At 39.4% G+C, this 288,358-nt stretch overlaps 3 protein-coding genes across 7 annotated transcripts; all 3 read right to left on the bottom strand.

The window, feature by feature from the left end:
- Positions 1 to 108,433: 108,433 nt before the first annotated feature.
- On the bottom strand, positions 108,434 to 222,276 carry BCKDHB (branched chain keto acid dehydrogenase E1 subunit beta). Of its 5 annotated transcripts, none has more exons than XM_026038435.1 (11): positions 222,222 to 222,276; positions 220,257 to 220,334; positions 218,780 to 218,848; positions 200,566 to 200,699; positions 199,805 to 199,960; positions 193,919 to 194,027; positions 188,648 to 188,745; positions 185,473 to 185,583; positions 154,078 to 154,164; positions 113,560 to 113,712; positions 108,434 to 109,475 (listed from the first exon to the last, which is right to left on the bottom strand). In XM_026038435.1, exons 2-10 carry the CDS (start codon positions 220,318 to 220,320, stop codon positions 113,572 to 113,574), a joined length of 969 nt encoding a protein of 322 aa, XP_025894220.1. In that variant the 5' UTR covers positions 220,321 to 220,334; positions 222,222 to 222,276; the 3' UTR covers positions 108,434 to 109,475; positions 113,560 to 113,571. The 5 variants fall into 5 exon arrangements, with proteins under 5 accessions (XP_025894220.1, XP_025894216.1, XP_025894217.1 ...); XM_026038431.1 differs by lacking the exon at positions 108,434 to 109,475 and adding an exon at positions 109,756 to 110,407 and having other exon boundaries at positions 222,222 to 222,269; XM_026038432.1 differs by lacking the exon at positions 108,434 to 109,475 and adding an exon at positions 113,333 to 113,373 and having other exon boundaries at positions 222,222 to 222,269.
- An 8,818-nt stretch (positions 222,277 to 231,094) lies between these two features.
- Positions 231,095 to 235,107, bottom strand: LOC112946557 (nuclear receptor subfamily 0 group B member 2-like). Its single transcript, XM_026038414.1, has 2 exons — positions 234,537 to 235,107; positions 231,095 to 231,384 (listed from the first exon to the last, which is right to left on the bottom strand). Exons 1-2 carry the CDS (start codon positions 235,105 to 235,107, stop codon positions 231,131 to 231,133), a joined length of 825 nt encoding a protein of 274 aa, XP_025894199.1. The 3' UTR covers positions 231,095 to 231,130.
- A 25,980-nt stretch (positions 235,108 to 261,087) lies between these two features.
- On the bottom strand, positions 261,088 to 286,713 carry TTK (TTK protein kinase). Its single transcript, XM_026038477.1, has 22 exons — positions 286,543 to 286,713; positions 283,325 to 283,469; positions 282,799 to 283,021; positions 279,818 to 279,924; positions 277,879 to 278,022; positions 276,689 to 276,785; positions 276,541 to 276,616; positions 276,360 to 276,457; positions 275,200 to 275,299; positions 274,533 to 274,626; positions 273,536 to 273,726; positions 273,261 to 273,397; positions 272,262 to 272,388; positions 271,783 to 271,875; positions 270,520 to 270,677; positions 270,273 to 270,424; positions 268,753 to 268,877; positions 268,115 to 268,195; positions 265,072 to 265,248; positions 262,265 to 262,355; positions 261,926 to 262,023; positions 261,088 to 261,258 (listed from the first exon to the last, which is right to left on the bottom strand). The coding sequence occupies exons 2-22, from the start codon at positions 283,467 to 283,469 to the stop codon at positions 261,169 to 261,171; spliced, it is 2,604 nt and encodes an 867-aa protein (XP_025894262.1). The 5' UTR covers positions 286,543 to 286,713; the 3' UTR covers positions 261,088 to 261,168.
- Positions 286,714 to 288,358: the final 1,645 nt, after the last annotated feature.

Below are 288,358 nucleotides of genomic sequence, written 5' to 3' on the forward strand. Positions count from 1 at the left end.
ATGGAAGTGATGTAATGTCAACAAAGAAAGCATTATTTTGTGTTTTTTCCTCTAGGATTTCCTTCCAACTCTACTGCGTTGAAAATCCCTAGAAGAAAACTACTGCTGGCAAAGCACTAATATCTAAATTTTAAAAGAATAGAAATGCCAGACTAGATAGATACAGAATTGATATATATGACCCAAATTATTTTTTCTACCCTTGCTGGTATTAGGAAGTAGATCATTCCAGCACTTGGTGCCTTGTCAAAGACTTTTGCAAAATTCCTCTTTCTGATCCATTCTTCTTCCTTCTTATAAGGAYTGAACTCTTGATTTCAGCTACACTTACTTTTATTTTACATGAGAGCTTTGATAGGAAGAAAAGAACTCAAAAACTCTTCAAAAAAACCTTGCAGCTGCTGATGAAGCATAGCATGCAATTCTACATCTGAGAGGGTTGAGATATTTTGGGTCATCATTAAATTCTATGCTGGGAGTTTCTGGGAGCTTGGAAAAGCCAAAATCTCAGTGGGGATTTCCCCCCTGCTGACCAACACCTACTCAGTTTGCATGAACATATGCTTTTCTCCTCTTCTCATGACCTAAACATAGTGCCGCGGCCATACAATCCTCCCTTTGTCAATGCTGCAATAGGTGGTAGCACAATATTGACAAGAAGAGATGCAGACCTGATTTCGGGCTCGGCTTTGCAGCTGCTCCAGCCTGGAATAGCCACAGGCTCCAGCAGGATCCCTCAACAGGGAGTGGCTGCAAATTCAGGCCCAAAGAAAGCAGTCGCACTTCGRCAGCTTACCCGCCCAGCCAGCCAGTCCTCATGCCCACGACCTGACCTGACCTGTCCCGGCTCAAGAGCTCCAAGCAGAAAAACCAAACAGTGCCTGGAAGGCGTTTCACCGGAGATAGAATTTGTCAGCGGTCTCAGTCTGCACCAGCATCACTGCTCTGTCAAGGGTCTAAGCTGGGGAAGAGATGGTCAGACAAAGCAACATGATACAAACTCTTTTTTTTTGTTGTTACTTTTCTTATTTTTTTTTTTTTATGAAGCATTAGTAATTTAGTTCAGGTCCATTTTCTTTCCTTTGCCCCTTATCTTGGCCTCTTCTTGCAGCTGTAGTTTTATAGCCCATAAATGTTGGCGCAAATGTTAAGATTCTTGAATGTACAAATGTAAAAGGGTATTATAAACTTGCTAAGTACTCACATAGAGGGCTCTTCGTAAATTTTTACGCATGTATTGTGAATATGCAGTAGCACTTTGAGGTTTTGGACATGYGAGCAGCACTGGACTTTTTCTGTTTAGTCTGTAGTGATCTCTCGGTTAGTACAGGCAGTTGGTGGGATTGCCTTAGTTCATGCTAATAACTGGACAGRTCCTTATGCCCTGATTTAGTTGACAGGTGTTTGTTTGTTTGTTTGTTTTCAGAATAGGAAGAGAGCTCTGCACTTAGATTTGTGTTTTGAGCATGCCAGCTTAAGATGTACTAAAAGAGCTTGAGCTGGCCTTGTTACAGAATATTTATTGCATAACCCAGAGCTTGCCCAGAGCTCTGCCTTCCACAAAATTAAAAGTTGTAGCAGGTTCAGGGTTTCCTAACACATTATGTTCATCACTATGTTAAACGCTGCAAATTAACTACCAACAAGCAAAACTTATCTGAGACACATCTAGGCATCCTCAAATGTCTTCATCTTTTTGATTTTATTTTTCTTGATATACCCATCTGGAAGGAATAAGGAAAGTTAAAGAGCTCCATTCAAAAGGAGACAGTCTCTTTGGAAAATTCACTAATATTGCCTACTCAATACAGTAGATCATTTAATGAATAGATTATAATCTTACCAAACAGTTAATAATAATTTCTCAAAGTATGACTGCTGTGATTAACACAGCTCATTAGCACCATCCTTTCTGTGGGTGGGAGAATATGCTAAACTGGACTGTACATAGAATGAGGCTACTCAGACATATAACATATATTTTCAAGGGCCAGCAGGAGAAAAGAAACTYCCAGGGAAAAACTCTGGATGTTTGGAGCAAGATAGACATAATAGTAATAAATTATATTAAGTAAATGGTTGGAAAATGTGGCAAATGTAATCTCATTTTCTAACTCTATGTCTTTTACTAGCTGGTTTAGAGCATATTTTGTAGCAAATATTTTTGTGAACAGATTACAGTCTATCCATTGTGAATAAACTAATTTTTCCACATCCACCTGAACCATATTATTGGTCACCTAAAATCTGCAGAACTTCACAGATTTATGTCTGTTGAGGACTGAGCAGACAGATTTGTCTCAGAGAGTTTCCTSACAGAAGGAAAATCTCTTTTTCAATAAACAAACTACTTCCAATTCTGCCCAGAACTTATTTATTTTGTTCATTAGCTAAATTTGATTTTCTGATTAGCCAATGCTTGCTCATAGGCTTGATTTCATTTCACAAGCCTTCGCACAAATATTTTTATGAATGTTCTTGAAAAGAAAAAAAAATGTATATAGAAAGGAATGGAAACCGTGAAATTTTCCTTAGAAGTTTAACCACCAACCATAAATAATATGTGCATTGTAGGCAAATTTCATTACACTCAGTTGGAGTTTTTCCATGAACTTCAGTTGGGGTAAATTGGATTATATGAATTTAGTTCCAATGATTATTGTAAAGACCTAGAAGGTCATGCATGTTTTTCTCTCTTCTTTGTCTCCTTGGTCTCTAGGTTTTCATATCTTACTGAAAAAAAAGAACCATAAAAGCAAGCATGCAGCAAATAGCAGCTCACCTGTGATGAAGCTGCTGCTATGTTCCAGTGGATGCTTCTATATTCACAAATTTGATTCCTATTCTCCCTACTAACAGCACCCATTCTACCCCAGGGCTCCAGGTTTGGAGACCTCTGTCACCACTCGCAGCCTCACCCAAGGTCCCTGCCTCCAACCACACCAACTTCATTTTGTTTTTCTGTGCAATAGCATTTTATTGTCATTGCAGACAAAAGTAGCATGTAAATCAGAAGTGTGATGCCTCCTCACAGTTCCCACAGCCAAATCTATGTCTATCCTCAGGCATGAAGATGCATCTAAACACCTCAGGCATAACACGGAGAGCAGCAGGCATTTTACTGAAAATGTGAGTGTCCCTTCCCTTCTATGGGTGACTAACTCAAAGAAAATGCTCTTTTTTGACCTGCTATTGGAAGCTGAGCCCATATTCTACTTATAACAATCCTTTTTTGCTTAAGCCTTGAGATCATTGCTGGTGCTAGATGTTGTTCTGTGCCTGTACAGCAAGAATTTCATCCCATCCAGTTTAATGATGTAAGTCAACATATTTTCTAATATCCATCTGCTTTCCATTAAATATTAAGGTGTAAAACTGGAAAGAATTAATAAAGACAATGAGACACTATTCTTCTGGGACAGAATATGTCTGCTTAATTGCAGAAGATATGGATGATGACATTGTTTTATGGTCATAACGTAATTATTTACACTTATTTAGACAGGCTAGCTGTAATTAAATTATGTCTGTTTTGAAATAAATCCTTTTTCCTCAGCAGGCCTTAATTTAGTTTAATGTTATGTTTTAATTTAAAGCTGTTTTCATGTAATAGAATATAAGTTGGGATGACAAATAAAGGGCTAATGTGCAGATATGATTCATTTACACATAGATCAGTTAATCTTTTTTAATGGAGCTCCTTTAAATAATGCCTTTTTATCAGCTGTATTTCTGCTTTTTATACTTCTGTTGTTAAGGAACCAGCATTTTCCCTATGACGCACCAATGCTGGCAGGAAGCACATCTTAAGTGTATTTTGTGACTCATTTCAATTTGCTCTTCAGTACATTCGCAGTTTGCTCATTAACATCAGCATTGGTGGCTAATGGATACTCAGTAGGAAGTMATTTTTTTCATGAATGTTTTATGGCGAAGCAGAAATGAAGACGAGGAAGGATTTCATCAGTGACAAAGCAGCTTGTGGTGGGCAGTGATAAGAGCTGTGTGCAAGAGCACAGCCACATCCCTGCTTGGCTGTGACTAGGTAGGGGTTGAGCACCTAAACATGCACACAACTCACATGTGTCAACATCAGAGAGAGGGGAACAACCTCTGGGTTACAATAAAATCATACCCTGATACAGTGATCCTCATCATTGTGCCACAGCTGAGAGTTAGGAATACGAAGGATGTTATAAACCTGGGTATAGATTAGGCATGGCTGAGTGTTTTTGCTTAACTTTGTTGGTTCATTTTTACTTAGCTTTCCCAGCAGAGAAACAGCTTTTCTGTGATTGGCATTCAACACAAAAACCACTAAACATTGATTTTCCACCCAGGACTTGAGGTTCACTTTGCTAATAGAAAATGGTAGAAACAGAAACCAGAGAAATCATTCCTTTCTCCCAACTGGAAAAATATATATATATTTGAAACTGTAGCTCATTCTGCTCATTCTTTTTCATAAACAGGGTGTGTTAACTGAACTAGTTTGTAAAAGGATCAATGCCGTGTAAAGCCTAATAAAGGCAGGTATCTTCTGCATGTGTTTATCTTCAACTGAAGCATCAGAGAGTAAGGAATACCAGCCAAAACTTGTGTGCCTAAACTGCACTAAGATGATTGATAGCCTAATTGATTAATTCTTCACATACAGAGACACAGAGGTGTAACAATTAAATCCAGTACAGAACACAAGAATAGAGTTCAAAGAACATATAGAGAATTGAGAACCATAATCTGACAAATCTGATGCTGAAGCACCTTAAAAAAAAAAAMCACTAGTCATTGCTTTGAAGTTATGAAGGACAAAAGGCATCTCAAAGACTAAAGAGRACGAAGCATGGCATCTTTTCTTCAAGAGAAAGGAGAATGCCRGGAAATAAGGGCAATCAGACCAACTCAGTAAGGAGAAAGATACTAGAAACTTTTTATAAGACCCAGAAGAGTGACAAGACAGTAAGAAATGGATAACATGGATTTGCCAAGAACAAGTTGTATCAATCCTTAATCCTGCCTTGACATGATAATTAGCCAAGATGTGAGTTAAGACAGACTATATCTCTACTGCAATATAGTTTGGACACCATCTCACATAACATATAAGCAATTTGGGGAGATGTTGCTAGATAAAATTGCTATAAAGTAACTGTACAGCTTGTTGAGAAATTGTCAGCACTGGTCAAGCAGTGTTCTAGAGGAATCTCTTATAAATCCAATATTAAGCAAACTTTTCACTTGAATGCTGAAATAAAAGTTGTTTATACAATTAAGCATAAAAATGAGTAGATCTTGCCAAACTAGGAGGACCTGCAAGTATTTTTCTGGATAGGACTGGAATTCAAAATGACCCTAACCACCCGGACAAAACATATGCCATTTGTAAGAYGGACAATGAAACTAAGTGGGAAACTTGAAGAGGAAAGTTTAAACGAGCAGAATAGAGAATAGTGACTACAGGAGGCTTTTAGGCTAGATATTAGGGGAAGATGGGAGCAGGAGAAAAAGAAATCTGCTATGAGGATAGCTGTCCACTGAAGCCAGGCTGCCTTCAGAGGCTAAAAGCATCTCTTTTTCTGTAGATTTTTAAGAAAATGCTAGAAAAATATCTRCTGGGGGTGATAACTGCTCTCTTTGGCTAGTGAGCATGCCCTACCTCTATCATTGCTATGGCTTAGTGAGCCCTTAGGRTGCATCCATGAGGTGTTTCTTGTTCACCCAGGATTCCTTGCTGTCTCCTGTTATCTTTTCAACATTGATCTGCCCTGTAGGACAATTTGCCATAAGATCAACCCATTACTATCAATCAAGGAGTCTATTCACAWACTGTCTTTTTCCTAGATCTGAACACAGAAGAAACTCAGTGAATTAGCATGTTCTTTATATTCTGCCAGCTGTTTTACCCCCTCTTCTCATTTCAGTACCATTGGTTATGTTGCAACACATTTTCCAGGGCTCTTTTTCCCCCTTGGCTTCTTTTGTAATGCTCAACCTTGCACACACTTGTATTGGCAAAATACATATAAAGGAGAAGCTGTGAATTGATCTTTGAGGCTTTAGAAAGTCCATTTGGGACCAAGGTTGTCTGCTATAGAGTGAAAAAAATATAAAAGGACATGAAAGATAGTTGCCCCCAACACTATGACCCTGAAGGATAAGAGAATCCAATCAAAGTCTCAGGTGCTCTGGAGAAACATGTAGAAGGACTGAGTTATTGCTCTCTCTTTCCCTGTCACTCTCCTTCGTATCCCTAATCAAGCCACAGCTCGCACAAGGCAAAGTGGAAAAAGAAAAATTATCGAAATATATCATGTAAAATGGAGATTTTCTTCAGCAGAGGACTTTTTGGATGCAGTAGCTTCCATTCTTAACTCTTTTATATGTAGTGCTATAAGTTTTCCAACAGCTTTCTGGATTGATATCTGAGTCATACACAGCCACAACAAAACTAAGTGCCTGTCAATAAACTCTTGTATTTGGATTGGAGAATCATGGGCTTCACAGCACTATTTTTAGAAGACACTCTTTGCTTTTATCTTTGGACCAAACATTTAGACCCTGAAGGTCCACGACATTTAGACACWAGTGTGGTTCTTGTTTTTGTAGTTTAATTTCATCCCTGTTCCAGTTTATTTAAATGAAGTAACAAAACTTGTTTTTCTAACATGTATTTTCAATAGGAGATATATTCATACACACAAAAAAAAAGACCTGATTTTTTGTTTTATTTTGTTTATTCTCAACTTCAAATAAAATATAACTGAAAAGAAGAAATAAAAAACAAAATGAAACTAGAAAGACTTATTGTTCTGCAAAAGTCATTGAGAATTTCACCTCAGATTTCAAGTTTGTATTTCACTTGAATTTCACTCTTGTGGAAATCGCTGGAACATAAGACTTCTCTCACGCTTTTTACAAAAATTCTTTTGAAATTCCAAAAAAAGTTTTGGCAGCTGAAAATAGTTCTTTCAAGATATACATAAACTTTCATTTCACTTTAATAATCATATGTTGTCTTACCTCAGGAAATACTATAGATCTGTTAAAGATGGGCATGCTTTACTTCAAGCTCTCACCTCTCATTTTGTTTATTTAGTGAGGATCTGGATATACGCTTTTTTTTTCAAATGTGGGCTTCATTTTTCAAGACCAAATCTGGCTAGATCCCAAATCCCAAATCTGGGATGCACAGAATTAGAGCTGTGATTCTTTTACTTTCTGTCTAGTAACAGCAATGAGGGATTGCCCACGCTTAAGTCTTCCTTTTGCACATGAAAAAAAAAAAAAAAAACAGAGAAAGAAAAAAGGTTTCTTGAATCTAGTAGTTAGGGCTCAAGGCCTGCAGTGTGGGCTGCCTTAATCAGCTCTGTGACAGCCTGATAAAGTCAGCCAAGATGGTCCTTTGCTTTAAGCAGAAGAAGCCACCGAACTTCATGACACCGAACTTCTCACTGCTACATGAGCAGCATAGCYTCCTAAAGCCAGCACCTGCAGTAGACGGCAGCACTAGCTGAAACAGCAGAGGAACCTTGAACAGCAGAGGAACCCACTGCCAGTCTTCCATGCAAATGCGTCAAACTGTAGAGTTTTACTGTTCAACACTGATATTTACTATGTTGACAAAGGAGGCAGATTAACTTACGGAAATGACAAATAAAAAGCGAGGTAGACTTGTCTTCCGTGGAATTTTTTCCAGCTTAGGCAAATGGAGCTCTCTGCCTCTTTTTGGCCTCCCTCAGAAAATTACAAGCCAGGGTAAATTGGAAGTCTGTTTTAGCACTTCATTTGATGCATCATTTAAAAGCTATGACAGCTTTGCAGTTTTCCAGTAATACCAGAAAAAAATGGGGAAAGGTTATACTTAGGCCTTAAAAACAGGGTTTTGGTTCACCATTTGCTCTTGAAAGCAAAACAGTAAAAAAGAGAAGGAATTTTGGAAAGTATTCCAATATAGACAATCCTTCAACTTTTTCTGCAAATGATTTCTAGGTGATACATCCCACAATATAGGTCAGGGAGGAAAAAGACATAATTTACAGTTGTGTGAGACATGGATCACTGAAGAAAAATATAAGTTTACTAGAAAATTTCATGCAGGAAAAACATGAGTGCTCATACACAGAAGTATAAGAGACTTCAGCAGAGATTCTTACAGTAATGATGCTCATTTTTCTGACGTGGGCAGGCACAGGACCTCACAAATAGCCACATGAGAGGCAGATAAAAGTAACATCCGAGTCACTGAAGTCTAATCTTAAAGAAGAAACAGAGAGGCAAAGAAGAAACCCTCCCCTCTACTCATGAGAAGATGCAGAAATTCAGAGTCACCTATAATATCCCCTACCAACTTGCAGCAGGGTTTGGACTGGGTGATCTCCAGAGGTTCCTTCCAACTTCAACTACGCTGTGAAAAGGTATCTGGAGGTGCATTTTCCCCTCTTTGCTTCCCTTGATCCCTTCCCCATTTCTGAGACCCATCCTCCACATGCATGTGTTGCAGTGGGTCTTCACCCACTCATCACAGGAATGCCTGTGAAGCTGTACACAGCTTCCATGGGGCTTATTTATTTGGTTCCTTTCTCGTATTTTTAGTTACAATTAACTCTTATGTTTCTCAATATTCTCTTATATTTTATTTATTTCAATTAACTCATAGGCAGCTCTCTATGCTACGTTGGGTGCTCCATCAATCACACACACTTACCATGTGGTGAACATGCAACCCACAGGCAGCAGTGTCCTCTGAGTGTGAGCAATTCTGTGTCCCATCTCACAATCAGAAATCACAAAAGATTGGACTAGGAAAGCATTAAGAAGTTGTCTCTCTAAAGTCTGGGTAGGGGAAGTGAGGCAGACTTGGAACATATGGCTAAAATGTGCACAAAATGGCCTGCTGGACTTCTTTGGCATGTGAACTGAGGTTTGCCAGCCCTTTCTATAGTAGAAGACCATAGATAATAAAATAATTTTCAGCTCTCACTTTACYGACAAATTGAGTTTGTATTTCTCATTGACATACTCTAGTTCCTGCATAAACTCTCCTTTCCCATTTAATCGAGATTGGATCCTTGACGTGAGGGTGATCTCTCTGCCACACCAGTATTAATWTTGATGCCCTTTCTATAGCTGTGATGCTTTTCACTATCACTCATTAATTCCAAAGATGCTGCACCCTTGCTTAGATGGCTTGCCAAGCCCCCTTCTCATCTTCCTCCCTTCTTGAGATTTGCTTCCACTATAAGACTACAAGAAATGGCCCTCTTTATTTCCATTTATGTAATCATCGTTCAAGGACAGCACTAACTGCTAGAGCATTTTGTGTTTTAAAAGATTGGGATATAGAAAGAATGATCTAGAGAGACAAATTCATTACAGAACTGAAATAATTTCTCRATTGCTCACTTAGCAAGAAAGAAGCTCACTTCTCTGGTAAGTGGAGACTGTAGGCAAGTTTGTAAAACTCTCTAGACCCATCAGCCCATTTGGAAGTAGTAGAAGGGTGTCAGGAGATGTCACCTCTCCTTCTGCAATACCATTTTCATTTGTCTTCCTTTTGACCCCACGGAAATTGTTACCATTCATCTGTTTGACAGATGACAAAGTAAGTCTGAATTGTTTTGGTCATTCATTACATGAGTAATCCATCAACATATATTCTACTGAGCTCCTTCTGGGATCTTATTCTCTTTCAAGTTCATAATGTCTTCCAAATGATTTTAGTAAATTATGGATTTAGATTCCAAAGTAAGACTATTAACTACACAGAATTGTGCATAATTTGGTTGGTATAAGAATCAACAAGGTACATCATTGCTATCATTGCTATTCTGCAACATAAAATTGATCTTTATAAAGAATAGTGAACTGATGTCTTGTAATCATATTGCTACATAGATAGAGCTCCKATCACTCACATAAGGAGAAGTGGATGTTTTAAAACTGAATGTCTAAAGTTATTAAAGGGTTTTGCTTTCAAAAATTTGATTCTGTACAGTGACTAATGATTTTAGTAATACCTGTGAAGCAGAACAGCTCTCAAATTAAACTTTACCAGTCAGCATCCAAAGACATCCTATTTCCTCTCTTGTTAGCTTCTTTGTACGTAAAAATATGAATGGGACATACACAGCAAGTATAATAAGTGTTTATCTGTTAAATTCCTCACTGTGCAAGTTTTTCTAAAGTACAGAATAGGTCAGACATTGACACTAAATTGATTACAGTGGACCTCTCATGAAACAGGGCGCACAGTGAGWCAGGTGGTTTTATGTCCTCAGTTCACGAAATTACCATCCTTGCCTTTCTCCAGTGAACCACACTGTCAAATTAACTATGGGTGACTGAGAACAGCTCTTTACAGACTTTGCTTACAACTGATTCATCACATTTATGAATTTTTGGTTGTTTTTTTTTACCCCTGAAAATTATAAAGAAAAATAGCCCATATAAGGGCACAGACACATAGTCAATCTAAGGCCACAGAATATTTAACAAAGTTAATAAAGCTGAACTGATTAAAAAATAGAAGACAAGAATGTTAAACYGCACTCTGAAAAACATAAAATGAAGGATTTAAAGGATTTTTTTTTGTTACATTACAATAATGAGTGCCAACAATATCTCTAGGACTATGTGTAAAGTTCTACTTTATTATGCCTAGTTATCCTTCTGTTGATTCTAATTTTCCTGTATTTAATTTATTCTGCTGTTGAGACAAATGTTAAAGCATTATTAAAACATTGAGCAGCCAATAATTCCAAAAATGTAGATAGCAAACTTAAAATCCATGGAGATTTAGGGCTGCGAGTAGGGTCAAACACTGTAACAAACAAGCAATGGAAACTAGAAACCTTAATCTCCAAGAGTACATCTATGTCACTGCAATGCAATGCTTGTTAAATATACCAAATCTTTTTCCACATGTGCTGGCTAGCTAATATCAAGGTTACAGGCATGATGGGCTTTGCTCTATTCAGGCAATAATTCTGCGTCCTATTCTGCATGTAGCTTCTCCTTTATCTTCCTTGAGCTTCTCCTGTAGCTAATAAATCCCTGTACTGTTCTGCRCAATCAAAGTAGGCATGCCCTAAAATACCTATGTGCACCTAGCTCAGATCGGCAACTTATAGTGTCATTATTCCCTGATGACCTGTTTGATACAAATGTGCTCATCTGGTCATCCTCATGAGGAAATGCTCAAGTGAGGTAGCAGTGAAGAACACGCCATGATGCAGCCAGGCCAGGAAGGCTGAGATTTGTGTGAAGACACCAAATCTACCAAAAAAAAAAAAAAAAAAAAAAGGGGGGGGGGGGGGGGGGGGGGGGGCTAAACTACTAGTAGTTCACTGAAAAATAAGGGCTACTCATGGAATGGTTTTCCTTCCAAGTAGTTATTGCATAACAAACATGTAAAGAAATTGTGGAAATGTTTTTCAGATACCACTGAGAGAAAGTTTTCTCAAGTAGCCATTTTCTGATTAATGAAGATTCTTTGTTCCTTCATACATTTTTACTTTGTCACTTTTGAGGAATACTGATGAATTACTTTTAGAAATGACTGCAGTGACCTGAAATAACAATAATCATCCAGATAAATTTATTGATATGTATATTTCCAAATTTTTTTTTCAATATTAAGTTCAAGAAAGCAATACTCAGTTAAATGTGTATAAATCACTGCTTTACTTGGCTCTGCAGAGGAGTATACTAGCAAAGTTAATAATGCMAATATTATTGCTAGGAAAATTCTACAAGCCCATTCTATTTTAATACCTATACTCGTTCTTTTTTTTTTCTCAGTACTTCACTCTCCCTCACTCTCTCTTTTTTTTATTTTTTTTTTGCATGCTATGTTGCAGCTTGTTGTGTATAAGGTTTTAAAACAAGAGAATGTGGCAGAATTAAAATCATTTTCCYGACTGCTAAAAAGATGAACAGAATCTTGAACATTACTCTACCAGGGTAATAGCATTCCTATAACATTCAGATGAGCAGAGAAAGGAAATAAGTAATGAAAAGGGAAAGATTTGGGGATATGTTTGTGTTACTTCCATGCTTAGCTTTAACCCATACATGGCAGAAAGTCAGATCCACAAAGCAGTAGTAACTGATCAAGCAATAGCAGAGTATGTGAGAATGGTTATCAAGGAGAAAGAAAACATTGATGACATTAATATTGACACTGGTATGTTAGTGGTGGTATCTTTAGAGTGATATACATGTGACATGCTCTTAGCTATCAGAAGTCGAGTCTAACCTGTCCTCATCACTGGAGACATTCCAAAAATTAATTTGTGTCATTAAAATATACAGGGGACCTAGTACCTGCTGGCAGTGCCTGTTTTTTCTGTATTAACTATTGAGGATACCTGAGCAACAATGTTGGTCTGGTGCCTAGACTCATCTCAAAGGACTTTATCTGTCTTAAAAGTGTGTGTAATCTATTCTACTCATCTAATCCCCTTGTAGTTAATGCAGAAAGATAAAAAACATTGAACAGATTATCCACTCCATTTTAAACTATATGAAATAGATGGGACAAATTGACCTGTCTATTTTCCTATTTCTCTCCAATGCATATGGGAAACCTAAAAGACTCTCTTAGCCCAGAAGCCTAACTKTTATATGATTAAATTACACATCTTTTTATTCTGAAGATAAAGAATATATTTATATAACAAAATAATGAGCCTAGGTGATGAAATRTAGGAACTTAAATGCCCGGGCACTGAATATTAAAGATGCTGGGACAGGGACAACAAACTCTGGAACAGAGTACTGAAGAGCAGAGAAAGATCTATGCAAGATATGAATTCAAAAGACAGKTTAGCAATATTAGTCATTTGAGAAGACTGTAAAACTAAGAAAGACATCATGGAAAACTTTTTTTTTTTTTTAAATTTCTTGGAAGAAATCCTGAAGAGATCATGCAAGACCTAGATAACTATATCGTCAGTTCTAGGGATAGAATCAGGGATGGATAGAGATCTTTAATACTATCAGAGAAATAAATGGCTTTGAAAACCATGACATTATAGGAAACTTTATCTTTTTAAATATGGTATGAAATGGAGAATAAATGTTTGTTATCATTGTAGGGAACCATTTAAAAGCTGTCTTGGTCTTCATATGTGCCTTTGACCCTCCATTCAAGACAATATGCAACCAGGTTAGAAATCATCTGGCCAGGATTGATGTAATGATAGCTGGTCATAGCCTGGGAGATTTAGGGATARATGAAGAAAAACACAAACCAAGCAACACTTCAAACTCTCTTCTGGACTCTTTAGATCACCAAAGAACGAAGGTAACTTGACCAGAGAGCCTGTCAGGTTCCTCATATCTGTCAAATGCAACAGAAGGTCACAAATTCTATTGCAACCCTTTCAAAGGTTTGAGCAATAAAGTGTGGAATAAGGARGCATGGAAGAGAAAGAGAAAGAACTTCGGCTCCAAGTAGACACCAGAAGAACTATCATTACAATTAGAAATTGATGGRGTCATTTTTATTCCCTGTAGCATGCAGCAACCTGAATGGGCACTGCAATGGAAGTCTTCTGCATTATTAATATCTTTGAAAAAATGGCCAGTTTTGATATAGCCTTCCAAAAGTTCTCTGGTTTACACTTCAGTCAGTAGTAATTGTGATAATTCTCCTGGCAGTATCAAAGGGAACTGGAAATCTAGATCTACACTTCAGAAATGATAAGAACAGGATGGGRGACAGCACATTTGCCTACTAATTTTTACGTCTCTACCTGTACCTGTACCTGTAACCCCAAGCTCCCTTTCCAGTTAGTGCCTTGTATCTGCTTTAGGATGAACTGCATCATGACCTATAGTAAATGGTAGAAATGACTCCATTCCAATAAAGAGAGTTTTGTGTGCCATCTATATGTAGTCAGATGAATCTCAACTCTACGTTTATAAATAGAGATACAAAGTTTTCTGCATACAGGGAAAAGTAATTGGAAGAACAAGTTCTCATAATTTACAGGAATAATAGTTGAAAAAATACAAATGAAAAATAAATATATAGTTGTGTTATAGTTCTGTTATAGTTGTGTCTGTCTTTTCTCTTCTTTTCTTTCAAGGTTTCTTCAATTCACACATCTCTGCTTTGGACATGTCCTCACTGATTTTTGGTTTCGTTAATATCAGCTGTAACAAATTCAGGCAGGTTTTAAGAAAATAAAAACATTCTTATTAGTCTGTCAGATGGTCCTATCTCTTTCCAAACAAAACTGCATAAAAGTAAGCTTTTCTATGGTAGGCAGCCAAACACTAACTAACTAACATAATCAAGCTATGTTGTCCTTTCTCTTACTGTTATCATGTTTCTTCCAAATGTAATTAAAAATGGGTATAAGCATGTAATCCAATATGACCAAGTAGACTACCTCCTCAAACAGAGCTGCAGACAGTGTCAGGGAAGAATATTCAAATTAATAAAACAAATGCTTTTATCTTCACATAGGATGTTTTTGTTTGATTATAAACAGCCTGTCTCTCAAGGGGTCAAGAAATACACTGCTTTCCCTGCACCATAAAAGACTTAGTGTAAATTGATCACAAGAGCATTGGTGGGATTCAAATTGGTAGGAATTAAAATTGGACATGGAATATACATTATTTAATATGAAAAAAAAAAGTGTAAGACAGTATTAGCTTGTAATATAATATGCATTCTTAGTGATACCATGAAAATAATTAATTTTCCCTTTGAAACAGAAGAGGAATTTTATAGACTAGTCACTTAAAAAGCATAATGGCCGTGCATGGCCAGATTCATTCTATCTAATTGGCTGACGTAACATACATAAAAATTCAGGTCCCTTACCCAAGAAAAATGTTGAGATTCAGTAGTGGAAGTTACATTAACTAAACCAATTTCTTTGTAGTGCTGGGAAGTTCAAGCCCTAAGGGAAGTGACTAAGACAAAATCAGTCATAGAGTAAACAGTGATATAAATTGAACATCATGGATAAACTATTTACATGACATCTATTGGGCAGAATCCCACAGTTCTCACATAAATATTAAATTAAATATTACTTCCTACCTCTCAAGTAGYTCCTTGCTACAGGGCAAGTACAGTCCTTGCCTTAGACCTTAGACCACTTATAGTCTGTGATGAGAACTGTCAAAAGGAGAGCAAGGCACATTTGTTAATTTAGATTGTCTATTGACCTAAATAGTAATAGTGGTCACCAGTCTACTCACTGACAAAGAAGATTTTACAGTAGATTTTAAGGAAATAATTAAATGAGAAAAAGTTAAGAGATTTGCAAGCTTTTCCAAACATACGAAACAAATAACTGACCAGGAACTAAAAATGAATATAAATTTCATATCATAAGAGAGAATAAGGGAGATTGGGTAAAGCAAAAGAAAGTAATATGTAGTAGGTACGTTGTTTAACTATTTTTCCTTCCTCTTGTAATACTGCACATCAGACAAACTACACTGAAAATATTGAAGATCTGCTGTTCAAAGCATAGCCTATACCTATACATCTCTCTTGAACTGCCTTRATATTGTTTCTGGTTGGTACATCTAGCATGATTACAAAAGTATTGCCCAAAGCGTAAAATTTTATGATGGACAAGTACATTTAAGAAGAATTTTTCATATTTTAGTTTAGTTATTTAGTTTCTACAGAGGTGTTGAGTAAACAGCAAAAATAAATCTGGCTGCTGTTTCTCCTATGAATTGCTTGATGGCATGTTCTGCCCTGGGAACATCAAACACAGGTATATATTCACAGACAAGCTAGGCAAAGGGCTGAAGAGCAGAAAAGAGGACCCATTCCAGAAAGTCCCAGTATAGTATCAAGAATCCATCTCACCAGTTAAAGATGGTTGAACAGACATCTTAAATCCTCGTTATACAGAAGAGCCTTTCACCCTTATAATATGAGAAAATTTTATTTGACATTCTCTAAGAGTTCTTTGTAGTTCCTTGGACTTTCTTATCTYTCTCTCTCTTTCTCTTTTTTTTTTTCTTTTTTTTTTTTTAATCTTTTATGGGAATATCTCTAATTGTATTTCATCTAGTCTTCTTATCTATCAATTATTCTTCCTGGTGAAATACTATTCTGCTTTCTTTAGTACCTTAATCTTAAAGTTTTCATGCTGGGGGATAGAATATTTTATTTCTCACTAGATTAAAAAAAAAAACAGGTTTTCATACTTGTGAAAAATGCACAGTTAAATGAACTTCTGAGTTTATTAGAACTCATAAATTTTCTCCTTTCTCTGCTAGCTCTTTAGTACAAGTGGAACACAGGCAACACTCTTTCTCAGGTACATAGCTCTGTAGTATCCCCTCCCTAGTTTTCTACTTCAGACAGCCCAGGGTGGCTTTTGAGGTATATCTAACATCTAAATCATGCTATTGTCAAATATTCCCATCTGTAAAGTGCATGACAGCACCTTAGATACTGACTTCATGTCAGGACAAGATTCAAGTGGACACTCTTCCTTCAGTGCCCTCCTGTTTCCAACATAAGAAGGAAAATTCGATGTCAAGGTTGTGAGAGGAGAGCTGTGTGCTCAGACTCCCACTGTTACTTAGAAGACCAAGAAGGTAGGACTCTCTTTTATTTAATAAAATCTTTTGGAAATTAGTTGGAGCTTTTTTCTTAATACGATCACTAAAGTACTGAAGTACAAGTGTTTCCTTCCCTCATTTTCAGTTGGGAGCACCATATGGAATCAGGCTCAGATAGAAAGAGCTAAATGAGAGTCTTTGGAGAAAAGCCATACAGCAGCTCAGCATGTTAGGAGGCTGATTAACTGTTTTGTAAAATACTCTATCCTCCTTTTCCTCTACAAGACACATATAGGAATGATGCATCTTCATCCATGATCCACATCCTGAAGGCTGTGGTTAGAGTATCCCACATTACCTCACTAACAATCAACATCAGTGTACAAAGCTCTGTGAAGGAAACCACAAGATTTGGCAGTCCTCAGGGCCTTCATATTATCTACCTGTCAGCTGAACAAACTGGGGAATACAGCACCCTTATCTCCAAGGTTTGCTGTTGAAATTCAAAAAATTATAAATTACAAACCAAAACGCGATCCTAAATAAATCCCAAACAAAATCACTGTGATTTTTCCATTTATGATTCTTAATCCTCAGTGATACTCRAAATGGGAAACAAAATAGCGAGGAGCTCTACTTCTCAGTCAGGGTTTGATTGATTTGATTTGAAACATCATTGTCTCAAAAACTAAGCAAGTAACTCAAATACTTGATGCCATTTCATTCTGCTTTAGCTAACCTGAATTATATTGCAATAGCAAAATTAAAGCACCCCCTTAATTCAGATACTTCCATACTCTTATTGCAGCCTTTCCTATTGCACCCCTGTCATTGTAATTGATGCTATTTTGACCAATATCTTTCTTTCTTAATTAAATATTGTTTCCTTGAGTGAATAATTATTTAATGTTTTTGTTTGGGGAAATGTATCATTTCGGCATAGAGCACAGAAGGGCAGCAGCTGCAGGTATTAGCGGAGCATGGCAACAGCAATACCTCTCCGCAGCTAAACATCTGTTAGAGCATTTTACAAAGAAAACAGCCTGCAGAACTGAGACAGCGAGCAAGCACACCGGCTGCACCCTCAGGCAGCATGCACTGAGATTTGGAAGGAGCGGGAGATGCTCAGCTTGCTTCGGTTTAGTTTTCCAGAAACTTAGCACAACAGCTGAAATTCAGTTCTGTTGTAAGGTTTTACACTCTACAGCCCCCGTAAGTTCCCTTATGCCTCATTTAGATTTCTCTCAATGAAACAAGACAGTACAAAACTGGAATCTATCCTGGCCATTTAACCATCCTGTGGTATGGAAAGAGCACTTATCTTCGGTCAGAGCATATTATTTGATGATACAAGCAGCAATACGATATATCCAAGCCTGTTGTTATGTCTTTATTTAAACAGAAAGCTAAGGTAACTGGGAATATTTATTTTATGGAAATAGAAAACAAGAACAGAAGGAATGAGACATTTCCAAAGTAAAGTACGTAAGAAAGAGCATCTTGTGAAAGATGGGCTTATGTTGAATAGTATCACTGCTTTTACTTAATAGCAATTTCCTGAAAAACTGTCTTTTGCTAACACAGGAGAAAATCTCTTAGGAAAGTACTTCCTTGATATTCATGCTTTCACTAAAATAGAAGGGAAATATCTTGTGTGATGAAAATACAGAGTATCAGACCTCATTGAATTTCTGGGAAGTTAAAAACATGACTACAGAGATAACCTATTGCTAAAACCCAAATGCGACCTTTTCCCACCAGAGTACATGGCAAAACGTAAATTAACACTTCACCCAGAAAGGCAGCTTTGTCTTTTAATTAAGGAAATCTTTTGGCTGGTAGTTTTAACAGCTAGATTTGTACTTCTGAAATAAATGTTCACTGAAATATCAGTCTCTCCGTTCCTCTGGAGTTTTCAACAAAAAGTAAAGTTTGTAAAAAGAGGCACCGTCTTCAGACAKAAAAAAATTCAGCTACTAGAAGATGCTTTCCCAGAAAATCCTCTCTCAGTCATGTCTGTTGGCTGCCTCATGCATAAAGCCCAACAGTACTACAGCCCTTGTTTTAAGCACTCTTGTGATTCCTGAATTTTCAAAGATAGTCACTTTCAGGGAAGAAGGGAGCTGTTACCACTGAAAATCCTCACACCTTTTATCACACCTTTTTAGTTTTGGAGTATGACTGAGGCATAACTATAAGTCATAGACTAACGCATAAAAACTGAAAGTATTTCCTCAGTTTTGCAAAATAGTCCCGCAGTAATCATTTCCAGGCTGAGTTCAGCTCTGAAAGCACAGGGAGAAAAGGGTGAGAAACAATTTAGGTGGAATGAAGCAAATATCATTTAACTGTGGAAAGGAGTGCACAGGCAATACCATTGTAATTTTTTTTAGTATATTTCAGGTCTTTCAGTACCTTTGCCTTTTGTTGCCTAACAAAGTAGAGGAGAAGACTTACATCCCCACAGAATACAATTTATTAATTGAGCCTTCTTTTTGCATAYTTACATGTGCTAGCATGCGTCTCTCCCTTGAATTTGTAATTCAGAGCAGATTGTGGGCACAGATTAGACAGCTATTGATTAAATGTTGCAACAGTCTCCTGGATCTTGAGTTATGTTTTTATCAAGGATTATAGTGCCTAATTTCAGAACTGGAATTAGAAGTAATTGCTTAGTCAGAGACTGAATGAATTTACAAGACAAATTGTTGCCGACAGTCCCATGATTGAGGCAGTGTTTTATAATTATTGACTTAATATAGCTTCTAATTTGTTTTTAAAAGATAATGGTTTAAATATGAAGAAAATGAAATTATATTTATTGAGTCCTGAACTGTTTGGGTTTTAAGATAATTTCTTCTTTTGTCTTTGGCCACCCAGTATGAACCAAGGGGGTAGTAGTTTGCTTTGTTTTTAGGGGAAAATGCCAGAATTCTTACCCTATTGCCCCATTTTTTAATTTGTGAGCTAAATTTGGCCCTGGCATAGGTAAATGCAATATCCATGGAAGTTAATAGGCATTCTGCCATTTATGGCAGAATTCCACTGACAGCTTATGCTGGTTTTCACTTGCATTTCCCCCCTGCAGCAAATTAAAATATGAGAACAGATGAAAAAATTGAGGCAAAAGATCAGGAAAAGAGCAAGTGTAGTACAAGGTGATAAAATTTGGATACAGGATTGCAATAAAATTTTGGAGGATGTGAACCTGAAATACTAGGAAAACACTGCAGTTTTGATAAGGAATTCATRGACTCACTGCTCTACTTACCTACATGACCTTTTAATTCCTGCTACAAAATCATCTTTCTACTTGCTAAGCCCCACTAGGTTCATGCTGGAATAGGAAAGTCAGGAAAAAAACTGTCTGAGTAGCATATTCAGCTCTTGTTCCCTCATTAGCCAAGCCTAYACTTAGGCCTGCTGTAGATTGATATCACACAATGGTCCAATTAAAAGGAGGGAAAAAATAGGCAGAATGTTAAACTTTTCATGTAAACATATACCTTTCCAGAGGAACACAGAAGTTCTGTTATCTACATTTTTTTCCAATTACCAGTTAATTTGCAATTTATTTTTTCCTATGAACTCTTGGAAAAAAACATCTTAGATAGAAAGAATATGCAAATAAGGTTTGGTTTTGGATGTATTTTTTCATGCATGCCAGGAAATGTGGTAAGATAATTGGTTAACCTTAAGGATTTCTTAGTGTTTGTATTTTTGAAGCACAATTTAAAACCCTCTTTAACAAAAGTAGTCCATCAGTATTAATATTCAAGAAAAGTTACAACAACTTGGAAASTTTTAGTGGTGTAGCGTGTGTTCACAGTCAGACCACCACTTCACATCGCAGGAAAGATTCCTGGTTAGTGGGAGGTATTATCATCTTGCCAGAAAAGCAACACAGAATACTACTTCAGAAAAGGAACATTTCTGCTCCTTGCTTTCCCATGGGAAAAACTGCACTGGAAGCCACCCCTCCACTAAAACACCCATGACCAAATCATGGCTCCCATCACCCACTTCAGGCTGCACTTTTTGATCATATAATTATGAATTACAAAAATAAAAGAAGTACAGAAGACTAGTTTTCTTACTACTGCAGACTGATGGCAGGACCCCAGCACCACAGTCYTTCTCCCACCCCTCCAGACAATCTGTCATGAGACCAGGATGGTCTACGACCTTTGCTCAGTTCATCTGTAACAACACGCCTCCAGACACTAGGATGTTCCTGCAAGGCAAGAAAAATACATCAAAAATAAAATGAAAACTATCTTGGCTCTATTTTGTTAGTATGGGAAGATCTTGTGTGCATTTTTTAGAAGGAAGTGCAGAATTTGACCTTGTTTTTCATATCCGAGAACAAGTCCAAAAAACTTGTTTCCTTTGTTTCATAGGATGTGATGCTATTTATGTCTGTCATCGCATATTGAATCTGTGGCAGATTTAGACCAGTGCTGACTTTATCTGAACTGAGGATTTTGCTGCTCTGTCTCAGTTGATTTAATATCTTTGATTCCACAGCTCTTTCTGAACCTGTTCAAAAAAGTAAATCTGCTAATGGCTGATCCTGGTGGAAAAAAAAAAAAAAAAAAAACACCTCCCGGATCTTGCTCACTCCTAGAGGTATCTTCTAATTTATTTTACCAACCAGAGGACACTGTGTTGTCTTGAATTTTAGTAAGTGTAGGTGAAATTGCACGATATATAGTCCCATGATGTATTATTTTTGGATTTTTCCCAAAGGAAAGGAAGAAGAGTTAGTAGAGAAACAAAGTTATTTTTTCTTTCAGGATATAAATAAAAATTTCTTTCCACTGCCACTAGGCTTATAAAAAATATTTTGCAAAAGAAAGCTTAGCCAAAATAGCATACAAGAGACTGTCTAACAATGACATCTAATTAACTCCTACCCTTAAATAGAGGTGCAAAATCTCTCACAGTCCATTTTGTTTCAGTAAAACTTCTCTGAAAATGAACCCCAAAAACTTAATTCACAGAAAAGTGAAGGTGTAGCTGATTTTGTGACCTATTTGTCCCTGATAAACTAAAAGTACCAAGCATGTGTTATTTCATTTTTGTAAACAACCAAGCTCAGCCAAGCTCCATGCTCTCCACCCAGGGTGGATCTCTCTGGAAGCAGCTGAGAACGTGCTGTATATTACAGGATAATGCTATATTATTACAATACTTGCTATATATGGCCAGACAAATCAAATTACAAATSTACTCATCCCTACCACATTTTCTAGTGAACCATGTAACCAATTCCGTATATATCTGAGATTTGAAAGAAAAAAAATGGACAATGTGGGGTACAGTAGAGTGCCCCTTTCTGAGTACATACTGAGACAAATTTTCAACAGGTTCAGATCTCTTTAACGAGATATTTCCTCTCCTTCCAGACAACATCAGGCATATCTGGATATCAGATCTATGCTAGAGCTGAAGCATAAGCACCTATCTATCTAGGGCTTCTTTCCTTTTTTTTTTTTTTTTTTTTTTTTTTGTTATATTTTTGCCAAATATCAAATAAGATAGGCAGATTCAATAATGTGTATAACAGCATGTTCCTCTGAATTTTCTATTCAGTCTGTATAGAATACTAAAACTGAAGAGTAAAATGAAGCTTGGGCTTCATTGCATTAGGCACTGGATACATTTGTGAAAGAAATTTGATTAGATCGTGCCCAGGGCAAAATGTGAAGAAGTGTGAGGCAGCACAGCACTCCTGTGTAATTTTGGTTCTCAAAATGTAAGCAGTATCAGGGAATGTGCATTTCAAACACATTTTCCATTCCCGGTAAAATGACCTTCTTGATACTGAACAAGAGCTAGACAGGAAATGCACAGGAAATGATCTATGTTCATACCCATAGCTACTTTTAAATTCCACAAGCAAAATCTCACTGACCTACTCACTGAATCACAGCATTTCACAAGTACCATCTGCTAAAGTATGGCAGTCTTCGCTTTTTTTTTGATTTAGACATCTCAAATGTGAATTTCCCATGTTCCCAGTGAAATACTGCAGAAGGAGACCCATTATCTCATTCAGTCAGATTAAGTGCTATTGTCACATGCAATATATTATTTGCTCACTCTAGTTGCTTTCAGAATAGATGTTTCAGGCTTTCATTTTATTTTATTTTATTTTATTTTATTTTATTTTATTTATTTTTTTTTATTTTTATTTTTATTTTATTTTATTTTATTTTATTTTATTTTATTTTATTTTATTTTATTTTATTTTATATATTTTAAAGTGAGGTGAGTCTGCATATGGTTATTCTCTAGTTCTGTCAAATTTCTGATCTGGTTTGCCATCTCTTCTATTACACAGTTTCATTTGCCATAAGCTGAATTGGTAGTACTTTCACTTAAAACCTTAAATACAGAGCATGTTCTTACTCACCTTTTTTTTTTTTTTTCTCTCTCTTAGCAGCAATGAGATTTAAATGATTCTGACAAATTGGTGCAGGACAGCTGCCTCTTCCTGAAAATTAAACTGGCATTCTTCTTTCAAATATTGCTTTTCCAAATGTTTCTCCATTTGATCTCTTTAAAAGAATTCTTTACACTTTCCTAATATATGATGTCAGCTAGTCTTGAGATCTATTTACTTTGTTCCTATGTGCTTTGAAAATTTTTCAGGTCTGGTGACCAGTCCTCAGGGATGTCTCCTGAACTTATTGAACCTGTGAAAATATCTGTCAAAACTTCTCCTATTTCTGTTTCCACTCTCAGTTATATTTTCTCTGGACAGAATGCCTTGTCATAGTTACAGGTTTATAACTCTCATAAGTGTTTCTGCCGTTGCCCACACAATTCTTTTACCCCAGAAGAAACCCCAGTGTATGACTGGGGCAAATATTCACTACTGTCCCTTGTAAGACCAGGTACAAAATGATTCTGCTATGGTTTTGCCACTCCTATCATGCCATTCTCTGTGAGAAATAGAGTAGGATTCCTTAAAAGTGTCAATTTTTATTGACACTTCTGATTTATTTGAGACTTCTTATCACCCTAAGGACTCCTTGAAACTTCTGTCCTTTTTTGAATCTGTCCTTTTTYGAATCACTTCTTCCATAGTATGCTGGACATAGATGCACCCACCATAGATTATGCACAAAAACTTCTATAGCATCCCCCTGTGCTGTCCACCTGCAGATGCCAACCACAGAGACCCAAGTTCATCAGTAACATCATATCAGACTGTCCCTGAATCTGCTTGGGCACTCGCATAGCACACGCAGCAGCAGTGTGGCATTTGGGGATGACATGGCATCACTCTTGCTCAAGGACGCCTCTGCTTTACAGGAGAAGCACACAGCTCTCCATACACTCGCAGCAGGCTGCAAGGGCTTTGTACAGAGCATCATTGCTATGGTACCCATGAGCAATCAACATTTGTGCAATCTTCTTCCTCTTTCCCATTCTTAAATAAGCTGTTGGGATTCCTTCTCCCCTAGGCTGTCACAGGGATCACTAAGGATTCCATTTCCTCCAATACTGGGGACTTTTACCAGTATCAAGCATGCTTGGAGATGTTTTCTGGGGATACAGGTTGCCATGCAATGAGGTTATCCTAGATATCTCCACATGGAACTCGTGTAGCCTTGGAATACTGGTGAGCAACACCAAAGAACAGTCCATTCTGCAAGTATCAGTGTGCACTGAGGAGTAAGGGAATAMGAACCTTCTTAGCATTCAGCAGGAAAGCATCTACCCATCAGCCATGTGGCTGCAACAGATGGTTTGGCAGAAGATCCTGGAATCAGTGTTGGACTAACTGCCYTGCAGTAAGTAAATGAGAGACTATTAACCTGAGGACATACTTGGGATGATAATAAAGGGCATCATTTCCCTAGAGAGTTTCAGAGCAAGGACCTCTTCTCTGATTAATGCTGAAGTAGAGCTCAAGTATCTGCAGTCCATTGACCAGCCACCAACTGCAGCCTCTAACCTTCATCTTGAGGTACCTGCCTTTGCCTGCTAAAGACAAGGACTAATGTAAATATTGCTCATAGGAGCTTACCAGGGACAAACCCACAAGAAGACAAATGCCCCCACTGCAGTTCTTTTTTGCACAGTTTTAATTTAACTTTATCTGTTGCTAAGCTTACAAGAAGAGCATCATTTGTAATTAAATTAAATTTCTTCCATGATACTCCAGTTAGGAATATATGCTTGACTGTGACAGATTGCAGAAATGTAAGTAAGAATGGTGAAACATGAGTTATTGGAGTTTTTTCATGTTTGCCAACTTACTTCCACAGTTGTCAGATAATGCAATACACCCTAAAAAATTAACACGCCCTCAAAACTGAGGTGGATTTTTAGGACTGTAATTCCAGCATCTTAGACGACCTCCTAAATTAATCAAGTTAGAAGTTGAGTGTGTTTTACTCACTCTTCTTTTCAGCCTTACTTGTAATCATCTCGTAAAAACCTTTATCTCTAAAAAAAGCTAAAAAAATCTCTAAAAAAATCTGTGCTATGGCCCTTTGAATATTATTGATTTTATTCTCTAATTGCTTTCCTATTACTTTGACTACAGCAAATAGCAAGTTGTCTACTCCATACTTATATGGGTGATACTACTTACCAACTCTACATGATGACATACCATTAACCTTTTTCCTAATCTTTCAGAATACCTGCAATATCCTGCAGTATGTTAAYGAGCAACCTTCCAGATCCATTCTTCCAGTAATTTCAAAAGCAAATTATCTAGKCTTACATGTACACAAATAACTTAAAATATTTCATATATTTAACTTATATGCATATTTAAACACAGCTTCTTCTGATTTCTTTGGAGATGGAAATATCTATATGATACAAATCAACAAATCTACTTCTCTGGGTTATTTTATCACTTGGTGATCTGTAACATAGTCCTAGTCAGAAAAAATACCTTCCAATGTGTTCTTTATCTCAGCATGTCTATTTCCTGTCTCCAATTCCAATTTGGTTCGTACTGAAGTCAGATTAGTGCARGTCGATGTGTCTCTCTGATTTTATCCCTATCTGAAAACATATGTGCTGGGGATAAAATTCTGATTCAAAATCATGTTTACTTTCACCCATCCTGCCTGTAGTCAGATATAACCAATTTTATTACTGCTAATAATACAAAACCAATAAATATAGAAAATATTTTTGCTACATTGCACTCATCTGAGAATCAGTGCAGTATCCAGTATCTTCTACATTAATATATACATTTCTGTGTTATTATGCTTAAAAATGCTATTAATTTACAAAGTTTATCAATTTCAGACAGTTTTTAACCGCCAAAAAAAAAAACAGGCAAGAAATCAAATAGATGCTCTCCCTCCCACCTATCTCCCTAGTCTAGCAATCCTTCTCACMAAGACTGGAAAACCTGCAGACTGCATTTAATTTCTGGCTGTAACTACATTTTAAGCAAATATACATCTGTCAAACACTTTCCTGATCCTGTCAAAATAAGTGTTTTATGAGATTTCAGAGTAGAATTTCTAATAAATTTATTTGTAAAGGAAAAGATGGACAGGTTAAAGGGTTGATTTTCCCAGTCTAGCAAGTGGCTTAATATTTAGACCTTTGTTAAGTAAGTTAGTGTGAAGTGAGTGTAAAATGTCACCAGCAAGAAATCATCAACTACTGTGCAAGGAGTAACAAGCTGTTGAGGGAAAAATATATAAGGCAACACTGACAGCTGGTTCTGTCACTCTATCAACTGGAAGTATCTTGCAAATATATTACCCTGATTCCTGAGGACTACAAGAATTTTTCCCTGACAGTGATTTTGAAAAGCAAAACTCAAACAACCTTGTAGTACAGAGCTACTTCCAAATATTTTCACTTGAAAATACAATAGTTTTATAGACATCTTTAACCTGTGCATTTTTTTAAGTTGAGAGAAAGAGACTTGTAGATGAGCAGTATCTTCACACAAGTTTTTATCCTTTTTCTTAGTTTTAAAGTAGACAGCTGAACTAAAGAAGAAATTTAAACTCCTCAGCCTTGTATTCCAGCGGCACTGCCTGTTCCGTAGCCAAGTCTTTATCAAACCATTACAGAGACTTTCAATTACATTTTCTAAATGGAGATTTCATTAGGTTGATAGAAGTGGCTGGTATGTTTTAAGGACACATGACACCATGGGTATATATACATACAGCAAGTACATGCCTCTGGCTCTGCATAGGCGTATCTTGTTGATATGGGTATGATGTTGAAGAATTACATCATGTTTGGCTCTTTCTATATTTTCTACTTTACTGAGGAAAATTTTCCTCTCTACTTCTCTTTCTCTTGACTGCTGACCATTGTCAGAAAGAGGACACTGGGTCCTCCAGTCTACCTCATTTCATCTGTTCTTCTGTCCTTATATTTTGTTCTGTGTTTCTACCAAATATTTAAGCTCATTTATTTTTGCAATATCCTGAGTAACTCTGACTTTTGCTTGAGAATCTAGTAAACTACCATTTCCAGGTAATATTGCCCCTTTATCTGACCTCATTTTCACCTCAGTTTCATTTTAAATGGAATAAATCTGAGGGCATGCTTCTGGTTCACATCAACAGGTATCTAAAGAAAATTGAGTTCTTTTGGTGTATCTGTTTTTGACATAGCTGTGGGTAACTTCTGAGCAATCTGCACTTCAGTATAAAATATTAATTTTCCTGAGCACTTAGTGAATTTCTGACTGAAGAGCCATGGAAAGAAGCCACACRTTGGTTAGAAAGCTCTTGGTTCAGGGGAGGAGGGTGAATGATAATACAACCAAATTTCCATATCCRGCTGCTGCTTTGGAAGGCGAGAAGCATGTTCCTGTCTCAGGAATGTGCAGGTAATAACATATATTATGATTGCTAAAGAGGTGAATGCGCTTAGAAAATGGAACTTTAATGGTACTTGCTGGAATGGAGAGGAAACACAATATTTCAGCTTGAGTTTCTTTTTATGGGGCCTTTTTTTTTTTTTCCTGGCTCCAGAGAGCCCTGGTAGAAGAATGGCCCTCAGACAGCCCCATCGGTCCTTTTCACAGCCCACACTTCCCACAGGACTCTGCTGAATGGCTTGAAACAGGGCAGGGAGCAGAGATATGGTGTAGAGTTTATTGATGGCATATAAAAATTGCTGGGCTTCTTGCTACTCTTGTACAGGTTGCTCTGGTGCTATTGCAACCTCTGATAGCATTGCGTTAGGTCAGCCAGGTGACAAACAGCCTGATTGCCACCTCTCTCTTGTATAGTGGGATTATGCCTTTTTTTAACTTTTCTTCTTTTGAGACCAAATGATTACCAGAATTTCATGGTGCCTAGTGTTGTATGAACAGATGAAAAATTATCTCAGTAGTTGTTACCAATAATCATAGGAGAAATACAGATATTTCAAGAGCATTTTTAATTTAATCTYGAAATAGGCAGGATTAGTCATCCTGTAAAATGTTGCTTTCTCTCACCATGCCATGAGACATTCTGCTGAAGATCTACAGGAGGCYATAACTAAAGATACATTTCCAGAGGCAAAATGAATAAAATCAATGCTAAAAATAAGATATAATGTTAGAGTAGTATGCAAACAACTTATATACTCTTTATGTCCAGATTTTGCCAGTGCTGCTCAGCTATGTAAAGAACAGTCTCTGCAGTTACTACTTTGGCTCCCTACAGTACTCCAAATGAAAATTAGCCTTTAAAAAATTCTCTTTCATTTCCAAACATACATTTCCATTTTACAATGTATTCTGAGATGTGTAGTTCCCAGTAATGTTTTCCTTGCTTCAGTTCATTTCAGATAAATCATAAATACCATAAATACCTTGTTTTACATTAAAGCACTGTGAAAACTGGTTAACATATCCGTTAACATAACAATATTAAATGGCTATTGCGTATTTGCTATGATTCTACAAATAGTTTCAAAACCTTCTTACTCTGGTGGTAACCACAGCCATAGTAATGGCAATCATCAAATACAGACTGCATTGCTTCAGAAATTTTCTGCACATGTTTTATTGTTGCCATCTGACAAGTTGTTTAACTTGAGGGAATCTGCAGATGAAATAACTTTGCCAGACACATCTATAATGAGAAGCTGGCATACTGTGGCAAACACTTCTGTTAAACTGGGTGAGATACTGAAGGAGTACAATGGAGTTGCATTAATGTACAGCATCAGAGGATGTTTTATATCTTTTGTAAATATTAAGCATACGTGTATTATCAGGGAAGTGTTTGTTACACATACTGCGTTCTGACTTTAGGAACTCTTCACATTTTTTTACCTTTTCTCTATCTCTCTTCCACTATTATAAAATGTGCTGAACTGTTCAAGGCTATTATGAATTAAAACTGAACCAAAAAACAGTAATACATCTGTCAGTAGAGATTGTTTTGATGGAAAAATTTCATCTATTTTAAAATGCATGCGTTCTAAAATACCCTTTCATAGTGGAATAGCACTTTGAAGTATAAACAATGGCACAACACAGCTTCCAGTAGAGGCCTGTTATTGGAGGAAAAAGCAGAGAAAATGAAAATATTTTTATTACTGAGTTTGGTTCTGCTTAGATCAGGCCATATTTTCACTAGGGTAATAGTCGCTAGGTAATTTTCACTAATTTCACTAATTTTCACTAGGGTAGTTTATTATAGTAAACACAAGTTAGGACTTCCTGTCCTACATGAATAACATTTATGAATATTAACCAAAAAAATGATGTTTCTCAAATAGATTTGAAAGACTATCATGAAAAGTTAAAAGCACAAAGCAGATTTAGGGATCCTGAAACTAAATGAGGCATCTCACAACACGTGCCTGACCTGGTTTTCGCATCTCTGCTGGCAGCACAAGAAACCAGGGTCTGAGACATTTAGAAGGGGAGTGGTCTGAAACACATTATTCAAATTCAGATGTAGGTGCTAAATCAGGTACCTACAAATACTTTTACATATGGCCTACTTTTTGGCAGCTTTGCAAAAACAGCTCTTTAATTTATTTGTTACGTGTCTAATTTTTATGCTACTTCTGTCTGTTAGTTCCAATTCACACAAAAAGAGGTTCCAAGTTTCAGTCTCTTATATCATCAAACTATCAGGGGTAGATGACCCCTGAGAGTAGGGTAGRATATAGAAAACATCATGAAATCCAGAATGTTTCAGAAGTGACCCCATGTAGTTAAGCTTATCATATACATATACATATGGTGAAACGAAATTTCTACTTTATAAGAAATGTTTCAGAAATACATTGTTTGGGAGATGGATTTGATAAGATAACATTATTATTGCACTCTCTTCCTGCTCAGTAGACCTGTTTACCATTGCAAACATTTCTTTAGCCACTGAAAGCTATTTTCCTTTTTTATTTGCAGTACAAAAGAATAGTTCTGTAGTTTTCCTGAGCTGTATGAATAGGTTGAGTCATCTATGCCTCTGATAAAGAATGAAGGTAATACATGAAGTAGCAGCATACTGAATAGAAATTCCTGCCAGCTATGAATGATGTATGTTCTCTTCTAGAAGAAAAATATGAAGCTATTATAGAGCAGAGACTTAATATTAAGAAAGTTCACATATTTTTCTAAAGGCATCTTTTTGTCTTCTTTCATAATTATCAATAAAGCTATTCATTCTTTTCCCCCAGAAAAAATATTACATGTCATTATGGATAATACATAATTTTCATAACTCTCATGTAATCTTGGAAAAATATTATTCAAAGCAAAATAAAATAATTTCTCTTCCTTTTCAGTAGAAAGTGGATAATATCACAAAATCATAGTTATATGTGGATCATCAGCGGAGTAATTTTCAACAATAAAAAGTTTTTATCTATCAGGTAGTATAAAATAGTCAGGAAAAAGGACTACAGCATCCAAAGTCTCAGAACCTAGCTCTCATATTTCATCACATAATATTTAAAAACACTTTAGAATCTGAGAATCTTAGATATCAATACAAATAAAGACTCATCTTTTACTTTGGACCTCTTCTACTCTCTCTCCTTGTGACAATAAATAATTTAAAAATCAATTAAAATATCTGAAGCTGACACGTGCAATAGTGAGGATAATTTACAAAAATGATCTGATCTTTGTGCTTCAAACTATAAATCACTAATGTTTTCTGATGCACAAAGTGTGGGGATTAATATTAGGAAGAAATAAATAGTATCAAACAGGCTATTCTAGAGCCCATACAGTTATAGTGTAGAAAGGAGGGGATTAGAATAGTCATTATAGGCAGCCTAGTTCTTAGAAAAGCTATCTTTGCTCTTAGTCACCCTTAGCAAGCCCTTTTCCTTTTGTAAACATACATTTTCTGCTTCTAAGTAGTAGATCCATTATACTTGTGTAAACCATTCACTATCTATGTTTATGATATAGCAACAGGCCTTTGGAAACCACATTTTTAAGGCTAACCTTACTGGCAGCAAACTGCCCTAAACATGACTCATATGATACTGCCCATAGGACAAAAAATCCTTTTATAAAATAAACATTTCTGAATTAGATGCTCTACTTGTATCAATAGGGAAAGTAGAGCTAATCCATTCCAATTATGAAATGAAGTTTCAAGCATCAAAAGAGAGGAGGAAGCTCTTCTGTAAGTCTGGGCAACATTTAAGGCCTTGCTCTCTGTTGTCTCAACAGTGCTAACGAGCCCCATAGGACAGTTAAGATTCTCTTGCAGCACAAAGAGCAAGAAAAGGTAGTGAGTTATCTATTTTGTCTGTACAATCTTCCTGTCAGGTCACAAAATTACTGTGCCGTTCATGATAAGGGCATTAGCACAATTTTGAACAAAAATTGTATAATGCCTCGGACTGTAGTAGATCTAATCTGGTCAGAAATATTCTCTCTCTGAGTGTCTTGACACCAGAGTGTTGGGGACTCATTTTCTGCAAAAAATAAATCTTAACAGCCTCACAAGCTCAGCCTCTCTGGTACTTCAAGGTCAAAATGTCTAGGTCATCTTCTGCTAGCATAGCTTGGCACCATTCTGCAAGGCACATGGCAATGGCAGCAGGAGTGAATCAGGGCTGTAGTTTGGGAAATAGCATAGGGTAAGCACAGCATTAACATTCACAGCAAACGACAGTGGGCAAGACGGCTTTTGTCTGATATAATAAACTTACTGCGGAGACTGTGCCTCATCCCTTAGGAGCACATCAATCCAGTGCATCAATCCTAGCTTCTGCTATCACAGGCTGACATGTCATATATTCCTTTTCATGGTCTCCATTTTATATGGAATTATTAATGGCTACTCCTATCAGCAGGCAGCTCCACAGCCTCACTATGATGGTGAGAAAATTGTTTCTTGCATCCAGTCTCAATTTATTCAGGACTAGTTTATAACCATTTCCTCCCAAGCCAATAGTGTACTTTAGCTTAACTAGATTTTTTCCTTTCCTGATGTTTATCCTCCTGATATATTTACACAGGACAGACATATCCCCTGTTAGCCTTTGCTGAGCAAGGCAAACTCCAGCATCTACTCGTGGGATTAACTGGATCATTTTCCGTCCAGTCCAGCACTTAGTCTTCTCAAATATATGTCTATTTGCTGTTCTGCATTTGCTGTTCTTCAAGTACTTTACCATTACTGGGTTGACATAGCCAAATCTGTCTATTTAATGATCCACATCTGATTATATTTTTTTCGAGTTCTTCCATCRTAAGGATATTCTATGGTGAAAAGGAACTTGTTTGGATAAAATCAGTGCACAGTACAGAGCCTCACACACCAGAAGCTCATGTCCTTACATAGGATATCCCCTGGAAAGGTAAAACCCCAGAGTCTTTGGATATGAGTTTAGCCATCTTCAAGTTCCCTTTTTACCTACTCTGTATTATATGTATTCTCATCAGTCTGATGAAAAGCAAAAATGGATCTTTATGTCTCAATAATAAGTTATTTTGGATTAAAGAACAGGGACCTTTGCTACACATAAATGAAAGCTTCAAATTCAGCCTGTTATTTTGAACTCTCTTACAGGAAGTGATTTCGGAAAATTACAATAACGAGGAGTTATTGCTTACCAGGGGGTCCCAGGAAGAGACTAATCCTGCTATTCTTATCACACATTTGCTACAGAGAGGTTGGTTGGCAGAGAGTGAAGCAGCTATGCAGATCCGGCTGTTAGAGTAACTGCACTGCTATATTATAACTAGCTATAACTGCTATAACTAGCACATGTTTCATAAGACGTCCAGGTAATAGTCAGCCTTCTGCATTTAGGTTTTTTTTTTTTTCTGACAGAATATATAGACAGGTAAGATAACACAATATTGACATCACATCTACAAAACTAAACTTTGGATGTGGAGTTGATGCTGTTGCCCTGTTGGACACGGAAAAGTATCAGCTCAGAGCATGTTCCCTTAAAACTCAAAGTCCAAAGTGCATGAAAAATACAATTTGAGCACTTTTTTTTTGCATGTCACCTTGTTATTAGTGAAGAATTGTAAAGCCAGGAGGGGCTGTAAGTATGCTATAAAGCACTCATTCAGCACATGTATCAGCAAAAGATATTTTTAGTTTTTTGGCGGAAATGAAGTCTTTTTGAAAGCAGTACCACCAAAAACAGCTGTCTTCATACTCAAGGAAAAAGAAATTACGATTTATTGTGTCTTTGTATTGGAGTGCTTAAAGGAATTCAAAAGCAGATTTAGTGGTTCCACTGAAGGAGAAGCCAGGTCTAATAAAATTGAACAAATATGGGGGCTGTAAGTACTGCTAAGAAAGCTGTCATATAAAAATATGGGTCAGACGGGTCTCCCTTGTTGTACACCCAATTTTAACAAGCCCAGATTTTTATTATTGTTATTTTAAAAACTCCAGCTGCACTTTGTTTTCAGGCAAAGTAGCAGAGAAGCAGCAGAGGCAGGTACGGCTGAGGCCTCCGACCTTTCAAATCTTGCCTCTGATGTGTTTCCTCCTCCCTGTACATTTACAGAGATTAATATCTCCTGAATCTGCTGGAAGCTCCCTTGCTTAGTCCAAGCAAGTCAGAAAGGCCGATATTGACCTTCAAAGAGGCCGATAGTGGACAAAGTCCGGACCTTGGCTCTGGAGATCAAAGCCTTGCATTAGATAGGGGTGATGGCTCACAGTGCAAACACTACGAGCAGTGCTCATCTGGCTGCTGTTCTCCGCCAGCCAAGCAAAACACTATTGGCAAATTACAAAACAGATGAACATGTTCCCAATTTCTGGTACATGAAAGGAGACCTGCCTTACCCAGCTACATCTGTTTCTTTGATTTAACTCCATGTTCGTTCCTGTTAACCTTGGATGAGAGGTTTGGCAGAGTGCAGTCTGCTCTACTGAAAAGAAAATGGCTTCCTTGTGAAATAAGCTCCTTTATTAGACTTTGATGTGAATATATTTAGCAAACTATTTTATTAACTCCTCCTCCTGGACAGAGCACAAACCTTAAGTCAAAGGACATGGTTCTTTACAAATAAATCGAAGAGACAATCTGACCTCTCTCTCTAGTCACACTGGATGCTCTTATAGCAGAAATCTGATTGTTCAAATGGGGTTGCAGAGAAGGTAATTACCTTCTCTGAAAAACAGAAACTATTGGCTTAGAGCAGAAAAACGTAGCTAAAAGCAGAATTAGCACATGATTTTTACAGAAGGATTGTAACAACCGTAAGAGATGCTCATAAGCTTTGCATCTATGCTATGACCATGAACTAGAGCTTGCCAGCCATGCAGCTAGTGACTAAAAGCCTGCAGCACTTCTCACAATACTTTGGTGGTAAATGGGCCAACATTGAAGACTATGTAATCCATGAACGGCTGTGTGAGTTTCAAATTTCAGTGAGAGTTTGGAGAACGACTATTTGTACCCAGGCTTTATTGCTAAAAAATACTTACCATAGAATATGCAAGACAGAGTAGGGGGGAGTGTTTCACAGGTAAAAAAAAGTCCATCAATTTTCTGTTAGTAAAGATTCAACTCAAAAGGTTCTGAGAGGGGCTGGCACCATGAGCTAACCTGCCTGAAATGTACTGGAACTGTAAGAAAATAAAAATTATCATGAAGGTGCAGACAAACATTCACATTGATTCAGTTAAACAAGAGTATTGTCCCTTCTGTACACTGAGAAACTTAGAATCCCACAAATATGTCTATAAATACGATGTGGGTCAGGGAGCTCATTTCAAAATACTTTATTGCTTGAGGAACCATCCAGTGAGAAAGAAGAGCAAACAAACTGCACATAGCAAGCCCCTGACCTTGTGGACAGTGTAAGACATGCAAATGATTAAAGTTTTCAGAAGAGAATTTCAATGACACACTGACCCTCAGCAAGAGTTCTGCTCGACTCCATAACTCCAGAGTTTCCTCAAAATACAACACTAATACCCAAGGAAGAGTCTGGGTAAGAGTCTATGCAGATTCAATGTGTGCAAGAAAAAGAACAGTCAACTTGTAAAAACAGGAGCTGATAACATATAAAATGTAGGCTTGAAACATCCTTTCCTTAATATCTTAATAACCTTAGTCATCCTTTAGTTTTATTAGCTGAGAACATTTCTCTGTGACCATCCTATCTATACTGAGTCACTGCTGCCAAAACACTGCCATGCYCTCAGAGTTGCACACATCCTTTTAAATTAATTATTCCTTGAATTCATGTATCATGTCCCTTCCTCCCTCTTTTGCCACCATGGATCAAACACTCGCATTCCATTATTCTTTTATACTTTTTAAGTCCAGAGACTTTCTACTTCTTTCTCATTTCAGAGAAAAAATTATTTCCTTCTCCCACTGGCAATGTCACTTTTTCTCCTTCTTAATACACTTAAAACAGTCTTTGGTTTATTCTTCTGGTAAAACACAGGTTTTCTGAGACACTGTTTCAGCTTCTCTGTGCATCCTACCATTTAAAGATAACATATAGATTTACACCACAGGACTAGTAAATAAGGTAAAATAATAGGTCTAATAGAAAGTCTTACCTTTCTTTCTGTTTTCATAAGCCATGGGGTACTCTGAAKTGTTAAATATGCTGATCTTCTTTCCTCTTTTTGTTTTTATTTTAATTGTTCAAGTTCACTCCTGAAAAGAAATTTGAGATAAACCATAAAAATGAAGAAATTATTTCCTTAAAAATATTATCTTGTTAGCTCACCATTGGAACTAACTTTACCATCCACAAAAAAATCATGTTCATGGTCTAAACAAATAACACAGCAAATGTTTTCAGTCTAACATTAGAATCATATTTTTCCGAGTACCTACCCACAGATACTCTCCATCTTGACATAATGGGATGGCTTTTCTTTCCTCCATTATCGTGTATAGCAAATAGCAAATATTGACAGTCAAAATCTGGGTCTCTGCAGTTGCACTATGGAAAGATGTCAGTGAGGATGTCTTGMAAATTATGTCTTCATCAAAAAGATACAGTGGTTTATGCATTTTCTAGGATGCTGTCCCACTGAAATAAAGAAAATGATTTWAAAAAAAAAAGAGCAAGTATCAAAAAAGTGGAGATCATTGTTTACAATAACTACTCTCCCTCCAAATTTTGCTTAGAGAACATTTTCTCTAAAACACTATTCCATTTTTCTCCTTGCTTTTCTCTCTAGTTGCTTTTGCCCTTCTCACACACACATTTCCACCAAACAAAAAAGCTCCAGACTGCCTTTGCATTAAATTTCCTGCAGATGCTCTTTGACCTAATCTCTGCCCAATCTTGCGTGGTCCATTTCTGAAAATCTGTTTTATTGTTTCAGCTACCAGAAGCTCTGATTTTTTTTTTTCATTTATCCTGAGTGAARGGCAGTTGCCTCAAGGCACATCCACTGTGCTGATGTCAGGCAGTGATGAAGACATCAGTGCCGAGATGCAAAAGTTTCAGCAAACAGCTGAAACTTTTGACCAACTATTGTTGTCAAAACAGCTGATGTGACAGGGTATTCCCTATTTCCACTTAAGTTGATTTTTCAATTTCTCATTCTTTTCTTAATTCAAAGTGTTTTCTTATTTAGTTTTGCAAGTCTGCTCTTCTGTATTTCCCTCACAGACAGGGACTGGGAGGGGAGGCTATACCAGTGAGACCAGTTGCTATTTCAGCATTAAGTAATGGAGCAAATGGATGCTGGTCCAGTTCACCAAGTTTCTTTTTCAGTGATAGTTTTAGTCATATTTTTGTTTAGGGTTAAATCCTCCTCCCAGKGGTCAAATTATTGAGTAAGTTGTAATTTCTAGCAGTAGAAGAAAAATTTCACTTCTGATTTCACTTCATTTCTTTTTAGTTCATGCAYGCCAGCTGCTCTCTCTGTAGGCATTGAAGTGAATCTGAAACTTATCATCTTTCTATTTCTCCAGCTAAATATTTCCCGCAACTGAAGCGAATATGTCTGTTGTGACTATCAATGCATGAGAAATAGTCTTCAAAGTACAGGAAAATTTTAAAAGGGAGAACTTCTTAGGTTTGATTCCCACACCTCAATGTTGTTAGAAGCATCACATCCTTTTTTATCCCAATATGAAACATCTGGTAAATTCTTCAGAGTAGGGACTAAGTATAGTAGTTTTTACTGATTTCTTTTCTTACAGAAATGGAGAACTGAGGTACAAAGCTGAGTGAAAAGTTGCAGGAAATTTGCAGACAGTCTAAGAACTGAATCTAGATCTTGGAGTCCTTTTCCAGTTCCTTGAAAACAAGCTTCCATGATTCATGCATGGAAAAATGTTCTTGGTATTCAGTTCTCTCTTACACAACTAAAATGGCAATAATGACCTCATTTAATGATGGCATTACCTGCACTTAAGTTGCAAAGAATGTTTTTATTAAGAGAAAATGTATCTTAGCAATCTCCCAAGCGCTTTCCAGGGGAAAACTTGCTTTGTAGTTTCTTCCAGTGCAAAACGTTCCAGTGTTCCATTCTGATTGACTGGATCAGGATTTATCAAGAGCAGCTCCAGACTGTGTGCGTAGGAGGGTTCCTCTGTGTCGCCTAGGCTTTGCTCTGTGTTGGATGGAGCCTCTGCGTGCCATGGACCGAGGGATGTCAGACACTTGGTAGCGCAGACAGTCCTCACCCTGAGGCCCCTCTTAGTGGAGCAGCCTCTGTCAGCTCACCAACTAGAAACCTGTATTTTCAGAGCTGGTAATGAGTCATGCATGAAGTTGGCTGACAACCTATGCTGTCTCTATGTATGCAGCCATGGATCGTTACACAGCAATAAAATACAGTATCTTGTTCAAAACCTGTCTGATTTTATTTGGATCCCCACTGACTTCGCTGGCACTGAGCCATAGCTAGTGTTTACTGACCTTTCAGAGCAGCAATGCTGACTGCAGAAACAAAAATAGATTCTTTTCAAGTTTGTGTGCCGATGCTAAAGCTGTAGGGTGCACACCCGACTGCGTACACATTGGCCTTTCAGACCCATCTTTAGGTCATCAAAAAGAATCAGGAAGACCAACCCGTGCTGTGTTTGCTGGCAAGGGTGCCTTGGTGGGAACGGGCAGCCCATCCCAAACATCTGTGTGCTGATACTGTGCTGTTTGCTCCCACGGTGCCAGGCATAGATTCTGCTTGGCTTTCTAACGACACCAAGGCAGAGATGATCCCCAGTGCTCCCTGCAGTCCTTGGCCCCAGATGCCCAGCAGAAGGTTATGCRGTCCCTCCTGTGCCTTCTGGGACCATGCACCTGGGCATGCAGGAGGAAGACCCTCACCAGGCTTGGGGATCTACACTGTGCCCAGGATGTAGATGTGGATGCAGAAAGCACCCCAGGACACACGAGCTTCATGGTGCAATGTATCTTCCCCAGGTGTGCTCGAGCACATGTTTTTGTCTCAATAGAAGCAAATCAAAATCAAAAATGCATGTTTGCTGAGTCACTAGGCTGTAACATTGACTGCGTGTAGAAAAAATGTAGAACCCAGTTAACCAAGTCCCATGACAAGCCGTAATTTGGTCTTTCTAATGAGCAGCCCTGAAATTTGCTTTTTCTTCCTCCAAATTGGAGAGGGGAAGGCTTTGTGTGGGCCCGCAGGGGAGAGAGGGCTCTCTGGCTGCACCAAGGGTCTTGCTATGTTGTCTTAGATGAGACGTGCAGTAGTGGAGGAACTTAGCTCAATGTACTCAGACCACCATTAATTTTCTTGTAATCACACTGTGGTGTGATTTTTATTTACTCCAGTTTTCAAAGTGAGCATTTTTTTAAGTACTAGCAAGATTTTTGCCTGACTGTGGTGTGCCTGAATGCCGGAGGGGCTTGCCAATAGACTCCTCAGCAACACACGGTCAATATTCAACCGCAGCCAGCACAGATGCAGAGCGAGAATTAACTAAAAGAAAATAAAGCAAGCCCTTCACTTTGATGTGAGAATACAGCCATTGCCTCAGGAGTTTATGATATTTGCTGCATTGCAGACAAGGCATTGCATTATCTGGGCCACTTGGCTGGTTTGTGTTTAAAAGGTCAGGCTCACAGAGGATTAACAGAGAGATTGTTCCGTGATGGATTATCTCTGTGCATAATGGTAAAGAAATATCATTTATTGCAACACCTACTAACACTATATTTGGAAGGGTGCCTCTGACCACATGCAGTTAGGGTTAGTACAGCATTGTCCTTCCAGACTTGTAAAAATCTACATGAGCTTTTGTCCCAGACAGCAGATGCCTTTTCTGACGTGCTTGCGTACTTGCAGTCTCAGCAAAAGYTCCAAAACTGTCACAGTATTCACACTATGCTCCAAAAGCAATTTTACCATTCAGAAATCAACAGTCTGAGGAAGCTTCAACTTCCCCTCTATGAGATTTGGTTACCTCACTGTATCCCCCACCCCATGACACTTCTCATGAGCATCAAACTGATTCTACTCGACAGATGAGCAGATAGGTAGCAAGAAAGACCAAGATAATTCTAATTGTTTGAGACGTTTGAGACACGTGTGGTATTTAATTTGCTACCATGAAACATGACAAAATATATTAGTAGCAAGGGAAAATATTACATAGTGCCATTAYACAGCGAACATTTTTGTGTGTTTAGTCAAGCACTGTCTAAGTAGATATATGAGTGGCAGGGAATGTCTGTTCTAGCTATGGGCTTTCTTCTCAATATTCACAGCAGTAATTTAGAATGCATCATTTACATTTTTCTGACACTTCTACCAATGTAATAATCTCCGGTTTGTTCTCTTTCTCTATTTTAAAGAAAAAAAGCATTGGCTTTTGACACACTGATGTGGCTTATTCTAGATCTATTCTTGAAGGATAAAGCAGTCTAAGGCTTTCTGTAATAACCAGAATAAAGTCAAAAGACAAGGATATAGGACTTGTAATGCTTTGCCAATTAAATACCATGCTACATAAAGGAGCAAATAAATCAAAAAAAAATCAGAAACCTATGATCACAGGATTCCAGGATTTATCCTATATCAAGAGACCTGTATATGGTAGCTGAAATTACTCTTCTTTSATTCAGAAAGGAATTTTTTATGTTTGCTGATGAAATACTATGAAGGAAGTTACATGTTTTCAGATAGTTATAAGCAAACCACAAGATGAATGAGATGCAGTTAGAAAAGGAAACGACTGATACTTTACCTGTTTTCACTGAAGTCACGCCGTACTGAATGAATAAAGCAATGTTTCTCCTTCTCCATGTCGATGAATGAATGGAAAGAATTGTTAGATTTTTTTCGCCATGGATTCACTAAAGGCATCTTCATTCATCTTCCCCAGAGAGAAGCCATGCAGAGAAAGTCCAGCTTCTGCTACTACAGATGCCTGAATTTTGGAGAAACTATATTTTTGCTTCTTAGGTGGAAAAAATGTCTTTTTCTTTTGCTATCTGAGCAGCAGTGCAGAAAGCATAACCCATGGTGGAGCTCCTTCTGCCTAACCACAGTGTGKAGCACCCCGTTTTCTTTCCCTGCTTGACCGGGAAAATGGGTAAGACTGATCTTTACATGCTTAGAGAAAAATCAACCAAAACTTAAGAGACATGAGCAGGACAATAGCTCTCATTTTCAGCAGTGACAATGCTGTTTGAAGTACTAGGAATCCTTACTAATTCCTATGACAGTAACCTGTGTAGGTAACTGCAGAAGTTATATGAACATGTGCTGGTAGACAGCACAGTCTAGCTAACAGGAGGCACTGTGTTAACATTCAAGTGTGCACAGTTGCAATGAATTATTACATGGAATTTTTCTACTTTGAAACCAGTGAGCATTCAAGATACCATTGTGACAGAAAACTAAATTAGCTTGAAAATATTGCTCACAAGGTTGCAATAGAATTATAAAAATCATAGACCTTTTTCACTCTTGTTAGCATAAACTCTCCCATCCAAACATTTGCAACATCATCTGCTATATTTACTCAAATGGTTGTAATGGTTTACTTTCTGCCCCTAACATTGATACATAGAGTAACTAAGGAAAAGAAGGAAAGAGAAACCAGGGCTAGCGTGGTATATTTACATTGCCCTTTTGAGGTGAAACTCAACGTTTTCAAGAGCATGTAAGTAGTCTGTGCAGACAAGAACTCTACAAATTCAGAATAGGTACAAGTAAGGCTGGTTTCTTGCAGGACACATCACAGAATCACAGAATATTCAAGGTTGGAAGGAACCTCTAGAGATCATCTAGTCCAACCTTCCTGCTCAAGCAGACACACCTAGAGCATGGGGCACAGGGCGACATCCAGGCGGGTTGGGAAGATCTCCAGAGAAGGAGACTCCACAGCCTCCCTGGGCAGCCTGTTTCAGGGCTGTCACCCTCACAGGAAAGAAGTTATTCCTCACATGGAGATGGAACTTCTTGTGTTTCAGCTTATGCCCATTTGCCGTTGTCCTATCRCTGGCCACCAATGAAAAGAGCTTGTCCCCTTCTTCCCTGCATTCTCCCTTCATGAACTTATACATGTTAATCATATCCCCTCTCAGCCTTCTCTTCTCCAGAGAAAACAGGCCCAGCTCACTCAGTCTCTCCTCATACGAGAGATGTTCCAGCCCATTAATCATCTTTGTCACTCTCCGCTTTGTCACTTCTCCTCTCGAGAAGCTCCACGTCCCTCTTATACTGGGGAGCCCAGAACTGCACACAGTACTCCAGGTGCGGCCTCACCAGAGCTGAGGAGAGGGGCAGAATCACCTCCCTTGACCTGCTGGCAACACTCCTCCTGATGCAGCCAGGATCCCATTGGCCTTCTTGGCCACGAGGGCACACTGCTGCCTCATGGTTAACTTAGTGTCAACCAGGACTCCCAGGTCCTTCTCTGTGGAGCTGCTTTCCAGCTGGTTGACCCATATTCCCAAATGTCCTCGTAGGCCCAGATGCTCTGGCACTGGTGTTTCATTAGGTGACTTTATATGGGTAAATTTGAGAGTGCACACAGAATTCTGTGTATTATGATTATTAGGAGGACTTTACTCCTCTCTGCTCCTTAGGAATGATATGAACAAAGCCAAAACCCTCCGTGCTATTCTTTCTAAAGAGATAGTTTAGAAACTCTTTAAGGTGCACACAATGAGCACTGCAGGGACTATTGCTTCATGAGAGATGATAGCACTCAGTGATGATTACCAATATCCTAATTGGCATTTCTATTCTATTCTATTCTATTCTATTCTATTCTATTCTATTCTATTCTATTCACAGATCTATGGATGATGCAGATCTAGATGAAACAGTTTGAGTTCATTGCCTGCCACATAGTTACTATGCCCTGGCTATAAAATTTAACTCATAATTGAAAAACAACATTTTTTATTTTCCAGAAATAATATTAAAATATTTCTACAGATCTACAGAAAGAGAGTTGCATTTGGGAAATTTAAGCGTGAAAATGTACCTACTTCAGTGTCTGCAAGCTACTATGTTAGGACTCATTTTAAGAGTTTGATCTTACTATTAAATTCATTTCAATAAAAAGCACTTCTACTCATAAAATGCATGGCAGAATTTGCTAGATATCACTTCAGTGCAATCATAAGGAGGTGGTAAGACTTATGTGCAGAAGGAAATGCTTTCTCTCAAAAAAAATAACATATAGGCTAGAAACTTCTGCCAGTGTCAAGGAAAAGGAATAAAAAATAAAAATTTAGACTGTAATAGTGAAAAAAAAAAAGGGGGGGGGAAAATTCAGTCAGGATGGAGAAAGCTCCCTGAAAGAACAGCTCCATCAAGAACCTGGACTTCAGGTCATTACCAGCAAAGCTGCAGAAAGAAGTCAAAATATGCAGAAAAGGAGGGATTACCTCCCCCAATATAGGGAAAGAAGAACTAACTCACTAGGAAATAGGAGAAGAAGCAGGAGAAACATCCCAAAGCAGAGACTTGTTTTGATTTTGATAATAAATCAGCACTGCTGAAATGAGTGAGCCATTTGGATTTACTCCTTGATATTCAAGGACTTGTCACTGAAGTGATGAGCACATGTGAAAATCCACATATGCACTGAGGAAAGGAGAGGAGGGGAGGGAAGGTAAATGAAATCCGATTTGAACTCAGATTAGAAAAATGTAGATGGAAGAGAGAAAAAAAGTTTAATCACGGACAAGTTCTGTGTTCTCTTTTGGTCCTCATTTCATAGAAGGGATTTTTATTTTGAATTTTTCTTAGGGTTCAGAAAACACTATTCAGATACTTTTAGGGTTCAGAAAACCAGAGAGCGTAGAAGCACCGTTTTAGTGGGAGTGGAAAGAGTCTCCTAAAAGAACCTGAGTGAACTAGAAAAAMCTCTGTTCAGAGTCCTTTTAGCAATGAGCAACTCCTGGCTGCCCAGAGCGAAAGCTGGCCTGAAATCCTTCTTCCTAATTAGGGTTAGGGTTAAGGTTCAGAAAACCAGAGAGCGTAGAAGGACCCTTTTAGTGGGAGTGGAGTCTCCTAAAAGCACCTTAGTGAACTAGAAAAAAAATAAAACTGGAACAGGCTGCTCAGGGAGGCTGTGGAGTCTCCTTCTCTGGAGGTCTTCCAAACCCACCTGGATGCCGCCCTGTACCCCTTGCTCTGGGTGTCCCTGCTTGGGCAAAAAGGTTGGATTAGATGATCTCTAGAGGTCCCTTCCAACCTTCAATATTCTGTGATTTTGTGATTCTGTGATTTTGAATGGCTTCCAGCATCATGATTTGTTATAGTTCAGCTGACTGCCTAAGTATTCAGGCTGTCTTGGATCATCATCTCACAGAAAGATTGATATTAATTTGTAGGAGTGGTCCTCCAAAGTGCTTAACTGGCACCCAGACTCCAGCTGTTAAGAATTTCTTAGGCAGCTATCAGGTTAGCACATACTCAGTTATTTCTGCATGTGCATAATGCAGAAAACTGTGGTAATTTCCAGGATATTCAAGGGAGCCAACCTTTTCCATGGAAGTCTAAGACCTTCAAACCATGTAAATCATCTTGAAATGCCAAAATTCTCAAAGCATTTGCCCTCAAAAATATATGCTCGCATTTCAATTTTCTTTGTTTCTCTACCAGAGAGAGTGACTTGCCATGGACTGTGTACACAAGACATTTTCAAAATTAATTTCAAAATAAATATAAAACAAGTAGTTTATGACTTCAACCCCTGACACTTTCAAACATCTGGTGAATGCCACTATTATGATAATATCAGTACTTAAAATTTGCATAATAGAGTTCCTATGAACTTTTCAAGAATAATGTCTTCACAATTATTTTTAATGGGTTGCGTAAAGTAAAAGGAACGAAATCAAGTCTGATAACTTTTTACATAGCTATGCTAATATCATCACCATCTATTACATACATGACAGGACATTTTTATTTCATCTTAGTAGCATGCACAATTTTTTCCCCTCTTTTAAAACAACATATCTGAGAAGTGCTGATTTTCCAGCTCTTATTGGTTTATCTTGGATTATTACTAAATACTTAAACTGTAGTGGCAACATTGCATGCATTTTTACCTACTAAGAAGTTAGGAGTGAAAAAATGCTGAGAATATAATCTCTATGCMTCAACATCTCCTATTCATCTGTGCATCACTCAGGGAAGTAAAATACTTCAGTATCAAAATATTGTTATCTCCTTGTAACAATATTTAATGATGTTCATTTGCAAAAGTCAATGGTCAATGCTAATGACAACAAAGTGCCACAATATAATATTTTGAATACTTCAGTGATATTAAATAAGCCTAACATTGTTTTAGGATCCTTGATAGCTCCTTGATATCCCCAGTGAGTTCATTCTTCCAAAGACTGAACACACCAGACTGTGACAAAAATCCAGGTCAGCATGAATGCTTCTGTTCACAGTAATATTCATGAATGCTTTTGTTCACAGTAATATTCATAGCCTTTGTTTGAAACATCTTCTCTCTAGTCAATCTGTTTGAAATTCGCCTCATCTCTTTTCTTTGGGGGGGTCAGGTAGGGAGGAAAATATTTAAAATAACAATGATGAGCACTGAGGAGTTTTTCTATGATACCTGTCCGACATTTAAGATAAAGAGAAGTGAAGAGCAAATGTTGATACAGGAACTGCAATCACTCTACATGAGACCAGGTCTAATCATTCTATGAACACCACCACAGACTACTGCATCTCAGCCAGCTCAGGATCTGCCAGCTGCATAAGATTTTTACAAAACCTAGACAAATGTATGTTTGAATTCTTTAATAAACATTGCATTTTTTTTTAATGAGTGTTCTCTTGGCTGGTTAGCATTTCAATGTTTACAACTCACATATATCCTTACTTTGCTTTACTGTAAAAATATGGACCTGAAACAGACTAGATTTTGCTTAGTTGAAGATTAGAGAAATATGAGGTGAAACTAATATGAATAATGAAAAACAATTTAAAAAAAATCTAAATCTTTGTGTCTGTATAAATTAAAGTGCAGAGGATTAAAAAAAAAAAATGCTGCTTCTGTCTAGTCCTAACATAAATAATGTCCTCTAAAACTCGGTTGTCCTTCTAGAGCATGACCTTTAATGTTATGTTTTCTTTATTTTAATTCCTTTGAAGACAGGCAGGCTGCCCAGCAAGTGAATACTGGCCATGGCAAACAAAGAGCCAAATGAGATCCTGAAGGACTGAACAGAGTAAATTAGAGAACTTCCTTATACAATTCATTATGCACATCTCAATATCAGCAGCAATCTGTCTTATTTTGCAGTATTAAATTGTCATATTATACAATATTAAAGATACATTTTTCTGTTACCTCAGAACACTGTGCAACCAGATAGTTATGCTTTTATAAAAACATATAAAGCAAGAATTTGACTTTACCACCTTGGATTTCACTGTGGTGACCTACTGCATAGATTTACATTGGCAGTACCATATACCATGCATGTTGGAATGATTTATTTCTGAATCTGGTTCTTCTGTGTGAACTTTGGTATTTGATTCATATTTTTATGGTATCATTTTATAAGCTCTTTGAAGATGGTGCATCTAGCTCTGATTAACAGTGAGGCTTATGCTAGAAAATAAAACTTTGACTCTGTAGCTGGGTTGTAAATGAAGCCTTTCAAATCTGCGCAGAGTTTTTAATAGACAACAAAATGAATTATCTTAACTTGTAATCTTATATATGCAGACTCATAAAAGCAGGTACCTGATCTCAGTTTGCTTCTGCTACATTATTCTTGATAAAAGGCAAAGGCTATATCAAAAAGTTTGTTATACTTGTTTCTCTAAAGTTGCTTTAAAAGGTAGACACACTAACAGTGTGTCAGTGCTATCTGGTCTAAAGGTCTGAGCTGGTAGCAATTACTGCTAAGTGTTCTTAGTAAAGTCAATTTTCAAAGCCAGGAATGTAAATTTGATCTCAGGCCTTTGCTAGTGGGACTGGGTGCTGAATAGTCCCTTGGTTTGGAAAATTTGCCCCTTACCATAATGAAAACCTAATTGCTTCCCAACTTTGAGGAAGCTTACTCCCCATGTAGAGTCACTGCAACTACATCAGAGATCACCAGTCTAATAGAAACACAATCATTAATGTGATTATTTGGGGTGCCAGAGAGAAATGGATGTCAGATCTGGAAGCTGAATTTTCATTAGAAAATTTTGGCAGTCGCTGTTTCAAAATACCATTTTTCCTTTGTGAAAGTAGTTGATGCTAAATCATTGAAGAACAAGAAAACTCCTACTTCTAAAGTCAGTTCTTCTTTGAAGAGAAATAAGATTAGGARAACAAGCTGCTCTTCTTCTGCTTATAATATACCTTGCATATTACAAGCAAGTGCCAAGTGAGTATTGTTTCAGACTGGAAAATCAGTAATTGTTTGCTTAAAATGTCCTTTTCAAAAAAGAGAAACTTGTCAAGGGAAACTTGTCATATGAAAAAGCAAAGCTGGATATGGAGAGCATATCTATCTCTCTTCCCTATGTCCAACAGGAAAAATAAAACTTTGCAACTCTGGAATATTTTCAAAGGTTTCTGATATAAAAGTTAAGGGGAAAACATGAGAAAACTCATGGTTCTGATCCCACTCTCCATCTAAGGAGTCAACTGCCATTGCCCTGTCCATATAATATTTCTCACCAGTGCCAAAGAGCAGATATGGTCTTTGCTTTTGTTTCTAGGAGACAGCCATGGCAACAAAACTAAGCAAGGTACAAGAGCAAGCAATATTAGAGTGATCCTACCCATTAAAATACTTGTCTGAAATGCAAAATGCCTGCCATTATCTACATTGCTTAGTTGCTTGTTAACTGCTTTGTTGCGAGAAGTCTGAGWCAGCAAATAAAATTCCTTTTCCTTATTCCCTCTCCACTTTTTCATCTGTACATTCATCTTTGTGTATTTTGAATTTTCCTTGAGGGGCTTAGAAATACATCAGCTGTGAGCAAGGCTGTCATTTGCACTCAGCACAGCACAGTCGTCAGGGTTTGATGATCAGTAGAGGGAGGACCTTCTCCTTGCCTCGAAAAGCCCCTCTTTCCAATGCACACAGGTGGGTAGCATGGAACTGGATATGCCTAAATGGAAGGCTTAGAGTCAGATTTTCCAGGATATAGGCAAGTCTTTATACACCAAAGCTCAAGTTAAGCTCAAGTTTAGCTCTTACATAGAAAAGAGGAATTAAATTTAGCTTTAGATGTCAAAGAATTACTGTTGTAATGGGTCAGACTAATTTCTAGCTTGAACCTGAACAATTGTCACTGATTTCAATGATTTATGGCAGCAATTTATTCTTWTCCTGAGTGTAACTCCACTGACTTTGTTGGAGTTACAACAGGGTTTAATTTAGCCTGATATTTTTCTCAAGAGAAGGAATAGAATTAAAAGGGCACCTGCCTCAGTTCAGGCATTTGTTTTCTACTTTCATATTTATATAAGCTGTATTGCTTCAAGCTGCATATCTGCTAGCCCCCTGTTTTCTTGTACAGTAATAGCATCAGTTTTTTTCTTTTACCAACTCTTTGCGTCAGGGCTTATTGACAAATTGTCACCTGTGATAGGTTTGCTGTCTTACAAGATTACAGATGACTTCTGCCTTGTACTGCTTCTCTTCTCCCTATATCTCCTGCATACTGAGTAGGCTGTTTTCAGGCCAGTGAACAAGAGCAAAGAATCTACACAAAATACTTCATATAYATTTTTCAGTCTATCACATCTTCCTTTTGAATGACTTCGCAGGCAACATCCTGAATTAGTGCAGGGCAAATATCAAATGTAAAGTGTTAACAATTTTAAAAYACATATATTTTATACATGCTATATAATCAATGATGAAATGTCTCTTTTCTTTTCAAAAAATACATTTTTTGGTCACTTGCAATATTACCATTGGAATGAAGAACAAACAATGCCCAAACTGTATGTCATGTACAATAACAAAAATTTATCCTCAGATCTGTAAATTGGATCTTTGGAATCCACAGAGTTGCCAAATCCAACAGCTTGGACTTTTTTTTATCACGTCTGCTTATTTCAGATTCTGGACATCATACACTGGCATGAATGTTGAACAAACACTGAGATCAATTTCATAGCAATCTCTCCAGACTAGTTACCCTCGGAAAGCTCACATTTATGCTGGTCTGGACATACAGCTATAGAAAAAAGAACCTAAACCTCTTAAAAATGTTTGTTGCCAATGTTAGTGACAAATGAATGTTCCTGAAAACCCATTAAAGACACTCTGAAATCATCTCTTCAAACTTGTCAGAACAGTATCAATAACAGTTGGAATAGGTCATCATGTCAAAGTATCTAGGAGAAATATGTGATTAAGGCTGCAAAGAGTAGAGCTCAGAGCCTGCAGGCAGCTGGGAGTGGAACAAGGACGTGTAGAGGCAACCAGCAAGCATACTTTGGTCAGCAGAAAGGCAGGAAATCAGCCAGCAGCTGTGCCTTTTTCTCCCTTTTTCTTTGTCTTCACACACCTGAGCACAGAGGTGATGAAAGTATTTCACTAGATCATATCACTGGCCAAGGCAGAAAGCTATAAACAGCATTTAATGCCTATGTGAATGTGCACACGCATATGTGTGCACTCTGCTGCTTGTCTACTCTGTATATTCATACACACTGCACATCCCAGATGCCCCATCAGAGCAGTCAACTGAGGCGTGACAGTATTTTGATATCTTCATACACTAACTCCATAATAATATATTATTAACTCCATAATATACTAACTAATATACTATATAATAACTAATATACTATGGAGTCTAACTCCATAAATATATTATGTCAGCTGAAATCTTCCTAAAAGCCGTGTGAGATCATAAACAACGAGTGCGTGAAATTTTGTGTTACCCTCTCTACTGAGAGACCACCAAAATGCTACACAGCCTGTTCCTGTGTATCTTCTTATGTGCTTGTGCTGCTGGTTAGACTCTTCACTGGAGGATTTTCATATTTTTCTAATTTTATTTGTATTTAACAACCTTCTGCTGAGCTACTGCTCAAAAAAAAAAAACAGCCATGACATATAAATAAATAAACAAATATAGTGCCACCAGATCAGGCAGCTTGAGTGCCTACTCTCACGATATCTGTCCCTTCCCTAGGACAGATTGAATGCAGTGGTCTTCCCACCCATAGTGTTCTTCCTATRTTAGGCTTATATATCCTTATCCCTCAAAAAGCTGAAGATCTTAGAGACCTCTTTCTGGACTTCTCTTTTTTATTGGGCTCTCCACAGCCTTTGGAAAAATGTCTGCAATATCTTTCATAAACATCATCATTTATTAATGTACTGCAAGTCTGAAACAGCCAGTTGTTTGGGTGCTTGGTAATGTCTGAGGTTAGCTCATTTATAAAGAAAGAGGAGCAACATTGGAAAGTGTTTCTCTTCAGAAAACCATCTTGATGAAAAGTTGCTTAGAGCACATCCAAAATTCTGTCTCATACCATATCCTTAATATTGTTTCTTTTGGATGAATTTGCAGCATTTTTTTTCTTTTCTTTTTTTTTTTTTCTTTTCCTAGTAACCATTACTATATGCGTATGCCTTATTCTAATGCAGAGACTTTTTGATGCTATCTGAAAGGTGTAGAAACCACACCTGGGAAATTTGGCTGATATTTCTGTAGAAACATAACAATAGCATGAAAGTTTAGCCAAATTGGTACTGATTTTACTTGCTTTTTATTTAGTAATTTCTTTGCTTTTTAGTTAGTAATTTCAAATGTAAGTTGAATATTTATAAGAAAGTGAGACTGAGTCTTTAAAAGATGCATAGTGCTCTATAGAATAAAAAGCTGTAAAAATAAATCAGTACTTCTCCGAYTGAAAATACAGCAGAGTCCAGAAAGTATAGGACAGACATTAAAAAAAAAAGTCACCTTTCTTTTTTTCTGAATTTGTGCATAAGGGAAGGATTAATATCATCATGTAATATTCAGGAGACTTACAGTGGAAATGCATTTCCCATAGCAACAGCTGTTTTAAATGCTTGTGCAAGATTAGTGAGAACCTATTTCATCTATCTTTTGTTTTAAATGAGCATTTATCCACCAAACCAGCAGGTCAAAAGAGGCACTTCTATAAAGACAAACATCTCTCTGCAAAAATATATTCTTTCTGTGGGCTTGGTTTTCTTATCTAATAATGGGCACTTATTTGCCATACTGTAGGTTTCTACATAATTTTTAATTCACCATTTCAGTTCTACATGGTTAGCCCAAAAGATCCTTAAGTAAGTAAAAAGGAATGCAAAAATATTAATAAATTCAAGATGTTAAACTCTGATTTGTACCTAATTCTGTTAATACATGAAGWTCAAATTAAAATGTAACATCAGACTTTCTGGGTTTGTTGGCTTTAAAAATGCAATTAAAAACAATATTGTTTTATAGAAATATTATAACCCAGTTTTGTTCTTATCTCTAACTCTGTTAAAAGAAAGCCAGAGGAAAGTAATAACTCCTATAAATGAGTCATTACCAGAGATTATTATTTTTAAATAGCATCCAGAAATTTGTCAGGCATTAAAGGCRAATAGAAAAGAGTTGACATCTCTCCTTGTCCAAAGACATTAGGCTCAAATCCTCAAAAGCTTAGATACTTTAGTTCTCTCGAGGGCCCAGATTCATTTTGGCTAACCAAAGGATCCTAAATTAGAAGTCAACATGGATTTCCTCTGAAAATCTTCAAAGAGGAAAGAGGGGTACCACAAGACGATCCAGCTGTACTAAGAGCTAAGTGGTCCTCCAGAGGAGCGTCCCCTGGCTGGTGACAACATGAGGCTGGGGGACAGGGAAAGAGGGTCAAGAAGAGTCAGAATGCAGCCATCTCACTGGAAGTGCAGAGGCTGATTGAGAGATGGATGCTTCAACAGCTCTGAAGCTTCTGCTACGTGGGATGCAGTGGGTGCAAGTGATGAACAAGGGGAGGAATAGCAAGAAGCCAGGTTTATGACAAAGGACTATGTACTCATGAATATTTTATATAGGCATGTCCTGATAGTACTTGCAAATTTATTAAAAGATTTATTTTACTTATGTTAATCAGATCACGTACTGCAGGCAGCATGGAATAAGCATTTGTTTTTGAAGCAACTTAAATAAAGAGCAGATGGTGGCTTGGTGAACAGGGCCTGTATTTGTTCTCAGTTCCAGGTTTACACTTACAACCTATCTGTGAAACTCTCAATCTGAGCATGCCATATTTGAGCCAATATTCACAAAAATCTTTGTGGGAAAGCTCACATTCGATAGTTTACAGACAGGAATGTGATTAATTTAATTTTAGGCAGAGGGATCTTAAGTCTCTTGGCTGCTCGGGCCCTTGCATATCTAGTTTATATCTGTAAAAACATGGGGCCACACAGAGAAGCCAGATTGCCCACCAATGAAGGTATCTGTCAGAACACAGGAGACTCATGTTTAATCCCCACTGCAAGCATTTAAGAATCCACCTCTCCAAGAGAAGCGTTAGAGAATATCCCAGAGAAGCTTGCAGCAGGACAGTCATCTGCTTCATAGGATAGCAAAGTTTCARCTACTCAGACTAAACCAGCAAGGGAGAGGGCTTGAACCTGCACAGCCCACACCTGTGAGCAGTTAGCTAACCACTGGGCTCCTGGCTTCTCGTGTTACTCAATCCAGCGCCAGCACAGGAGGAGAATTCACAGCACGGAAATGTTCCATGAAGGAGCAAGGCAATCCACAATGGAGAAGTCACAGCACCTGTGTACAGGCATGATTTCCTAATGAGGGTATGTGGCAGACCCTTATCTAAGCCATCCGGAGAAGATTTTTTGTGGTCACAGACTTTAAGCCAAGCTGGGTTAAAGTCCTTTCCTTGCTTCCCCTGGTGCCCAGGTCAATCCTTCTGACAGTGGGCAAGGGCACAGCCAGTACTTGCCCTGCCATGGCACGTCTAACACACCCTTCTTCTTACCCTTGGTTTTAGTGGTGTAGATCATGGATCCTCTCCTCTTTGGAGCACCAAGCAAAGGGCAAGACTTTGGTGAGGTACCCATCATCTGAGAGAAAGTATTTTGGTCTCTTGTCAGTCCTTCACTCATCCCTTCAGCACTTACTGTCTTGCCAAACACTTCGCTCAAAACCAGGGGTGGCTCTAGCCTKAGGGACACAGGACACAAAAAAAAGAGGCTTAAAATCCTCTGAAATGATCCTCTGCTAAGGCACATTCTCATGAGTGGACCAGCACTGGGTGTCTGAATACATTTTGGTGTCAGCAGGTATGTGATGCATGTGCACCAGTCCAGGGTAGGTATTTATGCATTCCCCACTAAAAGGACTGAATTGCTCAAGCAGAGGAAACTGCTCTGTCTGTCTCTCTGGCTTGCCAAACCTCCCTCATCTCTAGGGAGGGTTTCATTACAGAGAGGGTTTCCCCGTCTTTCACTGAGTACTTTCAGCCATTTAAATGGGAGCTCTCTCTTTGGATCTTATTGTTGCTAGAAATGTAGACCTTTCTTGGAGTTAAATGATCATTGTTAAAAACAAAACATCTCTGTGTGTGGGAAAGTAGGGACTAGCATATGCCAAAAAAAAAAAAAAAAAAAAAAAAAAAAAAGTCATTCCTGTAAATGGACACTAATTTGCTTTCCAAGTGAATATGACCCCAGATGGTAGGACATGTGTATGTGCTGGCAGCCCTTGAAGTACTAAAATAAAGCCCCATTTCAAATACATTTGCCTCTAGAAATAGAAAAGTATCCTCTATATTTATGTTATATTAGTGGTTGGTTTTGGAAGTTCTGCCAGAAGTCATGAAGAAATAAAAAAAAAAAAAAAAAAGCTTTGCATGAATCATCCATGTTACGGTCTTCATAAACCTACATCATTACCAAAGTATGCCCCAAATTGCTGCATGAATACCAGACTTGAAACACTGGTGGGAAAAAGAGGCTATAAAATTATGTCAGAGTACGACTAGTACTAACATGATGGCAAAGCAGTATGTATCTTTGTATTAGTCTATGAAATTTCTGTGGTGATACTCTAAGACATATGACTTTGATACAGTAACAGATGTGGTCATACTCTATTTTACATGCAACGTTATGTCATCATTCTGCGGCAATGGAATCGCTAACCATAAGAGCAAAATAAGGCTGAAACTTTTAAATATTTATTTTGCAGTGACAATACTGTAGATTTGATTGTGGCAGCCTCTGAAGAGAAGTCGCTGACATGCTAAGATTCTTCTGACTGTCTTAAAGTGAAGGATGATTTATGGAACACAGCAGCACTCGCCTTTCAACAGATATCTCAGGCAGTAGTTTATGAAGTTTATCATGATCTCTTCATTGCAAAAAAGATGTTTATGAACATTTGCTAGTAGACTCATGAAACTGTCACCAACAAAACAAAGATAGAGGTATCTACTTCTAATACTTTTGGAAAACATTTCTGGGCACACAAAGGAGAAGAAGGTGACTGGGAACAGAGAGCTTGAATTTAGTGAGAGTAAATCTTGGTTGTCTGACCTGATGGCCTCCTATAACTGACTGGAGATGCAATTGAGAGAAGGGCAGTAGCTACCACTTGCCTTCATATTAGCACAGTTTTTGGCACAGTCTCCGCAATACACTTGTATCTAATTTTGGCTATTAAGGTCTGGATGGGAGAAAAGAAAATGTATTAGAAAAAAATGTTGGGCTCAGAGAGTAGTTGTTAATGGGTCATACTCTACCTGGAGGCAAGTGTCAGGTGAATACCAASAGGTCTGTACTGGGACCAGTCCTGTTTAACATGTTTATCTATGATCTAGAAGATGTGACAGAAAGTACTCTTATTAGGTTTGCAGATGACACCAAGAACAGGGGACCAGCTGCTCTGCTCAAGGGCAAGGGGACCTTCAGAAGGACCTAAACAGGCTAGAGGAACAGTCTGACCCTATGAAATTCAATGAAGAATTGTTGGATACCCCCAGAATAGGAAATATGTACTCCACACTGCAGCTGCAGAGCTAGCTCCTTCTCTCTGTTGAGAGGAAGTACCTCTGCATTGCATCTTTCCACGTGCATGGAATGAGAGTGGAGATTAGACTCTGCACTCCATGTAACAACGATGCTGAAAATCTGCCACAGAGTTCACTGTTCAGCCACTCCTTAATTTGTTGTTTCCTCCCACCAACAAACTGGGGGCTGATCCAGAGTTCACTGACTTCAGGGCAAACGTTTCAACAGACTGTAACAGACTTCAGCTCAGAAGTTCTACACATTAGGCTTCTCCTTTGTGCTCTTATACTAATAAGTGGATCATTACCCCGCTTATAAATAAGCTTATATGCATTGTTGGTTTGAGGGGTTGATACCTTCATCTGAGTATCAAAACCCAACTTGATTCTCTTGTCTTTTCTTTCTTTTCATGGGCTTTCAGAACTTTATAGCTAACCATGCTTTGAACAGAGAGTTGGACTAGAGACCTCCTGAGATCCATTTGTACTTGCAAAAAGTCCTAGGATCTGTTCTTCTTGGTAAGGAGAGGAGCTGAGGATTTTCWTATTTAGGCCATTTTTGAAGAAATTAAATGCATCTGCAACACTAACTTGGTTTCCTTTCTCCCACCTTCAGTTTTCTACACTCTTGGCTCTCAGTTCATTAGGTATGTTTATGTTGTTTTCAGATGAAGAGCTATTGATGCAAGATTTCATGACATAACTGTAGGAAATGCTCTAAAAGCTAACAGACAGATTTTCTCTACTAATAAGGACTAGGTTGTGGCTTTGTTCCAAGACCTGTGGCCTGGAGGAGTATCCAGTTGTGCTATCCTAAGCAGTAGCAAGGAAATGAATTATTTTTCTCGAAAGTATAATTCATACAATTCATACAATTCATACAATTCATACAATTCATACAGCATACTCCTGCTTTGAGAGAAAGAGGAAGAAAGGGGGAATGGAAACAAGAACATGTAAGAACTGTTTGTAAAACTTGCTGTTTTATGTAAGCAACAACTAATACTTCACATGAACACACACCCTTAGCTTCTTAGCCAATTCATTTTTCAATTTCTGTTCACCTGTTCTGAGGGGTGGAGTGTCATAGATGGATGAATTAAATTTTTCTTGTTCTTCAGCCAAGGCATCGTAATATCCATTTCAGTCTTCAATGCTGTGGCAGCCAAAGAGAGCCTCAGAGCTTTCTTAAGCATCCTCCGTCATACGCATTCTTCATACCATGAGGTAAAATTATTAGAGTGGCTGGCATAGCAAACTGACAGAACAGCTAAAACCTTTAGTCTGCTAAACATATTAAAATGAAGAAAAGCTATCTTGCAGACATTGTCACTACATTTGAACAAATCTAGGGAAGTCTAGAAAAGGAAATTTAACATAAGAAAGGTGCAAAAAATATTCTGAGTTCTTCAAATATAACAGTTGTTTTACTTATCACAATAAAAGGCAGGAAGGAGGAGCAGAAAAGTTTTGCAACACCATCAAATTCTCTGAGACATATATATATGTGGTAGGAATTGCACAGTTAGAAACTCACAGGAAAGACCCATGGCCAGATTTCCAAGATCTATGATGCAGGCCTGAGGCCTCTTGGAAAAAAGCAGTGTAGGGGACTAGAATAGATTTCAGAGGAAGATCTAGGACTTAACTTACCTTGTGACGTACCCCTGCTGAAACTGCCAGGCCACAAAATCATTGCATAGCTCTTCCTAGTTCTTCCACACACCGATTTTTCTGTTTATTTTATGTCAGAATATACTAGGCATTCCAAACTCTGTCCTGGAGTGTCTCCACAAGTTATCTTTTAGGACTGAGGCAATGCTAGCTAGGTTTCACAAATCCAATATTTGTCCTGCCTGTGTCATGAGGAGCCTTTTCTGGCAGCATTCCCAGAGCTTCCCAACAAAAAAAGTCAAAGTAAAGAAGCTGCATCTTTTTTTTTTTAACTGGAACTCATCTAGATTGTGGGATATCTTTATCTAGCATCTAAAATCACAGTTCAGTTCTTCAGGAGTGCACTAATTACAGAGCTAGAGTATATGCTACTGAGGCAGAAGAGAGAGGGGAATTGGAAGGATGTCAGTTGAAATTAACTTTTTATTAAATTAAATTGGGGCTCCTCTCTCATTGTCCATCTTACTCCAAAAAGGTCCATTGCTCTTACTCCAAAAAAGAGACAACTGCCCTTGTCTCTGATGATGTTCTTAACAAGTTTCTGACCCTAAAGATAATGATTAAAAACACTATCCAGTGGAAAGGGAGAACCAGTGCTCCAAACTTTACCCTGCTGAATGCTTATTATTTGGTGGCAGAAGGGCTAGAGCTTGGGAACTCTTGAACCCTCTGGCAAATGCTATAACTTCTCAGATAGACATCTGTCCATCTCTCTGATTGATACTGTCCTGTAATGGAGATACAGTCCCGTAATGGAGAACAGGAACTGAGAGAACATCTTTGTATCTCTCAGTATCCAGCAGCTTTGGGATTAGGACTCTCTCTTGCCCACTGATGGCAAGAGCTTCCCTTGCTGCTGAGTGTTTCCCATGCTTAGCAATTGCAGAAGGACAACCTCTTTCTGTTGCATATTGAAAGTGACATCCTTACTTTTGAGGAGTACCTCAACTGTAGGAGAATAATTTTATGACTTCTTTGATAAGGTGTCCAAGGCAGAGGCAGAATATAAAGGTCACATCTTCAATGTTTCTTGTTGTATTCCCCAGTAACAGTTGGAGTGGGCTGGGAAAATCCTTGAAGCTGAGATCCTTGGGGCAAAATCCTCTTGAAATGCTCCAGATGGAGCTTGCATACCTAACTTAGATTGTATAAACCCCAATAGATGAATTAATGCCTAAACACCCACCTTGCGATTCCAACTCCACTGACTAGAATCTTAAGACTTTTTTGTAACATGGTCATTTTCATCCCTCACAATGAGGAAAGTCTTGAAGATAGAATCACCTTTTGATAGTGACAGTTTTAGTTCCTTCAATAAAATGTGAGTTCAACCTATTTCCACTGCAAATAGTGACAAAATTCAAATCTAAGTATTATTTTAAAGAAGAAAGATGAATTTGGTTACATTGCAGGTCAGACAGATCTCCAATCCAAGGAGCAAAATCATTACTAACCATTATATTTGTCTGTTATTGCAGAACCCCAGAATCACAGTCATGGGCCAGGACCCCATGGTAATGAATAATACATAAAAACTGGGCAAATATCCTTCCTGACGTGTGAGAAATCCACAGGCTTCAACGTGATTACTCAGGCTGTAAAGAGGCAGCTAATTTGCTGTAACAAATAAACCCTCTTAACATTTTTATACAAAAAGTACAGGAAGGCATCCAAACTTAAGCTGTAAAACTCAGGTTTGTCATCAAAATAAGTGCACACAGCATCTCTCATGAACTCCGGAATCCACCAGCTTTTAAACCAGCAACAAACAGCAATATGTCTTTCTGGAAACAAAGCACCAAGAGAGCTCTCTTCTTCTTTTCTTTTGGTATTTTCTATGTTGTTAGTTTCCAAAGAGCCAGGCTGGGCACATATCTAGAAGAGCAAATTTAGACAACACAGAAGTTGATTATAAAATTATTTGAATGAAATGTTGTGCCTTTATTTCTATTTGTGATTAAATAATTCATAAATCCACACTAGTAAATAATTCCTAAAATATGACTGTGAGTAGACCAAAGTTTTGTAACTAGCAGACAAGTTTTATTAGCTATACACACTAACTTATTTTGCGAATGAACATGGCTGGGCTATACCTAGGAATCAGCCAGAACATGCCACAGAATTGGAGATGTCCTAGAAACTTCATGAGAAAACTACTTTCTTGCCTTCTTTCAGTCTTAAATAAATAGTAGGGTACTGTGTGTGCTGAAAAGGATTCATTTACGTTGGACTGAAACAGAGAAGGAAAAAAAGATGCAAAGGCCAGAATCAAAGTAGGCTGGATGCCTGGAAATAAATATGAATATATTAGAAAAATATTTCAAACTAAGGATGTGAAAAATGGTAAACCCAAACCAGAACTAGGGGAGGAACTTAATATAATTTGGTTTTAAGACTAAGAAGTGGTGCAATACCAGCCCAAGTCAGGGTAAGATTACTTCAGAGATCTGGAAAAACAGGAAAAAATCTGCTCCTTAACTACTTGGAAATGAGTCTTGAACAACTCAGTCAGTTTCTGCAGATTTTTTCGCAGATGGTCCAAAACTCATGAAAAAACAGAATGATCATAACATAAACTCCTTGTAGAAAGAGAGAGATTACCTGTGTCAATCTACTTGCAGTATCACAGGCTTAATCTGACTAAACAAGGCCTGACCCACAAAAATATTCAGTCACCATACCAAGGCAATAGCATGAGCTTTTCTTCTTTTAGAAGAACACCCTTGATATGCCTGGATGCAGTGATCATTACTACCCATTTTGGCAAAAACTAGGATGATATGACAGCATACTATAAATAGCAATTAATATAAACTCTCCTTATTTGCTTCCCACCATGGAATGCTGAAAGAATTGAACATTCTCTCAACATTCTAAATATTAAGAAATATCAGACCAAAACTAATGTTTTATGAATACCTAATGATATTCATAAGGGTGGTATATCGCCAGATGGTGATAAGAGGTTGAACATTGCCATGAAACTATGAATAAAATCTGAATTTTATTTTTTATTGCTGTTTTTGCTGTATCATCATGAACAATATATCTCTTGCAGCTTCAAAATAAAAAAAACAAGGTCATTATGTTTATAGTAATCCATCAGAAAAATAACTTTCTCTTAAACACGATGGAGTCTGGAAATGCTGGCAATGGAAGGACCAAGAGGCTTTATTGGAAAATTATCTGTAAAGCAAAAAATAGAATGACTGCAGAAAGAGATTAAAGTCAAGAGTATGGATAGGAGAAACATAGGAAAGCTCAAAGAACAGAAAGAGTACTGAAGTGTAAATACTAAGGAAAAGTTAAGGAAAAGGAAATCAGCTGCAGTGGAAAAGGTAAGAGTGGAGAGATCCAACACTTGTAATATTGTAAGTAGAAATCCTTCTAAATATTATATTTAATAAGATTATATAAAGGCTTTTGAGAAAAGTTACCTTAAAAATAGTACTGAATGAGCAGGAAAATACCATCAAACTGAAAGCCAGGTAGAGACAGAAAAATAAGCATTTCTGAAGCAATGAATGGTGAGAAAAGACATAAGGCAAAGCAGGATTTCAAACAAATACTGTAATTGTACTTATATAGGGCAAATTACATGACAGGCAAAAGAGCAACTAGTAGAAAATAACTGTCATTTATTCCTAGGAGCTGGTTAGAACCTAAGCGGATGAGAAATGTGGTTTAAGTGGTTTCTCTGTGATCAGCACCCCAAAAGTCTGCTAAAGAACATAAACAAAGATGGTGTCACCATGCTTTTTGGAAGTAAAATGGCACAGAACTGGTTTAACTTCACCCCTGAGGGTTAAATACTGTTTCCAATTTTGTTTTTAGTTTTCAGCCTACATGTAAGAAAACTCCACTGTTTCAGTTACTGCTCGGAGTCCTTGATATTCTTCTTAACTTTCTTCCCTTTTTGCATAAGTGAAAAGATCACTGATCAAACCAAATTCAACAAACGTCAAAGGCATTCTTTCAAAGCCAGTATGTGGTCTCAAAACATCTCTGTTCTTGGCAATATTTGAGAGCAAGAAGATTAGGCCTAAGAAGAGAGGATCATTAATATTTTTAAAGAAAGGTATTCGTACTTCATCATACATTCCAACCGTGACATTCTGCTCAAAAGTTATTTGTAATTCCAGGCTGTTGTACATCATGGGCTCCCTTGAGATCCTGGGGGTTAGCTGTCATGGTTAGTCATTGGAAAACKCTCCTCCACAAAGATGTCTGGTGGCCCATGCAAAAACACACAAGCACAAGATTTTACTCTGGGGGCAGATTTCCCCATAGCTTCAGGCTACGAGGCTCGCTGGGATGTGCCAAGTTCATATTCATAAGGATCATCACAGTAGTAGTAAAGGAATGCCTTGATGGCAGTGACTACTCTATAAGCCCCAGCTATGTTTCTTAAAAGAAAATAAAGATTTACTTTTCTAAATAAAGATTTATTTTATAAATTAAAAATAAACTGCAGGAGCTTATCTGCAAGGATAATTTAATATATATGATACATATATATGTATGACTATATACCTACATATATGCACATATACGGTTATATGTGATCTTTACATCTTTGATAGATATCTTATAGCATTGATCAACACAGCTCTGTCACCATACARCATGAGCAATTTTTTAGTGCTCAGGGTTATTTTATAAACAACTATAATCTTCAGGATCAAGAAAAGCAACAGAAAACAGCCTTGCTTTTCTGAGATACCTTTCAATAGGTGGGACATAATGTGCTGCATACTGCACATGACATTGACTTAGGTGCACATGATATTTTAGGCCAATATCAGTCTTAAATATTTCAAGTGTTACCTAAATCAGATATGGAATAATTTACACAATTAGTTTATCTTCATATTAGACATGTGAGCAATGGAAGAAGAAAAGAAGCTGAACTTGGTCTTCATGGTGATTACATCATATCTTGTAAAGGGATTATCCCAGGAATGGCCTGGGATATGTCCTAGAATTAAATCCTGGGAATGACCCAGGATTTAAGAAAACATTTGTGTAAAGTAAGGAGTTAGAATAAGTTAGAATAGTTGGAGTCAGGTGTGCTCAAGAAAGTTTTTGGGTACCTGCACGTGTTCAGGGATCTGGGCCAGTTGTCSCTATCTGTTTCCTCACAGACCTTTGGCCAACACTGCCCCCTGTAGTCTTCTTTGTGTCACCTTGTTTTTTTAAGAAAATTATCTAGACAATCTTTAAACATATCAATTCTTACACTCTCAGATTTCCATTAATAGGAGACCCAAAAGCTAATGGGAGCTATAAAGCTATGACACCATCCCCTCATGAAGCATTTTCTACATGTTGTACACGTGCGCTCAGGTTGGATCACATCTCCATGGGAGCCCAGACCCACTCTGTCTTGCATGTGGCTAGCCTAAAGTGTTAGAAATGCACCAATTGACTGCATATAGCCAGGAAGCATCCTGTATGTTGATGTGGTCAGAAGAGCAGGTAGGCTGATAATCTACTCCCAAAACCAATAGAATGAGGAGGCCTGATCCTTTGGGAAGGTTCTTAACAGCGACATCTTGCCATTAAATCAAGAGTTTTGAGATGTCTCTTGTAATTAACACTAAGTTAAAAAATGAGCAATAAAAAAGAGAGTTCCTCTCTTCTCATTTCCAGATTTCTATCTCCAATTGCCAGTTTTGGGGGCAGAAAACAGAGGATGCTTTCCTCTAAAGGAATATTATCAAAAAAAACCACCAAAATCTCATTGTATACATTGCTTTCCGTACCCTCACAGAGCTGTTTTTGCAAAAAACACTGACAAAGGACATTTACCAAATGCTTTCTAGATTTTTTCACTATTTGTTTCATAATTCATTAGTGGATCTTATCATTGCAAACACTGTGAGCATCTTGCTCTCTGGAGAGAAGGCATAGTACTTTTGGAAACTTAGGATCCCATGACTGAACTGRTTTTCCATTTCTTTATCTCACTGAATGCTACATGATGCGAGGTTACACATTTTGGGGGAGCATAGGAAGCACTGCTCCGTGCCTTTATCATGCCCATCTGCTCCTTAGAAGAGCTAGGACAAAGATAGATGAGATTGTCACATTGTATGTTTGTGTCTTAAAATCGCTCACCCCTTAGGATGCTTACTGTATCAAAATAAGGAAAACACTGAAGAGTCCTCTGTATTTATTTGATATTCAGCTTAAAAGTACTCTCTGCATGCATATGTGTCTGTTTGCCTGCAAGTCCACCTACTATCTCCTTCCTCCTCTAATGTGGTAGTTTTTGAAGCTGCTGGACAATCTCAGTTACATGGGACAAAAAAACTAGAGCTTTCAGTGGCTACTTCGAGGGTGTATCTGTATTCATAGATTAAGCCTCAGATCATGGAGCAAGTGGTAAAGAGTTGACTACATCTGKTTTTGTTGTATGTATTCATTTTCTTTTTCTTCCTAGAATGTGCAAAACACAAGTGAGGCAATCCTTAATTTTACCTTTTAAAAATCTTGCTGAGATTTACACAGATTATAGCAGATTAATGTTCACTCTTGCAGATGCAATCTTTCATTGATGTTAAAAAGTACTCTTCCATCAAAAACTAAATTTTTATCAAAAAAGAAGCATGAGATTCACATRGATTTTGAGTGATTAAATGGGAGAGAGTGCAAATTGAGAGTACCAATGCTTCTATTTGTTGTCAAAGTCAAGAAAATGTGGCAAATTATTATGGCAAACATTTGCATTTTAATTTTTTTCATTATTTCATGTTGTCATTTTGAGAGCTAATTGTAGAATTATATTTCTAAACATATTTCATTTTTATATTGCAATTCTGATATATTTTATATTGCAGAGGCAAGTGAAATATCACAATGGCTCTAGGTATATCTTTTCTTGAGTTGCAGACCTATAACTCACTCACATACTCTTTATCATCTACTATATTCAACCGAGCTCAGCAGGTAGTGAAGTTCACACTCTAAGATTGAGACAAGATAGTTGAAGGAGAAATTTAGTTTAGATCAAATCAAAACCAGAACTGACAAAGCAAAAGTAAAACCTTGGGCAGATTATTAGCAGAAATTAAGTGTTTTCTTTGTTTTGTGATTATTTTGCTTTAAAAATAGCATCCTTTCTTTTAGAGATATCAATATTTTTGCCCTGCTACCTCTCACTAATCTTTTATTTACCACAGTCAACCCAGCATCATGAGTGGCTTCTGTCCCTTTTAACATTTTTGGTGAACATAATCAGAAAAAAAATGCTCAGATGCTGTTTTCTGAGAGAGGATTCACAGCAGTGTCTCCCTTGTGGAGGAAGATCTCCAATCTCTGGAGGCGTCCAGCAAACCAGACTAAAACCAATAGATGCCAGGAGTCCCAGCTCTGCTCATTCTTCTATTTCCCTTGTTGCTTAGACTGTCATATGATATTAACTTCCAAGAAAGACCTTGAACTGTATCTGATTCTGACAACTCTTCACTTGGTGAATATAAAGTCTAATTCTCTTCATCATGATGTTCGTAATTGCCAGCTTTTGTGATTTGGCTTCTGCRTCCTATAGACTACTTTCTGCTATCGATCTGATCTGCTGGCTCAGCTCCTCATAAGTCAAAAGATATGCTGTCCTTGTTTGCCATTATCTTATCTAGAACTTTTATTCAAACTGGGAAGAATTTGATGTTTCCTGGACTCATGAACATAGGAGCTAGATCCTGTCCTCCGCAATACATTCAGCTTTAACTCAAATTATCTTGAATGTTCACTCTTTGTATATTCATCCAAATATTGCCTTGAAAAAAAAGAAATCTATTTTAAGTGATTCTTGAAGTGAAGAAAAGAAGAAAAAAAAAAACAGAAAAAAAGCACTTTTTATTACAATTCTCTAGCAACTAGAACTACATTTCTCTCTTTCTGCTCCCACCAAAGTTGTTTTGACTTATAATTGCTATTTGAAGTTGCTCAAGAGGGCTTGAGGTGCTTCAAAATATGTGGAAGGAAAGTAGTACTATTGCCTGCAGCAGTTTGCAAATGTCATGTGGGGATCCGGATGATGATAGAATAGAGAAAATCAGAGGGAGGGAAATACAAGGTATGAAAAGTAAGACTGCACTGATGTTCCATGAGGCCGTACAAAGTAAAGAGAAATCCAAACATTTTAAACAAATAGAAAACACTGTGCCATTTTCTTGGAAGCATCATCATAGAAATTACATTTTTAAAGATGGATCTAAATGAAAATAGAACAGAGCCCTTGTCACCAGCTCATAAATGATTTGCTTTAGCAGTGACTTTAGTGGCAGCTTGATCACATTAATTCGTACCTTTTTTGCCATAATGGCAGCAGGCATGGAATAAAGTCAGAGCCAATGACTACTCTGGAGATACTGGCATGAGAAATATTGTATTTCTTGAAAGTTTTGCCATTTTGAAATTTAACAATAGCATTATTGTTATAGAATGCAAATTATTTACCAAAGTTTTTATTTCTCCCATTATTTTTTCTAGAGATATTATTTTCAAATTTTGATAGTGTTTAGCACACTGTAGACGGGAGAGAATATGTATATAGAATTTCTGTAGAAAATGGTGTGGTTTCAATAGATTTTAACCTTATTTTGCTCACAAAAGGAGTGTTTTCAGAAACTGCTTTAGGCTGGCCACACCCCAAGACTGGCTTGGGAAAACAGATGTAGGAAGCTCTTTATTTTAATCTATTTTTCTAAGAGAAAACTGTGCCATTGCCTCCAAAGATTTAAAACTTGCTGCGGTGTGAGCCACAAGACTTTCTGCAGCTAGTTATAGTGTTATTTCAGTCTGAAACATCACCAAAAATAACCAGTTTAAACTCATTATTTTTAAAGAAAACAAACTTATTTTTGTAGAAATTCAGAATACATACATTTTGGAATGGCCTTGTAATACCAGTTGAAGCCAGTACTGAGAATTAAAGATCCCTGAGAATTTAAAGGATTAAAAGTATATGCCTTGTTCCTGCAAAAGAGCTTGATGAATCCGTACAGCAAGACAACTTCTATTTCTCCAAAAAAAAATGGTATTATAATTGTTATGATTCGTATAGAAATAGCACCTAAATTCTTCAATGATTTTCAAGCCCCAGGGTGTTAAGTAATGTACCAGGTTTCACAGGAGACAGACATTGCTCCATAACGCTCCTGTTTGAGGTGGAAAATCAGCCCAAAGGACGGGGGATAGGAAAAGCGAAAGGCACCGAGGAAGGAGTGACACAAGACATGCAGTGGAGAAAACATGAATTGCAATGCCAGTTCCACATAAGTCTTGTCTCTGTGGTAATGGCATGCTATCTGCATGCTGGTGGCATAATATTAAGGCTGAAACGCTGGCTCAGGAAAGTGGCAGAATTTCTCCATCAAAGTTATCAGCAAAATGTCTGTTCACTTAGTGACTGAAGCCTTATATTTCAACACCGCTTCTGCTTGCTTCCAACACTTTTTAGTCTTTTTTTTTTTCAGTTTTCCTTTACAGGTTTACTGGAGAATATTCTTATCAATGTTCAGGGAGCCTCTCTATCCTGTCAAGTTTTCTGTGTTTATGGTTTTCAATACACAGAAGGAAATCTTTTAGGTATGTTCAGTCAAGCWTCAATAGATACTGAGTTCCAAAGAATCTACCTTCTTCTTCATTTGCTGCAGGCTTAGATTCATGTACAGTTGTGTTTTGGTATCCTAAACGTTGTATTCTAAACTCTATGACATATACTCTAATCATGGCAATCTAAAGYCTCTAATTCTTTCTTAACGATGCAATACTTGCAAATACAATATAGAGCAAACTATAAATAAAGTTTTAAAAGCCTTTGGAAAAAAATTTCTTAGGAGTCCCAATTCAGAAATACAAAGAAGTCCAGCAGAACTATAAGCTTGTTAGAAGCAGAAGTGAACTAATTTGCTTACTCATTCAAAATAATATTGATTGTGTATGTAATTACTTCTCTCACTGTGAACAGCTTGTGGACTAACGGACTCATTATTAAATTGCTTTTTACTCATAAATATTCATAGAATAATCAGGCTCATTTTCAGCTTTGGGATGTTCACCAGATGTTCACTCTGACCGCTTCTTGTTTCTTTTGTGCTGTGTGATTGGCCACTCAAACCATATGGCATTGTTTCCGTTCCGTGAATCAGTGACAAATGTTTAAATCTGGATACCGATGAAAAATAAAAGTGCACTTCCATTATGAATCTTCAGATGAAAAAATAATCCCCCCAAAATTTTTCATTTTCCATTGCGAGCATTTTCGCCCATTCCATGTGGATATCCAAGTAATGATGAAATAACATAAAAGTAATTCTAGGGCTTTTTTTTTCTCTCACGGTTTACACAAACTTTTTTTTTTTTTTTTCTTTTGACAAGCTCCAGTTTTCCCTCAGGGTCTAAATTTTAACCACAGATAAAACACTTGGATTATTGATATTATCATCACCATTATTATTAACTCTTGCACTTCTATTAAATCAATGTATTGATTAATTGTTTTTTTAATTAAAATTCATTAATTGATTTGCCCCTCTCCTCAGCTCTGGTGAGGCCACAGCTGGAGTACTGGGTGCAGTTCTGGGTTCCCCAGTACAGGAGGGATGTGGAGCTTCTAGAGAGGGTCCAGCAACCAAGATAATTAAGGAGCTGGAACGTCTCTCGTACGAGGAAAGACTAAGTGAGTTTGGCCTGTTCAGCCTGGAGAAGATTGAGAGGGGATCTGATTAAAACGTATAAACACCTGAAGGATGAATGTAGGGAGGAAGGGGCCAAATTCTTCTCAGTGGTGGCCAGTGACAGGAAAAGGGGCAATGARTGTGAGTTGAAACACAAGAAGTTCCATCTCCAGATGAGGAAGAACTTCTTTCCTGTGTGGGTGACAGAGCCCTGGCACAGGCTGCCCAGGGAGGCTGTGGAGTCTCCTTCTCTGGAGATCTTCCAAACCCGCCTGGATGCCGCCCTGTGCCCCGTGCTCTGGGTKTCCCTGCTGGAGCAGGGGGGTGGGACTGGATGATTTCTGTGATCTCTAGGAGATCCTTTCCAACCTTAACCATTCTGGGATTCTGTGARTAAATCAACATGTTTGCTTTTCAGAAAGTGTTTACAAATAAATATTTCTGGGTAAGGCAAACATATTAACTCTTTTCTTTAAGAAAATWAATACCATTGTAGGACTATTAGGGGAAAAAACATATAAACTATCACTTCTTTTAAAGACTTTTGCACATAGCAGCACATTTTTTCATAGTTATATAAAAGTCAATTTTTCTTGAACATTTCTGAGAAAACTAACACTTTTCTTCARTATCTGGAAGTGATTCCTACATGAAACAGTATATGTGTTAAACTTCCAAAGTTTAAGACTATTAAAAGCATTATTTACATGGTATATTTCATAATACCAGGCTATTCTATTCATATCATTACACTAATCATCACCTTGATATCCAAATGTACCAAAAATGTTTTTGTGTTAAAAAATTTAAAACTGGCTTCTCAGAAATCACAGAGAGTAACTCCAGATAGCAAGCAAAAATTTACTCTTTACTCAGTATTAATGCATATCTTAAAACATGAACAAAGAGCTAATAGAAAAATACTGTTTATGAGCAAGGCTGCTGTCCAAATGCATACAACTACCTACAAAGTGGCAAATGATTTGGGAGCATGAACTTTAATGTGGATCAAAATCGATGCATTTCAGCGTAAAAAAATGGGAGGTGTTTTTCTGAAAATCAGTGATAGATAGAGTCTTGGGATATAGGATACAGTAGAATTGATCTGATGGTCACAGTTGCCTTTTCTTAATGTCAAAGTCTATGAAATTGAAAAATATGAGTGATACAAAATATGTAGAAACCAAGAGGCAAAGAACTCTGGAGTTTGACCACCTCATCCTCAGGCAGTAGATATTTGACATTATTTATTCATCAGATGCTCAGTGTTTTTTTCTTTCATAGTTTGATAATTTAATAATCTTATAAGTAAATAAATAATATAATAAGTAAATAATAAGTAAAATAAAACTTCATTATAAGAAAAATCTTAGCAGAGATGGTAGTAGAAGAGAGTCCTGCTCTTCAGCAGTATTTTTCCTTGGTTTGCAACATTGATCCAATGTTGTAGTAACTTATCTCAAAACCATTGCATTAGATACAATAAGTCATGAAAAAAATGCAACGAAGTCCTAGTTCTGCACCATAAAACAGATCTTTTCGGGATAGGTGGAACTGGATGGTGACATTGTTCATTTTGGAAGAACTGTTTCTCATTAGACCTCAAAATATTTCTCCTACCACCTTCAGTGCTGATTCAACTCAGTCACTTCAACCTCTGGAGAAAACCATAAAGATCCACAGTGGTCTTCTTGTGCATTTCACCACTTTTACAGTATTTCAATCATTTGTCTGTGTTCAAATTTAACTGGTTTAATTCTTTTAGACCTACTGAGAACCACTTAAAATGTACCTCTGTTGCAGTTAAAATGCATTTTGAGTAAATACAAACAGATCAAGAAGCTGAGATGAGGCAGTCCAAGCTATCTTCAATAGCATGAAATGAACTTCTCAGTTCCACTTCTGGCTTTCTCTTCATCTTCCATCTCTTCAAGCCTTTGAGCTGGATATTAATCACTCACCTCCCAGCTGACCACCATTCAACTTCAGGTCTGGTAGGAATTCAAGTTTTTATGAAATTACACAAGAGAACGGTCCTGGCCTTGTCTTCAGAGAATACGAAATGAACAAAGCCATGAACAGACATAATAAAGAAATGTACTATGATGTAACATAAAATTCCTCAGAGTATGCAGCAAACTCTATAACTTCATTTGGTTTTGGAGTTATATACACATGGAGTGCAGATTACTTGGAGTACAGATGATTATTCATCATTCCCATTGACAGCAATTTTCATCCTACTATATGTGCAGTGGAACCAGGCATACGTGGATAGGAGATTATTCATGTTTCACACTGTTGGTCAGTAAGAAAAGCCAGGGAATATTCACAAGTTTGCAAAAGTAAGGGAGACAGTGGTGCAGGAGGCGATTGCCTAGGTACAGAGGAGACTATTGCCATAAATCCATAGTCCTCCTTGCCAGGGGGCTCCTGAATAGGGTCAAAATTTCACCCACAACAGCTGTTGTTAAACTTAGGTGGTGGCAAGAAAATAATTTTTATGTTTTTTACGATGTGCTGCTACTAAGACAAGCTTTAGATCGAAACAGTAGTGGTAATCCTTTGAAATTTTCAGAGGGAGGGTATCATAGAAAAAAAAAACTGCTATCCCTTTAGTTATATAGATTTCTAAGACAAGAGAATTCCTAGAACAGGGCAACCTATATTTCAGGCTTTTGAGGGGGAGGTCTTTGGCAATCTCAAGCATTAGAAAATTATTAAACTTATATAGAGACCTCTGAGAAAGCTTTCTTTATCATTCTTTTTCAACAGGCCTTTTAAAATGAAAATCCATTCATCAGTTGGCTTTATTTGTTTGTCAGGCATGATGTCAGTTGCTTAACACAACCAGAGAAATCTGGTTCTACACAAATTACAAGTGGTTAGCTACAAATGCCTTAAAAACTTTTCAGAGGTTTGATTTCAAGTATATCCTCTGGGATTCTCAGCTATTGTTGCACATTTCGATAAATGGAACTGGCAGCTGGAACCCATCCTTCCATCACTGTTTACACACTTAAAAAATAAGAGCAACAAAATTTGAAAAGGATGGAAAGGGAAAAATTTAAATAAATGTGACTGAAGAGAAAAACAAAATATAATCAAGCAAATCAGGGGAAAACAGAAGAGTGACTCTCCAAGTTTATGTCTTCAGCTTTGCAAAGGATTATTTCCTGATGTATAGTTTCCAATAGTAGTCATTCTGAAAAGTCAGAATACCCAGCATAGTCTTTCACTGCTATAAAATAATATAAAAGTCTTTGTTCAGTTTTCATTTTCCCTTCTTTATATTTCTGTCCTCCTTTTTCCATCAGGCTCCWCTCCTGCATTTTTCCCACTGCTTTAGGTTCTTGCCTTTCTCACCTCTTGCTTTCACTAAAATCCTATTTGAGTTGTTAGCTGCATGAGGCTTTGCCCTCTTCTTTTCCTTTGACCTGCAATACTAACTCACTTTTTGCTTTTTCTCAAAATGAAAGTTTATTCCACTTGGATGACTACAAAAAGACCTTCCCTGTCTGATCCTTCCATAATTGACACACATATTTTTCACATATTTCTGCACTTCTTTCATCTCTTTCTCTGATTTACTGGGATTTTCAGTTTATCATCGTTACGTCTCTGAGCCCTAACATGTCTCTTTGCTTTCATTGTTTTATGGTGTATATTTCTCCATAGAATATCATGGGCTATAGATAGAAGGGCAATCATCTAGATTATCCTCCTTCTTGTTATCTTTAACATCACCTTTATGGCTTTCTATCTTGAAAGAGAGTGAAACCACTCAAACATTTCACTTGTGCTGCTCTCAAACTGTGCTGGGTTTCTGGTGAAAACCAGGATGAGATTGGCTTCAACTACAAAATCCCTCTTTTCTYATCTCTCTCATCATCATCAAAATTTTCGTTTTGCATACCTGGCTCACTCATTTTCCATGGTGAAGTACACAGGCTCATCTCCTGCTGCTGCAAGCAATTATTTCTTGTATCATGTTCTAGGAACCTACAACAAGGTCCATTTTACTCATTATCTATCTTCTTTATGGGTTTCACTTTTTGACTGCAGGACATTTTCTTCTAATTTCTACTCTGTGGCCATTCATGATGAATTTGTACCCAGACTGTGTTTTATTTCATTTCCTTTTACTAAATATCTTAGTTAGTCTTTTAGGAAAGTCTCTCTTTCTTTCTCATCATTTAGTAGGGGGTAAGTTTAAGTAGAAGACTAGATTTTAGGAAGAAAAAAGCTTGGAGTGGTGAATTCTAAAATAGCACATTAAAACAGTCATGGAAATGGTGTCAGTTGGTCCATAATAACAACTCACAACAGCAGAAAAAATCCTAGGTGTTAAAAAATCCGCTAACCTCTGCACCCCCTGCCAAAGTGCAAACCAGCCCTGAGCAGAAAGGGTAGGACTGCTATTTCAGACCTCTGTGAAGATGAACTTACTGTGCTTAAAGGGAGAAGGGGAGTTCCTCTTATTATTTATGTGACACAGGACAAAGCTCTGCTGACTTCTGGGTCGGCAGTGGTTTCAGTTGAGAAGGAAAGCTCATRTCACATCCAAACCGAGTCAATCTCCACAGTTTCACAATGTGTCATTAACAAAAATACATATATTCCCATAACATTTGTGGTTAAAAATAAATTCTCCTTCTTAAAAGCCAACTGACAGCCCTATTCAGCAAGTACACAAGTACACAACACAGATCAGGCAGTGCCATATCTATAACACTGTGATCAGTGTACAAAAAAGTTTGCTCCAGGACACTGTTATTTGTTCCAYTAAATTACCAAGACACAATCAATTTTGTGAAAGTTTGGTAAACCTGGTGATGGGGGATATTCTGGGCAGAGTTTGGAGTTTTCTGTTGCATATTTCATGCCATAATGCTATTACTGGCATATTTTGGTGTTTAGACAATTTTATTGCCTTCTGTAAACCAGTAATTCTAAAAAATTTATTTTCTTGCTCATATTTTTTTTTCCACTGAAATTTACCCATGTGTACTCCAGCTGATTAAAAACAAACTTTTAACAAAAATAAACCATGATACTTTAAAGGAAAATAAATTCCTGGCAATTTTCCTGCTTCAACTCATCTTCTGTCCCAGACATACCCACTATTCCTCCCCAAGTTTTTTGCTTTGCTTTGTCCATCAAAGCAAGGTTTGGATTTTTTTTTTATTTTAATTCTTGAATACTTGGAAATTAATCAGTGCAAAGCTATCCTGAGAAATGGAATCCTGCCTCATCTTCCTGCTTACCTCTCATACATTTTTTACATCATGGGGCTCCTGAGACCAGATTTAGGGACTGGGGAAACAGGGAATAACTCGGGTCTAACTCCAATCCATTGAAGTTAGTGGGCTTAGATCCTGGTTGAAACCCAGATTACTACAGAATTAGTCATTAACCAATGCCTGAGAGCAAGAACTACCAGATTTTATCGTAAAACAACCTTCTCATGTCAGGAATCCCTCTGTTGAAACACCAAGTTGCTAACCACAATGTCTGGAACATAGCTTCTGATTTTAGGAAAGCTCTGGTCAAAACAAAGTCATTTATCTTCCAGACATGGGACAACCCAACCCCCTAGAACTAGAACTAGCACTGTGGCTGTGGCATGCAGCATGCTTGTAATTATAGTACAGATTAATAGTTATCTCATTATCATCCTTCAAATTCTTCTTTAAACTGTCTTTTGCCAGCATAAAAATGTGGCAATACTATTCTAACTGCTTATAAAGTCTTTGTACTCTTGGTCAGCCTACCCCATCTGTTGTCTCATACTTAGAAGCTCTTCATTCTACATCGGTAAAGCATGCACTAAAATGGGATCCACAGCTACGATCAGGTATTCTGGTCATCACATAATAAAGATGGATCAGTGTAAGGCCTTCAAATTTCYCAGGCTCAGAAGGATTACAATGAAAGCAAATTTTAAATTCAGCTTGAGATACCCTTCCAAGGAACCCTTCCAAGCTTACAGAATCAGTGGTTTTAAGGTCTCATGGAACAAAAGGATGCACGATGCATTGTACTATTTTTGATACATACAGCAAACTGTATTCCCTGCCTCAAATGCAGCATTCACTCAGGGATGTCAGTATTAACAGATTTTGCATTACATGAGTATTCYTTTCTGCCTCTCCTTACCTCTTCCACCACACCTGTCATAAAAGGAGCTGGTCAGAGTACCTCAGGTGGTCATCAAATGAGGATAACATTACCCTCAGGGGAAGGAGACCCACCATCTCAGGGCTGTAAATCAAGTGGTTCCCAAAACTTCCAAATACAGCACCACCAGTTTCTCTGACATTTTACTCTCACTGGGAAAAGGAAGGAGCAACTGAGTTCAGGTTTTGCCTAAAGAATTAGCAAAGTGACAAGAACTTGCTAAAGCCAAGAGTTTAGCAYTTAAGCAATGCCAAGGAGGTTCAACAAAAGAGGAAGAAGTTAGTTTCATTGCTCACCATTTGCATAGCCAGTGCCTAAGCCCCTCTACCATGTGAATCTGAGGAAATTGTGATACTATGCAATAGAGAGATAGCTACTCCTCTGATTTAGCAGAGCAAAGCATTGACCTATCTGGGCCCCAGAGTAAAAGCCAAGTCTTTGTAAGGTGCATCTAAGTGGCAGTATAGAAGAGGAGGAATATAAGGAAAAGTCTGAARTTGGTCCGAAGAAATCCTGAACACATCCTGTGGAATAAGATTGTGGAGTGTGACAAGATTTGGCATCTGGAGCACTGTGTCCAGTTCTGGGCTCACCAGTACAAGAGGGATGGGGAGCTGCTGGAGAGAGTCCAGAGCAGGACTTCCTGCAACTTCTTGTTTCTCCTTCAGGAGAACTCAGAGAAAACCACCAAGAGCTGAGCTTCTTCAGAATTTCTAGCTTTTGTTAATAAACTAAGAAAAAAAAAAAAAAAAAAAAAAAAAAAGCTTAACAGTAATCTGATTAGGAACACCACACCATAAGCCGGTGGTTGCCCTCCTTTTTGTCCTTATCCCCAACGCGGGGGAAAGATGAACATCCAGACTTAGTGCTGCTCATGTGTCCTTAGCAGACGTTCCAAGGTGATCTTATAAAGCACTGCAGCTATAATCGGTGATAGGAGTGCTATGCTTAATTATATTTCATTTCTCCAACAAAGGTATTGCCCTCAAGAATCTATTTTTTTTTCTCAGTTTCCACTGCTGTTTTTTCTCCCTGGTATGTGTGAATTTGTCAGTAACCACAGGATGAGCTGTTGTTGTCAGTGAAACTGCATGTTCCCGTGGTCCAGTCAAGCATAACCCAGTGCAAAGGGAAGAATCTTTCTCTCTCTTCCAGTGCTGTCTTTTTTTTTATTTTATTTTTTTGGAAACCACAGTCTCTCATATATTTTTGAGTCCCAGGGAAAATCAATGCAGCTTGTTCAGCTTGTCCCTGAAATAACTCCAGCTCTATTATGGCAAGGCAAAAAGTCAGAGATTTGTTTTTCTTACTCGTCTGGTTTGGTGTTTCATGCTTTTTATGAGACATGCAGGTGGCAAACATTAAATTAAAATACAATCAGTCTTGACATTCTRTTGACAGTGGAAGGCAATACTTTCCTTTATATTCATTTGAAAAGTGTTTATGTCTGTAACAATATATGTSTGTTACCTCATTGCATGCAGAACCTAGTGTACTTCCTTTTAAAATGTATAGGGAGTGGAATAAAACACTTGCAATCAAAACACTTGCAATCAAATCTAGTTTCCTTCAGAACTGAAAAGCAGCATTGGAACAGAGATAAATTTATGTTTTCAATGCAGATATACACAATTTAAGACCAAAAGAATTTTAATGAACAAAYGGTGTTTGAATCCAACAACAAAGATTTGGAAAACATCATCGATCAATAGATATGTCAGGATATATTTTTATATATAAGTATATACACATACATACTTGGATTACTCTGTGAAAATGTACTCCATTGAAAAGATCTAACCTTGCCTCCAATCTTTGTACCAAAGGCTTGAAATTTGGCAGGATGGCTGCACTAACATCAGGCAGGAATGATATGCCCAAGAAAATCTGCTCAAGTCTGGCTAGGATTCTGGAAAACAAAAACACAAATGGAAATAGTTGTGGAAATAGCATCTGGCAGAAAAAAAATATCCCTTAAAGAATTTCACTCAGCGTGCTCTATCTTGTGTTGACCAGACTGGTCAGGACTTTCCATGCAGTCGCTCTTATCTCTTGTTGGATGCATGTCACTGTGGGAAGGAACACAAGGATGTCCAGCAGGAGGTCCTGTCTCTTGGTTCCTCTCCTAGGTTTACAACAYACTTGGGAGAAGAAAAATATGAACATAAAAAGAGTTGTTTCAAAAACAGAGAATGATGAAGCAGTTGGTGAGATTGGCACAGCAGCTCCGGGCAGTGGACAGGGCATGGGCACAAGGGGCTGTGAAGAAAGATGATGGAGGGACAGAGAAAAACATCACACATTTGATGCCTACCTCTGTTTCGGCATTTCTGATTTCATCTTTCTTCTTCTAACATTCATAATTTCTGTATCTTATATTTGGCCTTTTTGGCAATTATTTTTGCACGTCATGCACATATCATTCATATATTTGTTTAAAAAAAAATGAAAAGCAACCATATGAACTGACCCAAGCTATATTGTATCAAAGCCTCAATTTTCCTGCAAGTAGAGGAAATTTCTATTTGACTGTATTCTGGTCAAGAGTTTTTTGAAGTACACCCATATAATTAATTTTACCTAATGAATCACATTAAAAGTCCTCCTTGCTTAGCAAAGACACCCCTGAGGTAAGAATAAAATATTATGATGTTTTTGAAATCTACAGAATTTCACTTTGCGGTAAAAATACTGGGAAAATGATTTGCACAAACTATTCTGCTTTTACATGAATTTTCTTTTTTCAATAGTGTGATGTTGCTGTTTTGTTGTTTTTTCAGAGAGAGAGGGAGACATCCTAACTAAAAGGACTCTTGCACTGTTGAAACAATAAAGGTAAATATTTTCTTTATTTCTAGAATTAGCAGGAGAGATTTTTATTTCTTCAGTGCAGCAATCCAGCTGAGAAATCACATTTTCTAAGGGCTGAATTTAACTGTAACATCCGGCACTCTGTTCTGTGCTGAATCAAGGAGACTGCAATTGGAATGAGGACTAATGGGTCAAACAGGGTTTATTCTGATGTTTTTAGTGAGAACCACCACATGGCAAGATTATACCTTTTATTGCAATTTGCTATTTAAAAAGCTGTTTAATTTTTCAAAATTCTATGGCAATATCAATTCATCCATGAAAGACTGATTATTACGCTGATATGATATGCTGACGAAGGGGAATGTATACCAAGGTAAACAACAGAAATTCACTTRGGTAATGCTGTATTGCTCTTCTTTTCAACATCTAAAGGAGTACAATTGCATGTCTTCTTGATTTTTTTCTGACATTACAAATAAACTACTTATAAACTGCTTGCCTAAAGGGCATAGTCAGACCCACTCCAAAGGAAAATTCATTTTCTGAAGAAAAAAAACAAAAACAAAACAAAACAAAACAAAACAAAACAAAATAAAAAGTTTGGCATTAATAAACCCAAACATCCTGGAACTAACTGCTCACCAGGGTGTTTCAAAGTCAAAATGAGCAAAGTCTTCAGTCCTTTTTTTAAATATTTTGGAAGTTCTGTATTAACAAAAACCACCCAGAGCTTGAAGTATGGAAATGCTGGATGGTTTTCTACACATCATTTTGCMGACTTTGCTAAATGCTACATGCAGGAAGAAATTCGCACTTCCAGATCTGCTGCTGAAACTAGAATCCATCCCTGAAGGGTTCATCAGTGCTTTGGTCAGAAAAATGAATGCTCAGAAGAAACCAGGGCATTTCAGTATTTCTAAACAAAGTGCCACAGTCAAGGACTAGAAGTTAAAAATGGACAAATTCATATTAAATTAAAAGCCATATTCTGCCATTGAATCCACTTTTGCAAGGGAGTGGAAGATTCTCCATCTCTATAGATTTAAGAACAAGCCAGTGTCTTTCTGGTAGGTGCGCTTCAGTTGAGTAAAAGTTACTGGGCTCAATACTGGGTTCCTTGAGTGAAACAGAGCAGATGGCACCGTCCCACCTCACAGGTACACATCTGTCTCCCAAGCCTCCTGCACACGTACCACATCCTGAGCCATGTATGTTGCTGAGCTTCAGAGAAAGCCCCTGGAACAGCAGTTAGCTGCTGGAGACATATTTCCCTCTTTTCCTCTTCCTGCTTTTTTTATGCACTGGTATAGCACTTAGGAACCAGTTAGCTTTCCTTGCCCCAAGCAGTTTCCTTGAGGATAGATGCTCCTCCAACTAGCAACACAAAAGATTAAACATCCCCCCTACTGGCTGATGAAATCATCTGCATAGGAAGTTAATAATTAAGCCTGAAAATTGGAAGAGCACTGTATTAGACCTGAAGTGTCTCCATCCTTGAATTTCTTAAGGCACTGACAAGAACAGATGGGCAGTATTTATCAGTTGATGAGAGATTAGAGTGCCACTTGAGATGGATTCCAAAGGGAAATTGATGGTCCTAATTATTTATTTAACAAAACAACAATAAGTACCTATCAATATTTATGAGTGATAGGAAAGTACTGAAGACTTACTTTCAAGTAAATTAAAGAAGCACCAAACTAGAATAGTTACATAACATACAAATTATCTGTTTATCAAAGAATCACAGAATGGTTAAGGTTGGAAGAGACCTACAGAGATCATCCAGGCCCACCCCCATGCTCCAGCAGGGACACCCAGAGCACGGGGCGGCATCCAGGCGGGTTGGGAAGACCTCCAGAGAAGGAGACTGCACAGCCTCCCTGGGCAGCCTGTGCCAGGGCTCTGTCACCCTCACAGGGAAGAAGTTCTTCCTCACATGCAGATKGAACTTCCTGTGTTTCAACTTACACCCATTGCCCCTTTTCCTGTCACTGGCCACCACTGAGAAGTTTKGCCCCTTCCTCCCTACATTCCCCCTTCATGAACTTATACATGTTAATCAGATCCCCTCTCAGCCTTCTCTCCTCCAGAGAAAACAGACCTAGCTCTCTTAAGTCTCTCCTTGTACGAGAGATGTTCCAGTCCCTTAATCATCTTGGTTGCCCTCTGCTGGACCCTCTCTAGAAGCTCCACGTCCCTCTTATACTGGGAAGCCCAGAACAGCACACAGCACTCTAGGAACAACCTCACCGGAGCTGAGTAAAGGGGCAGGATCATCCTTTACTTATCCTTTACTTACCTTTCCCAAACCACTTGCCTAGAATGAGCAGTCTGTAGAGAGAAAGAAAAATAAGTTGTTCTAGAAAATATAGAATGTACTTTTCCATTAGATACAAATAATTTAATATAAAATACTACCTAGATAAAGCTGACCAAAATTTCATGGGCTATGCRAGCAACCCATGATCATTTCACATCATAAATTAATTGCAGTCCAAAATACACTCTGATTTGTTGCASCTACCATTCCCTTTGCAAACTGTGTTTCAGATGAAGTCATGAGATGTGGGAAAAGAACCAAACAACAGTTTCCTGACATCAGATTACCATCTGATAGAAACATAAAGATTCAATGGATACTGAATTAAGTCAGATAGCCAAGATGTGTATTTGGTGGAAGTCATCCCAATGCCATTTTAAAATCTGAACATCCGAAATACATTGTTAAAAAGCATTCATGACACCGAGAATGTTGCTGAAATTGATATTTTTCAGAAAAAAAATAGTAGAAAAGACCATTAAGGGCACCTTCATGTTTAAAAATCCTGAATAGCTTTTGATTATTTTTTAGGCATCTGAAATMTTTTCCATCATTTCTTCTGAAATAGGAACTAAGAGGACTCATCTGAGATGAGAATGTTACAGACTGAAGTTAAACAAAATAAAAGGTTCTTTGCGCAACAGGTCATTAGACTGCACAGTATGCTGAGCATGCTAAAGCATACACGAACGCAGCCATCCTGGGCCAGACCAAGGGCCAAAATAATGCAGCAGCCTATCTCCAATAGGGTCTCCAACCTAAAAAAAATGAGTCATATCCAATATGGTTATTTTTATTTTCTCATGCAACCCTTCCCTACTGACAAAAAAAAAAAAAAATAAAAAGCACATTCTGAATCCTTTTATTTATACATGTTCGTTGAATGTTACTCAAAAAAAAMCACATTAATTGCAACTCTTGAATACCCCAGCCATCACTAATACGCCAAATACCCTTAGTAAATACAGATACTTCAACTAAATGATCTGAGTCTTCAAGAGATTACAAGCATGATGTATGGATAAAAGGTCTTAGTGGCTTAGAGCCACTGATACACAAGGTCTCTGCAATGGCAGAGAACTGAGTTCAGAATAGCTTAAATCACCCCACAAGTAAAATTATATCTCTAGCTACCAAAGAAGATGAAAAGAAAAAGTTTGGGGAAGATCCCTGCCAAGCTGCTGAAGAGAAGCTCAGGAGGGAAGATTGCCTCTTGACTTCAGGTGGTGGGAGAGATGAAGATGCATCAGACAGGCAATGAAGGACAGGCCGCCACACATCTCAGAGGGTTTGTGAACCCTCCTGGCTGGGAGGCATCCTTACTGCTCCAGAGAAATAAAAATAAATAAATAAATAAATTCCCCAACAAAGAGCATATCAGCACAACCAGGGCTTCTAGGAGAGCTGCTCCTACTTAGCCTGTTTAAGACCTGAAAGTACTGTTTTGCTCCTCAGTATTATTATTAAATTTTGCCCTACATAAACAGTGTAAAATAGTTATTGCTTGTCTACCAGAGACAAACAGCTGCAAACATTATGACCACAAGCATTTCAGATTTTTGAAACCACAGACAAACCACCTCTCACTCTGGATTACTACACAAGATTTGTTATCATTCTCCAGTGACAGCCAACATAACAGATTTTTTTTTAACTACATTTGTCTAACATAAACCTTAAGCTACATATGCTTCATCTTTCAATCCTGAGAGAGGGCAGTTCAGATGCTATGGCTTAGCCCCCATTGAATTGTAATAAACTTATCTCTTATTTATTCTTTGGGACCTGACTTGAAACCTTGGCTATGTTAAATCAATGAAAACACTGCCCTTGGTTTCAGAGAGGTTAGAGTCTATGAATAAACTATTCAAAGATGGGTTGGGAAAAAAATGCTGTAAAATACAGGCAGCACAGCAATATAGTTAGAGCAGATTGTCCTAGGGAAAAAAAGTGTGAGTTCCCCAGCCTTACAAGGTCCATTAGCCCAAGGTTGTAACGGTGCAGGATGTGTGCAACCAAGACAGCAGGAATTACTGTTAAAATAGGGGTTACTCAAAACAAAGCTGCTTTAAAAACTGCATTTCACCTCTGCCTCCRGCACAGACCTAGTGTCATGCTAGGCCAGTCACCCCAACCAAAGCTTTCACACAAACCTGCTCACTACGTTTGATTTGTTTTGACAGCCTACAAACTGGGGTGGATTTTCAGAGGAGCGACAACTCTGCAGGAGCAGCTGATGTCAGCTGGAGTTGGTCCTCAGTTGATCTTGAGCCCTTTGGCGCAGTCACAGTCTTCCAGTTGCCTCTCTAATACCTGCTCTCATCAAACCTGTACCACTTCCACCATGAAAAAGGTATTGATCCCATCTAGGGAAAAGGGCAAGAGATTCCACCACCATCTCTCCATACACCCCTCCYGCTAAATCAGTATTTTTTCCCCTAGCATTGTTCTTGGAAATGACTGCACCTTTTAGATGATATTTCCAAATCTTACTCYACCTCCCTATAAAAGACAAGCAAGAAAGCTTGAGGCAGATGCCTAGGATGGAAAAATCCAGCCTAAATGGTTAAAATATAACAAAATTACTGGTGCGGTGCCAAAGAACGACACCTCATAATAGAAAGTACTAAGGAGCCTCACACACCACTGAAGTGCATCCAGTTTTGAGCTTGACTGGAAAAGTCATTTGCTATTGCCAATAATATTCAATGGCTTTTAAATCAAAGAAAGGAAGAAATTTCTGCATTTGAAACTGCTTTATCAAGCTCTTCATTTGGCAGGTTGCAATTACCCTGGGCAGAGGAAGAGGGGAAAGCCATGAAACACCTGATCTTTGMATTTGGCAACACAACTGGAGCCCAATCCAAAGAGTCTTCCAGGAGACAGCAGGAATATCTGCCTTCACAGGAATCACAGCTTGGCTCAAGCTTTTTTTGACCACACTTCGAAATCTCCTGGTGAGATTTAAAGAGGTTACTGAACTGATTCATTGCTGGCTAACAGGAGTATGATACCCTCCAGTCCTGCATACTCCTCCAGCACGCCTAACTTGTGTGCCAGGTGTTATTTTGGCATAATTAGGAAAGGAGCTGGGATCTCTGCTGAGATTGAGGCACTTTTCACACCTGCTAAGGGTGATGCATGATGACTTTGCTCCATTTCTCTTTTCCCTTCACACACACACAGAGTAATGTCTTCCTGTTATTTTCAGTACAAAATACATTCAGGTAAAACAAAAAATGCAAAGCCTACATAAGACATTATCCTGTGTGATAGATGTATTCAGCCTAAGCAAAATGTCTACTGCTATCAAGACTTTTCAAAGTTCTTCAAAATTTAATAAAAGCCTCTGTGCAACAGAAGGATAACAAATATAATCTATCTCATTACACAGTAGACAATAATTCTTAACTTTTAGASTCTTGCTCCTTTGAAGCAAGTGTTTTTAAAGAGCATTTTTAAATGTTTTAAATGTTTAAAAATTCAAGGTAGAATAAGGGATTCTTCAGGGATTACAACTGCTTTGAAATCCCAGAATTAAAAAAAAAAAATCCCCTTCTGGACAATTACCGATAAATACCCATTTTGGCACCCACTTGTGGCACTACTCAGTTTACTGAGACAGCTTGCACAATAAAAATGGCTTGTTTCTTGGGGAGCAGGAATGGATAGCAGAGACGTGGTGGGACCCCACAGCCAAAGCCCATGCTGGGAAGGCAGCTTTGCTCTTCACTCAAGGAGAAAAGCATAGGCAGAGAGAGGCAGAGCAGCTCTATCTGCTGGTGCCCTCACCCACCTCTCTACTAGCTCCAGAGTGGAGTGGGATGCAGTGGATGATGCCTGGAAGCACTTTAATTTTCTGTCTGAGAGCATCAGACCAGCATGCAAGCTGCTGCTGCTAACATGGGAACATCCTCTACCTCTTGGAATGACTTAGTGCACAGTGAGATGTCTGATTTGGACGCAAAGCTGTGGTGCCTGATCTCACGCCAAGACAGAGCTTGGGCTCAGTTGATTATAGGCATGTCTGTGTGGACAGGGCCATGATAGGTGGACCAGTGGTTTCAGTCCGTGTGGCAATCCCTGTGTCCCTGTGTTTTCCTAGCTAATATTTAGTTGAGAAGAATCCAAAGAAAACCCATGGGACCAGTGCTGGTGATTCAATAAGTGTCATTCTTCCCTCTGACTCAGTGCAGAACCATTTCCCATAAATGGGGTTAACAAGTACTCAACGGCTGGAGAAAGCTGCCTTTTAGGCCAGACATAAAAAAAAACAGAAGTCCTGAACAGTAGTGTGAAAAACATTTGCAGCTACAGCAAAGCAAAGGGATTTTCCTAGCTCAGTACAAACAAATGGGTTCACTTCTGCACATTTTGCTAAAGCAATATCAGGCCCACTTTCCATTGAGAGCTTGCCAGTTTTATAGCAAAACTAGTCCTGGTTTAGGGTGAAAATGGCTTTTTTATTATGTACGAACAAGGCGATATTTTCGTCTGGGTTTTGTCCTGCCTTGAGGGATGTGAGGTCAGACAGCAAAGAACAGCCATTTCACTAAAAGGACCAAGAAAGCAACAGCGAGGCAGAAGTAACACGGTGCRAATTATAGGTCCGTGTCATATTCCCAGACAAGGTGAATACGGCCTCTGTTCTCCTATGGCCATTGTTTACACTCATCCGCTTAACGGATCATTGTCAACAGGCTGCGCTGGCCTTGAATTTACTGGGGMAAACATTTGAAATGAGGCCCAAGTAAATGTCACCAGCGCCTCCAACCACCGCTGAGCTCAACAGCTGTGTTGAGCCAGCACGCCAAGGCTCCCAGCTCCACCACAGCCCCAGAAGGCACACAGGGATGAGCGCAGCCACCCGGCACTCCTCCAAGAGAGCCTCCTTGCAGCCCTAGGGCCGAGGTGGCTCCTTGTCCACGTTGGCTACCAGCCCCACACTGCTTGGACACTTAGTCCTTGGATCCGTGGCCACAAGGGCCTCCTGTCTCATGGTCTCTCTGGTGGGGACCAGGTAGCTCAAAGGGAGATGCCATGGAGCCAGCAATGAATAGAGCTGAAATGCAGGCATTAGCTTTAAGCTATTCTTGAGGACCATGATTCTTTCTGCTAGCATAAATTTCTTTTATGGGAGGGCTCAGCAAATAAAAAAATCAGAGTGTATCTAAATTGGAAAGATATTGTAAAGATATCTTCTACAAACAAAGGTAAAGCTAGCTATAAAGCATTCTGCACAAAATTTTCTAGGACTCATGGTACCTGCTCAGCATGTCACACAACTTGGGAACTCTTATTTACAGCTATTTTCAGACCATGTGGGTGAAATAGATATCTCACATGCTACAAAACGGTAACAAGAGAAAGAGAGATTTATGGGAGTTTCTAAAGGTGGTACAAGATGTCAGTTGCCAAGTCACAAGAACATGTGTTCCAGCTTAGCTAATAATTTATAGACTGCTTTTATCTCCCCAGTGCCAGTAAGGAGAAGAGCTATCAGCTGTGAGCAAGGAGTTAGAGTTACAATAAGACTAAGCTAAACCACTTTAAAAATTTGAACAATTTGTGATTTGTGGCATCCAAAAAACAAGCCAAAGAATATCTCCCATCACATTCAGGAACAGTAGGCTGTTTGTAGAGTGCAATTTTTCCTGAACTTTGTTCAGTTAGCTTAAAATAGCCTGTGTGGTTTCTAGCTCTGGATTCCAGGTCTACTATAGGATGCAGAACGCTTCAGGACTTCAGGTTGGATAGAAAGAGAAAGACCTGCTGCTGCTGGCCTCACATCACACATGCAGATGGCACTGCGTGTAGCCTTGGTATGGCACAAGCAGCCTGTGAATCCTGCCCTTTGGTTGTCAGCATACAGCACAAGGCCATCCTTCCACCTTGTGCATGGGCTATGCAGAATTCGTACAAACCTCCACGGCCAGTGAAGTAAAGGTCTCTCCTGAGATGAGAGAGGTTGCCTTTGTGTGTGCACATATGTAAATATTCAGGAAAAGATGTAGTAGAGACATACGGGATACCCCACCCTGCCACATCAGGCTAGGCAGAGGTGCCAGCCTGCGGAATACCTGGTTCCTAGCCAGTTAYCCAAGTGGCCACATGGTCTTTCATGTGGTTGCACTACTGGTGGTCTGCACAGGCTGCTTGGTCATCTTCTTTAACTCGTTCTCCTCCTAAGGAATGTGCCTGTGTAGCACATCCCCATTCCTGCAAGAGCACACAGAGGTGACTTGAGGATTGCTGTTGATACTCAACCCATATACTTGCTTCCAGACATCATCTTTTCAAGCTGGGTGACCTGTAGGAGACAAAACACAGCAAAAGCCCCTTGGAGTGTTARGAGATGTCAAGTCAGAATGGGGATAAATGGAAAGGTGCTGCTGTTTCTAGGAGGAGGGAGTCTGCATCTCTCTCCAGRCTGGTTTTTACTGCAGGGTGAAGGGGAATAGCCACATCTGGATGGCATGGTGTCCATACCACAAASATGTACGTTCATTTACAATTCAACACAAGGTTTAAAAAAAAAGAGCCCTAATGCCAATGAAAACTAATATCTCCTCTGGAATTACTGTGTCCCTAGACGTTGAGTTACAAAAGTGTGGGAAGTGTAGCTAATCTGAGGAGCCCACTGCCCGTTTCCTTCCAGAACCCCAGTAGCTCCCCTTATCGGCCATCCCTGTCTGCTGGAAAGGTGTTTTCCTTGCTTTGAAGCCATACCCTTTCCCTAAATAGTTATACCTTTTCTTTTTCCTTCCCCTCACGAGGGAATCTCCTCTTTCTCTAGTTTTTTTGTTTAACTTATATTCTCTCAGTTTTATCCATGCACTTTCCACAGCACACGACTCCTTAATTTTGGGCTGCTCATCCACTACATTCTGCTGCTTTAAATCCATCAAAGAAAGATTTGCATTTCTCCTTGTCCAGAAGAAGGAAATTAATCAGGGGTTGATCCATCAGATTATTCAGAGCAGTGGTTGCTGTCGTTATGTAGGGAGGAGAAAGGAAATTCCAATTCACACAGCTACCCAAAGCAAGTAACTATAGAAACTTATCACTGGAACCTTGACTCTTCTTATTACCTCCTCTTGTTTCTCTTTTCAGATCATGTTCCTTGAGTGATTTCACTATAAGTTCTTCAGAAGCACAGCGCATCTTTTCATTTTAATGTGACATATGGCCATACTAATTGCTGCATGTATAAGGATCTATAAACCTGTACATATAGAAAATGATCACCTACTGCATTCTGTATGCATTCATAAAACAGAATTTATCCTAATCAAATATGATATATTGGATATCATATGTATATAGTGCTCTCACACCATATTAACTGGACACAGTGGCATTACTTAGTTACTGCAATAAGTCACTCTGCACCAAAGTGTGATTATACCAATTTCTAGTAACCTGCTGTCCAGCTATATAAAAATATGAGTGTTGCCCACCAGCTACTGGACTTCACATGGCATTAAAGTAGCAGTCCTGGAGAGAGACAAACTCTCCAAGTATTCATGGCTCAAAATTAATGCTGATTCTCAGCATCTCTGAAAATCAAGTGTATTGCTTTCTCCTTGAACCCTCACTACCACAGTTCCTTCCTTTTAACCTCACGTAAAACAGCTTCTTAGAAACCTTTACTGGTATTTTAAAACATTTAGATATTCCTTTATTTTTTTTTCTCATTTCCTGCAAGGGAAACCTTGGACCTCTTCACTGGAGACTTTGGGAGGTCCTCTCAGAGAGCCTAAATTTTTTTGATCATACGCCCTCATTAGTACTCACTGTTCACCGCAATTACTTCTTCCTGATAGGATTTATGTAATTGTTCTTTGGTTTCACCTCTGGGTTTGCTCAAATACATTTTAAAGCGAGCAGGAAAACAAGACTTATTTACAAGAAGCCATTGTTTTTCCCGGCAGGAACAAATTAGGCAGGGATGTAGTGTTAAGGCACTTAATTTATGTGAAATAGGTGCCTAAATCCCCCTAAAAGATGAAGTCTGGAGTCGTTGTCCCTGTGCCCATGTTGATGTCCCCAGACTTCCAGCCGGGCTACCATGAAATGGCCATTCATGGTAGGGCATCCGGTCCTGGTGTTTGGAGAGCTCTGAGTTTACCCTCCAGCTCTTGTATAAACACCTGCCACTTTGCTTATTATTCAGGTGCAGACAGCCACAATTTATTCTTTTTCAGATATGAAGAGGTCTTTCCCATTTTGTCAAGAAAACTTGCTCTCTGACCCTTTTTTTGCTTCTGTTTCTTTTCCTTTTGTGCTGTAACTCAGCCACCCCTTTGTGCAGTACTTTTCTGGAGTTCTGATAGGAGTGTGTATGAGGGATAATACTTGTTTCATTTGCCTGCCACTACGAAAGGGAATTCCTTATCTTAGCTGATACTGAACAGAATACACTTGYTGATGGTAACAGGGAGGTTAAATTTAATCAGAGAGCTATTGCTTTCTGTGCATATTTCATGGCTATCTGCCTGCCTTTTCTGTTCATTCCTGCTTCGGTCCACACTGACAGCCACTACTCCTGGCCACAGTAACACCACACATGCACAGGAACACTGCTGCAATGCACGCACACCTTTAGGAAAGATGGGTTTTGCTGGAGGCACCAAGATTTCACTGGGTAATGCAAATTGCTTCCGAACGAAGCCATCCTAATGAGAAGTTGCTGGTAGGTCTCCCAGTTTGACAATTAGCATTTCTCTTTCAACAAAATTCTTAAAACTGTCGGAGAATGTCTTAATTACCCCATGAAGGATTAACTCCCCATATACAACTCCCCATATACAAACATTTACACTAATGAGCACGTTCACAGAATTTTCCTGATTAAAACAGGTCTTTTAGCTAATTACATGCTCAAAATGCTCCAAAGTGCTATTGAAGACACAGAAAGGATTAAAATAAAGACACAAGGAGAATAAGGAGATATTCCAAAAATACTCACTTCTTCACAGAGTGATTTGGAGACCTGCCTTCTGCTCACCATCTTATTTTACCAAACTTCCCACTTCCCACTGCACCTCTAAGCAGCCCCTGCTCAGAAGCCCATGTCCAACATATCCCTCAGCTCACATCCCAGAGCAGGCTGAGGAGACAGGGATGCAACAAGCATTTATTCTGATGGAGATATTAATAGGACATGACCTTCTGGACTATGTTCATCAATGATCATTCATATGCCCAAAACCATGTGTTTAATTTCATGCCTACCATAACCAGAATTAAACCTTAGTTTCATAAACCAGAATTAAACCTTAGTTTCATAACATTTCTTTTTTGTTGCTGCTTTTTGGTTGACTAAGTGGCAATGGTATCTTTGGGAAGCAGTTCAAACAAAGACATAAAGTACTTGTGCAGCTAAAGCCAGTTGATCAAATCAAGGATGCTRGCAAGAGGCATAAGCACAATGAAATTACCAAGGGAAAGAAAGGCCATGTCTAGCCCYGAAAGCAGCAAAATGCCCATAAACATAATCAAAGTCTAATAGCCTGCTATTCCCAATATTGCACGTGCCCATGTCACCCAAGCTTGCAGACTATGGCAAAGTTTTATACACATCCTGCATCTCAGGAACTTGCTTCCCATAAAGTGACTTCAGCCCTGCACACTGGGATTTATTTCAACCAACCCCGTAAAACATGAGCAATATGAGATGTATTTACAAGAGAGAGGCCTACCTAAATGCAGTTGAGTGTGTGTATGTATAAAGCAGTGATGATCAGGTAAATAGTCATCACMTTTGACACTTGGCTCCATAAAGGCCTTTGTAAACAACTAATAGCCCCATTTTTAATAATAACAGCAAATGAGTCTGAGGGTATTTATATACCCTTTATAAAGGCTCACCTCTCCAGTAAATTGCACAACATCCTTCATTGTATCACAGTGTATAATGCAGCATGATTATGACATTCCCATTTTGTAACGCCACAGAAATGATTGTTTAATAAGAAGTAATGCGATATCTTACTTCCATTTGCAGCTCTTGGACACCATGTGCCAGCCCAGGTTTTATAACACACATGCTTCAGGTATTCTTTTTCCTTATTCAGGCAGGGGGAAAAATGGATTGAATTTGCCTTGCAATCTTTATGGGCTCCTTGATTTGGAAAAATGCCTAACASAGACTCAGCTGAGATTATCGGTCCATTTCCATTTGTGACATTACACAAACACAGAGCTAAGTCCAGGACTGAAATCCYTGCAGTTATCAACACAGCGCTGACTGCCTCCCCCCGAGCCAGACCTCCAGCCCACAGCAACAGTGCTGCTGCGATCATCCCCATGGTTCTACAATGCTCTTTGTCCTCTATTATTCCTTTCTATCCTGAGAAATGCTTTATTTAGACAGCAGAGCCACAGAATAGCAGCTCAGTCAGACATTTTGGCTTAACCCTTGCTGCCTGAAAGAAAAATAACTTCACAGAAAGATCTAGTGGCCGTGACAAGTTCCTGACACTTAAAAGGTGAAAAGAAACTAGTGTCGAGGTCTTAACTGCCTAAACAGTTCCTCACTAAAATGAAATGCAATGATATTTTTAATCTCTGAAAGTCAGTTCAAGACAGGGACTCTATGCGCCAATTCATGAAGACCGCAGTTTAAGTGCAATAAATCTGACTATAAGCATTTCTTCCTCAGGAGTGTRATTCTGCCAGGCTAACACTATTGCCTTATTCTACCAATAAGTACCCAAAATGCAGCTCTGAAGGGTGACATTGTCAGGACCCATCCCACYGACAGACAGGTGCCAATTCCTGACACCTCCTTTGGGACACAGGGCAGAGGAGGAAACATGCTCCACTAGCATCTGCATTTAAACCCATAAGGAGATTCAAGGGAGCAAAACTACCTTTTATTGCCACTAAAGTTTACTAGGCAGTTATCATGCTGTCTACATCCCTACTGCTACATAAAGGAGCTTTTGGTTTTGCTCTTTCTAATGTTTTCTTCCAGTTGCTCACACCCAGCCTCTATTTGGCCACCAGCGAGGAGGAATTACCTTGGAGCCGATTCTCACAACTGCTTTTATTGTGACTTTAAGTTTGTCTCCTATACGGTAAGGTGTACAAGCAGACGTGAGTAGCAGACTTTCCTCGTACTGGGCATGGCCACTAGTCACTTTTTCCCAGTCAAAGCAGCAATAGGAGCTGGGCAATGCCGSAGAGCTGGCTGGTCACTGCAGATAACGGGTGTGCAGCTGAGTCTCCCATCCTCAACCTGACGTGTCTGAAATAACATCGCGTTCAGCCTGAAATGCAAAGGGAAGGCTATGGCAGTGCACTATAGATAGGATTAGAAAAATCAGTGAGTATGTTTATAAGATTACAGACTTCTCTGATGGCAATGACAGCACTTAGGCACTCATTGGAGCATGGATGAAAGCTTGTGACTGCTCAGCATATACTGAAACCATAGTAAACTTCATTAAACTGTCAAGCATCCAGTCTCCAGTGCTACTGAGTTTACTGTTCGTGCAAAGTTGTAGATCTCCCTCGCTGTCTGCCATTGTCGTAACTTTTTCTTTTAACCATGAAGGAGACAGTCATAATTCTTTCCAAAAAGTCATGTATTTCACAGCCCTTGCGCTGCCACTACAACCTGCAGTATAATTTATGTAACAGCACCACAGAGTCTCATAAAGTTGGCTAGGTAACTTTAGCAAAAGAAAAGGGAATAAGGATACTAATCAGGACTCTTTTAACATATATACTTGATATTTTTTCAAGAAAACAAACCTAAGGCTGAAAATCATAAATGTGTCCTCAGCTCAGTAATATTTTATGATAATATCTGTAAATGAAAGATAAAACATGTTTTACTACCATATGAGTGAACTCTTCTAAAACGGTCCTGCGCAGTAATAAGTTAAGAAATATTTTTGCAGGTAAATATAATTGAATTGCCATGTAGAAAACTCAGGGAAGAAAATGTTTTCAGAATAAATAATGTTTTATAACTCTTTATTATCTGTGTAAATGTCTTCCTTTTATAAAAACTGAAACGTAGGTCCAAATTAAAATTTTAGACAATACCAATTATTCTGTCCTTCCAAAGTTCATTTTAAAACGTAGACTTTCATGATAAAGAGGCCTTCTTTTACTTAAAYCTTAAATCCCTGTAAAACCTGTAAAATCCCTTAAACCTTCTAGCAAATAGCACCTAGTACGTTTCATTGAATAGGACTTTAGAACAATCTTATTTCCTGCAGGGCACAGGGATGTGGAAGTRTGGCTACAGGGAGGTCCGGCTCTGGACCTGGGCACAGGTTTTGCTTTGTTTTCAGCAAAGATTTTGAGCTTTGTGACTCACTTAAGGACTAYTCTATGGCTCAGTGTTCTTCCACACTTCTTAAGTATTCTACTTGAAAAGTGAATGAAATAGGTACATAAGCAGCTTACTGTTGAAATAACAAATGCTGCAAGCTGAAAGTAGAAGTATTACTCTTAACCATGCCAAATCCTGCCTACAACTCTGGAGCTTATCTGAGTTCAAGTTAAAATGAGATCCACAAAACTCTGCTGAGGAGTTAAAAAAAACTTTATATAGCTTAGGAAAAAGTAAGATAGCATGGTATCCAGCAATGTGATTGGGGAAAAACCTCYGAAAAACAAGAACATATCTTCACACCACTGCTCAGTATGCTAAAGTACTGTCTTTACTGATTACAAAATTGCAATGACAGAATAACATAACCATGATAATATGGCATTGTCACAGTAAAACCTTAAATTTCATTACTAATTAAAATAATTAAAAACAATCAGGCATAACAGTCTATCTTAAAATAAATAAATAAATAAATAAACTTGTTATTCTTGATAGCCAATAATCAGTTTAGTGGAGTCCCAGAATGCTTGAAAAAGGAATGAAATGTAGCCTTCCACTTGTCTGCTCCAAGTACTAGACCACAGAATCCTCAAAAAGAAACCAGACATACTTCCCCCTCAAACACATTGCAAGGCAAAAAAGCTGGAGCTTCCCAAGAATAGCTTTTAAGTTCTACAGAAAATCTACAAATCTGTTGCAGCCCCAGGTAACTTGCTCTGCAGGTGTAAGATGCTCATTTTTAGGAAGTTGTTGCTATAGCTTAACACACATGGMTATAACTCAAATCAAGGAACCAATTTGTTTAAATCTCCTGAAATTCTGTTAGGAGTAAAACCCAAGCACAGGTCTCCAGTGCTCCAGGCCACATGCCCATGATAGAGCTGCCACAGCCACAATACAGCAGATGTGCAACCTTGTGGGGCCAGAGCTAAGACCTGGAGAGGGAAGAGCAAGGATTTCCACTGCGTCCCAGCACCTGACTACAGTTCAGGACTACTTGTTCCTGCATTTGAAGGCCCTCAGCAGAGAGTATCTCCTTATGATGGATGTTTCTGAATAAACACAGTGCACGTTGATGTCGGGATCTTAGGAAACACGGGAAAGCTGAACTCTGCTGTTAATGTGCTCTTTGCTCAAGTCCAGGACAAAGCAAGTAGAATTTAATCTACRGGCACTTCTCTCAGTTAGAAGTGATCAAAGCAGTAATTGAATTAAGCAGACAAACAGCAGCTTTAGCCCCCTAAGTCCAAACGTGACCTGCTATAAGAGCAAGTGCTGAGAATGCAGCAGCTGCGATAAAACTGAGGAGGCTGCTGACTGGGAGCAAATTAGTCTTTTTTTGTCATTACATTGACCAGATCCTGTAAGTCTATTAATTCTTCACAGCTGTGTTCGGGTAACACCTGGTGCACTTTAGGACCTATTCTTTGAAAAATAGCCTAAGATAAGACAACAGATGCAATACAGAGAGATTAATGAAACAGGAGCTGGAGTCTCMCCAATAGGGTATGTTCCTTCTATAGAAAAAGTGTGGTGAAAATCATTAATGAGTTGTGAGATGAAATGAAAGCCCAAGGACTCAGGCGGGGGAAGAGGTGTTCCTTTCATCTCACATCTGAGACACCCCTGGCCGCTGAGCCGCAGCTGGAGCTCTGTGTGATGCCGCTGGCCGAAGACCAGTCGCAGCTCATTTGTTCCATTTCTTATTTGGGAATGATTTCATTCTAATCTTTTGCTATTATTTCCCTAACAACCACCAAAGAGAAGTTAGGACCGGCTTAATCTCCAAACAGATGTTGGACTGAGGCGTGCAGGTGGCATCCTGAAGACGATAATCATCCTTCTCCTGGCTCCTAGTGGGGTTTTGAAGGCATCATCTTTTCAAGCAGTGTGCAGGGTTGTTTCATTGAGGGGCAGCACAAGGGCTAAAGGCTAGAGCCAGGGAAAGGCTTAGGCGAGTGCACTGCCTAAGTGCTCTGTGTCACCCAGCACTGGGAAATGAGACATGAGTCCGGCAGCAGCCACAGCCCCACATGAGGTTCATCCTCTCTTAGTGGTGCACAGGGAGCTAAATGAGTCGTCCATGTGAACAACGGAGTCTCCATTGCCTTGATCACCCTTAGTGCCCTTCCCCGCATCTGTTCCGGTTTATCTCTTTGTTAAACACAGCTGATCAGAGCTGGAAACCATTGTCTAAACAAAATCATACAAGGAGTTTTGCACAGTGCTGCTAATGTTTACCATTTCTACTGGAAAGATGCTGTCTGTCTCATCCTAAAACCTGACTAGACCTCTTCTAGTCCACGTTTTGTCTGTGATTTCAGCCCTCCTGCAGTTAGGTTCAATTGCTATGGGAGTCAAAAGTCAGGGCTGCTTCATCTCTGGTTTCTTATTTTACAAAGTATGACAGCAAAGCGGCTGTTCTGCAGAAAACYATCCAACTTGTTCTCAAGCCAGGGCTTGGGAAGCTCTGCTCCTTGGGCCAGCAGGGCTAGGGGAAGACATGGCTGACCCTGCTGATTTGCCAGACTGTAYTGCTAAAATCAAGAGAGGTTTTACATCTTTGCATATTGGGCAGGTTTGGAAAAAAGTTTGGAAAAAAGACTGAGTCAAGCCCATTTACTCTTTTTTTTTTAATAAGTCTAATTAGAGCTTTCTGACTAGATGACAGCAAATAGCAAAGGAGAGACGTGCATTTGGTCTAGCATTTAGAGCAAATCCTAGTGAGTACAGACAGCTTGTGAAAGTGTGGCTCCTCAGAATTTCGCTAAGGGATATGTCCAAGCGAGATAACAAACAGCTCCTTGGAACTACTCATCTTCTGCCACTTTAGTAGGCTGGACAGTTACTCTATTTTCTTCATGCATTTCATATATTTTTTTCATAATTTTTAATACAGTTTTTAATGGAAGCCCACGASAGTTTTAAATAACTATACATAATCTTGTGGAATATATATGCAGACACATAACAAAACTTAAAAATCTATGGAAAACTTAAACATTCTAAGGCTATAACAGAAATGCCAAAGCTCCTAACATAAGAAATGCCTTCCTATGCTTCTCGAAAAAAGAAAAAAAAAAAAAAAAGGCAAACATATCAGAGAGAACAAAAAATGAAAAGTAATGAGCGTACTGAGATACAGTTTGATACAGGTATGTGGCAAGTGAGCTTTACATTGTTTGGCTTAACTCTTAATTTGACAAACTTCTGACAGTCAAAAGTGTCTTTGATCTCAACAAGGGAACAAGGATCTTTGAAGGGAGATGAATAAGTGTATGTGGAGAAACACATCACAGAATCACAGCATCACAGAATGGTTGAGGTTGGAAGGGACCCCTGGAGATCATGCAGTCCAACCCCCTGCTCCAGCAGGGACACCCAGAGCACGGGGCACAGGGCRGCATCCAGGCGGGTTGGGAAGATCTCCAGAGAAGGAGACTGCACAGCCTCCCTGGGCAGCCTGTTCCATGGCCCTGTCACCCTGTCCATGTTCTTCCTCACATGRAGACATCCCCTTGATGTCTCCATCATCAAGGATATGATGGATATGATAGAGATATGCCCCTTGCATAATGGCAGAAAAGTAATCGAAATGGAGTTCTTTGGTGGGCTCTAAACATCTTTGGAGAGTTTGCCCAAGACTAGACAGAATCTGCTGGTGCTCTCTTGCATTTGAAAGATATTTATTGCTATCACTGCATTGGAAAAAGAGGTCTAGGTGTGAGCAGGGATGATTATACATAARGCATATTTAGAACTTATTTGTAAGTCAATCAAAGTTTTATTTCACAGAGTTTCTTGACAGCATTCCTGGAAAATTGCTTTGGCATATTAACTGAAAAGAAAAATAGCTTTATGAGTAAAAATCCAAACTTTTCAGCTAAACTATTTCAAATGACCTGGGACAGAACTGTAAGTACTACATCTCTGGGATGGTGGTAACTAGACATATCCCATAACTGATCAGTGCAAAGTTACTTTTAGGATAAAAACACCCAGTGCACTGAGAGCTGACCTCTTTCTATAGCTTAAAAAAATGCTTTGACAAGACTCCAACTCTACACACAAGGTGAAATCCTGACTTGGTTAATTAGAGTAGCAGACACTGAACTTAGGTAGATCACAGCTGCTTCCTCTCCCAGGCCTTGCTATGGGTATCATATCTTTATGGCTGTTATTGTGAGCAGGAATGCTGCTCACCACTGTCCAGACAAACTGGAAGGCAGCACTAGTACGTCAGGCACCTCCCCTTTTAGGACATTGAGCAGCAGTTTAAACCAGACCCAATAGTTTCCAGCCACCGGGCCCAAGAAGACTATTTGTCACTGAGAAACAGTCAATGCCACAGCTTTAAATGTCTGTGTCTCGATGGCCTTCAGTAACACTCCATAACAGACTCCTAGAAATCCTTCYCCAAACACAGTGCATCTCTCAGGAGTGTGACACCGAGGCCTGTCCTGAGCCAGGCTCCAAGCAAGCCCAGCACACCATAAAAAGCAGAGCTCGCAGCCTGCTGCGGCGCTCGCGTTTCCCTGTGCACACCCGTGCTCACATGCCGGCACATGTGGCTCTGCACGTGTGGCAGATGAAAGGAGCAACACGGCGCAGCCCAGCAAACGCATCCTGGCTATGCAGTGTCCATCAGCACGCCCGGTGTCCCACCACATGTGCCGTAAAGAGATGGAGCGAAGGCAAAGAAACAGCTTGAGGTTCCCATGTACGCTTAAAATCGCTGGCAAGCAGATCCACAGAAGGAGCAGTACAAGTGGTATGAATTAAGCTGTTACTCATTTTTCTGGGTGTAAAGAAAAAAAAAATCTTCCTTAATTCAAGAATGGAGAGAATCGGCAATATGTGCTGATGCGAAGTGTGCTGGTGGTTCATACCCAGCAGGCTGTGACTGCCCCATCCCCGTTCTTACCTGTGCTTGGGTTCTGTGACCCATCAACTGAACTGGTGATTCCTCCAAAACCTCAGCCTCTGGCCCACTCATCCACCTCTTCCTAGTTGTTCTTTGCTTCATTTATAACTTTATTTCTGTTTTGTTGACACAACACTGTTGGTCATCTGTGGCCTCTATTCCTAAAYATTTTCTGCTCCAATGCTGGCATCGGATGCTGCTTATACTTTTCCTTGCTGTGAGCCTCAGCTAACCATCCTCTCACTGGATCTTGTCCCATTCCCGGCACATTTCCAGATCCACAATCCAGCACGTTCTCCCCACTCATATCCTCTATCAAAAGAGAACCTAGGCTCCAGAATAAAGCTGTGTTTGCATCATTTCAACTTTTCACCTACTGCAGGGTTTTTGTTACCTTCTGTCCTGGACTTTTCCTCTCCACTTTTCCTTCCTACTGCTGCCATATGGATGTAAGATCACCAAGAAAATGAAACTCCTTAGCACCACAAGTAAGTCTTTAGTGCCCCTTATTAAACTGGACCTTCAATTCTCCTTCAGAAAAACCAAACGTGAGGTATCCCAGCCGGCTGCAGGCCTGGACACTGCTGCTTGGCAGTGGGGCTCATGGCAGTGGGGCTCATGGCTGGCCTTGGGCCCCAGGGCACTCTCAGAAACCCTTCCCAACATGTGTTTGGGCTCCATAACTTTCCCGTCTGCGTGCTCTGGTGCTGCCCCATCTGACCCTCTGGTGCTGCCCATGTTCCCTTGAGCCACCTGCCTCCTCTAGCCCCAAAAGTGACCCCTGCTCTGCACTGCCACCCATCCCAGTGGGAACTGCTTGGTCAGGGACGTAGCCAAACACAAGGGYTGATGTAGCAGGAAGAAATCACGGCTGCTTCTCAACTCACTACACATATGAGACCTGCAGAGGTGCAGATTACTGGAAATTACTCAGTGCTCGTGAAGCTGCACCTTGAATACTGTGTTTAGTTTTAGTTTTAGTCTCTCATTACAAAAAAGACATGGAAGCAGTGGAGCATGTCCAAGGGCAATGAAGCTGGTGAAGGGGCTTGAGAACAGATCTTATAAGGAGCAGCTGAAGGAGCTGGGAGTTATTTAGTGAGGAGAAAACGATGCTCAGGAGAGACTCTATCGCTCTCTGCAACTACCTGAAAGGAGGTTGTAGCGAGATGGAGTTCAGTCTCCTCTCTAGAATAGTTACTGATGGAACAGGAGTAAATTACCTCAAGTTGCACCAAGGGAGGTTCAAGTTAGATATTTGGAAGAATTTCTACACAGAAAGAGTGGTGAAGCCTTGGAACAGGCTGCCCAGGGAAGCAGTGGAGTCACCATCCCTGGCACTGTTCAAGAAACGTGCMGATGAGGCACTTAGGGAAAGGGTTTAGCAGGCAGGGTGGTGATGGATTTATGATTGGACTGCATGATCTTGAAGGTATTTTCCAACCATAATGATTCTAYGATTCTGTGCAGCACTGGGATAGGCCCAGGCTGTCCCACAGAAATCTGCCCATGAAGCAAGGATCATAGGGGAGGCAGAGCAGCACAGGAGGCAGCTATCAACCAGGAGGGAGCTATCAACCACACACATTCAGGACYGTGTGCAGGAACTCCTTCAACTTACCTCTTTGTATTAATCACTTTTTAAGTTGAACTTTTCGGGAGAGAAGGATCAAGAAAGTTCCCCTTTCTAGATCCATGGGATATATTCTCCTGAGTGAGTCTTTCTCTTRCTGACTGGAGACCTCAGTGAAATCAAACGTGTTACCAGGACATTCCCAGTGACTATTATTATTATTACAACCAGTAACATATGTATTTCTAGCCTTGCCAAGCCACAGTATCCTCCCATGCAGGAAACGCCCCTCTGGGATTGATAGCTCATCTCTTGTTAATTTGTGCCACGTTTTACTGAGTGATTTTGCCCAGAGGAGGTCTCGAGGACAAAGCTGTCGTGTTTTGCTCACCTCAGCAAACACTCGTGGTGAGTATCAGTTTTACCTTTTGCCTTTACCTTTTGCCTTTCCCAGTTTGTAACATAACTTAAAGTTGAATTAGGAGGAACACATCATAAAACAATACTTTAAAAATTGTGTGAAAAGGTTGCTACTGGTTTCTGGCACAGGGATCTGAATTAGAAAACTTCAAGTGTGCAAACATCCTCCAAATACTACAAAAGATCAGTCCAATCATATCTATCATATGACCAACTCCTTTATTATAATTGGAAACTATGTAGGTCCAGAATTTGGATTTTTAAAAATACTTTCAGATATTTTGCAAGCTTCAGAAAGAAGTGCTTGCAACAGGGCTTTTCAAGGAATGTATTACTCTTATGTGATCTGCCAAAGTGAAAAATTCATCTAGCTCTCCATGAATCTCATATGATTTTCTTATACCTTTTGGCATGTTCATACCATATAAATACTTTATGGTTTTTTATTATTATTACKTTGTAACCTGGGTAGAGCTCTCAAGACTTCAATCCTGGTAACTCAATTCACTTGCTGCAGTGAAGACACTAACCTGTGCAAAATGTTGCAGCCTAGGAGCCCTATAAAAAAAATAGATGAAAATTTAATTCTCGCTGCAAAATGCTGACAATGCAAACTTGTTCAGGTCTTGGGGCTGGCCCACAGTCTTCCCCACGAGGACAGGGGATTCAAGGAACCGACCCTTGGTGCCTATCACTAAGAAGTGTGCACAGACATAGGGACTGCAAATGTCTCACGAGTTCAATACACAGCAATAGTATTGTAGGAAAATCAAGGAAAAAAAAAAAGAATTACAAGTGCTGGCAGCTGCGGGATGCGGGGTGACACAGCACCCATGAGGAAGCGGCTGCCACCACCATCCGGTCATGTCACAGCGCCAGCACCACTGCTGGGCTCTGCAGGATGAGATTGCCACAGGGATGGGCAGGAAAGCAAGGAAAAAGCTCTGCTGCATTAACCGTCCCAGCCAGATCCCCATCCATCGCCACCTTGGCTTCCGGAGCCAAGAAGCTGCAAATCCCRGGCTCGCAGCGCCGGTTTCCTCCGGAATGTGAGGCAGCGCCTGAYGCTTCCCTCCTCAGAAGGCCCATTCAGAGCAGGGGTAATTACATGTTTGCCGCGGCGCGTAAAAATAGAAATACATGGAAATGCTGATCCCTCACTGCGAGCCCAGACATTGTTGCTGAGGGAATGACTAAACAGAGGGACAACCCCCCCTCATATTCTCATGCACATTTTTCGTCATCTTTAGCTRTACCTATGTTGCAAGCTGAGAGCAGCCAAGTCTCAGAGGCAGCAGTGAAAAAGAAAATAAATCAAGGGGTTTGTTTGAAGAGATTTTTCTTACCATGTCAATTTGGAAATCATACATCTGCACAAAAATATTTTTAGCTACCCTTACTACAAGCCCTGCCTTAAGGCTCTAGCTAAAAAGAGATTCCAGCAAACCACCCAAAACATAATCCCTCTTTTCCAATATGTTTACCTGRTAGACTTTCCGGCACTTAGGACATTGGCAGAAACTTGGTCCTTTTCTCTTGTGTTTGAGCATTTGTTCACACAAACAGACAGAAAGATGGAAAAAAAAAAAAAGATAAATGATTTTAAAGAAAAAGCATTTACGAAAGCAAAAGCCACAGTGCTGAAACTCCCAAAGTGGTTGGTGGGGCTTCAAGCTCATGCAGCAGAAACTAAARCAACTACATTTTTTTCTGAAAAAACAGGTCTGGGTGTCACGTCAACACCAGAGGATGAGTAACGTCATGTGCCCATCAGAGTTTTGGACATTCCTGCCCAAGCGCCTGCCGGGAGCGGCGGGCAGAGCGCTTGGGATCCCGGCCACACTCCCGCATTCCCGACGCTGCTCCAGCCTCGGCTCTGGCCCATGGCACACGCGGCTTGGGATGACCCTGCGTGGTCATCCCCGGGGTTCTGAGGTACCAGAGCAGCTTCTTGCTTGTGTTTTCCCCTCCAGCAGTGAAGCAGTAAGGGGAGAACTGAATTAAGCTTAAGGACCTTGGTAAAATGTACAGCCTTGACCCCAACATAAACAAACAAAMAAAAATCCTAGTCTGATAATATATGTAAGGCTGAGTAAATATAACACAGCTGTGTATCAGTATATAACAAATACTAGTAGTATAACACCAGAGCAAGCAACTGGAGGTGTGATAGGTGCGGGAGATTGGGACATGTCTGCTTGCCAGGGCCCCTGGCCTCTGCTATGGGAAAGCCTCCTCAACGCCGCAGAAGGAGCACAACTCCACAGCCCAACAAAGCTGTGCTTAGGGCCTGCTCCGCTTCCAGCCCCCAGGTCAGGCTGCACCAGGTGTTTTCCTTTGCAAAAGTTGCCCGAATTCTCCTGCCAAGTGCGTGCAAAGCCTGACCAAACACCCCACGTGTTGCTAGGTGGGTGCACRCGGCTGCCAAGGGGAAATCTCAGGCCAGGGTTTCAACTAGATAACAGCCTTTTGTTTCCAGATCTTTGGCTGAGTGGGGCTGCTAGGTGCTCTTGGCACTTCTGCATAACAATGCCATTTAATTACCATGAGCCCTTAACTGCAATCATAAATAGCCCTAAGCAGCCTATATCTCTAATAACCAGCAGAAATCTTCTTGCCTTTGAGGAGACTGCACTGTTGCTTGTCCCAGGACAGCAGCAGAGCTGTGCTCWGCCTATGTAGGAACTGCTGGACCTTGTGCTCTGTTGGAGGGCCTGAGGCTCATTCATCTTTCCTGTTCTCAAGCTCCTTCTGAAGTTCTGCATCTCACCACACCAGCCTTGTCGTCCACTGATGACGATCATTYGAGCTGCTAGTTAAGGAGCATCTCCCTGATCAAGGCCCTGTTTCACCCACCAGTCTTGGCTGTCCTTTTCCATRGGTCCCCTTGGTCCTACACCAAGCTTTTCTCAGGGGCTGAGGTCTGCATGAGGAGGCCAASAGCAGGGTCAGTTTGTCCCAAATGCAGAAATCAAAGCAGCACCTCTTTTGGTGTGGAGGGCAGKAGGAGAAATATCTAGAAATAAACATAGGGAAAATGAGCAGAAGACACCTGTGCATCTGGAGAAACAGGATGAACAACTCCGGATGTCAGTGCCTGCCTGGATCAATTCGTCCATCTCAGATCTGCCATAACTGGACACTTGCATCCCCCTCGGCCTCAATAAAACAGCAAGGATAAAATGGAGAACTTTGTGCTCCCATTTACACTAAGACAATTTTTTTCTCATAAAAATATGGCAGTCCCAGAGCTTGGTAGTTAAAATTTGGGAGAGCTGCCGTTGGGCTGGGGACATGGACAGCACAACAAGCAGGAAGAGTAAACAACGATCTTAAAAATACAAGTCTGCAGGAAAGACAAGGGCACTGAACTGGTTTAAACTTGCTTAGGGACCTACCTGCATGTGTTTGCCTCAAAATTACTGTGAAAGCTTCTCTGCCTAAGATTTGCTCTGACTGCAGTCAAATGGGCAACTAAGGCAATTGTGACTGGCATTTTGGAATAGGATAATTACAATCTGTGCGCAGCAAGTGTGGGTTAGCTTTCACTGAAATAAACTGTTCACATCTATGATGAATATCAACATTGTAGGCACAAGGGGCAAGGCAGTAAATTGTAGTAGGATGAAATACCTACATTTAATTATGTCAAATTATATAGAATTTGAGAGAGTTTTTCTGATGCATGCTATTTAAAGTTAYGCCTAAGTGCACTTCCTTGCCTGAATAAAGCAGCTTTTGTTGCCAAGATGTGGGCTTGCTTTGTAGTTTGTGATTTACAGTCTTCACCACATTTTGTCACTTTCTTGTTTCTTGAATGAGATGTTTCTGAAATCTTATTCCGTATAATGAGACACAGCAAGGGTGACTTACTGCACAGTGTCCTGAGCAAGCATGGGCAACGTGTTCCCTTTTTCCCCCAGGTTACTCAAGCCCTGGGACACGGAGCACGCTGAGGCGTTTATGGAGCACATACACACACACAGAGTCCCTGCACGATCACATAAACCCACCTGATCACATAAACCCACCTACTGCCACCGGGGAAGCAGGAAATGGCAGGTTGGTGAACTCAAAACAGTCGCCACCCACACGGCCTCATTGCATGGGGCTGAGAAGTTGCCTTTCGTGCAAACAAGAGCCTAGCACTTTCCTGGTGCGACCTGCTCAGCACGCAGGGCCGTGGCAGCAACGGCAGCAGCGTGCCAAGAGTGAYGCAACATGTGCAGGCAGAGCATCGGAAATCTGCTGAGTCTCAGAAAACACACTTAGTTCATGGTGGTGGCACAGGCCTATTTTGGAAAAGCTACCTGCATGGGAGCGTTTGGGAGCCAATTGCTCCTGCCACGGCAGCAGAGTTTTCTCACCCTCAGCAGGCTTTCTGCAGGGCTGGAGGAGCTGGGGCACCACAGCAGAACAGGTCACCAGCAAGGACATCAACCCAGGCACGCTGCTGCTTTCCAGCTGTGCCGTGCACAGAACAAGGAGGCTCTCAAAGCTGTCACTTGAACACCCAGGTACAGCACAATGTTTCTAAATTTTGCTGAAGATGGTGACAACAGCTGATGATCACAGCCCTCGCCAGCTACCTGTTAAATTCAGACAGTTCAGGCTTAGGCAGCCTGGGGCCTGGCCTGACCTGGGCTTGGCCTGATGAGGAAGTGGGGGCCCGTGGAGGAAGAGAGGGATGGTAGGAGAGCGGCTCCCGGAGGACTGGGAGGGCGAGTGACRAAGGCTGCTGCAGACGCCGCTGCTCAGCACCCTCTGTTCCCACTTTGCACAGAACCTGTTTGTTTGACTTTCCGGGGCTCTGCCATCAGCCGAGGAGACGGGAGAGCCTTGGTGCTGTTCCGCCGTCCCTGTGCTGCGCCACCGGTGTTGCCCGTGGGACCTCTGTGGTGAGAGGCAGCTCTCGCTGCGGGGCAGGCCRAGGAGGACGGTGTCACTGTGTGGGGCAGCGCTAGGCTGTGGGCGGCTTTGGTTTTGCATGAGGCCGGTTGAGGATCCCTCACCAGGCTGCTCCTCCATGTGAGCTGCGTTGGCGATGCAGTGTGGGCCGCATGAGAGCTGCGACCTTCTGAGGTCAGCGCAAGGACAAGCCGTGGAGCTGCGGGCAGCCACGCGCAGAGCTGGGCTGCCTCCCTCCAGCAGCTCAGCTGGAGCAATTTGGCACCTGGCAGGCAGGAAATAAGCCATGACACATCAGGGAGGCAGCACGGGCTCATCTCTGTGCTCCTTGGAGCTTTGTCTGGCCGTGAGCAGCATGTCCCAGTCGCAGGTGGGAGAGGAGGTCTTGGAGAGAGGTGGCTGTTCAGTGCAGACCTGGGGTTTGACTGACTGAATCACCGCGTTCAGGCATTTGGAGAGCAGCACCACAGCTTCCCATGTGCTGGGGAGGCCCAGCTAAGCCAGCTGGTCGCCTTATCTGCTCACCCAGTATTTCACAGGAAAGGTGATTTCCTGGGACATTTGGGCTCTTTCATGCAGAAGGTTTGGGGAAATTGTCTCCAGCAGGACCCGCAGCCGCAGCCTCACCCCATAGATGCCTCTATGGGGAGCAGTGAGGTGGGGAACAARGTACGGCCTTGCTTAAGTGCTCCTTGAACAGCATCATGACTTCTCACATTATAACCCAATGGTCCTACCTTTTATTCAGAAAACATTTCCTCACAAAACATAATTTAACCTGGGGTGGAGAGTGTGGGCAGGTTGCCATTCAAACATTAATACAGATAAGCAAGCCCCTTAACCATTACTCCTTTCCAGAAAACCAGCCCTCATGCTTCCCCCCAATGAGTTGTTCCTCATTTAGCATTTGTTATACTTGAGTTAGAAGTGCCTGATGATCACAGGGCTCTGTGTCTATTGCCATGGGCACACTCGCCCACCTGCTTTGCCCTGCCTGCAGCTGCCCCATTCTGTACATAATAATTCATTCTTGTTTCTTCTTCCATTGCTCAGATGGAAGGCTTCTTCTTCCATTGCTCATTCCTCAGATGGAGGCTTTTTTAGTGAATTACAGCTATTCACTTGTTGGGCTGCTGCTAGGAGGTTGAGACATCCACTCAGGCTGTGGTACAAGTATTACACACAGCAAGTGAGCCTCTGGGAAACTGTCCTTTCCCCATTACCTTTCCGTGGAGAATATTTTATTCATCTTGTATTACCAGCACTGAAATTATTGAGAGTTTTGCCATTGGCTTCAAAGGAAGAAGAATTGAGCCCTTACTTGCTATAGTGCTGTGGGTTAAGTCAAACCCAGCATTAATTTGACAGTGTTGCTGCTGTTACTCACGCTCTTCAGGCTGCTGTTAGACACGCTGTGTCAAAGCACTGCAGCAGTGTAGGAATTGTGGACTTTCAGCCTGCAGTTTTGGGGAGAGTGGTCAAGCTTTTGATATAGTTTAAATGTTCTCAGTGGAGCTCAGCTACAAAGCCAAGCTGGTATTTGTGTGTGTGTATCTGTATCTATACACAGTCACTGAAATCAGAGGAGTGSTCTTGAATGCATCTCTGCTTGAGACTGAAATTCAAAGTGTTATTGCACATGAGTTTGATTATTGTTACTTCTAACGACAGACCATCACTGTGTTTTAGTCACTTCCTTCTACTGTGTAATCTCTGTCCAGATGAAACGTGAAACCCAATGACCATTAATCATTTACTCTGACACGAAAAATGGGTGCATTGCTTATTTTTCTACCAGTGGGAATAGTTAAATTAACAGGAGCTTTGTTTTCTTATTAATGGAGCTCTTTAATCTWTTCCTTGATTGTGATACTCTTGCTAGACATGCCTGCCCCGGGTCCCTACCAATGGGTCCTGAGTGCTGATGGTTCCAATTAGTTGGAGTTCTCAAACACTGGAAAACAGTGCAAAAAATGGCATAATAAACTTGGGAAATCTACATTTTCAGCAACTCACCTGCAAGTAAATGGGAGTGTCACCCACAGTGCAAGTAAACAGAAATTATTTAATTATCATATAAAAGTAATTAAAGACAGAAATGCACATGGAGTTCTCCTCAAACACTGGTGATGTACATTAACAAGTTTTAGAATACGGATCCAGTGACCTACATGAGCAAAAGCGTGCGCTTGGGGTAGTCTCTATCCATAATTTAGTACAATTATTTTGGCTTACTTCTCCCCATTCAAAGACAGACAAATATAACGCTAAGAAAAGCAACCAAAGAGCATAAACCTATTTCAAAGCACAAAACAAATGCAAAGGGAGAGCCGATTCAATGTAACATGAAGATAGACTAATGATCAAACTTATCAATATGAATTTACTTTGTTAGAAGACCAGGAACAACTAAGACAGCGTTACGTACGGAGTCGGCCATCGCTGTTAGCAGCAGYAGACCCAGAGAGAGACCATCTTCTCCCAGCCTTTTGCCCCAGCCAGCGTGTGGCCCTGGCGTCCACCCCACACTTCACACGCTGCTTGGCTGGTCTCTCTCATCGGAGGCAAAGCACCTAAATCTCAGAGTGCCAGGGAGCTGCCTGCAATCCCATTACAGATAATGGAGAAGTAGATCCTGTTGCCCGCACAAGTATCTAGCAACAACACCCGAGCTGATTTGGGGCGTGCAAGGCACACCCGGGTAGGCAGATATATGAGAGAACCTAGGGGAGAGCTCAACCCTTCCAGAGCAGCAGCTCACACCCAAGCGGGAACCTTATGGCATCTCGTTTTGCACTAAAAAATATTGCACAGCAGCTTAACTGAGGCAGTCAATACAGTTTGTTGAGCCTACGGAATGAGTCAGATGACTCTAAAAATATATACGTGTTGGTTAAACTGCTCTGCTCAGCCCTGCACACCTATAGCTTGACACCTAAATTTAGGGAGTTCAGTCTTGAGCTGAATCCCACACACAGCTTCTGCAGGAAGCAATGGGACTCCAGTCCCTTGCCTCCCATTAACTCACCACCGTTGCTCATGCCTTTGCTGGACTTGAACCAGGTCCTGCCCACATGCTATTTTCAGATATTCAGCAGAAACCTAAAGAGCTGCAGCAACTGACTCCAGCCAGAGGATGTTTATAAGGCTGCATTTTTGCTCCAAATGATTCTCCTATAGGAACTAACTGCCCAGGCCAGCATCAGCCCATCACTCAGAAGACAATCCTTTCTTTCACACACACAACATGTCATGTGTCCCTCCTTATGTACTTGCTGGGAATTTGAGCAATTTATTTTGAAAACTGAGGCATGCACCAACCTCAGTGCTTGCATTTTATACAAGCTAACAGAAAAATAGGCATCAGCCATCTGAGCCCCACAAAACAAAGGGCTCCATTTAGGTGCCTGAGCAAAGACATCTAGCGCCATCCGAGATGCCTTAAGGCACCCAAGATACACATGGGGCTGGCAGGTATCACATAGGACTTATGGAAGCAGCAGCTAGAGACTGGAGACCACGCAGGATACCCTAGGGGGTCTCAGATGCTACTTGACGCCAAAGCATAAGCAAACGAATTAAGCTCTGAAAACCTTGTTTATACTTAAGTCAGTTGTACGACTCCCATATCTAACAAACACCCACCGTGCGGAGCTGCTAAGCAGAAAAATAGCTTTAAAAAAAAAATCCATTTTTCAGGTCTACTGAAAGCTGGCCGAGCTTACAGCCTGTGTCAGCTTATTTTGTTATGAACATATAATGCTCACTGAACCCCATGAGTTGCTGCGATAATAATCGCTGCCAGCTYGCTGAATGGATTCCTTTCAGCTCCTGCCTCTGCTGTTATGTGGCTACCGCGGAGCTCCCACAGTACACCAGCACACCGTGGACACCGGTTTTTAGCTGCAGAAGCCAGAGAGCTGTCTGGAAAGGCATGAGCTCGGAATTGATTACCAGACCATAGGAGAGGAAGGTCATTGTGTCAAGACTCCTGGCTACTGCACTACACTGAGAGCGCACTACTGTGTAATCCTCTTATAAACATCTGCCATTCCACACGGGAAAACATCTCAATTGGTTTAAATTAGTTTTTATTAATTGGTACACTGTTTATGAAGTTGTTATGGCACTACAGCCTTAGCTGAGTAAGATAACACGAGACAAGTGTACGAGTCTTTCATGTGCAGCTAATAAATCTGCGATCCTGGGCAGGCTCTGCGGGTCCTTCTTGAATTCCAGCCTGAGGATTCAGAACGAGGTAGTTCAGTTTACACAAAAAGTTGTTACGTGTATAATCTAGCTGCCTTTTGAGTAATGTGAACATGAAGATAATTTAAAAATAAAAAGCCAACTTAATACTAACAATGTCAATGCAATATTTATAAAACATAACGTGAAACTATGAACAATAATTATTTTAAGCAATTAGTATTAAATGAGCATAACTATACAAGCTGCTGGTCTTACTGGACTAACAGAAGAAGAACTGACGTAAGTTTTGCTTTAGAAAACCATTACTTATAGCAAAAGCATCACTGCTTATTTCTCTTTACGGTTTTTGCATGTTTAATTGATCTAAGAAACTTRTATGCTTAAAAATAGAAACACATCTTGACTTTGCGTTTTATCATTGACAAGCTTTATGAGACAGACTTATTTGCATTGCACCTTCCTTTTCTATAGCAGAACTATAGATCATTTTCCCACAGCACATTCTTTCAGCAGCTCGCACCCTTGAGCACAGGTTACACGAATGCACACTGCCATCTAGGCAGGTTGTTGCGAGCAGCACGTATTTTAAAATGAACCATCTTATCTTCACCAGGGAGAAATACTTCTGGTATCCATATGGAGGAAGGAGGATTACTTTTTAYGCTATTAAAAAATCACACATTCCCACTCACTGCAAATGCAAAACCTACTTCCTAACCAGACTGTAGCAGTCATCATTAAGAGCTAATATTTTCTAAATGTGTTTACTGAAACATATGTTATTTCAGTATTTCCATATATGCAACTCAAATTTAACCTCCACAGTAATAGCTGAGGCCAATTAAAAAGCAAATTTTACATTGGCACTAATGTAATTCTGTTTACTTCATATGCTTTGAAATATAATGCCAGTACATTTTAAAGAAAATTAATAAAATATCCTTTTTCTACAAAAACAAATATTTTTAAAATAGCTTTCTTCATAGAAAAACTAGTTTTCATCAATTATAAAAATATAAAATACATAATATACTAGTTTTCATCAATTATAAAAATATAAAATACATAATATAGAGAGACTATTTAAAACAAATTCTATAAATAGCATTTACAGAAGACTCTCTTACAGGCAGAAGATATTTACAGAAGATTTGACAAAGTCATTTTAATTAGAAACACATCAAACAACTTCATTTTCAGTTGTATCAGCACAATATTTCTTCCTTCTCCTTTCACTCCAGCAGGCTAGTGTGGGATTCTGCAGGGAAGGTAGAAATCAATGCAGAATGCTACACAAAATGGTAACAGAACCTGAAAAGACTGTAATTTAGCGCTTCCATTTGTCCATACCCGTTGGACATTGCTTTTTGAATTCAGTTCTGGAGGACAAGCACTATCCCATTCTACAGGCACCAAAGCAGAGGCCAGGACTGCTCCAGAGTCAGCAGAGTAAGAGGAGAGCTGCCCAGGAGTCCTGTGAGCACAGGGCTGTGAGACATGACCCAAAGGACAGAGTTCCTTGGGATTTCAGTGGAAAAGCTCATTGAAAACCCCTAAATCATTGGGATGTTTGATGGAAGGGCACAGAGGGCAACATCCACTGACACTCGGAAGGAAATTCTCCTCCTCAGCTTCTCCTTGGCTGCTTCAGCCACATCTCAGGAACTGCCCTGAATAGGTTTGTTTAGGAAGGACTTTCTCCTGATTAAAAGTGGAAATGTGGTTATCTGGCTGCAGACATATTTTTACTGCACATAATAAGGAGTAACAGATTTTTAGCATGACATTCATTTGTACAGAGAGAGAGGCAAACACAGAAACCAGAAACTGCTGAATTCACATTTCATTTACACATTGGACAAATGGGCAGAATTGGTACCAATGGTACTGTCTGTGCTGGAAGAAGATCCAGCCCTTTGAGCAGTCCTGGAAKGCAGGACAAGGTATGACAGCTTTCACAGCAAGGATCCTTGCTCTGTCCTTGATTTGTCATATGGAAAAGGAGGACGTTATTGAAAATTAAGCAGACATCTCTATTTAGTTCCAAAGCTCTCAATTTAAAAGACTAGAATCATTTTTGTACTTCAGGATAGTCAGTGTACTTTCTGTTAGCACAGGAAAAATAAATACGCTCACATTTAGCTTTATTATAGCAATACAATGCTACCAGAAAGACTATGTCCTCATCAACAGAAAATGGCATGTGTACTATTTCTTCTCCCACCACTGACATGGTTATGGCAGAGTACTGTTACCTTTCTTTGGACAAGTCAGTACATTTTATTTAACTGTTCAGCAGCAGATATCCCATATCTAAAGGAAAAAATCATTAAACAATAATACTGCAGTAAATGTAGCAATGGAGACTATCATCTAAAGCACTTTTTAAYCTCTTCCTAAGAAGTATGTTAAGAGTTTCTGTTTTCCTCAGAGAGGATGAAATCAGTATTTTGGACCTATTTTACATGAAACCATTCAATTCATAAAGACAGGCAACTAATCACACTTGTTAAAGATCTTAGTCAAAAACTAAATTTGGCCAGACACACAAGTTGGCCTTGCTTTATTTTGCTGAAAACATAGTCACATTCAAAGGACTTCTTTGGGTTTTCCTGAAGCAACAATAAAAACAGGACACATCATGTGCATAATTTGTTTTATTGAATAAAATTTTGTTTCTAATATTTACATAGTGAAATTTAGAGGTAATCTAACAAAGCACTGCAAAATGTATAAGGCTCAAATTGAATCTGAAATATTTTTAAATATATCTGAAATTATKGTAGGAATCACTTGTCCATCATTAATGTCATAATTAGTAGAGATTTCAACTTTCTGAAGAATAGTCAGGATGAATATTAAGGATAGTTGACTTCAGTGAAAACTTCTGTGTGCTTTACAAATTCCAAAACCAAAAGCTCTGAGTAAGTATCATGAGTTTTGAAGGCGGCTTCTGTATTTCCCTGTTCTTCTCATCTCTGCAGAAGATGACAACATAAATTACAGACTTTAAAGCTGAAAGTAATACCCACATTTTAAACATGGCAATCTCATCTTTTTAAATTTATAATGTAATCTGTAGAACATAAAAGATAAATATCCTTTTTCAAGTATAAATTAGGATTAAACCCATTTCTAATGAGTGGTGAAAAGTTAGTTCTTAGGCATAATTGACTTGATATTTTCTTCCAGTTTGGCTACTTATCCAGATTTGATATAAACACCACYAATGCCCACTTAATCTCAAAGATGTCTAAACTATAATTTAACAATGTACTTATGTACAAAAAAACTACATTCAAATGCTAAAGCTGCCAAGACAGATACTTAGAAATTAGAAATGCTGCAACTAATGTCTAGTGTCTAGACAACACTAATTATGGCCATTTGCACAGAAACTTTACGATGAAGTGTCGTCCATCCTACTCTGGTATCTTAAGCAAAGGGTGTCATTTCTTTTTTTTTTTTTTCTTTTTTTTTCCCAAAACTTTACTAGATTTACTATCAATCTACCACTGCAGAGAACAGACACCTTGTAAAACAAACAACTGCAATCCCAAAAGTTTTTCTGTTTTTAAGATAGTTTCATTATTATTGACCTTGCATAGATTCACAGCAAGCTRTGATGCAAGACCAAGATCAACAAACAGAGATTTGCAACAATTATCCTAACAGACTAACTCATAGCACTAGGAGACTGTTGTATCTGGACTACCCACTGGCTGTGAATGAGACACAATTCAAGAGCCTTATTTATTTATTTATTGCTATTCAGCAGGGGAAAAAAAGAAGTCAAGAATCAGGAATCTTGCATTCGGTTCAAGCCTCTGGCAGTTGTTTATTCTAGTGGTTACAGACAGCCCATTAGGAACAGCAGTCAGCACAGCCTGAGAGATTTGTGATCCATATGCTGAAAAAAATTAGTTGTTAGTCTCAGGTTAACAAGAAATGATATTGCATAGTCTCTCTCATGCTTTATTTATTGAATTGSTAGAGAAATTGTATTTTCTCCTGTTTCTCAGGAAGTTAAAATTTATGAGGCACTGCCTAGCAAGGACAAAAGAGCACAGACAGTTATTAACCTAAGCATCCAATGGGTTCTTCCTCCTTTCCCAGACAGCATATTGCTTGAAAAAGGGAAGGCATCCCYATTGTTTGCAAGCCTCTCTGAAGTACTGATTTTGTGCAAACTATATTGGATCTTAAAATGTTTCAAATACAAGCTTAAGAAAAAAATATATGTATGTATTATATGAAAATATATATACTATATCCTACTACTAATTAAAATGCCAGCTTTTCCTAAACTTGTAGTATGCTGYATACTTAAATCTTCCAATAAATATATAAAATTAACCCAAGAAAGAAAACTTGAGACTATATGTTTTCCATCTTGACAGCTAAAATTGTTAAGTGCAAAGTGTTCCCTAATGAAGTTACCCAGTGTRATAACTCAGTATTTTTACAGACTAAATTTGTAACTGTAGTGTCTGTATATATACACAAACACAGTCTCGCATAGATGAATTGTCATCTGGTAGGGACAGCTTTAAAATTCAGAATTTGAGAAGAAATCAGGATACAAAATCTGGTAGAAAAAGCTGCAGAAGGTGACAGAAAACCACTCATCCATTTGCCATTTCTGTGTTATAGCTAGTCATAAATATATTTGTGTATCACTAGAATATATGAATGAACATATGAATTATGAAGCGTATTGTCTTTCTTCTTTTTCATCTTTCTTCTTTTCTTTAGTGAACAGCCAGACACCATACCAGCTATCCAGGTACTCTCTAATCATCATGATCTGGTCGCTTCTTTTTTCATTATCTTTCTTTCCTACCACAAAGAATTATCTGGAATACAGCTGCCTACCTGGAAGCTATTTTCCTTGTGGCTAATATAGCTATAAATGATAATCACTRAGAAGCTACTGAAAGGCACAGCTTTTGCTCTTGGCTGTCTCACTGATGAGGTATATGGCTTACATTATTGAACTTTATCTCTGAGCAGGAAAACTATCTGTACCATCAACCTCAAAGTAAGCAACGATCTGTGTGTGAGACACTGACATGGGTTATGGGTTGTCCATCACTGGGACCTCCTTGATTCTCCCTTTTCCCCTCCAGCAGTAGGTCAAGAAGATGCCCTGCTTTCCTAACATCCACAAGACTATGGTTCTGCTCAAATCCACATTACTGTAATACTATTTCTGAAAAAAAGATATYCCTGATTTCCCTATACCCAAGGCAGTTTGAAATACATTACCCTTAGCATTCTGAACCACCCACTAACCTCATCAGTTAATGTTATGCTGAACAACAACAAGAACAAGCCAGTAAGCCAGCCCCTCGGTACACTAAATGGACTTTTAGGTGTTCATAACCTCCTGTGATATTTGTTTCTCCTCGTACATCCCTCACTTTACCATGCTATGCAGGAATGGGGGTTAAACTAAGTCTCTGAACCACCAGATCTCCTCAGCTTGTCTTCCTCTCTTTGAACATAGGAAATAATRTTTTATGTCCAAGAAAGGAACAGACTGCAGAATACTCATCTCAGTAGGCCAGTTCTCAGTAGGCTCAGKAGGCCAACTGAGGGTAGTTCTCTCTCTGATAGAGAAAAGATGTCCAGTTCTCTTAAGGACAGGACCAAGGTACCAAGCTCCAAAGAAATCAGTCTTTAATGTAGTAGAATGCACATAAAAGGCAAAGACTCAGAAAGACAGTATGTACCACATATTCTACAAAACCAGCTACAGAATTCATCAGTTTTGGTACAATAATGRGTAATTCTGGAGAAATACTGTTAAGTGGAAATACGCTACTTCCTAGATACCCTGGTCCCACTTCACTCAACCTTATGTCACCGGAGGAAATAAGGGGCAAAAGGCAGTCCTGAAAGCAAATATGCATATAAACACGACTGAGGTATTCATCACCTCCTATCTCCCACCCAAAAAGTAATTTATAGCTTAACACACAGGTAAAGTGGCCACAAGAGGGCGCCTCTAATATAGGGCACAGCAAAGATCCACCTGGTTTCATGCCACAGGATTCCCCCAATCCAAGGGGATATCGCCCGAAGCACGAGACCCGTCAAGACCTAATCGMCAAAACTATACTATTTAATTCACCTAATTAAAGGAACTATAACATTCAATGTGCTCATATATTTTCTATATGAGGAAATATTTCATATATTTCCTATATTTCCTATATTTCCAGCAAACACAAGTTCTGTAACAGCAACACACAATATCAAGTCCTGGTTTGTCAACATAGAGACTAATGGTCCTTATGTGTGTGCAGAAAGACACTTAGTATTATATGACAACAAAATCAAAGACATGTTTGAGATGTTGTGATTAATATAGACAAGAAACATATATTACTTCACACTCCAGGTGCTTGAGTGGTTCTGCAAACAGAAATATTCAAATGTGTCCAAATTATGTGAAAATTATACAGAAACATGATTTTTATAGTGTTAAATACAAATCTTAAATTTGTATTTGAACAGGACTGTAAGGCTCTACAGATAGTTCATGTATTTTCAATGTACCATATATGTCTGCAATGCAGTGCAATTCAGTACAGGTTGGGACTTACAGCATTACACACCACCAAACAGAATGAGAAATATTCCAAAAACAATAAAAACAAAMMAAMAMAAAAAAAAATACTTTACCTGTGAAGTAACTGTAAGTCTTTTAATATAGGTGAAAAKATATCAATTAAGTATTACTTTCATCTGATCTCATTTCTCAGGATACAAGGTGTTCAGTTTTTGGATTGATTAAGCAAGGTAACTTGCTTAAAAGCTGATTTCAATGGCATTGTTTAAAAGCAGTCCAGCACCTTTAAGACTGAAGACCTGAAGCCATAAGGGGCAATTTTATATATATATACACATATATATATATGTATATATATATATATACACACACACACACACACACACACACATATATAAAAATAGAGAAGTAATATCTGCAAATTTTCTAAATTACTCTGCAGAAAGCTCACAGGCAAACTTGCAGAATAAGACATTTCTTCTCACCTGTATTACTTCTCAGTAATTAATCATTTTTCGAAGAGCATCATAGCATTTCCATTTATCTGGGATGTAGAAAGGCTCAAAGATGTGAGGGAAGGGAGTGTCGTAGCCACATACTCTTGAAATAGGAGCCTCTAAATTCAAAAAGCACTCCTCCTATTAACAGAAATACAGGATAAATGTTAGCAAGGTCATTATTTTCAGAAATCTTGCATCACAAATTGAGTTCTAAAGAACTTTGCCTGAAGGTTCTGGAAATTCAAACTTTCTATTTATATAACAGCATAAGTAGTCCAGACTAGTGCTTCCTTTTGCTCAAAGGTACATATTAAAAGAACAACTTGTATTAATGTTATTTTGATTCTTGACATATGTGCTGCATTTGGTTGTATGCAGGGTATTTTTAGTACATTTGCTATACATCCCAAGCACTACCAAGAAACAAATATTTTAGGAAGAAGAGAGGAAGAATTTCTTTCCTATGCCACCTTTAAACAAACAGGAAAACTACAAAACTTTAAAATTGTGAATTATTTGTTGATTAAATGATCATTAYATTCAAACAGATTTCAACCTTTGGAGTGGAAGGCTGTGAACCTGAACACATATGAATTTGCAAACCTTCAACACTTTTGGGTCAAATCCATGTCCTACAAATATAAACAAAATTTTTGTTCTGTCGAGACCTTATATTTGGCAATGTCCATGAGAGCTGCATTACTCAACCTAACAGGGCACAAAATATTATAAATACACCACAGTAACCTGAGAGTGACCTGTGGGAAGATGCATCAAGTGTTACTAGCTTTAATAACCAAACAAATGATGGGATTTGAATCCTCCTGCTCTCCGAAATAGCAGAGTGAGAGCAGAGACCTTGACACGCAATAACAAATAGACAAAAAATAATTTTGCCAGATCAAAAATGTCAATATCATCTCACTTTTTTCCCGTATCTTTGGTACATATGTTCACTTTCCAGACCAGACAAATGAAAGGACAAAATATGTCTCTCCTCTTGGCCTCTCGTTCATGGACTGCAACGACTAAGACGTGCTGGCCAACTTCCCCTCTCCTTGGCTCAGCAAAATGGAAGGTAAAGTATGAGCAGCCACAGTCCTTTTCCACCATAAAGTCAGACAGCTGTGTTTTTCTGAAGCAAAGTGCTAAGTATTTTCTCAGACTAATGAACTGTTTTGAATGCTAGTTGCCTTACAATCCAGAGCAGCCAAGCTCTCATTCTCTGTGCTATCTATCCATCGTGACATATGGCAACACTGAAGGTACTCATTGCACACTGTGACTATTGCTTTTTTTTCCAGTTACCTCTCCTGTACCGTTTTAAGTGGCATTTTCCTTCAAGGTAAACAGAAGTAAAAAAATTAGKAAGTTTTATGATTGCATATAGTGTTGTAACATTTAATAACTAAATAACCCACCGATACTACAGAGCCTAAATAGCTCTGAAGTACATATATATATGCAAACAGATATTTTTGAGATCCCTCGTCCAGCGCACTATTTGCTTTTTCCTATAAAGTGAAAGATTCACATTAGCACAAAATGTTGGGAAAAAGAGTGTATTAAATCCTCTACTGTTCATGAGATATATAGACTTTCTATTGAGCCAGGTCACGGTGTTGAACCCCAGCTGGCAAGGAGAATATTTTTGTTTCTAATCAGTCCTCACTTTCCATGTTGTGACTGCCAAGTAGGACTATTGTGCTTTGGGACCACCCGATTTTGGCCCGTCTGAACCAAATCTGCACTGCTCCAATTCTACACTGCTCTTCTGGAGTAACTGTCATAGGATCATTTCGTGTCCTAATAGGCTCCAAAAGGGCAGGCTATCCCAAATTAAGTCTGCAGAGCACCTTTGCTACAGCTCCAATGARTATATTCCCTACAACGCTGCCCATACGTTGGGCATCTGTGCAGAGAGCAGACTGCCCCCTCCGTGGGCCAACTGGCAGAGAGCCCACGTTGGCCAACACTGGCAGTTGGACCACTGAAATCCATGGAACAGCGAAATCCTTGAGGGAGACCCTTTGCTTACACTTTGACTGAACTCAGCACAGCATCAACCCCAAATGGCTCTGTCTGTCGTACTGCGTCAAAAATGGAATTTCACTTTGCATTAGCTTGTTTTTTTCCAACAATATTTTTGTGACTTCATCACAGGGTAGCTGCCTCCTCAACATTTAGTCTTCCACACATTTTGCACATCAGAACAAGCTTGTCCTAAGATGCCTTAGGGAGAGACCTGTGCCCTTTTTGTTTTTTTTTTAATCAAACCAGCTGATATATTTGGAAAAAGACATTGCCTGGTTACCAGCTGTGCTTTGGATAAGTGCAGGCATGCATGCAAATCTTTGGTAAGATTGAGGCCTTTGTTTAATTTTTTTCTATAATTTGGTTTGGAGCCGGTTCTGTAATACAACAAATAGGGCTTACCAATTCAAGAGTTTTTAATTTCACTTCTGAAGTTTCTGGAAGAATATATTCAGGTCTATACTTTAAATTCAAATCAAACCAAACATTTTCACAGAGATGCAGGCAGCTGATTGTCTGTGGCATTAATTTAACAACTGCAATCTGAGCAAATGAGATGATATTCCTAATTACATGAAATTACAGCTCAGAAAAATCATACCGTTAGCAAACATTTAAAGYCAATGTAAGATGTTTACATTTAGATATATATTCTGCGGGCATTCTTCAAACTCATCCCCACTCTTGAGCTTGAAGGGGCACCTAGCTTAAGTGATTGCCCACCAAACAGCCTATCTCATACAGATGCTTGTTCACAGCTGCTGTATGCCGTAAAAGAAAGACTGCATGAGAAGCAACAGTTCACCTAATGGCGAATACAATATTGCCATATCTGCTGTTAAAAAAAAAAAAAAAAGGAAAATTTAAATCTTTTTGTAAGTCAAGTAAGTATGGAGGTTTCATGAAAGATAAAATGTTTTAAAATAATTTCTGAAAATCTGTATATAGAAGTCACTTATTTAGTAGAATATTTATGCACTTTGAAAAAACAGTATTTTTTGTAGGTTAAAAATGCTCAGAAAGGAATATATAGAATTAAGAATGAATATATGAAAACTATATTTTTATATATAAAATTTAATTCAAAAATAAAAATTTAATATAAATTTATATATTAAAAAACAACACAAAACAAAAACATTCTTCTTTCCACTGCCTGACTGCAAGGGTCAAATTCTGGCCCCAGTTAACTCAATATGACCTTTGCCAATTACCTTCACTTGCCTGAATTTCACTCAAAGCCTCCCAGGAAATACTTTGTTATATACAGGAAAGGCATTTTAATTGGTCAAATTCTTTAATCTCTACATGTATTGCTTAATACCTGTTCAGGAAGACTTTTCAAAACCACTTAGGAGTATGGATTCCATTAAAAATGTGCTCTGGAAACTCCGGGCAAGCAGTCCAACACCAGCCTCACACATGCAAGACTCCTTGAAATGAAGGCACGAGATTCTTTTGAAGGGATGTGAAAAACAAAGATTTGCTACATGTTGCATGACCATATTTCAAATACATTCCATGGTGCTGCACAGACTCCCAGTATTTCCATAAATGATACTACTCTAGTATGCTAATGTGGAAAACTTTATCCAAGATTTTTTTTTTTGTTAGCATTAGGTTATCATTTAGTTTGTGTATCCTTTACTCTTACCACACAGGCAATCGAATAACGAGATTCAATAGTCTGTACTGACAATCACTGCATTGCTAAATCAGGAGCTGACCTTAAAATATTAACACGTATGAAAAATTCACAATTTATAAATTCAGACATTTATAAAGATATGCAATGGTACAACTACAGATAAAAAAAACAAAGCAAATATATTATTGGAGATTACTGAAAGAAAATTTTGCCCTCCTTTTGCAACTCATAGAAAATTMAAGCAATCTGATATACACTTCAGGAAAGCGCTTTCAGGCATCTGGCCAATAAGCAAATAGTTAAGAGTTTGTTGCTCCAGAGCTTCCTTCCTCTGAAGAGAATCTATATCATTCTGCATTTATTGAAAAAATAAAATTTCCACTATTTCATGTGTTGCTGCAGTAAAATAAAAGCAAGATAAATTCTGAACTGATCGTGGTCCCCTTAAGTGTCCTACTTCGGTTGTACTCTTTTTGCTTCCATATGTTTTGGATCTATTTCGCTTCTCTTAGTGATGTGTTTAGAATCAGCAAAAAAAGGCTGTGTTTACTTTAAAATTCTCCTACTTTGTAGGATACCCCCGAAGCTGATTAAACTTTCCATAAAAACTCCATTATTTCTGTAACATTTTAGGCACTGGTGGTCTCTCCCACATTATTCTTATTTTGTAGCATTATGGATACTAGAGAGAGAGAGGAAGAATTACAATCATATCRCAGGACTAAAAAGTTGTATAAGAACACAAATCGTATCATTACTTTTTCAGTACAGAAATTTATTTTCTGCGAGGTAACAAAAAATATGAAGAGTAATATCAATAGGCAGAGTTTCATGGAAGTTTTAGTATTTCTTTTGGTATTATTACAATAAAAGTGAGAACTTAAGTTAAGATTACATAAGACAAACTATAGGAATAATTTTCATGCAACACTACTTAGTTTTTTAYATGGTTCAACTGCAAAATTTGGATGCAGTAATTGGATGGCTTATTCACACTCGGGAACAAAGAGGCTAGTTGCAAAGGTTTACCCCAGTTGTGAAGTTTCTAAAGGTTATAGTTCTGAATTCCATCTCACCTCTAGACTATAGTATAATAATAATAACAACAATAATAATAACAACAATAATAATAACAATAATAATTTTCCCTAAAGAACCTTTCAGGGACAAGTTCAGAGATTCACTGCTGCTGTCATAAATTTCTATGTGGTTTTAAAAAGTTAGGGAAAATTATCCCATAACACTTTTAAATGAATTTTACATTTATTTTTGCTATTACTTCCCCARATGATTTTCTAATTGTAAGTTTTCTGTTACTGCAAGAATAAGGCAAATCCTATTGCAGATTAATAGTTGGCATCGTGAACTCGTTTATAACTTTTTWAATAAAGCCTTTTAATTTTTTCCATCTGTGTCAAAGTTTTCTACAGAAAATAAATTAGATGAAGAAAGATTTTTCAAAAGCAGCTTTCGAAGTAGGTTAGTTGATAAAACTCTTTTCTTGAAAGGTGGATTTCATGTAATACAAACCAGCAGACAGTRAAAGAGATAACAGGATTTTTCCCTGCTGTTTTCTGTTTATAAAAATTCTCTAATTTGAGCAGTTTCCTTTTCCTTTCAAAAAAAAAAAAAAAAACACCAAGTATTTCCATTTTTCTGTCTCATAGCTGCAGCACAATACCTTCTCTGATCACTGTAAAAACAGAATTTGCTTTGATTTGCACTTATATATTACATAAATAAAATGGTATGCACTGAGCTGCATAAGCACTATACRTCTATGCGATATTTTCAAGCCCTTTTTTTTAGGGGTGCTCAGCAGTAGTCCATTTAAAATACTTTTGCACATCTATTTCTAAATGTTGTAATGGCAACAGGGGAAGGCAGGCAGGGGAATCTATTCTGTATTACTTGTTGGCTTTAACCGTTTAAAAAAAAAGCAATTAATGGTTTTATTTAAAATATTATCTCTATAGAAACTGATTCACATAAAACTATTTAAAGATAAAGTSCAGTATAAAAGAAAAGTATTATACCATAAAATGAACAGGCTTATTGCCTATTAATTCACATGCCTTTTATAGGCTAAAGGAAACATTTAGTTCAGGTATTTTCAATCATGAACATTGAAATCTATTTGCAGTAAATATATATTCTGATCGCAGCACTTTTAGAATCCAGAGATATATAAGTTTATGCAATATTCATTTTAAAAAGTAATACTCTTTTAAAAATATTTTCTGTAATGACTAAGCCAACTTTTGAAAATTAATCTATGAATTATTACACTATCACACCTTTCTCAAAAAAACACAAAGTTTGATATACGAATTCTCTGTAAAAATATCTTTTCCAGAAATGAAACTCTATGTGCTTTATAACTGCTCTTTTCATCCAAATAGAAATATAAACGATTTATGGGGTTACTAAATAATACATATTTCTTTTATAGCTGACACGCACACGTTTTTAGAAAATGTATTTCTATACCATATATTTAAAAGGTTTCCCAATAATAAGCCAAAGGAATTTGAACAAAGACACACTACAATTGTGATCAAGACAAACTGAAAATAATAAAAGTTAAGGTAATGCAGGCAATATAAAAGGTAAGAATACAAATATTCCTATGTCATAAATAAAGCGCTGCCTTTTCAAAACTGCTTTTTTTTTCAGGCAGGATAGAATTTGTGATGGTATAGCCATAATTGCATTCCCATAAGATGATGTTAGGTCACTATAGTAACTTTCGTCGGCTACACATCAGCAGCGGCCTTGCAATGCTAATACTCTTAAATAAAAGCTCTTTTTCTGTTGCATGGAAGTAAAAATTCACAACTTGTTTAAAGGATTAAATGAAAAAAAAAGGTATCCAGAACAACCCGTATGCTAGTGTTAAATAATTCTTGATACTTAGGTAATATTTGTTGCTGATATGAAGTCCATGTTTTGCTCCTGGCATATCACTAGTTAATGGACACTGAAAGGATGTTTTAATTTATGTCACTGAAAAATGTGTATGTTGCACATTTTTCCAGACCACTTGCAATTTTTTTTACACTACTAAATAACTAATTTGCTCCGTTAAGCTCATTACTTCCATGTCACAGAAAAGAATGTGCATAAYTACATGAGTATATCAAATGAAGTAATACATTTTTCTTTGTGTCCTTTGTGCTGTCTTCATCATCRCTGGCACCTCTGGCAGTTACAAACATCCTGAAACAGGATCTGACCAGATATTCAGCATGGGTTTCTCTTTCTGAACTGGATTTGTTTTTTAAAATATACATATATTCTTTTGTTAAAGTCATACCTTTTTATTCCACTTGCCCTAAAATGAATTGCTTACAAGCAAAACAATATTACAGCTTAAGAAATATTCTCCAGAAATTAAAAGCTTGTGCAATTACTAAAAGGAAGAACAAACCAACTACTTCAGTATTTTGTGGATGACAGGAGACACCAAGTGTTCATCTATCTTAGATTTTACACAGGGTCTCATCACTAGTGAATTTCCTAACAATCCTGTTCTRCACAGAAGACTCAAATATGGACTCAAAGTATTATTCTTTTATTACTGTTGTTTATTATTATTGTTTCACATCTCTTCTGAGCTTCATTTGTTGCATTGCTTGAGACAACACCAATTGTCCTAGAGAAAGGATGYGTGATGCAGCAAGTTCCCATTCATAAATTGGTTTGAAGATCGTGGGGAATTTTGGCTAGGTTCACAAGTGACCAGTCTTTCRTAACACAATGCAAGACTGATGCCATTTTTAAGTGTCTGTTCATTAAATTTACAATAGAATCACTCCAACATCCATGGCAACTTCATTAACTTGCAGCTGTTGGGTAAGAGCATTGGTCAGTGACCATAAAAATTAGTTGTTTTGTAGTAGAGCCCTACACCAAGAATCCACATAGCATTCCCAAAGTCTTCATACAAAGAAAATTAACAAACTTTTGTTAAGTAACTTCTCCTTCCCACAAAAGGACACAAACAAATAGATCGTAATTTTCATTCCTTCCCATTCTATACTGTGTGTTTTACATTAAAAGGCTGAGCCTTTCCACAAAAATGTTGCACAATTTAAATGCAAGGAGGAGGAGCCCAAGACTAGAATTGAATTACATTAACTCAAAATGCTACCTTGATAGAAATCAAGTTCTTTACAGTATTTTATCATTTGTGTTGGTTAGAGCATGACATGTAACAGCAAATGCTACTCTTTCTCCACAGAATCAATGCAGTGAGACAGCTCAGGAGGATGTGGTGAGACTCCCAGACTGCCAACACATGCTAGTGTCTTCAACGAACCAAARCAATGATTTCAGTAAGGGGAATTCTTTGAAACTTAACTGTGATCCACTTGAGGACCACTTACCAGGTTTTCTCCACAAAGCCTAGAAATACTGTTTTTTTTCCTAGGTATTTACTACTCTACAATTTTTTAAAATGGAAGCAATCTAAAACTCCCACAAATCATATGTTCTATACATTTTATATCCAAAAGTATCAYAGAATTCTTGTAATAGAAACTATATATTCTGTAAAGCAGTAACTAACTTCTGCTCCCTGCAAATTATCTTCTTAATAATAAGTTCCAAGCTTATCCTGCATGTTCTTACAATCAGTAATAATTCTGAACATTAGTAAAATTTAGCTTGTCCTTAAGTGCACTGATATCTATAACGACTTCCAAAGTGCAAGAGTACCTGAAGAAACTCACTTTAGTTAGTGAGTTGGTGTTACTAACTCATCTGTTTAGCCAGTGACCCTGCTGTTACACATGCATTAATACTGACAAACAACAAGCAGGCTTGAAACAAGTCTCCATAAAATTATTTATACGTGAAAATGTTTGCAAATCAGAAGTCTTTTTCTTCATGAATGAACCATATAGTAAGCATTTGTAGCGCTTTTCTTATGAGGATTATCCACCTTTTAATTTTATTTTTCACCTTTAAATCGCAAAACTAGGAATATTAGTATCATCAGATTTTATACTTTCAGATCAGCATCTGTCACCCATCATTATCATCATTTATTCAAATGTTTTGCCAAAACATCTCCTTGTTAAGGCTCAGTATGCCAGAAATAACTGGAAAGATTTGCTGTTAAGAGCTTTAATTGCCAATAAATGAGATTTTTATTTTCACAGCTGTTTAGGTAGTTCAGATATTCTTGCARAGACAGCCATGTAAATCTACATATTTTGCACAATAAAACCCTCATAAGAGTACTCCATTCAACACACACTAAGGAAATGTAATTTCAATTACTGCTATAAAATAACGTAAGACAAGATATTTCCCATTTTATACCGAAGCATTGGCATTTTTCTGACAACATAGTGAAAAACTTCCTGTCGTTCCCACTGACTGTCACTGAACATACCACTGTTGCAAAACTGGAGTTTCACCRATCAACCAGGGAGATCCAGGTACAAACGAAATGCTCCAGATCATCTATACAAAGGTTAGAAATTATCTAGAATTTTTCCACATCATTTTTTAATGTATGATCTTTGCAAAATGAACCCTTAACAGGGAAAATTAAGACACTTCAAACAGATGTCTAAGGAATTTTACAATATATTCTTTACCTCAAACTGCTCCTTTTCTTACATATTTAATTTACAGGAACCTACTTGCTGATTCAGTCCTTCAGTCAGAAGTACTGYAGTACAAAGCTTGAGCTGATACTAAATATCCTCTTATATAACAACTAAAGTAGCTGTTAGAATAAAAATCACCTCTTTCAATCTTCTAGTCAAGTTTCCTTTGGAAACACATTTAAAAAGCTGAATGTAGAGAAATGCACAGAAATTTTATGGAAAGCCTCTTCTGTAGAAAAACACTCAGAACCACTGAATACTCTGTACCAAAGGCTCAGGTTCTGGGTACCGAAAATGTTCAAAATTTTCTATCAAATTAAACACAGCTTTTCTTCCTTCCTAAAGAAATGTATGTTCTTGATAGTTTTAAATCTATCTTCACCACAATTCCTATATTATTGCTTGCACAAATTGGTTATATAGCAATTCCACTGCTAAAAGAAGAAGAAGAAAAAAAGTATTAATCTCCTTACAGTTACCATTCATAAAGAAAACCTCCACGGTAAAAATGAAATTAATTTATTATTAACTTTTTCATTCATAAAAAGTTAACACAGCTGTTTTATCTTTGGGAGAAATTAACTATAAATGAAATATTTTTCCTTTTTTAAATGTTTAATAAAGCCATCAAAATCTCTCTTATCTAACAAATGATTCTAAAAGTGAAGGTTATGGATAATATATTTCAAAGTCACTGACATTTTAATTTTATTTTATCTGAAAATTAACAATTCAAAATTCAAAACTTGATTTTGAGGGATTAATGAGCTAAATGAATAAAAAGAAGTGTGTGGGAACTGTGCAGTACCCAACAGTATCATTTAAGAACATAAACACATACATAATTTTTTTTTTAAAACAACAGAGAGATGTGTTAGCAAGGGTTAACTTTTTATTCCAAGAACCCTGCTTAAGTTTTCATTGGATTAAGCCCAAGTATTTAACTTGGTCTACATTTTGGAACTGGCTGTTTAAATTTCATACTTGAAACGATGACCTGAAATTTATTTATACATTAAATTACAGAATTTTATTTTTTCGCTCCATTAATGAAACTTTCTATTTATGGCCAAAACCATAAATCTTTTATATAGCCTAATCTACCTCTTCCACCACCAACATTTGCAATTGTATAAAGAATTTCTAAATGAATATACTGATTAAAGAATTGAAATATCTACACAGCTACTGTAACTAATATGAAGCAGCTGGCATCATTTTTTTTTTTCTTTCAGTGGTATCAAGTATCATTTAAACTACACTTGCCATATATTTGAAGGAATGAAATTTTAAAATAAGCTAATGCTAATATTTAAAAAAATAAATTGCAATTGACCGCAAGCTGTGATTTTTTTTTCTCTATATCACTGTTAAATTGTTTTCCTCATTAATTAGGAAAATTAGGAGTAAATTAGGAGGTTCTTTCTCAACATATTCAGTAAATAACATTCTTGCTGAGATTAATCCTTCATCACATGCGTCTTTCTACATGAATGGATATGGCTAGTTAATGATTTTTAATATCACAAATATCAAATGTACAGGAAAAATGAGAATTATTTTACTATTTAAAAGTCTAATCCTGTGTAGCTAACCAATAAAAAATGATAGTCTGCTTCCCTTGGAAAAAAAGAAAATCCATGTGTTGCATTAAAGCAGAATTCTTTAAGACTCAAGAAAGTCTCTATTAATTCCTTTTTTCAATATTTAAAATACTTTTTGAAATTCACCAGCTTCTCGTTTCACCTAATCTTCAAGTACTATAATTATACGGTAGCAAAAGCTCTAACCACTTACAATCACAGAGATTGTGATATATGATATATAACAGGCAACATAAAGAGAGAAAACCAAAAAGTAGGATTTTGTGGAAGTCTCAACCTTTATTTAGGTTCATTTCCTCTGCTGGTGGCCAAAACCACTGTTGTTATGCTCAGAATTCCTGTCATATAAAGTCAGCACCAATGGCAGAAGTCAAGGATTAGGTGCATTGATATTGATTTTCTCTTCCAGCTGTGCAACCACAAAACAAAAACACATTTTTAAACAATGGTTATCCATTCTGGGAAATTCCTGCTTCCACCAGCCCATGTGTCTGAATTCCTCTCCATAAATCAGACCACCAGGCTATGTCCAGCTAAACAGTTTTTCTTTCCAGAACTTCTGAGAAAGCAAAAAAACCTCAGTTCTGGAGGCGATCTCCGATCACAAGTCCAGTCTTCACTATCAGAGAAAGCCAGTTCTAACATGAATCCATCATGTTTCACAGTAAAGGCAGTTACTTTTTCTTTTTTTTTTTTCCCCTGCTTCCTTTTCTTTATTTTAAGCCCCAGTTCTTCAGCTTTACAGGTGATCTAGAASTTCTCTTGGGGTAATAACACTTTTTCTAACTTGGAGCCTTGATTCATTCATTCATTGGTTCCCCATACTACTTTAATTAAAAGCAGCTTCCCTGCGCTTACCTTTTCTCATCTACCCAGCAGACTTATGAACAGGACTTACATTCTCTAGCCTTCTTTCTAGTAGGGGAAACACAGCAAGCACTGTTAAGCTGTTGTCATAAAATAGGCTCTCTGCATACCTTTAACGTCCTAGCAGCTCCTCTCTGACATAATCTGCTTTCAATTCTTGTTTCTAAAAACTAGTTTATATACAACATTGTACATGACATCCTGCGCATACCTTCAAAACCAAAATGAATGTACTTGCTTATTTCTGTTGTATGGCTAACTACAGTTTGTATGCTGAAATTGCACTTGCCTTTCTATTGCAGCTGCACTRTGTTGGTGGGATGCGTGTGAGCAGAAGACAACTGATGTGTTAATTCTTTCCCTTCTGCTGAGCTATGGCTATCAGCTTACACACACAAAAGAAGTTAATTAGTCCACTGCTATAGAACCTTGCACCTTATACAATTAGATCGTATTTTATTTCTCCTCCTGAATGCTCAGGACCATCCAGCTTCATTACAACATTCTAATTTCTAGTCTATTAACAACAGGCCAACATTAAGATTGAAAAATTCTGACAAATTATATTTCCTGTAAATATTAAACTGAAGAAAGTGTTGAAACTTAAACCAGGTCACAAGCAAGTCTGCTAACTGCAACTCYTGCAACTTGGTAACTGTTTAATCTGCTGCAACTTCTTCACAAGACAGCAGTTCATTATATATTTTGCAGTTCTGCTTTTAGGATTTTGTAATAGTGACATCTCATCTGGTTAGTCTGGCACAAGATACATCTGCTGTAGAAACCCTTGCAAAATATGAAGTTTAAGAAAATGTCACCTGACAACAACTTATACCAGTTTAAAGCAACTGAATAAAACAAGTATTTTATACTCATAGGAGGGAATTCAGAGTCATGATGTGGGGATATCAGTGTTAAAAATAGAAGCAAGTAAAAAAAAAATTCTCCCTTTGATGACTACAGTATTTCGAGATTTTGTATGTCAGTTGATAAAAATATAATCATTAACAAAATTGTGGGCTTAGAAGCCCTCAAAAACTGCAGCGATGAGTTTATACCAGCAAAGAGACAGTTTGAAGCATCTGACATTGCCCTTTCTCTTGCTCAAGAAAAGAAACATGTTCTCAAATATCTTTTTTTTTGTGGTTAGTAAAGAAAAAAAAAAAAGAAAACACAGAAATAAAGCTCACATGTTACACATTATGCTCATGGTTTTGTATCCTCTATGAATTCAGGAATACTCCAGAAATTATGGGTTTTGTTGGCTGCATAGTTTCCTATCTGCTGTAAAATCATTATTATTCTGAACACTCTACAGAAATAGAGGTATAAGCAGCTTTCTCTGAACAGTATATAATTCTTCAAGATACTTGTACTTATTTTAGTGGTCACCACAAAGTATATAGAAAAAGAAAAGCTTAACGTTTTGTGGCTAATAAACAACTACAGACTAGAAGACCCCCTGATCAGACAAAGCAATGACTGAGGCTTACTGTGGTGTGGTGAACACAGCATGCTGAAACTCACTGCTTTGCAGTTTTCTTAGCACATAAAATGGTTTCCAATAACCTCACATCTAAGGATTTCTTCCTTATTTGACACAACTTTTCTAAATGACTGCTTGCAATCCTGAAACAGATGTTTTCGTGTTTCCTTCTTTCTGCTTTATTTCCCCCACTTCCAAATGGGAATATGAAATATGTTTAACTACTCTTCTCATTTGGTGCAGTGAAATTTTGAAATTTCATGTTTTGTTCCTTAAAATATTTTTTTWAAAAAAAGGATTACRACTTTTTTGTTGTTTGTTTGTTACTTCACTATATGATATTTTCCTTTTGGGTAGAATATTTCAGATAGTTTTGATTAAGCAAATTGCAGAATTACTATGGCAATGGACAGCTAATAAATCTGAAATAACAATGCAGTGACTGATCACACTACAAAGCATCTGAACATCTTTAAGGTTGTTAATCTCAATTGCAGTGTAGCTGCTTACCTACTTAGTAATGTGGGCATTRGTAGAAGAGAATCTGAATGTGTCCAGCTATTTATGCATTTGAAAGAGAAGATAGTTACCTAGAGACACTTTCAGAAGGATATTTAGTTCTCAAATACTACTAAAGTTAAAAAAAAAATCTTTCCATACTTGGAAGACATTTAAGCTTAGTATTAACATAACTTCAGATAATTTTTGGATTAATTCTGAATCATTAGGTAAACAAAATCAGATCCTGCCATGTCACCGCATAGAGTGTCTTCACCCACTGCAACCCTTAATTTTAAAACAGAGTTTGAACAGGGCTATCTCAACACAGAAGGTATTCCATAAACAGAATTTTTTCATCCTAGAAACAAAGGGTTTCCTTTTAGCAGGACTATCAAACTGTCCAAATTTATGGTCACGTTCACTTTCAACTGGGACTGCCCAGGCTGGAGACCATTTCAGCCAACACTGCTTCTGGGCAATAACTCTCATTTTCTGCAAACTTGCAGCTGGCATCCAATGTAACCCAACAGAAATGAACCTCTACTAAATATAGAAAAAGGAGACACCATTCACACACCAACCTTATCTTTTGAACTCAAGGGCGTCAAATAATTGTAGTTGGTACAAATGCTCACAGCAAATTTCACCAAATTTATCTGAAAGCCATTTAGTACCAGACTGGAGCAGTACCTGGCAGGAATGTCTATTAACAACAGCAAAAGGGACAATTTCATTTTAAAGACTGTGTTTAATACTCTTTTCTGGCCTTATCCATTGTGGAAAGCAATATAAATTTGTTTGGAAGTAAAATACCAATAGGACAAAGTTTTTATGTGTTTTCAGTACAGAGATGGTGAAAGGTCTTCAGCTCTTTCAAGCTTCTTGAAAAACTACTGAAAATCTATTCACATCACCTTTAAAGGTGAATGAAAATTTGTAGGCAATCAAAAGCATTATAGATTAAAAGAAAGTGTCATTAGCTGTCGTAAAAATTTCTGGAGGAGTTCCTACAAAATGATGTCTGCATGGCACCAGGTTAATCTACCTGCTTCTCAAATGAGGCTTCCAATGGAAATTAACATTTCCTAGGAACCTTTCAGGAAGACAAGATGTTTTAGCCTTTTATCAATAACAAATGTGTGCACATACCGTAAACTGATAGGAAAGATGTCTATAATAAGAGACACTGTTCCACACTCATAACCCTGTGCCTTTCTAAACACGTAAGTAATTTTGTTTGCAATAGACAGAAACAGCTGTTTCCCTCTAGCAGCTCAAAACCCCACAGGAAAATCTGAGAAGTTCAGATCTTCCTACTCAAAGCTAAATCAGAACTATTCTATTATGTTTACACACACAGAAAAAAAAGTGGGATATTCTTAATCTTTGGAAGGATGGCAACATACACATTTAGTTACTTAATCCTATGTTCTTCATATATATATATATATAAGAAATCCTTTGTTAATATCCTGTATATAGACAGTAATTAAATACCTAAAGATTAGAGGATTGAAATGAAATTAGATTTCTCAATTTTAGCTTAACTGAACAGTACACCTCTCTAAAGAGAAGCCATTAAAATGGTCTCTGAAATGCAACATTGATGATGTAATTTTAGTTTCGAATAACTCTGAATTACTCTGTTATTTACTAGGTTTCTGGCTCATCTGAAGCATTCTAAAAACATTCTAAAGTTAAATTGCTTCTCTGAAGCATTCTGAATAAATGGTGACAAATTGTTGACTCAGTATAAAACAGTATATGCAGTTGCAAATGATATTTTCAGAGACATTTTCTTTCACTTCTGCCATTTGGGACCTAATATATCATAACTCCATCAACATTTACTAGCATATAATTGCATGAATTCCCTTGACACCAATATATAAAGATATTGACTCAGGCATATACATGTGAGTTTGATYTTGACACCTTTAATATACACGAGTAGTCTGCGTTAATCTTCTATGTTTGAAATTTCATGTTCTTGGCCAAAGACAACTCATTCTCTCTCTCTCTGTGCCTGTCATTATTCAACACAGAGTTCACAAAGGCCACGGGCCACTGACACACTCGAGCACTGTCTTGTCTAAGGCAGCCTCTGCCTTCTTGAGGACCCTTTCTATTATCAGCTTAGGAAATGCTTCCAAAACATGGCTGATTTTGCACCGCAGCTGAACTAGTGAACCTTGCAAGCCCTGGTACCTGGGGAAATACCCCTGGTTTGACTGACTTAAGAACTATCCAGTGTTTCTAGAGCCAGTTAAAATTGCCTCCTGGGATGGATGTGATTGGCAGTCTTTCAGATGGTCACTCTTGGACCAGGTCAGCACAAGTAAAATGGCCTCAAACACAGAAAGGCTGTCTATACCTAAGCTCCTCGTTTCCAAACCCTTGAAGGACACCTGATATTTCAGCAAGAACTATAATTGCCAAGGAATTTTGAGTGCACTTGACTGTATGCTCACTGGGCCAGGTGACCTGGACCAATACCGTAAGGGAAAATATAGATTATATTGCTAATGATAATTGATAGCGGATAACTAGGTGTATAGGTAGGTGGAAATGGGAATCTGAAGGAAGTCCAAAATTGAATTTTGTAGCTCTCAAGCAGAAGCCCCACTACTTCACAGCTGCATCTGGTAGAGGAAGATAGTAAATCTTGCTTTACATATGGACTAAACCAAGCATCACATCCCACATCTTACAGTTATTGAAAAGAGAGGAGACAGAACTAGGAGGCTCAGAATTAGGAGGCTGAAAACATGCACATAAATGCATATTTCTGCACATAAATGGGGAAAAGCTGGGGTTTTTGGGGGTGCCAGCAAGAAGAGCTGATGTCAAAAGAAGGTGACATTCCTGGCTGAAGGAAACATCATGGAGATCTGAGATGAAGCCCTGGAAATGTTCAGGGACCATCTAATGGTCCCATGCTAATRAAGGAGACTGCTAATTGTGGGCAGCTACACAGCACAGGACAATACAAATTTTTGCCCAAGTATCCTAGATCTCCCTGCAGGGAAAGAAAAATAGGACCTAGTGAACATAGTGATGTGTGGGCAGCAAGTGAGAAAAGCCAGCAGAATAAAAGCTCAAATCTTGCTGGTTCTTATACAAACCCCACTATGCAGACCCGCTACGGTTTCTCATTCAGTCTCTCTTACTCATGATACCTCTTCACTGAGGTTTCCTTTTCTCCCTACAGTGGAAGCACAGTGAGTCATAGACACAATGTGAGAAACCTCTGGAAAGTTGACCTCATCTTCATACTTTCACAGTGAGTTCACAACTGGTATTTTATTGGTAGATAATGTAAATAAAACACATTTAAGTTATCTCAGGTTTTACTACCAGAAAGTCCAAAGCTATGTGATAGAACTATTAACTTCTGGTCTAGAACCACAGGTTTCAGGCACAAATGGAAGAATAAAATCAGATCAAGAGAAAAGAAAAACAGCAACATTCTGGAAACTCCAATTCACAAAGGTCTCAGAGATCCTGGGGAAATATTATAYAAATTCCTCAATTTCAGAGTGCCTGGTATATCTATATTTCACTGGTAAAATTGTGCAGACTCCTAAAGATCTGCTTTTGTGCTAGGAACCGCTTCCACCTTAGTGCTCTCTTGCTCTCAGGTGATTCTGCTCAGACCCAGCAATGCAGCTGTTCTGCAGACCGGATCTCTGGAGAAATCCAATAAAGGTGCTGAATTCCAAGCAAAACACTGAATAATCACCAGAAAGYAGCTTACATACACCTTCATTCATGGTTTCTATCTACCTAAAGTCCCATTTTTGAAATACTCACATGAATACAAATAAAGGGTACACAGCCAACTGCCTCCTTAGAAAGCAGTTTCACACCCACCACCTGCCTCTCTTACTTGGTTGCTAAAAAATGGGATAAAAACAGAGTGAGGAGCATGTCCCCCATGACACCCTGAGGAGCAGTGCCATCCCTAGAAGCAGAGAGCACAGGTATGACCCTGCTACCTAACATCTGGGAGCTCATCCAGGAGATGGGAGCGCCCAAACTCCAGTTCCTCCTCGTTCCTCCTTTGCATTTTGCCCAGTGACTGTGAAAGTAAAATAGGGAAATAGATCAAGGAAGAGATTCAAACACTAAATCAATAATGTCATGCTTTTGTCAGAAATTCCATCTGGAAAAGGAGAATTACTCCCGGGTGAAGTGCCTGTTAGAAGTGCAAAAAGATCTGACACTGGCATTTGGATAAAAATAATGTGCAGCCAGTCCTAATGGCCAGTCCCATGGATGAAAGGGTTGCATATGATTAGCTTCCTGCATGACTGAAAAGGTAGGCTCACTAAACACCAGCAGCTCCCAAATTCTGGAACTGGATAGTCATTTCTCCTCCTAGTCTTCTGCATTTTTGTATTCATCTCTCTGCTTCTTTCCCTACCATTATTCCCTTGGGTGTTGTCCCGACACATTCAAGTACAAGAGCTCTGTCCATCTTTCACAGTTCACCCTAAATAAAATATTGAGACTATGTAAGGCAAAGAGACAGATACCTTACATTTCTACACTTGAGTAATTCACAGATGAAATGTGATGCTGGTTTCTCTTGAATAACACCAGTCAATGCTAGCCACCCAAGGGGCCTTCCAGGATTTAGTTACAGAAACTTGGGCTTGCAGATAACTTTTTTTCTGCAACAATGCTGAACAGTATAAATTTGGCTGCATTCAGAGCAGCAGCCAATCTTAAAGTATTTAGGATTCATTCATTTCAGGCGTCCAACAAAAGCATGGAGYTTTTACATTATAATGCAGGATTTTTTTTTTTTGAGTTTTTGCAGGAACACAATCTGAGTTGTCCTTGGACTCATAAACCCCAAAGCTGTTTCGTGTAGCTTTCTGGATTTCAGTGTTACTAATATTTCTGCTTCCCTGCTGGGATATCTTAGGTCTGAGGTTTCATGATTCAAGGCAATTATATCATAAAAATTGAACGTTAAAACAACTCATTTACACGTATATTTATATTACTCCAAAGATTTTGTACTTTGAGATCAGATTGTAAAGCAAACTGAACTACACTGTGTTCCAGTTTCGGCTGACAGGCAATTCATATTCAGTAAATAATTGCTCTGAAACAAGATGACTGCAATTCATTTTACAGTTTGTGTGTTTTTATAATTATAATACTATTTCCTAATATATTTTCTACCCTGAATTAATTACATTATTTGGCTAAAACAGAATGCAGCCCAAGAACTTTCCATCGTATTACTCAAAACTGTTCCTGACTATAAAAACTCTATGCTATAAGTAGCTGTTATTAGGATTTTTTTAATTTAATTATAAAAAATAAAACTAAACTTTCAGATAACATCATTTTTATACTTTAAAATAATTTTTAAATAATGGAAACTTAGATTTCAGACATGAATATACCAATCAGTAGGTTTTTCTTATCCTGAAGCATTTTTTTCTAAATAGCTAATGCTGTTCCTAATAATGTCATTTAGTATTTTATCTAGTCTTCAAAATTAATTTTAATAAACTATAGAAAATAATGATAAACAAGTTAATTTTGCAAAGAAAAAAAGAATAAGTTTTTGAAATCGACCATAAAAAGGAAATCTCATGCTATAAAATAAGTATATAAATGCCTTTCAAATTTTAAAGCCGTAATGCGACTACAAACTCACGCACGTGAAAGCAATCAACTCAAATCATCTTCTGCTATGTTTATAGAAAACAAAGTTTTAAAAATACTGCTTATTTGAAATCATACAGCTTTTCAAACATGGTATTGTATACTTAAAAGAAAATTAGAAGTAATTTATGACTTTTAAATACCAAGCTAGGTAAGGAAAAGAAATATACCTTCAAAGCTAATAAGAAAAGTATACTTTTTCTGCTATATATATTTTTAAATTATTGTTATTAATATTTATATAGAAGGAAACCTTAAATTAATATTTACAAATTACCATTCTGAATTTTCTCCTATGAAAACAAAAGGGTTTGCTCTAAAATATCAAAAGGTTAATGTTTCAGGACGATTAAGACGTCCAGCACCGTGAGCTGTGGAGCACTTTCAGTTTTTACTTACAGCTCTCACACACCTCAGACGAGAGCAACAAACAACACACAGAAATAAGTGTTCAGAAATTTCTGGCAATTGGAAAAAGTCCATGAGAGGCTGGCACTTAATGATTTTGTCCGAGGTGGGATAATCTCTTTGTGAAACTTGGATAATATCGGATACAACTTTTGTTGCAGTCTCAAATTGAAACAGATTTAGTTTTACGATGTTACGCGGTGGTTAAAAACCAGCACTACAGAACCAGCTAGCGAAACAACGCAGTAAATATTCTTATTTTTACACATCAAACATATCACAGACTACTAATGTGTATAGTTGTGGCAAACATTTGTTTTTTTGTGGAGCACTGCAGCGTTCAGGTAGGACTCACTTCAGATATTTGGCCATACAATATGACGGTCATCCACATTATCAAATATGAGTATCTACATGTTATCCGGTCTAAAATCATAAAAGCCAATTACTGCAGCTAACAACTGGGTCTGGTTTATACTTCATGTAGCTCAAAGGATTCTATAGGGAAACCAGCCTGCTTTGAGTGCTGGTCTGGAAGTAATCACCTGCCAGAATGACGATAACTTGTTCTAATCAGTGCATGTTCTCTCCAGTGAAATCCATTCGGCATGTCCTGCTCCCCTTCTGCCTTTAATTTCAAGTAGCAAGTATGGATTCTAGAGGTTAAGCAAGTCTTAAACTCAAAACGTTCACAAGAATTACAAATGTCTTCTCCACACTTTGATGATAACTCAAGGTAAGCGGTAGGCCGGACTAACCCAGCTGAAATCCAGGTTTCAATGAGGCTTCCAGGGAAGGAAGGGGAAGGCAGGGCAAGGGTTTTTGCAAACCTAAAAGCCACCTCTGTTGCCTGCTCCTGTATTCTGTGTAGATTTGTATAAATGTATAAAGGCACTGTATAAATTTGCATTATTTATGAACCAAGAGACAAGTGTCAGAAACCACGTCCGAACATTACCGAAAAGAATTTCAAAATGCACTTTGGAAGGCAAAATATTTCTGTCAACAAGTTGTCTAAATCAGCCCATTAGGGTGGGCAGTGTCTTTCAGTCGGCTATTTTAGAGCAGGCATCTGCTTTAAACTAGTTATCTAAAATCCTGAAGTTTGTGAGAAGAGACAGGCACCTTCAAAGGGCCGTTCAGTGCCCTGGAAAATCTCCTTGATGGGGATTTCCCTGTTTTTCAAGTGTAGAGGGAGCTTAAAGCAGCAAACTTCATAGCCCCTTCAGTTAATCTAGTCTAGGCAATTGTCAAGCTATTAAATCAAGAACCAAGTTCTAATGAAAAAAATGTTCAACATCTGATTAAAGTTACTTCAGCCATAAAGTAAACTGGAATATGAGGATTTTATTTTTCTCATGTTTACAGAACTACCCTTACTCCTAATCATTCCCTCACTTGCTTATACAACACCGGGGATATCTTTATTTTTCACAYAGTACAATAAAGCTATCGAAATCTCCCTAGCACAGAGGTATAAAAATATTTAAGTAGTGTTAAAATAAGTCACAGGAAAAAAATGAGAACACCCYTTATAATTTCCATGGTTCTTACTCAGACTCTAGTTCATTGATTATATTTCATTCTTATTTTTATTTTCCAGGAACCTGTGTTTCAATACATATGTAACCTGAACATAAAAGTACTGGGACAACTCGGTAAAGAGATAGTGACTGTTTGAAAGTCTAGAAAGGTGTACACTTTAATTAAACAATTACAAACATATTAAGCAACTCCCCACAAACAAATAYTTCTCTGAGAAAGCCTAACACAAAAGCCTATGTCTTAAGAACAGAATATATCTAAGAGATATACTTTTATTTATAATCTGTGAGTACTTATGTGCATGTAATGCTTTCTATCTGCATCATTTCTAAAGCTAACACATTGGGAAAGAGCCAGCTTAGATAACTTGAATTGTACTTAATCGTTCAGTATCTTATTTTGTTGTTTTCCATATGTTTTTCCTCCAGAATAAGTAATGTGTCTTTTTCAAGATGATCATCTTCATTTTGTGTCCTCTCCTTTTCTTCTTATGAATTTTGAACCCTCTCAATATTCCCAAGTTCCTATTAACACAATTCTCCTTTTGAATTCTATTCCCAAATCCTGTACTCAATTTATTCAGCAATATTAGGGACAATACTAAGTATTTACCTGAAGTGATATCATCTTTTGATGAAGCTGATACTGTACTTGAATGTAACTGAATTGCAAAGAAATTCAGATTTCTGCGTCACTGTTTCTGGAGATTTAAAAACAAGCACCTGGTAAATGCACTGGACTCATCAAACTCACTCTTTAACATACTCCTAAATAACATGTAAAGAATCCAAGCAGTGGCAAAYTAATTTCATCTGGTAACCTGTCACTTGCGCTAAGCCACTGCAGTCACACAGACAGATTTTTGACAGACCTATTTCAATTCTCTGAGAAATGAAGAAGTCAATATTTAATTAATTTTCTATAACTTTTGATTTCCAGTTTCCAGGTGCAGGATTTTCCTGTTTACTCTTCCTGAATAGGCCTACCAGTCATCAGCGGAGGATATATGTAATGGATGAGGTACCCTTTTGTGAGAACAATTTAGGCAGAGGATTTAAAATTTTCATTTAATATAGAACGTTTTGCAGTCATCTTAGAAGAGCTTAACATCAGCATTCAATCCACAGTCCCCAGCAATCACGAAATGATGGCCCTGCTCTTTCCTCTGCTACCCCTGCAACGAAGGGAGCTCACAAGCCAGTGAGCTCTCGGAGTGTTTAACCACAGCTGAATATTTTTTTTTATTTACCTGAATATTTTACCTTGGAAAGGTAAAAGAATATTTGCTGCTTCTGTTTCATTTTCTCTCATTAGCAGCTTTCTGGCACCCCACCACATATCACGCTGCCATTGCATACTGCCCTCAATACAAATTTCTTAATCACCTCTGCGCCTGAAAACAAATCTCATCCATCTCTGGCCTTGAGGGATAAGCAGAAGAACCTTGATTCTAAACGTATTCCTTAGTGTGTTCAATAGTGAATGCATGCTGAATTTAGACTGGTCCTTTGAAATAGTCCAGACTTTCTTTATCTGACAGCTAAAGCGTACTCTGAAAATAATGTGCTTCACTCTAAAGGCACATAATTGTTTGCACAACGAGTCGTAATAATAAAACAAAACAAACAAAAAAAAAGCCTATTATCCTTTGTCTCCTTTCATCAGAAAAGGAGCAAAAATCCTTTTGAAAACATTCTGTCTTTTAAATATTTCATAACTGAGCAGACGACATTATCATTCTTACATAAAGTTAGGCATTTTCAGTATATAATTCTTACCAGGTATAGAATTGCTAAGTCTTCCTTTAATCGATATTTTGAGTTGTTCTGTGCTCTTCATTTATTTTAGTAAATAAAGTAAATAAACGTAATTATTTCTAGTCTCTGAGGATAGACTTACTCTCCTAACTTTAACCTGATTCATCTATCTTAGTTTAGCCAGGTCTAAGGTACAAATATCAGACACAGTTGAGATTTACTGGATTATTTATACTGGATATTCCTTTTCATTTTTTTTTCTTTTTTTTTTTTCTTTTTATCTTTTTTTTAAATGAAAAGGATAACTCTCTAGACCTGACTGTTTCCCTCATTATAAAAGAAAATAACAAGGACAAATATTATCTTAACTAAATCTCTGACAAAAGCCTGCCTTAAAMTGTATATCCACAATAAAACTTAAGACACTCAATTACAGAAGCCACATATTTTCCCTTGCAGAATATCCACATTCAAATGTAGGCAGTCATAGCACGCCAGTTCATGAATGTAACCAATTCAACATTTGCTGTGATATTATTTTTTAAAGATCAATTAATCTCCATTTACAAAGTAACAAAAAAATGACRAAACAACCCAATCACATAAACAAATCTTCTTGAAGCTGGGGAATCAAGGCCCCACGCTGCTGTGCTTTSCAGGTGAAGTTAGCTTTGAAGCTTTGCAGAACTTGGAGAGTTTAAACACTCTGTTCCCAATTGCGAGCTGACATTTTTATTGAACCAACAGTGCCGCTGCAGCAGCAGCAGCAGCAGCGAAGGCTGGTTCTACAATAATTCAATACCACTCGACAATAATTGYGGGTAACACCCACTTAGAGCAGCAGGCCCAGCAAGATCAATTAGGTGGCTGCCAATAGTGCCAGGCTTTACAGAGCCTCTCCCGCCCGCTCAATCACGGCGCGCGGTGACTACCAGGCACAGCGAGGGCTGCAGGCTGCAAAATCACTCAGCGAGGGCGCTCGCTTGCTCAGCACTTCCCCTTAACAGCAGCCTTTTCTGCAGCCCCCTAACTCTCCTCTCTTTATTATGATCCCCATTAAAAACAATTCAGTTTAGCATTACCAAGTTCTTCTTCAAAGATTTTTTAATGTTTTCTTTTCAATAACACCGTATGAGTGCTTTTCTTCCAAGGGCACTGAAAAAGCTGGTAAGACAAGCAAACAGTTTGGAATTGGATAAAAAGGGTAGGCAATGAAAATAAGAATGCTACATTAAAAATCAAGGACAAAAAAAATATATATTTTCAAGTTTCCTGAGACTACTGCTCCATTTATCTGTTATCTGAGGCCAGCTCCAGATGTGCAGAGGCAGCACAAACCTCTGCAGAGCAATCTGATAGTGAGGACCACAGCAGCCCCGCGCATGTSAAGAACAGCCGCCCTCCTCTTCAGCTCATCTTTCCCAAGGACCTCAAACCACCATGTGGTACCTTGTGATGCACAAGGCTTGTCCATCAGGGCAATACTTCAACAAAAACCAACTGACCTTTCGGTCATGACAGGTCTTGCAAGGCCACAGCAGAGGCAGCTTAGGCTGTGAGGAAGGTTATTACAATACGTGTCAAAAGCATTAAAGAGTAACTCCAGCTTTTAATAATGTACAAAACAACAGGTRAGTCTTAGTTTCTCACAAAGATCCTATCACTGGCTTTTCTATATTTCCCTTGCAATATTCTCTACTAATTAGCAAAATTGGTTATGTAAGAAGAGATGCAAGCTAATGAGCTACTGCAGATTCATTCCATTCAGAATTCCAATTCAGATCCAAATACACAACAAGATCTTAAAACTAAATCAGGGAACTGATACAGTTTGGGACTCTCTTTTTTTTTCTTCTCCCCTCACAGAAAAGTAAATGCAGGTTTATCAGTTCAGGCATTTCAGATGTATCTGTGCTCCATTAAATGATGCAAATTGGTAAGGTTTTCACCAATTTGAAATCAATTTTTGCTATAATGCCCTCCAAGTGGTTAATCTCTCTTCCCCCCCCCCTTTTTACATGGTGAGTGGATGTTCTGAGTACATTGATTACATTTTTTTTGAATGCCATTCCTGAAAGCAAACAGAAAACACTATTTAAACCTAAATTTAAAACTCTTCTTTTTGAGTACCAATGTACCTTCCAGACAGCAGATTCTTAAGCTGCGCAACTGAATTCAACTAAGCTAAAAAGAATGAATGTATATTAAAAAAAGAAGGTCATTTAAATTGTCATCTATGAAAATTACTACTTTTTATTCCTCAGGAGAGATACTGTAAAATTAAGCTACAATAGATCTTTTCTTACACAATTTGTTTTTCATTGAAAAATGGAGTAATTTTAGCAAAATTGCTCTATTATTTCTATTATATCTACTTATTTCACCTAACTTATTACTCATCCTCTGTTTTTTTGACCACAGTAACATTAGTGAGCATAAATGTCCACTTTCCTTAATAAAACTATGAATACATAATTTTAACTCATCAGCTTAAATTTAGCTCCTTTTGCACAAGACTGCACAGTTTTCATTTCCYTTCGTACCATGCCTATATTTGGCTACAAATACGCATTTTAGTGCTTTTTCCTTCAATAGCAATTTTTTAACAGGCATCAAAGTTTGTCTCCTTTGATGACTGCAATGACTAAGTAGTGACTGCTTGCTCTGGAAAAACTGTGCTGACTAAAAAGCAACAAATTCCTGACAAAAATCTGTCCCACGCGTTCCCTCTGTCACCGCAGCTCGCAGGCCAGTTCCTCAGTATGCGAAGCACAAAAGGGCTCCTTTTTAGCTGCCACTGCTGTGCACGTTCAGCGTGATCCAAGACCTGCCTGTTTTTGAAGACTTCATTTGGAGTTTCTTCCTGTAGTGGTTTTGTAAGTCGTATTTCTCACACGGCTTGAACGAAATCCTTGCAGGTTAATTCTACGACTGGTGGTAGTTTTCAGCTAATGACTTTTTGCTCAGCTGTCACTGCCATCTCTTTCATGCATATAAACTTTTCATGGATTTCCATTTAAAAGAAAAAAAAAAAAAAAGGTAGGGAAAGAAAATGAATATGCCAAAAGCTGACAGATACATTTTTGTCTGATTTTTTTTTTTTTTGCTTTGACTGAACACTCTTGTATTAAAGAAGCATAACAGACTACCGCCTGTTCATACTGTATTAGTTCAAAAGAATAAAAGCCAAAAATAATTGGCATCAGCAAAGATTTCAGGTTTAGAAAAACGGAGCATAATACAATCCTTGTGCTTCTCCCCTGTACTGTACTCGGGACTCAGTAATATTCCATCATTACAAAATGTGCCGGTGAAAGAATACAAAAATAGACAAATAAAATAAAGAGCAAAACACTCCAGCTCAGAACACACAGTGCACAAAGTACATCCCCATTGTATTTACCCAGTCATTAGCTATCTGTTTGCATTGCATATGGGGAAGTGCAAAGTAAACTAGAAAGCTCGCTTGCGTAGGCACTTACATCAGTACTGTGGGGTTATTAGGCACTGGGCAGCCTTCTGCAAAGAGCTTTTATGATTTTAAATCTTTCTAAAATAATAGATTTACTGTGGGGACCGAGACGGTCCGAGGCCTCGCTGTCCCCGATGCCACATTCCCTAATTCCCTCTCTCAGCACTGCCCCAGGCCCAGGGCGTCCGCTCACGCCTGCCCCTTAACATGTTCTTGAATTTCAATGCAGGATCAGTTAAAACTCTCAGGAGAGGAGAAAAAGGGGATCTATTTCTCTGTTCACAGGGAGGAATTATTTGCCTCCCACACCCATCCCCAGGCAGACAGAAAAGGTAGGGTCATGGCTGTGGGAATAGCCCCAAATCTTCTCCCGAGAGAACACGGACATCATGTTGCAAGCTGGGGGTGAGGAAGTGGGTGGAACATTCAATGGGTCAGGACGGAATAGCAGCAGGAACCCCTCCTTTCTGTCCCCAGAGAAGCTGTGCAGGGATAAGTCAATATTATCCTGTTCTCTTTAGCAGAGAACGGAGATGCCTGCAGCAGAACAGCTACCCTGTACCGGTGCCTTCTACAAGACACACAGCAATAGGACTGTATGAGGTCGACATGCTGCTCTGCATCTTCCCCAAATTAATTTTTCCTGTTACTTTAGTSATCAAAATAAATAAATAATAAAAAGTTTGGTTATAGTTTAGTACAGCAAAAAATAACCTATGCAACCCCCCCTTAACAATTATTATGATTTTCCATGTTTTACAGAAACTAGCAGTTAGTGCAGTAGCATTTACAGAATGCAGCTCAATTTGAAATCCTGGGCACAGCAACATCTTTCCTAAAAAAAGAGGAATTATTTTACTGTTAAAAAATAAGAGTTTGGGGTGGCCTTTTCTTTCCATTTTGGAAGCACATCAAAACAATATTTTTTCTCTGATTATTTTCAAATGTGAAAACTGACAGTAAGTTCTGCAGTCTCCTCCATCATTTCATCCAGTGATTTGAGTTCCCTAAAGCTGCAGAAAGCAGAAACTCAACAGCTTCAGCCAGAGGAAGGAAAAAGCCAAGTTGCTTTTAATTACTTCAGTGGCAAAGGCAAAATTAACACTTTTTTTGGACAATTTTTCGTTATTAGCTACCTTCATCAACTGCTTTGCCCTTTCAGTATTTTTACTCCAAAAAAAAATAATGACAAAATAAAGTGAACACAGTTCACTTAAAAATAAGTGAACACATACTGGAAAACTTGGTAAAGGTCTGGGAGATCACTGTAGATCAATGTATAAAATCCTAATGGGCAGAACCGTTAGGAATGCAGCCCATCCCCTGCTCCAAGGAAAAAGCCTTTATGCCTCTGCATAAACYGTGGCAGCTGCAAGGAACGAGGCTGTTGCACAACGCAGCTCTGAGCAAGCAAATTCTTAAGGCTCCAGCAATTGAGGAAGATGTAAATTTTCCTCAGGGCTCACAGGATTTAAAGAAAGCCTTCCTTCTAGCCCTCCTGACTGATATCAGAGTGGGGGGGGAAAAAAAAACTGTGTCCAGATACACAATGAGTTATTTCCATAACTGAAAATGATCTTTGTCATATTATACTCATGATTGAGGGCAGGCCTAACATTAAGCAGAAACAAATTCAACAGTAAAACATCAGAACACATGTAACCAAGCAGCTTTTTCTTTTCTTTTTCCCCAGAAAACATTTTAAAGTGATAGAGAGGATTTATTTTTACTAGTCTRAGACAGACACACCAGGCCTATTTAACACACTCAGGGGCAATAATCAACCAGAACCCCATTGTGTTTAACGGTATAAGAAGTGCTCTCTTTAAGATATTCTACAATTATATTTAAATGCTCGCTGCAAACAGATTAGCAAACACATTCTTTTACAGTGTATACACCTTTGTACATACTCTGTCCAACTGTACTACCAGCTAACGCTACATAATACAAGTTTCCATACTGGCTTTGTTTTYTTTATTTCAATTATTAATGTGCAGTACCACAAGCCAGGTTGTTTGCACACACGAACTACAAACTGTAGGATTTTGTAGAACTACAAGAATGTAGCTTAACAGATGCAGCATTATTATACCATTCAAAAGCAAGACTTCAACAGAGTTGCCAGCAGAGAAGAGATTCCCTTGTCCTAGAAATGATCCCTGCATGGTAGAGATTTCTATATCTACATCTTCTAATCGCTTGAAAACTAACTCTTTTAATCACATGGGTCCTAAACAGGATACTCACATAATCAAAAAGTCAAACTTGGTACAGCAGATTACTTTCTAGTAACCAGCTATTAAAAGGTACGCAACCCTGACACAAGTACACTGAATTTATTAAAGAAAGATGCCTGCAGTACAATTTACAATAGCTCTGGGATATCCTTCTTACCAAGCCATCATGCGAATCCCATCTATTAAAAAAGTTTACTTTGGGGAAAGTTCAGCCCATAGAGAAGGAGGCTGGAAATCAGAGGGAAAGGAAATGAATCTTTCTTTCCAAAGGTTAATTTTACTCTTATTTCAAGAGAAATTCCCAATATATTTCTGTACATACTGGAATAATAGATGTGCAAGCCAAGTATCAACCAATATCCCAGGAAGTCTAATTTAATCATTTAACCTYGGAACCATAAAACGTAACTCTTAACTATAAAAGTTCTGTTGTCAGAAGAAATAAAATACTCCTCAAACCAAACACATCAAAAGAGAGCCTTTGCAACGCTTTCTTTCTTGTTTCTCTAGCAGTCTGAAGTTAAAAGACGCTCTCAAAGCAGTAAATGCACGGATCACAGAATGGTTAAGGTCGGAAGGGACCTCTAGGGACCATCTCGTCCATCCGCACACAGAAGCTAACTCAGCCCCAGTCACAGAGCAACGAGTTCAAGCTGCTGCAGGGCCCTCCTGCAGGAACCCGGTGCCCGCCGCGCAGCAATAAACAGGGACCTCGCCAACAGCTCAGCCTGGGGCTCGGCTTTGCAAAGCTGCCCTCTGAGTTAACCCAAAAGGACTCGTTGACCACAGTAGTTCAGTTGCCCTTGAAGAGAGGACTTCACTACTGATACACTAATACCTGCTGTTAATGCCACTGGCATTAAATCATGATACTTGGTTCCTGCTTTTGCTCTCAGAAGGCTCCTAATCACATGTGATTACATGCTTTTTATTTCTTCGACAGATTATTTATTAGATATAAATTTTAAATGAAACAGGAGAAATATAGATTACTTTTCTCAAATACCTGATAATCTGTTTGTCACAACTGGAGAATGAAGTTCTGAGAGAAGCCAGCAGAAATGAACCAAGTTTCATGGCAGATGTGGATGTTTGCAAATCAGCCCATATGTTCAGATAAGTAAATACAGATTTCTTGGTTTAACTACATGTATCTCGTATATACATACATATATATATATACACACATACATCTATATATTTAAACTTATAAAAAGATCGTTACACACTAAATAGTTCCAAAGGAGAAGTACTGCAAAAGGCAAAACCATGTACTGTTATAAATGACATTAAAATAATTTAAAAAATAATGAAGTGGCCAYTTCTGATTCTCCACCATAGACCTCCCACAACCACAGCCTATTATATAGCGGATAATGTACTATCAGGAAACGTGTTACTTCATTATATATCTCACATAACTCCTCGCAAGGGCAGACACACTGCTAGTACTTACRTCTTTGAGGGAGTAATGAACACTGGCCATTCAATTTTGTGCATGTAATTCAAAAGCGGGATTCCCTTTTTTTTTCCCTGCTGTTTTTGCCTTCAGATGTGGCATAGGTGCAATCTGGAAATCAAYTGCTGTGCTGACTGCAAGTTTCAGGAAAATGCAGAACATATGGATGCACTTGTGTTAAACTGCATGAATCAAAGTTACAAGTTTATTCTAATAGCTGTCTGCTAAATAGCTGCAATTATTCATATAATAAATTACTCATATAATAAATTATTATTAAACATGTTATTCATGTAACGGGACATTTATTATCAAAAGTATAAAGCCATATGCAGTTCTGATGTAACATTGCTGGAATCCACAAAACTACAGAGAACAAAATAAGAAACTTCCTTTCTAGAAGACCCAAAGCCGTTCATTATTTTTAATTAAAAGTAACATGTTGATTAATTAAAGTAACACATTGACAATATTACCAATATTATCATCAATACACTGCAATATTAAAGTACATTCTTGGCTTTTTTTTTAACCTAAAGCCACTGCACTTTATAGGGATTTGTTTATTTAAGGTTATTCGTCAGCATGCAGTATCTCTGATGTTACTGCTTAAACAAAAAGGTGTAAAAAACCAGAGCTCTGTAGTCTTGCTGAAAGAAACTCTAACTTTCCAGTTCTACTAATGTGTAATTAATTAAAGAAGCAAAAAAAAGGATCAGGCGTTAAAGTCACCTGCCATCTCCATGCACTGACTTGAAAAATAAACAAGACACTAAACGACAGGGGCACTTGCAGTTTAGCTGTACTGAGCTCACTGACAGGCCTAGGTTTCCACCTCCGGTTTAGGACCAAGGTAAATCCATAGCATCAGAGAGACTGGGCAGCCAGGCCAGCATCCGGGCCAGCAGCCAGTATCCAGGCTGCAGCTCTCCAGCCTCAGCACTTCACCACCTCCCATTCTAAACGGCAGATATTGCAGAAAGTTACCCCTGGCAGAGGGCTGCATTTTGTCTATATTTATTCCTAATCTGCAGTCCCTCAAATCTAGGACAGTAGTTTCCTTAAAACAGCAGGCAAAATGGTACCTTTTTCACCAAAKGATGGGAGAAAAAGATGCTGCTGCCCCCTCCTTCTGGCTTCTGTCCAAAACATTTGTATTCCTTGGATGTCAAAGTTCCTGCACTGCTACTCCATGGTCTGTGCTCCATCATGGTCTGTGCTCCATCGAAAAGCAGTCTGGTGATCAGAAGTCCACTTGCCATCACGGACAAAAGGCATTTATTCAGTGATGACAGTGAGGGAAATACTATTTTCAAGGCAGTGTATCTTAGGAACAATTCCAGCTGCATAGGTCAAATTTTCCAGACAAAAAACTTCCATATATAAATTAAGGAAAGATGGTTTTGGCTGTCTATAGAGAAACTCATTCAGCTTTGAAGGGTGTTTTGGGCTACGTATTTTCTAAAAGAGTATTTTAGTTCTGGTAGCAGGAAAGCAGAGTTTGCATTGAGTCAGTCACGGTTAACATTAAACTCCCATCAATTTTTGTTCCTTGTGAGATAACTGCACATGGAATACTTTTCCACTGTGCATGGACATAATCTCATTTCCCTCAATGTTCAGTATCAAACGTGCTAGCATTAACGAAAGTTTCCAGTCGGTCATAGACCGTCGTCTATACCATTCACCAAAACTGCTTTTCTGTGTCCAGCTTTCATAGCCAATGTCACACAGCTACAGAAAGCACCACACAGCCCAGGAGCCCCTCTTGTGCTGAGAGCTAGGATGGGAACTCATGCCCCTAATCCTCCACAGGCCAGAGCACACCGGTGTGTTGCTATCTGGCCTTCCAGGTTGCTTCTCTGCCAAATCCATTTCAAGGAGGACAGCTTTTTGCTTTTGAGGGTGTACACGACACATCAGTAGAGTTTTACATATAATTTATGCATTAGTTTTAAAATTTTCTAATGAAAAGCTCCTTACATGTTAAAAAATGTCACAGAGCCAATAGCCTGAATGCAGTGACAGTGGCTATGGCAGCCTCAGCTCTATTCCTGTACACTGATGTCCCGGCCAGGACAATTCTAATGACTGTATCAAAACACGAAAAGGCACAATAAAACAAAAGGCAACAGGCTTCCATGACTGAACCTCAAATCAAGCCACCAAAGTAATTTTTGAGCAAATAAGACAAGCTTCTCAGCTGTAAATCTGACACTCAGTGCTATTAAAAATACCCACAGTTACCCACAGGTATAGCAAATTACTAAGCGCTGTGGCACCTTGGCAACCCAGGGTAAAGCATAAGGAAATAYAGCATCCCACCGAAGTCTTTTAAGAAATGATGCCAAAGGCCAGGCAGTTTCAACCACCCAAGAAGTGTTTTTATTCCTATAYTGCATTAGAAATTACAGCAAAAAGACCATTACCATATTTTAAATGGGTACTTCTGGGCATGACATCATAAATTGCTATTTAAACCTCTACTTCTATTTAGAGTTCAAAACCAACTCATAATTCATTCTGAATAAGAGATAATGCCAAACAAAACAGAGCAAGTTAAACGTAGTATTGTTAGAGTTGAGTGGGGGGTGTTTTTGTTATTATTTATTTATTTTAAGCAGAAAGGAAGTTCAACATCGTGAGTCGTTAACTACTTCACAGGTCTGCGTTATTCTAGAGCTCTGTCACAGACCACCTTCATCAGACAAAAGCCAGAGTTTCAAAGGCCAATAAAATGGAAGGGATATTTTTATACTCACTTGAATTAAGCAACAAGCTGGCAGTCTGTCATGGTGTGATACACAGGCCTACCCAGCAGCAGCTTTAGCCTAAAGCTACTACAGGAGACTACACGGTCCTGATGGCCAGMATTCCAAAATATCATTAGTTATGTTTACAAACCAGTCAAAATGCTGATGTTACTGAACTCTAATATGCTATTAGAGAGAAAGTGGAAAAATAGCACCACATCAGAGCCCAGAAGAACAAGATATGCAGTCATAGAAGGTTTTTTGCCCTCCTCACTGTTTGGAGAAAAACCTTCTCATTTCTATAAGGTCTGTGGGTTATCTTAACTGCATGGTTAGCATCACAACACGGCTTTAATCAAATCAGCTTGAATTAAAATTATACTTCTCAATATGTAAACTGTACCTCAGAGTAAGTATAAACACAAAAACACATTTTTTCCCTCGAAGAAAATTGCTAATGGCTACGGAAACTAATGTGCTGAAAAGGGSGAGCGCGCAGCGAAGAGGAAACCCCATATTCATTTCAGTTCAGCCTCAGTTGTCTTCTTTTGGTCCTAGTGCTTAAGACGAACCCAACAATGAACTTGCTCAGTAGCCAAAGTTTTCAATTCCTCTGAACCACAATGACTCTCACAGAATCACAGAARGGTTGAGGTTGGAAGGGACCCCTGGAGATCATCCAGTCCCACCCCCTGCTCCAGCAGGGACACCCAGAGCACGGGGCACAGGGCGGCATCCAGGCGGGTTGGGAAGATCCCCAGAGATGGAGACTCCACAGCCTCCCTGCGCAGCCTGTGCCAGGGCTCYGKCACCCAACAGATGACTCTCAATCTGTTCTGTTGCTCTGCCATCACTTTGCACTGTTGTGGGATAAATTCCTTGCATCTTTTCAAGATTTGCATAATAAATGAAAGTGTACTCAGCTGCACGCTTGCACAGCAAAGGTATGAAATCCAGTTCAAGGAAGACGAATGTGGGTTTGATGCATCTGAAAGAAATGCTGCCCTCTACGTTATCAACAGCAGAGAAGAAAATGGGATGGCAACAAGAAAGTGCCAGGAGAGAGGGCTATTTTGAATCAATGACAAAAAAACCCACATTCATCCAATATATTAATCAAAAACAAATAATTTCACAGAAAGCATACAACTTAATGCTAATCTTTATAAAAAAAAAAAAAATCTTTTCTCAGCTTCATGCTTTCCTACAAAAGTGATCTTGCCAGGTACTGCCCACCACAAGTGCTTGCCTACAGTCACTGGTGGTCTAAACTTGCCCACTTAGTTTTCCCTGCTCCATCCACTAATAGTTTATTGGCCTGTCATCCCTAGTCACCCTTTTCAGCTTGTTAAGTYTGATCACACACCACAAAATTCCTTTTCTCACTAGCTGCCTATTTCCTTTAAAAATACTGGTGTGATCATGTTCACCCAGAGGATTTTGCACAAAACACTGTAACGCTCTTGAAAGCTTGAGATGGCTACTGATCTTAGCTACATTTAAGTAAAAATGTCAGTGGAAAAAGTAAAGGTGTATAGTTATCGAAATGGTTGCGATATTTTCAGATACTGTAATGTTTTCTTAAGAACTAATGTAACAAGTCAGAGCCATTATCCACTCTACAGGYCCAACACAAACACTAAACCCGAACACTAAACCCAACTTTCAGTCATTTCCCCTCATTTCCAGAATTAAAAGCTGCCAAGTGCCCAGCTCTATTGATATTAACACTGAATCCCACACTACAGTACACTTTACTACACAGTGACTATACAGAATCAAACCAAAAGCCAGGCAGGTAGSGCCACTCTCACCATGCAATAAAATGTGCTCCCATCAGCCCAAGGCAGCTCCAAACTTGGGTTTCTCCTATTCCAGCGGGATGGCACAGTCCTGAGCGACCTGTGGGAACACATTCCCTTCGCTGGATGGGCACGGGCGTGTTTTCCATGAGCTTTCATACAGTAAATGAGACTGTCCACTGAAAACACGATGAGTTTACGTGCATAAGAAATCCTAAAGCAAAGAAAACGTTAGGAATGTGAGTCTGTTTGCGAGTGCCTGTGGCTCAGGAAACGTTTCAGAAGCTTAAGAAACCTCGAGTTGAGGTGCAGATAAACAGAGGTAAACAACTTTCGGCTAAGAGCAGACTAAGSCATTCGGAGATGCACACACACTGTGCGTTTGTGTTGCTAAAAAGTGTGCTCACRGGCACATTTAACAGAAGCCCATCGTAGTCTCTGAGCACGTCATTTTGCAGCTTGAATGTTATTTTAGGATTTGGGGTTTATTTGCTTCTTTTAAGAAACGTATGTGGGAATTGGAAACAGGAAATCAGATTACCATGTGTGCAATTTAATATTTGGTTATACTTAATCCATTGGACCACTCTTCTCTCCCTACTACTGACTTTACTTCAGCACAGGGGAACAGAATACACTCTCTTAGCTCAAGCAGATAACAGGTACTACTTATTAAGTTTTTTCTGATTTTTGTTTGCATTTTAGAGAATTTTGTCTCCTCATTTCTACCAAACATAATATTCAATAACATGTACACTGAAATCTCATAAGTAAATTGGATATTAAGAAAAGTAATATCAAAAAAAAAGACTTATTAAAAAATGAGTCATCTTGTGCATTTGGTACAGATATAAAACAAGACTTTCTTTCTGGTCCTCGGTATCAGAATATGAAACAAGACAGTTTGCACAGTGAGTTATGCAGCCCTTGGAATAACATCAAGAACAATTATGACTTCAAAAAATTTAGAGTGTGGAGAAATTACAGTCACTACCCTGCAGAAGAACAAGGCTTGTGGATTTACAGGTTCCATTTGAAAGTAAAATAGGTCCCGGAAAAAAGATCTCCTCTACCGAACACACACACAAGCACCAAATCCCGACAGCAGCGCTCACAAGCCGCAGTTACTGCACAGCTACCCTGGCAGGGAATGGCACAGCAAGGAAAGGGAAACGTCTGGAATGGGGCACACAGCGGAATAAACTGTGCAAAACTTGCTCAAAAGGAAAACAGAGATTCTCAAATGTTTATTGCAGCATCCACGTTAAGATATAAAATAGTTTCATAATATGAAAGATCCACATTAAATTCATAATTCAGATTACATTCAACTTATATATAYAGAACTGATGAACTGACAAAGAGTAAAATGGCATAACTCAATCCTGAGAAATAGGTTATTTCATTGAATTTACGGGGACTTATCCCACAGCTAATTAGAAACGTTAAGCCTTAAATCTATGTAATTTGATGAGAAACATACAATATCCCCTGCAGGAAGCCTAAGAGCACAACTCAGCTCTCCGTGGCTTCAGTAGTCAACATCACCTACTCTCCTGGTCCCACCAAGGATGACCAAGATGACCAAGGAGAAGTAGTTAAGTTACTACAAGTAACTTCTTGAGTAGAAGCTGGTTTCCCAAGATGTTTTTAACTCTGCTCTCCTCTCCTTTCTGATTTCTGACTCCCTTCTCTGCCAAATTACCTTCTCTTCTGAGAAAAGTAGAATATTTTTGAAAGGAGTTTGGATGAAGAAGGACAAGAAAGACTTTATCTGATCCCTGACAAAATCTTGTGCTCCAGCAGTTGCTGTTTATTGGCCCCACAAATGTCAGACTAAGCAGAAGAGTCTCTAATGCACAGTATGTATATTGCCATACACAGAAGCTACAAAAAAACAGCAGATTATGAGAACTGTGCATTACATTAATGACTGTTTGAAATTCCCTTTCAAAAACAAAAGCTATTTTGTTTCTGACCTACACGACGCTCCTTTCATAGTTRTATAATCCATATTTGTGAAGAAATATAAAACAGCATTCTTCAGAATGCCATGTAATTTTCAGACATGCCTAGAATTCAAATGCTTTCTTCTAACACATTATAAACAACCAGAAAAATAAATTCTTTTGGTATTTCAAACTGAATGGCTGCCTACTTTCCAGAGCAAGGGAAAAAAAAGGGTTTCATAGCTCATTTAATTTCTTCCTGAAACAGAATCCTAGAGTTATCTTCAAATCTGCTATGTTGAATAAACCACAGTAGATTTAGAAAACCTTCAGTTTAGATTTAACTTTAATATATCACACATCAGASTGAACATTAAATAATTTTAAAATAAATCTTATAGACGACATCTAATAAGAAAAGAAAGATCCACTATGAGTTAGTCCCCAGATGAGCATTTCAAGAGATAATCATGGTCAAAAGCATTTACTATGTATYTACAGCACTCTTTCCACTGACTGTTATTCATTTCTGTAGGATTGCATTACTGCTTTATGAGGACTTAGCTTCCTCACCTTACAGACTACGCTGCCTGYTCAGCAGGACTGCTCCTTTTTTAAGATTCCTCCTTCTACAACGAGATCAAAGCCTCTACCCTCAAAGGCCCATCCGAGTGAGAACAAGCCAGGACAACASTCCCCTCGCTACCCCAAAAAGTGTGACAAACTGCAACACCGATGACACCGTAACAGTGTCAGACTGATACAGAGCTCGGGCAAAAGGGTCGTCAATTCTAGGGGGAACAAGACCTCCGAAATCAAGGATTAGGTCTTCATGCCACTGAGTAAGTTTTCACTTTTAGAATTTATTTTTTTTCATAGTCCTTTAATAATTCTCTCACTTCTCTGTCACATTACTTCACAGTATCACCTTTATTTTGTCAATATGACAACRGTGGAAGCTGGATTGCAAGCTTCTCTATAAGGCAGCATTTTACCACTTCTAAAAGACAGTCCTGGATTACAACGTAACCTCATTTCAGAAACATTCCAAACCCTCTCTCATGGTTGATGCACACGTTTTATTGCACACCAGGCCGTAACTACTTCYATATCTTTTGCATTTCTCTTTAGCAGGGATGCAAATGCTATATTTACATTCTTTTGTGCTTCAAGTAAGCAATATACTCTCKACTTCCTCACCTCAGCGCTTGTTATTTGGGCACTGACTTCTCAGCAGGACCTTTTCTTCTATGCTGTTCCTAACTAAAACAAGTTTATTGCCCTYTCTGTGGAAAAATAACATTTTTTCAAGCTTTTATATAATCAACAATGTGTATTTACAGTACCTATACTCATTCTGGTATCTGTTGTTCCCATCAAAATACCCACAAAGACCAGAATAAAAACTTAGCAATGAGGAGGACAAAGTCACATCTCTTCATCACTCTATTTCTCTTCCTAGTTTCATGTGTCTGGGAAAATTACAGTGAAATATTGTTTAATGGAATAATGTGTCCCTTCTAAATATTCCATTTGGGATTTAATTCCTTTCATTAGKATTTCTTATTTAATATGATCTCTGACTGCCAGTTCTAATCTTATGCAAAAAAGAAAACCTGTTCAGTGAAGTTTTTCCCTACACAATTCATGACTGAAAGGCCCCAAAGCCACTGTTTTCACGTATATTCACTTCATTAAAGTGTACATCACCATAAAATGCTTCTGACATTTTTAACTTGTATATTTTTATTCACCTTCTTTCTATGAACTTCACAAGGACAGAGCAGCAATATGGAAAGTAACCATCTAATCCAACTGGACGGCTCTTTATTGAAGTCTTATTACTTCCATATGTAGAAACTGCAGCCAACTGCAATCCCCACGTTTTTGGCATTGTTAATATACATTGTATCCAGTAAATATGAATTTCACTTTTCCTTTTTATTTTTACTACACAGTAATATCAGACATATAGGCTTTACTTGATCACTAGGGGAATACATGTTGTAACTGTCTWAAAAAAAGCAACATCTATATTATGCCTAAAGCAATATTCTTCTTTAAAAACATTTTATGTATTCCAATCTCTTTTACAGTATGGATATTCTTTAAAATAACTATTATTAGAAGCTGAATAAAGTTAAGAATGATAAAATCTTGTAGACGGTAATGGCAATATAGTTATAATATGGAATCRAGAGACCAAATTTATATAAAAGAAATTCAGTGCCAAAAATCTATATTTGGATTTCTGAAGTAATCATTACGGCAAACTAATATTTTTCAAGATACAATTCCATTTTTTTTAACAAAATACGTTATCATCATATGTTATAAAACTACATGTTATCATCACAAAACAGATGCTTTAAATATACACAGAAAGAAACAGCCCTTTTAAGTCACTTTACATTTTGTTGTCTAAATCAATGATATTTGTCAAGATACATATAGATAATAATCCCAGCATAGATCAGATGTTAAATATCTTTCTTAGCACAAATCTGAAAAGATTAAAATCTCAGTTTATAARCTCAGTAATATATTGATACCATGTATGCAATAAACCTTCCAAGAGTACCCATTAATAGKTTTTTTCCTTGAACTTCCTTTTATCTCTCTGTATATGCTTGGGGTTTGGTTTCTTTGTGTATGTGTGTGATATAATAGGAAGATAATATTTGCCTTTTTAAAAACAAAATTTTCATAGTCAAAACCTTCAAAGAGTAATATTCAAATTAATACAGTTGTCTTACACTTGTTTCACAGTTTTTAAGAAACAACTTTCCTATCCTTTCTGCATATTTAAAATAACATTAGTAACCAAAGAAATTAACTCTTTTCTACAAATAATAAACAAATAATAAACAAATCAACCTTCAACTACTGTTTTTATGTATCATTTTTGCAAATTTTAGAACCACCTTGTTCTCTGATTTATAATAAGACTACTGTGATAATAACTCGAAATAGCAACCAGGTAGCACCAGATAAAATTAACCTTGAAATCCTGTATAAATCAGCATTGCTCACATGCCCAGGAAACAAAGCAAGTTAATGGGAAGAATCTCTGCAAGCGCAGACACAAGACGCAGCACAAGGGCTTGCACTGAGCCTGTTTCTACAGGCAACTGGTAACGACGAACACCATGAACATCGGCCCTTCACAGCTCTTCTGRGCACCCTGCTGGGTATGCTGCAAAAAGCCCACGAGCAACTTCCCCAGCTTGCTTTCCTGGGGTCTCCAAAGCCCAAATTTAACACTATACTGTGTTGGTGGGAATTTTTTGTTGTTGTTTTTTTAAACACTCATTCCAAGCTTCAGCAATCCCAAAGAAAAAAAATATTTTSGATAAAATATGATAAAGGTTAGAAAAAAAAGGAAATTAAGAATGGACTACATGGGAAGGTATTTCTACCACATCTGTCAGCACATCCTACCTGATTTTTAGGAAGATAAATTTTCTATCTTAGTAGCTGCTTAATACGTAGGCACCCACTTTCTCAGCTTTCCAGATAAAGCAATGTAAACACACAGAAAATTAATTTAATAAAATTTAAATGAAACTAAAAAATATGATAACTTCAGTTTTTAATATAGTGATAAATATATTTTCTATAGACAAACATGGTCAAGTATGCATGTTTAGAATACATATAAGCTGTTACCTGAACTGTGGAACTGATTTCAGATGCAAACCCTCCTGTCAAAGGCGCCTCATGGCTAATCAGCAATCGCCCAGTCTTCACCACTGACTGAAAAGGAAAACAAAACCCAAAAATGTAAACAAGTTGCAATTTTTGAGACTTATTTGCTTTACAAAATAGAATATATTAATTATGTAATATTGCTACTGGTGTTAAAATGTAGTCACTTTTGCATTTTTTTTTGCAATGATGAATGGACCTAAAAATCTAAATTGAAAAGTTAATTAGAATCTTTTCTATATTTACTAAACAAATTCTGTTTACCTGTCAGTATTAAGCAAATATCAAGAATATATTCCACTACATTTTAATTTACCCYACCAAAGTAACATTTCCGAAGGATATTAAGGATCTTAACAATACCCCACTATGAATCTGATTCTGCAGATATTAATAGCACACGTGCACAGAAATCCTTCACTGAAATACTGGCTTGCATGACCAGATAAAGTTCACAATCCTCGATAAAACGCCCAATCCGCAGGTGTTCAAAGATATGCATACTAAATAAAATTCTAACAAGCACACAGATCATGTGGATTCATCTTAACATCCAAGTGTTTTACTGGCTATTACAAAGAACATTTTAATGAAAAACTACACAAAAATAGCAGAATTAATAGGACCCACAYAGTTACATAGGACAATAGTACAGAATGAGCTATGAAATATTTTTTAATAAGCAAGGAAAAATATTTTTAACCTGAGAGTGCAATGCTTCGATATATCTATTACCTTGGAGTTTATTGCAACTAGAAGGTGTAGAATGGAGCTACATAGATACCTTTGGCCAGAAATCTAACAGTCAAGTCTCACTCTTCTTGATATGTTTCATCCTTTCATAAGGTGTGTATAAAAATTCTATTAATTTTTAGAGATTGAGAGRTTTTTAGAGATAATAGAACAAAAAGCCACCCAAAGAACCTGTCCATTGGTCTATCCAAACCAGCTATAGCCACATTTTCAGCATGCAGCATACTGTCCACGTGCCATTACTCATCAAATGGAGAAGCCCAGGACAGTGCTAGCTAACAGSTCAACCTTTCCTAATTCTATCTGCACCAACTGCTTCTCCAATAAAGCAGCTCCACGTTATCCACACAATAGAATACATAAAAATTACTTATTAACAAGACTGGTTTCATTCTTRTTGACACCCTTTTAAAATTCTTTAGCTTCCCAAGCAGTGCCTTAACAGCTTTAAATAGCTGGACCACAGCGGCRCTACTGCCAACTAATAGGCCTATTAACCACACCGTGTGCTGAAGCAGCTTAAAAATATTCAGGGAAACAAGGCAGGAAAAGTCATTTGAACAGCTATAAAGTAATACACAGCTTTAGAAACTCATTTCTTGAATTTCTCTTGCCTGCACTTGAAACTCATTAAAGAGAGTAGACATTAACAGTACTCTGTCAAATATACCGAAAGACAACAATTTTAAATTGATATGATAAAACTAGCATGAGGATTTAAAATCTTTGCATTCTATTTTACACAAAGACATTTCTTCTTTCACATACTCATTTGTTCTGAAACATTTTTGTCTTGTTTTGAAACATTACAAGTTACCTTCAAAATTACAAGTTTGATTTTTTTGAGTGTAATAGTAAAAAATACGGACACTGTTGGGAACATACGTAACAAAAGTTACAAAAGGTCAGACCAAAAATCTAACAGCCTAGTACCCTGTCTTCAAAAAGGAGATAAATAGATATTTAGAAAAGAGTAAGATTAGGGGTTTTGCTATGTGCTTAGACTGCTTTGTGGCATCCAACTGTTTTCACATCAGCAGACTTCGTAAGCTCAGTAGGGCTTGTCACTTTCTCGGTAATTAATAACTTTTCTTTGACAAAAGTGTCTGTTCTTCCCACTTAAATTCATACAGGAAACCCCCTTCAAGCAGCCCATATTTTTACACCTGATCCAAGGACTTCCAAGATTTGTTGCCTATGTGATGTTAGCAGTGTGTTAGCAGCTGTGTTGACACATGCATACATACAGGCCGCTCAGCCCTGCTAAAAACCACTATACATTACCCTGGTAATACAGCTAGCACAGCTTGGGTGCTTTTAGTACCCACACRGCTTGCTCAGAGCCCGTCTGGGTACCACAGAAAAATACCCTGCCTTAAGGTATTTAAATACCTTAAATATCCTGCTGATTGTTAAACCAGAATTAAAATGAGTATAGGCTAGCTACCACGCTGTATCACAAATGAGTTCTGTACTTCTGGGACAGATGTGAGTATTGTGGTCCTTGTGTATGACACCCTGCATTCATTTCTGCTTCGTAGTCTCTCTTTTCTGTTCAGAACTTGTTTGTGAACTACAGTACATTTTTTAGGAAGACATGCAATGTTAATTAATACCGCATTTGCAGTGAATGCACCACAGCTATGGGTAAGTTGTTCCAATGTTTAACTACCACCCTTGTTAAAATTTTGCATTTTATTCTTTAAACTGAATTCGTATAACTTTGAACTTAAGCTGTTGGCTCTTATTTTACTTGTTTGCTAGGTGAAGAAGCTATCTATTATCACATTTCTGCTGCCCACAAGAATATGTAAAACCTGCTCCCTTAAGGAAAAATGCTCCCTTAAGGATGATTTTGCTAGCTAAGCAGACCGAGCTCATCAGGTCTTTCATCACAGAGCACGCTGCCAACCCCTCCATGATTCTTACAGCCCTTCTCTGAACCACCTCCARTTTTCAATGTCTTTTTTGAAGTATSTCCATYTAGAAGATCAGCACTGCAGTCATTTTCGGAACAATGCCAAGCACAGAGATAATGTAACCTCTGCACTCAATTCAGTACTGCTGTGTTGATGTAGTTCTTGGACCTATCAGGCCATTTGGCCCAAGCAAAACAACATGAGTTAAGTTTCAAGCAATGATTATGATTCCTAATTTGGGGGATAGAGGAAGGTTTAGGGTTTGGGTTTTTTTTTTTTTTTTTTTTGCCTTTTGTTTGTTTTTTAAATAATCATTTCTTCCTGGAATAATGCTGAAAATACAGTCCACAATCATCATTTCAAGACACACAGTTACATTTGGGCATGCTGAAAAGTATATTGCTTGCCTGAATGCAGCTCAGTAAATGAATCTACCTTCACAAGCCAGTTTTATTTATATCTCCAACTGCTATTTCCAACTTTTTAACAGTCTTTTTTATGTAACTTTGATAAAAATATTAAGCAACAAAGGTTAAAAAGCAGATGCTTCAGGACCTCAGTGACCTTACTATTTGCATTCACTAACATTTTTATTTTTGTTCTTCTAAGCTTTACATGGCATGGACTGTACTAATGTAAAGGACATGGACTTGGATTCTTTCTTTTGCTTCATTTTCTGATTCATACTACCAGCTATTAACTTACTTTCTTACCAGATTTTTAGTTTATTCTCTTTAAATCACTGTTAATCCTTGGAAATTGAGTAACTGGTTAAAAAGAAGGGAGAGTTTCAAAAATAACTGTTACACAAACTACAGGGAAAAATAAGCATTGTTCCTGATTACTTGCAGATATCTCTTCTACAAAACAAATTTCCTATTTAAAATAATCTATCAAACATTTTTCCCTTTCAAATCAAATGTATCAAACATTCCATCTCTACGATAACTGAACCCCAGCATACAGAAGATCACCACAGTCCAAGCATCTCATCGAACTGCTGCTGGCAGCTTTAGCAACAGGAACCTGACTTTACRAAGTTAAGGGAAACAGCCACGGAACTGGAGAAAATGCAGTAGTTAAGTCAGCAGAGTGTAACGTATTGCRCATTATGGACTATTCTATCATGTCTTGAAAGGGTCAGTTGGAATGTTTTTGTGTTTGCTTTTTTCTTTTTTCCCATTTGGTTTCAATATTTTGTTCCTCACAACCAAGCACTTGCTGCATTTGTGTACGGGTTGGGGTCTCTGCTGCCTTCAAACCATCCCCTGTTTTTCAAGGCCTCAAGCTTCACACTCAGCCCTCCTCTGATCCAAACGCTTAGAAACATGTCCACATTGCAGTACTTATGAAAAATGTATCCAAGAAGATCACAGTATGGGTACAGGAGCCGGTGCACACACTTCCTCCCTTCAATGCGGAACCATGGCAGTTGCTTGCTGAACACTGACCAGAACCCAGAGACCACGAGTGCCAGCCCGGGCTGTGAGGCGAGGCCCTCTCCTCACAGACGCTCCTCGTGAGGACATGTCCTCTCCTCACAACTTCTCCTCACAGGCCATGCCCTCTCGTCACAGCCCCTCCTCTCAGCCATGTCCTCTCCCCACATCCCCTCCTCATGAGGCCATGCCCTCTCCCCACAGCCCCTCCTCCTGAGGCCATGTCCTCTCCTCACAGCCCCTCCTCATGAGGCCATGTCCTCTCCTCACAGCCCCTCCTCCTGAGGCCATGTCCTCTCCTCACAGCCCCTCCTCGAGGCCATATCCTCTCCTCGCATCCTCTCCTCAGCGCTGGCCATCGCCAGCGCAGTCTGCAGGGAGTGGCAGAAGCAGCCGGGTCGCCCCGTGCCCTGCGGCTGGATCCACCGCCATCAGCTCGGCTGCTCCGACGCTCTCCCGCCTCCTGCCCTTGCCCGCCATCTCCTCCATCACCTCCAACACCATGGAGCGGGCCTGCCCAAGGAGATAACCTGGCTGGGGCTGCAGCCGTGCCCGTTATCGCGATCCCGCCACAGGGACAGGGCAGACAGGGCCCACCCCTCCAAAGGGATGGTGGGAGCTCGGGAAAAGCCCTTGCAAGGGACAAGGGAGCCCAAGTCACAAGACACCACATGCCAGCGCCCCGTCAATCCCCACCTCTGCTCTATCTAGTCACTACAGCAGGCGCTTCAGCCACTTTCAGTTACTAAAATAATCCCAGGGCAAGACCAAAGGCAGACACTGAATGTATTTTTTCGCCTCCATTTCCCTCTGAGTTGGTTTATCTTGGTGTAATGCACAGCTACAATTTATGTTTTGCCAGAGCAACCTTTTAGTGGCAGGATCACCCTGATAAGTAAATTCTGCAGAGATGCCCCCATGTCTCTGCACAACCAGCATTTTCAAGCCRTGCTCCAAAAGCTTTCTGAACTGCAGATGAGGGGTTTTGCAAGGGAGCGGCTTAGCAAGCTCCAACCTTCCCTACCCTTCCCTACCAAGCTCCCATCCAAGAGATCTATAACCATTTTCCTGGTCAATCCGCAATTCATCATTTTGGCAGCTTTTTCTCCTCCTCCAAGTGCTGATGACAGAAGAAAATAACAGCAGCCGGGCAGTTCCAAGTGCTCTGCAACCTCGGACTGACTTCAGCAGCGACACGCTGTGCCCTTCCTTGCAAGGAAAGAGGCTTGAAAGCAAAATGCATTAGATGCTCGGCTGTGTTTCAGACTCCTGCCCTGCCCACACAGCAGCAGGGCTATGGCCACCGTGTCCAGCTGCTTCCCTAGCACGGTAACTGCCTTTAAAGAAATGGTCACAGCCAAGGTTGGGTTACAAGCGTGTCTGTTACTGTGTCACAGCTGCCTGTTTTCCTTAAAAAGAAAGCCTTGTTCTCTGAATAAAAAGATTTTCCGTCTCTTACAGAAGAGAAATTTAAATGTTCGCTTTAAAATTTTTAAAAACTGGCTCTCAAAAATAATCTTAAAGAAGCTGGCAGAAATATTGAAAATACGTGTTACAGATGATTTTCACTAAACATGCATGCAAACAATTATAAATTTATATAAATATTAACATTAATAGAAACGTGCACTTACTGAAAATAGATTAGAGCATCATAGCTTAAAAAAAAGCCTCTGGAATGTTTCAATAACTGCTTTGAAAACTCTTCACCTTTCCCCCTCGCTCAAAAAAAAAAAAAAAATCATGTTTAGATTAGCTGTAATGAACATGTGCTTGGAAATCATAAAACCTGCACAGGCAACTTTCTTAAATGCCATTAGTTACTGTTTCCTTTGAATGTTTTAATAACAAACAAAGTTGTGTAGAAGTATTTTTGGTGTTCAATGTTATAAACATAGGGGTAAAAATAAGATCCCTTATTCCTATTCAGCATTTCCTGGAAAKAAATATTTTAACAATATGTCAGATGAATCACTGAGGATTACATTTATTGAGCATGTGCAGACCAATAAATATTATGACACATTAGGTCCAATGCATCCCAGATATCCTGGCCTCTCTGTGCGTGTGCTACAGTGATGAACTTCACACATGCAGCAAATTAGTCCCAAGTTTGCAGATACCCCACAGCCTCATCGGAGATGTGGAATTTCTGGAAAACCTGGCACATAGGTCCTCAAGCACCAATTTTTCTCCAGGCTGCAAAGAGAAGGAATAGAAGGGACGAGGGACTAGCTGTTTCCCAAAACAACTGAACAGTTCCCACCCTATAACTTAYAAACAAGCATAATCTAATCTTCAACTGATAATTCACTATCACTTCTACATTAAAAAATACTCACTTCTGCTAGAAGTAAAAGTGTAAAACTTAGGAGTACATTTATTAGATGGTTGAAATGCACTCCGTAAAGCTTCAGAACAGCAGAAAAGAACATTCTTATGCACTAAAGAAGAAATATAACGTAATTAATCACAAAAAAAAGTCATTTCTATTTCCAGCAGTACTAAATTCCCAGAGAGGGGTAGAGAGGGAACCTGTAAATCTACTATATAGTGTTATATGTATGCTACACCTCCAAGTTAACTGAAGATCAAAGTGCAAAGACAAACAAGTGACAAAAGAAAACATGAATTCAGCACCCACAGCTCAACAAGCTCAAAGCATAAAAAAAAGTTTCTCAGCTCCTCATAATGAGAGAATGAGGCCTACGCTCATTTTGTTAWGATTCATAAGGATACTGTAAATATAAGAAAAGAATACACCACAGTATTGTATTAAAATTGCAGAGGATCCTATGTGGAACACTGACAACAGSGTACATGAGTCAAAGAGAACCCCTTGGAAAGGAAAACAGTCAGTCTAATCCCATCATTCAAGAAGGCCACTTGAGAGAAATATTTAACGAAAACTTCCCAAATAATAGAAGGAAAAAACATATGAATTTCTGTAATCAGTGTATATGCTGATTAACAGCAGGGAACAAAAGAATAAAAATAAAAATAAAAATAAAAATAAAAATAAAAATAAAAATAAAAATAAAAATAAAAATAAAAATAAAAATAAAAATAAAAATAAAAATAANAAAAATAAAAATAAAAATAAAAATAAAAATAAAAATAAAAATAAAAATAAAAATAAAAATAAAAATAAAAATAAAAATAAAAATAAATCCTTTTAATTTCACACAAAACGTTTGGCTACCTTTTAGCTATTTAAGCGACCCACAAAATTATGCAAACACATAAGAGGTGGTGCAGTTGTCATGCACTGCCTGTCGAGCTCTTTGGAAGCTTTTACTGTGCACTCATATATTAATTTATAATAAAGAGGAAAGCTCCCAGAAAAAGAACTTAATTTCTTCTTGGACATCTTAATGTGCTGTAATCTGGCATAAATCCATTTTCCCGAAAAGGTCAGTCTTGCTGTACTTCTCCCTGGCAACTCCTTCCACCACCTCAGGATACTCAGATCAAAACTCKGATGACAGCTCAAAGCAAGGGGAAAAGTAAGGAAGAGACATTGGGCAGAGAGGCTTGACTGCAGCAGAGCATGGGGAGAGAAAGAAAATTAAACACACTCTCATTTATACCCAATGCCCATCATAATTCTGACCTTTGATCTTGCTCCAGTAYCAGTTTTAAGAATAATATAAGAAAGACTTTACAATATAAATACTTATGCCTAAAGGGTTTGGACATCAAACCTAGATGATACAGTAAAGTCAGCATTACTATCATTCTACAGCCCAAAGATTTGGGATTTTAAACAACTTAAAGTGTAGTCATATCAAAACCAAAACTGATTCATAATACAAATCTGTAAGACTTATATTTTGATATAATTGTATATACAGTTAGATATACAACATGTTTATATATATGTATACACATCTGTCTGTATTCACAAGCACTTATACACACACATACCTGCCCCAATCCATAGCTTAACTGCTCCAAAGACTGTAAGCAGTTTGCTCCCTTTAAGCCTTGTGGAGCCCACGTGTGTTACCRGCTGCTTGAGCTGTTCAGCCCTGCTCCCCATCAGGCCACCCTGCCAGAAAAGTTGCTCTCGCTCCCTATGRACAGAGTCACCTCCAGGCTACATCTGATCTGGTGGCCAAGAAGCCTAGCTGTAAATTCTGTATAGAAATGCTGCATTTGTGCTTGATGAGGTGAGCTGAGGAAATAAGTTAATAACTTGCAACTATCCTTCAAGTCTATTTCCAGACAATTCTCTGAGGACTTCAATCCTGCAGTAGAGAGATAAAATTACCACAACACATAGAATTCTAAAGTTATCTTTTAAGATACTTCTTACAGTGAACAATGAATGAGAAGTCAATTCCTGTTGGTAAGAATATTGCTACTGAGCCAACCAAGCTTTCCAAAAACACGTTTCTTATAGATTTCTCCATACGTTATCACTTTCTGTACACATACGTAACTATCTGCAAGCAGATACCTAAATCTTATTTTCTTTCTTCCCAAGTGATATGTACATATTATATTGATCTTTGAAAAGACCAAAACCAAAACAAGCAGAAATCTTTCTAAAGACTGACATAAATAGTTCAATAGCTCAAACTCCGTGTGTCAAAGCAACAAAAATGTTTTGCTCAGGAGTCACCCCTCAAGTTGTTCCTCCAGCTCAAAGCAGGGTCAAGGATGAGATCAGTTCAGGGTTACTTGGGGCTTTACTCAGCCAGGCCTTGGAAAGACCAAAGGATGGAGCCTTTGCGCCTTTCTGGGCAACTTGCTCCACCAGCCTTTGAGCCCAACCATGCAGCCTGCCTAGCTGTCACTAGACCATATGTCTACCACCATATCCTAACTTGCATGCAAGAGTGTTCTGGGGAGTGTTAAGTGTGTTGAAAGCCTTGCTAAAGTCAAGGTACCCTCGTTGCTCTCCCCTCATCCACAAATCCAGTTGTTTTTATCAGGGAAGGCAATCAGGTTGGTCCAGTATGACTTAGCCTTAGAGTTAGATCACGCTACCATTCCTAATCACATCCCTCTTCATCTGCTGAGAAATTTGCATGAAGACCATTCTAGCTTCAATGGTTAAATGTCAGCTAATTTACTAATACTTCTTCTAAGAAAAACACAACAGTTCACTAAATTGTTCACAAAAAGGCAACTACTGCTCACTAAAATATATGACATAAAAGCCTCTATGCAGCCTAACTGCTGTCAGTTTGGACTACTCACAGTAGTAAGCACTCTGCTACCCTTAATACATATTTGCAGGACTGTGCCCTATGAATGATTCTTACTAAATCACTATTTAGAAAATATTATTGCAGCTTTTCTTCTCAGGCGGCTCTCAGCAGTAGCCAACTAGACAGTTTGTGCTGATGTTGCATAATATGCTGGTGAAGCCTCATCGATTTGAAATCCACATCAGGGTGGATCTTTTCCCCACTTTAAAACGTATGCACGGCAGAACAGTTCATTAAGAATTAATGTGACCACAGTTGGGATGCACATAGGAAACATCTTGGAGAGAAACGTTACTGCAACCATAAAACTTACTGCTTCAACACACCAGGACTTTATTACTCCAATATGTATCACTTTACACTACAAAGGCCAAAAATAATTCTGAAAGACTAACGTGGCTTTTTCCTGCATAGCACTGAAAACCAAGAGCCAGTGTGAACACAGTGGTCCAGTGACAATGAGGAATGAAAACAGGCAAAGGAGTAATGTGAAGTAGTGAAAAATGAAAAAAAAAAAATAAAAAGACTCCAGCTGACAAAATGGAAAAGGGTGGACTACAGGGCTAGGATGAACACCCTAAGCAGCAACGATGCTGATGGATACTGAAGCAGCTAGACTAGTTTACAGCCTTTGCATCAAGCAGAATGGCGTTATCCCTCTGACAAAAGAGATATTTATAAGCTCCTTTCAAAGGCGACAACCAAGAACAGTCACAGTGTGTTTGATGCCATGAAAATAGAGTGGAAAGGAATTCCTACCCAAAACAACTAAACAGAAGTGGCAATGAAAAGGAGAGAGATACAACACGGCAGGGTTGCTTTCCTTTTTTCTTTTAAATGTGAGAGTGCTAAAACTAAATTAAAAGGATCGATGATTCTATCAATTTCCGATATTCTATCAATTGGTGGCTAACTTTATAATGCCTTTTAGTGACTTTAGGATCTTTACCGAAGACTTGATACAAATACTGTCACAGCACTTTTATAACACAATTCTACATATCCCCACATCTACTCCACAGGTGATTGCTAAGAAAATAGCAACTACAGCTAATGGTGTTGGGATGTGGAAAAAATGGAGAAAAGCTACATTTTGCATAGGATACTTGCACTCCAGCTGGAAAGTGCTGCAGAATTTTAACAGTAGAGGTAAGCGAAGAAATGCTACATGTAGATCGGTCCAGCTTGCCCTCTTCGTATTCTTCAAGTAAAGTGCTAGAACACAATAGCCAGGCTCATGCCTGCATTTCATAAACACAGCCCTGATTTAATTGCATTCACATCCTCCTGCTCTCCACTCTGCTCCCACCACTCCTTAAACTAGAGGCCATCTACAGTGATGACTAATATCTTTTATGTATATTCAGCACAGAGAATCCTTATAGAATGTGGAAACTCCACATGCCATAAAACGGCTTCCCTTGATAAAATGTCTGCAAAGTTCTCGGTACAGTAGTAACTACTATCAGTTACTTAAATATTGTTTTTTGAGACTAAACTCTACTGAACTGATGGAAAACATTCATGACTCCAGCAGACTGGTGATTCATGAATCCTCTATGCTTTGAACTGCGCTTGCCTTCTTAACCACAGTTACATGCATCTATTCACACAACCTTTCTAACTTTACAATGTGAAGCAAACTTAGCAGCAATGTTTTTAGAAAACAAGAACTTCTGCCGCAGCCCTCGAACAAGACCTTGAGTTAACAATTCACTGTGGCCAAATTTCGCCTTTCCCCATTACATCTTTTCCACCCAAGAGATCTTCATGGGTGTTCACATCACACGACTCCCTCACACTTCCATGGTACCAACACATCCTGTCAAGGTTCCAGGGAGAGAAACATTTGGCTTTTTTTTACCATCAGCTTTATGTTGACACCATTAAACACAGAAAACAAAGTCTTCATAAATTAACTGCCTTCTTCAGTTTTTCCATACTCACACTCAAAACTAAAATTTACATTAATTCTCCAAACTAATAAGACTATCAATGAATTAACTGTTAAGCCTGGGATTAGTCAGCTCTCCCTCTTCCTTTTAAAAATGATGTGTGTTTTGCTTATTAGTAGTCTCAAGTGTCAAAACCTTCTGCTGTCCTAGCAAGTTCTGGGATAATCAGGCTATACCAATGCCTCACCTTTTCATTCTAACACAAAACCAAAAAAAAAAAAAAAAAAAAAAAAAAAAAAAAAACACCCACAGTTCGAGAGGTTTTCTGAGGTGCTGTCCAAAGTCACAAACACTGTCACAACAGGCGGCTTCAGACTGGAAATCTCCACATCCTAAAGGCACCAACATTTAGAGGCAACTAACCTCCAAGAGGTACCTAAGCTCATCTTGGTTGTCCTTCTCCTCACAGCCACCACCTTTCCCCCTTCCAGCACCCCTGGCTCTTCCAGGTGTTTTAACTCACAACTCAGCCAGCTCAGCTCTTAACTGCTTATCATAAAACATTAAGATGAAGACCATGGAGATGCTCCTGCATGGAAAGAATCATATGCTCTTACTGCCATTGAGAGGGATGCAGATAGGCTGAAGAAACAAAGAGGACAAAGAGAAATCTCACAAAGTTCAAGAAAAGGTATGGTCAAAGACACATTCTTGGGGAGAAAGAGCCCCAGGCACCAAAGACACAGTGGGAACAGTGGGAAGCAACCAGCCTGAGAGCAGCTTTGCAAAAGGCCTGGAGAGTGTGAGTGAAAGCGGAGGAACAGGAGCCGGCAGGGCACCCTCCTGGCTAGAGGCGAACGGCAACCCGGGCTGCGGCGGGGCAAGTTCAGCCTGGAGGATCCTCTCCATGTTTATTGGTAGCTGCAGGGAGGGTATCAAGAAGACCACGTTAGACTCTCCTCAGTGCTGCCCAGTGACAAGAAGAAGGGCAAAAGGCACAAATTGACAGAGCCCTGGCACAGGCTGCCCAGGGAGGCTGTGGAGTCTCCTTCTCTGGAGATCTTCCCAACCCACCTGGATGCCGCCCTGTGCCCCGTGCTCTGGGTGTCCCTGCTGGAGCAGGGGGTGGGACTGGATGGTCTCTAGAGGTCCCTTCCAACCTCAACCACACTGTCATTCTGTGAAACAGAGAAAATTACACTTGAACACCAGAGAATTTTACTCCAAGGTTGGTTGAACCCTGGAAGAGATTGCCCAGATAGTTTGTGGGGTCTCCCCATCTTTGAAGGTATTCCARCCCTGATGGGACATGATCTTGGGCAAACTGTTCTAGGCGATCCTGCTTGAATTGGATGATCTCCAGAGGTCACTCACAATCATAAATACTTTATGATTTCATACAAGAGTGACAGAAAATTATATAAACTTGAAGGCAGAATAGAAGAAAAAAGGGAATTTTGGAAAGTGCAGACAAATAAACAAACAGGAAGAAAAAAAGGGAAAAAAAAAAAAAACATCAAAGTGAAAAGTGTCAAGGTGCACAAGGAAAAGACCGGGATGCTTAATGGTAGGGAGAAAGTACTCCAGTTCTGAAAGTCATATATCATTGAACTGTTTGCTTAAAATAACTTTACTGAATTTTATTTTTATTCTTTTATTGGACATTTATTCAAAAGCATTATACTAAGAAATATTACTAGAGGTATATCATATTTAGCTTCAGAAAGGACTATCAAACATGCATAATGTATTTTTTAATTTCCCTGAAGATCGTTTTTGTCTGTGGTGTAGAAACCACAGAAGTACGTGCCAATGGTTTGCTCTATAGATTGCATAAGGAGTATGAAAGGCTTCTTTCAGCTTCAATAAGTATTATAACACTTGCATGCTTGCATAAAAAATAAGAATTGCTCTTTACTGGTAAAAGTAACTTTCTGACATAGCAAATGCCGCTATCAATGACACTAGTGATGAATTTATTTACTTAAATTCTTTACAAGCGAAGGAAAATGACATAACTGCTTTATATAATGGATTATAGGGTACTCCAAAACCATACTTGAGAGTCTGAAAGAGGCATAGGGTGCTTCAGAAGAATGAAAAATAAGGAAAAAAAAAAAAGAAAAAGAAAAAGGAAAGGTGTAATTAACTCTTTCCATCAACATTAAAGGACACATTTTTCCCCAGTACAGGCATATCCCTCTGAGTTCTGGGAACCATTACAGTAAAACTAGATTAATTACACGCTGTATAACAGAAAAGTAATAAAACAGCCTTGAAGGTTCCCTCAGGAAACCACAATACAGTGAGCATAGGGGAAAAAAAGTCTACTGAAACATCATCCTCTAGCAAAAATACATATATCCATCTACCACTGTCATGCAAATGGGCCACAGCAGATGCCAGGGAAAGGATCAACAGCAATACCTTGGAGAGCCCTGAAACATTTTTTATAATTAGAGATGGTAAAGGTATATTAAGGGCACCATTAGAGTTTTGTTGCACATCAAGGCAACATCAGCATGCGGTTACACGAGGAAATATAGGACGCTCTAGGGAATGGGAAAGTTTTACAAAGGGTAAGTGTTCAAACAGTTTGAAGATTATAGGTCCTGAGGGCTCTAAAGCTCTTCTGGCACTCTCTGATTAAAATAAAAGTGTTTTGCAAATGCCTGAGTACAGTTATCTAATGGTTGCAAATCAAGTTTTGTCTAGTCCTCTCCCCTCCTTTTTTACTGACACTGGTACATGTCTGACTCAGTGGTGAACCCTTCTGAGAAGCTTAAGTGCCAAAATCTCTTTCATTCTCTTTCATTCTCTTCTGAGGGAGAGATCTTCCCTCAGATCTCTTACCTTGGAGATCTGAGGGAAAGGAAAGGTCAGTTTTGCTGATCTACTGATCTGTTTCCCTGAAGTCCCTCACTGCAGGACCAGAAAAGCATCAGGGCAAGGGATGCAGTGAAACTACAGGGTGAGAAAAGACCACAGCAGTACCACCCTATGGAATGCAGCCACGTTGCCCTAAAGGGAGCAAGGGATGTAAGTCAAAACGAAGAAAGCCAAAACGAAGGACTAAAGCTCAAATAGCAGAGGCGCAGATTGGAGTCACAAGCCCTTTAGGAGGCTGCAGTCACAACCCAGAATCCCGGGAGGGCTTCCTCTTTTCTTCAAAAGCCTCCTGCTGTTTTTTCCAGCATTAGCTGCTTCTAGCACAACCCTTCTCAACAGTTTTCCAGGTCATGAATACAGCCAGAAAAGGGCACTGTCCATTTGCTGGCAAAATCATAACAATTCTTTCATCAGTAGTATTTTATGAGACACATTTTTTTCAAAACTAATGATGCCTCAGAGGTCTAATCATAGACGTTATCCAAACAGGCTCAAGTCAATAGTGAGAATGAGGGTGAAAATACTAATTTACCTACTTTTATTCTATAGTGATCAATAGTAATATTGGTTGCATCACTTTTCCCACAGCTAATTGTTTTGAAACCCATAAATACTATGTCAATGAGGCAATATGCACAAACTAAAATGCAGGAAATTCAACCTGAACATGAGGATAATCTTGTTTTACTGTGAGGCCAGCTGAATCCTGAAACAAGCTACCTAGAGGATCCTTGGAGATATTCCACACTCGGTGGGACACAGCCCTGAGCAGACTACTGTAGGGGACCTTGTTATTAACATGAAAGGATTAGATCAGATGATGTCCAGTCATTTATTTTTAACTTCTGAAGAATTACACCAAGAGAGACCAACATATGTAAACCAAATACAAGAACCAATGTATTTTCTAATCTTTATAATTTAGGACCATTCTGGAAAGCTGAGTTTTCTGTTAAAACTCAGTGAAGACCAGTAGTGATTCAACATCCAGGGATACGGCATCCACATCCAATTCCTGAGCTCAACCCCAATTCTGATAGCACAGCTCATTATAAGGCAGATGAACCAGTTTAATTGCAGTGGTTGTACCCACTTACCCCTAGGATTTGCTGCATGTAACATTAGAATCACTAATATAGAATATAGAGAGAAGTATGAGGTAGTTTATGGAAAAAGCTCAGAGTAATACACTACTAAAAAACATGAGAAAAATATCAAGGAGACCAAGCTAATCAAGTGCATGTCTGAGAAAGACACCTGGATCATCCCGCACGAAACTGAAATGTTTTGGAATAAGCATTAACAGGAGTCTAATGGGTACAATAACAACACTCCTATATGATACAGAAGGTTTATCAAATTTAGTGCCAAATATCTTGAAAAATGTATTTTGGAAAATGCTGTATTCTTTCTTACACCCTGAATACTTTTTTTTTTTGTTTCAATACAATATATCCCAAAAGTGGCTATTTGTTGCCTAGGCATTGAATTTTCTCTAACTGGAACAGAAAATAGAAAAAATATATACTAGTACCATACACAAGCATATATACATATATGCATTCACACCAGGTGGCTGTACTTTCAAAAAGCACAACACAACACAGAACTCACACCAAAACAAATGATACAAATTTATAGGGAAAAAAACATTAATGTTCAAGCCTGAGTTAATGCTTCTTTTCCATACTCACTGAACATCACACTGTCCTATGGAAAAACATCAGGAGAATTAAAAACAACTGATATTGCTCTAGAACAACTGACTGGTTCTAGACAACTATACTTAAAAGTGTTCCTTATCACCCCCCCAGTACTACCTAGCATGTAGCGCACCAAGCTGAGCCAAGAGAACTTCTCGAATAAGTTGCAACCTTAGCAAGACACTGAGCAAGACACTCAGAGGTTTTAGTAGCTGAGCAACTGCCTGGCATATAAATGTAACTGAGTCACGCTGCTACATTCAATCTTAGTTCTTTCTTGGGCTCGTGCTTCTGCTAAGTGAAGAACATCGAATTTCTAAATCTACAGTAGTCATATTGATTTAAAGGTTATTTTTAAACAGCATTTCCTGACAAGCCTAAAAATCATGAAGCTAACCTGGGAATAACATCCTGCTTACATTAATGCAGATATTTATGATTTTTTCCATTGCACTCAATATTGTTGCTTCAAAAGGAATCAGGAGCAAGAATGAATACACTGTGCGTTTACTTTACATGCATCAAATCCCTATTTTAATAAAGAGGTAAACAAGGGCTTAGATCAAAGGATGGGTTGAATTCAGCTTTGCCATTGACTCAGTCTCAGTCTGAACCAACACAGGGTAATTCTCAGGGTCCACATTAAGTTCCAATTAGAATTGCAGGCACGGGTTAAGATAAACTGGTTCCTAACTCCATGCCGTCTGCTTCATGCTCCTCATCTGCCTTACTGACCCATGAAAGAAACTAATATTCACTCCTTTTTCTACAGTTTCCTATCTTCAGCAACACAAATCAGAACTGCAGTATAAAAATATCAGTCTTCCAACGTTTGCTCTGCCTGATTACAGCCTGCTGTTGACCAGGGTCACTGCGCATGAGGAGCGTTAGGACTCTAAATACCCTGTATCTAGCGAGTGCACACTCCTCAAAGGATTCACTCTTCGGCTTCTCGTATCTATATTCAACACGCTACACAAAGAGCATTTCTCACTTAGATCAACAGCTTAAAAGATTTGTTGAACCCTTTATGTGCTTATCAACCAGAAGACAGCAGTCATTTCTGTAAGCGACAGAATAATCAAAGCCTGTAAATCATTAACTTCAGAGCCGTAAATATTGCTGAATAAGGATAACGCCTTTGCTCCCTTTCTCCATATTATTTATTAGTAACATATTTGAGGCAGTTTTTACTGCAAATACTTAGAAGTGTGATGGTCTCAAAGCAACTGTCCTTTTCTTCCTGATTGCTAAGATTATTCCTACTTTCCTAATAAACGAGGCAGACAGGAAAAGAGGAAGTTGGCTTAAAAATCTTACAAGTTGCAGACGAGCCTTCCATGTCTGCAGCTTTGGTTTTCCAGCATAATGATAYTGAACAACATTCATTGCAAGTCAGAAATTTAATTATGCCCTCACACTGCGATGCCTGCAGAGATGAACTGCTCTTCTTCCTCGAACCGCGTAAAGACCAGAGAGAAAAGACAAAATATGGGATCCCTCCATACAAAACCTATAAACCAAGTGGTTTTGTAGATCTCTGAGCTCGTCCATGAAAGAAGCACACCTGCCAAACCTATCAATAAGAAAACCACTACAGCAAAAATTCTCATAAAAAAGAGCCTTTAAACCCCCCCTTTCATGGAAGCCCATCAGTTACTACTCAAAACCAGGATCCTGATATTCCCTGGAGCTCTCTTTAGGTAGAAAGGTTTTCATGTACAAGTTGATCAGTGTTTCCACCTCTCTCAGGTGTCACCTACAAGTAAGGTCTAACCGGCTTAGAGAGACACAGTTGCAAAATCATCTTCCTTAATCTTTATTTTCACATGTTTTCCTCAAAAGCAAACTGGTAAAGCAGATATTGAGCAGCCAGCATGTAAATCTCAGAAAACAAACACCAGCTTGGTGTTAGCTACTAGAATCCAAGTTATGATCGGTGCTCAAGAACTTGCATTCATGCAGAGAAAAAAGAAAAACAGCCCTGTGCACGTGTAACAAATGGCAAGGGCAAGGCACAAAGAAATCAACTCCCCAAATATCCTAAAATGCCTGTACACAATTTTCTTAGCACATGTGAGTAAGGAATTTGACCACAGCAAATCACAAACTCTCCTTCTATACTCTTGCATTTTGAATAGTGCTTATTTTAAAAAATGCTGAGCCTGTCAGTAGCCTAATTTTGGATTGTTCTGTTTTCTTTATTCAAAAACAGCACTTCTGCATTGTTATAAAATCTCTTATTTCTTCAGAATTTTGCAGATGTAGACAAAATTCACAGTATTTTAAAGAAAACATATGGTGAAAGCCTAAACAATTCATCACAACAATCTCCACAATCAGTACTTGGTTGAATCATCAGCTTACTCAATGGTTAGATGGGTTCTGACATTAGGTGATAATGAAATAAAGATGAAAATAATATGGAATACAGGAGGAAGAAAGGATTAAAGGATTATGCATCCCAATTATTTTTTTCTGCAGTGACCTTTACTTTGATCTTTGCCCAATATTTAAAAATTTATTGCAACTTACTACAAAGATTAAAAAAAAAACAGCGTTTAAGTTATTAAAAATTGACAAAGAATTGACAAAGAATGAAGCTATAAAAAATATTTAGTAAAATCTGTATTTTGTAACAAGCAAATGCTATCACGATAAAAACTCAATGTCTAAAAGGAAACAGGTTTCAGTATTAGTTTTCCCATTATTCCAAGTTATTTTCCCCCCAAATATTTGCATTCTGCAACATTTCACTAGCGAAAGCCAGGATAAATAGATAATAATTAAAATATTTAACTTCAAAAAAGGATGATAAATTTTAAATAATGATTTTTAAATCCAGACTGATACACCCAGACTGTATACATTGAAACATATGCAATAACTACTCCATATACATTCTATTTTCCAGTAGAAAGGAAAATTTACACATGCCTAAATAGATTTTTCTTTTTTATTTTATTATATAGGAGAATAAAATTATAAGATTGTATTCAAAATACTTGTGGAAATTTATATGAAGATTCAAAATCACATTTTCCTCTAGTTAATCCATTATTTAAAACATCATTAAGATCTAAGCCAAAAAAAATGACAGCATATGGAGATTTTTTCTAATGTCAACAGAACACACTATCTGGGTAATTAGAAATTAATTGTTTCCACCAGCTTTTTAAAGAGCTGCATTTGTTGCCATCATATTATGAATATTTTCATGATAACAAATGGAAAACTAAAAATCAACATTGCTGTGTTTAATTATCTGAGCTTTGGGGGTTTATTCTTTTTATTTTATTTTTTTTTTTAAACTCTAACTCCATATTCCTAGTAGGGAGAAGCAGATTTTCCTAGTGAGGAGAAGCAAATAGGAAAGAGCCAAATCTTCAGAACCGAAAGAGATTGCACCTTCTAAGAAAAAACTTTCCAAAAGAGATATTGAAAAACCTCAACTTCTGCTTTTAGTATTAAAATAACCAGCTTATTGATAAATGGTAAGTGGAAGCCACTTTCTCTTTAAATTCCAAACAGATTCACAATTTTGATATGACCATTTAAGTCCTTTTTCCTTAAGTTGCAAACTTCCGAGCACGGTGCTATTGTGAATATTAGTCAGTAGACAGCATGTCACTAAGTGCCAGAGATGATAACATGGTATAGACTGGTGGCAACATTGCACATACACCAGGAGTTCGAGAGGAGTTTGTCATTTACAAACCAAGGAACTTAAACCTGGCAGTCTGTCCCACTGTGAGGAATCGCAGGGCACACTTACAGCAGGAGCCCTGGGCTGCAGCTGGACTTAGGAAGTTCCACTTGCTGTTTCGCCCATTTGGAAAGCCAGGAGAACACTCCCTACACAACAACTCCAAAGCTCAAGACAYTGACCAAAACGCAGTCCTAACTTGGTCCAAAAGTGCAGTGTGCCAGGACCGGTGAATCGTATATATAAAATATATAATATATAGGATATTTATAGGCAAGTTGGATACATAGCTYGTGCATGGTTCAATTAGAGAACAAGCCACATGTTCATCTTAAACTAACAAAGAAAATAAATACTTTTCAGTACTATCAAACTCCATTTTTCAAGAAATTTAGGCCAAACAATCCCCTGCATATTCCCTGCTTTAAAAGGAGAAAAAAAAAATCRAACACTAAGTGGTTATTTTAGATTGCTTCAGTGATTAAGCCATTCCAGTACTTTACTGATTCAACTCTGATTTTTAAAGTTATCTTTCATATTCTGTCATCTTCAAATCAAAAGAAAGTGGTCAAAGCTATTTTCTTTTAAGGACATTTTGACTGTAATTTTATTAAATTCAACTCATACCAACTTTTTAAAGATAAACTTGCAGAAAAAATCACATAATATGAATGTGCTCACTTAGGTCACAAGCTACAAGCCTGACGGATGGCAAATGTGTTTTTAAGACTTGCAGGGTAAACTCATTCACAAGGAGTTGGGGGAGGAAGAATGGTCTCAAGGAGACAATACAGCAAGCACAAGTTTTGTACTAACCTTTACCAATATAAAATAGCACCTACTTTCCCTGCGCTAGTTGAAATGCATTACAAGTCTCATTATCACCTCATTGACACTCAGCAATGGAGAAAACATTATCCTGAATAATTCATGTGCACCTTAAAAATGTATTTGCAATTGAGCTGGAACAAAATTTCAGGTAGAACAGATTAAGACCATAAGGTAAAATGTGCTTCTATAAGCTCTTCGATGTGACACTGCACAATAAGTAGCTTCTTGGCTTTATGGGTTAGTTTAYGTAACTATTGAATTCCAATCAGTAAAATGTAAAAACACAYTATTAAAAACACTCTAATAAAATGTAGTACTACAAACATAACAGACTAATTCATTTGTCTRATTTCCACTATATACTTATACATTAAAAATCAAGTATTTAAATTTTGAATCATACAAGTATGTTGAATTTAAAGTCTCACAAATACATATCAGATGAAAAAATCAGAATGACAGCAGAAAAAATATAAAAAACTACAAARAAGTTTTTCTTAAGCATGAAGAGCCAAAATAAAGTTTGATATGTTTCAGGGATAATAAAGAAATTACATACTGTATTAATACACAGGTAAATAAAAGCAATGCCTACTGAATTATTTCACTGCATTACACTGCTTTGATTTGAAAAATCACAAAGAAATCTTTACATTGTCTTACACAGCAGCTAGGCAGTTTATGGAGGACGTCTTCCACATTTTATTTTCTCATGCATATCTCACTGATGTGTTAATTTTATTTTGAATTTAAAACAGCTCAGAACTTCTTTTTTTTTTTTAACGGGCAGAGATATTATCAAATCCTTTACAATTTCTGGTTAAGAACAGAAACAAAGGTGSTGCAAAACGGCTGTGTTTTCTGCAGCCTGGGAGTCCCAGATTCTGCACAGACTTTGCCTAGACAAAGGCATACTTATACACAGCAAGGATAAATCCAAGCTCTAGCAGCGCTYATCTGCAACCCGGCAGATCCAAGTTAAGGTCTATTTTGCCTGATGGAAGGAGGCATTTGAACCCATCTCCGCAAGAGTTTGGGGAGATACCATAGTGGGTAAGTATCTTAATGAAAAACAGATCTTCTTATCAAATCAGATGATACTGCCATTTGGAAATTGTCACAGTGTAGGTAGTACAGTAACAAAAGTTCAGACTGCCTTCATGGAAATCTTATCAGGACGGTCAAAGAAAATTATTGTAAATTAAATGCACTGCTTTATGCTACTAACAAATGCACATCATGCAAAAATTCAGCAAAAACAGATTAAATCCTAAAAGTACAAATTTCAAAATTATCTTAAAAACTGCAATAAGCAGCATAAAAATATTTAACTCTGCAATCTCTGAAGGTTACTAATTCTTATATAAGGATCTATAAAATCTAAACCCTAAAGAAGCAGTTAAAAGAGTTGGCTCAATAGAGCGATAATGACAGGATGAACAGCTACAGACTTTTATAGGAAAGAGATCCTGGAAAGAAATAATAATTATCACTATGGATGAATGGGATTCATATACGATTACCGTCCTGGAACTTCCTCTCATCTTCCATTAGAATTCAATCAGCACCAGTTGCAATGGAAAAGAAATAATAAAAGCACACACTGAAGCTATAACTACCTCCAAACTATAGACTAAGCACCACTACCCATTTATTTGTACAAATGCTTCTGAATTTGAAGTTTGCGATATGGAAAATAACCAAAGGGGAAAAGAATTTTTGCAAAGAGTTTATGGACCATATTAGCAGCGCAATGGTCATCAATATTAACAGAAACTATATGAAAATGCCTCTTTGCTCTTTCATCAAGGCTTTTATTATTTGGATTCTTCCTCAAGTACCACTCATCAATACACATGTGAAAATCAGATATACGGATTTGAAGACTGAAAGCTCATTTTATATCAGGAGGGAGGAAGGAGAAGAAATGAGCCATGCACAAAAACACTTCAGGTTTGGGTACTTCTGAAACAGTCAGTAACATATTAACAGACTACAATGCTTTCCCTCAAAGTTTCATGAAATATAGAATTGCAGAGGCATGAATATCTATTTTTTTTAAACTGTTAACCATATTCTAAATATTTAAAAATGACTCTTTCCAACTCTAGTGCTAGAGTTCTGCTTCTGTAGGTCAAGCAACAGCCCATGTTACACTCCGAGAATCCAAAACTACAAAACCCAAAACCCCTACTTTATTATGGAAACATGACAAATTTAATTGCTTTAGTAGAAGCAGTACAACTTTAATCACATTTTATAGATATCAGTTTAGTAAGAAATCCTAAAAACAATGTGTAAAATGGCACAGGATCAAGAGCAGACAGCCAAGAAACATAAATCTGATCCCAAGGTACCTGCCTTGCAATTACAGAATTGGAGAGTGCAGTTAAAGAATAAAAAAGCACCTCACACGTGCTGATCTTGACTTTCCTTTATTCACAGGCCAATTAGATGATGTAAAGTTACAGGAACGGGAACCACAACTGAGTACAGAGCTACAGACTTGCCGGGACACAGCACCTATTAGACACACGGTGCCAAGCATCTGCATCTGACAGATATTCCAACACCTTGGTGACAACGGCTGACAAAAGTGCTGCCTCTGCACTGAAGAAAGCCCTAAAACACGTCAGAAAACCACTCCCACCAAGCAGCCAAGATACGAATATAAATAATTTTAAAGCTGTGGTGGAAGACACGCTCCCCAGCAGCCCTGCGGCACAGGCCCGGCTCGCGGCGCTGCGGCCTGCTCGCGGCGCTGCGGCCTGCTCGCGGCGCTGCGGCCTGCTCTGCGGGTCCCCGGGGAGCTCTCGCTCGTGAGGAGGGACGAGCCCCTCGCTGGCCCCGCCAGGGCTCTCGGGACCCCTCTCCAGAGGGGCACGAGGCACCCGCAGCAGCCCAGGGCACCGGCTCCTTTCCCTTCAAACCGCCTTCAAGAGCCAAGTTCGCATTCAGCAAAGCCAAGGCACAAACCCTTTTTGGCAAGACTTGTAATTCCACATCACAGTCACCCAGGCTCACACCARCTCACAGATTTGTAAAACCGCAGTTCAGTTTATCACAGAGTTATAGAATCCTTAAGGTTGGAAGGGACCTCTAGAGATCATCCAGTCCMACCCCCTGCKCCAGCAGGGACACCCAGAGCACGGGGCRCAGGGCGGCATCCAGGCRGGTTGGGAAGATCTCCAGAGAAGGAGACTCCACAGCCTCTCTTGTCAACCTTATAATGCTTTTATTAGTGTCAAGACAAAAACAACTCAGCATTTATTTATATTACAGTAACAACAGCTCAAAGAAAAGGCAGGTAATAAATGCAAGTCTTGCGCTGTTACRAATGGCACAAGCTTGTCTTTTAACAAACATACTCGCAAATGTGAAAACGGAAGGCAGATACTAATCAAAGTTTTAGTTTTATTTCACACTTAAGTCTGTAAGTTTAAGTAAGTTTAAACAGCATGTTTAATTTGACGCAGGATGAATATAGTAATTTATACAATCCCTTAAGAGTTCTTAATACTGACCCATATTTAACACTTCCAGTAAAACATATATATATATATATATATATATGTATTTATGGATGTATTTAAAAAAAAAAAACCACAATCACAGAACTTTACGGAATTTTACACGAGACCACTGAAGTCCCTGGGCTTTTTAATCAATGCTGTGCAATCCAGCAGTTTACAAATTGAAAAATTTCTATTTTTCTAATTTAACAGTCTAACCTTTCCAAAGCTTCAAAGCAAAACCTCTGTTAAGTATAATGAAGAATGGAGGCAAAAAAAAAAACAGTATGAAATCATAATTTCTGAAGGGGGGAGAAAGAGTATCTTTAAACAATTTTATGGTTTATAAAGAAACATCGGATTTTGTATATATTAATATTTCAGATACATCTTATATTTCCATTTCTTGAAGAGCAGCTTTCAGGACAGCTTGGCTTTTGGTTTAATACCACAGCTGACAAACCAGGTAGCAGGGAAGCGTTAYGAACCCGTCCGGTCGCTGGCAGCTGTTGCTCCCGCTGCACTGAGAATAGAAACCTTAGGATTCCCTAAGGATGCACTCAGGATGGAAACGTGGCCGCGAGGCAGAGCAGGGCATCAGCAGCAGCACATGGTGACAACACATGAATTTCAGGTGTTCAGGTTCACAGCTGAAGGTGTAAAGGGAAAGGGGAAGGTGTAAAGGGTCCTCCCGTAAAGGGGAGCGACCTGATCCCAGCTCCTTCCTCCATGCATTAAAGGCACAGAAAGGGGATGCTGATGGTGGAGTTAAGTTCTGGGAAGACATTCAGCTCCCTCTCAAAAGAAGTCATCACTCTATGAACAACTAATTCCTTCTCCTTTGAATCATAACCTTGCTATCACTCATGCTCCACTTGGACGAGCAGAAACAAGAGCTCTAATTAGGAATGGGTGAATACAGTGAAAGTCCCCAATTTTTTCACTAGTCCTTGAAATTTGACGACGTTTTGAAGACATCAGGGTCTGCGACTTACACACCATCTTCGTGGCTACAGTCCTTAAGAGCATATGGTGCCTCTGGGGCTTATCAAACAAGCTGGTGCCACGCTCCTTAGACGTGAGAAGCAGCTGTTTATGCCTTCCCTATGAGCTGCACACTGGACTTTGCAATAAAGTGCAAAATATTTCCCCACTCCTCATACAGAAGGCACRGACCTGATCTCTGCACACAAACAGGCTGCACAATGGATTCCGTTTTTCCTAGGAGAGGCTTTAGAAAGATGACAGATAAGTAACAGGTTGACTGAAAGAAAAGTAATAGTTAGGAAGATGTCCTGAGTGGGGTGGTCAGGAAACTCTCCCAGCAATACAGAGATACTGGCAACTTTCTTTGATTTTACTACACAAGATTTTTTCAAAACATGTAGAAACATAGTCATTGGCTCCCATGGGACATCAATAAAATTGAAACAAGCTTTTCCTAATTTGTAACACTATTTGCTAAAGTCTGAAATGAAGCACATCTGGTAAATATAGTGGTTAAATGTATTAAGCGAACCTTTAAAGACAATCTACTGAAAAATGTATGCTAAGATACTCTGAATTTAGAAAGTTAAAGAAGGAGCATTACCAGCACAACATATAGAATCATTTTTGTTGCTTATTTGCGTTTTCTCTTCTTTTTCTTTTCTTTCTTTTTTTTTTGTGAATTATTCTTATATTCAAATATCTTTTTTAAAAACTAAAAGCAAAGTCTAGAAAACCCTGTCAAAAACTCACCCAACTCTGCAACCTAAGGAGCACGAAACCATCAGAACCAGGTGGGTTTTGTTTGAGAATTCAAATGAAGAATATATGAGATTGCTACATTTACTCTCTACTGTATGTAAGCCATCAAATAAACTAGCTTCTGTCTGACAGGAATGGCTGGTATTTATGACACTTGCCTTTACAAATGCTCCACAGGTGACTAATTAAATATCAGGCTAATATTGAACAACTTCTGACACTTGTAGGGGCTGCACACGGGTGCATCTACAAGCTGCCCACAATCATCTGAAGACTTTCAACCCCGGGAAAAATATATTTCATATCAGATGGCAAAAGCAAACAATCTTATAAAACCTGTGTATGTGTGCACATACATATAGATACATACAAGCAGAGAGAAATTCCTCCTGAAATCAACAGAAGTAAATTTTAGATGTACTTGCCCTCCAAAAAGCTTGATTCTACCTCAACAAGTAAAACCTGCAACTCCTATTATCAGAGGGGAATTAAAAAGAAATATCCACAAGAATACCTACATATAGAGGGACATACCTACATACAAGGAGAGCTGCAGGACACTACTGAAATCTCCCATTTCTTTTAGATGCTCAAAGGCAAAAAATAGACTAGGAAAAAAACGCCCCCAAATAGTTTTTAAGAACCTTGCCCACGTCAATAGCCTCCTAGAGCTGCATGTGACCACGCGGGCATCCCACAGTGTGCCGCAGACGGTGCCTTTCTACGTGACACGGCAGTGCACAGCACTCTGTAGAGCAGAGCTGGCAGCCTAGCCCAGCAGGGCTAGGACTAAATGGTGCCTAAACCGCAACACATCTTACCCCGCACAGACCGTGTGCTTAAGTAGGCTTTAAGCACAAACTACGGAGCTTAAGTAGGCTTTAAGCATAAACTACGCTTTAAGCGTAGCCTAGCTCAACACGACACATCTCTGACCCGAAGTCAGAAAATAAAATCCATGTGATATATGAAAAATCTTCTTTGCCACTGCCAATTTTCTCATAAAGTTTATTCGCTACAACTGCTTCATAAAACTCCAGATAATTTCTGAAGTTAGTTTTCGAAGTATGTTAAAACTCAGAAGCAAGGCTTACAAGAGAAATAACCATCTTTCATGGGATTGAACATATAAGAATTTTAATTTAGATACTTGAATTTTGCTCCAAACAACAGGTTTATCTTAAATGCATAGACAACTCTRGAATGAAGCATATTTCAAACATTTTTTTAAAAAAATTTGAATTTCTGTGAAAAACAACATAGATGATAAAATACAGGGCAAAATTAAGGTGTTTTAAAATATATCTTGCAAGTTTTTTGTAAGCTGTCAGCCTGTAAAATTAATTACATGTCTTGATGCAGAATTACAATGCTAACTAACTTTTGTATTACTAAGCAGCTTGGAACAGGTTATATCCATTTTTCTGGAGCAAAGGACTGTTGTACATACAATGTTTAAGGAAAGAAGAATCTCTTTCATCAAAAGCTCTCCCGATGTTAGTGAAGCTTATGTACATCAGATTCCTTATTTTTATTCTAGCAAAGAAACATCTGACATTTTTGAAACAGGCCAACTAGCTGATTCTGATCTGTCAGCAGGAGGTTCCACCTCCCAGCTAAAGAATGAGGGTGGGAATAATCTCACCCAATATTGCACTAGGTTTGTCAATCGGGGCTCACTGTATTTATTAATCATAACACTTCCACAGGCCAAAGTGTCTCATCACAAAAGAGGCTGCCAAAGCAGCTGGGATGAATCACCCTYGGGAGATTTCCTGTTCTCTAGAGTAACACCATGACCCACTGGAACTAGCTCAAACATGAATACTCCTTTTTGGACATCGGAGGTGTGACAAAAGAGAGTCTAACCCCATTTTGCACTTCCAACATCCCCACGAATTGCACCCAAGAGAAGCTGGGTGCACCGAAAGCCCAGGTCACATATCCCACGTAGGTACATCCCTGTCTCCTCTGCGTGCAAATGACAAGCGCTGGCTTATCTAAAACTGCGCTCAAAATCTTTAACAAAATCAAAATATCAGTAGATGTTGAATTCCTCTTTACAGTCAAGGCCAAGTAACTCACACGGCCATAGGAGCAACACCAAGTCAAGGCAGCTGCTTCCTTTGGCTAAAAAGAGGCCTCTGGTGGTGGATGTGAAGTACAGCTTCCCAAAGTTTTATGAAGTGTGTATTTTGATGACAATTTTCTACACAGAAACATATCCACAGAAATAAACTTTGCCAGACATTTTCTACAAAAATATGTGATATATTACTGCTCTTGTCCAAAGCTTCATTCCATCCCTCTTCACTCCTACATCACAGTTTATCAGATAAATCTTAAAGCTGTACACATTTCCCATTAAGCAAAACTGCTTTTAAGCATGTTTTAAAATAGGTACATTGAAAGCTTAAAGTGATTTCACCATTACAGAGAGTAATGGTGAAGGTTAGAGGCCTGCTTACTACCTGAGACTTGAAGACCGCTTCRTTTTGTTTAAAAAATATGTAGATTGGCAAGTAAAACTTAGCGATATATTTTATATGCATGTGTGTTTCTAAGATAAGCTTATGGTTTTCCACTGTTGCAAAATAAAATAGATGAGACTGGCAAACGGATATGACTTCTGTAAAAACGGTAGCTCCTTTAGAGTACCTGCAGCACAAGGAGAACACAGGTCTTTGACAAGGCTGGACTGAGTTTGAGGCACATGGATAGGACAACAACACGGCTTACGAGACCGACAGAAATAAAGCTTCCTGCCTTCTAGAAAGGGGCACACAGAAGACCCATATAAAACAGAGGACTGCAACTGAAATATTAACGTTAGCATGAATTAAATGTGAATTTATTGCATCAAGTCCCGTGCACCATTCCTTTCCCTCRAGACAAAAAGGGGACAATCTGGCCTAAGATTCACGGAGACGGGATGACCAGGCCTAGTCCCCCTGCCCAGCACRTCCTCACGGAGGCGACTTCAGCAGCTCAAGGGGCGGCTGAAAACACCCTCCGGCACCGCTGGCTCTGCTTTGCTTCTTGACACCATCCTCACAGGGAAGGAATAACGAAAGTTGAGCAATTCCTGCTGCCGGAAWCGGCTCTGAGAGGCCCCTGGCACCGCAGCAACGGCACCCGGCAGGCCCGCTGGGAACCGGCTCTGGGAAGCAGCTGGAATTAGCTCCATGCTCCTATTCATTCGTGTTCGCAGCCACCGTAACAGCCATTTGTGTCCATATTAACTTTGAGAGTTTCAGTATCAAAAGTACCAAATGTACTAATTATTTTCAGTTGAGCAAAACATACAGGGTTTTTATAGGAAATAGCCTATCATCTAATATATATAGCTGCATTTTTATCCCAATCATATTTCACTGCAAGAACATTCAACAATTCAGTGAGATGCTTTGGAAAAAAAAAAAGGAAAAATAAAAGCTAAGAAACGATTAATATAATTGGGGAAAAAAAAGGAAAAATAAAAGCTAAGAAACAATTAATATAATTGTCTAAGAGGGATTATAAGGGATCTGTGAGAAATAAATTAAAATAGTGCACAAGAGAACATGCTATTGCCAGAGTTTCTATCAATGACTACAGTTTAACACGTTTCATTGAATGTTTGGAAATCACCACGTACATGGAAAGAACATCCAAGTAATATGAAATACACTGAAAAAAAACCACCGAAACCACTTCAACCGAGAAAATTGAATTTATATGAAGCAGCACACAGCTATGCACATAAACACACAACTAGTGACACATGCACAAGTGTACAAAGCATTGCCAGCAGCAGACTTCCAGCATGGCTGTTTCCTTCCATCATCTGCTCCACACAGTCCCACCTACAAACTCTCCAAAACCAACACTGCAAAACTCACAGTGCTGAGAAATACACACAGGCTTCCCCATAAAGCAGCTGCCCAGCAGCTCATCCTGCTCTCGGGCACAACCTGAGCTGGCTTAAAACCAGGGCGCTTAGTGCAGCACGAGGGGCAGAGCTTTGCCCGGGCTCTGGGAGCTGCTCCCAGAGGCAGCGTGCAGATAAGGAGCAGCGTGGTCGGAAAGGATGTCCCAGTGCTGGCCGCAGCAGGGGGGCTCTCCAGCAGCTCCTGTGCTGAGGGACCCTGGCCGTGCTGCAGCAAAGGGGCTTCACGTACAAGACGCCAGGGTAACTGCCACGACGGAGCTACAGTAAAGGTCCATTTATAAAAGTCCGCCCAAAGCAGCAAAAAATTCACACTTATTTTGCGGAATCTATGATTACTCATGCTTTTATAAGGTAAGGTACTCTGTTAAAATTAAAAATAACGCAAATACTATAAATGCACAAATAAATCTCTAATTCAGAAACATTGCAAAAAAAAAAAAAAAAAACAGTGATTTAAAATTCCACATACTATTTTTCCTTTTCATGAGCTCTGTTTTTTTTTCCCAATTTCCGAATTGGCACAAATAGTACCTTGGGATTCTTTTTTTTAGCGTCAGAACATGCTTGTTAGCAGAAATGTAAGGCACACTGCACATTTGTCACCCACTCCTGATCCATTCTGACTGATGACAATGTCTGTGTGAACACAGAGCTGTTACTGCCCCACGCAGCGCCCGACTCCTTCRGCACCCGCTCTGGAAACATCCATCAAGATGCTCAAAGGATCCAACTACAGAGGATCCAACCACTCTTTTGGAATTCCCCTTTTATCCATGAATACTATTCTATCRTGACACTGCACTATTTTTTTTTTCTTAGCCAAAAACAAACCAAAAGAATAACCAAGTGTGTTCAATAATCAGCCAATTTCACTACTGAGCTGACATCCAATGCTTCAGATTTGAAGAACATCATGAATGTGAAAACAAATGCTTAGAATGGACTGATTTTGATTTTAGTAACAGACTTTTGAACCAAGTTACTAATTTCTAACTTACTCAGCCATAAGATTTTCAAATCATTTATTCTGATGTCTCTCATCTACTGGATTAGCTAGTCCTTTTTATATCCTCGCATGAAATAGATACATGCATGTGTGTGCAGGTATGTATGTCTATATACACAGACTAAAGCCAGGGCTGAATATTGCTTTAAATGATAGGCTTTAACCAGGCTAAAGACTTTTGCTAAGTTTGTAGGATATGTAGTTATTTTGCTTCAAATCCACTTCCCAGTGCTTTGATTTTGCAAGGAATTTTGCTCAAAACCTCCTCTGTAGCAGGTAGGTAATTCACACTAGCCATCGATTTCAGACTGCAGAGTTTCAGAATAGTATAATGTTGCCTTTCTTCCCCAGCTCCCAAATTTATACTTTTTAGATCAGAACACCTAATTAAAGAAACATGAATAAACAAAACCAAGATACATAATCACATACCTAAAACCAGATAGACCTCTGGCATAAAAGAACAAAAAAATATAAATGATCTAATCATTTCAGAGGATGACAGAGATGACAGAAAGAACCAGAAATCACAGAAGCAGTTGAAGCACAAGCCAGATTTAATCCTCCTGTCTGCCTCAAGGCAAAATTACTCTGAACTCTGAAATATAATTGTCTTAATGCTAAAGTAAATGTCTGACCCATTTAATACATATTTGCTCTTCTTATGTAATACAAAACAAAAAATTAGCCCTTCAAATCCTTGCAAAAAGACATAATCTCATTTTTTACATTTAAACTATTGCTATTCATTTGGGGGGTTTACTTATTTACTTAGTTATTTTTAAACAAGTACCATTTTCCCACCTTGCAAATTGTCTCCATATCCCAGGGTAAGATGGTCCTCAGATCAATAACTTCACAGGACACACCAAGTTTTTCTTGAGCCATCGCTGCAACCTCTTTGATCACATGCACCTGAAAAGACAATGTATTATCAACAAGTTAAACTTGGTGATACTTGATTTTTGTTTAAGATGTTCTAAATTACGTTAAATCACTGCTTGTCTTGACGATGTGTATCTGAGTCTTGCAGACAGCCTGCTGTTCATTTACCCCGTAGTATTTATTCAGTTCATTCGTCTTGTTTACTTTTTTTTTTCTTTTTCTTTTTGTAATTTAGCACAGTGTTCAAAACCAGGAAGCTGCAATTAAGGATTAAGTGAAAACAAAATGGTTGCTTTCCAGAAAAGCATCTTTCAGTGAATAACATCAGGCCATGCTATTTTAACACCTGTAACCAATGTGGGACTGGGGTATTAGAGTTTTTTCAGGACTATAACTAAGATTAAGGTATTTTGAAGGAGCAGTCATAGGAAGCTAAACAAAAAACATTGCATACAATCAGAAATAGTCCAAGTAGGTGTATTACTTGCATAACTTGAGCTACAAAAATTGAAATCGCCTGCCACGTGATCATTTCCTTTCTGAAGTGTTATCTTTTTTAACAGATTAGTAAAAATAGAAATAACTGCCTCTACTCCTGTCCTCTCACAACCATATTGACATTAATATGGTCTTCCAACACAACTCAAAATCAAAAATTGCCAGCATCACATTACCCAATTACTATAATTAACAAAAAAAAAGAAAAAACCTTTGGTAAGAGGTTTGCATTTATTTAGAATACACATTATTCATTATTCAGTCAAGTAATCTATTTAGCAGCCTACATAAGTGCTTCTTAATAGAGTTGTAAAGCRATCTACTTATATTAGCACACTCAAGCCAAAGAAGACCAACGTCAGCAAGCGCGGCACCATCCCAGGGTTCTCCCTTTGGAAGGGAAACCACGAAGCAGCAGGAGATTCTGCTGGCCAGAAATGACCTCACCTGGTCTATTCCTCCCTTTCTCCAGCCTACTTATTTCTTAAGCCTTTATTCTATCTACTGCTTATACGGACTCTTAACTGGCCCATTTAATACACTGACACTTCTGCCTCCTGTTTATTAAAGAGGTGAAATTGCTTTTAACARTTTTAATGCCAACATGGTCTCTATATTAAGGGAAGCCTTAGAAAGTTACAGAAAATGCAAGGAAAATATTAAATTCCACACAGAACAAATTTACACTAAAAGAGGACAAGTGAGGATTTAAACACAAATCTATGCAACTCTAACAGCAAAACAGCAAAGCATTATTTTAAAAAGATAAACCAATACAAGTACGGTAACAATAAGAACATAAATCTTACAGTGTTTTTCTTTAAACTTCTAATAAACCAGTGGCTGTAATAAAAGGTAAGGCTTARGAGTCTTCAGCAAGACACATGGGAAGAATGTCTCTGCTGTACAAGCGCAGATGCCTACGCAGTACAGGGGGAATAAGGATTAATGTTGGCAAAACTRGGTGCAGGAAGACAGCCTGACGGGAGAGGAGCTAAAAGCCTTTCCCACCCCTCCAGCACCACTCAGGAAAGCGAGAACCAGGCACTGTGGCAACCTCCTTCACAGCTGCCAAGCAACCACCCAGCATCCCGGGGTCACATGAGAAGTAACCCCTCAGTACGAGCAWCGATTCCGGCAAAAACAAGAGACCAGAATTTGTTGACCTACCACAGGTGCCTGAATCACGTGCACAGAGGCTGCAAGGCACTGCCATGTGTTCATGCTTGATGTGCAAAGGCCAAGCAAGTCTGGCAACACCCACCACGCAGGGGATTTAACCACGTGCACGGAGATGCTGAGCAGCTCTGGTGGACACCACGAAGCTCTGCAGCACAACACAACACGCTGCAGGCTGGCTCGGCTCCAGACGAGGGCTGCACCCGCCTCCTGACATGTCTCATCAAAAGAGCTGCTTGTCCCAACRCCTCAGCACTTCCTTCAAAAAAAAATCAATGCGTTCTGCAGCCTGCAAACCTGTCGCTCAAAGCCCTCGCGACACTACTTTATGCCTTGCAAGTGTTACACCTTTAGAGTTTATTTCTCCTTTGATTTTTGGTGAATACCACAAGTACTAAGGCTTTATTCAAATGAAGCAGGAATTACCCAGGACAAATTTGCACTTAATTCACAAGAGGGAATATTTGGAAATACAGTTTGCTACTGGAAAAYTGAGTACAAGGCACTAAGGAATCCATAATTTAATTTTACTGCCTAATACAAAAGAAGTARGAATAACCAGATACAATATTAAGTAATTTGAGGACAAGGAAGTCATCAGAGAAAACCAGTGAAGATTACAGATTAAAACTTTAAAGAGCCCACTAATTCAATACTACACTGATGGAATTTACACCGCTCACTTCCCACTCTGAAAGTTTTTCATCTATAATTATGTCAAGAAAATAGTAGTTTTCCTAATTGCAGGTTGCCAGCAATACAAATATTTTTTCTAGTAATTCCAAAACAGAGTCAAACTTGTGCTCTGTAATTCTTGAACACRAACACATATTTTCAACTGCTCTTCAATATTTGCATATCCCAATATGAGGCACTCGATCATATTCTGTAAGAGTTTTGTAAATTATCAGAATGAAAACTGCACTGATCACTATTTGTCTAAGGATTTTGAAATTATCTTAAACTTTTCTCTGTATTTTAACTCCCCAGGGTTGGGGGGAGCGAGAGGACCATGCCTATTATATCTTTTTCTAAATTAGTAATAACTCAGGGAAAAAAATGGTTTCTTTCAGCATACTATTTTGAACTGTGTTTTCCCATCACCTTTCTCAGGGTTGCATCTCACTGCTACATTCTTAAATATGTAAGCCTTATAATTACAGATAAATCATTAACCTCCTGCAGGGGAAACTCTCTCACATTCCCAACTTCCATCGAAAACACTACTACCTGGCACGCTCAGAAACAGGTTTCCTATAAACAACATGGCCAATGGCTTATTCAAGCACACAGAGAGTGAGGGGGCACGGGGTTCAGTACAGGGAACTCGACCTGACATCAACACTATTATCTTTAAAGAGCATGTCCAGGACACCAGGTTTTGATGGTGACAAACAGCTTCCAAAAACTTTCTGACCTGAGTCCCCCAGGCAACCAGGGTCACATCATTGCCCGGCTGCAGCACCTCAGCTTGAGACAGCGGAACGTAGTAGGGCTCCACAGGAACTTGCTCCACTAAATAAAGAAAAAAAGACAAAAATAATCATTAGATGCCACTAATATTCAGTAACACCCCAGAAAAAAATATACCTCAAAAATAACGATAATACCATTTAAAACAACACATTGAAATCAAGTATTTTTATTTCCAAAGATTTAGTTGTAATTCCAAGTATTTTATCATATTCTATGGATCCCTTTCACTGACATTTATAGCATCTAGTAAAAATTTATATGTACAACTAGCAAGGTAATAAGACGCAGTGTTCCCCCAAGTCAAAAATAGCATGAGATCCACTATACCTGGTAAGAATCAATACTGCATCTAATTCTAGAGTGTATAGACAGGAAAAAGGAAAAAAATAGCAGTGCTCTCCTGACATCTGCTCAGAATGGTGCTCCACGTTTGTATGTCAAAATCACAGGAAAATCAGTTTTCAGAATCTACAGAGAAACTGGCTCCAGGAACCCCTGATGATAACAAGTGACTCAGAATATTTTGCTTTGGAAAAGCTTTTTATTCAGCAAAAATATATTACTATTAGAGAAAATAGACAAAAAAATAAGCATCTCGTGTTCTCTAAAATGGACTAGGTGATCTTTAGAGGTCCCTTCCAACTTTAATAATTCTGTGAAAATGTTTAAGGTGGTTCCAGGCAATTTAAGCTCCATTTAGTAGTGGAAATACCTCAGAGCTTCTGGGCTAGTTTTGAAGCAATGCTCCAAAGCTGAAACACTATACACATTGACCATTTTAATGACAAAAGACATCCATACACCATATTTTAAAATAAATATTTTATTGCAACTTAAATGGACTTATTTGGACTTAGACTATGCACTAGCAAATTTTTACTAATACAATCCAATTGTAAATAGACTTCCTTAGCATTTTTCTTAATACACAATACCTGTCTATAGAGAAGGCACCCTAAYTTTTGTTAACCTATTTCGTAGTTCCAGAAATAGTTATTCACTTCCTGCAGAGCAAAATTGCTTCTGGAAGGGATGATYAAGAACTGAGTGATATCTGTGGGACGAGACAAGATTTTAGTATTTTACTCATGTTAAAATGGCAGATCCAATATGGACAGACAGAAAGATCCGTTTTTTTTTTTTTTTTTTCCTCTTCCCTTGGATTATTATATATACTATGAACATGATTTTAATAAATCAAATGGTGAAGGATTTTCTAAAACTACATGAAATTTCATTACCAGTTGTAATATTCAAATCTTGCACATTTTGCAGAATAACAGAAGCGTTGAGGGTTATAGGACCTCTGGAGATCATCTAGTCCAACCCCCTGCTCAAGCCAGGTCACCTAGAGCAGGTTGCCCAGAGCTCTGTCCAGTTTGGCTGTGAACATCTCCAAGGATGGAAACTTCATAAGCTCTGAGCAGACTGGATCAGTGTTTGACAACCCTCACAGTAAAAGGCTTTTTCTTATCTTTATGACAGAGACATCTCATTTTCCCTGAAGGGGCACAGAGCAGACTGTASAGGAACTTTCCTTCAGTGTAATTCGTAATTCAGAAACACTCGCCCATGGGGTCCTCTGGCTTAAGCACAAGGGGATTTTGTAGCACAGTACAAAATCAGATACCAACAGCCAATTTTTGTTGTTTGTATTTAAGTATTGTGTTCAGGACCTTCCTGTATCCACTTATGTGAAAGACAAACGGCTGGAAAGAGGCGGGACGGGGAGACGCCGAGGAGCCCTTCCATGCGAGCGTTCGCACCCCGCGGCCCGGCAGACCCACGCTCTGCTCAGGCAGGGCCAGGCAAGATGCTGAAAGATGAAGCCAGCCCCCACGGTGTTGGCACTGCACAGCTGACTTCTGCACGGGATCCACGGGAAACCCGCAGAGCAAGGACCTTGTAAAGATGCCACGAGCTCTTTATGAATAAAAACCCAGGCAGCTTAAAAGAAGATCTGGAAGTGACAGCTGGATGTCAGCAGTGAAAGAATCAGAAAGATCATGTGAAACAACCTCCTTCGTGTAGCAGTTTTATATAAGGTACAACCCCATAAACTAGCTGATTTCTTTTCACAACTAAACCATTCTGCCACAGAAGACCTGCTGGGGAAGCTCATCTAGAGTTCCTTAGGCTTCTAAATGTGTAGCTCAGCTTACCAGAAAACGTTAGGCCCAGCTTTGACCAGATTTTGTTTAAATGCCTTTGCAAAAGCCTTCCCTTCTACTAGCACAGTGAAGAACAGCATCTGAAATTCTTCTATTAATTCTCTACCAATTATTAATTAACCAAACGAGGACAAAGGTGCTTATATACAAAGCAGTCTTTCATCTATTAATGACTGTATCAAATAAAATATTGTAAAATATTGTAAAACAAACATTTCGATCACAGTCTTCAAATAAAGCAATTAGCAAAAAGTTGTGATTATCAAAAAGTCCATTGCAAATTAAACTTAAAAGAAGCTGCACCATCTGTTGCTTTTTCTTTTCTGAAAGAGCAGTCTCAACATCGAGAAGAAAACATATGTTTTTTCATCTTACCTGTCTTGTCTCTATAACAACCACTGATGCAAGTCGTATTTATTTCTACCCCACGGATGTCATATATAGTACAATTAAATGAAACTGAAAAGGTCAAAAAACACCAGACTGGGTTCTCCACAAGATGTCTAAACCTGATAATGTCAAAGTGACTCATCTTCTCCTTTGATTCATAATCATTATGTACTCTTCACACTGCACAGCCTGTTAACTACTTTTTAAAAACCAAAGTCTCCTTGTTGTGCTTTTTTTAATACGGATATTTTCTAAGCATCTCTGACATTTGGGGGATGTCACCATGGCACTTGCAGTAACATAATCACCTCAGAAGTAAGTTTATCAGAGACAATTTTATATTTCTATATAGATTACAAAAATAAAGTTATAAGTGTATACATAGTGTGCATATATGCATTTTTATATATTATATATATTATTAATAATATATATTCATATATGTTATATATAGATGCATGTGTGCACAAACTATGTAAACAGAAACACTAGGCTTTTACTCAGAAAGGTTTGCATCTCTTTGCTCGTTTCCAATTACATAAGACAAGATAATATTTCCTGGGAAAGCAACTGAGTACACGTAAGTCTCCAATGAGTCCCACAGCTCACACTCAAACAAAACACTGCAACTAGTGTTTTATATTTAGAGTAACCTCTAAATATAATCAYATCTAAGTAGAACACCAGCTACAAAAAGGATTTGAAGTAAATGCTTTTTGAAATTCTGAATCTTTTATGATATTCTTTACCTATAAATCTGAAAGTAATCAATTCAAACRCACTTGATAACCTTTTTTTTGCATAAAGACCCCTATAAAATCTAGAGTATATTGTCATATCTTTAAAAGTCTGCGGCATATACATAGGGCAAGCAACACAAAACTCTTCCCGAAAACACCCAAGAGCAAAGCCAATTGCTTTCGTGTGATCTTGGGAACCATGCAGTACTGCTGGACTGGCAAAGGTAATCCAAAGGATCCAATTTTGAAAGGTGAAGTGCTATCCAGGAGGTAAAAACCCATTTCCTCCTCCCTACATGTACAGCCATGAGGTTCATGGCGCTGCCACAACTGCCCAAGCAAGTAAGCAGAGAGCAATCGTGGGCCCTCCCAAGGGCCCAGGCCCATGGGGGGAGAGCAAGTCCTCAACTACAGCCAAGCAAACACGCGAGGAGGAGCAAGCACACGAGGCTGAAAAGCTGGCAGCCCCCCCAGTGCCTTGGCCAYCGAGGCCGCACCACGACTACTTCATTGTGGGGAAGAAGTACGTAACTAGTAACAACAGATATTCTCATTGGTAAGTGTTTTCCTTTCTCCATCCAGCTCCTTCCTAACACACATTTCGCAGTATCCAAACAGAAGAAAGATMGAAATGGATGGATACTGAAACTCCAACAGCAGGCATTTTACAAATGAGTTCTGAGATTTTCCCCAGGTGATTTCCAGTTTCTGGCCCAAACTGGCTTAAAACCTYAAATCAAGGGTGTTTGAGACACCCCTGGTGGGCTGTGCTTTACTTCTAGGGCTGCTGTTCTCCTGCAGTCATCCCCACACAGATGAGGAGACCTTCGGGCAACGGCACCGTGACATCCACCCCTCTTCYGCAAATAGCTAAAGACAGGGAAGGCTCAAGGCGTGACTTTGCTCTTGTGTTTTCTGTGGCCAAAGGCTTGTTTGGATAGCAAATATTAACCCAGAAATGAACATTCATTTAATAAGCATATTTAGTTTTACCTCACATCTGAACAAACACACGACATATTTGACCTGTATTCATTTGGCAAGACCTTACGTCATTTTAAGCAAAATATTTTAAGCATCTTTGAAATTAAGCCATCAAATTATCCATGTGATAGTCACACTGAAATATTCTGCATTACAGTTCCATTTCTCCTTAGAGAGTAGGCTTATATATAGCAAGTAATGTCAACCATGCTTTCTTCCAAAATTACAATTTAAGGGACGGATTTTCAAGATTTTAGAAATAAAACAGATCAAAGAGACTTTAACTTTGTGGTAACAGCGACATTTAGCTCTTCTGGAAAAACACATACACAAGCAAAAGGCAAATTCTCATACCTAAAGTTATAAAGGGAAGAAGTATTTAACTTGCTTCATGTTTATATTGTCTTGTCCCAAGTAAAACAGTCCCCAAACCGCTAGGTAACGTCAGCATCCTAACAAAAGTAATTTTATTCTTGCATGATCAAGCCACCAAATGCTCACTTTTCTGTASAGCAAGTATTTCTTAAACTGAAATATTCATGTCCTGTTCATTTGTACACATTGCCACAGCACCCTTGGCTATAGGGTAATGTCTTTTAGCTCTACTCATCATTTTTTTTAACTAGAATACTCCACTTCCAGAATTAACTWGTCATCAGTCAGACTATAACTTATATATTTTATATATATATGTTTATATATATTTATATATAGATATATAAATTCACCAGTCTTTGCATCCAAACTTGTAAATCTTACACAGTTTTCATAATTCCCTAAGGACAAAACCACCAAACAACTATTCTACTTCTGCCACTCTATCAATTTAGCTATGACATAAATATACATATATTTATATATGTATACATAAACATACATACATAAAATGTATGGTTTATTGGAAAATACAGCACAAAAGTCTCTTACCTGCAGCTCGGTAAAGTATTTTAGGCTCAAAGAATATGCATGGATTTTTGTCCTCTATACATGATAGCAGCAATCCTTTGGCCTGAAGAGGACTTCTTGGAATAACAATCTGTAAAAATATTTTTAAATAGTGTAATTAATGTAATTTTGTTACAAGCCTTATCAGTTAGCACTGCAGTGAGCAAAATAATAGTAACTGGTTGCCTTCAATAAAATTAGAGACTGAGCAGTCCTTAGACACAAAGTGCATTAACATAAATTACTATGATGCATGCTAACTTTTTTTTTTTTTTTAAGTTTGATTAGGCTTAAACAGGTCACTTCTGTACTGTGATTTACATATTTAATGGATTTCCCTCAGATTAGGTAGAACTCACAGACTTCCATAACATGTTGAGGTAGATAAGAACCTGTCTGAAGATAAGAAAGCCTGTCAACTTCAAAGACTATTAAAGCATTACTTGAGTAAAATATAAATGGTGCACACAGATGACAAGTTTTTTTAGCTGAGCAACCCTGAGTTGTTTGGGTAAAGATTCAAAGTGCCTGGAATTTCTTCAAAGTTACTATAGGAAAGTGAAATTTGAAAAAGGCAATAGCTATAGCAATTTAGAGTTGACTTCCTTTCCTTACGGCAGAAGTCTGAAACCTGTTGGCTTTGGAGGACCAAAGCTATTTGAAATAACTATCAAACGGGGCAAACAGTAAGTAAGGGCTCAAGATGTCATTTAGATATTGGAATAAGTACAAGGTAAACACAGGATTGTTTTGTAACAGAATAAGTAATTACGGATTAATTTGATACCCATTTTAGGRAGCTTCAGGGAGCTCCTTGGAGGAATCTCCTGATCCAGGTTCCTATAAGGAAAGAGGGTCCAGGAGAGCTGGCTAACAGTCAAGCACCACTTTCTCCAAGCTCAGAGTCAGTGCATTCCTACAAGAAATAGGCCGAGTAAGGAGGACAGGAGACCTCTATGGATGGGCAAGSAGTTGTTGGGTAAACTTAATGAGGAAAAGAGTRCATACATATTATAGCAGAAGGGCCAGGCCACATGGAAATAAAGTAGGAACATTGTCAAGGAATGCAGGGATGCAACGAGGAAGGCCAAGGCCCTTTTAGAATTAGAGTTAGCAAGGGATGTCAGGGACAACAGGATGGGCTTCTACAAATACATCAGCAGCAGGAGGAAGACTAGGGAAAAGTGCTGAATGGGGAGGGTGCCTTGGTGACAGGGGATGCAGAGAGGGCAGAGTTACTAAATGCTGCCTTTGCCTTGGTYGTTACTGCTAAGGCTGCTCCCCATGAACCACAGAGCCCGTATATAAGAGGGAGAACCAGGAGAGAGGAAGACCTTCCACTGGTCAAGGAGGATTGGGTTAGAGATCATTTAGCCAAACTGGTCACCCACAAATCTATRGGCCYMGATGGGATGCACCCAAGAGTGCTGAGGGAACTGGCCAAGGTTATTGCTCAGCTGCTCTACATCATCTCTGAGAGGTCCTGGAGAGCAGGGGAGGTGCCCRAGGACTGGAAGAGAGCCAACATCACTGCAGTCTTCARAAAGGGCAAGAGGGAGGAGCCAGGAAATTACAGGCTGGTCAGCCTCACCTCCATCCCTGGAAAGATGAAGGAGCAGCAGATCCTAGAGAGCATCTCTAGGCATGTGAAAGAGGAGGAGGTGATCAGGAGTAGTCAGCATGGATTCACCAAGGGGAAGTCATGTCTGACGAACCTAATAGCCTTCTATGATGAGATGACTGGCCAGCTGGACGAAGGGAGAGCCATGGATGTGTCTGCCTTGACTTTCTGCAAGGCTTTCGACACCATCTCCCATAATATCCTCATATGAAAGCTCTGGAAGTRCGGACWGGACAGGCGKAAAGTGAGGTGGATTGAGAACTGGCTGGATGGCAGAGCTCAGAGGGTGGTGATAAATGGGGCCGAGTCCAGYTGGAGGCCTGTGGCCAGTGGTGTCCCCCAGGGGTCAGTKCTGGGCCCAGTGCTGTTCAACTTGTTTATCAATGACCTGGACGAGGGCACGGAGTGCACCCTGAGCAAGTTTGCGGATGACACCAAGCTGGGTRGAGYGGCCRACACTCCGGAGGGCTGTGCTGCCATCCAGAGGGACCTGGACAGGCTGGAGAGTTGGGCAGACAGGAGCCTCATGAGGTTCAAYAAGGACACGTGCAGGGTCCTGCACCTGGGGAGGAATAACCCCAGGCATCAGTACWGATTAGGGGTCGACCTGCTGGAAAGCACCTCCACGGAGAGGGACCTGGGARWCCTGGTTGACACTAAGTTAACCATGAATCAGCAGTGTGCCCACGTGGCCAAGAAGGCCAATGGGATCCTGGCCTGCATCAGGARGAGTGTTGCCAGCAGGTCAAGGGAGGKGATYCTGCCCCTCTCCTCAGCTCTGGTGGGGCCGCACCTGGAGTGTTGGGTGCGGTTTTTGCTCYCCAGGACAAGAGGGAYGTGGAGCTTCTAGAGAGGGCCCAGCAGAGGGCAACAAAGATGATTAAGGGATTGGAACATCTGTCCTACGAAGTGGGTTGTGCCTGTTTTCTCTGGAGAAAAGACAGCTGAGAGGGGATCTAATTAACATGTGTAAGTACCTGAGGGGAGAATGTACSGAGGAAGGGGCCAAGCTCTTCTCAGTGGTGGCCAGTGACAGGACAAGGGGCAATGAGTATGAGTTGAAACACARGMAGTTCCATCTGCATGTGAGGAAGAACTTCTTCCCTGTGAGGGTGACAGAGCCCTGGCACAGGCTGCCCAGGGAGGCTGTGGAGTCTCCTTCTCTGGAGATCTTCCAAACACTCCTGGATGCCGCCCTGTGCCCCRTGCTCTGGGTGTCCCTGCTGGAGCAGGGGGTTGGACTAGATGATCTCTAGTGGTCCCTTCCAACCTCAACCCTTCTGTGATTCTGTCATTTTTTTTTTCCTAAACAACAGAGATCTACTTAAACTTTAACAAAGATTTAATAATTGACATAAACYAAGGAGATACAAAAATAACATAATTCAGTATGATCTGCTGTCTTAAAAGCAATGCATATTTACTTTATGCATTTATATTTAAATCAGAAATTAAATGTATAGCATATWATGTGCAGGACAGCCACCATGGATACAGAGGTTGCTAGTAAGGAGAAAGACTTCAATCATATGATTTGACAAAAACAAAAGGAAACCTAACAATACATAGTGAATACTCACACATATAAGGATTAAATTTGTACTATAAATTCAGAACTCAGCAGTAGAAATTCAGACAAAGAGCTGAAGCTATTATTTGCTAACTGGATGACTAAGATCCTAGGTAGTATAACTATAAAAAGCATAACAGAGACAACCAAGTATTGCTGCTATTGCAGAAGTCACTGCTAGAAGCCCTGCAGGGATACTTTGTGACTATATAATCTGTTTTCAAAGAGAATGAAGGGAATCTGGTACCAGAAGAGCTGCATAGATTATTTAACCTATTTTCAGTAATTTAGTTTCAGTCTAACAAAGCAAAGACCAAAGAAAAACAGTAGTTCTGTGAGAATATGGAAGCTAATAAAATAAAGAACAGGTAAATTTGACGCAAGTTAGTTTTGACAACATTCAACCTGGAAATAAAAAGAAAGTTCTAGATGCTATGGCAAAAATTCTGGTGCAATCTCTCAATGGAAAACAGGGAGTAAACAAGATAATTTGGAGAGACAGTTTGATCTATTAAAACTTGCCCTAAGAGCAAAGATCCAATGTCCTTATCATCTCAGCAAGCTTAGTCTTAAGCATGAATAATTGCTCCCCACTCTGAAGAGTTGGGGTTGTGCAAATGCTCCGTTGCCAGGAAACCCTAAACCTCATCTTACACCTAAGGAAAAACAGTATCACAACCTGAAGTCAAAAGCCAACTCCATAACCTTCGTAAGAAAGCAGTTTYGACAACTGTCCTCCCCAAAGATGCATCTTCTCCTCCTCAGTTTGAAACACATGGCCTAATTTGAACACGATAGGCACAGATCTGAGCCTTCAGCACAGGCACCTGGACCACAGCTTCATCTGAGTAGCAGGATGCACACATAAAGGAGTAGGTACACATGAAATATGGCCTACAAATCTCAAGATAAAACTTTCATTGAATGAGYATTAACATACCACCTATGGAACACATTTCATGTGTTGTTATAGTAGTAACTATACTGAACACTATAAATATAATAGTACTTAAGTTGTTTAATAAAACATATGAAGTGCATTAACGAGCATCCTTGCAATAATTATAGGAGCATGCGGTTTTAAAAGATGCAATATTCAAAAGATACACTGATGTTCAAAAGAATATTTGTGCATTGATCCATCAGTTCAGAATTTTACATTCATTTTGACACACAGCTATTAGTGGTAGCGAGATGCACTTTGGCTAAGAAACTTTCCCTCCGGGTTCCTTCAAGCCCTCAGCACCTCTCTCTCCACCTCCTCCCCTAGGACTCCTYCAACACACAGTTTTCCAGAGCAGTAAGTCACTGAACACTAGAAGTTAAATGGCTCTCCTATAGCAGTCTCTATATAAGTTCAATAAATCAACCGATTCAGCTACATTGTAGAAGATTCTGAAGTTTTCCTTGCCTACACAGGCAAATATTTTTCAAATTCAGTACAAGAACACTTCAAAGACAAGTATTCACCAAGAAGATCTGGGTGAACTAACACTTGGAGTACTCTGTGTTGTGCTTTTTAGACAAAATTTTGTTTTCTTTCCCTACCTCCCTGTCTACAATTAGATAGGAATTATTAGACAATCCATTTAATGGACATTTTCTGAACCAAGCTTCCTTTGCAATAAGTCACTTGATTTAAAGCCTGTTAAGCTTCCCAGATCTGCAGTGACAAATTTTCCTCCCAACACATTGTTAATTCTTCCCAGGAGCAGCAACTAAGTCAGAATCAAATCTTTGCTGCAGACTCTAAAGCACCTGAATCCCTGAAATTGTCTTTAGGGAAATCTTCTATGTTTCAGTTCTGAATTACTTTCACGTCAAAAGTTGATATCAGATATTCAAGCAATACTATGCAATAAAGCAAAACCTAAAGATTAAAAAAGGCATTCTGTTTCTCAGATACCATGAAATCAAATATGAATAGTAAGATTTTGATCTGGTTCTTCTAGTTTGCATAGGTCTTTTGATACATTTGCTCTTTTGTTTAAAGAAAGAAAAAGAAGCAGGAGAAAGGACTACAGAGCCCTTTGTAAGCATAACATCTGAAGTTTTGGAAACACCAAAATGACACATAGACAGTATTTTAATATCAGATACACAATGAACACCTGTCTCCAAGCCCACAAATACTGTTTTTGCTTCAAAGTCATGCAGATTAATCAACCTATAAGTCACTTTCTCAAGGGACTGGCTTCCAGTTAATCCAAAAGTGCAAGTCCAGAGACAAAACTTTACTCAGGAAAAACAGACAGCTGGTAGAGAATATGTGCTTAGGACACAAGYATTGACTTGAGATGACCAGGTCCGTCCCCATCCCTCCACCAGGAAGCCACAAATTAATTCAAATATATTAACTCGATCATGTCCTTATGAAGACAGAAGCAAAAAAAGAATATTACATTTTATCTTCTCTATTATACTAGACAAAAGTGAAACATGCTTTTCAAGCATAAAACAAAATGTACTAATTAGGTTCAGATTACTTCAGTGACAATTAAATTCTTAGCTCTTGACACACTTTTTAAGTCAAAAGTGAAAAGTTTTCAATTTAACATATTTTGATGCAAATTTTTTGTTGCACACYAGGCTACTACATTAGTCTTGATATAGGTTATGACTTGAAATTTCTCTCCGTTCTCCTTCACTTGAACGAATCCAAATGAAGTGACTGTACCTTTATCCCTGGACAGTGGGCAAAAAAAGCTTCAGGACTTTGAGAGTGGTAGAGGGCCCCGTGGCCCACGCAGCCCCAGGGGGCTCTGATGGTCAGACTGCCACAGTTGAACAGATCTCCAGAGCGGTAACGATATTTTGCTGCTTCGTTAACAATCTGGGGGAAAAAAGAAAAATAAGCCGTCCGTACACTACATAACATTCTGTCCATTAACTCTAACTCTGTATCAACTTCTATAAAACATTAGATATATTTCCACCATCTACTTCATGCATGTCAGAGGACCAATTCAGAAGCAAAAGACTCCTGTGAAGCCRGGGGAAGAGCAGCCTTTTTCCAAGAGAAGTGAGGCAACAATTCAGAGCACTCACATGCCTCAAGAGCAACCATAAAGCCCTGGAGTTTTCCTATAGAAGTCACTATGCTGTCCACCAACCCAGTCCAAAGATTTGTTTTGTCAAATGCACCAGGCTCCAACAGCATAAAGAGGCAGGTGGTCTGTATTTGTGTGACTATTTAAGCCACCATGGCCACAAAAACAAAAATAAAAACAAACAAGACACCACTGGCTTCAAACTGCATTTTTATCTGCCTTATTTATTGATCCTTCAACCTAGACTTTCCCATTTAGTTAAAGCATGCATAAATMCTAGTTATATGGTTGTGGACGTATTTGCTGAAAGGTAAAAGACAAGATAAAAGACAAGTATTCGTAGTAYTGAAATAGTCATAAGGTTTTTACTTTATTTACTCATACTAACCTGATCAAAGGCTGGAAAAATGTAATCAGCAAACTGAATTTCTGCAATAGCTGTAGCACCTGTAACGGCAACTCCAATCCCAAAGCCAACAATTCCCTGCTCACACAAAGGAGTGTTGAAAACTCTGTCTTTACCTACAAAAGAAGAAAAACAAAAACCTTTGACATACCAGCAATAAATGGAAAACATTCCCTTTAGGACCAGAAATACTCAAGTTACAAACAAACCCTCTGCAGTTAGGCATAGGGCTTTAGATGGGCTTTTTTCATGGTCTAGGGACAGCAATACAGGTAATGATTCTTCCACTCAGTCTCACAACAGCTCTGAGAAAGATAAGGGAAAAAAAATGCAAGTGAAGTTGATGTAACTTACAGTATTCTTATTAACACTTCAAAGAAAATAATCTGTCCTGATGTGCATATAGATAAGTCTGCAAACTCATGCTTATATGGCTGGAGTACAAAATACCTACACAGGGGCACCMATCTGGAAACGTGGTATCCTGTTTTCTGCGTCTAACTTTTACCTTTGGAGCGCAAAGAAATCATTTTACCCCTGACATAGGTCTCTGCCCTTTTCAGGTTCTAAGAACGGCTCAGCCTAAGAGATGACTGCAGACAGAATTCGTTAATTTATGAAGTTAAAGCCAAAAAAAAAAAAAAAAAAAAAAAGATGGGAGACGGTGTTGAAGCACCACTACAATTTATTCTGTAACATCTAGTGACAGTGTTGGCTAAGAGCACTACTCCAGAATACTAACATGAGACTTAGCAATGTTATTACATTTTCCTTTTTCAGCATTGAAAAAGGAGTCAGTTTCCACARGCGTCTACCACTATGCACAGATATGCAAAAATTTCTAACTGGATGGAAAAACAAGCAAGCATGTTACACACTAGCTATGCAACAAACCAACAATAACTAAATAATAAAGAAAATAACAGATTAATATGGAAGATAATTACAACTAAAACTCCCATTTTCAACAGTTGAAAAAATGATACAGAGGAGAAGGGAAAGATCACAGGTTTTAGAAAAGGAATGGCCAGAACTGAACYGTTTATCTGCAGCTCCATGGTACTGCTGAGGCATGTGCTTTAAAGAACACACACGCTTTACGTGGTCTTCCTTGGGATATTTCAGCGGTGGGGGACAAATCATGAGTTAGTTTTGGGCTCTCCCTCTACTTCCTCCCTTTTCCTCCTAACAGGGATGTGGCTAAGGCACACATTTAATGTAGGGTTAAATAAATAAAGCCATCTAATGATAATAAAATTTTGGCATTGTCAATGAGGCTACTGAAACTATTGCAACTCTAAATGGCCATGGCTACTGCAGGATACTGCACAATTTTGCACACAACTTAGTGGAAACGTTTTCAAACTGCTTAAAGATTTGAGGTAGGGGAAGGCACCATTTCTTCAACTTCGCCATTCTGAACTTCTACAACTTCTACTCATTTCTCATAAATCACTGTTTCCTACACAAATTATAGTCACCTTTGGTACTTTTAAGACACACATGCTCTTAACTGCTTCTTAATTAGAAATTAATTTCCAAAGACCTTTTAGCTTTCTTTTCTGCCAATGCCATTGAAGAGAAGAATGTCACCATTGCTAGCCCAGTAATTAACAGAATTATTGCACAGCTCTTGAAATAACCTATTTTGTCATTCAAAAGTCCATCAGACGAGCAATATGATCAACTCTGAATCACAACGAAGTATCCYGCACATCAGAGAACACCGCAAGTAGAACAAGCAACCAGCTCTCGTTCCTAAGATGTATATGAGCAAGTTGATGGAAACTTCTAGGTATGAGTCACCCCCACTTTGTTTCACATCTCATAGGAGGAAGGAAAAAAAGAAAGAACACTAATAATTTCTGTAGATACTGTGATTGAAAACAGTCTATAATTCAAAAGGCTTAAAACAACACAAGACAGAATGAGGGTACCATAATACAACCACGTAGTGCTGCTGGTTTTGGAGGCAGATTTTGGGAAGGCTCTTTGTTTTTTAACTRGTGTGCCTTAGCATGCTGGTACTTCTCTGTTCATCCTGCGTTAGTACTACTAATTTGCCTGGCACTGTATCTGTGTACAAACAGATCAAGCCCTGAAAGCCTTACTTCATAAATAAGGAAAAAGATAACAGAACAAATGTGGAGCTAGGCAAGACCTTCATTAGAAAACATAGTTTGCTTTAATTTGTCCATAAATCATATTCACTAATAGACATTCTTCAGCTTTACTGCTGAGGATTCCAATTAAAATGTTTCAAAACATGCATAAAAAGGCATTTCTTCCTTCCTGCAGAGCTCACAAAAGGGAGAATGTTTCTATTCCATGAGGTGCATTCCTGACCTACAGAGAAGGCAGCACGTTGGCATTCTGGAGTATTTTGCCCATTCTACCAATTCTTGATCAATGAGTGTTATTTTATAACTGTTCAGGTTGCCAAAATTGAATTTACGAAGCCAATCATTAACGCAACGCAGATATAAGAATAACATAGGCTGGCAAAAGATTAAAATAACATAAGAGAAAAGATGAGAGATACTCCCGTGTCAGCTAATAAAAACCAGAACAATAAATGGGAAGAGTTGCCTTCAATGTATGAACCAGTTCTTTGACTGCGATAACAAAGCAATGCATCTGCTGGAATAAGACAAGGGAAGTGTCAGTACAGAAAGTTATGACTTGTGACACAGAATAAAGAGGATGCCAGGCAGAGACTTTGATATAATCATCTTCTGCGAACACAAAGAACATCAGGGAATTAAAAACATACAAGAGGAACAGGATTTTCAGTAGTAAAAGCTGGTAACCAGAGCACTGATCATAGAAGCATTCAGAAAACACTTAAAAAGTAAGTTTTAGAAGAGACTGATGTGAAAACATCAGTTAAATTCAAAATAAAATAAAATATATTGAAATTCATGTACTCAATCACCATTCTGTCCACATAAATTTCATTTTAACACAAATTTCATTTTAACACATCCTAGCTTATTGAAATACAGTTGTTAGCCTGGTTTAAAGCTCTACCACAATTAAAAAAAAAAAAAAAAAACCCACACAATGAGAGCGGAAAAGGGTCCAGAAAGAAAGTCAGGTAAGCTTACTTAGTCTTATTCTTCACTAACATTTTTTTCAGAGTAACCTGAAATACATCGTATACTGGTTCTATAAATACCTTTGAATCAACCCCTCATGCCAAAATGTATTTGAACTGTTCTGTAAAATGATATGCAACTAATAGTTCACAAAAAGCTTTAAATTGACTGTTTAGTACCAATCTGGACTAAGTGCATTTGACTTAAAAGCATTTTGGATCTACTACACTACTGTTCCTCTATATGATCTGAAATATAAAACATCCAAATCATTTTTGAGATACTAAATTACAGACAGCACAGTGCTCTCAACGCAGCAAGATAAAAAGAAATGAAGAGAAAAACCAGTAAAAGCGAATATGAAATGCAACATGACAGTTCTAACATGAACAACCTGGAGGACCTAATTTGGACTTTGAGAACCAAAGGCTCGAAACGCTAGAGTTTGAAATAGTAAAGACATTTACCCAGAGTCAACCGAAGAAAGGGACAGCTAATACCGACTGAACAAGACTCCTACTTGTCAGGGATGTTTTTATTTTATTTTACTGAATTCACATGCAGAATAATGATACTGACTCTTTCTTACAAGCCTGGCTTAAAGCACAGCTAGTCTATTATTAGACAGAAAAAAATAGCTATAGCCTTGGATAAAATTCCAAGAAGTATTTTTTATTATTATTTTTAATAAAATCCTATATTTTAAGACAAGACATTATATACATCATTAGAAAGGCCTCCTTCTCTGGAGATCTTCCAAACGCTCCTGGATGCCGCTCTGTGCCCCGTGCTCTGGGTGTCCCTGCTGGAGCAGGGGGTTGGCCTGGATGATCTCCAGGGGTCCCTTCCAACCTCAGCCACTCTGTGATTCTGTGAGAAAGCACATATTTATTAATTCCCCTGAACACTGATAACTGTATGGTGTAGCTGTAACCGCACATCCTTAGGCCGCCAGCGGCCACGCCCGCRCCTCAGCGCCGGAGCGGGCGCCATGACGCCGCCGGCCGCCATGGACCTGCCGGATTAACGCGCGTCCCCGGCCCCGCCGTCCGAGCAGCCCCGTGCCCGGCTCCCAGCACACAGCGGAGCCGCCTCACAAGCCGGGTGTGTGGGAAAGGGACAATTCTTCCCTGCTCTCCATCCCCAAAACGAGGAGGATTCGGTGCACAATGGGCAAAGAAATAAATACCCTGGCAGCACAGCAAGGAAAAGTAAACCTGGCAGGATTAACAGCTTCAAGGAAGAAAATCAATAGCCAATTAAAAGCGATTTTTAACCCACCCCTGCATCTTCCTCCGAATTCCTATGTTTGAATAGGACAGGACTGACCATTAGGATTTTCCAAACATCCAGTTAAATACTACAGTCAGCACCCCACAAAAGGGCAAGTTACCCTTGACCCTCCGCCTGAGGGGCAACAACTTTCAGACGGTCTTACAGGCACATTCCTGTCCTCCAAAAATACAAAGTTTCATAGCAACCTAACAGAACACAYGTTTGCAGACATATGCAGACGATTATTGTGCGTTAGTGCTTTGGCCTGCTTCATCTTTATTTGTTCCAAGCCGTCAGGAAGAAAGTATTTCAGCTTTCAGTATCTGCAGTGAAACATGTCCCTGTCTTAATGGCGTTTCAAAAATATGGCATCCRAATGACAGCAAACCTTCCATACGCTAACATAGCACCGAAGGCTCCAATTCCCATAAATTTCCCAGTGCTCCCTAAAAGCCTACGTTAAAAGATCTGAATGGATTAAAGGGTAGTACAGTTGACGGACGGACAGAAGGAAGAAACCTAAGACACTTTCACATCACTTTTGCTAAAAAACGTGTCTTAAAGAAAACACTGGCAGCATTGACTCTTGTTAATAATTAAATTTTTCATATATCTAAGCAGCATTATATTTTTCCGGTAATCAATAGTTTTCATTAAAAGAAAATCATGAGAAGTCAATAAGAAGAGTCCACCGTGCTCAACATTAACTGCACCAGTCATTGATGCACATGCAAAAATAAAGGTCCAAAAAGGAAAATCCTAGCAGACGAGTTTCTCTACTGCTCACTGGAGGATAACTTTATATAGAAAATTCAAATAGAAATGATCGAGTTCTGCTTTCAGAGAACTGTTCAAATCCTACAATATCAGGATTCTTCACAGATGGGTGCCTATAATTCTGTTTTAATAAAACATACAGATATAACAATTTATGCAGTGATCAGACTTTCCAGATCCCACACCTTTTAAAGGTGCAGTAAGGGTTACAATTAGTATCACAGGAATGGAAGATGACAAGAGAGTAAATATTACTGCAAGTAGGTTAGTAAATTCAATCTCTGTTCTTTCAGAACTCCTAACATGAAACTGTTTTATTAAATTGCTATTAATTTTATCTGTGCTAACACTCCTTGCATTTAAATCTCAGTCACAGGCTGTCACCTTCAAATTGATTTTGCAACAGGCGCTCTTCTTCTGCAGTGAACACCAGGAAAACACATTAGCTTTTCAGCTGAAAGTGCAAATTTAAAATCTACATATCCAAAGCAGAACTTAATGTTCACATATGCAAGGACATTTCATCTTTATGCTTTGAATATACACACATAATCGCACTGTGCCTTTTGAAAAGCTGCTTTCTTTTCCCAGATATGTCCATGTTAAAGTAGACAATTTGACCTACTTAGTAGGTGAATACCAACCTAATGAAATGACAAGGATTTCATAAGTATATTACAGCTTCCCATAATCTCATAATAAAGATCTACACAGACTGAGCCCAGAACCCCTCATTTGCCCAAATGCCCCCAGCAGACTTCAAGGACTCAGCTACACCTCCCACCAGCTCAGTCCCCTGTACTCATTTGGCCAAGCTCTAGCCATCATTTCAGTCAACAGAAAGCCTCAAGTCAAGTGCAATGAGGAGAGGCATACACATCCCTATGCAAAAAATCACTAGGTATACACAGCATACGGTTTCAAAAAAAGCTCAACATTTACTTAGTTTGAACCAAAAAAATTATACAATCTTTGATTAATTAGCAGCTAACTCCATGGCAGACTTCCACCCCTTAACTTTTCCAAAAGTCCTTTTCCAACAACCAGATACACRGCTGAGTCAAAAGAAGGTATTTCAGAAATCTGTGAATGACAGAAAACAGGGTCAGAACAAAGATGCATGTGCTCTAAATTAGTTGCTTCCACTTTTGCTGTTGCACAGCCCCTGTTAACATGCCCTATTCTTCCACAAGGAATAGAGACTTCTTAATCCATAAAAACTTTCTACAAAGGTCAAATGACACATAAGTCATTTTATTTAGTTTCACTTCTTTGTAGCAGTCTTAATTTTCATTTGAAAAAAAAAATCACTTAGCTCAAAAAAAGAAATGTATGCTTAGTAAGTTCTTAATTACCACACAACTGCCCAAAGAAAAAGGATGTGTTTTAAAAAACAGCATCTCCTCCCAGGTTTATCCAGACTTCATTTGTCCCACCGACAGAGCAACAGTTTTCAAGGGTGTAATTCAAACAAACACAAAATTATCAACCACTGAAAGGTCAGTTTTACTTCCAACTCTTCTCTGATTACTATTTTCAATGCATTCCTAAGTTTGAGCAGATCTAAGTATTTAAACTGTCAGTTTTATTTCCAAATGTTCCCAGTACGCCACACTCTTTCTCAAGATGGTCCATTTTTCTTCCAAGCACTCAATACTTTTACTTCCTTCCCTCCAAGAGGCCCTTAGGAAATAAATAWTTTTTTATTTAATGCACAGACTCAATGAACTCTTTTGGCAGTGTATCTTTTGCAGTGTAGGTGTGAGGAGAAGTGYTAGCAAATCAGAGTACTGGGAGCAGTCTCCTCAGCTACACCCTATGATTTGCAGCTCCTGAACTGCAAGTGAAGAAGGAAAGTTACCTTCTAGAGGATTGCTGATAGAATGTACAAATGGAAATACTGTCTTTCCATTTTACCCTCAGATCAACTCAAGCTAGACTTTGCATGAACTCTCTTACTCCTGTCTTTAAAAGAAATGCTTATAAATACACAGTATTTATTTTCTGCTAGATATTACTTGTAAAATTTATTAAGTTCCTATACTGTTGATAACATGAACATAACATTAAGCATCTACTTAATTTTCTGGCTCATGGCTCCTGGACAGGGGAGAACACTGGAAAATTTACCAGCAGTAACTCTCTCCCAGTTCAGATTTCCGGCTGTTTCTGACAAAATAGTATCCAAAAAAAGCTAAAGAGTTAAGCAATAATAATAAACTGTATTGCGGAATTTGCTCCCTTCATAGGGGTGAGGAGAAAACAGGAGGGCTTGCGTTTTATACAACTTTTGATCATCTGTAGATTTGTTTGTCATTTAACTCCTCCATACTGGAAAAGAAGAAAGTATTTTAAAAACAGCAAGATTTATTTGCAAGTACCAATGAAAGGATGATTCAAAAAAGGAAACTTTGATTAGATAAAAGGGAATGAATAAATAAATAAATAAATAAATAAATAAATAAATAAATAAATGGTCCCCAGAGCATTAGTGAAACAGTGGAGCAGGCTGCCAGGGAGGCTGCAGAATCTCCACCCTTAGACATATTCAAAACTCACCTGGACAAGCAACCTAATCCGGCTCCACCCTCAGCGCACGTTTGGACCCTGTGACCTTCACAGGTCTCTTCCAGCCCGTTATTCAATGATTCATGAATATCCCAAGCAGGATGATGTGCCGACAGCTCAAACCTTTTATGTACAGACCTGCTAATAGGAGCTTTTGATGATACTGATAGAACAGTACCAATGGGGCTCACCACTATTCAAAAGATACTCACCCAGCTGCTCACGTCCAAGCAGCAGATTTGCTTATCCAGGAGTTCTCTTTACCACTGCCTATGCAGGGAGCCTGCCCTCCATGCTGAATTCCTTCAGACCCAGCTCATATAACCAGTTCCATCAGTCTAAAGAAAAAAACCTCAGTGCCAAGCTGCACTGAGGGATGCACGCTCATCTGGGGAGGACAACAACATCCCTTGCTCAGCAACCAAGTCAAAATTTGCTACAGGAGAAGCACACAGAAAAGCAGAGTGGACTTGCAAGCTATCCCAGACTGCAGAATGCTCACTTCTATTAAGCTGTAAAACTGACATCTACCAAACACCTATAAAAATCCTGCTTTAATTGCCTGTGTCGACTCCCTGGATGACAAAGCAAGGAAGACTGAAAACCATGAAAAACACACAGCACCTTCTTCCAGCACCTGTCATATAGAAGTATTTCACTGTAAATGCRAAAGCGTGCTGGATCAACTGCAAATTGTGAAGCCACAGGGCTTTCAACCCAGCACGAGGGCAGCAAGGAATTAATGCTGCTCAGAAACAAGGTGCTGACTGCCCAAAATAACTTGGAGCAATGGGCAACATCTCAAGCCCCACACATGTAATCACAGCTCTCCCTCCCTCTCAACGACACAGAGCACAGGCACAGGCTGGGGAGGAAATCTGTAAATGGATCTGTATCTGGCACACCTACATCAGTGTGAAAATTCCTCGTCAGATTAAGAGGATTTAATATATTTCTGCATATTCAGCAGAAACAAAATTCCCTATAATAAATTATCAGCTTGTTATGTTAGCCTGGCTAACGGAATTGAGTTAAACAAAAAGTGATAGCAAGGTCCAAATTTTTTTGCTCCTTAAAGTGTTTCTGCTGCCTAACTGTTGCTGACTGGACTCTAGAGATGGCCTTACACAGTTTGTCCCTTCTGGAATTCTAATAAATTGCTTCCAAGAAAACGCAATGCATTCTTCAACTGAAGCACTGATAATTACCACACTTTTACCACCATCCTCTCCCAGAGACAGGAAAAAGAGACAAACCAATTKAGCCCTCCCTCATGGGTAGAAAGTGAGAATCACTTCACTTAAGGAATAGTAAAGGCAGACTGATATCTAAACTAAGACATAGGAATTACACTCACAGATGTGGTATGACTACGGATTGCAGAAGCTAGCTATGTTCACAGTTTCCATTTTGTTACCTCAATAAATAAGGCTAAATTCTCCTTGAAATTATATTACTAAAACATGATTTGTAATGTTTAAATGGAATTATTTTCTAACACAAAACTCCATTTTGAGGAAAGCTCTGAAATGCATGTTTCTAGTGATGTGTCTTGAAACAAAGAATGTTTTAGAATAGCTTTCCCAGACTCTGTACTAAAACTTCAGCCTACGTGCTTCTAATCAGCTCCTACATTAACAAGTACATCCTTCATCTCCTCCTCAAACAGGTTGAAGTATACAACATACAATTAGAAACATAAGAAAAATTACTGACTCTCCAGAACTAAGTATTTGTTTTCACAGCAGGCACATCAGAGCTACTTAAACATCAAAAACAAAAGTAAACATCACAACACACCAGAAATTTATTTCAATACCTCATACGTATAAGGTAAAAAGACATACTACATTGGATTAAGCTCTCAAGCAACATTTTTTCTAGATGTGCATAGCCAATTCTTTTCTTAAGATTTAAGATGAAAATGAACAAAATGTACTATTGTGTAATGAGTCTGGAACACGTTCTCCAGATGTTACAGTTCAAAAAAGACRTTTACATAAATCAGAACAAAATCCAGATCTTGCCAAACGGCTCTGGAAGAACCCGGCAAGAAAGCTGCAACATCATGCTGCTCAAATCTATATATATGCAGACAAGAGTAGCAAAGCTCCAGACTTCTTGCATCCTACTGCATGTAAAACATGCATGTAAAACTTGCATCCTACTGCATGTAAAACATGCATGTAAAACATGCAGAATGCAGGGAGGAAGGGGACARGCTGTTCTCACGGGTGGCCAGCGACAGGACGAGGGGTAATGGCCACAAGCTGGAGCAYARGAAGTTCCGTCTCCAGGTGAGGAGCAACTTCTTTACTGTKAGGGTGACAGAGCAGTGGAACAGGCTGCCCAGGGAGGTTGTGGAGTCTCCTACTCTGGAGGTCTTCCAAACCCGCCTGGATGCCACCCTGTGCCACATGCTKKAGGTGTGCCTGCTTGAGCAGGMAGGTTGGACTAGATGATCTGTAGAGGTCCCTTCCAACCTTAAATATTCTGTGAATCTGTGAATCTGTAAAACGTACACCAATCAGGCATTTTTAATGCTGGGTAAGATCTTCCACCCCTCAGCTTAAAYGCAACATGCCTGAAATTGGGCGCTATTTTGTTCTACCGCATGGAATAGGCTACCAAGGACAGATGCAATACACAGGTAGGCAGGTGGTACTTCATAAGCTTGCAGACTGCTTCTGAAGCAATGAGCTGCAGCCATAAGAGGCAGCTCTTTGTAAAGTAAATCTCTAATCACTTATTTCTAGTGTTGCTTTAGGTTGACCTTTTTCTTCTCATTATAACAGCTTATTGCCATGCTCTTGAACTATCCAAAAGATCCCGTGTTTTTTGATAAAAAACTCACAGGAAACGCCCAGTGTGTCTCCTCACATGCCGAAGCAGCACCCAGTCACTAAAACAACAGGGAAGTGTATTTTTTTACATCAACACATCATATAACAAGACCCCAAGCAGCCTATTCCTGTCACATTCAGCTTTTTCCTGACCTTAACCTGGAAGGCTTGGAACTGTATTAATAGACCCAGAATCTCCATTAACACATCTCTGTGTTAAACTCTGCAATTGTAGTCTCTACAATTACCAACTGCTTAAACTCGGTAACCACAAGAGTTTTACAAGATAAAAACACAGTATTTCATGGATTTTTTTGAAAGCACAATTTAGAAATTTTGCAAAAGCTGCACTATGTCTGCCTCTAGTAGCTCAGCTTCAAAAGGCTCCTGCTATTTCCTGTGACCAAAAGCCATCCGGGCACGAAGCAATTTCTGTAAGCACAGCCAATCCTTCACCATGGATCTTCTTTTGGAGGCTGACCAAATACCACAGCAGCCTCAGGCCAACCCTGCCTTGTCATCCACATTTTCCCCCCCAAATTTCYCCCTGAACACAACACCTGTCCCCAGAAGTTTTCTGCAGATTCTAATTGCATTGCAAGTATTTTGTTTAATACCMTTTTCCTTGCAAAGAATGACAACCGCAACAGAAATCCCGATGTACGCTGGGCATAGCTAGGTACAGACACCTCCTGGTCCGATAGGTAAAAAATTCCAAAATCTTTCACTGGACTATAACAAATGATTCATTTTCTGATAGTGAAGTGTCCCCCAAAACAAACACCACAGACAAAACGCTCTGCAGAACAGCACGTGTGGATCAGAGTGGATCAAACACTGAAAATAAGCATTACTACTGCAAGGCAAGCTAGCATTATCATGAGATGTATCAACAGCAAGTCTGCAAGCAACCACATTTCAGTCAGTAAGACACAGCTAGAGCACTGCTTCCAGTTTTAGATAGTCAACATTCCTAAATTGGAGCAAGCTGAGTCCAGAGAAGACTAATCACTTAGAGAAAGCTTCTAACCACAAGAATAATCCAGAACAGGGACACTGTGGGTAGGGAGGTTATGGAATCTGCACCACTGAAGGATGGGTAAGAACGGCCTATGTCAGTTATTTGTCCCAAAATGTACTCCTGTGCTTGACAGAGATCTAATTTTGGAAGGCAGACCAAAAGTAGAGGAAAACAAATATGGAAGTGATAAATAATATCATTTTTAAAGTATCCATCGAATTGCAAATGATGTGGCTGAGTTGTCTCGGACATAAGGATGTTATTTTCTGCTATAACTGTGGTTTCATATGCACTTAAGTCACTTTCTTTTTGATGTGTTTGAAATTTTCCACAGGGGAAATATTTGATACAACTCCTCCCGCATCAATGGGATTCAACACAAATGTTATTTCTTCTGTTTATTTTCTTTTTCTTCTGTCATTTTCCAATCTGTGAGAAAATATTCTGGATAGATTGAACATATGCTAATTACCTTTTACGATCTTTTCCTGATCCATTTCACACTTTTTTTTTTTAATTATGGTTTGGATGAAAAATTCCTACCAAGCTTATTTTTGCTTACAGCTATATCAGAACAGCTGTTATTTATAAAACAAGCCTATATACTTGAATACAGTAGGGTGAGTAAAGAATTTAATTCAAAATTAAGTGTTTGAACTAACTGCACCCTTTCTACTTCAGGGAAGAAGTCTCAATTTTTAGGTATGGAAGAGGAATGAAGAGGATTGAAACTGCTTTCAGAATATTCTGAAATATTCTGCTTATTTCTTATCCATTAATAAACTGCAAGCAAGAGTATGTCTCTAGCCACAGGCAAAGTTCAGAATTACCTTAAAGAAAATGATACAAAATTGATTTTGTTTTATCCTACATGAGACATGCAGTTGTTCTTACTGGCCTTTATTTTATCAAGTGCCATCTAGAAAAGGGGCAATTTCTGGCTACACAGCAAAAAAAGGAGAAAGAACGTGGAGCCTAAGGCAAGTCATAGTGACTGCACTGCTGACAAAAGCTGTAAATATCACTCCACAACACGTAGGGAAGATGCACAGACCCTTTATGAAAACTCTTTTGTTCTAACTGGCCTTGTGTAGAGCACCATGGAAAGCTTTGGGCATTACACCTCTCCAAGCATGGGCAAACAAAAAGGACAGTGAGAGCAAAGGTTTAACCAGGATAGACAGAAGAAAAAGATCCAGGAGTAAAGGCCCCTCCAGCATCTCCACTGGTGATAAGCACATTTATCCAAAAAGGAGCAATCTGTGTTCATCCTGCTCACCCTGYTACAGCACAGAAGATCCCAATCTGTGACAAGTGAATCAAAACAGCAGAAGTGAAAAATCGATTCCAAAACATTCAGAAAATTGACCAAACCACTTCTGCTGCTTCTCTGAAGAGCAGCTTTGACAGCCCAGGCCACTCTTCTGGAATTCATTCAGAAAGGACAGAACTCAGTCCAAGTTTCCTCTGCCCCAAGAAAGCATTTAGTCCTGATAGGAGACACCACAATGATATCCTTCCAGAATAGGATCTTTCAAATAAAAAAATAATTAAAAATACTCACATTCAACCTGTATTTCCAAATTGTTTCAAGTGAACACAAYGTCATTCAGGAATTTCCTACTAAAAAGTAAAATATCATCTACACTGTATCTTCACTTTAAAAATGATTCATARTAGTTTGATGTTAGTCGAAAAATTAGATGGCAACCTAATCAGCCACCCAAAAAATTAAGTATCTAATTTATGTGGTCCCCTAGACTCCCTTGCTAGCAAGCAGCAAAAGATGCTGTGAAAGAGCAGCTCAGCCAGTTGCACTAAACACAGCACAATTTTCCTGCTACCAGTTGTYATAGGTAGAAAAAGCCTGAACTACTAGTTTATACCTGCTACATTTTTTTTTTTAATAACATTTACACTAAAGCTTCCCTTACTAAAAAATAAATGCATTCTGAAGATTGGGTTTGGTTTCTATTACCTATACAGATCTCAGGCCAAAATCTGTAAAGRCCTGGATCAAAATGCTCAGTGTCCCCAAAGCGTTTTAATGCAGAAAGATCTGACAAGTCAGTCTCACCTCTGCCAGATTCCTGCAGCTCTGAGCAAAGGCTGACATTCTGCTGAGTGCTCAGGACAGCAGCATTTGATGCTTGCAGACAGTCAGGAGGCTCCTGAAAGCCCCAGCCTAGCTAGGTTTTTGGAGGGGCAGCAAGAACACATCAGACCCACCCTTCCAGCAGAGACCAGACATTAAAGCCAAATCTCTAGTGAGGAGGATTTCTAAACCAAAGGCATTTCTGGACGAGGAAAAACTCAAGCTATAGATGTTGGAAAGAAGGCAAAGAGATAATACAAGAAATACCCAAGAGATAATATACATGTTTGCTGTCTCTTCTGTTCTTCCTACAGGGTCCATTTTTGGCCACACTAGGCTCGAACGATCTTTGGAGCTGTCCAAGAAGACGTCGCCTACCTTCTTGTCACTTGACTTCTGACCACTTTCCCCTTGTTACTTTTTTTTCCCCCAAAAAAATTTCCTTTTTACCCTGCTGTACCTCTGACCTGTTTCTTTATCCATTYCACAGTTATGTGGAATCACAGTTTCAAATCCATCTGCAGACTTAAAGACAAATGCATGGCTATTTATTCCAATAGTATTTTTTTCAAAAGACCAGAATAATTATGAACTCTTTTAAAAAAACACATTTTGTGCATTTGTGCACATTACCTAGACTACAAACACACAGCAGGCAAGCAAACAGGCTGTGAATCATGTATTTTATTTTCTATCTTTGCTCTACAGAAGAAACCTCCCCAGACAGCAGGAACACAGAGGAGCAAATATTTGCTACCACTTCAGTAACAAAATTGCACAAGTCAGAGTGCACAAGCCCTGCAAAATAGGGACAATCAAAAATGGGAGGCAGAGGACAATATGTATTTGACAAAGGGAAAAAAATAAAGCAAAAATATGATATGCCATCCAGAGTGCAAGACCTGAGAGAGGGGACAGAGGAAAAAAAATGTTCAGGAGTCTTACGCCCTCTCCTCCCTTGCACAAAATTAACTCCCCACGTAAATTTTCAGGGAGTCCACACATCAAAAAGGAGGATTATTCAGCAAGCATGCAGTTCATGCAGAACATCCTAATGGAGGAATGATCAGCTGCAAATGGATGCTGGAAGAGCCAGAATCAGCCTATTTCACAGACTGAGAGAACACCCACCCAACCAAACACGGAATGCAAAGCCAGAGCTACCATGGACAAGCAGCTTCAAAATATCGACCTGGTTACATATGATTAAGAATGCATCTCATCAAAAATTAAGACTTATTTCTTTATAAAGTAAATCTGCTGGATTTGTTTTGCTCTTTAGGTCTACAGCTGTGTTTTTATTATAGCATTACTCTCCTTATATTATTTGTAAGGGTTGGCTATGCTCATAGTTTTAAACAGTCTTTATGGCCAAAAAAAAAAAAAAGTTTTAATGCTAGATTTATTCTAAGTGCAAAATTATTCTCTTTCCTCCCTCTCTGAGAATCTTGGTAACAATCTGGACAGTAACTCCCATCTGTGTCATACTGCTATGGCATATTAATATACTAAATCATTCTTAATACAGTGTTTAGACCTTGACCTCTGTAGGCTTTTAAATAGGAAACAGCAATTTGTTTCCAAATAAGTATTTGATAGGCACAGGCTGCCACCTAGTGATTTTGACTATCTGCAAAACTGAAAATAAAGTCTTGCAGGGGAGGAAAGCAGYGACCCCTTCACATTTTATATCACACACAACAGCGACCTCATCTACTGCCTGCGTCCCCCATTACGGGCAATGGGGGGGATGGAGAAAGATGGAGAAAGAAGAGTCCACCTGTGATGCTACCTGTAACCACACAGGTAAGAAGCACAGGGCTCCTCGATCACCCATCGTGCCTGGGACTCCTCCTTCCTCGCACAGATGCTGCTCTTTGCACTGCAGCACCAAGGGGCCTTGTCCCCAGGCCAGCTGTGACRGGCAGCCTCCCTCCTCTCCTCCTCGGCCTTCTCCCTGGCGTTACTGACACCACGTTGGGGCTCACATAGACCTAAACCTTGCAATTTGCAAGACAAGCACAAATCTGAGGAAGATTTCAAATAACAGATCGGTAAGACAAAATTTGCTTTAAGTAGGAACACAGCAAGCACTTGTCAGATTTCTCCTTTTCCAGCCARCATGCCTGCTCTGGCAAATCCAATCTTTGCAGTGCTCTAAACGCACTGAAGAGATAGCTTTCCTATTCAATCAATTTGAACTCCCCAGCAGCTCATGCATCCATTTTATTTTCCAGTAATTTGAAACTCGCCTTATTTTTTCCAAGAGGTCAGCAGCATTTCTGACCAAACTACAGTACTAGCCTTCATTGGCCCTTGTTGAATTTTCACATAAGTACTTCGACATAAGGACTTCTCATGATTTTCCCCACGCTTTAAAGGAGTTCTTTTCAAATATTTTCAGTCACATCTTATTATCCTAAAAAGAAAAAAAAAAAAAAGCCGAACTAGAAATCTTTGCTGTTTATCAGAAAATCAGCTTCCAACCATGATGTTGATGTGTAACGACTGCCACTCATCATATTGACAAACATAGTTTGTAGAGATATTCCTTCGTGTTCCTGCAACAGTACCCGTCTCAAAGATCTTGGGGCCAAGATGGGGCCACGACCAAGTACTGGCACTTATGAATACAAACACAGTAAAATGCTATTACAAGAATGCAATAATGTATTTCCTTCATTCCAACAGGATAAGTCTTTCTTGCTTTAAAAAATAAATAAAAAGAAGAAATACACTCAAAGCAAAAACACACAATACACACAAAGTTTGGGGGGAGGGGGTTGCTGTTTTTTTTTTTAATCTTTTAAGCTGGAGATGTTCACTAAGAAGCCAAAAAAAAAAAAAAAAAAAAAAAAAAAAAAAAAAAAAAAAAAAAAAAAAAATTGCTTAAAANTTGCTTAAAATGCTCCTGTTGCTTATTCCCCAAATTAAGTCTTCTGCTGCTCATTTTCAGAGCAAAAACTGTTGTCTTGGAGATCTCATTTTGGCAAAGTCAAAAAGAGTTAATATACTATACCAAAGACAAGAAGCCTAATTCACCTCTAACATGCAGAACGAAGACGATCATTCCACTTACTTGAACTATTTTAACACTAATGTAAGCCACTGASGGAGAAAATATCCTCATAATAATTGAAGCCAAGAAAGGAGAATATAAAATACAGTTATACTTCTAAAACTTCTTGAGCTCACAATTCTCTKCCTTCCATTTTTCAGCCCCATTTTTTTATTTTTTGACCTCTATAGAGCCCAGAAGAGATTACTGAAATACAAGTATCAGCTGCAAGTGGCCCCCATCATCCCTTCTATGCCCTGAAGCAGCCAAGTTGATGTCACCTAACATTTCATAATCTTTTTGTTCTATACTTTTTCTTTTARGGGCAGAGATAGCAAACACCAGACTAAAACCCACCGGGGTAGTGCAACCACCACCAGTTAACAAGATCTCACCAGGYGCTATGTGTTAGCAAGCATGCAGCACATGAAACACTGATCTTTTAAAAAAAAAATCCAATAACAGTACTTCCTGCAAGGAAATGAGGAGTTCAAGAAATCACAAGGGGATAACCAAAGGAGAAATACTAATTCTAAGAAGTGTAATTTCAAAAAAAAAAAATCTTCCAGATTTGTCAGAGGTCACTGAATAGGTGCTTAGACTTACCCATCAGTAACTGTGAATATTCTTTCATTTGCTTTCAGACTGCAGGTTGTTACACGAACAAAGCCTCTCTCTCCCATCAACTTTCTTACAAGCCTTGATATTCCACTACAGGAGGCTCCCYTCCTCCTCCTCCTCCATCAAAACCAACTGAACTTTTCCTAAATCAAACTCTATGTAAGGATGAATTTAAAGCATGGACTCTGCAAGAAACCATCAACGGCTCCTGCAAGTTTATACTTTTCCACTGAGCTCCCTTCAAGTGTCTGAAGTCCGAGACGATTAAGTACTACCCCTTTTTTCATGCACTTTTGCTTTTTTAATCTAGATGGATAATAAAAAATAGCTCCTGTTCAACTTCTATGAAACTTTGAGACAAAAGTTATAACATTTTTCTAGATCTCTTTACATTAGTCCATCAAGTAAGTAAACCCTTCATGTTCTAGCTGAACAGACAAAGCAAACTGACTTTTCTAGGGCATATTAGAAAATGGTATACTTAAAAGATTTTAATTAATTTTAAAGTATTTTCTCCTGGCCACTGACAGCCTTTGACCAAAAGTATCTCCTTGTATTGTTTTCAAGAGGCTTAAGTTTGATGAGAGTAATTAAATGAGCATTCACTGATAAGCACCTGCTCCAATTACACATGAAAAAATGAAGTTATACAGATAAAGAACAGATAAAGATAGTTAAGGAAGTAGAAAAAAAACAAGAAATTATGACAGGAAGTTCAGTATCTTTGAAAACTTAAATGAACAAGATCTAATCAAAACATTTTGTATTGTCAAGCACAGAAAGGAAGAAAGAAGAAAAAAAGGTTCTTATAGAAAAATAATGTTTGAGAGGCTAACTTACCATATTTGTCTCGCAAACCAACTGTACACCTGAAGACTCCACCAAAGGCTACATCTTCACCAAATATTACTGAAAAATGGTAAGAGAGGACTAAAGTGAACCAAATGCAACTTATTTTTAAGATGTTTCTTGATTAAAATTTTTTATACATACTAAACACAGTAAACAAAAAGAGCATCTAACATGATTGATTTGACTTCAGTATTTATCTAGATCTGAGTGCTTCAATTGCACATAACAAAATGAGAATCACACTTAATAAAGAATCAGTAGAACAACACAACTATGTCTCAAAACAAAACTAATTTAWCCGTACCTTAATTAAATTACCTATTTATTTTTCTGAAATACTCTGTATCACCATAACTTCTAACTAAAAGCAATTTAAGCAACAATTACATGCAGTCACTTAAGAGTCATTGATACCAAATGATCTGCTCCGAATATATGGAATGTCTATATTTAATTTTTCTAAAGTAGTTTTACTGTTATACAAACATTGCACATTCCATTATTTTAAAGCATACAAGTTAGCAACTTTCATGAACTGCATCAGTTCTGAGGATTATCAAATTCCTCAACACTCTCCCAAAATCCAAAGGACACGAAACAGAATTATTTCCCTTGCAAACAAACATCATTTTTATTGAAAGAAAAATACATCTCTAATAGGAAGTAAATGGGATTAAATTCACTTTTGATAATCAGGTTTATCATATTGTTTAAACAAAAAAAAACTTGCATAATGATGTAAGTCAGTACACTCATCATGTTTATGATAGAAGTACATCTCCAGATCATCGCCCTACTAATTCATTTTTATCATTAATTTGTTTGCATTTTTTAATACTTAAAATCTTTGTAAGGCCTTTCCATTACCATAYGGCTAGTTACATTAGAGCCAGCTGGCATAAAAAGCATCCCCTTTCATGCTGCCATCAGCAAACTTCCATGGACTTACTCATTCTTTTCAGCCACTGAGTATATTTTCCTGGACTGATTCTAAAATTCTCATCAACACAAGGATAAGGTTTTCCATTATTTAAACAAGTGTTGCTCAAKTCCCATAGGGCTAAAAACATATGAAGGGCATGCCTGCTGTTGCAAGAAGTACTAATGAATTCAGTAAGCAGGCTCATATTCACAGACCTGGGCTTCAGAGCTGTAACAGGATCTCGCAAAGTCCTTTGCACAGATCCTTTTGTCCTGCAAAGCTACGRACCAAGACTGGAACCAAAACACCTAGAACACAGCTGACATGGTAGGCAATTACAGCTTAGATCCCATAATCCATTAATAATTTGTTAATAATAAAACTACACATTTTTAATTTTAAATAAACATTTTAAAGTTTCTTCAAAACTCAATAAAACTATAGAAATAATACTAGAAGTTTAGGGGGCTACAGCAAACACTTTTAATGTTGTACACAAATGAGCAAGACGGAGCACCACTATATCCGCCAGTTGTAGGATACCTGCAGTAGGATCTTTGGCTAAAGTGTTATCCAAGGCACTCGTTATTGACTGGAAGAGGTTCATCTTCTGAGTTTGCCCTGCAGGAAAGGGATTTCAAAAGTCAAAAACACATCAAAAAGCACTGGAAGAAAACATCTTACTACAAAGTTAGCCCGCAGCTAAATCTCTATTAAGAGTCTCCCATTGACTCATTTGCTCAGTCCCTTGCAGGTATGGGATGGAGTGCACTGTATTTTGCCATTTCGAGGACTGCAATTCTGTTCAACACTCAAGACTTTCTTCAAAAACTGCTCACGGCCGCAGCAAACGCAGCAGCTCTCTGAACTGCAGTTTGAATGTGGCCAAAGCATCAAACCCACGTTCCAAATAACAAGGAAACACAGTAGGTGCTGAACAGCTGCTTACAAAGGATAAAGTAAATGCGTACGAATGCCGTGGAAAAGAAAATCTCCAAACCACGACCCACTAGCTGTTCTCCCTTTTTCATCTCCAGTGCTGCATKGCCAGAAAATGGGCCTAAAAATCAAAGATTGGAGAGGGCAACAGCTCTGTCACTGCTGTTGTGACCAACTCTTACTCTGCAAGCAACTGAAACATTCCCTTGTTCAACCTGATCAAATTAGATTACCTGGATGATTACCTGGAGATTACCTGGATGATTACCTGGAGATTACCTGGATTATATTTGGTGGCAATTACTTGACAAAACCTGTGTTCAGATCATGAGCGAGCCCCGCCTAAAAGACTATTAAGTATTTTGTTCAAGAGCTATGGAGGCTAGCAGGTATTTAGGTGAAGATCTCAGGCAGAGGTGGGAGCAGGATTTGGAAACCAGGGAGCACCATTTGCTCTCCAGCATTCAGAGCCTCCCTCAAGGCTCCTCCGCGCTCTCAGACACCGCTATCAGCACCAGTGCATTTTGCCAGACCCATGTCAGGCTGCTGCACCAGAGCTGGGCAGCTCAACCAACGTGCTCAGGAGCTTCCCGTGTTTAATGTTTTGTGGCCTTTTAAGGAAGGATGCTACAAATGGAACTGCCACAAGGACTGTCCGTATTACACGAAAGCTCCAAATACCTGGTATTTGCAAATTCAGCGGAGGGGAAGCAGAACAGCTAATGTTTCCCTTTCCCCAGCCATCCACTGAAGCATTCAGGTTACCCTTTCAACCAGATGCCTCCGGTATTTGGTAAGAATAACCCCCCATCACTACAGCAACTGCTGGAAACTCTTGACACCATCCCCATCTGCTGCAGGAACCGCTATCAGTCCCTGCAGGACAAGGGGAACTCGCTGCAACCTTCAGATTTGAGCGGTGGTGCTGGTGATTCAGCAGCATCGTCGTGAGCAGGGCTCTGCTGCGCCTGCCCCTCGCAGAGCTCCAACGCACACTGCGGGTGAAGGGAAGCCGTGGTCTGTCAACGGGGGCAGAGCCRGGCCTGCCCCACGAGGCTTCCTCGGGACAGCCCCACGCGGGACTGGGGCACTGGGGCTTTGCCCCACAGCCTGCCCAGCGCCCGCCCTTCTCGGCAGCCTGAGTTTTAGGGGCTGGGGTGACCCAGAACTGCCTTCCACCCCAGAGCAAGGTACCAAGGCAGGGCTGTCTGTGCTCGCTGGGAGGTCCATGGGCTGAGAGGGCCTCAGCACCAGCTCGGGACACTGACCATCGCCCCGGCTCCTTCCCGGGCCGGGGGCACGGACCGTCGCCCCGGCTCCTTCCCAGGGCACCCGTGCAGCCCCAACCCGCTGCTCCCGGCCCGGCCGGACAGCAGCCCTACGGAGCACGGGCCCCAGTGAGCGCGGCCGCTCGGAGCTACCGGGCAAGTCGCCCGCGGGGGCGGCGGCTCCGACGCGTCGCTACCGGCCCGGCTGCCCGGGGCCAACTTCGCCCCGGGCCCGCGGCGGCCCGGGCGGCTGCTCGGCCGTGCGCAAGGCGGCGCGGAGCGCGGCGGCTCCCGCTCTCACCGTACGCGCTGGGGGGAGGGTCCGGCTGGAAAGCGAAATGGGCCGCGCGGCGGCGGGGCGCGGGCGGCGGCAGCCGCAGCCGCCCCCCGAGGTCGAGGGCGCCCCGGGCGCGCGCCCCCCTCAGCGCCAGCGCCGCCATGGCCGCCGCCATGGCCGCCGCTCCCGCGCCGCCGCGCGCCCCGGCGGGGCGGGCGCGCCGACCGCCTTGCCCATTGGCCCGCAGCCGGGGTACAGCGGGCCAATCAGAAGCCGTGCTTCGGGGGGTGGGGATGGGGCGGCGTGAACGTGCGCGGAGCCGCCGGGAGGCAGCGGCGGGGCGCGGCAGCGACCGGTGCGTCGGCAGTTAAGCGTCGTTGTGTGCGTTGGGGTTTCCGTTAGCGTTTGCATTTCTGTACCCAAGCTGTCTTRCGTACAAATGGCTCCTTGTTATTTCTAACAAGTGTTATTTCTTACCAAGTGTCTCTGTTTGCCTGTAGGTGTGTTTGCCTGCCCCTGAAGAACRGAAGGACACGACACAGTGAACAAAGCATACCCTCACACTTGGACAGATGAGAAAAATCACACTTGAGCAGTTTGGAGCATCGATAACATACATCAAGGACTTCCTAAACGATACCCCCACACTTGGACAGTTTGGGAAAAAATTTCAAAGAGTAAGATAAAGAAGCAGGTGTTGGACAAGAATCAGCCAATCCCRAAACAACAAAACAGTATATACCCTTATACGGAAGGATTAATGATTGTGTAACCCTACCTTAAAAAATGTATAAGAACCTCTCACGCGGATGCCTCAACGTCCCTGGCAAGACTCCCTTCAAGGGTGAGCCTTGGACCCCAGCTAGCTGATAATAAAGATATCTCTCTTACATGGGTCTCTCTCTGCCTTTGTCTGTCCGAGGTATGAGGGGCATACCTAACACCCCCAGGCCCTCAGTTCCTTAAAGCAGGAAAATAGGGATTACCGGGGTTGGATATGGTTTTAGTTTGCTCCAACTGCAAAACTTTAAACTGAAAACAAAAGTAGGAATTAGAATGATATAAACGTGGCCAGCCTTGGTGGCACCTGCAGAGACAGATGAAAAACATGCCTGGAAATGAGGCTGTCCACTTAAATTACTACCTTTTGTGTATAAAACATATTTTATCCACCTGGCCTTTGGAAGCTGCATGGGGATTAAAAAATGGAACTGAGTACTCAGATTTGTCCAAAGTACTTCAGTTGATGAGTGTTTTAAAGGCAAAGAGTCCAGACTTTCATATCTTAACAGCTCTGATGATAGGGTAGTTACTATATCCACATCCTGATGTGTTATGATAGTCCAACAACTTTAATTACATTTTGCAGACAGCTTTCTCATTTGGAAGCCCTTCTCTCATTTAGGGACACTTCTACTAAATCTACACACCAGATTTTAAGAGCTGAAATCAGCTACATTCCCCATCTGTGTGCATTAGTCACTGTGTGCATCCCTAGTGTTGTTGACAACCATTTAAAAACTCTGGGACTCATTAATACTATTTCTGAATAATCATGGAAAGCAATTAATGAGTATCTGAAAAGACTGATGATGACTGCAGACCTTACAGATAGGAACTGGATTATGCGCTTGTTTGTGCCAGCATTAATCAGATGCAACTCGCTGAAGTCCACAGAGCTACTTCTGACTGACACAGATCTAATTGTGAGCATGTGGCCCCATGTCTTTAATTCCGCTCCAGCATCTCTCAGAATTTGGCCATGGCCTGTAACTSAGCCTTAGGCTCCTTCTGAGCTTGTCACATTTCCCAGCATGTGGTGTTTTATTTATACCACACCTCTCTGGCTGATGAGGCCTCCAGGTGATTTCTCTTGCATTGCTTTGAGTGTAGTTTTACTGCTCTTACCCTATAAATTCTGTTGTGCTRTAGTGTTGTGCTAAGTTCTCCTCASTGCATAATGGTTCATTGCAGCACACTCCCCATATTAAAAGTCAATCCGCTAATGAGCACCCTTATTATAGTGCTGTGTCGTGGCCCTGCTGCTGAAGTAGGGGCTCCATGAATGGCCTATTTTGCAGGTTAGTGCTAAAGATCAATAAGATCTTTATATCTTATTTAGATCAATATTTAAAATCTTTTAGATTTTGATCAAGATTAGACAATCTGCAACCAGTTAAGTGGGGATCTACCAGATGTCAGGGGAAAAAAACAATATGGAAAAATAGCCTTCAAGCAGCTCAYGTTTGGAGGGGCAGTTTTGTACCACTTGCAGGAGAGTCGGGGAGCATCCAGTAACTTCTGCATTACCAGCCTCTGGGTCAAGATGGTGCTTCCAGGCTAGGCTAGTAACTATGCATTTATTTCCCAATTATTTTTTAGACTTTTAACCAATTTGCCAGAATGATCACACCCAAATTAAAGGCAATCATATCTTAAAATGATGCAAATAATTATTCACGTTGACTATTAAGTGAAGCAATTTTAGAAACAGGAGGAGCTGTCAGCAGAGACATTACTCAACTTTCTTTAAAAGATCTTGGTGTTTCATAATTTCTGGAGGAGAATTCCACTCCTTTGTTTAATTTGATCATCTCTAATTGCTTTGGAACTGCAATGCATTTTTAACTTTTATTTGCTGCTGTGCTTTCAGCCCGGTATAGAAATCCTTGTACAGGGAAGAGATCTCTGATCATTCATAGTTCATAATTCTAATATTGAAAATGCATAGTGAAATCCAATTAATATGCAAAGAAAAGGAGCATATTTTTATCCTGAGGATAATCAAATGTTCAAACAATTTACCTGAGAACATGCTGGATTCTCATTGCCTCATTTCTTCAAATAAACATAYACTATAGCTCCAATAGAACTTGTGATCTTGATCTTGAAATTAGTGGTTGTGGTCATGCTGAAATAATCTTGTTATTACTGTATTCCACTTCTAAATTGTTTGTTTTTCATCACTAACAAGAAGACATTGCTATCTAACAGATGGAAGAAGGGATGCCAGAAACCTCAGTCAGATGCAGAAAAGATCTGAGAGCTCAATCTTTGATACCATTTAACTAACGCTATAGGCTGTGTTTTAAAAGCGAATATAGAGGAGTCCTGCGGTTAGAGTTCAGGATTATTGATTAAAAAAAACGCGTCCTGCAGCTCATATGTAAAATGTACTGGGGTGCCTTTTTGATACTCTGATAGTACACTACTGTATATTGGGCAGTTCTGATCCCTGATTATAATAGTAATTTCCAGTAATTTGCAGTACAGTGATAAAGGGCAAATAGAAGGTGCKGTGGCTCCACTTGAGGCTGGGACCAGAGGGGGCCTGCTGGCCAGAGCCTCCTTGTTTCCCAATACTCTCTTTTMTCCCCAGAGCACAGTGCAGTGTTCATGTCTGTCCGAATGAGCTACCTTCATGAAGCATTCCTTAATATGTTACATAAAATTCTATATTGCTGTTGCTATAATTACTGGAGGACTATGTACTAATTTCTGAGTGATAACATTATCTTCAGTAAAATAATAATAAAGTGAAGCCTGTCTTACCACATGTACAGGTCAAAGGGTGTCACAAAAGGAAAGGAAAGGAAAATGCACTGCTCCCAGATCACCTTTCTTTCCAAAGATAGGTCTCTATTCAGTTACTTGGCTTTAGATAGTGGACAGGTAATCCAAAGAAACTACYTTCTGATGGCACGTGTTTCCCACAGCTCTCTGCGGTGTTGCTCTCTAGCCCTGGTGGGTCCAGCTCCAGGCAGAACTGCACAAAGAACCACGACCCACTGGTTTAACTAAGTGTCACAGGTTTAACTAAGTGTTCAGAGTTCCAGGTCACCTTGCCGTGGGCTGAGCTTGTGCTACTGATTAGAGTGAGAACTGTGATCAGTTATAAAAGCAGTAAATCTACCCACATAATATTAGTAATAATGACTGTAAGTTGAACATCYGGAATTTGCACTCTTCCAGGAATGTGGAGCAGTCATAGTCCTGATCTAAAACTGCAACATTTTAGCTATGGGCCATCAATTTCTGTTCATCAATTGTCCGTTTGTTGAACCTGTGTCGGTGGCCAGATGAGCAGTATTGCACRAGGCAGTACCCAGACCCACACTTCATTGCTCTCAAACATGATACAATCGGACTTAGTCCAAGAAGAATGGAACTATATCCCATACTTTCAGAGTATAAATAATCAAAGCTATTCAAAAACAGATTGTATTCCAAGGACCTCATCGATACTAACTTTGTAAAAGCAAAACCTTTTACTCAGCTGTTAGTTCTCCAAAATTTAGTCCAGATTGCGTGATTCTGTTTCCACRTTTCTATCCCATCTAGTTTGATGACTATTGCAGTTGAGCTATTTCCCTAGGTTAATTTTTGAAGATGTGGGCTGTTGATCCTRTTCAAATTCTTATATTGCAGACAGTGTGGCACTGACAGCTACAAAACTGCAGTCTTTCAGAAGACTGTATTCTTTCTTTCTTTCTTTCTTTTCCCCTGCATTCAGTGCATTTTTCAGCCAAGCAAAAATAGTGTAGATGCATTTTTATTTTTAGCATACAATGAGTCGACATTCCTGTGCACTGCTTTTGCTAAGGCTTTCATCGACCTCCAAATCCCGTGGTTATCACTCAGTGCAGGAATGCTCAGCACATGGTGCCGTTCAGGTGACTGAGAAGACATCGAAGTTTGATTCTGCTTTTGTTCCTCATCCTGAAAAACAGCTTGAGGGCAGAAGTGCCGCGTGTTGATTCATTCAGTGTTTATATTACTGCTTCACAAGTAGGTATATGAAAAACCTTTGCCTAAATTTAGATTATATTAACAGAATCTCCCTCAGCGTGTTTTTCAGAAGCACCATCTCTCTCGTGAACCTATAGGCAGCAAGGGCATTTAATTCAGGACAGCCTCACTCATACTCAATATTTAGACTAAATTAGGCAGAGTGGCTCTCACAGCCTATAGTTATTCACACTTTCATCCATGACTTTTCTTTGTATTCAAATAAATATATTAATTAAGTCTACTAGAAGTAGCGTAACTTAAGAATTGTCTTACTGATTTGTCATTTTCCAGCTACACCGTTAGGTGGCAGAGAATAGTAAAGGTTTATTTAATGAAAATTAATGCATACAATATGTTGAGATGCAGATCTGTCATATTCTCTCCACCCTATGTGAAACAGATTTATTTCCCGCTGTGAGCTGTCAGGAGCTTTGTCTGGTTATTTATTAAATGACTTAMCAACAGCATTCACCACTTTCATCRGGTCTGCTTTAGATTTCATTTCTGTGCAACCCTGTTGCCAAATAAGAGAAAAAAACATATCCATTGACCTGGGAGTTGTTCTGTTCTGAACCTGGCATCTCACATCACTGTGGCTCTGAATCCTGACATTTCAGAGGATGGAAGGCAGGTGCACCACTTTTGAGAGCAAATAAGCCACACTTTGATTACTTACCCTGAATTTAACTGAACCAAATGAGTGCAGCTGGTGCATGGCCAGTGCCACTGTTACTGTTTTGCTAAGATTCAGATGTTAGTGATATACTGTGGGATTGATCTGCCCCAACTAAAGTTACCCAGAAGTTAGGCATCTAGCCTAACAGGCAGTCTCAGATGGCTGGCAAGATCCCTCAGCTCCCTAGTGCTGAGACACAGGCACCCTGAAAAGACTCTTTGCCCTGCCAGTTTTGTTACTGATAATAGTATGTTTGGAAGGGATCTTTTTTAGTTTGTTTTTTTGCTTTGTCTAAACCCAGCTAAGAATAATGGACTTCTGCATTATATATATACATTATATATATACAACAGATTTGGGGTGGGAGGGTTAGATATCAAAGCTGGCAGACAAGTGAGTATATGTGAACATACAGGGAATTTACAGAGCCAGCAGCTTCTGTGTCTGTAAACCTSAATGACCACTGATTTTAGGTGCGCAGTGATATCTGAGGGCGAGAGGGTGGGTAACGGCAGCTGCAGAGGAAGGTTTAGCTGCCTGACACCTCCCAGGGTAACTGGGAGATCAATTCCACTGCTGGTGACTGTAGGAGCTAAGGGTGCTCTGACTGTAGGAGCTAAGGGTGCTCGTGCTCACGTTTCTCAGAGATGCAGAATTCAGCCCTGGGGGGAGTCAGCCTGGAGAGGTTTTGCCTTATTTGCTAGAACCCTCTTCTGGTGCTCTTGGCGGGAGCTGTGCCACAGATTGTCACATGCCTTAGCCTGGGTAGTCCCGCCGTAGGTTTTTTCCATGTGTTTATGTTATAGATGCATTGCCAAAGAAAAAAAAAAAAGTAATATTTCCATATAATCTGATACTGCWGCAGTTTGCCATACCAGTTTTGTTAAGCTAAATTTTGAAAGAAAAAGAGGGAAAAAAGCTCAGGAAAGGTTTTTATTAACATGGACTTCTCGGAACTCCAGAAGAAATTCAGCTCAGTGTAGTTTTAACGTGAGTGAGACAGTAGAGAGACTGGAAGCCATTACTGAGTGAAGACACGTAGGGGCAGTGCACAGAGGGTTTGTTCYCTGCTGGGCAATCACGTCTGGAAGACAGGAGTTGTTTTTTAGCCCAGTTCAGACAAGCAACAAAGCTGTCGGTGCAGCTCAGGGCAGGCCACTCATCAGTGCAGTTGTGAGGGCTCCCCCAAGGACTTGGAGCAGTCAAGGAGCAATGCACAGCAAGGGGCAGTGCAGGCTGTGTGTACATTTTAATTTGCCCCTTGAGTTTGTGACTCTACACTTGGACCTCMCATGAAGAGATCTGCCTTTGAAAATACTGATTTTGCTGTTAATGCTCTCACCAGGTTTTGTTCTGACTAGCTTCATGTCTAAGAGTACATCAGTTAATGCTGCTGACTGAGTCTGGGCGGACTGGATTCACTTGTCTTTGTAGAAAAGGGAAATAACATTATCAGCAGCAGCCCGACGCTGGGACACATATCATGTCGAAGTGACGGCAGTAACGATACTCTCTGAGGTGTCATTCCCAGATCTACCTGCATGAACCCTGTTTCTGTCCCTGCAGACCTGTAGTAATCCGGGTTCTGCTGTGTTGGTTCTGCAGGTGTGACCTTGGGAATGTCCCCTCCCCTGCACAGCCACAACTCGCGCAGCGCAGGCCATTCTTTGTCCTAAGCAAGGCAGGGAGACCTGAAGGAAAAAAAACAGAAATTTGTAAACATATCGTTAAAAGAACTTACGGTATCATTCAGGAGAAAACTGGAGTAAGGTTTCACAAGCAAATTCAATTTACTTTTCCACCTTTAATTTTGAAAACATAGGTTTCTTCTAATGCTCTGAAACTATTGTGATACAGTGTTTTGGAAAACACCTCAACACCTGCAAGAGGAGAGCAGTCGGTGCGTGAAAACCCTACCTGTGTCATCAGTGAGACTAAACTTTTTAGCACGTGCCCACCAGCTCTCACACTAACTGGTAGCAATACTGTCATCTCCCAGAAAAGATCCTAGAGATCTTTTAATATATAACTTATTTATTTATATGAACATCTGTCTTTTTGACTGACATTCTTTGCAAATCCTTTGAACATCCATCTCTCTGTGTATATGTGTTGATACATGTATATAAATATATGAGATTTTGTTATGACTTTAGCCTGTCTTTCTAAGGAAACAGTGATTAAATTATCGTACTCTCTGTTTTCCTGTCTGCCTACCTTTTTGTCAGTCCCCATTTGGTGAATTTGAGCCAAACGATTAGCCCTTGCCAAACAAAATTGTTTGACCTTCTGCTGGAAAACTCCGAGATGATGAAATTCCTGCAGGTTTCATGAAAACCATTGAATGGGTGAGGAGAGAGATACAGATTCCTGACTTTGCTGCAGCTGAAGTATCAGCTCAACAGTTGTTGTTGTTCTGATGCCCGAGCAGGCAGCACACCTGCAGCGGGGAGTCAGCCCCACACGTGCTGCCTCGCCTGCAGCCAGACCCATAGGAGACCGTGGGCTGCCGTGGGGCTCAGCCTCACTGTCCCGACGTGGAGACATGGAACGGTTGCAGGAGAGCTGGGAACAGATTGCGCACATCTGTAGGAAACTGTGTTTCATCCTTTCTGCTGTCCAAGGAACAACATCTACCATCTGTTTGGAGGGAAGCTGGGGYGACTGCAGAAGGATACAGGGCGAGCTGCAGGGCAAAGGTCTTAGATCTGTAGGAAGCCGGGCTGCTTTAGTTGTGCTACTCATGCAATGATACTGGAGCTTTCAGACTTTGTTAGTCCCATCCTGGAAACAGTCACCAACAATGGCTTTTGCCTATGCAAGGGAATTTTGWGTTTTATTGTTTGGGTCTTGGTCAGGGAATGATTCTGTGAATAGAGGGAGTGCCCAAAGTTTAATGCCAGGTTTAGAAAGGAAACCTGACTGGAGGGGAGGCAGGAAGGGAGATCTCCAGCAATCACAGCCAAGGACTGGAGTTTTCAGTGAAAGGAAAAGGAGGATTAGGGAATGGCATCCCAAGAAGAGGAAGAATTTATCCTTACCAGTCATAAGCCTTTTATATAGCTATTTATCTTCAGTTGGCAGTAAGCTGAATAAAATTTACCACTGCCCCTYTTCCTGAAAACAAAAAACTTCTGTTAAGCCCCAAACACATACGATAGTTCTAAGCACTTAGAAAAATGCTCAGTAGAAATAATATGGTTGAATTTAGCATAGCTACAGGTGATGAAGGGCCCCTTGGGCAGACTTTGGATATGGTAGACTGAAGCTTTCTGAAAATACAGTTTCATGAAATGCTAGATTTCACAGTGTTTAATTTTATATTTTACATGATCATATATTAATACAAAAAGAAATAAATATGTCCTACAAAGATACATCAATGATTTCTTTAAAATACATTTAAATTTAATGCTGGTAAAAGTCTCTCATCTCTTCGGAATTAGGTATTTGAGGTCACCTGTTTTCAAAGCCAGTCTGGCTTAATATGTAGGACTTGTAAAAGTAATTCATTTATGGTGACATCTCCCAGGATGGAGCTGAAGAAGAGCTCTTCAATAGCACCCGCCTCAACGTCGTGGAGAGAGGTGAGTAGCTGCAGAATCCACGCAAACCTGCCCAGGCGGCTGCGGAACATCAGTGAGATGAAGTCCATCAGAGCCTCCTGAGCCTCCTGCTGCAGGGTCTGTACATAGGGAAGACATTTCAGGACATGCCGTCCTGTCAAAACACAAAGTAAAATAAGGAATCTTGAGTAAACATGCCTGTCCTGTGCCMTTTGTGATGATGGATGGGTGGCTCTCTAGCTTACAGTGAGTAGTTCTTTTCTCTAGAAAAACAACAAAAGCTTACTAATGTACTTTCTGGAAAAAGAAGATAGACTTAGCTCAATAATGAGAGTAAACACTGAGCAGCACTGTAAGCAAGTTGGAGTGCAGCCCCTCATATTGAATCCTCCTGTTGTCTGAGCTTTCTAGGCTGGACTGAGGCTTTGTGGTGACCCCCCGAGCTGCCTGGGTGCCTCCACTGCAGTCTGAACTAAGGCTGGAGACACTCTGATATAGATGGTTCCAAGTGTTAGAATTATCCCAGAAAAGAAGCTGTCAAGATTTTGTATGTTCAAGATGAAATTGAAATTGGTTATATCCCCTCAAATTTGCTTGAACTTCCCATTTGGTCCCCTTTTAGATAATCCACTGTGCTTTTATTTGCAAGTAATAGGCAAGCTCTTGTGCTATGATCTTTCGCACTAGTAGTCAAATATAAATGTTCTCCTGAAGAGCATCCTTTGTAACAGAAACTCAGTCTCAGCCCTGAAGGGGTTCTAGATGGCACTGATGTAATAACATCCGCTATTTTCACTGCGCCCGTCACTTCACTGTGTAATGACAGTAGTTTTGCAGGCCCCTGCTAAAAGCAACAGGAGCCAATTTACAGAATCACAGAATGGTTGAGGTTGGAAGGGGCCTCTAGAGATCATCCAGTCCCACCCCCATGCTCCAGCAGGGACACCCAGAGCACGGGGCACAGAGCGGCATCCAGGCGGGTTGGGAAGAGCTCCAGAGAAGGAGACTCCACAGCCTCCCTGGGCAGCCCTTGCCAGGGCTCTGGCACCCTCACAGGAAACAAGTTCTTCCTCACATGGAGATGGAACTGCCTGTGTTGCACCTTACACCCACTGCCCCTTGTCCTGTCACTGGCCACCACTGAGAAGAGTTTGGCCCCTTTCTCCCTRCAGAAGGGAACTGCACCCAATACTCCAGGTAAGGCCTCACCAGAGCTGAGGAGAGGGGCAGGATCCCCTTCCTTGACCTGCTGACATCCTCCTGATGCAGCCAGGATCCCATTGGCCTTCTTGGTCATTTCACCTCATTCTTGGTGCTGTTCATGCACGATATCACAGTCCTACCTAGCCCTTCCTTTCGCATGGTACTTGAATTCTAGAGGAAGCCTTGCAGCTGGGCTCCTTCCCCACTCCTACCCTACCTCTCAGAGGTAATCCCAGCTAAAGCACCCTGGGAAGAGCAGGCATGGCTCTGGGCCCTAGAATTTATCGCAGATTTTGCCTGCCTCTGAAGGACCGTGCACCCTTTCTCATGCACAGATGCTTCCTGGCCCAGATGGACTGTGAAAAGTCAGTACCATGTGCTGCCTGCCTACCTGTCATGCTGCCTYCAGAGGAGAGTCCTAGGGAATTGCTTAGGGCACAAAGAAAGCCCTGCTGTGCTTGTTTATCATGCTCCAGGCCTAACCACGTGCCTCACTGTGCTTCTGCATTTCTAGATGCCTTGTTGACCTCTCACTCATGACCCACATCTGCAGGGCTCCAGGCCTTCTCCTTTCCCTCACCCAGTTTTGATGGTCCTGATAGTGTTTAAAACATTCAGATAAGAGCTCATGCAAGTTATTCCATGATCCAGGGAAAGAGTAAAGATTGTCGCTGCCAGAGCTTGCCTGAAGTCTGCTGAGACCAAGGCCTGCAAAATATTAAAATTTGGCCAAACATCAAAACAGAACTAAGAGGCCATCTGAAAATGTGTCTGCATAGATGTAGAAAACATTTTCTGAGTTTGGTGGAAAGCATTTAAAAACCATTAAAAATAATCTGTGAAATGATAGTTCTACAAATTAATTAGCAGCAAAATTGGTACAGAAAGAAGCCTGGGCTTTTTATAAACCCTGAGTATGTATTTTAGTATAGAGTTTAAACTGTGGCCTTTTGTTTCATGTAGAATGAAGCCAGGCTGAACAGAAGTCTCGTAGCCTCCTCTTGGAAGCTGTGGAGAAAGACACTTGGAGAGTGTTCGCTAGTAAAACTGTATGAGCCACTGCAAATGATGGATTTATCTTCTCACTGCATTTGGCTAAAACTGATTATTTCTTTCAGCCAGATTTTATTGCGAAAAACAAGAAATTGCACTGGAACAAATAGCACTGGTTTGATGCTATACCATAGACACACAAGACAATACAAATTGTCTGGATGACCTTGCGTCTTAAGAACCAAATTGGAAACAAATATAAAGCCACAACAGCCTTTGAGGAGCTTGTAAACTACTCACCACAAGAACTATCATGGAATATCTGAAGCTTTCAAATATCCTTTTGGTGTAGCCCCAACTGTCACACACTGCTGACAGCGCAGCCAACTGCAATGATTGCAGTGGAAGGAGTCAGGGATTTGAGCCAAAGAGGACTGGAGTCATTAAGTCTTTCCATTTACTTTAGTGGACTTAGAGCTTGGCTTTTAATGACTCATTCGCTCTGTCGTGCTGACCTAGGCAACCTTCCTTCCTAAAATGCTAAACTTGGCACCAGAAGTGAAAGGATGTAATCACTTGTCTGTGTCCGTCTCATGACTGCTTTTCCAGGCTTTGAATATAAAGATACCAAAAGGATACATCAAAGGAGCAATAAAAGAAAAGAAATCTCAGCTCGGCATAATTCTGCATCATTAATGATAATCAGACGATATGGATTGTGTTACCTTCTCCAGTGCTCTGCCTACAGAGGATGCCTTGTTAAAATAGTTCTAATATTCACATCACCGTCTTGGCTTCTCTGTGTTACAGATGAGGCAGCTGAATTACCTTTTAATTGAAAACCCGCTTGAAGTGACACCGTTAATTCCATATGACTTGGAATCTGTCTAGCAGAATCTGTCCTGGCTGACAGTGGGTAACCTCCTACACACATTCAAGCGACCTAAGTGTACAACTTCAGGAAGACAGTGATCAAATTATGGAATATCAATTTTGAAAATATATAGTGACATTTATAGAAATGACTAAAAATGAACAATTTTCTATATGCAAAATGCCAAATGTCCTTTCAGACACATATCCAGCTGTGATCTTTCCAGGAAAACTTACCAGAATTAAAAAGAATAATTCCTTTAAGGTAGGCATATTCTCTGGCACTTAGGTCCAGGTCCCATAATTTCCACAATAAATTCTTCATCTTCTGAACTGCTGCTAGAGGTGCTCCAAGTGAGGAACTGCCTGGTTCATCACGAGCTGTAGGAGATTGATTGAGGAGAATTTTTTTCAACAAACTAGGGGCCGAAATCTCTCTCAGCTCAAAATCCACCCCTTCTTGTGCCAGTCCCAGGACAAAAAGAGGGGCCCAGTTCTGCTGTATGAGGGCGGCCTGATCCTCCCAAGGCACGTGATAAAAGGAAGGCAAGTTCCTGATAAAAGCTGAGGTCTTCAGGAGCACTTCAGAAGCTCTTCTGCAGGTGACTTCTGGCATTTTCAGGACAACTCTCCTGCCATCCGCGCAGGGGCAGCTGCCGCTCCCTGCGGAGCGGTTTGGTGGGTGCTGCTGTAGATGCCGCTGGCTCTCGCGTGGATGCTCCCTGTGGAGGATCTCRTGCAGGGTGCCCTTGGTGTGCTGTATGTCACACAGACCATTCCCAGATTTCCCGGCCACCTGACTAGCCATGGGGCCGAAGGCTTCCTGTGGGATGCCCCAACAGTGGGAGGGAAGCGCAGGCTCGGAACTGCGCTCTGCTCGCGGAGGAGAGCGTGTCTGGCAGGCGAGGAGGCACCCGTGCTTTATATATCCACCCTCAGCGGAGCAGCAACGTGACCCTGCTCTGTAAAGCTGCCTTGAACTCTCTTTGCTCCTGTCTGCCAACACCTGTGGCCAGAGGAGGCGGAGCTGCCGGCACCTCCATGCCCTGTGTCCCTGAGGAGAACGCGCCAGGCTCGGCAGCCGCCCTCAGCATGCACTGCGCTCCCTGCACGGCCCGTGTCCCATCCCAGCGGGATACCGCCCACAGCCTGCCCTGGAGGGGAGACACGGGAACACGAGGGTGCRAGGAGAGAAGCAGCAGCGAGCCCTGAGTGTTTTACTGGTACACAGGCCTTGGCCACCAGCTGAAAGGAACCCCCTKAAGACCCTGTGCATGTGCACAAGGCCTTGAAAGAATCTTGAGTCTTCAATGAATCAAGAAATTGGTATTTTGGGGTTGTTACATGGCGCTCTCTTGCCTACTCTTACATGGAATGAGAGATACTCTTTTTTTTTCACCAAGCATTAAGTTTGTAGTTTCCTAGTATCTGGGAACTTAGGGTTTCTTAAAGGATGACAAACATTAAAATCAACAGCCCCAAGAGCCACATCTCTTTGATCTCCATTCCTTCTTAGGTGTGTAAAGGCCATCCCATCATACACCRTAACGGCAAATTTGGCATCTGTTAGAACAGTTTATCTTTTCCACRCTGGTCAGTTTAAAACTTCCTGTTTATAACAGCCCCAGGATATTTGTGTCGCAAAATTTCCCCTTCTGAGAAGAAAAAAGTGAAAGGAAGGAAGACCTCTCCAAAGTCCAGAAATCCAGAAGCTTCAAAGTGCAACTATCACCTTCTTCAGTGGAGGTCACTGGACACCCAGCAGGATTTGCTAGCCCATCTCTCCAGCTGTCGGATAGCTCTCTGCTCTTGTTTATCACTGTGGGATCCAAGAGCSTCTCAGGTTAAACAGTTCAGCAACAGACAAATCCTCAGACTGGTCACCAGTGACCAGTGTTATTTTATAATTTAGAAAGGGGAACGAGCTCTTGTAACTTACAACCAGTGCCTTCAATAACTGCAAAGGGAAGATTGCTCTAACCTTCTGAAATCAGCACCACTTCCCAGTTGACGAGCATTTTGTCAACAGCAAATCATTTCATAATTCCTCCTAATTTTGTTTGTTAAAGTTGTACCCCAGATTAAATTAAATCTTTTCCTAATTTTCATATATATCTGCATTAGACAAAAGAAGAGAGTCCTCAGGGCAGTAGTATATAATACTGGATACCATTTCTGTTCATCAGAATTGATTTCCTTTCATAGTGGGTAATGCTGAGATGCAGAGTYAAATGAAATTTTTATAACTGGAGTTCTCAGTATATGTTAATTGCTTTATGATTGTTTACCAAAAATACAGAGGAAAGGTGACTGCCTCAGGATAACTGGTAAAGATGCATCATCTGCTTTTTCTCTGAAAAGGATTACTTAAAAATTTAAATGAATGTTAAATTGCAATTGAAACTGAGTCTAGTAGTCCTAATTTTCAAAATTGTTTAAAATTTCATCCAATTTTCTCAAATAGAGAGGATCCAGCAGCTAAATTTAGCTAATTGCTTGAAAATCAGGCAATAGTTATTTTCTCTTTCTAAATCTTACCTGTAGATTAGTCTGGACAACATCTACATGTAGTTTTTAAAAAATGGAAGTCTTGTTATGGTATCTTAAAGGTATACAAGACAAAAATTTTTTAATATATGAGATTCAGATTGTCTCTTTCCCCTTGTAGCTACTTCTAGCATGATAGATTGAGTATGGCAAGGTATGGCCACATCACTATATTTTTTCTATTTTTCATTTATATACTTTATCAACCATCAAAATAAAYACAAATACTTCTACTACATTTTCTCTACAATCATCAGAACTGCTATTCAGGCACGGGTATGCCATTTAGGAAGTTAAAAAGGCCTTCTAGAGCCACACAGACAATTGCTACAGATGTTTGTGACTATTCATGCCATTGCTGGGATGTGACACTCCAAGCAAGGCAGCCACTTCCACCTTTYCCAGAGTAGTACTGTTTTGTAAATCTTTACCTTACAGGGTTAATTTTAATAGAGTTGCAGTTTAGGTGCTTCTACACGTGACACAGACTTTCTGCTCAAATCTCTGGGTTTTCCRAGTTTTCAAAAAATGCCTGATAGGTGTAAATGGTGCCAGGGATTTCCCTTGGTGGTCAGGTTCCTACCTTCTCTGACTAGTGTAGAATAAAAGTGTCAGCACAGGGGCTTCTGCCAGAGTTGCRGGATATTCAGTACCATCAAATATTCATTGCCTTATGCAGATTTAATTGCTGATGGATCCAAAAGTTTAAGGGCATGTGGTATTTTTAGCCCTTGGCCAAGCGCCTTAACCTTCCTAATAGAGTTATTTCAATGGCTTAAGACACTTGTCAAACAACAATAAGTGGTAATAGGCATCTGTGAGTGCTTCAGGAAAACTGCAAGATTTCCATTTTTTTTAGTAGTACTTTACTCATTTTCAATCATTTGTATCTAGGAACTTCGTGAGCCACAGTGGTTTTATGTGTTCACTAACTCTCAGTTCACCTCTCCTGTATGATCTCACGCAGTCTGTCTGTGGAGTCAGGTGATCTTTTAGCACGATATCTAGGAGTTGGGGAAACATGGTTTACAGTGTCAGCACAAAACTCTGTTTTGTGTCTCCCAGATATCACTCCCAAACACTGAGGTGTTGTTTCTGCATATCCATATATCACAGCCCCTAGATTTTACTCCTGATGACAATCATCAGCTCAGAGGCTCCCATTTCATGTGTGGAGATAGCTTTATCCCGTGTGCATATCTTCATGTTTACATACACTGAAATTCATCTGTCACTCTTCTGACAACCCTAATCTTACTCTGAATAACTTGGTATCAGCAGCAAGCATTCATATTCTGAAACTAAAACACACTGCTGAATCCTTTATGTTTCATAAAAAAACTACTTTTCAGAACAGTGAATCTTTTTTTTTTTAAGAATGATGTAATTTAGCTGTAGAGCAGAAAATTTGACATTGTCCTTGGATAAGAGTGGATATATACACAAGCATATACACACAAATAATGCTGGATTATATGTATGGATGCACAGTGTATATAGGAACTGGGTTACTTCTAAGAAGCGATGTAAGCTGCCCCACTTTCCTAAAAGGTGAGACTGCAGAGAGATCCATTTCTGGAAGACACAATTTTCCACAATTATTTTATAAATGCTACAAAGGGGAAACACCCTCTAAATACCACAGAGCTGTCTTTTAAGGTCACCCTGTCACACCACTCTGATACATGCAAATGTTCTTTGATGCACCGATCTCCTATCTCTCACACAGACATTTAATTGTCCTATAAACATGTGGCTGGCTTCAGAACAAGATTTGCTTTAGACGGTTTATACGTTCCRTTTCCTGGAAGGGAAACAGGGTCACTGTTATTTTCCAGGAAACCTGATTTCACTAATAGCCCCAATGATGGTGAAAAGACACAACAATTACAAACAATAACTTGCTAGAGGGTTCCCATCTGCTGCTTGTCCCATGGCATGTACCATCTTTCAAGAGCAGTAAAGGTGGCTCATTTCTCAGCTCGAAGGACCAAGAGCTCCATTTCATGCCACCTACTTTGGCTAAGCACAGAGAGGGAAGCACCATCCATGATTTGAAGCCTGCTCAGCTTCCAAGTGCAAAACTGAGGCACTGACCAAACTGAGACAAGCTCTGGAACAAGRTCTTTAACTTAGACACGTAAGCATAGCAAGCCAGTAGCTGTCCCTAACACCTGAAATGTAGAAGGGAGGTATAAGGGATATATAAATTAGAGTCCCAGTTACCCTAAGCATATCTTTAGCATTACTTTGAAAGTCAGTGGATCTTCTAAAGTGAATCAAGTTAAGCATATACTTGAAATATTTTGCTAGATTAGGTCTGGAATAATCAGCATCTTCTTGAATGCAGGCAATAGAGTACAATGTTAAATTAATGGAGAGGTAGCTGCTGTGAGCGGCCCTTCTTTGAAACATAATGTATTGCTGACACCAGGCCTGGTTTGCCTCTGAAGCCAAAGTTAGAGAAAAGCATTTGACCAAAGCACTGCAGTGAAATAGGAGCCCTGAAGTTCCCCCTTCCCAAAAGCCAAGCCCGGCTTGCATTTTCCTTCACTCGTTCTGCTGTCCGTGATGGCCAGGCACACTGCAGCAGTGGAGCACGTGCCCTTCTGGCAGGTATCTATCACTGGCTGAAGAAAGGAGGGTGTTTGTTGGAGTTTCTCGAATGGAGCCGTTTTTTTGTTATGAACTTTATGCAGCCTGACTGTTTTAAATGTGAGCACCAGCAGGTGCCATTTGAAGCTGTATCCAAATCCAAGACTGAATTACAGGATTGTTAGTCCAGACTGTTAGTACAGGACGTAAGGCATCAGCCCCGTAACGCTCCTCTCAGAGAGCACTCGTCTTCTTCACTTCGCAGCCTCCCATGAAGCTAAAGCAACACCGTCCATGTGTGCAGATACATAAATAAACCCCCAAAGCCCTTCTTGGTTGTCTAAAACCAACAAACCGCCCTAGCTGGGTAGACAACAATGGCTGGTCGCACAAATGCCATCGATGTCCTTTCTGTGGGGAGTTCTCCGGGGGGAGGTTGAACATCACCTCCCACCAACCTAGTGTTTGAGTCGTCTTTGTGGGCGACCCTCCCACACGTGCCCGTTCTGGCACTGTGGGCTGGCGGCAGAGCTGCGCAGGCCGCACGGGCCCTGCTGCTGCTCGGCTCTTTCTGCCCCGGGTGAAGTCCACGTGGAGGCTTGTGCTAGGCAGTCTGTGGAAAGGGGCACGAGTGGATTTCAAGCTGCCCATCACAAATCAGTTTTTTCATAATGGAAAAATTGGTGAGCTTCTGTACGGGTCTGCCTGTGTGTGTGTTTGCGTGTGAGTGGGCGTGCGGTCATTTTGTACTTCCGGATAAAGGACTTCATCCCAGATGGTGCCAGCCATTTTGCAGTAGTTCCTGCACCAAGGAAACAGTGTTTGCACAGCCGCCTTTATCAGCACTGGGACAAGCACCATCTGTCATTTTACATGTCATTTTACATTTACATTTTACATGTAGATAGATATTCCAATTAGTATTGCTCAGCAGATGCAAAAATGCTGGAAAACAAAGTAGAGAGTGGGCACAACTTTGAAAAACGTCCACGAAAGCTGGAAAATGCTCCTGCTTCACACTGCCGCCTGTCTCCTGGACACCTGGGAAGGTCCATTCCCGGATCCTTCCCCAACCTGCACAGAGGAGTGAACGGTTGTGATAAACCTCTTCTCTTAACAAATATGGAGCCCACTCTCATTAAACATAAGTCTGTCTGTTATCATTGAAGATAAATGCCTAATCCAGTGGTTAGCGCTCTATAAATACCACAGATTAACTAGTGAAGGTTAGATGGCAGGTTAGATATGTGGGGTAAACCTGTGAGTTGGTCTTTGCTTATTTTACATACCTCCCGATAAAATGAGCAAGGCTTTACAAGTAGTCTGAGCCTAAGAAAGTAAAACCCAAGCCACCCCCATTTTATTTTGAGATAAATGAGGTGACAGTAATTTCTGCTGGGGTGTAGGACTAGTCTCACTGAGTTTTCCCTGTGTTAAAATCAGCCTGCCCAAACCTGCCTAGCTGATTGCCATAGGATAGCTTGTGTATTAATCATTCTTAAATTTAGTATCTAGTAGGATTGAAAAAAAAAAGCAGAAAAAGACTCTCTGTACACTCTCCTCAAAACTGGGATTTTCTTAGAGCTCAGATGTACACTCTCCTCAACACTGGGATTTTCTTAGAGCTCAAATTACCTGCAATCTGGCAGAAAGATCTATGTTATTTGGCTTTAATTCTTCACAATCAGTTACTAATTATGACTGACGGAGTCTGTATCTACAAATCATCATGTGTTCATCCAGTCTGACACCCCTGTTCCAAGCCCAGTAGGAATAGGTTGGTCTGACAAAGCTGGGAAGGAGGAAAAGCTGCCAAGCCATGTACCTGCTGGGAACTGTAAAGGAAATCCTTGTGTCTCTGAGCATGAGGTCCTACTGCCAAGATACTTCCAGGGAAGAACCAGCTTTCTCRTAGGCATGTAGTCCAGGCAGGAGTCAAGAAGAAAGGCTGTGAAAACTTAGCCATGGCACAGCATGGTTTTGAGCAAATGGATAAATCTAGGAAACCACCTGCAGGCCCTCATGCCTGGAGGGAGGTTGTCAGTGTCCCTGGCTGGGAAGAACCAGGATGCTCAGAGCAGAAGATCCCAAAGCCTTTAAATAATGCAAGCCTGAAAACAGAAAGGAGAGAAAGAAGGAAAAGATAAACCTGAATATATTGAATAAAAACAGATCATGAGAGGATAAACATCATTTGTAAATATTAAATAGAGATGTGAGTTATGTGCAAAGTCCAGGGTACCCACAAGACACAAGCACTTCCATGCCAGTGACTGCTAGTTTGAAAGAAAGACGTTCAGACCTTCTTCTGGAATACATGTGCAGGCAATGAGTGCTGCGCTCATTCCATACTGAGATTTTAACATTATGAGTTCAACTGCTCCTCGCTCTGGCATTTCTGGTATCCCTGTCACTCTGGAAAAAACAGCCATAAGCTTTTTAAAAGCAAGTAGGTCTGCAGAAATCATACTCAAGAGAGAGAATTCTGGCTCAGTTTGTCTGAGGAAAATCTGCATTTAATCCCTTCTTTAAAATTACAAGTATTTTAAGGTCAGTGGAAACTCCAAGTGTTTCAGGAAATCTTAAGATCGTTACAGCAATGGAACTCAAAAAGTATGCAATGTACCAGTGTCAAACATCATAAAGCAGGGGACAAGAAATTAAATATGCTTCTAGTCTTAGCATAATATTCTCCCTTGGGACCCACACAATTCAGAAACACTTGGTTTTATCTGGCCATAGCCAGTAAACATTCCCAGCCATTAGTGGTTACCAAAAGACATTTCTCTTTCCCAAATGTCTGCTGAAAGTACCAGCTTCCAAGCTGGCCTCGGTAACTAAGTGGAGACGTAACATTTCCTCCTTTAGACACACTGTGAAGCACATGCATTAGGAGAACGGTTATGGAGAGCCTGTCCGGTCTGAAAAGTGACCACTCTGAAGAGAAGAGACGCCTTGGAGTTTAGTCATTTACTTGAAATCATGTTCAGTAAGGCAAGATTCATGTAAAAGCAACTATGGTTTTTACAAAGTTCAAATCAGTCAGCACAGCTGCAGAGTTAGTATGAAGGTGCAGACAGACATGGAAGGAAAAAAAAAAACTCCTGTAAAGTGTTTAGAGTAGCACTAAAGGATCCTTTCAGCCTCTCTGATGATATGCAATACAGATGTTTCACAAGAGCCCTGTAAGAGAATACACCTATGCTTGCACAGACTGAATCATCTAGACCTTCAGGACTTGCATCATTTGCTCAGACCCAGTAGCAAGGGTCATTTGATCCAAACCTCTCCTCCTTTTTCTCCTGCTTCATGCTCTGTGTAGTTACAAGTTGAGCAGGAAAGGCTATTCTGTCCATGAAGCCAATCCTTGGCACCAGCTGTGCTGGAGATGTGGCTTTCCTTTGAACAGGTCTGGAGGTTTCATCCTGGTCCAAGCTGGCCAGGACCCTTCCCAGTTGGCCACACACTCCTGTGCAGCAGAACAAAGCCAGGAAAGGCTCAGATCCCAAGGTATGAATTTCAGGTTTATGAGGCTTCATTAAACCTCATATTCCATATAGGCACATAACTTGCTAAGTGTGTTTTGTGCAATCTCACCACTGTGAGCAAATGACAGAGCTCCTTACGTGCTCTCATTTGAGACCGGAGCTGATGGTGACCAACCCGTCAGAGGTGAGAAACGTGTGGGGGCACCTGAGGGCCGTTCCCAGCTCTCCCTTTGGAAAGGCTGCCAGGACACGATGTGCTGAGCTGATCTGACAGCTCACGGACAGTGGTGGATCCTCAGCCTTAGACCTTTGCACTCCCACTGGCCCCGAGGACTTGGCTTTTGCACCACCAGTTCCTCAGACAGTCTATCCAGTTTGGCGAACAAGGAGAAAGAGCATGTAGAGGTGGAAGAAAATGTCCTTGGACTGGGGAGGGTCAAACAGCAGCAGGAAGAGCAAAACCTTTTCCTGTGAGTGCGGAGGAGCAGCTGGAGTCAGAACCTACCCTGGGGGCCGGGTTCCCTCCAGCACGTCCACCCGGGCCGGGTGTGCAGAGGGTGACTGAGCCTGGCTCAGCACCGGCACCTGACTGCTCACGGCAGGTTTCCAGTCCCCAGAAACTGCAGCCCACAGCAGAATTTCCAGTGGAGATTCCCCCAGGGGCTCCACCTGGCTGTGGTGCCTCTGCCACGAGGTTGTGTGGAGCAGGGGAGCCGGGAGCTGCCTCGTCAAGGACAGCTCTCCCATCGCTCTGCCTGCAGACTGTGTGGCACGCTGTGGTTGTGTGCTACAGGTATATGGCAGACTGTATGCTACCCTAATGTCACTTTCCTAGTAAGCTAGGAAACATGGCAAAGGGATAAGCTGGTTGTCAGATCAACTCTCTGTGTAACAATAAAGCACCCAGGAGAAAACAGAGGCGGAAATTTTGATTTCAYGCAGATTTTCCCCTTTGGGAGTCACCGGCTTGAAACGTCCGATTTCTGACTTCAAATGTCATCTTWTAAACCCCCAAATCTGGAGAAAAACTGTAATCAAAACAAACGTGAAAAGAAGTACTTAAAATGTCAAAATGAGATATTTTCATTTTAAATGATTCTGGAGTTACAACAAATAATTTAGAATGTGTAAACTCGTCATAAGGATTATCTAAAAAWATGTTCTCTGGAAAACTACTTTTTTCTTTTTCTGAAATCATGTATTCACAGTGAACTGTATGGTTTGAAAAAAAATGACCCAAGTGAAGGCTCTGCTGTTTCGTTAACCATCCTATTTTATCCTTTGTTTGGATTTTGTGCTTCAATGTGYGTTGTGGGCTAGAAATCGTTAACACAGCATCAAGAAATATATGCCTAGCCCAAAAATGTCATTTCAGACCACAAAAGAACAGCAAAATAAAGGGAAAGATGCCACAGTGCTAATCATCCTAACAAGTGAGGAAAAGATGTCTGGAAGAGCAGAGCCAGTTCTCAGAAATATGAAGAGCATTTTGACAAAGCAGCGTGTGCGCAAGTATTGGTGTGATCAAAGCAAATGACTTCCCAGTGTAGTAGCACTAAAGTGTTACTTAAAGTCCGAGTTTTATTACACCTCGGCCATTCATAGCAAACACATGAAAATGAGCCAAGTGCCACATGGTCACGCAACTGCTGCGGTGCTGAAAAGGATCAGGGTGAGATTAAGAGTGAGGTCGCTGTGCGCTCTGTTCTGCATTAAGTCCTGACACTGAAATCCAAACAGATGGAGAAGTTTAGAAGCGAAGAACTGAGGAAGCAAAAGCAGCAAGCAAATAAAAAAGAACTTCTTGGAAATATGTATTATTGTGTATTACTGCTCATTATTACTGTTTATTAGGGAATTAAGATCTTAGCTGAGGCAGTGAAGTCTTATTAAAAAGGTTTTAATTTGAAGAAAGGAAAAAGCAAGAACATGGGAGGATTCTCTGACTTTATTTCTTCTTTTCATTTTTAATGCCGAAGTGATCTTCTCCTGCAAATAAATGGATTTTCTACTATCCCCCAGCACTGATGCCTGTGAGAAACCAGGTCACAAATGATTCCTTGCCAGAGGGTAGCCGAWATTATTRTTCAAATGCTAAAAAAAAAAAWGTCATATGAAGATGTTGGAAAATGCAYGTTAACTTCCTGCACAGTCAGATGTTCTCTGCTGGTGCTGTTTTCCCTGCCTTTTGTCCCATATGCTGAGGAGTGCTTGTGGAGCAGGTAAAGCAGGAGGACTGGGAGCCCCTTTGTTGTCATCACARAATGAGTGCCAAAAGAAACCCAGTCTATAAATTTAGAGATGCATTTCAGCTAACTCCCACTGTCTGGAGTTCTGCTAGATGAGAAAGTACAAGTAGAGGGGGATTAATGCTGATTATGTATGTTATTTCATAATTTTAAAGATAATTCCTGAAATATCCCTGTATGGACCATGCAAYGCTCATTTCTTGCTACTTACAGCACTACAAAGAAAGGGAACAGCAAGGGCAGCAGTGATGGAGAGCTGTGTCCCTGTCAGTGGAGCACTATAAGCTGTGTTCAAATTCCAAGAGTGCTGTTTTTCCTCCCTCTGTACTTGGACAAATCCAGGTATACTTCTGAATCCTTGAATGTTCATAGGGATTCATTCTGAACAAGAGGTTGACTGCACACCTGGTACTTGTATACACAAACCCAGTGACTTTGATCTGGCAATGATCTCCATAAGTTCATTATTTTACTTCAACCAACTTAAAGGTAAAGCAAACAACCCAGATGCAATTGCAAAATTCAAGGGCAGAGAGTTATATCCAGGCTGACATCACAGATGGAAAACACCAGATAAGCGAGCGATGATATGGCAGCTGTGGGTAGTTAACATTTAATTGGGATCCAGCAACAGCATGTGCACAGTAAATGCACTGTCTCAACAGCAAAAACACACATAATCCCATCTTGTTTATGCAACAAATAAAATTAATGTAAAATGTTAATCTCGGGGTCAACATGACCTTGTTCATATCCGAAAGTCCGTGTGCAGTCAGTCCCATTTGATACCAAGTATCAAGTAGGATTGCCTTGATTTTCCTTTTTATTTCTGCCTCTATGAAGACAGTGGTTTAAGGTCAGCTTTGCAAGGAAACYAGAGGCACTAAAGTTAAGAGAGAACCTAAGCACAAGCAGTCRTCTTGAATCGTGTTTTACCTTACACTTTGCCGTGTCCTAGAACAGGYTCAGAGAAAGCACGGGGCCACTTCCCCTAGCTGTGACCAACCCCCTTCCTGGTACTCATCTCACCAGTAATTTGTAATTTGAATTTCCTAATTAACGTATGCAACAGACATAGGGCAGAAAGAAAAAAAAGGGTCACATTTTTTTTCCTATCTTCCATTTACCATAGCTAATTCCATGAGTCTGAATGAATAGGATTTCACATGAAAATGAAAAAAGGGGCTAAAGGATATTTTGGCCGGTGCTGTTCTGCAAGATAGAAATAAAAGGCAAGGCAGGGCTCACTGGGAATCCGGACCAGACACTGGACTCCCTGGAAGACACGCAGCGGGTAAGGTGGGACATAAAGGCCTTTACAGGGCACCAAACTAATGGGTTTATGTGAAAGAAAGCTAGGAGAGAGTCGGTGAGATTTGCAGGTGAGCAGTCCTTGTGTCACGGATTGAGCAATTGGGCAGGAAGGAAAAGGAGGAGTCGACCAGGAAATGAAGCTGATGAGACTGAGGCTGAAGCAGCCTGAGGGAATGTCCAGAGATTGCATCCAAGTGGAGGAAAGTCCACAGGGCTCCGAAGGTCATCAAAACACCTCATGAAAAGAGACAGTAGAGTCCATTTCTCAATGATTGTTTGAACTGTGCAGGTACCAGCTGTTAAATGCTCATCTCTTGGACGCTGAACAACAGGAATTGTTTTCTTCTGACACATAAACCAGAAGGATGTTTTGTGTGTCATCTTAGAAGGATGACTCAGGACTGTTCCTAAAGATTACCCTCACAGTACAAAATCATGACTTCTTTACAGAAAATCCACAGATTCAGTGGCTTGACAAGAGAAATTGGATGATGATGGCACAACTTGCAGAGCTGATAGCTGAGTTTTCAAWCTACATGTGGATTCAGAGTATATAAAGCAAGATCTAAACTAGGGACTATAGATTGAAAAGGGAGGCTGGAGACCCTTGTGTAGGGCCTCCCCTCACAAGGGCTGGAGACTCTTGTGTTCCCCTCAAGATCAAACATGGGAACATTGAGACATCTTTGTTCTCCCCGTGAAATAGCTAAGCTATTTCCTTCAATATTCCTTCTCCAAAAGGTTAAGGAAAATCAGCAGTCATCTAATTTGTACCTCCAGCCATTCTAGCAGCTGTGGATGGGGCATAAGCGCGCGGTAGGGTTAGTGAGCTGCACTTTCCCCTAGACTCCTGTAAGGGAGGTTGTTTCAAGCTGCTGCTTCTGCGTTTCTCAAGATGACTGGCAGTCCCACAGCGCGATTATCAGTGTCATTCAATAGAGCTGAAAACCTCAGAGGATCTGATCACAACAAAAATCATTTAGTGTGTGAGCAACTGATCCAATAACAACAGCATTATTCTTTCCCATCCTTTCAGGCAGATGTCACTCTGCCAAACTGGCTAAAGCCTTTTATCAGTGTGAAATTTCATATGCTGCAGAGCAGGTCTGCAGGAGATGAATCACTGAAAAAAAAATAACATCTTCAGTGAGGCTGTGGATAATAAAACCATATGTAGACAGCAATGCCATCATTGCCTTTCAGACCACTAAGCTCGAGTAAAGTTATATGTAGCAGGTAGAGGGCAAAACTGATGCATAGACAGGCCACATTTTTCACACGACCCAGCAGTAGATTTGAGATGCAAAGCCCTTTTTTCACGATTCCTCTCCTCACACCCTGCCAGCCAAGGCGCAGTCCTGGGATTACTTTACAGTCTGTCCCTATTCTTCTTCTTTTCACTTTATAGGACAGTTTTTTTCGCTAAAGCTTTTCACATTTGAGCCTGTTCCCTTGTTGATAAGCCAGAAGAAGTCTAGTCAGCAGCACAAACAGAAATGCTTCCGGGGTGCAGCTGCTGCCTTCAAGTGACTGAGTTCCACCATCTTTGGACAAGGGCACATCCTGATTCCTGTTGAACCTCAGCCATTTCCATTAACTGCAATATTGATGGCCTCAAGAAATGCACCTTTGGGATATTGCTGAGCGGCTTTGTTTGAAGTCAACACACGTGAGTTGTGAGGCAAASAACTGCAGCAAGGTGACTTGCTCTTTTAAGAGCCTATCTTTGCCTCAGCTAAAGCCGTTGCTCTTAAATCTGGACTTCCATCTAACTTCAGGTGGTGTTTTAGAAGATAAAAAGAGAGACCACTCTGGACACAAACCAGCCCATCAAACAAATKGTGATTTTATTAGCTAGATCATGGTTGAAAATGTCAGAAACAATGATTAGAAGAAGGAAAAGGGATGAGAAGCAGGGCTATGAGGGAGAAAGGAAAAAATTGTTCTGGTGTCTCAATGGACAAGGCTCGGCCTGCTGAGGTTATGGCACAGGGTGTTGGCAAACCCTGCTCTCCTCAGCTGCTGGGACACAGTGGTCAGGCTGGGCCTTCAAGCCAATGGGCAGCAGCTGCTCTAGTCTCAGGTTTCTGCCATGGCTTCTACAGATCCCAAMGCAAAATCACATCATACACGAGCTGGGAGGCAGACTAGTCTCTGTCTTCTCTCCATTCAGGTCTGTTGATCCACAAGGCTCATCGGCCTATAATGTTATTAAAGGGGCATAGGATGCATACTGTATAGGATACATACTGTAGAAGGTCGTGTGGTTTAGGGCAGACTGCACCTAATCTGGGGGCCGGTAGAGCAGTGCAGAWATAGGAGTCTCCCCAGAGGGTGRATTTCAAATAAATAAATAAATAAATAAATAAAAATGATATTTTCAAAAGATTCCTCTTAAATATAGTAAGCAGTCTGTGTTGTTATGAAAAAATCCACTATCAACAATACTATGGTGCCCTCAAGTGGATGCAAAATAGTCAAAAATTTGCTGCAATCCTCTTCTTCCTTTTTCCCTATACTAAGTCCTTTACAACCAGAGATTGCAAAGGCAGTTCATGCCTGCCCAAAGAGCCCTTTATAGCACCAGAGGAATAAATACAAGTCAGTATTACACTAAAAACTCTAAATTACATATAGGAATAGCAGGGTCAGGTTTGGAAACAGTACAGAAAATAACATTTATTTCAACTATATTGCCGCTCAAATTCTTCTTCCCTCCCATCTGCCTGCACTCAAGTGTTAGGAGTTTRCTGCGATGTTAAATATTTTTCAAGAAACTGATTTAGGGAAGAAGGAAAAAGAAAGAAAAACCCTCGGTTACAGCAGTACCTTTCTGATTGTTCCAAGGGGTAGACAGGAAAATCAAAGGGCTTTGGGGCCCACGTACAGAGCAAATACTAAACCTAATGCTCTTTCCAGCTGTAGCAGTGCTCTCCTTTCTCTGAAAGCTACCAGTTGATGCCAAAGCACCTGACATCTGCCCTTAACGATGCCCCATCCAGTCACCTCCTTGCACCAGCAGTGGCAAAATACTCTATTTGACACCAAAAGAGCAGGTCGAGGCCCTGCAGGSTCAGAGCTCTCCAGCTCGCTGAGCTTCCGAAGCAGCCGGGGAGCTGCTGGGAGCCACCAGCACCGTGGCGGGGCCAGCGCCGCCGACGAGCGCCCACCTTGCTCCCCAACCACCCCGTGTGTGACACCCTACCCTGGCAGCAAGAGCAGCGCGGGAGGCTGTGACAAGCCTTGCTAACGCCGAGATAAGTGACATCCCCTCATGCAAATCCACTCATTTCATCATTACAGGCAACAGGCTGGTTGGGCTTGGCTTATCTTTTGAGCAGGTTTGGAAATCATGAGCTGCTACAGACTAAAGCATAAACTGTATTTATTAGCAATACCTATGTACCTAGRTATATATGGAATAATGACAAATCTAAGCCATAGAATCAAAGAATAATTATGGCTGGAAAAGCCCTTCAAGATCATCAAGTCCAACCATAAACCCAACACCACCACGCCTCTTAAAAACTAAAGGCACATGTCCATTTTAGCAAACAAGGACCACAATGGTTCCTTAAAAATGGTAAGCTAAARCTAATTCTGTAACTTAGTACCTAGGAAAGCTCTAAAGTAACTAAACTGAAGAGCTAAGTTATGTAAAAGCATGCCACACATTGTGGTACGTATCTTGAAGATTTTGGAAATCTGCATGAGTTAATGAAAAATCTTGATTCCAGTAAGTGTGAAGCCTTGAAGGACTGTATGGAAACTGTACTTTTAAAATCCTAGCATGTGGCTATATGAAAAAAATATGGACTAGTCTAAAGAAAAAAAACACTGGTGATTTTATTAATCCCTTCACCAAAGCCAGTATCAGTTTGATGTTCCTTGGGCTGTGATGTATTGCTTTAAAACACCAGGGTTGACAACATATCCTAAGATAGTATCTAACAACCATATTAAGAGAAAAACGGCTCTGACACTGAWGTGGGACACTTGGGACATTGATAACCACAGAGGTTGCAAACATTTTCTGGATGCAGTTGGCGAGTGTAAAGTCCAGTCTCTCTGATATAGATCAGATTTGGACATAACGACAACTCAGATTAGAAGTGTAAGTCTTTAATGTAAGGTCAACAAGGAAACACCACATTTTAATTGTGTGTGTGTGTGTGTGTGTGTGTGTGTGTGTGTGTGTGTGTGTGTGTGTGTGTGTGTGTGTGTGTGTGTGTAAATCAAAGCAAGCAGAGGCTGGAGCACTCGGCCTTCAGGACTCAGCAACTACCAGTCCTGACCCTTCTGAGATCTTCCTGGGGCAAATCTGGTGCCGTGTCATTGTAGCAGCCTGAGGAGAGGGATGATTTATGATCTTGCATCAGACCAAACTCCTCACACTCCGGGTTCCTCTGCAGCCATCAGGATGACCCCTAAGTCTACTGCACGAGGTAGCAGGTGGGACATATAAGAACAGTGCTTGTACTGGTGCTGAAGAACAGAGTCCACTCTCGATGGACAGAAACTGAAGTGAAATAAGAGGAAGAACTGCTTGTAATGATCTGATCAATGTTGGCAAGGAACAGCAAAATAAATCAGAGCACTTGTCCAAAATCATTGTAGAGAAGGCAAGAGTGGTCTTGGCAAGCTTGTCCTGCGAGCTCGCTACTGGCCAGCAGGGCAGGTCTGAACACAGCCTCGTATCATTAACCACAGAACCAGGCACCACCAGGTGCTTACAGATTAGCTTCTTAGATAAGAAATAAAATGTCACTACAACTATTTTCCCTTATGAGTGACTTTTTTTTTTWAAAMAAAAACACCATATAGTCCCTGAACCTCCCAAGAGCAGACACAAATTTGGGCTTATTTTGGTAATTAACAAAGGGAACCCAGACAGTCTAGATTGCATAGATGTTGAACATAACATTGTTGTGCCACAAGTTATTATTACTGGTTGAAGTGGGAAAAGTGAAGGCAGCTACACAAACCACCAAGATAAACTGGTAGGCTGAAGAAAGGCTCTTGCTGGACCCTCTCCTGAAATACCCGTTAGAGTCARTATTTTCATTACATTAAATTCTAATGAAATTTACTGCTTCCTGCTTTGCATCATCCTCAGGACTAGAGCAATAATCCAAGACTAGGTGGATATCAGCAAGGATAGGAGTGAAACATGTTGGAGTAAACTCAGTAGTGMAAAGGGCAGGTCAAGCACCTGGAATGAAACCCAAGAATTTCTCCTGGCTGCTGTGAGCTTGACATTTGGAAGTCACTAATACAAGGGAAAAACAACACACAAACAAGCAAGCAGAATAATGTTATCACCACCTAAAAGGCACCTGGTGAGTCCTCAAACACAGGTCTATTCTCAACTCCTCTTTTCTGAGCGTGGCCAACCAGCACATGTGCAAGATACAGGTTACGAGGCAGGTCAAGGAAACGCTCTACCGAAGAGCCCGACTCAGCTGGCAAAGCAGGAGAGCAGGGAGCACATGCCCACAGCCTGGTGGCACCGGAGGGAAGGTGATTTAAGCTGGAAGCCAGAACTGTCATAAGGAGTTAGGATCTGAAAGAKGCAGGAAAAATATGGGCAGAGGGGCACCAGAGCTTTTCTACACATATAGTCAAGTTCAGGCTACCTTACAAGGAAGAAGATAGAGTATTTCCCTGAATTGCTCCTACTTTCCCCCTTTAACTTGGTTTATTTACACTACAGACTGCAATATAGTTCTCCTATAAGAGCAGATGTGTTCACGGAAGGAAATTCTGCATTATTAAACTATGATGTTCTAAGAGATGTGCAAGATGAAAAATCAATTTACATGTGTTGCACCTTATCTCAATACAAACTTAAGCTATTATTATAATTGCAAAATTAAAAGACAAAGATACGATATTTTGGCTAAGCAAAATGAGCAAGATTGCACTTGCAGAGATTCCTGTTTACTGTAAGCAGGTCGGATGAGTAAGCTGTTACAGAAACATGCTTGGATGCACTAGGTTTCCTCTACAACTCGCCTATGCATTAGCAACATCCAACTTATTACACAACCAGTTCTTATGTACATCATTTTTGCTGAAAACACAGGTTTCTGCTCAGTGTCAAAAGCTGTATGTCCTGTTTGCAGCAAAGTTCTTTTTCTACTAGTTTTCCCMCGAACCAGAACCTCCCTGAACTCAAAAATACACTCGATGCACCTGATGCCATGGAATACCATTTCTTCTTGAAAGGAGAAGAGAACATGTAGCACCCCAGCGTAGTGGCAGACCCACAAAGCAGATGGCAAACACTGCAGGGCTGCATGTTTCTCAGGAGGGTTATCTCAGATCCTGGAAGGACTTAGCTGCAGGATAGGGAGCCCATATGCAAGCAATCAAGGCAGGAGTCCCACCTGTCAAAACTGGAACTCAACAGAACTTGAAAGGAACACCTTGAACTTATTGAACTGGCATTTCCCAATGAAATCCAAATTGAAAACCTTCCAGTTATACCTTTAAATGGAGAATCAATACATGCATAGAGCAATAAGTGAGGCAATATGCTGTGGGAAGCCTGAGCACACAAGGAACTGTGCAAGGGAAAGGTCTAGTTAAACCAGTTTTGCAGGACTGGTTAGTAGACCTGCCCATGAAGAAGAGAAAAAAATAAAACAAAAAGATAAAAAATGTACCTGTACCAGASTGGTTTTTGGGCCACATCCACCTGTACTGATCAAAGCTGCTGGCAGAATTTACCATGTTAGCTAGCGGCACCACTAACAGTATGTGCAAAGTGTTATGGTCCCTACGCGAGCACATAATGAGCAGCCCCCTTGAGAGACTCAACATATCTATAGGACCCTAAGTGAACTTCTGGCCATCAGAGCAACCCCCTAAGCAGCAACTCAGGTCTTCTCCTTGCGTTGTAGCGGATTACTCTGCTGCTTGACTCCATGGCRGCTTTCTCCCATCTTGCATCAAGCCACAAATTTTGTTGTGATCCCATTGACAGAGCCATTTTAAGGGTACATGATCTCAGCGGGGAAATTGCAATGAAGTTACACAACTTGCTTCACTGCTTGAGATACTAGCTCAGAAGATAAAGGTGGGATGCGAGATAACATTGTACTGACAGTTAAGCCATTCCTAGTATATAAGATGCCTGCTAGAACACGATTGCTTTTCAAATGATACTCATGCATCTAATCAAACACATTTGAATGCTGCTTGCGAAAATTGTCATGTTGAGAGGTGTGGAGATTGCAATCAAACAGCWAGTGCCCAAAAACCCCAATATGGGAGCTCATTAAGGAACCTAAGCTTTGCCACAGTGGGCCAGAGAACGAGTCCATGTGGTCCAGTATCTCCTTTCCAACYGAGCCCCAGCAGACAGCGTGTGAGCAAGGTAAGCTCAAGGGAAGCGATTCTATCTTTGGCAAAACAYCAGACTCCTGGGATCAGAGGTTTGAAAGGGAATTCCCAAGCCAGAGATTAGATCCATACCATTTATACTGAGTGCCAAGGATCATCCTAACCTCCTTRAACACATCTAATCTTTTTGAACACACTTATGTTTTTGGCTGCCACAACATCCTACATTAGCCTCATCTCAAATGTAATTGTATTTAACATACAAAACCCAATATAATCCCTTCATCTGCTTAAAAATTCTGACTGATCATTTTATTAAACACCTCCCAGAAGATCCTAACCCTATGCAAATCTGACTTTGCCTCTCCCTCAAAGTCATACTGTTTCTTAGGTCAGTTCTGAAACAATCTTTAGTCTTATATGGAAATTTTTTCATCTCTTTGAACATTGCTGCTGTTTAGTTGTCTATTCTTTAGGTTTAGAAGATCGTTTTCTAAGAAACCTGGACACTTCAAAATATAGGTACACTCTATATTCAGAGAGCAGCACATCAGCATTTCGTTCTGTTCTCTCTTATCTTAGTCTCCCTGTAACTCTCAACATTCTAGGCTGCTATTAGTTCATCAACCTTAAATAGTCTTTTTGGACAAGACTCCTAGAAAGAAAGGCCCTGGTGTGAAACTTCGAGCTCTTCATTGAATGTTGATGGAGATAACTTGCTTTGCTTTTCTGTCAGTCTTCTCCAGGAAGAGAAGACAAGAGGCATAGGAACAACAGAAGCATTCTCAAACTCARTGCAATGTGCTGAAAGCTAGAGTTTCAGTCTTCATCTGCTCCGCATTAAAAAAAAAAAATTCTTAACTAGTATTTGCATGTTTCCCCCTGCCGTTCTGAAGTGTCTTTGCCTTTGCAGTGCTAGACCTCTGCTAAAAATGCCAGAGTCACACTAAAAAAATCAGACAGAATTTCAGCCTCGGAGGTCTCAAGATCTGCTGAACTTCCCAGCTGTGGCTCCTCTCATTATTTGGGAATTGCAGTGGGTACTTTCCTATTCTACAKGTACTTCAATATGTAAGAGTACTACAGTACTAAAAGCCCTACAGCACTGCCACGGTACATGCCCACAGGCATTGCTGTCTTACCAAAAAGGAGCAGCAGACTTTTATCCAAAACCATTGGAAATTTTGGATAAAATTTCCTCAACAAGAAAGTGTGGACTAGATATGTCCAATATATCTGTGACTGTAGAAGCTTTCTTTTGCTTTATAGTGTAATAGTTGGTACAGTCATCAGTCAAGTGAAACACATAGGTTTCAGGCCTTCCTCTGCCTAAGGGCTGGATTTTGGCCAGCAGTTCCCACCGTCTTGCTCAGGAGTCCAACCTCCAGCACAACTGCAGGACCCAGCTCACTCCGTCCATAGCAGGGGGACAGCACTGCCTTCTGCTGCATCAGCTCTGTATCCACACAGAGATCCCTTACGTGGGCATCCACAGGAAACACACGGATAACAAATACTTTTAACAGGCCAGTTTCAAAGCATCGTGCCACTTRGTGGTGGTAACCTCAAGAGCTCTGTCCTTCCCACACAATGAGCCAAGCTCGTGGAAGCATCAGCTTTCTGCCAAGCCATAAGCAGGCAAAACAAAGAATGCAGGGAGCAAGGACTCGTAGAAACAACTTATTCAAACCACACAATAAGCATCAAAGGCAAGAATATAATTCACATTTCTTTAAACATACCCAGCACTTAATTGTCTTTAATTGGTTTTCAACAACTATGTAAAGCAGGAAAGGAAAACTGAGGTAAATAAACAAAGCATGTAACAAGCAGTTACATTCAAAGCTCACTTGCACTTACCACATAACACGGCCATCTCTAAGAGGATACTGAGACAAGCCAGAAATCTTTTAAAGACTCAAAAATCAGTAGGCTAATCATGTTTAAACATTGAACTTTTCCTGTGTTTAATGGTTCAGAACATTGGCATCGATATTTTCCCTTAAATTAGTCATCTCTTTAATTGCAAAAGCTGCCTGGATTTTGGCAATTCATCTTATTAGAGCTGGCGTCTTGGGGTTGCATCACTGYTTAGCTGTGCCCATTCCACCCGCCAAAGTGAGGAATCGAGGTGAGGAGTCAGATTTTTATCTCRGGTTTCATATCAACAACTCCCATGAAAGTTTACGGAACAGGCAGAGCAAAGATTCCTTCTCTTTCAGTACAGGTGTATAGTTCTCTCTCCTACAGGTTATCACACCACATTGCTTTGCTCTACACTGCCTTTATCTTGCAAGAAGATTCACCTATTTCTTCATGCAGAAGCAGCAAGCAAGGGCACCTGCAAGCTTACTCACACAAAGTCAACAGGCTTTGTGATTTTTGCCAAGCAGTCACAGATAAATGAGTTTGGATGGGATATATTTATTAAGTGYGTAGGGAATATCCTTGTTTGTCCAAGATACAAATATAAAATAAATAGTAGTRTTTGTTTTCACCTTCACTGAGAATTCAAGCCAACAGCTGGAACAGAACAGCAATGTGAGGGCCCAGACAGTGGGAAGGAAGCACTAGTTCATTTTCAGCTCTTGCCATGCGCCTGGTCACCTAATTGGCACCTATAACAATTAGCCTTGCTGAGGTGCTTATGAGTAAGCAGAGGTGGACTACAATTAAAGTTTGAGTTGGTTAATTTTCATCTGGATACCACATCTAGGACTGATTATTTATCATGCAAGTATACAGGACAGAACAGAGACCCATGAGAGGGACCTTTTGACTTATGCAGACCAGATCACATCACCCCTCTATGCTCTCTTATGTTAGCGACTTTACTGTTCCCTTCTTGCCCATCTTGCCCAACCATGTGTTCAGCAGCAAGGAAGACAAGTGGGGAGGAACAGGAGCTGGAACCCCCCAGGGCCATGAGGATAGGACTCATCTCGTTCCTTTGGCAAGTGTTCTGAGGACAAGGGATTATAAACACACACACACACACACACACACACACACACACACACACTCTTTTTCACACACTTGTGAGTTAGCTCATCAGAATGGACTTCCAGCTCAGAGCTTTGGAACTTTAAATATTATTCCCTTTCATCTTTGAAATTCAACAGCATTTAAATAGAAGCCAAGTTGCTCAGGCTGAGCAATGCTATACCCAACCATCAATATTAAAGGCAGGCATCCTCCCATGACTAGGCATTTGTTAGTTGCTGAGGAAAGGTTCTTTGGTCCCAGTATCAGATTTAATTTTTGGATGCGAGTATCCAAATTCCTTTTTGGAACATGAGTTACTGATGGGAACTTAGCAAAGTGTTCACATTTTCCTCCTCTTCATGCCGTTGCAGTATCTCATTATTATTATCTGACATAGCACAATACCCTTCCAACAAGAGGGATTACAAACAGACACGCTATGATCTGGATTAGGTGGCCACCTTCTTCCCCATCTCATACATGCCCATGGTCCTGAACTGTGGCTTCAGGGTAGGCAACAACAAGACACCATGGGTGTTTTGTAACATTGAGAAAGTTTTAAGCAGCAACCTGTGTTACCCAACATTTTCAAGGTTATGATTCTGCCCTTTAAAGGTGCTCCACACTTCACACACCTGGGGAGCCCAACTGAATGTCAACGGAGAGGGAGTTTTGCAAAGCGAAAACAAACAGCAATGAAGTGAAGGGCAGTGGAGGGCAGCTGACAAACAGGTATCTTGCATCGTGCAACAGAGGGGGGYATAAATTAATTGCTCATTTACAATGGAAAATTGCAAGCAAGAGGGATGACTGATGACAGCCAACCCACTGCTTCTTATCAGCCCCAGCCCTCCTTTCACAAGCGCCCGTTCCTGCCAGCTCTGTTTCCTGCAAGCTCTCCAGCAGTCCCTGCAATGGGAAGGGTAACACACAGAGTCGGGCAGCACTTTCTCTTCTCATTCAACACTAAGCAGCAGCAAAGCAAAACAACATATATGGGTTATAATGCTAAAATAGTTATGCAGAAATATTTCCAAGTGTAGTCTAGAAAAGTAGCTGGGAAACATTGATGCCAGCAAAAGGATGTTTCTGCGGATTTTTTGCAGTTTTTCCTAATATTGATCAGTTTAATCTCTCCAGGGAAAACCAGAGATAGTGTCGCAGATTCTATGGCCTTCTGTCCCAGCTGCCTAAAATGTGAAAGGTGCAGAATATTAATATTTTGTCTTCGGTAACTCAAAGCTTTTCATCTCTAAAATTCTGAATGCAATTAGCATGTGCTCATCGTGCTCAAAACACTAGTGAACTTCCGGAGGAATACTAGTTTCCAGGATTAAAAGAGAGGACCATTAAGGAGAGTTGTCATTTTTCCCCCCAGAAGTACAGAATAGCCTTTTTTTTCCAGATTACAGGAGTCCTATTATAATCATGTTTCACATAATGACAAATAGGCCAAACTTAAGTTTATCATTCCAGGTTAAGTTTATCATTCCAAATTTAAGTTTATCATTCCATACCAAAAGAGCAGCTCCTCGGAGCTGTGTGCTCCTGCAGAGCTCTGCCACTGGGGTGAGCTCACATTCCCTTCCCGATGCTTCAACTCTCTTCCCAGACCAAGCTGAGGCAGGAAGAGCCARGATCAGGGTGGTTCCAACTGCAGATCACTCTTCCCATGTATCCCAGCAGATCTATGGACTGCAGAGATTAAGCAACCTGAAACACAACGGGAGGGAGGACAGGCAAACACGCACACAGGAGCAGTGCAAACCAGAACAGTTAATACAAGCAGTTGCTCTAGTATAGGGGGATGGACCTAAAACCAGCACTTGAAGCTCTAGAGTTGTAAAATACAGAATTTTAGCAGACTTCTGCTTAACGCAAGAGCCTTTCATTAAAAAAAAAAAGTAATTTTGTTGGATTAAGAAATGGTTTTGCTGCTTTGAATGAGAAAGTTAAGCCAATACATGAGAAYTTAAAGCAGAGCACTCCACCCAAGGAAAGGCACTATTGCAGTATATTAGTAAACTCTGAAAACAGTTTGCTTAGAATTTATCATGAACATTTGCAAGAGAAATGCACTACTTATGTTCCATGCATTACCCAAGAATAAACTGCACGATTCTTCTCACCTTCTTCAGTTTTGGTACTGCTGTTGAGCCACTAAAGCAAACCAGGGTGAACTTACCCAGTGGAGGTAGCAGGAACACACATTGCAGGAAGGTCTCCCCCTCAAGACTGCTGAGGAGGGACAGACATCAAAGCTCTTCTGCCTGCTACAGGGYTCAGCTCAGGATGTTACGGTGACATTATGAGCAGTAGCAATCATTCTAATACTGCACAGGATGCACATGCAGGAAAAAGCCAGGGACATGCTGGTCCCAGCACTTGAACACTGCAGAGCCAGTTGCATTTACCATGGATGAAAGGTAATATTTTCTTCAACTGAAAATATCAGTAAAAAGTGATCCCTCCATAAACACCAAAGTAGAATATATAATAAAAACCTATTCACATAAGTATACCTTTACCTGGATAGATAGCACCAAAAAACACACCACAGTGCTGCTAATGCATGTGTATTATATAATGCAAATTGCCCCTTGAGGAGGTCAAGGGGAACAAAATTATTGGGAATGAATTCTACATCCTTAAACCATGCCTGCGCACTCAGAGCCACTCGTAAGGACTCTGCACTGCAGCTGCCTCTTCCCAAGGCACTGAGATGAGGCCTTTGCTTCTACAAGCCACCAGCAGCAGGAACAGGCACAGAATCACACAAGGGTTGAGGTTGGAAGGGGCCTCTAGAGATCATCTAGTCCAACCCCCCCATTCCAGCAGGGACACCCAGGGCAGTTTTCCCACCAGACAACTGACCTAAGGCACTTGCCAACGAGCAGGAGTGACAGGGGTGCTGCCAGCCTCGACCTCAGGACCCACCACCAAGATATGGGTGTTGGTGAAGCTTAATATCTGGAGGCCAAAAACCAAAACAAACAAGCCTGGGAGGCCAGGAAACCTAAAGACAGCTCCCCTCCTCCCAAACACATATACTTGCCTTTTTTGTGGGTTGGTAAGAGGGAATAAGGGAGAAGAAAACAAAGGTATATGCTTACAGTGAAAGACAAACCCCCCTCAACTTAGGGCTTCCTGAGGCATTCCATAACTCATTGGGTTCTTTCCCAATGAGTTACCCAAAGTTATTTAAATATAAAAAGCTGTAATATGTCAGGGTAGCTCCCAAGTTCAGTAATCTGACATGCCTAAGCTGCCATGGGAAGCTTTCCCAGTACCGGCTTCAACTTCTCATCGCTGATCAAGGGGTATGAGAGACCCTASTTCACACAGACTTAGTGAAGGAGCCAGCTGGGGCATCCTTAAGAACAGGACTACTATGAAGGAAGAGCAAAACTAATGAAAGCAAGAAAAGAGATTCTGGAGCTCCAAAATATTCTAAAACATGGAGATCCAAGACAGCATAGAAGCTGTCACRAAGCTGAAAGCAAGATTTTCAATTTAAAATGAAAACCATTATTATAACCTCTCCATGATTTAATTTAAAATTTATACACTTCTAACAGTTGTAGCTCACAGGGACAGCAAAACCTGTTTAAACCACTAACAGAATCATGCATAAAAGTCTTATTTAAATAGAGGTTAGTATAAAACTTTTATAAGTCCTAGCTAGTGATTTCTGACCAAAATGAAGCTTACTCTTCTATTATTCAAAAATGAGAAACATACTGAATTTATAAAGCTGTAGCATTTTAATAGAACAAAAGCCATTTTATTTACATTATGTTTCAGAACAATATTAATGTTTCCACCATGCCACTAATCAACAAAAGAACCACTCAAAAACACCCTGATATTTACACTTATCTACTAGTACTGTAATTATATCACTTCTATATTGTAGTTGGTGGCAAAGCACAACATTCTGTGTTCATGTCACAAAATACGTCAGGAGACATTTGCAGGTTTTTCCAGTGCACTAATTGGTGCTTTGGGCTTTGTTTGAGAAGGAAACCCTGTTGTTTCAGGAGGATAAAAACTTGTATAAAAATCTTCAAGCTTTTATAATCCAAATGCTGTAGTGCCTTTATTTTTTTTGTAACAAAAATTATATACATCAATTGGAATTTTCACTGCTCAATGCAAGTGGCATGCAAAGAGTAAAAGTGACAGCAGTGAAAAGCATTTTTTAATTATATAGGGCATTATCATGAGATGAAAAACATTTACTTTAAAAAAATATGCAAACTTTACACTGTGAGTGTCCTTTAAAAAAAGAAAAACCTAGCAGCACAAACCAGATAGCCCTGTTGYATCTTGAGCTGCAGTACATTATTTTGTTGTCCGTGATTTTTGACTTCCAAGTTTGGCAAATGCAGACACATCCAGACTTTTACCACTGTTGCACTGTTCATATAAAGTCTGAAAGGTAATAAAACCAGAGGTATTCAGGCAAAGAATTGCATGAGAAAGATTCAAGCTAAAACATTACCAAGGTTGACACCTGAAATAAACATTTAGGAGCAGGTGATGAGTTAAGTACCCACCCCTAGCTCTAAGGTAGCATCTATAAAGAAAACATCCTCTCTTACTTGGCAGCACGAACAAAGGTGCTGAGCTTTACAAGTCAAAGAGCAAGCTGTAATTCCCCGAATTTAATCAGTCTTTCTTGATAATTTCTGTGATGCAGCAACATCAGCATGGAAGGCAAGGGGAATTTACAGATACGGCGCAAGATTCACGCAAGGAAGTGGGGAAGAGCAGAGGCCACAGGCGTAGCCACGACACAGCCTGGCAGCTGAGGGCCCAAGGACACGTTCACCCATAGGGAGGCACCAACAACTCAGCAGCTCCCAGGAAGAAGTGAAGCAGTCGCCCAAAAGCTCCCACACCTCACAGCAGTTTAGGCTCTTTCACAGGGTTGGCTCTCAGTTTAAACGCAAAGCTGCACTGCAAGGGGTGTATCAGAAAAGATGCAGCARCCACACAGCTACCATGGGAGAACAATGGACGCAAAAAGCTAACGCAGGATTTCTATCACCCTTTCTAACCTATATGCAAGGTTGAATACACAAGGAAGTTGACTTACCCTTGCAGCTCTAGAAATGGAGTTTGGAGAATTCAAACCAACAAGCTGGCCAAGGATACGCTTCATTTCCTCTGAGGTTCCTTTTGCATTTGGGACACCTGCAGTTAATTTATAATTATGCTAGAGATGAAAATAATTCCTTATAATGACAGCAGCATGCAAGACTTTTTTATAAAATCTTTTAAATGAACAAATTCAGAGTTTTAATCTGAAKTTTCTTCAGAGACATGCACAGGTATCAAATCACAGCTCCAGCAACTAGAAAATGCTTAAGAATGAATTCAGCTTCTCAAATAAAGTTATAAACACTAATAAAAACATACTTTTAAATAAATGTACCTGTTTGAGAATGCGTTTGAATTTGAACATAGGGATGTACCAGCAACTCTGAAACAGATATTCTTTGCTTGGGGTTTCTTATTAAACAGCGCTGCAAAATAAAAGAGGAAGAAAAATGGTTTGCTAACAAACCAGGACTATTTTTAGTCATTGAAATCAAGGGCATATAAAGATCTACTGCAGTATGTATGCCACAACTACCTAACACCAAACCACTAACTCAAAGACATAATTCAACCAAATAGTTAATGGCTAATTAAAGCTTTTAGAGTTGTCTTTGAAGTCAAGTTTGGTACTCTGTTTGAACACAACTGCTGCACCACACTACTGCGAGAGGCAGAGACCAGAACCTGTGTATCATTTTATTCAGAATTCAGAAAGAGGCTGGATCTTTGGCTGCTTTGAGCCAAGAGAGGCTGCTCTGCAATCAGTTCTTCCTTTATCTTTTAAATAATGAACGAGTGCAAACTATGTGCTATAAACATCCTCAGGTTCAATCACACTTCTATAGATACAGCAAATTTGTAGAGAAACTGCTCCAAAATTAATATTGCATATAACACATTTAGGAGCCTTATACATCACTTCAAAAAACACAAGCCAGGCTGCAGGAAGTTATTCGGCTAATATAAACATAATTTTTTTTTTTTTTTTTTTTTTGCTGAATAATGGACCTGCACATAAGCTGCTCAACCTTTGTACTCCTCCCTTACAGACCATACAGAAAATAGGAACAGCAAAGCCCAGCACCTCTTGGTTAATGAGATACAGGTTCACACTGACTAACAGACAGAAGCCACAAGCACCTGAGCAGTCTCAAACACTCAGCCTGCACTGGAGCTGAGACCTGGAAGGACTGGAGCATCTCTCACACAAGGAGAGACTGAGCRAGCTAGGCCTGCTTAGCCTGGAGAAGAAAAGGCTGAGGGGGGATATGATCAATATGTATAAGTATCTGAGGGGAGAATATAGGGAGGAAGGGGCCAAACACTTCTCAGTGGTGGTCAGTGACAGGACAAGGGGCAGTGGGTGKAAGGTGCAACACAGGCAGTTMCATCTCCATGTGAGGAAGAACTTGTTTCCTGTGAGGGTGMCAGAGCCCTGGAACAGGCTGCCCAGGGAGGCTGTGGAGTCTCCTTCTCTGGAGATCTTCCCAACYYGCCTGGATGCCGCCCTGTGCCCCGTGCTCTGGGTGTCCCTGCTGGAGCAGGGGGTKGGACTGGATGATCTCTAGAGGYCCCTTCYAACCTCAACCCTTCTGTGATACCATACAACTGCTATCCACTAACATATAGCAAACATAGCTTTACCCTTGTCTAGAGGATGTCTCTGAAGATACTGCTCTTACCTCAAAGGCACCGATACCTGCCCTACTCATGTCCACATGACAAGAACACTCCCATATACACTTCTAAAGAGATAGCAGGCTAAAGTTACCCTAGAAATGCGTGCTTAATACTTCTAAGTTCAAATACACCTTCTCCCATATTCTACACAGCTCTGTTCTACAAGACCAGGCTGGTCTAAGAGCAAAAGCTTTTCCAGGACAGGCATTTCAGTGAATACACAGATGGAAGCCTCATCTATACAAGCTCTCAGTATATTTTCTTAAAGCCAGGTTCAAAACCAGGTTCATTATCTGCACTGATCTCCATGAGCAAGGACCATAGTCTGGGAGCAGATATACCCACAGGCCTGCTGAGCATGAGGTAGTTAGTTTCCTGATTTCTGGTAAATTGAGTTCCTTTTTCAGTCTGGAAGAGCAGATAAGTGAACCCTCACTTGCAAAGGAAAGGACAGAGTAGCACTGTAGCCACCTCCATACACCTTTTCCTCCCCCCATAATCCTCTAATCACCATATTTCCCACATACATAATTATTAACCAACTGCAACAATCACTGATGCAACTGCTATCATATTTGTTCCAGCTGATGCTTCTATTCACATCAGTTCCACTTTTCTTCCCAGTGCAAGATCTATATAGTGCTGGAAGGGCTAATGAAGGGACAGGTAGGAAACACAAAAATCTGTACCTGTCCTGTAGCTGAAATGTACAAATAAATGAATGGAGATGTTAAACCATGTTCCAACATTTGAGCCTCGTAATGGGGAATAAAGTCTAGACATCCACCTTGCCTAAAAGATGCTGGGTTAAGAGTTAACACTTTCACTTTTTCTCRTACCTTCCAGATGTGTAGCCACAACTGTACACACAGTTATTCCATRTACCACTATGGAAAGACTGAATGGGGCATTCACTCAACACAACGCCGAGATCCTGACAAAGAGCTAGGATAGACTGCAACCTCCRGATGCATCTGAGCTGCACTCACAAGAGCTGAAGGTCCTGAAGCCCYCAGCAGAGGTGAAGTGGACATTTGAAAGGCCAGGCAGGCAATTTTCTGGATTTCAGTTTGTGTTCCCTGCTCAGCAGCACAGTCAGCCAGTTTAGGGCCCTTGAGAAAGAGTGTTGGCCAAGTTTCAAGTGCAGGCAATTACATAGGATGAGAAAGGCAGAGAGTACAGGACCTACTTTACTTACTTTGGGTTATTCTGCCAGAGCAGTTAAGCCACATTGTTCCAAGCACTTACCTGTTTATTTACTAATAAAATGCAAACAGACTTTTATTAGGGAGAACGTAATAAATAAATCAAGTTCCAGTAAATCTTGTTTTAGAATACATCCTGTTACCACAAGCAGTGGTGGACACTCACTGGGGAACAACTACAAGTCATTTACTCAGGTCCAAAAAAAATACAGCTTAAAGAATTTATCTGAATCAAAGTTGATCTGGAGATAGTTACCTTCAGCACATCCTGAAGATCCTTCTCAGCAATATCTGGAAATTCTATTTCGTAGCTAGGATCAATAATAGCATGCAGTTTATTGATTGAATTTGTTATATGTTGAAAKGGAGTCTTTCCATATGTCATACAATACAAAATACATCCCAGTGACCACACATCACTTTTGGGACTTATCTGTAATAAAAAACAAACACATAAAACAACACAAATCATTCCTCACTTATAGAAGTATCCTTTAGCCAACTGCTGTTATTTAACTGTACAATCATTTCACTTAGTCTATTTAACACTGGATAATATATCTTAATTACATACGAAGACCAAGATGGCATGGCATTAGCAACTTAATATTGTAGGGTAGTGTTTTTAAATAATACTCATATTAAATSAATATGTAGACACACTTAGCTAACTTTAAGGTAGGCTTTAACAGGTTGAACCACAAGATTAAGTAGTACACAGATAAATCCAAACCAAAGCATACTGAATCAATTCAGCCAGAAGCCACAAAGGCGTAATTAGTTCAAAAATTAATACAAGTTAATGAAGCATCACCACCTAGAAGGGCACAGCACCACCGCAGAGAACTTGTTTTGCAAGTCACTGATGCCTGCAGTGCTCAAGCGTTGTTGCCAGACGGGCTGTTGGCTGCTCCAGCCCAAGGATGGGCTCAGCACCAGTCGGCTCTGAGCTGCTTCACTAGTGGGGCAGCAGCCTCGTTAATGTCCCAGGGGAGCAGCAAGCCAGGGAGGTGCCAGGAATGGGAACCACAGCTCAAGTTCCTCAAGCTTCATGGGATTCATAGGCACTTTCTCTGCAGGAGGACTTTCCACGCATGCTACTRAAGCTGAGGAGCTCAGAATGAATATAAGATTTGGGGAGGAAAAAGAAAGGGAGGTCGCCTCTACAACACAATAGTTGAACTTTCTTAGGATAGGCAAAACTCCAGAAAAGCCCATACTTCATGTGCAATATATAAAATTTTGAAGGTTAAAAATGGTAAATAACAAGCTTCTTTAAATACAAATCCATTTATACAAGTCAGAAATATTCTATTCTGGATTTTAAAAGATGAGAAAGATTGTTCAGTTGTTMAAGTCACAATCCTACATTACCTACCTCTTAAATGAATTTTATGACTGTCAATGCAAAATTGATTTCCTTCAATATTTACTCTTCATTCACAATCCTTCATTCACACATCACTACAGCGCCCCAAAGGCAAAGTCATAATGAAAAAAAGATACAGATCTCCATATATTGGAAAAATAAAATAAAAATCTACAGTATGGACCAAAGTCAACTCTGTCCTCCTAAAAGCTATATCCTTGAGTCATCTTCTGAAACACCTTCCTGGGAATCACTCATTTCATGTAATATCTGCCTCTCACTTAGAGAATTCAGAGTGACGACAACACTGCCATATCTTCTTGCTCAGCAGCCAACACTGGTTTGACAGAAAGTAGGTTTCTTACAGCAGTTAAGGAAAAAAGTAGCAAAAAWGCCCCTATGTAGACATTAGCATTAGTGTGAGAGCTCCACCTTTTTTGGCAGAAAGACAAAACGAAAGGACACGAGCAGCACAACAGGAAACCAAGCAACTGAATGACTTTCTAGTAGCAAATTCTGGAAGAACCTCATGGAAATGAGCCCTCTAGCCCGACGTTAGCATTGGAAAGGACTTGTTGGAAACACACAGCTTGCTTGGCCACGCACAGGCCCAGAAGAGTTTTGTGCCATCAGCCACAGAACAGACCCAGGTGGGTGAAAGGCTGCAGCTTCATCCCTCTGCAGCCCAGGGGCAGAAGGACAGAGAGGCAGGAGCCGGGGCTCCTTGCTGGAGCGAGGGCTCCTTGTTTGTTAAAAAACAGAACACAGAGCCTCAGCTGTTGACTTTATTCCCACAATTGGCATTCACACTGATCATCAGATGTAGATAAGTGCAGAGATATTGATACATCTGATACCTGTCTTCCAATACCACCTTTTTTTCCTAAAGCAGTTAATTACCAGAATTCAAAGGAAATGTCAAAATTTTCAATCTGCACTAGTTGTACTTTTCTGAGGAACACTAGTGTTTTTGCCAGAAGTCTGGCAAGACAGAACTTAGGAAAGGAGCAGAGAATCATGCTTTATATACACATGAACATAGGCAGCAGATACAGGCAGGTGGCAAAACTAAAGATATATATAGAAAAAAATAAATATTAATTAATATTTATTAAAATCCATCACAGAGAATTTAAGTAGGCAAGTCTGTGTTAAAGACAATGGTTCTCCCTAAAGACACATTAGAAAAAAAGGGAGATTTTAGGACAGAAAGTCAAAATGAAAGCAGCCTGGGGCACTTGTATCAAGACATTTTCAAAGCTGAAGACGAGTCAACAAAAGCACTAAAGACACATGACTAAGCCCAAGGTAAAGCCTGAGAGCTGGGGTGCAAAGCTGGGGTGCAAAGCTGGGGTGCAAAGCTGGGGTGCAAAGCTGGGGTGCAAAGCTGGGGTGCAAAGCTGGGGTGCAAGAGAAATGGGAAGGGCCTTTTCCAAAGATACAGCAAAGCCTTTGCACTGGGACCACCACTAGCAGAAACCTCCCTGAAACAAAGCGTGCAATGAAAGAGAAACCTGAACCCCAGAATGAAAAGTGACCCCACACATAACTTTGTTGCTATTCATTGCCATCATGCTGATAACATTGTAAAAAAACTTGCACTGCTCAGTGAAAATACATTAAAATTATTATATACATAGTTTGAGACTTTTTTGTCAGCTCCACCAGCCTCTGGAGTCTGTATCTAAATTTTTCAATTTTGTTAATTCAGCACTTGAGTTTTTCTAAGTACTGACTACCTAAAGCTTTTAGGTAGTTGAGAGTAGCAAGAAATTCCTTGCCTGCATCTTCTGCCCACAATTATTCTAGACAAATTGTATTTTATCACATTCTAGTTTCAGTGGAAGATTTTGAAAAGAAATTCGAGTTGATGACGCAAAAAATACTTAAATATGAAGAGGAACAGGAGAACAAAGAAATCATACACTACCTTAGATCGAGATTTCCCATTTTCTCCATAGGAAGACATATCTTTTATTGCTTCTGGAGGCATGTAGTTCATTGTGCCAACCTAGTTATAAAAGTATAAATATATTCCATATTTAAATGAAGCATAAACTTTAACCTGGTTGGTAAGGAGTTAGTTATTAGTTTGAAAGCTCTGAAAAGCATCTCAGAAATTTGGCTCTGCGAAGACTGAAGGCTACTGCGTTGTTTATGAAGAACATCTAACAAATTCAGGAGCGGGATCTTAACCCATAAACTACCAATCCATACCTGATTAGAGGGGCAAGGTAAACACACAGGAGGGGAAAAGGGAAGGTGAGGCAGAGTGGCCAAAAGCTGCAAGCCAAAGGAGATTAAGAAACTGTACATTTTTTAGATATCTTAAGTCAAAAACATTTCAAGCTTGGTCCCTAAATATTTTCTTTCTGTGCCAAAGTGAACATGTAAGAGCCTGTAAAGGAACTGTGATAATAAGTAAAGTATCTGGTTGGCAGCAACTTCCAGCTATTCTTATAATTCACCATAAAACTCCAGTATTCCTAAGGCACTCAACTAATCAACATAATTAATCAAATACTCGAACACTTAAATAAAAAAGTCAGCCTTCCAAAAATATTTCACCTGAGAATCTTTAACAATGCTTGTCACATCTGGCTGCATTTGGTTTGCAATGCCAAAGTCAATCAATTTTAACATTCCATCCACTATCAGAAAGTTTGCTGGTTTCAGATCACTGTGAATAATGCCTGTAAAGTAGAAAGAGAAAAAAGAAAGCTTCAAGTCAACCCAACTGACTTTTTTTTAAAAAAACCCCACTTACTCCCTTGCCCAAATCGAGGGTGAACATGAGTATCAACTGCACCTAGCCAAAGGAACAATATTATTTGCAAGTTTCATTTAGAAATTGAAGATATATACAATTCTTTTTAAACAGTTAAGACTTCCTTGAGTTTATAGCAATGAAGTTTTACTTACTCAAATGTGCCAGCAGCCTGACAGCTCTGAAAGACTTGAGCTGCACAATTCCTCCCAGCTACAGGTATGGCTGTCTACACATCTGAGGGACATGCACAGCCACATATGGGCAGCACTTCAGCTTCTGATCCTTTTAAGTTGGGTTTCTGCTGCCCTTCAATCCCCATTTCTCCCACAGGAAAGTGAAAAACAGTAGTGTGAACAGCTTAAATACAGTTGCAGCAATGCAGCAATGAAGATAATCATGTTGCTGGACTGAAGAAAAGGCCAAAGAGCAGTGAGAAGACAGAAAGCTGAAAAGCCAAGACCAGGATCCAGGGAGGAAGGGGAGAAGTTGGCCTCATATGATCTGGACACCCTCATAACTGTATTGTTTAGAATCTGGGACTGCTAAAAGGAAGTTTTAATAGTTTTGTAATAAACAGTTTTGTTTATTCTTAGCTATGTAATGAACTAGTCCTCTTGTATTTTAGAAAAGACATTTCCCCCCTGTCCAAGGCCACATCACATTGCAGGAACAGATGGTCTCTAAGCATCTCTAAGGTCTAGTAAAAATTGTTTTCTATATTTTGCTGGCTTTCTGCATTAAGTGTTCTAATGTTCTTGCAGTATGAATGAAGAAAGGTGCCCTTTATATCACATAAGCCTCTTCACATCAGTCTTTTCATTCTTTCCATTGTATTACACAAACAGAATCCGGACACATTCCCATAAGCCCATGAATAAAGGATGAAGGACCTAGAGAGATGCGAGGGAGAAAAAAAAAGCTGAAATATTATACCAGAGTAAAGGAGAAGGAAAATAGAGCCATATGGAAACTGCCATTAAGTGGCAATTTCTCTGCAGAAGACAAGAATCTGAGTTTAAAGGGAAACAGGCAGTACTGGGCAAGGAATGTGCAATCAGAGAAGACTGTTTTCTTGCAACAGCCAGAAAACCAAAGGCCTTAAGCAACAGTGATACTGGGAGATCCCTAGGAGTTACCAAAGTAAATCTACCTCTACAGCAAGCTGCACTTTCATCTTTTGTTTCACTTGAGTCTTTTTGTCCCAGTAGAGCAAGATTCATTCTAAAAGGTCACTAGGCTTACGCCCAGAGACCCACATCACCTCAGACTTAAACACTCTTTGTTATATAACCTATATAAACACAAATACTAGGAATACCATGTTCATGGATTGTATGAACAGCTTCCAGCATGTTTTTCCAGTAGCTCTTTCGCTCCAATGGATCAATGTTTTTTTTCTTTTTGAGCCAGCTGTTGAGATCAATATTTCCACACTCCATTACCATGTAGATGTGATGGTCAGTAATCTCACTAAAAACAAACACACACTTCTGTTAAAATTCAAAGCTATTGCTTTAAGGAGCATATCAGAAGACAACCATTAAATAAAAACAGCATTTACTCACTAGCCATAAAGACGGATGATCTTATCACTGTGTTGCTGGAGTTTACTCAGATGAGCAATTTCATTCTTATAGCTCTCAACAGTCTGCTGATCAGCTTCTTCTAGGTTCACATATTTAACAGCATACAGCTGCTTCTTCTCATTCAACACCTGAAACACCTTCAAAATAGTATTAACAGCTTTTCTCCTAATTCTAATTTATTTCAGTCTCATCTTGTCAGTCAATTTCCAGAGAAAAAGGAGCAACACTGATTTAACACAGTAATTCACTCATATTTGCTTAAAATCCAGCCTTGAGTCCAGCTGCACTTCAAACCATGAGGAAAGGCTAAGAAAGAAGCTAGTAAGTACAACAGAAGTAACTTCATCAGAAACCATCTTGGAAGTGGTTTTACACCTGGGGATACAGGCCTTCATGTCTTCCCTAACTTAACTTACTTCTCAAGCTCTAAGAGTCTTGAGGTGGGGAGAAAGCAGCCCACCTACTAATCAGGGCACAGCTATACTGCAGCTTCCACACAAGCTGCAGAAGTCTTCAGTAAGCAGGCAGGGGCAACCTTGAACTTTCAAGCAGCCTTACACTCAGGCAAATAGGTGGCTTGTGATCACACTCCTCTGAAGGGCTGCCTATTAAAATAACCTGCAGAGCTGCGCCAGAGGCCAGCTCTTCTGGAGCAGCACTGATTTTTAACAGTCTCTCCACCTTAGAAGCTGTCTTCAAGACTACACACAACCTACCTGCAGACTTCTCTGCAGGAAGCAAAACCATAAAAGAAAATATTCTCACCACCATTTACTGATTTAAGTGTTGTTTTTCAGATGCCTAGGGGCTGGGTCATCTCATTTTCCTATTTATGTAGCTTCTGCTCAGTATTCTGTATTTATCCTTTACTCTGATATAGATGCCTGCATCTCCCTACCATTTTTATTTGGTTTCTCCTCTAAAATAAGAGCTAGAGTTTAACATCCTGCACTCATATTTTATTATGAAGCAGGGCATTCAAGCAACTATTACTGCAGTCTAGGGATTCAAACAGATGAAATAACACTAAACCAAATGTAATCTGTGCACTAAGTTTCTTCTGCACCCATTAGGCATAAAGTCTAAGCTTAGAGCAATAAAATTCTGGTTCTCTGTGTCACTCAAACACTTTGCACACATTATTACTAGCTCAAATATAAGTTACCCAATTAGCCTGGAAGGATAAAAATCATAAATACAGAAGTGGGGGAAGAGGGGAGAGCATGTGCACAAGCATCTTACCTTACTTGAGCCTCCGCTACCTATTTGCTTTAATATTGTATATACTTTTCCTTTGATGGCAAGGCATTCATTTGGAGGTATAGAGGCTGAAACCTGCACAAATACAGAAAAGTTACTTACAGGGCTGGATATAGAACTAGCCTGATTGTGTGGACCACAACTCAAAACACTACTCTAGACACCTTATCTAGATGTAACTTATTTTAAATTAAGTCAGTGGCTGAAATTTATATTCATTACTCAGTTTTATATACAGCGGTTAAGATCTCTACCAGGATGTACAACCCCAAAGCGATCCATTTTTGCACGATTTTAGGTATGTGTACACTCAAAATATGACATCTAATAGAACAGAGAAAAAAAGGCAGCTCCGCATTTTTCATCCTCCTTCAGATGCTAAAATAGCTGCCAAAATTAAATGAAAATATGGGACTAAAGTGACAGAAGATTTTAAGTGCATAAGAATCTAAAATTGTTACCTGCAAGCCAATCTGATTTTGAAATGGAGTTGCTGGAGTATGTGGAAGGAAATGTGGAAACTGGCCGAAGGGAGTAGAAATTTGACATGCTGGTGCAAAGTTATTCTTCACAACTGGTGTTCTGAAACTAAAAATAAAGATCATGAAGACAATCCTCATCAGATGCATTTTTTTCCCCCCAGTAAAGTTTTAGCCCTCACTGATCACAGCACAAGCACTCAATAGTTCTGTACCTTTACTAATTGCAGCACTTATGTATAATGAATTGATTTCAAGTGATTTCTATACTACTGAATTGTAGAAGAGGTAAGAAAAATATATTTTGAGGCTTTTTTTTTTTTCAAACAACATCCATAAGATTATGTGCTTCACTCATTACACATATTTTAAGTTTTACAGCTACAGAGGCAGAAGTCTTAACTGTAACAGAGCTTACTCATCCTATGGTCTTGACCTACATGATTCACCCCTAGAGACTTGTGAAAGCAGTAGGTGATCCCATAATTAAGTGTTATCAACACATGAACAGGGATTTATGCCAGTTTTAGGATTGCATGAATAAAACACTAGCATTTCCTAACTCAATTGGTCTCTTCTGCAAGCCTCTATATTTTAGGGTTGTTTTAAACTCAAGCTAGTTACATCATGGGAACCAGACTTATTCTCATTTAGCAATATAAAAAGCATGACAAACAAACACAAAAATGGCATCCGAGAGGAAAAGCACCCTGAAGTAGGAATCAGAACACTAACTCTGCATGGTTTGTAAATAAAGACTCATTAATTAGGTTTTGTTCTTCCACTGCCAATTAACATGGAAGCACGAGAGCTCCCTAAATGCAAACTGAATCTCAGCTAACTAACACAAGCCTGGAAGCAGCCAGGGATCTTGTCTACCACTCAGAGAGCAAAACATTAGAACCTTGATAGAAACAGCTGAAGTCATTGCCAAGGTCAAATTCTCCCCCCAGCTACATAGCTCAAAGAGAAAGAGCTTACCAGTCCATGTAATCAATAAAGGAGGTGCTTGGTGTGCCACAAACATGCAAGGGATCATTCTTCTTGGAAACAGTATCTGGTGGCGACAATCCTTTTGAAGTTGGATGACTAGGTTGTTCAAAGCTGGATTGTTTTCCCTAGAGGGCGAAGCAAAGTGTTATTCCACAAGAGGAGCCACAGGGAAGAATACAGAAGTCACTTCTCCACACTTGTTGAAAGTGTTGCTTTTGAACACAGGAAATGCTCATGTTGAACATGTTCCTTTGTTGCTTTACCTCTTTGTAGAAACTTTTTTGAGCGACTTCTTGAACTGGCCATTTTCTCCTGGAGTTAACACCGCTCAGCTTTATCCGATCTATTTGCTTTCTATAATCTTCAGCAGAACTTGATCGTTGCTGTTGGCTTTCTAGACTTCTTGACTCTGGAATCTTCAGCTCTTGATACTGGATTTTGTTTTCTGAAGTAGCTTTTCATTTAAAAGAGAGCACACAGAGACCCCAAAACTTAATATTCTAGTACTTTAAATCATTTCAGAAAGATTTAGCCCATAGTTTCTAAACCTTTTTTTACTTTTCTTAAATAACAAAACAAATGAGTACAATTGCCTTAATGGACTCTCACATCTTTTACAGCAAACAATGCTTAAAAGAGCTTAACAACGTCCCCGGTCCATATTCAGTTCAGTGCAGTCACACAACTCTTCCTGCAAAATCTTAAGATATTACTACAACAAAGGGATATATCTGGGTTTATGAACATGCACAAAAACATCTTATTAATTACCTGTATAACATCACCCTGGGACCCTCAGAAGTTACAAAGCATTCTGCAAAGCACATTGCAGTACTTGTCAAAGTCTAGCCTGTGACGACAGTCAACCCATCTAGAAAAATAGAGGCTGCCTTTGCCTTTTGGTTGACACCAAAGCCGTAGAGGGACATAACTCTCAATAGCAAGCTTGGTGCTATCTCAAGGTCTACTTGTTTTAAATCATCTACATAAACATCACTACAGGATATAGATAAGCCCTACACATCTTCCTTCAAGCCTATCATTTCACAAAGGGGTTGTCTATCTTTGAATGTTGAACACTCCCATCATTTTTGATATCACTTCCATAGGCACCACTCAGTAGCCAGATTTAAATTAAAATTCTCAAATCCTTCCAGATTTTCACTTTGAAGAACATTCTCATCTAAAGAATTAGTTTATACAGAACAGTAAATTTTCAAAGTTTATTCAATTTCAAAGACGAAAACATAACAATGTTACCTTCTCTTTTTGTTGCAAGACTTGCATCCATTTTTGATTTGAGAGTTATAGTTGAACTAGAAGTAGTTTCTAAGCTGTCCTCATCCAACTGCATCTGCAATTGTACAGAGTAAAAAGAAGTATCTTAAAGACAGAAGATTAAAAATCCCAGGATACCTGAAGGATATTTACTTACAATAATCAATAACTAGATTATACCACAGAGAAAACACTCTTTGCAATACAGTGGAGAATACTGACAATTATACATTTATCCTACTTTTAAATCAACATCCTGAATTTCTAGTTTCTATAATAAAGATAAAAAATGTTTTCTAGTCTTGGATTTTCTTTCTTGGAAGGAAAGAAGAGGATGGAACATGAAGGTGCAAGACAGGTCAAAAAATAAATCTCTCCCAAAACCCATTACATATAGTTCCATAAAACACTTGAATATTCTACTTCCGTGAAGTTCTGTTATGATAAAACTCACGACTAGAGCTGAAAAAAGGGTATTAAATATGCAATCTTACTCCCTCTCTATAAAACAATATAAAAAAATTTTAGATTTTTGTCTTTTCTCTGAGGTATTGAGAAAAAGCTGTCTCTGAACAGTGCTTGATCATGAAGACCAAAAAGGAACTCAAGGAGTTCCTTTTGCTTTTCAAAAAAGGAAGATTTAAGTTACCTTTAAGTCTCCCAGAACATATGAGTCATCCCCACCAGATTTTGGTTCAGATGGTGGAATAGGTGCAATCAAGGCTGTAGATTTTGAGCTGGATATTTGCCTATTAAAAACAATATTGTTAATTATATCACATGCCAGTATATAGTAACTAGCTATTTTTCATGAGCTGGATGGAAAAACATCATTTCTATGAAAACTTCTAAGTTCAAAGTTTCAAGTGCAGAGGAAAGCCAGGCATAATGGCCAAATGAAACAACAAAGAATCTAGAACAATGCCACTATCAATAAACTGACAGATTTATTAACTTAACAGAAAACTGATGAGCTAGGGAGAAGATCTTAAACCCAAATGGTATATTTCAAAGCTAGCACTTACATACTTGCAGAAAAAAAGCTGTTGTAACATACATTCTCCCACTACTTCCACAGATTCAGAATACTGAATTTAAATATGCTATAGAGCAAAGTCATTATATTAAGCACAAACCTTTTTTTTTTCCTCAATTCCTCAGGCACATACTTTTACAGAAAAGAAAACTTCCCATTTCTGTGTGAATTTTTCCACACATTTACAAGAGGAAGAAATTCGTATAGCAAGAATGAATCAGGAAAAAGTCTGTCCTTTCTGGATACTTTCAAGGTACACGCAGCTCAGGAGTAATACAAAAACTTATATCAAGCTGGCAAGTGCAGATCCTGCCACTGGTGGACAGCTACTACACTGAAGTGAGCACTAAACACTTCCATATATTACCATTTACATAAGAATCAGGAAGGCTCAGTCACCTTGCCCAAGAATTAATGATAGATTGTTTGTAACACTGCAGTAAAAAGTGCAGATTTAAAAAACCCAAATTACAAGTCTGATTTCCATCTAATTTTAGGGAGGCGACTACACCGCTACAAAGTCACTTCGAATACTTTGTCTAACTTACTTTTACATCTCTCTACTGATTACATAGAGCAAGAAACTGATCTTTGTATGATCCCATAGAGTTAATCAGAGCAACAACATGGAAAACAAAAGAAAGCAACACCTAAATGATAATGACATTTTTCATCAGTAATTAACACTAGACATTTTTACTACTTAATAAAAGCACTCAGCTAAAAAGGACAACTAAAATATACTACGTTGCAGTAAAAACCTATGACCATACCTCTTCATAACACTGGCTGTAAGTGGGATATCCACCTTCTTCACATCATCATCAGTATCTGTCACAAGTTTAACAGGAACCCTCCCAAAGGGGCAGGCCTAAGGGCAAAATTGGACATTAGGAGATGTGTAAAGTGGAAAGAAAAGTCTTAGATTTTGAACAAAAATGTTACATACTCTACCTGATTAGATTTGGATAGTGGTCTTAGTGGATTATAGCAGTTCAAAAGAGCATCAAACTCTTGCAGTTTCTCCCCCCTAAAAGCAAGGATTTTTTTTTTAAAATGATGACTTAGGAACATTGAATAGAATACTAAAAAAAGCCCTTACCCTAGAGTAGCTGTGTAAAAATTTTCAGAATCATTCCTTTTTCTAGTTTTGTGATTTCCAAACATGTTCTGAAGTCCAGACACTTGTGTACTTGATACTGCAGACAAATCAGAATTATTCAGCAGGTACTACAGATTATATTTATCCCTAAAGACCTTTTCTTTCATGACAACTGCAACTTGAAAAACATAAAGACATTCACAGTAATCTAGAACCAAAATAGATACATATACAGTGATATGTGCTAAGTAAGCATCTTATACTACTTAAGGATTTTTTTCTGGATCAATTATAACACAAGGAGTGCTCAAGCATGAGGGCACAAACTGCAACACAAAATATATTAAATAACCATTTTAGAAATCGCTCTAGTTGTATTTTAAGTAGTTGTAATTGAGTGTTTAAAACACTCAAATGGGAGTTCAGATTCAGCAAGCCCCAAAAAATTTTTCTTCAAGACAACCTCCCATAACTAATCATGACCTTATCAACAAATAATATTTTTCCTGATCTTCCATTTCACTTGTTCATCTAAATAAAAGTAAATTAACCTACCCATTCCCCAAAACTCATTGCTTTCTAAATGGCAGACAGGCATTTGACATTTTCCCTCATATGCACAACAACTAAAGCCACTAATATTAGAGGTAGAGCTCATACAATCCACAAAGGAGAGGACTTTCTGTACAGCAGTGTATCAGCTCTGGCAATGACAAAGCTAATGTGATTAACGAAAAAATAGTGACAGAAAATAAGTAATTCTATTTAAAAAAATACCAGAATAAAGTATTCTTGCAAATCTTGCAAAATGTTTTTTCCACAACTAACATTTCACATAAAGGCTCATTTAATGCCAAATCTCAATAGCTTTCCTCTGAGAGAATCAAGTCTCATTTTCCCCAGTTGTGCCCTTAACACATGGGTTTTGGTTTCTTTTGAGCAGGGGGAGTGCTAAATGCCACTCCTGCAAAAATGAGTCACATGGGCCTGAAAGTTTGACTTGAACTATTTCTTTTTGGCTGAATTCCTTTCTGAACAAGTCTCTTAAAGAGTTTGATAGGTTATTGAATTTTATATACCAGGATTGCAGACCCCCCCGTAAAAAAAATATAAATATAAAAATAATTTCTCAATCTGATAATCTGATATTACAAATGGCATAAACTGACATTTCAAGCAGCTGCAGTTACCTGCAAGGTTCTCCTTCTCCTCATCTGAAAGCAACTGCTTCTTTTGTGAATGAAAGTTTTTCAGAGCAGTCTCCAACATTTCTAGTGGGACAGCACAGCAGTCCACAGCTTTCTGAAGAAGCTGTTTACACTTCTTCATATTTCCTAAGTTTTAAGGAACAGAGAGAGAGAAGTTAAAAGAATATAAACAATTACAGTATAGCAACATGTTCTTATTTTAGAAAGTGTCACTTTGCATCATTTTCTGCAACCAAGAAGATTAAGGGAATGGAGCATCTCTTGTACAAGGAGAGACTGAGTTGGGCCTGTTTAGCCTGGAGAAGAGAAGGMTGAGAGGGAATCTGATCAATATGTATAAGTACCTGACGGGAGAATGTAGGGAGGAAGTGGTCAAGCTCTTCTCAGTGGTGGCCAGTGACAGGACAAGGGGCAATGAGTATGAGTTGAAACACAAGAAGTTCCATCTGCATGTGAGGAAGAACTTCTTCCCTGTGAGGGTGCCAGAGCCCTGGCACAGGCTGCCCAGGGAGGCTGTGGAGTCTCTGTCTCTGGAGATCTTCCAAACCCACCTGGATGCCGCCCTGTGCCCCGTGCTCTGGGTGTCCCTGCTGGAGCAGGGGGTTGGACTAGATGATCTCTAGAGCTCCCTTCCAACCTCAGTCATTCTGTGATTCTGTGACAACAGGTTGACCTTAGAACAAGCATGTGCCCATCTGGCACCTGACAATTTAAAATTGAAATTGTCTTGAAATTTTGAGACACAGACTTTTGAGACACTGGGAGTGAGCTCAAGATGTATCTACCAAGACTATTTCTTGGAGAGAAAAGAGTTCAAGTGGAGCATGCTTTTCTTTTGGGAAGGAAAAAAACCCTCAGAAAGGGAGAAGAAAACAGGGTGGCAGAGATCACATTGCTCAAAGTGCCTATGGAAGAAAGTTTAGAAAGACAGACAAATCTAGCTCCCGAATAGTACAGCAGGGCTGGCAAGTATCAGAGTCCTGTCTCCTCTACATTACACGTAACAGAAGTTGTACGATGTGCCAACAGGAACGCCATAGATTGCTGCTCTGGAGTACAGAGGACCTATTAAGCTAATTAGAGTATATTTTCAGAAGCCATATGAAAACTGAAAAATCCTAAAATCTGAAACATTAAGATTCCTTCTGGGATGCACAGAATAAATTAATAAAGCTTTTCCCTAGCAAGAACAGTTCATGCACCCCTTAAAAGTGACTCACATCAGAAAAGTTTGTCTGAGACACCGCAGCATAATGCTACACAAAAAAATACCACTCTTGCACATTTTTCCCCTCTTGCAAAGGGCTGGAACATGGCATAATATCGTCAAGTAGTTCTACTCCAAGCTACAAAGAACCAGAAAGTATCATTCACTGCCATTTTCCTCCAACATGACTATTCAACATCGGGCCAGGGAACAAAAGAGTAAGTTACATGTCAGTTGTCAGCTATTCAAGATTCTCCCTTAGAGGAAAAGGGATTTAATTWGTCTGAACTCCACATCTACATGGATTTTGATTAAATAAAAGGAAATAAAGCTACTTATTTCTTTGAAGGAGCCAGAATGAAAAAAAATTCTTGACCTGTCTTTTAAGTGAAATTAGGTCATCCATAAGAAACCTTGAAAACACAATTTGAGATATTCATATTTAAGTGACTCGTCACCACATATGCGACTTACATTAAATAAGTTTACCAACAGTCAAAGAATTTCATCCTCCAAAAGCAAGATAGACATGTCAAAGAGATATTCTCATTTAAAATGAAAGCACATGTTTAAATTGAAATTTAAAAAAGCATTTCATTTTCTCATTTAAACTTATATTACAGCTCCTTGAAAAATCATGATAGAGCAGCATCCACAGAAAAACACACCCACACTAAAACACAGAACACCACCCACAAAAGTTTTTCCACACACCTTGTGATAGCTCAAACTGTGCAAAAGCCACATGCACAAAAGCAAACTTCTTGCAGTTTAGTCTGGCCAAGTGAAATTGGTCACGTGCCTCCTCYGCGTCTTGAAAACTGTGAAGAGAGAATGACAACCGTTACAGAACGAAGACATTGACTTACAAGGATCAAGTTCCCTGTACTCAGTGATGACATCAGGTAATTCTGGAAATAATCTATAGCCAACAAGTAGGTTTTTTTTTCCTCCCCTAGAACCATTACTGAAGTGCAAGTAAATTAAGAGTYCCCAAAAAACACTATTAACTGAAAGATATCAAATTGACACTTTCCAAAGAATTCTGTAGTGAAAGGTTTAATTATATAAAGAAAAGTCTCATTAATGACTTAAGTGTATTACTGCAGCCCAGGTATTTTGAACACACTCAATTCTGATAAGCCAGAGCTATTGGATAAGGACAGAAAAACTAATCAAGCTTTAACACATGAATTACCTTTTCACTTGTAAAAAAATATTTCAAGCAATTTGGGGAGGAGGGGAAAAAGGGAGACAGACTTGAATAGCAATAAGCAGAGCAAGACCTAATGTGAGCAACAGACAAGATGCCCCACACTTGGTGGCACTGTGCAGCAGCCAGGCCCAAGAGCTAGGGGAGGCCTGCAAGGCTCCTGTGCAATGTGGAGGAGCCCTTCGCAGAGGCAGTGGGCTGTTCTCCTCAGCCTTTTTTTCAGGGCACATTCAGGGGTTTCTCCAGCACTGCCAGGATCACAAAGGGTGGAAGYGTCTGGGAAACGGACCAGGGCAAGACAGGCCAAGAGTAGGTGAAGAGTGTTGATGCTGGCAGACACCAAGTTCTGAAATTATTGTAAATTGTCACTGCTTATGTCATTCATGGTGCCATAGCTTGCCCTCCTTTTACGTAGGTTTGAAAGAACTGCAAATTGAGCACTGTTGTAGAATATCTTTATTCCCCCAAAGACACTAAAAGTGGTGTAAAATTGGTGATTAAATAGCCCCTACTTGCGGAGAAGAAAAAACACACAAAACAAAACAGCCTAGCAATCCCTGAGAGAGTCTTWGCCTATAATGAACCCAGAGTAAGAGTTGGCTGCTCTCCAAAAGCAGTTTATAAGTGGAGAGCTACCATTTAGGTTCCATGGGGACTGACAACATGTCAGATTTTGGTCAGCACATTTTTCCRCCCCCTCCTCGAGTAGTTAGGAGGGTTGTTGTTTTAATAATTTCTGTTAGTAATCAGGAAACATAATTGATGTCATTGGTTGATTAACAAAGAAAAAAATAAGAAAAACCACACAGATCTGAGTCACTCTGAGCTAGGTGAACTCTACAGTGATTATCTGTTACACTGGTTATCAAAGCAGATGTTTTACTATTGCTCAAGGCATTTAAATAACAAAGCAAAATGGCAAATTGCTTCCAAAAGGTCACTAACTTTGGTCAGACAACTGAACACAAGCTAAAGTATCTTGCAATTAAAAGGATTAACAATATGTATTCAAGTAGTAACAGGTAAATGACAATACTTTCAGTTGTTTTGCTATATTATAGACAGAACATGGCACATACTTTTGGCATTGGCATTTTCAAGGGTTGATTTAAATAGTGGAAAGATGTCCAAGAGGTTTTTCTTTTTCCCCTCCCTCTTCCTTAATCATCTTCCATGATTTAAAATAAAAGCTCAACTTAGCTCAGAACAAACACAGAGGTAACTGGCTAGTAAACATCCAAGCACCATTTTGATGAAGAAATTCAGAATGCCAAAGCCTTTTTAATTCCAAAACTATAAGCTGAAAACTTTTAACACAATCATTCAGAAAAGCAACTGACTATTGAACAAGAAAAACATCTCTCAGTATCTTTATCTAAAGACAGGAGGTCTTCCTGGAAGGAGTTTACTTCAAAATTCACTCAAAAGCATTTTTCTTCAAGGTGCTCTGGCTTCACAACAGGACATAACTCACTGCTGCTCCCTTCCCAATAATAGAACCAAGAGAACATTGCAGACAGAGCAAAAGCAAACAAGCATGAGAAGATCCACTCAGCTGAAAGACCAGGCAAAGAAGCAGATAACAATACAGCCAGATCAAGCCTCCTGCCAAAAGATCATGCAGAAAAATACAAAWAGGAAGTCTAGAGACCACCTGCTCGTTTCCCTTGACTCTTAATTGCTCTGACACTTAAAAGCAGCTCTTCATCTCAACACATGGGCCATGGCAATATGTTGAATGRCAAGAGAACTCGCAAAAAGGAAAAACACAAGTCAGAATCCTGCTCTAATAAATACTTCTAAGGAAACTCATGTTCCAATTTGGACAAAATAATGTTGGTCAGAACTGATCTTTAAGTCATGACAGTCTAGAGTGATATTCCAAGACATTATTGCCATCCTAMAGCAGCTATTTAATATAGCTCAAGTTATACAAAAAAAACAGACTAGACAAGGAAGTTCAGATTGCTGAAGTTTGGCTAAATAGACTGGATAATAGCATGCTCTGCAACTCAGAGCTATGGCAAGTATAACTAGCTTATAGTCCTGAAGGAAATAATCTTGCAAAGTACACAGGTTAATACACAGTTTCTAATTCCCCCCAAAATAAAGCTTCTTCAGATTTCAGCTAGGCTACTCTCTGCAGCTTCTTTTAAGACGATGCATAAAGCTGAAGAAAGGTGGAAGAAAGAAAAAGCATCAAGCACCTTATGCTGCTTCCCTCCTGCCTGACATACAAGCCWGGCAAACTAACACGCCCAAGTCACACAGTTCCGAACAATCATTCTTCACAAGAATGCAAAGTACTGCAAAAACAATAGGTAACTTAGCTAGCCATCAAGCCTGCTCAGAATTTCAAAGATGCTACAGGAAAACATCAAAACATCCATTTATGTTATCAAAACCACTAATGCAAAATAACCATCACCACCACCACCACAATGCAGAAAGGGGGTTCCTCTACTGAAGAGCACGCACTTACGCTTTGAGCTCAGCGAACCTCACGAGGATGCGAGCGTAGCTCTCRTCTTGGCTGTGCTTTTCTGCGGGCAACGCGGTCACAGCTTGACTGTAACGACCAAGGAGGCRGTTCAGCAGAGCAGCATCCATCTGMGGAATACCCTTTTTCTCCAGCCTGAGCAAGAAACTCAGCCAGTCTTCTGGATTATTTGTCATCATTATTTGATTAACAGTTCCTGAGTTATCTAWCAAAAAAATAACAAAATAGTTTGATTAAAACTGCGGCAAACATGAAAAGCAGAAGAAAACCCACCAAGAGTGTTTTAATCTAGGCTAGGTTTAATTTTCTTCCCCCTCAAGGTAGATCGGAATAACAAAAGATTACTAAAACTCAAGGAAGAAATCAAGGAAACATATTCATGTTTCATTCATACTAAAGAAATGCTAAAAGGATAATATTGAAACACTTTAAGCCCTTTCAGATCTTCCTTTCTTAGTCTGGCTTAAGAGTAGTTACAGAAGTGATAGATATTAACAAAAACACATACCTGTTGTATCAGCTGATATTTTGGTGTAGTTCAATTCATCTGTGACATTGTCCTCATTTTTGTACTTGTTTTTCAAATCTCTAACTCTACTCATGATTGAAGCAATCTGAGGTAATCCTCTTTCACTTAGATCCTCCTCCTCCATCTGCAAGACACAAGGTTAAAAACTAGTGAAGTTACTGAAGAAACTCTTCAGTGTGTCAGATTCTTTATTGCAATTACCTTTAATTGGTAGTGCATGGAAAACATGTATTTTGCAGATTAGTTGAGATTAAACCAAATTACATAACAAATATTCCAGTAAGACTTTGTCGGCTTAGTTACACAAGTGAAGTTCACAGCAGAAGCCACTTATGAGCAGCAAAAGGAGCTGGTACATTAAACTAGCCTGCTAAAACAGCAATCCATGCTGTATRAAAGCTCTTTCCAATGACATATCCAGTGCTGCAGCAGAGTCTATGAAAGGGACASAGGTTGCCTGACATCTCAATGCTTGCACATTCTAAATACACCGATTTGGATGTCTAGCAGAAGAGGAGGCCTACTCCCAACCTCACACCCCTGTCACTTCTCTTCAACCTGCCCATTCCTGCGTCCTCACCCGCCTCACCACGTGGACAGAAAGGGAAGGCAGGAAGGAAGGAAAGACCTTTTCACTTGGTGATACCCACTAAGGGTGGGTTAGACTACCTGAGAAGTCCAGCCTCTCCCTCCAACTTAAACATTTTAGGTAGAAACAGAAAATTTGACACTGTAACTTTACTGTAAACTTTAAATTTTAGCAACAGTTAAAATTCTCCAATTTCATTCCACTCAACATAGACATAACTTAAAGCAGAACTAATAAATTTAAAGGGAACAAAAGTTGCCTAAAACTCACTTTTTCAGCATTAGCATGTACAGGCCTGGCATTAACATATTATATGCACTGTACAGGCCCAGTATTAACATATTATATGCACAGTAGAATAGTGAATTCTACCCTGAAGTGTAGGATATGCCTTGATTTTAATATTATGCTTCTTTAAAGTAGCACTTAATTAAAACATATGGCATATTTATTTATACCATTGTGAGTTTAAAATCAAACATTTTGAAATACTTGCTTCCTACAGTTTTCATTAAACTTCGTTGTTGCGAAATGTTACAGCCTAGATCTCTACCCAAAAGAATTAAGTCTTTATTACAAATAAAGACAAACCACTGAACASAAGTAAGCCACAAAGGATAGAGTAACACAACTCTTCTATATTGTTGTAATAAATATTATGCAACTTTGGTATTAATTCCTGGCTGGAATACTTGTTTTATTAGGGAATATACTCCAACACCAAAACCAAGAGTTGGTGGTAGAGAAGGTTAGCCAAGAGACACTAATCAAAACAAAGTTCACAGATGAAACATCAAAGAGAAAATAATCTGTGTAGGAGCTAGAGGAGCCCTACAGCAGATTTGCRTAGTCAACTACTATGATTTAGCCTCACATACTTGAGGCAATTAAAGTCTTACAAATGTAACAGTGTGGATGTTTATATTTACAGGAAAATACCAAAAGCCTTCCAAGGACAAAGTTCCACCTTTCTACAGGCTCCCACTGCAAGAGAGGCAAGATCTTGYGTGTATTTCCAAAGAACAAACCACATAAAGGATGTGATAGGGCCACTGGCGTATGTGTCAGCTTCTTAACAAAGAATTTACTTTGCTAAGTGCTGCTCTACACAAAGAGCATATCTACATAATTTCAGCACAAGTTGATATTGCTATAAATGAAGCTCCAGATCAGAGTAGTTCATCTACAAAATGTGTCTTCTCCAACAAGAAATATCCATATCCTAAGKCTTTTCACAACACCCACATATAGCAAAACACTGAAGTATACACAAAGCAATTTATACAAAAGTTACATTCTAAAATACAAAGAACAGCACTTTTATGTATGCATATACTAATATTTCTCTCCTTTCCTTCTATAGGAAGACCTAACACATTTCTAAAAGTATCTTGGCAAGTTTACAAGTGGGAATATAGAACTACTCAAAGAAAAGAAATTTAATGACCCAGTAAGGTCTCTCCTCATTGTTTTAGTATTTAATGTTTTCTAGGCACATTTATTTTGCACTGTTAGAAAAAAACAAGTTTAAAAATAACTGTTAATTTCAGCCAAGATTTCTAGAATTTTTTTTTTTAAATAGTCATCACATAGATACCACCTTTATTGGCATCAGTAGAAGAAGAAAATAAGGAAGTAATGTGCGGCTGTGTCCATTTTTATCTGGAAATGATTGGAGAAAATATCAACGTTTTCAAAATAGGTATGCAATTTAACATGCCTGAAAGCACTTAGCAATAGAAGACAAAGAATCTGCCTCTATTTCTACATTTGAAATATTAGGTCTTGCAAATTAAACCTGCAGTAAAACATTGCAATTAAATCTGCTAAATTAAGTTGAATCACTGTAATTAAATCTGAAAATTATAAATCTTCATTACAGCTGACATAGCTGACTTCCAGTTAAGTCGTGTTCAAATCACTCCAACACAAAGCCATAAATATCTGCAAATCCTTTCCTCTGATTCTCGTGCTTAGCAGCAAAGATAAGGGAATACAAGACCTGCTACTGCATTTATCCATCAACTGAACACTAAAGAATCCTGAAGAATTAAGGCTGTGAAGAGATGGGACAGAGATAATTAGTTCATCACTATGGAAAGTTGAGATATAAATACAATAAAAGTCACAGTAGGAAAATAAACCTACACCTTAAAAGACACGGTACAACTCCAAAGCAGTGTTTGCATAATTGGTAGCAGTACCCATAGGTTATCAGGCTATCCTGAGACCAGCTGTGCTGTGGAAACCACTCCATTTTTCAGGAAAGTTTTGCAGAAAAATGACATAGGTGACTGCCATAGCAAAGACTGTTCTGATAATTCCCATAACTTTCCAAAGATAATTGTATCCACCCGCTGTAGCTATACATTTACCTACTAATAAAGTTAAATTCTTTGCACCAACATACATGTACCTCATGTTCAATAATGAAATGACATCACTTGTTAGCAATTCCCAACTGGGTGAGAAAAAAGACTGTGATAAAAAAGAAAAAAAATAAAGAAACTATGTGAAAGGCTAATTATCCTTCCAATGATAGACTACAAAGCATAGCAAATAATAATAGTTTCCCAAATACATTTAATCTTAACTCATATCAACTTACTTTTCCTGTGTGGAGCTTSTAAACTGTTCAAGGTTCAATGTGTGCTATACGTAGAAAAGCTCTACCGAGCAACAGATAAGCCTTGTGAAAAAAGCTATAAGGGTGAGGGTCGGAGTTTTTCAGATGTTCCCAGGAATGCAGAGGCAAGAAACGTAGCTCTCCATGCTGCAAAGTCTCTGCATATGAAAAGTRGAATAGTTAGAGACTGAGAAGTAAACATACACAGACCGACCTCCTAAAACTGGCTCACCTTCCCATCATCTCAGGAGGACATGAGCTTTTTAATGATCTTTCATTAAAACACACCAACAGAGCTATCCCAAGATAGTGAGTAAAGAGCATAAAAAAGCACACAAAGACTACTTTGGGAAGCACTTTCAAATGCTTCTTCTGATTATGGAAGAACTGAAATATCTCCTTGGTCTCTGACCATAGGAGAGAATGAGGAAAAGCAAAAAGGAARATACACAACTCCTCCAGCAAATGCTAGCTAAGGTGGCTTCAGCACTACAGAGGCTGGCRTATCATGAAAGCTGAAAATGCAGGGCAAAATACTCAGTAACACTGCATTTATTTACAGATTTACCAAGAAAATATATCCTAAGAGCATAATCACCTACGTATTTTCAGGATTTATAACTTTTTCCCAATTTTCTACTCGTGCAAGTACTACATCTCATTTTGACATAASCTACTGCACAATGACTTTCCAAGAAAGCTTTTAACATAAATTTCCATAGTGTAAAGTGTTCAAAGTTTGACAAGATAGTGAAGATACAAACAAGCACAACAATGTAATAAAGGTGTGCTCAACACGAGCTGAGCTAACTGCGCCAGGCCTGAGAGCTTCTGTTCATTCAGTTTCACTATACCTCTAACAAAATCAACATTATAGACCTGATATGGCGTTTGTGTCTTTTTGTTTTTGTCAAATACAAACTTTGAGAAAGTCCAAAAGTGTTTTAATTACCAAAGATAAATGTGTACCCAGTAATCTATTGAAATACTAATCTGTTTATCCAAAGAAATCAGCAGTTGAAGAAGGCAAAAAAATCTTGAATTTAAAGTATTGCATGTATTATTTATTAAACTGAGGAAGACATTTGTGCTATTCTCTTGCCCATATTTTCCTTATATCCCAGGGTACTGTAGGTACAACTGTTATCATAAGCATATTTCTAGCTRTAACTGTGATCCAATGAAAACGTCCAAGGAAATTACTCAAGAAACAAGAAGAGAAAACCCACATGAGTTACTGCAGCACAAACACAGTACAAGCAGCACTGCTGAGTCAGAAGTTTAAGCACAGRAGGCTTAAATACATGACCAAGCAGTGACACTAGACAGGAGCTTCAATTTAGGATATCATCGTAGGAAGAGGTCTAGCAGTATCATCTGCACCAGGCAGCACTGGACACACGTGCACAATTCAGAGAGTCCCCTGTCCTTTTGTCCTCCCGTCACTCACATGGACTTTTCTACTGCTGAAACACTGCATGGGAATATCAGGAACAAACCTCTTGATGACTATTTTTGCAAAAGATTCTTCTTCATCTTGGCTGAAGAGAAATGAAGCACTAGACTGAAACCCAGTCAGAGCTTGCCAAGTCTACAGCCAGCTGCGTTATGATAACTTGTTCTCTTTGATCTTTTGATTCCCAGAAGATTCCAAAGGGCAGATAAATAAATCCACAAAATAATTCACCATTTCGGTATAAAAGACACAAGGTTAAAGGTGGTGGGGAGAAAGATGATTAAAAAATAGATAACTATTTTTTAAAAGTGGAGGAGGTGAGAAAAGGATGAAGACGCCCTG

The sequence above is a fragment of the Nothoprocta perdicaria genome, unplaced genomic scaffold (assembly GCF_003342845.1).
Source record: "Nothoprocta perdicaria isolate Ctin4 unplaced genomic scaffold, notPer1 scaffold_21, whole genome shotgun sequence".
In the NCBI taxonomy this organism is placed as follows: domain Eukaryota; kingdom Metazoa; phylum Chordata; class Aves; order Tinamiformes; family Tinamidae; genus Nothoprocta; species Nothoprocta perdicaria.

What these genes read in the sequence shown, in the direction of transcription:
- BCKDHB (XM_026038435.1), bottom strand. Translation starts at nt 220,320, where the DNA reads ATGAACCTCTTCCAGTCAATAACGAGTGCCTTGGATAACACTTTAGCC. An exon ending in CCCACTGTCCAGGGATAAAG is followed by an intron (nt 194,028 to 199,804) that starts GTACAGTCACTT and finishes ATATTTTTACAG; the next exon opens with ATTGTTATTCCAAGAAGTCC. An exon ending in ATATGGAGACAATTTGCAAG is followed by an intron (nt 154,165 to 185,472) that starts GTGGGAAAATGG and finishes TTTCCTTTTCAG; the next exon opens with TCAGTGGTGAAGACTGGGCG.